At 42.7% G+C, this 269,622-nt stretch overlaps 4 protein-coding genes across 22 annotated transcripts; 1 reads left to right on the forward strand and 3 right to left on the reverse strand.

Annotated features, from left to right (window-relative positions):
* The first annotated feature begins 12,043 nt into the window (after window positions 1-12,043).
* On the forward strand, window positions 12,044-17,041 carry hddc2 (HD domain containing 2). The gene is made up of 6 exons (XM_020455353.2): window positions 12,044-12,167; window positions 12,330-12,451; window positions 12,649-12,751; window positions 12,851-12,919; window positions 16,292-16,430; window positions 16,538-17,041. The coding sequence occupies exons 1-6, from the start codon at window positions 12,096-12,098 to the stop codon at window positions 16,669-16,671; spliced, it is 639 nt and encodes a 212-aa protein (XP_020310942.1). The 5' UTR covers window positions 12,044-12,095; the 3' UTR covers window positions 16,672-17,041.
* A 7,303-nt stretch (window positions 17,042-24,344) lies between these two features.
* Window positions 24,345-40,467, reverse strand: tpd52l1 (tpd52 like 1). Of its 17 annotated transcripts, none has more exons than XM_031800576.1 (11): window positions 40,258-40,463; window positions 38,900-38,959; window positions 38,151-38,177; window positions 32,259-32,374; window positions 31,410-31,558; window positions 29,653-29,754; window positions 28,270-28,284; window positions 27,697-27,711; window positions 27,490-27,528; window positions 26,171-26,231; window positions 24,345-25,632 (listed from the first exon to the last, which is right to left on the reverse strand). In XM_031800576.1, exons 1-11 carry the CDS (start codon window positions 40,274-40,276, stop codon window positions 25,501-25,503), a joined length of 735 nt encoding a protein of 244 aa, XP_031656436.1. In that variant the 5' UTR covers window positions 40,277-40,463; the 3' UTR covers window positions 24,345-25,500. The 17 variants fall into 17 exon arrangements, 14 of the variants coding, with proteins under 14 accessions (XP_031656436.1, XP_031656437.1, XP_020310645.1 ...); XM_031800577.1 differs by having other exon boundaries at window positions 24,345-25,629; window positions 40,258-40,461; XM_020455056.2 differs by lacking the exon at window positions 27,697-27,711 and having other exon boundaries at window positions 24,345-25,629; window positions 40,258-40,460.
* A 3,880-nt stretch (window positions 40,468-44,347) lies between these two features.
* On the reverse strand, window positions 44,348-68,743 carry LOC109866684 (probable E3 ubiquitin-protein ligase RNF217). The gene is made up of 6 exons (XM_020455470.2): window positions 67,521-68,743; window positions 53,487-53,708; window positions 52,993-53,157; window positions 51,624-51,825; window positions 50,349-50,420; window positions 44,348-48,658 (listed from the first exon to the last, which is right to left on the reverse strand). Exons 1-6 carry the CDS (start codon window positions 68,430-68,432, stop codon window positions 48,582-48,584), a joined length of 1,650 nt encoding a protein of 549 aa, XP_020311059.1. The 5' UTR covers window positions 68,433-68,743; the 3' UTR covers window positions 44,348-48,581.
* Window positions 68,744-71,128: 2,385 nt separating this feature from the next.
* On the reverse strand, window positions 71,129-239,310 carry nkain2 (sodium/potassium transporting ATPase interacting 2). 3 transcript variants are annotated; one of them, XM_031800878.1, is made up of 7 exons: window positions 238,118-239,308; window positions 159,886-160,023; window positions 154,858-154,938; window positions 105,723-105,926; window positions 86,552-86,612; window positions 75,555-75,636; window positions 71,129-73,692 (listed from the first exon to the last, which is right to left on the reverse strand). In XM_031800878.1, exons 1-7 carry the CDS (start codon window positions 238,169-238,171, stop codon window positions 73,683-73,685), a joined length of 630 nt encoding a protein of 209 aa, XP_031656738.1. In that variant the 5' UTR covers window positions 238,172-239,308; the 3' UTR covers window positions 71,129-73,682. The 3 variants fall into 3 exon arrangements, with proteins under 3 accessions (XP_031656738.1, XP_020311135.1, XP_031656739.1); XM_020455546.2 differs by having other exon boundaries at window positions 105,723-105,923; window positions 238,118-239,306; XM_031800879.1 differs by lacking the exon at window positions 71,129-73,692 and having other exon boundaries at window positions 75,551-75,636; window positions 238,118-239,310.
* Window positions 239,311-269,622: the final 30,312 nt, after the last annotated feature.

A 269,622-nucleotide genomic window follows, 5' to 3' on the forward strand; every position in this document is an offset into this window, starting at 1 on the left:
GAGACAAAATATTATTACTTGTTAATACAATCTCTACCTCTGAGCAATCATACCAGTATAAAATAAAACTGAACATACAATATAGCTCAGGATTTGAGTGATTTATTTCATACAGTAATTTTTGCTCATCTTCATCACGGGTGTCAATCATTTCAGACCCCACTGTAGGTAGCAGCACTGGCAAGCTAGCTAGCTAGCTAGCTAGCTTCACGACTATCTAGCTAGCTAGCTAACAACAACAGTATCAGGAATATAGTGACAAATGACTCATGCTTGTGAAATAATCTGTCTGCATTTATTGCTGTTATAGTAAAGTGCCCTAGTAGGTCCATCATGCGCCTCCAAATCCTGACCGACTCCATACTATTTGACTTGACAGGCTTGGGAAGTCTGCCCTGGTGCTCCCAAGCGGGAGCTAAACATCCAAGTGTATGCACGTCTAATTGACTGAACTATCAAAATCAGCTGTTTTTGACATGTATATATCCAAAGTATTCCTAACAAGCCAAGCTGGGTCACAGAGAAAAGCAGCTTTTTAACATCCTTAATTCTATTTTTTGGGAACAACATCGATTTAATTAGTATTCTAATACATTTGAGGTAATGTTTCATGGAAAATCTGAAACACTAGACAAATATTTTACGAGATAAAAAATGTCTGCCAACAAAAAAACATTTGAAGTTAACACAACAAACACTGGTAAAACAAAAGATGGGAATTGACAAAGAGAAAGAGGGAGGGGAGCAGTCAGTGTCATAGGAATACATCCTTATTAGAGAGTGAGAGAAAGCTCACAGAAAAAAACGGAGCTCGCTGCTCATGCCAATGATTTAGTGCTATCATTCATCAGGCGAGAGAGGGCAGGCGAGAGGAGGTGGTGGGTGTCTTGAGGGGGATGTAGAGACTTGACATGGAGCTTGAATACGTATTGTGGTCCTGCATGGCTCAGTTGGTAGAGCATGGTACTTGGACTGCCAGGGTTGTAGGTTTGATTCCCAGGGCCACCAATACGTAAAATGTATGCACGCATGACTATAAGTTGCTTTGGATAAAAGCGTCTGCTAAATGGCATACAGTGAGCTCCAAAAGTATTGGGACAGTGACACATTTTTTGTTGTTTTGGCTCTGTATTCCAAACATTGTAATGACTATGAGGTTAAATGCAGACGGTCAGCTTTAATTCAAGGGTATTTTCATCCATATCGGGTGAACCATTTAGAAATTACAGCACATTGTGTACATAGTACCCCCATTCTAGGGGACCAAAGGTATTTACTTACAAGTTCACTTACATGTGTATTTAAGTAGTATAAAGTTAAGTATTTCATAGAACTGACTACATAAAGCTTGTGACTCTACAAATTTGTTGGATGCATTTGCTGTTTGTTTTGGCTGTGTTTCAGATTATTCTGTGCTCAATGGAAATGAATGGTAAGGGCGCTATGTACAAAAAGTAATTTAGAAATGGTTCACCTGATATGGATGAAAATACCCTCAAATTAAAGCTGATAGTCTGCACTTCAACCTCATAGTCACTGTATCATATAAAATCCAATGTGCTGGAGTACAGAGCCAAAACAACCACACAAATGTCACTATCCCAATACTTTTGGAGCTCACTGTATATTATTATAATAAATAAAGTGCTGTCGGAAACAGTGATGGGGGCTGAGCAGGCAGGCAGGCTTGGTTGGGAAGTCATGCCGCTGGGCTGCCGGTGCCGGGTGCACGGGGCGGCGAGCGAGCAAGGAAGCGGCGGGTGCTGAGAGCCAAGGGGGAAAGGCTGCATCTGGCCTCTAATGAGCCTTTCAGGACCAGCGACGTTCTCATCAGCTCTGTTTGTTTTCACAGGCTGCTCCGTGTTGACTCACACATTGTTTTCCTTGGTCGGTCTCACCATCATTCTCAGGCTTTAGGCCCTTTTATTTATTAAGTGACTGCCCTTTTTTCTCGTCTGGGGCGGCGTGGACAGGCCGGGTTCTAAATATAACATATTTTCCTTCTCTATTTCACTGCGACCATGAAGGGCCCCTGGCTCACAGCGGCCGGCGAAGCAGCACAGCACAGAGGGGAGCAGGGGGCCGTTTCCCATTGCTTTAACCTCCCCCTGGCTCCCCTCCAATGAGAGCAACGCCGACAGGATATAGTACACACACTTCCTCCATGTTTTGTGTGTGTGTGTGTGTGTGTGTGTGTGTGTGTGTGTGTGTGTGTGTGTGTGTGTGTGTGTGTGTGAGAGAGTTTGGCTTCCACAATACAGACAATGCATCATACTGTAATTATTCTGTTATAAAGGAGACAGCTGATTTACTGTATTTTTGAGAACTATCATACTAAAGATCAGTATTCCTTCCAGAAGGATAAATCTTCGTATTATTTTGAAGTATTATTTTTAAACCAGCAATCCATAAAACAATATTTATACTGAAGTGTTACAAGTCAGAGGTGTGGACTCGAGTCACATGACTTGGACTCGAGTCACAAATATGATGACTTGCAACTCGACTTTAACACCAATGACTCGTTACTTGACTTGGACTTGAGTCTTTTGACTCAACCTGACTTGATAGCCTCCCTAAGTCCAAATATATAAAAATTGTGCTATTAAAAACAGTGTGCAGCGCATCAACTCTTCATTTAACGGATTACAGTTTGAATCGGACAGCAGCCAATCAAATTGTGCCAGCTGAGAAAAAGTTGTGCGTGGCAGTGCAGAGGAACGTCAGGGGGTGAATTCAGTTGGAGCCCCTGGAAAGATGATACCCAAAATTATTATTTTCGGATATAAAGAAGACGCTGTATCAACAAAAAATGGATTGCAATTTGCAAAATATGTGGGAAAAAAATTACAGATGGAGGCGCAACAATTTCCAACCTTGTTTCGACATTTGAAGCTGCACAAAGAACGGTAGTCGTGGCTAATATAGCCGACAGCTATAAAATGTGTAACTTTGCTAATGTAGCATGTAGGCTAACGTAACTTTAAATCAATGAGCCTCCACACAGTCAGTCAGTGCGGGAACGTGATCATTGCACCCAAGATTGAGCTACAACTGGCTAGGCAGTTGGTAGCCTAAATCCTGCCTGATGCTACTGCTGTTCCTAAAACCATTGACAGTTAGCCTACTGTAACCACACACAGAGAGTGTGTGTGTGCTAAGGTTGGGCGATTGTGTACAAGCCCACATCGCCCGATTGCACCCCATAGCGATCCTCGACAGTCGATCACTATTGGGGGGGGGGGGGTGTCTCATGGCTACCCGTGTATTTCCATGGAAATAAAACATTTGGAAAGTAATAAATCTAATCTTTTTTTTTTATCATTCATGATTTGCGTAAATGTAATATACTAACTATTACTCTTGTTAAAAATATAAAATTGTATTACGTTTGGTGAAGAGCACATTGTGACTTTATGACTCGAAAGTCAAAGTTTTGTACTTGGGACTTGACTTGATACTTGTCAGTCTTGACTTGAGACTTGACTCGGACTTGCCTGTCTTGACTTGGGACCTGACTTGGGACTTGAGTGCTAAGACTTGAGACTTACAAAACAATGACTTGGTCCCACCTCTGTTACAAATCATACACCACATGTATTTTGGAGGGACTGCATGTCAGCTTATGAAATAAAGCTGAATCTTTTTCCAAATATGGTATAATTATGACACCCACTTTTATCTCCATGCCTGCTTCCTTTCACAGCAAGCATTGCTGAGATTACCGCAGTACACCTGGTTACTATATGTCATCGGTGGTCCTTTATCGTACAGTTACAATGAATGGCAGGTCCATTATCATCAACAGTTAGCTTCTGAGCAGAGCAAATATAGACAGTTACAGATTAAGACTGAACTATCACCTGGCACATAACGGAAATTCTTGAAATATCTTTATGCCAATCCAAATGTGACTATCGTGTACTTAGCGACCCTGTCTTTCTTTGATGTCCCCACAGGGTTTTTAAATAGCAAGTTGGCGGAGTTAAGTTAGTTAGAAAGTTATGTAAGGGGAATTTTCCCACTTCCATTTGATCTCTTATTTAATTAAATAAAAAAGGTGGTTACACCCACAGACTGTGAAACGATAACGTGCACAGAAGTGCACCCAAATGAAAAGCTTTGTTATCAATTAAGATAAGTCTTGATCATTTTAATGACCTAATTTGGGTGAATTCAAAGGAAAAGCTGGGGCACGTAGACACACTGACAACATTTTCACAAATATTGTAGAGATGCTTATCTGGAAACTTTCTCATGACTTTATCCTTTAAATAGCATGTATGGTTTTATGTTCAGTATAATTAACATATTGACAGTGATGACATGCAACAGTCATTTCCTGTACTAATTCTGACACAAGATGGTTGTCTTTCTGGGGGGTTCTCCCATCTCCACAGAGGAACTTTAGAGCTCTGTCAGAGTGACCATCAGATTCTTGGTCACCACGTTGACCAAGGCCCTTCTCCCTCGATTGCAACTGTTAAATGATCCAGTTTGGTAAAACTACTGCTTCCAACACTGTTGTCACCTCAGCAGTGGATATTAACTGGGGTCATCTATTTAGCACGGTTTGAAAAAATAACAAGCCTGTGACTTGTGATCTTTAAATCGTGCTTTTGGTATAACTTTCACTGGCATAACTCCTGAGCAGTGATCCTGAAATGCTAACGCTAGTTGTTTTGTTTTTGTGGCTCACGGCAGGAGCTCCTTTTGATGGTGACAGATGGAACGCCACAACAGTTTGAAAAGATGAAAGTTGTTCCTGCGACCCTATAATACACCCTGAATACCCATTCAGGTTGTCTGCACAGGGGGCTCCGGCGCTGTTCCACACTTTGTTTTCCAAGGCTGCTGTTCAAATGTGAGAGAGAGACTTCAGACGCTGTCTGATTCAATGGTTGCAGTCGCCGGCAGCAGCGGCCCATTGGGCACACACCATCACATGCTCGTAGGCTAAATCGTCATGACCTGAGATTTCACCCACCCTGACTTCCAGCTCCTTTTCCCAGGCTACTCTGACTGACTGACAGTCCAGTCCCAGCTCTAATACCCAAAGTCCCCACACTGAGTCCCCCTTCTTTTTTGCAATCTCTCAAATGTTACCCAAACAGCTTTGTTCTTTTAAAACTACAAAAAGAGCAAGAGAAAACAGTACAAGTAGATAGATTAGCCTGTTACGCAACGGGGCCGGTGGCAGTAGCCAGCCAGCCAGTCAGCCAGCTAGGCAGGCCGTGGGTACGTACGGCAGACAGTGGCGCTCTGTGTGTGCAGCCTGGGAGGAGGCATGGTGGCAAGGGGTGGTGAGGGCTCTCTCAGCAACCCAGAGGGCTGGCACTGTGCTTGGAACAGGGTGATCTGGCGGGGCTAGAGCCGTGGGACCAGAAGCCTCCTGGCGCTATGTTCGGCTCCCTCTCTGTCCCTTTATCTGAGACGCAGAGTTGAGAACTGGGTCACCCACGGCCAACAGAGGTAGAGTTAGTTACTGACAGGCCAGTCTATGTTTTTACGTACCTTTGTGTGTGTGTGTGGGGGGGGGGGGGGGGGGGGGGGTTGGCCCTCAGAGTTGAACATCAACATTTAGGTGTAAAGTTTATTTGATGTTGTGTACTGTATTAATTTGCATTTTGTATCCATTTCAAAATGGATAAATCCTCTGGAATTGAAGAGCACTGGATATGCTTAGAGAGACATGAGAATATTGGAAATAAGAATAAACAAGTTTCAAAACAACACATCAACAACAACGGCCGTAAACAAAACATCCATCACACTGTACTGAAATGCCACAAACAGACTCCGTAAATCCTTTTGTTCTGAGGCCCATCGGTGTGATGGTGTTGGGCTGGGTGTTGCTCCCTCCGAGGTATTCAGTGGCACAGGCACAGCCCACTGTGACGCATCGCACCCCACAGAGCAGCTGAAAGGGCTGCTTCGTAAGACCAAATGCAGGGTTAAACGTCCTGTCACACCGCCAATAAATCTAAAAACAATCACTCTCCCCATTCAGTTACCAGTGAATAACAACTCCTAACTACGCCTGGATAGAAACAACAACTTGTTTTCAGTTTCCGATGGATGACTATACATGTCTATACTCCTTCTTGGAAAATACAGGGTTAAAAAAGATATACAGAGTATTTGGAAAGTATTCAGACACCTTGACATTTTCCACATTTTGTTACGTTACAGCCTTATTCTAAAATGTATTCAAAAAATCTAAAATCAACATCAATCTACACACAATACCCCATGACAAAACAAAAACCGCTTCCAAAAAATTTTGAAAACACAAATATCATTTTAAATAAGTATTCAGACCCTTTGCTATGAGACTCGAAATTGAGCTCAGGTGCATCCTGTTTCCATTGAGATGTTTCTACAACTTGATTGGAGTCCACCTGTGGTAAATTAAATTGATTGGACATGATTTGGAAAGGAACACACCTGTCAAAACAAGGTCCCTGGCAGTGCATGTCAGAGCAAAAACCAAGCCATGAGGTCGAAGGAATTGTCCATAGAGGTTTGAGACAGGATTGTGTCGAGGCACAGATCTTGGGAAGGGTTTTCAAAACATTTCTGCATCATTGAAGGTCCCCAAGAACACCTCCATCATTCTTCAATGGAAGAAGTTTGGAACCACCAAGACTCTTCATAGAGCTGACCGCTCGGCCAAACTGAGCATTCGGGGGAGAGGGGCCTTGGTCAGGGAGGTGACCAAGAACCCGATGGTCACTCTGACAGTGCTCCAAGAGTTCTGTGGAGATGGGAGAACCTTCCAGACAACCATCTCTGCAGCACTCCACCAATCAGGCCTTCATGGTAAAGTGATGGGAGCCACTCCTCAGTAAAAGGCACATGATTTTGTCAAAAGGCACCTAAAAGGACTCTCAGACCATGAGAAACAAGATTATCTGGTCTGATGTAACGAAGGCTGAACTCTCTGGCCTGAATGCCAAGCATCAGATCTGGAGGAAACCTGGCACCATCCCTACGGGGAAGCATGGTGGTGGCAGCATCATGCTCTGGGGATGTTTTTCAGCGACAGGATCGAGGGAAAGATGAACAGAGCTAAGTACAGAGCGATCCTTCATGAAAACCTGCTTCAGAGCGCTCAGGACCTCAGACTGGTGCAAAGGTTCAACAACCCTAAGCACACAGACAAGACAATGCAGGAGTGGCTTTGGGAATGTCCCTGAGTGGCCCAGCCAGAGCCCAGACTTGAACCCGATCAAACATCTCTGAAGAGACCTGAAAATATCTGCGCAGCGATACTCCCCATCCAACTTGACAGTGCTTGAGAGGATCTGGAGAGAAGAAATGGAAGAAACTCCCCAAGTATAGTTGTGCCAAGCTTGTAACGTCATACATAAGAAAACGTGAGTCTGTAATCACTGCCAAAGGTGCTTCAACAAAGTACTGAGTAAAGGCTCTGAATACTTAAGTAAATGTTACATTTCTTTTTTAAATTTTTAACAAATGTACAAAAAAAATGTTTTTGCTTTGTCATTATGGGGTATTGTGTGTAGATGGATGAGTGGGAAAAAACTATTTAATCCATTTTAGAACAAGGCTGTAATGTAACAAAATGTGGAAAAAGTCAAGGGGTCTGAAAACTTTCCGAATGCACTATACGTATCTGTTATCATAACCTTTTGATAATAAACCTATCCTTATTCGCCAACAATGTATTCTCAAATGCATAAATACAACATTTTATGGACATTGCAAGTTCCACCTCCCTCCTCTTTCTGTAAGTGAACTAAGCTGTGCTTTGGGCCTCCTCAATGAGCCTAACATACTCAGCCTCTCAAAGTCTCTAAATCAAAGGAGAGGAGCCATGAATTACAATGTCCCTTTCTTCCTCCTCTCCCAGAGAAGAGAGGAAAGCCATGTGTGAGCCCCCAGTCAGTCCTCTTCTCCTCTCCTCCTCTCCCAGTAAAATACAGATTTCCCCGTCTTTCCCTGTGAACTCTGTTTATGACCGGCCCGAGGTCGCTCACTTCAAGGCAGTGCTTTGCTCTTTTGAGGTGCAAGTCAGCAGTGTTGCTGAGTCTCATGTTTCACCTGCCCTGGCCCTAACCTCTCCCCATTCACATGGCCTGCAGGGACACAACCCTCCTCTGTCTTACAGACTCTCCACACAAAGAACTGACAAAGCAGTGCAAGTGATGCTATTTGCCACCATGGTTTTCCACAGCAGCGTTGTTGTTGCTGGTCGCTGACTGGAAGGAAGCTGCGCTCTGGCAAACAGCATGTTCTGACACCCAGAAAGAGCAGTTTGGGGGTTCCAGGGCCTGGGATGTATTACCTGTTGCCGAGGTAACCCAAGCAAAAAGGATGCACACTACTTGATTGAATTCTTCGTGAGGCCCTCCTGGCCAGAAGTCTTGTCTATAGCCTGTTAGTCAGGCATATCTAAGTATGCTTAACATGCCAAATATCACATCAATAGATCAAGACCAGACACAACCTGCATTTCTGACATTCTCTGGTTTAATCAACCTTTAATACCACCTTTAGGTTGTGAGAACAGAAAATAAATAAACACAAATGTAAAATATAAGTTGATCCAAATGGAACTGAAATTCATCACAAAATATGACTAAAATGCCACGATCATAAACTAAATCAAATAGGAAAAAGATTTGTGAAACTCTGAAGTGTGTTACTAATTGTGTCTTCTCCCTGAGTTTAGGGGCCTGCTCTTTACTATGTCACTCAACAAGTGGCTAGATCAGTAAGCAGTGATATAGATAGCAGAGTAGCCAGCCAGGGAGGAAGACATGGGGGATACAATAATAGCCTGGTGCATTGAGCAAGTTCTCGGTGGTCTTCAACACACCCAGCTGAGTGATGCTCACGCGTGCGCTCTTCGTAAACATCCCCCCGCACGCCAAACGCAAGGCGGTACGGCATTCTCACGAGAAACTCGTCTGCTGTGTCCCAACGTCCAGACAGCCTCTACGTCACCACCACTCTCACCGAGAGGATTCTCAGGATAACCAGAGAGCTGCAAAATCCCCCTAAAGATTTCCCAGACCATTATTAGTGTCAGGTCCTAAATTTAGAGCCACTAGGGTCAAACTGAGGAGTCAAAGGTTAGGAGGATGTCTTAAAAGCCCCAAACCGTAACACAGCCAAAAAGCTGAAAATAGAGGATGGGACAACGCATTAAGAGATAAGCAGTTTGTAGCTAGCCTAGCTGTCCCTCTGGTCAACTGGCTGGGTCTATTTTCTATCCCACAGAATAGAGGATGGATGGGAGGAAGGAAATCCTTGTTTCCTGTAAATAAAGGGAGGAGTGCAGCAGCTATCATTGTTTTGACAACATGATTAGAGTGGATGTTGTTCTTGTCTGACAGTCGTCACATTGACCTATGAAGGTAGTCTTTCTCTACATGCCCTGGGGTAAATTGGAATCAGCCACCCATTGGTTTATGAGATTCTTAGCAAAACTGTAGGCAGATGAACGGCTTCTTGACTAACAGGAATGCAGGCAATGTTTGAATGATTTCACTGAGAAGGGTTTTGTCTGACCTGGGAACTTGTTCCATCTTGAAGATCAAATCAAATCAAATTTTATTTGTCACATACACATGGTTAGCAGATGTTAATGCGAGTGTAGCGAAATGCTTGTGCTTCTAGTTCCGACAATGCAGTCATAACGAACAAGTAATCTAACTAACAATTCCAAAAAACTACTGTCTTATACACAGTGTAAGGGGATAAGAATATGTACATAAGGATATATGAATGAGTGATGGTACAGAGCAGCATAGGCAAGATACAGTAGATGATATCGAGTACAGTATATACATATGAGATGAGTATGTAAACAAAGTGGTGATGAAGATGAAACCACACTCAGGGGGAACAAATGGCACTCTTTCAGCAGCTTAGAAATCCAATGGTAATGACTTAGAAAGGTGAACAAAATAAGCATTATTTCTCAGACTCATCAACCCATTCCAATGTTGGGAACAATTACAGATATGAGCTGACTATAGTCTATCATTTCAAACATAGGCATTACTATACAAGGGAAACAAGAGTTGTCTGATACTTAAATTACAGCTGCGCTACAATCCACATAAAAGCTGACGTTGATGGTCACATCATCCAATAAACCCATTTGACCCTCAGTCGTGCCCCAGAGAGAGCCCCTTCCAGGCTGGGTCTGTATTGTCTACCATGCCCCCAAATAGGGTGTCTGCTTGGAGGAAACCATGTGGGGAGGAAGTGTGGTGGCACAGGTAGATGAGGAAGTGAGACTGTCCGTGTCTCCCTGACAGGACACACACACCCTGGATATAGCATTTACAACCCAGAAGGGAGGAAAAGACCCATATCCTTTGCCATCATCATGATGAAATATAGGCTCACAGCTGCTTGGTTGTAAAGATCCTGAGAGGCACATCTTAGGGAGGGCGACATTTTGTGGGGTATTCTATGTCCAAGTGTCGTGGGATAAATATTTGGCAACAATTTAGAACACAAAAATCACAATATCCCACCAGATATCTCACCTGTCTCCCCACTCTCTCTTTGTAGCTCTGAAATGTAATGTATTGATTTTTTTTTGGGTTTGGAGTAAGAAGCCAGTGATGTAATGTGAATGGAATCCTAATGTTCCTGTAACAGACATATTGTATGCCTCATCATACGTGCCAAGGCCACAACTTCTAAAGACACAGGGGAAACTAATTTAACAGCTACAGAAGGACAGTCAAAATACTCTACACTTTGTATATATTTTGAAATGATGACACACACTATCGGTAATTTCTACAAATGAATCTGACTCTATCAAACAGATAATTCCTTTAGAAACTTTGTTAGTTCTTACACATTTGGGGAAACTATGTGTATAGGTCAGACGTCATAATGCAAAGTTAAAGGCATTTTTCTGATATGAGAGAGATTCCTGATATATTGTTTAGAAGATTCATTTCCTGGGCATTAAGCCAAACTTAATGGGCCGGTGTAGTCAAAAACATGATTTTCCTGTGTTTTATGTCCACATTATGTGAAATTGTGAAAATTATAATAATGCCCTTTTAGTGTAAGAGCTGTTTGAAAAGATGGAGTTTTGGTCTGCCTGATGACATCACCATGCGGTAAATTAGTTAATAGACCAATAAGAAAGAGAGTTTCAAACTTCTCTGCCAATAACAGCTAATAATAGAATGTTGTTGAATTTTCACAATTTTAACTAGAGAAAGAATATCATATGAAGGTACTTAATTGTTACCCAGAAATGATTTGATATTGCGATAAAAACTGCTGCATAGAGTACCACGAATGAGGCATAATACCCATAAAACCTAGCGGGAGATTAATTACATTTCTAACATATAAAACGCAGGACAATATCAATATATTTGTATTTACCCCCCAAAACGAAATGCGAATTAGCTGCTAATGTGGCTATCATAAATAACTACAAGTGCCATGATGATCTGGACGAGACTGCCGAAGAGAGGCAAAGGTAAGAATCTCTGGATTGAGCTAAATGTACTAATTAATAAATTGGCTACATTTCTTTAAATGGACAATTCTGTGACCTGTCTTGATGACATTTTAAATTGACACAATACCTGTTAGCAAAGGTGTCAGCTAGAGATGCCAGCTAGAGGCGTTATATTGCTCATAAAAATAACTTTGAACATTTAAACGTTATTATAATTTGTTTTTCTTCACCTTTATTTAACCAGGTAGGCTAGTTGAGAACAAGTTCTCCATTTACAACTGCGACCTGGTCAAGATAAAGCAAAGCAGTGCGACAGAAACAACAACAACAGTTACACATGGAATAAACAAGCTTACGGTCAATAACACAATAGAAAGAAAAAAAAGGTTTATATACAGTGTGTGCAAATGCCATGATGCCTTTTATGTGTTAAGTGTAATTCATTTTCAAATAAACAATCCGTACATAATGTTTACTAGGCCTAATAAGACACCAGTTCTGCCAGTGCTGGGTTTATGGTTTGTGCATTGCCTTGTTTATGATGCCATCTATTGGCAAGATTTGAGCATTTACACACATTTCTGGCCATGCTTTTATTTACTACCGGTTCGACAAGATATCAATGGCCGCCTCCATAAACTCCGACAGCATGAAAAATATGTTGCAATTTATGAAACTTATTGGGCAACTGAAAGTAAGCCATTGATTACGATAAGGTTTATTTAACGACACTATTCATGTGATAAAGCACAATTTCAACCCACGTTTGTTTACATGACGTCAATGAATAGTATAACTTACCCTACCTTTTTTATGGCTGCTTTTTGTCAACAATTTCTTTACCCCCATCCTGCAGCGCGTGCCACGGACGGGCTGGGTGTACAGGAACGTGAAACAGCCGGAGAGTGTGTCTGACCACATGTACAGAATGTCCATGATGGCTCTGACGATAGCAGATCACAACGTCAATAAAGAAAGGTAAAGTTGTTCTGTACATTAGCTCATGTTCAAACTTCAAACATCGCAGCTCTAATATAATTTGTTATAAACGTTGCATTATTTTCTTTGACTTTTTCACGCTTAATTACTAGGTAAGGCCTACAATGAAGTATTATATTTGATTCAGGTCTTTATGGAATCATTTTTGTAATGAATTACCTACATTTCTCTCGAAGGTGCATGAAGTTGGCCTTGGTTCATGACATGGCAGAATGCATTGTGGGTGATATTGCACCTGCAGATAACGTTAGTAAAGCAGAGAAACACAAAAGGGAAGAGGTAGGTTATTCTTACAAACCTTCCATGGTGTCAAAATGTAGGATATTGTAGATTTGTAAATTCCTCAGAAATAGCCAATGACAATCTGTCCTTTCTCAGGAAGCAATGAGGCACCTCACTGGTCTTCTCCAGGAGGGCTTGAGGAAAGAGATCTATGAACTCTGGGAGGTCAGTCACAGCTGTTTTCCACTTTGCTACATTCACCTTTATGTGCCTGTAGTATGTGTTTGTTTCTTCTCATCTCTCCAATCAACCAGCGGTTAAATTGGTAATTTGAGGTGGTGGAGCGCTATCCCTCCACATCCATAATGCTAGCCTCAACCCAAATCCTACCCCTACCTTCATGTCCACACCCTAGCGCCACCCTAACTGTAATCTCCACTCTTAGAATTTTTTTTTGCTATCTAGAACCTAAAACGGTTCTTTGGCTGTCACCATAGGCAAACCCTTTGAAGAACCATTTGTTTCCAGGTAGAACCATTTTGGGTCATGTAGAACCCTTTCCACAGACAGTTCTATATGGAACCAAAAAGGGTTCTCCAATGGGGACAGCTGAAGAACCCTTTTGGAACTCTTTTTTTCTAAGTGTAGTATCAACCACAATGCTATACCTTCATTTCCAGACCCCAGCTCAACCCTAACCCTAGCCTCAACCACAACCTTTACGCTAATCTCGTTCAGACACTTCTGCCCAAATGCGCAAACAGTCTGGTGGACTAACACCAAACTTGGCCTTCGTTACCATTAGTAAATACAGAGAGCCATGAGAATCTCCCGGTGCATAGGCGCAATCATCTCCCACAACACCTTCATCCTAACCCTTCCTTGTACGTGTCTTGTGCACCTCAGTTTACATTCCACCTTGGAGACATGTGATTCACTAAAATGAAATGATTATCAACATTTTTCTCAGTAGGTCACGCCCACAGAATTCTATTGTTTTAGCAACATGCAATCATTATTTTTAATAATTGTATTTTACCCCTTTTTTCTCCCCAATTTCATGATATCCAATTGCAATCCAATAACGATCTTGTCTCATCGATGCATCTCCCCAACGTGCTCTGGAGAGGCAAAGGTCGAGTCATGTGTCCTCCGATACATGACCCGCCAAACCACGCTTCTTAACACCAGCCCGCTTAACCCGGAAGCCAGCCACATCAATGTGTCGGAGGAAACACCGTTCAACTGATGACTGGAGTCGGCCTGCAGGTGCCTAGCCCGGCACAAGGAGTCGCTAGAGCGCGATCAGCCGAGTAAAGCCCCACCGGCCAAATCCTTCCCTAACCCAGACGATGCTGGGCCAATTGTGCGCCGCTCTATGGGACTGGCCATAACTGGCCAGTTATGGCCAGTTGAAACGGCCTTTGAACGAACACAGGTTTGTAGTGACGCCTCAAGCACTGAGATGCAGTGCCTTAGACCGCTGCGCTACTCGGGAGGCCCCTCAACATGAAATCTTATTAAAATGTTTTCATATACACCCCCAGGAAAAATATGACTCTTTTTCTTTCCTGACAAGCGAGCACTTAGATATGGTCATTTCCACATTTTCATAAATTCTTAGAAAGGTGGGGATACCTAGTCAGTTGTCCAACTGAATGTATTCAACTGAAATGTGTCTTCCGCATTTAACCCAACCCCTCTGATTCAGAGAGGTGCGGGGGGCTGCCTTAATCGACATCTACGTCTTCGGCACCCGGGGAACAGTGAGTTAACTGCCTTGCTCAGGGGCAGAACGGCAGATTTTTACCTTGTCAGCTCAATATTTGGAAATGACGTATATGAAGACATTTGTGAAAATTCTATAACAATAAATATAGAGTGTGTAAGCTGCCATGCGTTTGGGAATGTAATCGTAATTGCAGTAAATAGAACCTAATAAAAACATCTCTCGTCCAGGACAGGAGTCAACGCAGACCGGTGCGTCATAGCCAATCTGACCTTCAGAAGGCCTTTATGCAAATAAGCCATTTGCCATCAAGGCCTGCCAACATGTACTTTGAACTGGACTGTGTGTTTAGTAGCAACAGCGCGACTTTAGATCATTAGAACACATTCGCCAAAAGCCACAAAATACACCTGAAAGGATTTCTGCAAATATGTAAATACTATGGGAGTCCTATTACATTTGGGAACTTTTCAGTCCTTTTGATCAAACAACCATGAAACGGTATGCTCTATCCCTCAGTTATGCACATCAGCAACAATGAGATCAGCAACTAATGCTAGTTGCGAGATTAACTAAAATATAGGGAACATTAGATAAACTCTCTCAAAATGTTTAAGCTTGTTGGGCATCAAAATTGCACTAATGATGGTGGAATAGTTGCCTGCTCGTCCTTCTGCAACTTGCCTGCCAAATGCGTGCTTATCCCAACCTACTTTTTGCCAACTGAATGGGTACTTGCCTGCCTGCCCATTTGATCAATGGGGCGGCAGTGTAGCCTAGTGGTTAGAGCATTGGACTAGTAACCGAAAGGTTGCAAGTTCAAATCCCCGAGCTGACAAGGTACAAAATCTGTCGTTCTGCCCTTGAACAGGCAGTTAACCCACTGTTCCTAGGCAGTCATTGAAAATAAGAATTTGTTCTTAACTGACTTGCCTAGTAAAATAAAGGTTAAAAAAAAATAAAAAACATTTGATTGACAAATAGATAAGTGTTCAGAGCGCACATTTGACACTGGAGACTCTGGCCGAGGAGTAAGTAGGGTTGATCCGAGCGTTCCGCACAATGGCACCCAAGCTAACTGGCTACATTTGGCTAGCTTGCTAACTACTTCCAGACACAAATAAGAAAACACCTCTCTGACCCTTGCCTTAACAAGTTCGGCACAGTGATGCCGAAACGTTGGTAAATACCCATTCAATTGCTGGGAGTTTATATATGGAGTGTGCGACTTTCTTTATTTTGATAGTTTATGAATTATATTAATCATGCATTGAACTGCATCAATCTATTCTGACAACAATGCCTTAGTCATGGAATTTTGAGTCAAATAGAGCCTATTTAGAAAACCTCTTAACTTGGTTTCGTAGCATAAACCCGGGAATTTGATATGTTTGACTGATATGATTGTCTGTTTGTTTCATATCTGCAAAGTAGTTAAAACGCTGTCAGTTCCACTTTAACCCTAGCTTCATGTCCACAACCTGGCTCAACCCTAACCCTCAACCACAACTCTAACCCTAACTTCCCTACAGTGGAGGCTGCGGAGGGGAGGACGGCTCATAATAATGGCTGGAACGGAGTAAATGGAATGGCATCAAACACATCGAAACCATGTGTTTTATGTATTTGATACCATTCCGCTCCAGCCATTAGCGCGAGTCCGTCCTCCCCAATTAAGGTGCTTGCCTAAACCTAGCTTCCATAACCCTTACCCTATTTGGCATAATCCGAACCTTCGTTTATCCTACTTTTATGATTCTACTTTTTATCCTACTTTTCTCTTTAAACGAAGGTGCCTGAGCTGCAGCTCCGGGTAGCTCCAGCTCAGTTAAACCACTGCTCAAACCCCTCCCACACTGTGTCCACAGGAGTACGAGAGCCAGACAAGCGCTGAGGCTAAGCTGGTGAAAGAGTTTGACCTGCTAGAGATGATTCTGCAGGCCCACGAGTATGAGGAGCTGGAGGGGAAACCAGGCAGGCTACAGGAGTTCTTTGATTCTACACAAGGTAGGTACTATATCTCATTTAACCTGGTAGTGAGGGCTGATGATCGGCTCTATGGGCTATCTAAAGGTGCTGTAATTTTTGTTTTTTAAAATCTCCATCCACCTCAGGCCGATTCCACCACCCAGAGGTAATCCAGTTTGTGAAGAGTCTAAATGAAGAGAGAGCTGGTCACTTGGCAGCTGGAGGTGATGGGTCGTCTGGGAGCTCAGAGTCCAAGAAACCAAGAACAGACTCCTCCTGACTTCAACATTTCCACTGAATGATGCTATACTCCGCTTGTGTCAATGATGTTGTGGTAGCCACTGTTCTAACTGATCCTCACATGACATGTGGTAGAATGTTGTCATGGAAACCTGGTTCTGGTTGGTGAGTTGTAGCAAAAAATGGGGTATCCTTAAACAAATGTGTGCCCTGTTTTACTCTCAAAGTGCCAATTTTATTTGACATAGATGGACAAGACTTTGAAAGTAATTTGTCTATATTGAACGTTTCTGGATGTGCACATATTTCGGCTGTACAATTTCTGTGATGCATCAGATGCACCTATTTTGTTTTGAGTTGTTTGACCTCTTAAGCTGAGGCTTCATTAAAACCATTGGTTATAATTATTACTTATGACTAACATTATTTCTTTGAGAATTCCCGTAGGCCTACATGTTCTAATCAATATAAACTGTAAATACCTTGGGCTCTATTTAACAAAACCTAACGCAATGGTCAGTCTAGACACTGGGCGGTTTTATGCACCTCTAAAGCATGGCTAAAATAATGTAGGCCTACCTGCAATACATAGATACTTTTGTGTATATATATATATAGTGTATGTGGACATCCCTGTGGATTTGGCTATTTCAGCCACATCTGTTACTGACAGGTGTATAACATTGAGCACACGGCCATGCAATCTCCATAGGGAACATTGGCAGTAGAATGGCCTTACTGAAGAGCTCAGTGACTTAGGATGCCACCTTTCCAATAAGTCAGTTTGTTAAAATTCTGCCCCGGTCAACTGTAAGTGCTGTTATTGTGAAGTGGAAACGTCTAGGAGCAACAACGGCTCAGCCGAGAAGTGGTAGGCCACACAAGCTCACAGAACAGGACAGGCGAGTGCTGAAGCGTCTACTCAGTTGCAACACTCACGAGTTCCAAACTGCCTCTAGAACTGTTCTAATTACATTTTATTAGTCACATGCACCGAATACAACCAGTGAAATGCTTACTAACCAACAATGCAGTTAAAAAAAATTTATGAATAAAAGTAACAAGTAATTAAAGAGTAGCAGTAAAATAACAATAGCGAGACTATATACAGGGGCTACCGGTACATAGTCAATGTGCGGGGGCACCAGTTGAGGTAATTGAGGAAATACAGTGCCTTGCGAAAGTATTCGGCCCCCTTGAACTTTGCGACCTTTTGCCACATTTCAGGCTTCAAACATAAAGATATAAAACTGTATTTTTTTGTGAAGAATCAACATGTGGAACGACATTTATTGGATATTTCAAACTTTTTTAACAAATCAAAAACTGAAAAATTGGGCGTGCAAAATTATTCAGCCCCTTTACTTTCAGTGCAGCAAACTCTCCAGAAGTTCAGTGAGGATCTCTGAATGATCCAATGTTGACCTAAATGACTAATGATGATAAATACAATCCACCTGTGTGTAATCAAGTCTCTGTATAAATGCACCTGCACTGTGATAGTCTCAGAGGTCCGTTAAAAGCGCAGAGAGCATCATGAAGAACAAGGAACACACCAGGCAGGTCCAAGATACTGTTGTGAAGAAGTTTAAAGCCGGATTTGGATACAAAAAGATTTCCCAAGCTTTAAACATCCCAAGGAGCACTGTGCAAGCGATAATATTGAAATGGAAGGAGTATCAGACCACTGCAAATCTACCAAGACCTGGCCGTCCCTCTAAACTTTCAGCTCATACAAGGAGAAGACTGATCAGAGATGCAGCCAAGAGGCCCATGATCACTCTGGATGAACTGCAGAGATCTACAGCTGAGGTGGGAGACTCTGTCCATAGGACAACAATCAGTCGTATATTGCACAAATCTGGCCTTTATGGAAGAGTGGCAAGAAGAAAGCCATTTCTTAAAGATATCCATAAAGTGTCGTTTAAAGTTTGCCACAAGCCACCTGGGAGACACACCAAACATGTGGAAGAAGGTGCTCTGGTCAGATGAAACCAAAATTGAACTTTTTGGCAACAATGCAAAACGTTATGTTTGGCGTAAAAGCAACACAGCTCATCACCCTGAACACACCATCCCCACTGTCAAACATGGTGGTGGCAGCATCATGGTTTGGGCCTGCTTTTCTTCAGCAGGGACAGGGAAGATGGTTAAAATTGATGGGAAGATGGATGGAGCCAAATACAGGACCATTCTGGAAGAAAACCTGATGGAGTCTGCAAAAGACCTGAGACTGGGACGGAGATTTGTCTTCCAACAAGACAATGATCCAAAACATAAAGCAAAATCTACAATGGAATGGTTCAAAAATAAACATATCCAGGTGTTAGAATGGCCAAGTCAAAGTCCAGACCTGAATCCAATCGAGAATCTGTGGAAAGAACTGAAAACTGCTGTTCACAAATGCTCTCCATCCAACCTCACTGAGCTCGAGCTGTTTTGCAAGGAGGAATGGGAAAAAATGTCAGTCTCTCGATGTGCAAAACTGATAGAGACATACCCCAAGCGACTTACAGCTGTAATCGCAGCAAAAGGTGGCGCTACAAAGTATTAACTTAAGGGGGCTGAATAATTTTGCACGCCCAATTTTTCAGTTTTTGATTTGTTAAAAAAGTTAGAAATATCCAATAAATGTCGTTCCACTTCATGATTGTGTCCCTCTTGTTGTTGATTCTTCACAAAAAAATACAGTTTTATATCTTTATGTTTGAAGCCTGAAATGTGGCAAAAGGTCGCAAAGTTCAAGGGGGCCGAATATTTTCGCACGGCATTGTATGTAAAATGTAGTTAGAGTTATTAAAGTGACTATGCATAGATAATAACAGAGTAGCATCGGTGTAAAAGAGGGGGGTGGCAATGCACATAGTCTGGGTAGCCATTTGATTAGATGTTCAGGAGTCATATGGCTTGGGGTAGAAGCTGTTTAGAAACTTCTTGGACCTAGACTTGGCGCTCCGGTACCGCTTGCCGTAGGGTAGTAGAGAGAACAGTCTATGAGTAGGGTGGCTGGAGTCTTTTACAATTTTTAGGGCCTTTCTCTGACATCACCTGGTATAGAGGTCCTGGATGACAGGAAGCTTGGCCCCAGGGCCGTACGCACTACCCTCTGTAGTGTCTTGCGGTTGGAGGCCGAGCAGTTGCTATACCAGGGTGCAGCTGTAAAACCTCCTCCCTATCGGCTGTCTCGTTGTTGTCAGTGATCAGGCCTACCACTGTTGTGTTGTCTGCAAACTTAATGATGGGTTCGGAGTCGTGCCTGGCCATGCAGTCATGAGTGAACAGGGAGTACAGGAGGGGCCTGACCTGAGTTGTGTTGAAGATCAGCGCAGCGCATGTGTTGTTACCTACCCTCACCACCTGGGAGCGGCAGATCAGGAAGTCAAGGATCCAGTTGCAGAGGGAGGAGTTTAATCCCAGAGTCCTTAGCTTATTGATGAGCTTTCAGGGCACTATGTTGTTGAAAGCTGAGCTGTAGTCAATGAATAGCATTCTCACATACGTAGGTGTTCCTTTTGTCCAGGTGGGAAAGGGCAGTGTGGAGTGCAATAGAGATTGCATCATCTGTGAATCTGTTAGGGTGGTATGCAAATTGGAGTGGGTATAGGGTTTCTGGTATAATGGTGTTGATGGGAGCCATGACCAGCCTTTCAAAGCACTTAATGGCTACAAACGTGAGTGCTACGGGCCAGTAGTCATTTAGGCAGGTTAGCTTAGTGTTCTTGGGCACAGGGACTATGGTAGTCTGCCTGAAACATGTTGGTTTTACAGACTCGGACAGGGAGAGGTTGAAAATGTCAGTGAAGACACCTGCCGGTTGGTCAGCGCATGCTCGCAGTACACGTCCTGGTAATCCGTCTGGCCTTGTGAATGTTGACCTGTTTAAAGGTCTTCGACCTGCATGAGAGCACCAGCTGTTCAGACTGTGTGATCACGCTCTCCGCAGCCGATATCCGATGAGTGTCTGAACCGGTGTTGTACAATTCGATCTTAGTCCTGTATTGATGGTTCGTCGGAGGGCATAGCAGGATTTCTTATAAGCTTCTGGGTTAGAGTCCCGCTCCTTGAAAGCGGCAGCTATAGCCTTTAGCTCAGTGCGGATGTTGTCTGTAATCCATGGGTTCTGGTTTGGGTATGTACGTACGGTCACTGTGGAGACAACGTCATCGATTAACTTATTGATGAAGCCGATGACCAATGACTGATGTGGTGTACTCCTCAATGCCATCGGGGGAATTCCAGAACATATTCCAGTCTGTGCTAGCAGAACAGTCCTGTAGCTTAACATCTGCTTCATCTGACCACTTTTTTATCGATCTAGTCACTGGTGCTTCTTGCTTTAATTTCTGCTTGTGAGCAGGAATCAGGAGGATAGAATTGTGGTCAGATTGACCAAATGGAGGGTGATGGAGAACATTGTACGCATCTCTGTGTGTGGAGTAAAGGTGGTCTAGAGTTTTTTTCCCCCCTTTGGTTGCACATTTAACATTCTTATTAGAAATGTGGTAAAACGGATTTAAGTTTCCCTGCATTAAAGTCCCCGGCCACTAGGAGCACCGCCTCTGGATGAGCGTTTTCCTGTTTGCTTATGGCAGAATACATCCCATTGAGTGCGGTCTTAGTGCCAGCATCGGTCTGTGGTGGTATGTAGACAGCTATTAAAAATATTGATGAAAACTGTCTAGGTAGATAGTATGGTCTACAGCTTATCATATCACCTCAGGTGAGTAAAACCTTGAGACCTAAATATGTACGTTGGGAGCTTCATGAAATGGGTTTCCATTGCCGAGCAGCCACACACAAGCCTAAGATCACCATGCTCAATCCCAAGCGTTGGCTGGAGTGGTGTAAAGCTCATCGCCAATGGACTCTGGAGTAGTGGAAAAATATTCTCTGGAGTGATGAATCACGCTTCACCATCTGATGGACGAATCTGGGTTTGGCGGATGACAGGAGAACACTACCTGCCCTAATTAGGGTTGTGGCGGACATAAAATTTAGTCAGCCGGTGATTGTCAAGCAAATAACTGCCAGGGTAATTGCCGTTAATTAACATTAACACATTTTGCATCTCCTGGATTCCACACAAGCCACTGATGTAGACCTTTGGAACATCTACAGTCTAATAAATCCATCACAATAAATCCATTATTTATTTTAGACAGGTCTAAAGAAACATGATATGAAGAAAATGTAGTCTGTTTCAGAAGAACAGAACACTTACTCTTGAGTTGTCCTGATGCTAGGCCCTGATCTGGCTTATGCCATATGCCTGTGGGCTACACTAGTTCATTTAGCCAACATGATTTGCTTAGATTTCTTTGGCATTATTTTGACATTATTTTATAGTATGAATAATACAATTAAACAAATAAAACAGAAAGGATATTTTCTCCAAAGTATTTGAGGGAGTTCAACAACAACAAGCAGGACTCACATGATATTCTCCAAACACCCCACAGGGCAGACATCCCAATTATTCGCAAAAGGAAGCGAAGCAGAGGACGAAGAGCCGGATGCCTCATCCGGACCTGCAGAAGGCGAGTAGGAAAGCTGCCGTTACCGTCAATATTACTAGCCAACGTGCAATCATTGGACAATAAACTAGACGGAGGTACGATCACGAATATCCTACCAACGGGACATCAAAAACTGTAATATCCTATGTTTCACGGAATCATGGCTGAATGACGAAATGGATATTCAGCTAGCGGGATACACGCTGCACCGGCAGGATAGAACAGCACACCTGTAAGACGAGGGGGGGCGGTCTGTGTATATTTGTAAACAACAGCTGGTGCACAAAATCTAAGGAAGTCTCTAGTAGAAGTCTGAAGTAGAGTATATTGTGATAAATTGCAGGCCACACTACTTGCCTAGAGAGTTCTCAGCTATACTTTTCGTGGCTGTTTATTTACCACCACAGACATTGCTGGCACTAAGACTGCACTCAGTCAGCTGTATAAGGAAATACGCAAACAGGAAACCACTCACCCAGAGGCAGCGCTCCTAGTGGCTGGAGACTTTAATGCAGGGAAACTTAAATCAGTTCTACCAAATCTCTATCAACATGTTAAATGTGCAACCAGAGGGAAAGAAATTCTAAATCACCTGTACTCCACACACAGAGTACAAAGCTCTCCCTCGCAATCCATTTGGTAATCCGACCACAACTCTATCCTTATGATTCCTAAAAAAGTAAAAAGATTTGGCATGCGTCCTCAAAAGGTTCTACAGCTGCAACATCGAGAGCTTCCTGACTGGTTACATCACTGCCCGGTATATGGCAACTGCTCGGCGGAAGGAAGGCCCTAAAAATTGTCAAAGACTCTACTACCACATGGCAAGCGGTACCGGAGTGCCAAGTCTAGGACCAAAAGTCTTCTCAACAGCTTTTACCCTACTCCTGAACAAGGAGCCATAAGACTCCTTGTTCAGGAGTAATCAAATGGCTACCTGGACTATTTGCATTGTGCCCCCCCAACCCCTCTTTACACGGCTGCTACTCTCTGTTTACCATATATGCATAGTCCCTTTAACTATACATTCATGCACATAATACCTCAATTAGCCCTACAACCGGTGCCTGACTATAGCCTCGCTACTGTTATTATTCACTGTCTTTTTACTGTTGTGTTTTATTTCCTTACTTATCTATTGTTCACCTAATACCTATTGCCCCCATGCACAAAGTGAAGTCCATACAGAAATGGTTTGTCGAGATCGGTGTGGAAGAACTTGACTGGCCTGCACAGAGCCTTGAACTCAACCCCATCGAACATCTTTGGGATGAACTGGAATGCCGACTGCGAGCTAGACCTAATCACCCAACATCAGTGCCCGACCTAACTAATGCACTTGTGGCTGAATGGAAGCAAGTCCCGGCAGCAATGTTCCGACATCTAGTGGAAAGTCGTCCCAGAAGAGTGGAGGCTGTTATAGCAGCAAAGGGAGGACCGACTCCATATTAATGCCCTTGATTTGGGAATTAGATGTTTGACGAGCAGGTGTCCACATACTTTTTGTCATGTAGCGTAAAAAGGGAAAGTCAGCTCACTGTTTTGCTTATCGAACTTGATAATTTAATAAAGCTTTGGCGATTAAGATTTATTCCAAACTGTCTCACCAGCCAAACACAGCCTTTTTGGACGGTCTTACTTGATTACATTGGGCAGGACAAAAAGAAAACAGCCTTCATTGAGAGGGGAGGCTATGCTTTCTTTTTTAATAAAAGAAAATGGGGAAAAAACATTAGTGTTTTATGTTTCTAAATATTAAGTATACAGGCACCAAATCACATCTTGTTCCATGCGCATATGGGAAATGTGCAGCACGGCTGGATAGGCTGCGTTTCCACTGTCAAAATTCATGCCATAACCAACTGTGTTACCGCTAAAACCAGATTTTGGTTGGTCTTAAATAGGTCTGGATAATGCCAGTGGCCAGTTTTTACATGACGACCTAACGTGCGTTTGACACTAGGCTGCCTTAACGCTAGCCGAAAATAGCGTCTCACATGTTCCGTACAAAGGCATTAGTTTAAGTACTTGAGTCAATGGGATGCCATTTGTCAATTACAGTACATTTCTAAATGTGTTTGGGCTGTCTTAATACAATTTGTGTGTTCTTGAGTGTTTTGTTTTAGTAGATTAGTACCATGTAATTTAACTTATGGTATTTATTTCAATGTCATAACATACGACAAACGACCTTAGATTGGTTTGCAACAAATTGTTTAATAGTCATACTGCAAAAAACAGTTTATTCATAGTGTGTTATCTTACTGGGATACAGTTTTGTTTAAAAAAAAAGCAGAAGTTGCTAGAGTACATTTAAGTCATACTTACAGTAGTGAATGCATACATTTTCATACTTTCCCCCCCATACTAGTCCCCCGTGAGAATCGAACCCACAACCCTGGCATTGCAACCGCCATGCTCTACCTACCGGGCTACACAGGACTGCACAGGGACTGCTGTTGACAAAACGTAGTCAAAATGTCTGAAAACATTATCACCTAAATGTCTGACAAACGTCTAGTCACAATTAAGTTAAAAACCACAGCAACCAATAAAAATCAACTTGAACAATAAACACAAGGAGAAAATCACATGACAGAAGTTCATTCTGTAAATAGAAAACCAGCTGTTTGGTCCATTATTGAAGATTAGCAGTAATAAACAGAAGAAATAACCATATTTAAAAATAGACATTTAATCCCACAGTGTGTCAAAGCATCTACACTGCCTGACTGCTGTGATAATAAGTATAATTTAGGTCCGGATTTAGGAGACCCCATCAAGGCTCAAGTGCAAACAGTGCACGGTTGGAATAAAGGAGATATTAGTGTGATTCATCGGGATGACAGTGTATTCAGTAGATTTTCAGCACGAGGCCTTACTTTGGTCCCCATTTACAGTGCAGTATAGGCCTACAAATCCAGTACTTGCAATTTCAAGTATTAGTTTCAAATATAATTCCCTCCCCCAATAGTTTTATGTGACTGTCCACTCTTGGAAAGTAGGTGTCATCATGAAAATGTTGTTTTAGTACTGGGAAGAAAGTCACTACTTTTTGTTTATCAAATACATTGATATAAACGGAACACATTTATTTTTTATTAAAATACAAAAAGGTAATAGCTGTATTCATAGTAATAAAATATCAAGGGCAGGAGTGCTTTACAGATTGGAAACAAAGGCTAAGAAGCCATTAGATAATACACATTTGTGTTGGTACTTGATGTGGCTTTGGATAGATAGGCCTACTGTTTGTCATGCTCTCCTCATCAGGTAATGTAATGTGGCCTCTGGGCCAGTGAGGGGCAGTAGAGTGCTAATCCTGGTCTGGGGAGGTTGTTTCAGGCTCTGGTCTAGCAGGTCCGCTCATGATCACTGCTCTCAGACAGGTTGTTGCTGGGGGTTTCTTGGGCACTGGCGTGGGCGGCTGAAGACAACACCTCCTCAAAACTCCCTCCACCTCCTTGGCTTCCTACCTTGGTCTGCTCCAAATCCCAAAACAACCACAAATGCATAGGCACAAACGCACACACACAAAACAACATTTTAATATAGGCTATTATCGAGAATCTGTTTGAACTCTCAGCAGGGTTGTTAGAAACACCAGAGATTACGACATCAGGATCAAATGCGCACATTCAAAGTGGAGCAATTGTTCTCCTGAGGGTAGTGTTTAACCTCAATTAGCTGAGCTGTAAAAATAGCCAAAAGTTTTCCTGAGCTAAAGGAAGTGAAGCTTAACAAGAAAGACCTCCATAATGTTTACTCCCTTATATTGAGTTTACTTAGGCCGGGATTCAATCCGATTGTTTTGTCCGCAATCGTGCCATTTAAAGGTAAATTCAGATTGAGCCGAGACATGCAGCGTTTACCGTGAATGTGTTCCTCTGCAAACCCGGGAACATTGCCTTTAATACGCGCATTGCGGACAAAGCACGCTCGGATTGAATCCCGGCCTTACTTCAACATTACGTAAATCTCTGTCATTGCTTTGACAGCAACATGTGTTATGTCTCACATTACCTTTATGTTGGAAACGGTGCTTTCAACCTTCTCCTCAAAGGACTTGAAACTGGGAGAGTTCCTAATGGGATGAAAAGCAGTTCAGTTTCATACAATACTATTACTTTAGTATACAACATGTATGTTTATATCTATCTGAGCCACCATACTGTACCTGTACTTTTGTGTACACTTATTAAAGCTTCCTGTATTTACAAGTGCTCTGCTAAAGCGGTCTGTATTTACAAGTGCTCTGCTAAAGCGGTCTGTATTTACAAGTGCTCTGCTAAAGCGGTCTGTATTTACAGTGCTCTGCTAAAGCGGTCTGTATTTACAGTGCTCTGCTAAAGCGGTCTGTATTTACAGTGCTCTGCTAAAGCGGTCTGTATTTACAGTGCTCTGCTAAAGCGGTCTGTATTTACAGTGCTCTGCTAAAGCGGTCTGTATTTACAGTGCTCTGCTAAAGCGGTCTGTATTTACAGTGCTCTGCTAAAGCGGTCTGTATTTACAGTGCTCTGCTAAAGCGGTCTGTATTTACAGTGCTCTGCTAAAGCGGTCTGTATTTACAGTGCTCTGCTAAAGCGGTCTGTATTTACAGTGCTCTGCTAAAGCGGTCTGTATTTACAGTGCTCTGCTAAAGCGGTCTGTATTTACAGTGCTCTGCTAAAGCGGTCTGTATTTACAGTGCTCTGCTAAAGCGGTCTGTATTTACAGTGCTCTGCTAAAGCGGTCTGTATTTACAGTGCTCTATTAAAGCGGTCTGTATTTACAGTGCTCTGCTAAAGCGGTCTGTATTTTCAGTGCTCTGCTAAAGCGGTCTGTATTTACAGTGCTCTATTAAAGCGGTCTGTATTTACAGTGTTCTGCTAAAGCGGTCTGTATTTACAGTGCTCTGCTAAAGCAGTCTGTATTTACAGTGCTCTGCTAAAGCTACCGTTACTTACAGTGCTCTGCTAAAGCGGTCTGTATTTACAGTGCTCTGCTAAAGCTACCGTTACTTACAGTGCTCTGTTAACAAAACACTGGGAGAAGTCCTGTATGCTCATCAGTGTTATAGAAAGGTCACTTTTTCTAGTGTTACGATTCCACACGTTTATCTTTGGATAAACAGGTCAGATAGCTAGAAATGGATGAATCTTCTCCTGATGATTGCAGCAGGATATGCCAATGTTACAATGCAAGCCTGTTTCACCTATAAATTCTGAACCAATACCAATTCTACTCACAATGCTTACAAACGCTCAGCCTTAAGACAACGAGAATGGGTGGGTGGCTAAGGACTGGGATCTAGTGGAGGGTTAAGTCTATCACTACACACAAAGTAGGCTACACACAATTACCTCATAACGGGCATGCTCATTGAGTGGCGGATAGAGTAGCTGTCCCAAGAGAGCATGGCCCAGGTAAGAGAGGAGTTAAATCATTAACATGAATTTACAGACAGCAGAAATCACACACGCAATCACACACACACAGCAAGCACTCCCTCTAAGTCTACAGTAATTCAGCAGGGCAACTTTCTAGGCATTTCTATAATGTAGATTTACCCATCATCTGATTGCCTTAAAAAAAAATAGATAGATATTTTAGAGGAATCTAATGGCTTATTGTAATATGATATATGTTCTTAGACAACTGTCATATCGTATCGATGACTCATTCATGTGTATATGACTAACATCTTCTACAGAGAACTAGCAATGCTACATCCACAGAAGGTACAAAAGAGAAAGACAAATTATCTAAAAACTAACTATACTGAACCGCCCACAAGTAAAACATGCTATGGTCAACAACAGTCAAAGTCATGCATGCCTACTGGTCAGTGTGCTACAGATCTGAGGAGTTCACTATGAGGTTTGCGTGTATACACATTCACACTAGGTTATGATGTGACTGCACTGGAACTAACTGTGTGTCTGACTAAATCAAATCAAGGGATCCCTGGAATTGATCCCATTCAGTTGGTAGTCATCTTACCATTATATCTTAAATCCCACTCATATTTACGTAAACAATGGCCTTTGTCCGTCTTCTGACTAGTTTCACTGCAGTCACGCATATCTGACTCTAAATCAGAGGTATAATACAACCAATAACACTAAAACACAATTTCTTACCCAAGTGAATTTGATCTTTGGATGCATAGAAAAGGATGAAGAAACAAAGAGACATTTAAGACATTTGTCCTGACATTATCGAGTGTCCTACCAACACTTTACATTAGGCTACTTAATTTTGGAATCATGACAGAGTTTAATCGAACTTCTATTCAAGAAAAGCCAAATTCAAAGATCCAGCGCGGGAACACACTTCAAACACACAGTTAACCAATCATTAAATCATCAAAGCTCTGGTTATCATGCCATATACTGTATATACTGTATCCTTACAGTACTGTATACACTATGCATTATAATGCAAACAACCTGCAGTCTGTAAGTGTAAGGGAGTCACCCAAGTAAAGCCCACAGCAAACTTCACCCCCAGGCAACATACTGTACCTTGCTCTCCATGGTTCCTCATAGCTAAATGTTTGGTTTAGCATATTTCAACCAATGCAAGTCAGCCAGGGCACCCCTTTTTTATTTTTGTATTTCACTGGGCAACATAGTGAACACGGTTCATGAAAATAACGTGTTCTACTGTATTTTCAATTCACACGAATAGTCCACACAGGGACAAACTCATTTGCATGCACACACACATGCACACTAGGTGGCATACCTTCTGGGATACATTAACTCAAGGCCAAACATGCTGCAATACACAAAGGAATATCTATTTGTCTCTCTGGATCATTGTTCAACGTGATTTTATACATAACGTTGGTTGGTTAATACACTATTATAAACCTGCGGTGGTGAGTCTTTTGTTATTATCATGCAATAATGATGACGAAGACAAAGACTCTGACACGTCTACAACACACACTAAATGACATGGACAGGCATAACAGTAAATCACAGTTTTTCTTTGTCATGGCTAGTCTGAGTATTGTATTACTAGTGAACCCGGGGCCAGCTGTCTATGATATGATAGCTCCCCAGTGGCTGTGTGTGCCCCTGCAAAGCAAGCATACAGGCCAGCAATGGATCTCCATTGTGCCACCCTGCCCAGTCAGAACTCTGGGTCTTCAAGGCAGAGAGTGGTCAGCAGACACCCAGAGGGTTACTGACCCCCCTCCCCACTCCACCCCAGGCCCGCATCCAATCTGGCCTGCAGAAAGCTGCTTACTCTGGGCTTATGCAACACAAACATGCCCCCTGCAACAGACTGTCTGGGTCAACCCCAGCAACAATTAGGATTGGGCACACGACAGACTGGCTGCAGAAAAGTGGAGATGAGGGAGGAGGGTGGTCATTCTGACTGGAGGCCACCTTGTATTCTGTCTCAATAGCTGTAGGCTAAAAGATGTAGTCGTAGTGTAAGGCTTCAGTTGATTGGATATGAAAGATGTTGATGTTGTTGTGTGGTTGCTATAGGCACCAGTGACACCGTACCTCATATCCCCAAACTTCCTGCTGATGGCTGTTCCCAATGTGGTGAAAGCTGCTGACGTTTTCTGCCCTGCCGTGCTCAACGTCTCAGACGTCTTTTTGTACCTGGACAAATGAAAAGACAAGACCGTGATTATCAAAAACAGACAGGACACCACAGGACAGCCACACTTGTTTTCTTCCTGTCCCTGTCCGGAGCACTGTTCACTCCACACACACGGATTAGTTTCATAGTCAGAGCCAGAGCCAGGGTGTAACTGATACTCCAGCTCAGTATCACAATCAGTCAGGGATTCATACATCTATAAAAACAGGATGAGGGGAGCATGGCACAGATAACAAAGACTCAGTGTTTCCCCATGTTTTAACTCCTATTGATGCTACAAAATCTCTGGGAAACAGAGGGGCGCATCGCTTTGATTATTTGTACAGCTTATACCACTGTTAGGGCACTGGCCTACAAAGAGAAGCCATTGATTTTCCTCTTTATTTTCTAGTTCTAAAAGCCTGCTAGTCTGCAGAGTGCCTGGCTTCCAACCTCTCACATCCCCAGCCCCTAGAGCCCGATTACCTCTCAGTGCATTACACACAGACTGCATGGAAACCTAAGAAACTCCTGCACTTCCCTGAGCACCAGCCCATGCCATCACCTTATCGGATTTGAGTCCTTCTATTTCAAGACAAAGAGCTTACTGCATTTGTGAGATGCATTAAGTGCAATGTGTTAATCTGGCTAACGCTTTTGCTGTGGGAGGTAATTCTGAGAAGAATGTGGTCCGCCGGCTCACTTAGGTACTGAGTCTAACTAGTGTGGCGCCTGAAGTGAGAAATACTAGAGAGAGAGAGGAGAGGGAAAAGAAGAGAGAGAAGAAGCCAGAGAGAGAAAGAGAAATATTGTCACCTAACATCAACTGATGCCAACAACAAACCACACTGACAATAGATACAGCTCGGCCGTTATGACGGAGTTGCTCACCTCCTTTACACTTGGCCCGGTTGCCTTGGTTTTGCATTGGTGTCGAGACTGGAGATTGAGGAAGTGTGTCGTGGCATTTACATAGTGGAGGCCCATTCTTCTCCTCTCCCTCCAGCCAATGAGCTCTCAGCACCACCAGATCTGCTTGACCCTAGCGGTTTGCAGTTCCACCTCACCATGGTAACGGTGATTGGAGAAGGGTGCTCTGCCCATTTGAGCGCCTAGTTAAAGCGTGACTCTGGTAACTGAATAGCTAGGGATATACAAGGCCAGTCTGCAGACGCAGGCAGAGACGGAGGACTGAAATCTAGGCCTATTGTATTGCTGTTCACTGAAAATGTCTATACATACAGTACTGACCTATATGAGCCTGAAGCTGCTGCTTGTTTTTACTGGCTTGCCCCCGTGGATAGATGTGTCCTGGGCCAGGCAGCCAGCACTGTGCTGCTTTAGATGTCACATCACCATTAGGCCGCTTGCTCCCTGTCATTATCTGCCTCAATGAGCCCGATCAGACCGGATCCATACATTAATCACTCTGTGACGCCCATAAAGACAATCTCTGGTGACAGGAGCAAAACATCTAGAGGGCGCGAATGCTATTTCTCGCTTTCCTTCCCAAATGCCAAACGTAGGCACTGTCTCTGAGACAGCCTTTGGATGGCAACAATAGGAGTCTAGTTGAGATTCCCCCTCCCCCTGGCTTCATGCACGCCGGCGTGTAACATATTTGATACCTGCCACTCAAGCGTAATACACACAGCGAACGATGTTGGGTACTCACGCAGTGGAAGTCTGCATGTCATACCAGCTCCTGTTGAAGTTCTGTTTGAGCTCACTGAGTGGTGTTATCCCCAGTTTGGCTTTGAGGTCTGAGTGGTGCTTCTCTTTGGAGGCCAACACTTGTCTCAGGGTGGAGATTTCTTCCTCTAACTAGAGGCATAAACATAGAAAGAGAGGAGAGAGCGAGAGAAATAAAGACATGAGAGATATAGAGTAAGAGAGTGATGCTAATTTCCCCTAGGGCTTAAGTATTCCAAATGAATTATCCATAAAGCAAATAAGGTAACACATGGACAAAATGTGTTATATCCCACTCCTTATCAGCAAATAAAGTATATTTATTCGATGAAGCTTACTATACTACAAATGGCTACAAAAGGCAATTTCAGCTACATATACGTGTTGGTAATATAACTATAATAATATAGTGGTAAATTGAGGGAACTGAAGTACAGAACACTGGCTCTTCCTTAAAACACAGTATAGTGTATTTGGCCTGAGGTCAACACCAGGGGAAACAACAGTGATGAAGAGTAACAACTGTAAATCCTAATTGATGCCGACTCATATTATGCAAAAAAGCTCTGCTGCAAGAGCTGCCAAGATTTACATAACTCATAATGCCCTCTACTTCCGCTCCTATTTCCAGTTAATATCTCTCTCCCATGGTCCAACACAGTTTCCCTATGTGAGAGAGATCAGTGTACCAACTTCTTAACCATCTCTCCCCTCTAAGGTTGAACAGAATGTATCTATCTCCAAGACAGCGCTTCCTGAATCCAACTCGATCAACATGCCAAGCTAAACATTGAAAAACAGAGCGGTGAAAAGTGCTGACGAGAGGGACTACCTTAGTGAGTTCACTCAATATTTCCTCCCTCTCCTCATCGGTCACAGTGTTGTAGAGGTCCACTTCTGACACCATTTCTTCATCTACTTCTGTTAGAGGCTCTGGGTCCAGCAAACCTGAGGAGAAAGACGATTAAACACAAAACAACCCCCAAAAGATAGAACACTTCAGACTTACAGTACCACTCAGTCAAGGGTTATTCTTTATTTTTTACATTGTAGAATAACAGTGAAGAAATCAAAACTATGAAATAACACATATGGAATCATGTAGTAACCATTCTCTCCACCAGCTTCATGAGGTAGTCACCTGGAATGCATTTAAATTAACAGGTGTGCCATGTTAAAAGTTAGTTTGAGGATTTTATTTCCTAATTAATGCATTTGAGCCAATCAGTTGTGCTGTGACAAGGAGGGGTGGTTTACAGAAGATAGGACTATTTGGTAAAAGACCAAGTCAATATTATGGCAAGAATAGCTCAAATAAGCAAAGAGAAACAAACGACAGTCCATCATTACTTGAGGACACCTTTTAAAGTTCTCAAGTGCAGTCGCAAAACCCATCAAGTGCTCTGATGAAACTGGCTCTCATGTGGACCACCACAGGAAAGGAAGACCCAGAGTTACCTCTGCTGCATAGGATACGTTCATTAGAGTTACCAGCCTCAGAAATTGCAGCCCAAATAAATGCTTCAGAGTTCAAGTAACAGACATCTCAACATCAACTGCTCAGAGGAGACTGCGTGAATCAGACCTTCATGGTCGAATTCCTGCAAAGAAACCAATACTAAAAGGACACCAATAATAAGAAGAGACTTGCTTGGGTCAAGAAACACGAGCAAAGGACATCAGACCGGTGGAAATATGTCCTTTGGTCTGATGAGTCCAAATTTGAGATATTTGGTTCCAACCGCAGTGTATTTGTGAGACGTAGAGTAGGTCAAAGGATGATCTCCGCATGTGTGGTTCCCACCGTGAAGCATGGAGGAGGAGGTGTGATGGTGCTTTGCTGGTGACTGTCTGATTTATTTAGAATTCAAGGCACACTTAACCAGCATGGCTACCACGGCATTGTGCAGCGATACACCATCCCATTTGTTTTTCAACAAGACAATGACCCAACACACCTCCAGGCTGTGTAAGGGCTATTTGATCAAGAAGGAGAGTAATGGAGTGCTGCATCAGATGACCTGGCCTCCACAATCACCTGACCTCAACCCAATTGAGATGGTTTGGGATGAGTTGGACCGCAGAGTGAAGGAAAAGCAGCCAACAAGTGCTCAGCATATGTGGGAACTCCTTCAAGACTGTTGGAAAAGCATTTCAGGTGAAGCTGGTTGAAAGAATACCAATAGTGTGCAAAGCTGGCATCAAAGCAGGGTGGCTACATTGAAGAATCTCAAATATAAAATAGATTTAGATTTGTTTAACCCTTTTTTGGTTATTACATGATTCCATATGTGTTATTTCATAGTTTTGATGTCTTCACTATTATTCTACAATTTAGAAAATAATAAAAATAAAGAAAAAAAACCTTGAATGAGTAGGTGTGTCCAAACCTTTGACTGGTACTGTACATATACACTGAGTGTACAAACATTTTCCTAATATTGAGTTGCACCCCCTTTTGCCCTCAGAAAAAACTCAATTTGTCAGGCATGGTCTTGAAAAGTCTCCACAGGGATGTTGGCCCATGTTGACTCTATTGCTTCCAACAGTTGTGTTAAGTAGGCTGGATGTTGTTTGGGTGGTGAACCATTCTTAATACACACGGGAAACTGTTAAGTGTGAAAAACCCAGCAGCTCTGCAGTTCTTGACACATTCAAACCGGTGCACCTGACACCTTCTACCTTACCCCGTTCAAAGGCACTTAAATATTTTGTCTTGCCCATTCACCCTCTGAATGGCACACATACACAATCCATGTCTCAAAGCTTACAAATCCTTCTTTAACTTGTCTCCTCCCCTTCATGGACACTGATTGAAGTGGATTTAACAAGTGACATCAATAAGGGATTATACCTTCCCCCTGGTCAGTCTGTCATGGAAAGAGGAGGAGTTCCTAATGTTTTGTACACTCACTGTATAGTGGAGAGACAATCACATAAAGTATGTTATTGCAAATAACAGAAGAAACTCAGGCACCCATTCAAATCGTCTAACTCGAAGAGATGATTCAGGCTACGGCAAGACATACCCCCCAATCTGTTGCCATCGTAACACGACCACAGTACGGACCGATTTAACCTGAACGCCACACTCCATCACTGTGACAATGGCAATATTCCCACACGTTTAACAACCACCTTTAGAGACACCGACTGTAATTATCTACACTCGAGCTTCCATTTCCAATCCTCTGTTTATTTTTATACATGTAAAGCTAAGATATATTCTGGATAGTTTAAAGAAAAGTCATGCTTATCCCCTTCCATAAGGCCACCAGTTGTCTGCTAGAGTAACCGTCCTGTATGTTGTCTCTACTTAAAACATTCATTAATCAATGTGTATGACTAAATAGGAGCACAAATCTATAGCTTTTTTATTACATTTTTTTCATTTTCTTATATGATTTGATATATATTAAAAAAATATTCAGGGGGAATATCTATTGCTTATGGAACCTAATGATGATCTAATTACATGACAATGTGTGTGTGTATGTGTTCGTGCATGCATGCGTGCATGTGTTTCCAGTTACAATACAAGCTAAAACAGACAAACAACTTCCTGGTATGTGAAGCACTGAGTGTCTGATCAATATCTGACTGATGAAGTAATGGCCAAAGCCCCGGCATGGTGTACCCTCAGCAGATTAAATCAGCCATTAATAAAGTGAATTTGAACTCAAATTGGGAGTATAGCTTTACCCAATTTCTGCCTAATTTTGTGTAACTTCAAATGTCTGTCCCTACAACCATTAGTCTCTTATAACTGCATAATATAATATTCCAGTAAAGAGACTCTGGCTTTAAATTCTATACTAGGCTACAGTAATACAACTGGGTGAAAGGCTCTGAGCTTATGATACTATTTCAATCACCAGCAACATAAAGCCAGGACATAATAACATATTATAAACTTGGTGGTTCGAGCCCTGAATGCTGATTGGCTAACAGCCGTGGTATATTAGACCATAATAAACGGGTATAACAAAACATTTACCCCCCCCCCCCCCCCCCCCCCATTATTGCTTAAATATAACATGACATCTAAACCTAAGCGATGTTACTGAGCAGGGACCAGCGTCCTAAGATGACCGTAGGTAGGGGATGTTTTTGTCAAGACAAAGAGGACAACAAACAAGCAGGAGTCACATCTTTGAGGCCTGGCCTCTCATTACATCAGCAGATGATTGGAGTGGCGTGGCACAGAGCTTGTGATGCAGTTTGGCCACATAACCCAATCACTTTCTCATCTGGAGAGGATCCCTTCGCTTGGAGCCCCACCGTGTACACAGTATACATTCTAGCACTCTTCATCACTCTCTTCTCTATTGCCATCTTGCCAGGCCTCAGTGACTCTAATAGTAGACGTATTTTAATAATAATAATAGCCTGGACTTGTCTTTTCCTACTTGCACTGTGTTGATAGCTATTTTATTGAGGAAAAATGTACTTACTACGATTGTGATATGTGGTTGTCTCACCTGGCTATCTTAAGATGAATGGACTAATTGTAAGTCACTCTGGATAGGAGCGTCTGCTAAATGACTCAAATGTAAAAGTTAATTACTCTACGACTTTATCCTATTTCTCTAGAATGGGACAATTTCAGTTTGAACAACTGTTTCTATGTTTTCACTGTGATGGGTTAAGAGTGCGTTGCCTAGCAACTTCCCATGCAAACGAGCAAGCCCAATCATCATCATTGATTGAATCCTTGTGTTGTCCATAAGACACTTCAATCCTTCAACACCAGGCTGACTCATTTTAAATGAGCAAACAATCCCCATCTTTACCTTAGAGGACCACAGACAGTATACACACACTCGTACAAAAGTGATGTTTGTGTTGCCAATGTGAGGTTCCATCCATCAGCATTGTTCCTGGGGCACTGAAAGAGGTCCCTATGATACATTAACATTGGCTCAGGTTCATTAAAAAATCTATATGGTAATCAATATCAAAGAGCATTAACAGGAAACCATGCAGGCTTGACTGGGGCGGCAGGGTAGCCTCGTGGTTAGAGCGTTGGACTAGTAAGGTTGCAAGTTCAAATCCCCGAGCTGACAAGGTACAAATCTGTCGTTCTGCCCCTGAACAGGCCGTTAACCCACTATTCCTAGGCAGTCATTGAAAATAAGAATTTGTTCTTAACTGGCTTGCCTAGTTAAATAAAGGTACATTTTTTAAATTCAGAGTGGGATGATGGGCTCGTGACTTTTCTTTTTGACAACATGTCACCTGAACATCATATTATTGGTACACCGATGACTCTAAACCTTACCCCGGGCCCCACCCCTCCCACACCTCAGTCTGATTCAATTAACCATCACATACATGGCTGAGGGAGAGAGAGAGAGAGAGACTCTGGCCAAGGAATAAACACAGAACCACACCACAATCAGTAGGGGTTCAGTAACACTACATTAACTCTCAAAAGGACACCCATCCTCGTTTTCGCTCTCTGATTTGGGAATCTATTTCAGATAATCTGCGGCCCCATCCAAGAAATGGAACTGTCACATTCCGAGTCCGGATCAGCTGGTCTGGGTTGTCTGAAGGCATTTGCCGAGTCTCGCACACGACGTTGTCCTGAAAGTAGGAGCCCCGCAGCTCAGACTGTGGCGTGACAACTCATCCGCACCCAATTCACACTCATCATACTCAGCAGCACAGGGGCCAGAGCTGGAGAAATACTCTTTTTCACATGCTAGGTTCTCAAAGGCATCATTGTTTTTACTCTACAACCCTTATCCACAGATACAGTCGTTAGCAGTGACAGCTAGCCTAGGGTTGTTCACACAAAATCAGTAATCTGCGTGGAGACCTGAGAGTAACCTAAATGCGAACTGAGAGGCCTGCCTTTCACACTGTGGCTGCTCTAGCCGTGCTAAAGTCTCTGTCATCCAAGGTAAACTATCTGGCTATAAGTGATGACATCCCAGTGGGTGTCTCAAAGAAGAAAAGCAGGTTGTCTTCCATTTTGATGACACATTTACTGATCCTCTCTCGCCTTGTACATAGTAGCACTCTCATCTCATTATGGACTATTATCACCCCTCTAACTCGACGATGTTCAATGAGTTGACTCATGCAGTAAAATGACCTGCATTCTATACTGACTAAGAAAGCAAATCCTATAGGCTTAACAAAGTGTGTCAGACTCAGCAGGCAGCAAACACCTGGAAATGTTACTGGAAATTATCCCCAGTCCCCTTACCAATAACGAGATCGCTCATAACCATGGTAAATAAAAATGTAGCATTTAGTAAATAAACAGATGAAGTTATCTGGAAATTAGTTCCCATTTTTTGCTTCTATTTCAGGCAGTCATCTTGGCCTGTTACGTCATTTCTGGCCTGGCTGTAGTAATCAGTGGGATTTTCCCCTCGGATTATCCAACTAGATTTACCAAAGTCCTTCACCTCAGCCACGCAGAATTAAGCAGTGCGATATCTAGCGAAGTCAAAGATCCCATTTCAGATAGTCCTTTGACTGCAACTTCATCAAATGGTTGCTCTCAAACGCATCGTTGGAATTAACACTGTCAGGGGTGTTTTTGTCCAATTTGTGGAGGGGCCAAAGTGTGGTGAAAGTGAGTCAATCATTCATTCATTCCCTCACAATAAAGAGACATATTTAAACATGAATCAGGGATACTGTATACTTCCACATCACGTGAACATTTCTGTGAAGGGCAGTCAGCTAAACAGAGAAGCAAGCATACCTGTCCTGAGATGTCCTTGTCCTCTCTCTTCATTTGGTAGCAGAAACAAGGGGGAAAGATTACATTCCTTTAATGAAATTAGTAATAATTGATCAAAATAGATAGGCTTATGCTATTTTGTCCGGGGAGGTCACAAGTTCTAAACATATAGCCTATGCCTATAACATGTTCATACCAAGAGAAGAAATGCTGTAACCCAAAACATTTCTATCACATACGCAGATGAAAAAAAAAGGTCAAAATCAGAGGCGTTTCATGCTTTGCCTGATGAAGTTGACCCTTGTTAGGCAATTCATTTACAGATCCTTTGAGGTTCTATGCGTACAGGGAACATTTAGTAATTGGAAACACCACAAGACCTAAAACATTCAGCTCAAACACAGCATGCAACTGATTGCAAGAGAACTGGAGTATTCTAAAATGGGAGTCTGTCCATCTACGGAGCCAAGAAACATATCAAGAAGACATTGGCCTATTTTCTAGTTCAATTGTGCAGCATCAAGACAAATTAATGGATATAAATCCAAATCAGCACATGCTATTACAATCCTGAAAGTATAAAAAAATATGCAATTGATGCTGCACAGGTTTACTGTTCCAACGTGGGCCAGAAATACTACAGCTACTGTAATACTACCAATAACAGGGGAAGTAGTCTAGTCTACAGATCAAAGGCCTGTCACCTTCAGGTTGCAGATGCACCACAAACCCACTGGGCATAACCCACTCATCTGAATATGAGGTCTTACCCCATTCCCCTGCACCATCGCTCAGTACACTAGAGTCGCTCAGTACACTAGAGTACAACTCTGATGACGATGCATTTGATGTCCATTAGGCAATGAATGGGGTGAAATACAAAATAGTGAGTTACACATAAACACAGGAGCGCACACACACACACACGCACACAATTGGTGTATAGTGTAGGTTACAGTGTTCATTCAGGCTGACTGTAACCTGATAACCTGAGGTTGATAAAAAACAATGCCTATACCTTGTTTGAACCAGAAAGTTGATAATAATAGCCAGTATTCAACTGATTGGAATATTTGGATAATAGGGCCAACTACAAAGAAAGGCTCTTCAAAGCAGAATATCTATGGTCACAAGATTTCAATTATTTGGTCAGGTGGTCACAGTGGGAAGGGAAAATAAGTGGCCTTGAGCCAGTCATGGTTTGCAAAATATATTTGAACCGAACAGAAGGACAGAGCAATACTACATCCAAATGAACATGATGTTTTATTACCATGTTGCAATGATGTTACACATAGAGCTCGCCACCTTGTAGTCCTAAAACCGGAAAATATGTTACCTCTGGTTCTTTCAGCCATTCTTATGGAGAAAATGAACCGGGGAAAGAATAGGGTTGTGGGATAAATGTAGAAAATAAGGTCTGAGGTTAACACAGGCTTAGGAGATCTTATATGTTTTGTTCTATGATATAACAATATCTGTCAGATAAAATTATCTTTGTGAATTAGTAAGCCTTTATGTGCTTTATTAAATTACATAAATGCTTCAAAAATTTAAAAATAATAAAAAAGTGAAGAAAAATGAAGACCATCTCATTGAAAAAAAACGTATAAGATCTCCTAAACCTGTGTTTACCACAGACCTTATTTTCGACGTTTATCCCCAAACCTTACAAAAACTGCATTCATATTCCCCATAGGCTTTGTCCAACGAACCATGGCGGAGTTTAGTGCCTACAAAAAGATGGCATTACTAATGCTCTCTATTGGACAGAAATGAAACGTTAACCACGTGTTCCATTAAGTAGATGCGTCATGTGATAACTGGTCGAAAATGGCTACTCTATTGATACACTTTTGTCTTTTGAGGTAGAATTTATTAAAAGTTTACACTTAATTTCACCTACCAAGACTATCATCACATATTAAAGTTAAACTGCTTAATAAGGTTATTTATATTTTTTTAAATTAAGATTAAGGCTATCAACTATGAATTCAGTAACAACAGTTTTCGTTCATCCTCTAAATAACAAATAGGCTAAATACACAATTGAATAAATGCAACAACAAAAATCCATAATGTGTAACATATTATTATACATTTTTCGAGAGCTTGAACGCTCACTCACCCTGTTGTCTGGTCTCCATTCGAAGCAGTGTGATGCAGTTGGCTACTTGAAGTAAATATGAATTGTTCTTCTGAAACAACGCTTTAACGTAGATACAGCAGCTCAACTGCTGCACTGTCAGACGCCAATGTTTACGCCAGTTCCTTCACTGTCAATTACGGCACCGCCTCCATTGGCGGGGCTTCCAACATACACCAATGGCGGTGTGCTCAATTACTGAAACAGCGTTGTGACGTCTTCAGAGTTCAAATACTCTTTCGTGTCGAACTAGGCACATGATTTAGACTGATGATGCCAAATATGCAATATGTTGAACTATATTTCTTGACAGAAAAACTCAAATGAAATCTTAAAATACTGTCAGTTTCATGTACACTTAAATACATGATTGCCCAATGTTTCCGGTGGAGTGAAGGTCTAATGTATCCAAGTTACTTATTTAGGCTAGTTTGGGTAGTTTCATTACAGAATGCAACGACGCCACCTGCTGATACTTTGTGATTCTAGGCTTTGAGAATATCTGACCAATTTACACCCTCGTCTGTCAGAGCAGGGTACATACATCTCCTGTAGTAAATTAGTTACATGAGATGATAGACATGAATTTTGATTAAACAGATTCAACAATTACTTTGCCATTTCCTGGTTGCTAAAATGTTAATAGTTTGCCTAATTTCAGTTTATGTGACAAAACAAGCAAGTGTTGAGAATCATTGTACCATCTAAATCGCTGTGAAATATATTTTCAATAACCAAAAATATTGTATTTTATTTATTTACAATTATGGCCAGGTAAAAATGTATCAGTAGACATTTTATTTATACTTTTCAAAATTATGCTGAATATATTCACTTTCTAAGAAGCAAAACATTTGATAGAAGATAAGACTCTCAAGATATCAGTCTTTCAGATGCAATGCACCATTCATCTTCAACTGGAACTCTTGATCATTCATTCTTTTTTTTTCATACATTTTTACAATACAGCCAATTTGGACTTTAGCCTGCTAATTTCCTGCAATTCTACATGTTTTGCCATGACTTATGCCAGGTTCATATGATATCTGAGTGAGAGTAACTAACAAAATCAATGGGGGCACCCTAGGGGTCAGGGCCCCTGGGCACGTGCCTTGATTACCATAAGGTTTAGATAGCTGGCTAAACTAACTTACCTAGCAATCTATCAAATGTTTGCTGACATGGGCTAATTGAGTGACTGTCAGTGACTGATAGCTGCTGATGCACTACCACATTCTGAAATTGCATGTTGTGTATTTTATGATCTACACTACATGACCAAAAGTATGTGAACATCTCATTCCAAAATCATCGGCATTAATATGGAGTTGGTCCCCCTTTGCTGCTATAACAGCCTCCACTCTCCTGAGAAGGTTTTCCACTAGATGTTGGAACATTGATGTGGGGACATGCTTCCATTAAGCCACAACAGCATTAGTAAGGCTGGGCACTGATTAGGCCTGGCTCGCAGTTGGAGATCCAATTCTTCCCAAAGGTGTTCCATGGGGTTGAGGTCAGGGCTTTGTGCAGGCCAGTCAAGTTATTCCACACCGATCTCAAAAAACAATTTCTGTATGGACCTCACTTTGTGCACGGGGGCATTGTCATGCTGTAACAGGAAAGGGCCTTCCCCAAAATTGGAAGAACAGAATTGTCTATAATGTCATTGAACGCTGTCGCATTAATATTTCACTGCATTGGAACTAAGGGGACTAGTCCGAACCATGAAAAATACTCCCAGACCATTATTCCTCCTCCACCAAACTTTACAGTTGGCACTATTCATAAGGGCAGGTAGCTTTCTCCTGGCATCCGTCAAACCCAGATTTGTCCATCGGACTACCAGATGGTGAAGCCTGATTCATCACTCCAGAGAACGCGTTTCAACTGCTCCAGAGTCCAATGGCAGTGAACTTCACACCACTCCAGCCGATGCTTGGGATTGAGCATGGCAATTTTAGGCTTATATAAGTGGAATGGAAATCCATTTCATGAAGCTCCCGATGAACAGTTATTGTGCTGACATTGCTTCCTGGAACTCGGTAGTGAGTGTTGCAACCAAGGACAGGCGATTTTTACTCGCTACACACTTCAGCACTTGGCGGTCCCGTTCTGTGAGCTTATGTGACCTACCACTTCGTGGCTGAGCTGTTGTTGCTCCTAGACATGTCCACTTCACAGTAACAGCCCTTACAGTTGACCGCGGCAGCTCTAGCAGGCCAGAAATTTGACGAACTGACTTTCTGAACAGTGGCATCCTATGACGGTGCCACATTGAAAGTCACTGAGCTCTTCAGTAAGGCCATTCTACTGCCATTTTTGTCTATGGAGATTGCATGGCTGTGTGCTCGATTTTATACACCTGTCAGCAATGGGTGTGGCTAAAATAGCCGAATCCACTAAATTGAAGGGCTGTCCACATACTTATGTATATACTGTATAGTGTATCTACAAAGTTGAGACCCCGACTTACTTCCAAAACAAACAAAAAAGCCGATTATACCGCTTATGCCTAGAAACAGCACTGAACACATCTCCCTCAAAGCAGCAGCTGCTCTTTTCAGCTCTGATGTGTTTTTGAAAAACCTTCCATTCTGAAGCTGTAATCTTTCCGTGAAAGTAATTTCAAACGGATTTTAAAGATTAAATGTTTCCCTGTCTTATCAAAACACCATATGAAATTCTGTAATTCACTGGGAGTTTTAATATGGGTGTGCTTTATTTCATGCTGTACCAGGAATCAGTGTGGTATGTACTAGTACTGGTAGCTGAGCTCCCCTCTGCAGCTCTGCCAAGTCTTATTCTGTCTTAGCTCTGTCAACAGGATGTCTGTGTCAGCTAGTATGAAGACAGAGGAGCACAGCCCCACACCATGAGGAAACAGTCCCACAGACAGACATCAAGGCCACATTACAGAATGAAACAGGAGGCAGGATATTCAATTGACTGAATGGAATTTTCATTATGATTAACAATTATTCAGATCACATTGGTTTATTATTGTGACATGAGGCCCTTGCATCGGACAGAACAGCAACAAAAGCCTATATTACTACTGTATGTAATATTGCTAAAGCATAACCACTAACTACAGGCAATTCTCATTAAATGTGTTGTATATTTCATAGCTTTTTCAGCTCTGCTGAGCCTCTGTGTTGTTGAATTTGTTTGATATGGAGTGCTGTATATTTACACAGCTGTTCACAGCATTCTAATCACACACAATAAATCAGATGATCCCGATTGGAAGGAAGGAACCAGCTGGGAGCTGAGTCCACAGCCACAGAGCTTGGCTGTTTGAAGGCCCTGTTATAACTACTTCCCCATCCCCCAGGAATCCTCCTCTTGACCTGTGGGTCCATAACCAGCTAGAAGTCATGACTCACTTTCTCAGTGGCCACCACAGCTGCAAGGTCAGCTGATCCCAGAGCTATGTATTGCTGAGTAAGCACTGGCCCCGGTTAGGTCACATGAAGTTGGGGAGCTGCATGTGCATCCCAAATGCCACCCTATATACTGTAGTGGTCGACTATAGGCCCTGGTCAAAAGTAGTGCACTATAACGGGAATAGGGTGCCATTTGGGACTTATCCTGTGTCTGTCCATCCAGGGAAGATAGAGTGGACAGGACAGATAACAAAACAGCTTGGCCGGGCTGGTGTGGTGTAGGCTACTCTCAGAGGGGGCAAACACTAACGGAAATAAAGGGTGATCATGTTTCTGTAAAAACAACTTCTGAATAGGACATCTTTGTGGATGGATGGAATGGGGTTTGGTCAGGGAGGGAAGGGCCAGAGATCTTTAAAAACTATACATCACAGTTGGTAAGTGCAAGACAGTGTTTTTGTTGAGCCATCAATTGGTTTACCTGGCTTAATACAGGAAGAAGGTAGATTATTATAACTCTTTTCTTTAGGAGGTAGATCAGCTTTAATATTGCATATCTATAGATCGTAGCTTCCATCAATGTAATTGTCTGCATCGTGACCAATTCCCCAAGGTTAATTTGTTGATTGGATTGCCTTTGACGTGATCCAATAAAAACAATTGTTCACACAAAAAAAAAAGACAAGTTTTTGGCGTTTTAACCATCACTTTTTAATGACTCCACAATTACATCTGACACAAACAGCTAAACGTGAATGACATGAACTGTGAAGATAGTGGTGCAGCAGCACAGAAGAACCACAAACAAAAGTAGAATACAAATCTGTGCATTTGATTTTCATAAACCAACCAATACATGAAAAACGACTATTGGTGTTGTTGTAGCTTTAAACTACTAGATAATTGACATCTACAATGGGTAGATCAGGAGAAATGTACCATTTCAGTTGTGCTACAGATGTTTTTGGAGCAGAGATGAGACTGTCAAGCCTATATCAATGATCTTTGTAAAGGCACCAGTCATATTTTTATGGTAACCAGGCCACAATGGCACGAATAGGGGCTTCAGCCAGCCGATAAGCCCCCTGGCGAGTTCAGACGTCAGAGGTGGATCCTCCACCTACCCAATCCGATGTCAGATTAAAATGTAACATGTATACACTAAAAGTGGCATCAAACAATGGCATCTTAATATACAGTTGAAGTTGGAAGTTTACATACACCTTAGCCAACTACATTTAAACTCAGTTTTTCACAATTCCTGACATTTAATCCTAGTAAAAATGCCCCGTCTTAGGTCAGTTAGGATCACCACTTTATTTTAAGAATGTGAAATGTCCGAATAATAGTAGAGAGAATAATTTTATTCAGCTTTTATTTCTTTCATCACATTCCCAGTAGGTCAGAAGTTTACATATATTCAATTAGTATTTGGTAGCATTGCTGTTAAATTGTTTAACTTGGGTCAAACGCTTCGGGTAGCCTTCCACAAGCTTCCCACAATAAATTTATTATGGGCGGATATTGTCCCATTCCTCCTGACAGAGCTGGTGTAACTGAGTCAGGTTAGGCCTCGTTGGGCCTCGTTGCTCACACATGCTTTTTCAGTTATGCTCACAAATTTTATAGAGGATTGAGGTCAGGGCTTTGTGATGGCCACTCCAATACCTTGACTTTGTTGTCCTTAAGCCATTTTGCCACAACTTTGGAAGTATGTTTGGGGTCATTGTCCATTTGGAAGACCCATTTGCGACCAAGCTTCAACTTCATGACTGATGTCTTGAGATGTTGCTTCAATATATCCACATAATTTTCCAACCCCATGATGCCATCTATTTTGTGAAGTGCACCAGTCCCTCCTGCAGCAAAGCACCCCACAACATGATGCTGCCACCCCTGTGCTTCACGGTTGGGATGGTGTTCTTCAGCTTGCAAGCCTACCCGTTTTTCCTCCAAACATAACAATGGTCATTATGGCCAAACAGTTCTATTTTTGTTTCATCAGAACAGAGGACATTTCTCCAAAAAGTATGATCTTTGTCCCCATGTGCAGTTGTGCAGTTGTAACCCTATTCTGGCTTTTTCATGGTGGTTTTGGAGCAGTGGTTTCTTCCTTGCTGAGCGGCCATTCAGGTTATGTCAATATAGGACTCATTTTACTGTGGATATAGATACTTTTGTACCGGTTTCCTCCAGCATCTTCACAAGGTCCTTTGCTGTTGTTCTGGGGTTGATTTGCACTTTTCGCACCAAAGTACGTTCATCTCTAGGAGACAGAACGCGTCTCCTTCCTGAGCGGTACGATGGCTGCGTGGTCCCATGGTGTTTATACTTGCGTACTATTGTTTGTACAGATGAACGTGGTACCTTCAGGCATTTGGAAATTGCTCCCAAGGATGAACCAGACTTGTGGAGGTCTACAAAAGAATTTCTGGGGTCTTGGCTGATTTCTTTTGATTTTCCCATGATGTCATGCAAAGAGGCACTGAGTTTGAAGGTAGGCCTTGAAATGCATCCACAGGTACACATCCAATTGACTTCAATTATGTCAATTAGCAGAAGCTTCTAAAGTCGTGACATAATTTTCTGGAATTTTCCAAGCTATATAAAGGCACAGTCAACTTAGTGTATGTAAACTTCTGACCCACTGGAATTGTGATACTGTGAAGTATAAGTGAAATAATCTGTCTGTAAACAATTGTTGGAAAAATGACTTGTGACATTCACGAAGTAGATGTCCTAACCAACTTGCCAAAACTATAGTTTGTATAGCAATTTGTGGAGTGGTTGAAAAATGAGTATTAATGACTCCAGCCTAAGTGTATGTAAACTTCCGACTTCAACTGTATTATCCAGGTGATGACTTGGTGAGAAAAATTGTCAAAATTATATCTGGCGTCAGGTAAGATACATCTTTAAAACCATGTAAAAACAAACAATATGTGTGACAGGTTTTGATCACATAGTACAGTGGCAGCTACAGGAGCATGCAGGGAAAGACAGCCGTGGAGAATGGTAACAGAATGCTCCCTGAGATTAATTACAAAAGCCTAATAGAGTTCAAATTCTGTCCATGACCTTTGACATTGTGGTAACTGAAGTCCACACGGTAAGTAGTGACCGAGCATTCATCGATCTCCATCATCATCATCATCATCATCATCATCATAGTCTGTGTCATTAATAACACAATAATAATCCATGCAGAGATGAATGTCTGATATATACAGTGCCCACAGTGAGAAGGTTGGGGATTTGGGGGGATAGGGGGGGAAGATGTTGGACAGGCCCAATGTTGCCAAGTTACATCCTTTTAAGATTCCCTGGCACAGCTCCAGGTCTATTGTGTGGCTTTCAAAAAGGTACTTACATCAAAGGCCACTTTTTTTTTTAAAGTCTAAGAGATACTTGATTGTCATCTGTGTTACAAACACGACTGTTTTTCCTGTGCTGATGTTGTGCACAAATTGACTTGGTGTTAGGTTAATTACCATTCCCTATTGTAATCAGTGTTTTATATTAAAATGGAGAATGGACGATAGTTAATTATTAATGATGTCAAGACACCGAGATTACAAGCCACACATTTGATGTGAACAAAAACCCCTGACATGACTAGTATGAACTTCATGGACACATTCATATACAAATAGCATGTATGACACTTTAACTAGATTTAAATAATGGAAGACTATGGGAAAGTGGTTGTTGCAAGCAATCTAGTGAGTTTGAAAGTGAGTTCCTTAAATAGGCTCCTCAAGGTAAATAACAAAACCATGACTTCTGGATCATTTACGGTTCTTACGGTCTGTCTGTCCATTGGTCCGTCCTCCACAGATATGTTTTAAATGTGTTTTTAGATCTATTCTCACAGAAAACATCTGATTTTGACCATTGAAGGAGGCAGAAAATGTATCCAATGTACATTTTCAAAACATATAAATATATTGCGGCACATGAAGCACTTTTCGGTTATTGTCTGTGAACACTAAAGACTTCTCCCATTCGTTAAATTGGACCACATTTGTCTGGATAATTTAGGACAATAGAACACTTAGTAAAACAGAGATAGGGTAAAACCCTACTTTGCAAGTATGGATGAGATTATTGATAAATGATTACTAGGCATCAAACAGCAGTTATTTCAACAGTGCTGCCCCCATTGTTTTCTACAATGAAAAATACTTAAATGCATTTTGTTGACGATGCAAATACCAGTGTGTGTGTGTGTGTGTGTGCGGGCACAGCACTCCGAGGTTGGCAGGGGTGGAAGCGGCTGAATGGAGCCGGAATCTCACTTACAGGAAACAGTTAGGGATTGGTCCTTAACAATGAGAAATCAATTTCTTGATGTGATGTAACTATCTATGTATGCACCACAATATAATCCCTGATATTTGCAGGTCCGCAAAAGGCATTCTACTGTACGCGTAACGAATAGAATGGTGATAAACTCACCCACACACCTTGAGGGACTCTTTCCCATTCTATCCAATGTGTTTTTGTTTCACTATCCATGCTATATGAGCCCAGACAAAAAAACAAAACCAAACAACAGTACTAAAAACCATTCAATAAATAACCTCAAACTTTTCTAAAAGAAATTGAGTGGCTTCTTGATACCAGAGGCTGTACCTGCCTGTCAGTTGGCCTCTCCTCAGCAATCCTGGTCACTAGTGGGAGGGAACAGTAGTAGACTGCTCTGTGAGCCTTCAGATCCACAGGCTGGAGGAGGAGCCACAGACAGTTTTGTGGTGGACATAAAGTAGAGAGAGGAGCCTACTCTAAAGCATGGTTCTTCTCAGGCTGGGGCTAGAAACTAGTGGGGCGTGTTGGAAGGACCCCTCCCCCAACCCTGTGTCCCCTCGCTGGGCCACGCCTCTGGAGCAGGGTCCTGACCACACTGTCATGGTCCTCAGCTCAGAGCCAGCGGCCTGTCCCCTGGGTGCGCTTCCGTCTCTTCTTACAGATGTAGTAGATAGGGAAGGCCACGAGGCCTGAGAAGAGACCGGAGCAGAGCAGGAGAGAACAGGCAGGTTAATATATAGAGCGAGCAGTAAACTCAGTGAAATGACTGACAGTTAATGCATGCAAATTATGTGACAATTCCCACAAGGAAGTGGCCTTTTATTGTCCCCAGCACAAGGTGCACCTGCGTAATTATCATGCTGTGAAGGGGGGGCAGGTAGTCTGGTCGGTAGGAGCGTTGGGACAGTAACCCGAAAGGTAGCCGGTATCAAATCTCCAAGCTGACAAGGTAAAAATCTGTCGCTCTGCCCTGAGCAAGGAAGTTAAACCACTGTTCCCGGGCGCTGAAGATGTGGATGTTGATTAAGGCAGCCCTCCGCACCTCTCTGATTCAGAGGAGTTGGGTTAAATGCGGAAGACACATTTCATTGCATTCAGTTGTACAACTAACAAGGTATCCCCTTTTCCCTTTAATCCACTTCTTGATATGCCACACCTGTCAGGTGGATGGATTATCTTGGCAAAGGTATGCTCACTAACAAGGATGTAAACTCATTTGTGCACAACATTTGAGGGAAATAAGCTTTTTGGGCGTATGGAACATTTCTGGGATCTTTTATTTCAGCTCCTGAAACATGGGACCAACACTTTACATTTGATATTTTTGTTCAGTGTACAATATTTTTTATCTGGAAGCTTTCTATTTTGATATTGCTACTATGCAAGTAACCATTTCACTGTACCATTTACACCTTCTGTATCCTGTGCATGTGACAAATAAACGTAGATTTTATTTTATATAGTGTGTGTTTACCAGAGATGGTATTAAAAGAAATATATATATATTTTACCTTTATTTAACTAGGCAAGTCAGTTAAGAACAAATTCTTATTTTCAATGACGGCCTAGGAACAGTGGGTTAACTGCCTGTTCAGGGGCAGAACGACAGATTTCTACCTTGTCAGCTTGGGGATTTGAACTTGCAACCTTCCGGTTACTAGTCCAACGCTCTAACCACTAGGCTACCCTGCCGTAATGTGAAGAACAACATGACCTGCACAAAAGTCAGACTAGGATATAGGCCAAGGACTAGATAAAGTGTATTTTTTACCTGGAGTTTGAAATCTTCGGTTGTTTACTACACCACCTTACTCACTCTGTTTAGCACATGACCTCACATGAGAATCCTTAAAGAGATGGGTGGGGCTAAGTCTTAAGAGGGCGTGAACGATGCTGAATGGGTGTAGACAAAGGGGAGCTCTCCAGTAGGTGTAGCAAAACATTCAAGGGCCATTTTCTCAAAGGTGGGATAACAAGTTCATCAACTATCAAAGCAGAATTACTTTCCCATTGTTCCTCAACTGCACTGTGTGATATAGCTTAGAGTGTTTACTTTTATCCAACGTAAATAACGACATTTCAAATTTTGCCGGATTAACAAGTGACTGTCAACAGCTTTATATCAGCGTGTCATCCTCCCACCGCCCAGTGTCGCAGAGCTATCTGAACAAGCAGACACTTAGCCGCTTCTATCTGTTTACACCAAGACACAGGTGGCCCTCGCCAGCACACCACAGCCACTGAACAAGCCGAGTCACACTACATGTACCTACCTGACCCAAGAGAAAGTAACACATTATAGATTATATCTAAAGCACCACTGGTTATCTAATGTGTCAAGTTCTCTTGAGGATTAGAACAGGATGTAACAGTGCTTACCTACGACCAGGGATAAGGCTCCAACCACCATCACCAGGACTATGACAACAGGGGCCACCACCACTTTACTTACTGGGATTGGAGGAAGACAGAAGAGACAACACAGATGTTCATAACGGGTCAGGACAAGTACACACATGAAAATGCATGGGGAGGACAGGGGAGTTTGGAATAGCAGCCTCGTAGACAGCACATCAACATTTTCAACAGGCTATCAAACATTGGTTGAAATAGGATCCTGCACAATTACGGGGGGGGGGGCGGATGGGGTCTTCCTAATAAAAACAAAGATAGTTGTTTGTAGTATTGCGCCTGCATATGGGGGAAACATTGTCAAGGCTGTCAAAACAATAGAATGTGAGTTGTGTGAGCAGTGCCTTAATAGAAGGTAGAGAGGGGTGTTGGAGCCCCTCTGAAGGCCACATTAGCCCACAGTCAACCGTGTGTCAGATGTTTCCATTGGCAACCTGCAGCCTCTGACTAACTTTAGCTAACCCCACTCGGGGAGCAACAGCTGAGGCCCCGCATGTCACTACACGCCACACTGCCTGAGCCCCTGGGGATACGACAGACACCGAGTTGCAGTCAGAACACCTCTTAGAAAGCTACTGCATCTCTCGGGAGAGCTGTTTACTATTCAGAGACGGCAGGCAGGGTCACAGAGACACGCGTAACCTCAGATAAGGACGTTCTGCTGATAAGGGTCATGCAAACCTCTGTGGTTGCTACTATAGTACGCCGGTATTGTTCTAACTTCAGAGCCGTGACAACAATGCAAACTTTTAGCAGAGGCAGTAATTGTATAGTGAAAACAGGTTTATGAAAGAGTCATATCAGCAGCAACAAGCTAGTACATGCCGTTTTGATCGTCTTCATTATTGTGTGAATTATTCATAAGCAGCGGGATTTGATTAAGAGGATGAAAGGCCACCCACATGGTAATTGAAGTTTCCTCGTCGCCCCCGCCTGCCTATCTATCTCTCTGAGTCTGATCACAGAGACAAAGGAGGAAAGTCACAGGAAGTGTCATAACTACATTCAGCAGTCAGGCATAAGGCCAAAAAATTACAATTGCTAATCAGAGCATCTTTTTAAATCAGCACTAGAGGGTCTATATTTTCTATATGCCAGATTTTCAGAGGCTACTGATTGCTTGATCACCTAATAATAATAACCATAAAAGGTAATGGTTAATAACTTAGTGAATCCCAATGTGTCCCTTCTATGAAGGCTTTAAGGGCCTCTGGGGCCCGGGCTGAGGCTGGGTAGACTCACCACACACGGACCCCCGGACCAGCCGGCGGAGGTGGGGCTTCTCAGGAAGGTAGCGGTACTTGCAGCCGAACACGCTGAGGTTGGACGTGTGATCCCCGAAGAATCGCAGGTGGCGGTACTTCTCCCCACAGCGATAGCAGAAGTTGGTGCTGCACTGGGTGCAGTTCATGTGATCGCAGCCCTCCGTCCTCTGGATGTGGATCTGGGGAGCGTGACATCATCGGGGAGTGACATATGACTTCATAAATGCTCCATTTATAAAGCCTTTAGAAGTCGTTGTTCGTCTCAAGTGAGATCCTAACTTCTGCACAAATGAATAACTCTTGAGAATATGTAGCAATTACGAGACTATCAGTTAGTTCATCGAAGGTCTTTTCAGAATATAAAACACAGACTGTAGCCTATACTTCAAGCTGTGTGGTGGACAAAGTGTTTTGGCTTGTTTTAAGGAAAAATAATGAAACATTTTGTCCTGATATCTGAGCCTCACTCAACCCCTCTCCCTGACTCATGCCGACTGACAGTACATTGAGAGGAGAGTGCTGCCATGGACAGACAGCCAGCTCACAGCCTACACATCAGTGATGGATCCCAACACCTTGAAGAATCAGCAGTCCTGTGTTGTGTTTGCTGTTGTTGCTCTCCAAAAGGCCCATCACTGTTCATGAAACAAAGAGCTGATGTGGCTCACTAAATCTAATTTGGTATGGACTTTCTGCCCCCAGGCTCAGTCTTATGACTTCCTGGAATGCTTCATTTCTAGCCATCGTTACAAGTGGACTAGGGAGACAAAGACAACAACAATATCTCTCTGTCTCTCTCTTTCCTAACCCTGTGTCTGAAGCTCTGAGAGAGAGAGAGAGAGAGAGAGAGAGAGAGAGAGAGAGAGAGAGAGAGAGAGAGAGAGAGAGAGAGAGAGAGAGAGAGAGAGAGAGAGAGAGAGAGAGAGAGAGAGAGAGAGAGAGAGAGAGAGAGAGAGAGAGAGAGAGAGAGAGAGAGAGAGAGAGAGAGAGAGAGAGAGAGAGAGAGAGAGAGAGAGAGAGAGAGAGAGAGAACATGCACTGAGGACACTGTCATGGCTGGAGAACACTGTCATGGCTGGAGAACACCTGAAAAGCACATCTCTAACAACCTGATGTAGACATAAAGGGCTGGAGAACTGTCGGTCCTCTCTTGAGATTCTTTAAACACAATTAGCAGGTTTTTCTGAGATACAGGGCTTGCTGTGTTTGCTCACTTTAAACACCACCTTCCTAGTCAAGTGAACACCCTTTAAGGACCATCGTTTTGCTGCAAAACTGTCGACCTAAATCTCCCTCAAGGAGCAAGGTTAGCCATTTTTGTAAACTCTCCTGGCCTTGTCACTCACTTTGCAGCGGGGGCACTTCTGGGCGTTCCTCTGGCCGTGCTCGATGACGCTGGCCCAGTGACGCAGCAGCTTGTCCCCCTTCCTGTAGTCCCGGCACTTCAAACCGTCGTGCCATGGGGCTTGGCACTTGAAACACCACACAAACTGACACTTGGTGCACTGGATCTGCAGAGGGCATAGACATGTGATCGGCTAGATGCACGGCATACAGTGCATAGATGTGCCTGTCTGCACAGACTAAAGCCTCCATCATTAATTATGCACAATGATGCACTTTGTCGATGATTTAAGGAACCCAAGCGTTTCCCAAAGCAGTACACAAGATTATATGCATTCTTCAGAAAGACATATGTTATTCAGATATTTTCTTATTATTACTGTATAATATCAGGGTTCGTGCTAGAAACAGCAGAGGCCCTGTACTCACCTTTTACTTGGGCTCAGTCCTTCTGTATAATATCTGATCTCAGAACAGCATAGTCCCACTCTCTCACCTTGTATTTGTGGTCTGCCTTGCTGGGGGTGCGTCCTTTCAGCGAGGTGAACTGGCTGCACTGGGGACAGGGTTTGGTGCTGGAGTCGACCCGGCTCAACTCCAGGAAGTACTTGTATTTAGCCACTTCTTCGCTGCCCAGGTGGGACACCACCAGGCTCTCCTCCAGGTAACCACTGCACTCCGTGATGGGGCACACGATGTCCGCTCTGCCCACCCTAACCTGGGGCAGACATAGACATTACACAGATCAATGAAGAGAGACATGGTTCATGATCTACTCTACAGAATGCTGTATGACATATTAGGATCATCTACCGAATGGACGGTGGTCATACGTTACATGAAAACACATTGTCATTGGCCTTAGATCCGGTTATCAAATATTGTCAATACATGAAGCTACTGGATTGCGTAATGTGTTATGAAGATGAAGGGTAGACAAAGCAATACAATTACATACAATACAGCAGCGTTGCGGTTCTTGACACACTCAAACCGGTGCACCTGGCACCCACTACAATACCCTGTTCAAAGGCACTTACATTCATTCACCCTCTGAATGATACACAATCCATGTCTCAAGGATTCAAAATCCTTCTTTACAATCGGTCTCCTTACCTTCAATCTACACCGACTGGAGTGGATTTAACAGGTGACATCTATAAGGGATCATAGCTTTCACCTGGTCAGTCTGTCATGGAAAGCGCAGGTGTACCTAATGTTTTATACACTCATTGTACATGGCCTGGCAGGTACTGTAGGCTAACTGACATAAGTCAAAGTTAATTGTTACCATAATACCCTTATAATATAAATACTGTGTGTGTGAGTGTGTGAATGGGGGGGGGGGTCTTTCTCAATGCTCTCATTCCTCTGTGACCTCCACTGGTTCCCAGAGGCAGGAGTAGAGCAGGGAGTGAGGAGAGATTTCTTTGTATCAATAAGGTCTCATTCCGCCCACATTGTTCACGTTGATGTGGTGTCAGACTGGGACTTCCTGGGTGAAGCTGGAAGGCTTCCATGAACAACAGTAGTGGCCTACTACTACAGCTGTGGAAAACAACAGAGGAAGAAGGGCCCTAGTACAAGGTCTCAGTGAGAGTCTTATCCCCCACCCCACTACCAACGAAGGCATGGTACAGACAGAAGGGCAGGCCAGGTCCAGGCCTCCCAGAGGATTAGTACACAGTATTGCTACTCTGATCTAACTAATCCTCAGCTGGCTAGGCCTGTAGTACATACAGTAGACTAAGCAGACACTAGAGCAGGGGGTCAGCAACAGGTGGGCCAAAACTGACACACGAGTTTTAAAACAATGTTTTTTTTTATGTTTGTCAAAATACACTGTAAAATCACCAGGAATCCAGCAAAAAATGTGCTTAATTTAGGAAATCTGTTCCCAAGTATTCCCAGAAATATATATATATATATATAAAAAATGTGATCATGTCTCTATGTAATCAAGTTAGGAAAATATTGTTATTTTCAAATCTCTTTTTGGCCTTATTTGTGGTCAATTTGTAGTGTACAAATTATTATAATTATGCTCCAAGGCCCCCCCCCCCTCCCCCCGACCATCTGTTCTGACAAAAAACGGTCCACGGCTGAATTTAGTTGCCTACCCCTGGACTAGAGAGTGACACAGCATACCTCTGGGGTAATGCCCAGCAGACTGAGCAGGCTCCTAACACTATGACAGTCTGACCTCTGGCCCTATGGGCTGTTACTGGCCCTGCACTCAGCTCAGTTCCTCAGGGCCAGGCTGTCTACTCTGTTCTGCTCTGGGGTTGCTAAGTGCACTGCAGCAGCAGCTCAGCCATTGTTGCCCAATGAGCTCACATGAGAGGTTGGTGGTCAGAACTAGGTAGGCCTGAAGTGAGAACAAAACACAGACTGTTCTTTAGAGATAGCTGATCGAAAACTCTCCAAGAAAGAGGAGTCACAGTGCAACTGAGATGATAATCTGGTGAAACAGTGGGATATCAATAATACACTGTTCTTTCCCGGAACTATGACTAGCGCTAGCTAACGCTACCCACAGTAGCATTTTTTGTTTTACAAATCAATACCTTGAGCCAAAGTTAATATAATATTGTTGAAAAATTATTTTGAAAAATGTGACTGACAATATTTTCCCCCCATCACTAATAACTACTGTGTGTGTAAATAAAAGGAAGTGAATATGTGGGAAGTTTGTGTTGTGACTTGCATTGGGAATTCCCAGCTATTGGCTAAACCTGCACAGACAAGGTCACAGGCTTAGGACGAGCTAGGCTGTGATGCTGATGAGACGAGACAGTCAGTAAGAGAGTAGCCACCTGTGAAGGTAGTGCCCAGTGACGAGGGTGTCCCCTGGGCGACCCTGGAGCCCAACTCTACACCCATCAACCATGCCACAGGACAGTGACCCTGTCAGCCAACACGGCAGGGACACTAGAGCGAGCAGTGGCAAGGTGTGAAAAATATATAGGCCTATTACATCTACCTTCCCCTCCAAGAGCAGTGTGCCCCTGGATTTCGCCAGGGCATACCATTAGTGGTCTAGTGCTGTTTTTTTAGTTTTTATTTGATTTAACCTTTATTAAACTAGGCAAGTCAGTTAAGAACAAAGTATGTTTTACAATGACGGCCTACCCCTAACAACACTGTATTTTAAAAAGCCTCATTTAAATGGCTAAATTCTGCAAATACAGTTGAAGTCAGAAGTTTACATACACCTTAGCCAAATACATCTAAACTCAGTTTTTCACATTTCCTGACATTTAATCGTTGTAAAAAATTCCCTGTCTTAGGTCAGTTGGGATCACCACTTCATTTTAAGAATGTGAAATGTCAGAATAATAGTAGAGATAATGATTATTTCAGCTTTTATTTATTTCATCACATTCCCAGCATTGCCTTTAAATTGTTTAACTTCGGTCAAACGTTTCAGGTAGCCTTCCACAAGCTTCCCACAATAAGTTGGGTGAATTTTGGCCCATTGGCTGGTATAACTGAGTCAGGTTTGTAGGCCTCCTTGCTCACACATGCTTTTTTAGTTCTGCCCACACATTTTCTATGGGGTTGAGGTCAGGGCTTTGTGATGGCCACTCCAATACCTTGACTTTGTTGTCCTTAAGCCATTTTGCCACAACTTTGGAAGTATACTTGGGGTCGTTGTCCATTTGGAAGACCCATTTGCGACCAAGCTTTAACTTGAGATGTTTCTTTAATATATCCACATAATTTTTCTACCTCACGATGCCATCTATTTTGTGAAGTGCACCAGTCCCTCCTGCAACAAAGCCCCACAACCCTGTGCTTCACGGTTGGGATGGTGTTCTTCGGCTTGCAAGCCTCCCCCTTTTCTTCCAAACATAAACAATGGTCATTATGGCCAAACAGTTTCATCAGACCAGAGGACATTTCTCCAAAAGTACGATCTTTGTCCCACTGTGCAATTGCAAACCCTAGTCTGGCTTTTTTATGGCGGTTTTGGAGCAGTGGCTTCTTCCTTGCTGAGCGGCCTTTCAGGTTATGTCGATATAGGACTTGTTTTACTGTGGATAAAGATACTTTTGTACCGGTTTCCTCCAACATCTTCACAAGGTCCTTTGCTGTTGTTCTGGGATTGATTTGCACTTTTCGCACGAAAGTACGTTAATCTCTAGGAGACAGAATGCATCTCTTTCCTGAGCGATATGACGGCTGATTGGTCCCATGGTGTTTATACTTGCGTACTATTGTTTGTACAGATGAACGTGTTACCTTCAGGTGTTTGGAAATTGCTCCCAAGGATGAATCAGACTTGTGGAGGTCTACAATTTTTGTCTGAGGTCTTGGCTGATTTCTTTTGATTTTCCCATGATGTCAAGCAAAGAGGCACTGAGTTTGAAGTTAGGCCTTGAAATACATCGACAGGTACACATCCAATTGACTCAAATGATGTCAATTAGCCTATCAGAATATTCTAAAGCCATGACATCTTTTTCTGGAATTTCCCAATCTGTTTAAAGGCACAGTTAACTTAGTGTATGTAAACTTCTGACCCACTGGAATTGTGATACAGGGAATTATGAGTGAAATAATCTGTCTGTAAACAATTGTTGGAAAAATTACTTGTGTCATGCACAAAGTAGATATCCTAACCGACTTGATAAAACGAAAGTTTGTTAACAAGAAATTTGTGGAGTGACTCCAAACTAAGTGCATGTAAACTCCCAACTTCCCCTGTAATAGAGCCAGATGCGTGTCCTTAGTTCATCGCTGGGCCAATTGTGCACCGCCCTATAGGACTCCCAATCACGAACGGTTGTGATACAGCCTGGATGCCTCTAGCACTGAGATGCAGTGTCTTAGACCGCTGCGCCACTCGGGAGCCTAGTATAACTGCCCTGCTGCTTCAGAGCCAAACACATGTGAGCAGAGGAGAAACTGTAGTCCACCACAGTCTAGCAGGGATAATAATGAGCGATCTCCGGGAGTGCGTTTTCATCCCTTTATTAGGCCTAATTTTAGCCCTGATTTCACTAATGACCAGAGGTACAGATTAACTTTATTAGGCTTCTGTCCTCAGGCGACCCCCCCGGGCTAGAGGTCTCTTTCTCACTGTCCATTGCTCACTCACACACACACACACACACACACACACACACACACACACACACACACACACACACACACACACACACACACACACACACACACACACACACACACACACACACACACACACACACACACCTGTCCATGGTGTTCAGCCTGAGCCGGTGGAACCAGCTTTAGTAGAGGAGTGGCACAAGATAAGACTGGTAGCAACGTGACAATGGGCAGCAAGAAGCAACACAATGAATAATACCTAGAGTGGCCCCTTCTATACTTCCTTATGCTATGTCACACTTCAGCTATGCTCATGAAACGATTTGCAATGCTGACGTGAATCTACAGATACTCAAACGTTCAGCGTCGGTTTGATCACAGCTTTGGATAATCAGTCACGTCCCTACCAGTGTTCTACTGTCCGTGTTCGTCATAATAACATGTTAGGGATACTATTAAGTAACCATGCAAAAAGACAAGCGAATAACAATGTGTCTTGCAGCATCTGCAATACTTTGATATGTACTGAGAGGAAAGTCTTCATATTCTCTGACAGGGATGACAAACCAGTGGTATGCCAAGCTCATGTATGTAACGCCTCTGAGCCAATGTGAGGGACAGGATTGAGACACGTGGCATCACACCGGATCTAGAGGGCAGGATAACGTCCTTCCTGGATCCTGGCAGAAGGTCAGAACATTGCAATCGTCAAAGACTGACCGGCACGCAACTACTTATCAGCCTCTTCTCATTGAGATTCATTGAGGCATGTTTATTTAACACAATTAGACAGACTAAGCCTGATAGGAGTTTCCTCTACAGTATAAAGATGGCGAGCCAATAACAACGAGTCCCTTAATCAAAGGAAATAGGAAGTAATAATATGTTGTAATCAACCAAAAGGGGAAAAAACGAGTTGGAAGTAGACAATACATGGCTCGGCTGTGACAGGGCTCAGAAAGCTGAGGATACGCTTGTGGCTCGATTATATGAAGAATTAGCCATTTAAATTAGGCTTTTTAAAATGCAGTGCCTTTTTACACCCAAGACATGGTGAGGAGATTGAACTATTTGTATTTCCATCCCTTTGATCTGGCAGCATCACATGAAATGAGAGCAATTTTGTGGTATCCAATTGGTAGTTACAGTCTTGTCTCATCGCTGCAACTCCCATACGGACTCGGGAGAGGTGAGGGTCGAGAGCCATGCGTCCTCCGAAACATGACCCAACCAAGCCGCACTGCTTCTTGACACAACGACCGCTTAATGCAGAAGCCAGCCGCACCAATGTGTCAGAGGAAACAATGTACACCTGGCGACCGTGTCAGCGTGCACTGCGCACGGACTGCCACAGGAGTCGCTAGTGTGCGATGCCGGCCAAACCCTCCCCTAACGCGGACGACGCTGGGACAATTGTGCGCCGCCCCATGGGTTTCCCGGTCTGGACTCGAACCGAGAATCTCTAGTGGCACAGCTAGCACTGCGATACAGTACCTTAGACCACTGCACCACTTGGGAGGCCCCTCACACAGCCTATTATAATCAGACTATAAGACATACAGGCTTTTATCATCAGACCAGATGTCACCCTAACAGGAATACAAATACAGATATTAAAAGCAATGACAGTTTTAATCATTGCAGGCAAAGCAGCTATCAGAACTCCTCCAAAGGGAGAAGAAAAGACACTGTAGGACTCAAGAGCTGGTAGGCGTGTACTTCAAGCCCACATCGGTTGAGACAGAAAACTTTGACCAATTATTGGACAAGTTTTGGAGAGCAACTATGCCTAAACTGTAGGATAGGATCCATAGAATTCACACAAAGCAAGGAATGCCTAAAACTCTTTGAATCATAGAATGTACTGTCCACAGGTCACTGGAAACGCTTAGAAACCAGTGCACAAGTCTGAGAGCATTTGAGCCTAAGAGAGCCAACAGCAAATCCTCTAAATCAAGGTTTAATGCACTGAAAAGCAATAGGCATGACAGACACTGCCACTTTATGAAGCAAGCAGTTGAAGTTACTGTGTTTAACGTGTTAATGTACTGTAACAGACATTACACTTTGTTCGGCGCAGGAGAACCATTTCAACAGGCAGGTTTTACAGGTTAGCACTAGCAGATTCATAACTGCCAAAGCCAAGCCAAAGAACGCAAGACAAACCCTAACAGTAGAACAAAGGGCCCTGTCATTCTCCAATTACATCCATTAGACACAACAATGTCCACACAGTGCCTAATCAATTGGGCACATTTTGAATTATACAGCTATTATAGCATAATAATATCACTGTGAGCAGTAGCAGCAGCAAACCACATAAATTATGGTTGGACAGGATGACTGTGCTGCTGCCCCTGAAACCCTCAGCCTGCTCATTACAGCCTGGAAACAATTGAATTTGCCAATTCATCCCTAAAGAAGCCCATGTGAACATGGAGGAATTCCACGGTAACGGAATTACTCTTTGACCCATTTTTTTTTTCTTCTCTCAATTAAAATGTATGCCAAACAAAAAAACACACATTTCTATGTTTAACAAACCATACAACTCCATGCACACGGGACTACTTTGAACAATTTCCACTGAAAAATGTACAAAGGCTAATTTGGCGGAAGAACTGTGCAGATGTACACTTTAGTAACGGAATTACTGTAAAATCTCTTTAAGGTTTGTTATGTGACCACGTTTTCGAAAAACTCTGTTACAGTGCCTTTAGAAAGTATTCATACCCCTTGGACTTTTTGTTAATTTAGTTGAATTACAACCTGAATTCAAAATGTATTACTTTTTTCCCTCATCCATCTACACACAATATCCCATAATGACAAAGGGAAAACATGTTTTGATACATTTTTGCAAATGTATTGAACATGAAATACAGAAATAACTAATTTACCTAAGTATTCACACCCCTGACTCAATACATGCTAGAATCACCTTTGGCAGCGATTACAGCTGTGAGTCTTTCTGGATAAGTCTCTAAGAGCTTTGCACACCTGGATTGTACAACATTTTGCATTATTGTTATTTTTTTAATCTTCTGGCTCTGTCAAGTTGGCTGTTGATCATTGCTAGACAGCCTTTTTCTTGCCATAGATTTTCAAGACGATTTAAGTCAAAACTGTAAGTAAGCAACTAAGGAACATTCAATGTTGTCTTGGTAAGCAACTTCACTATATATTTGGCGTTTTGATTTAGGTTATTGTCCTGCTGAAAGGTGAATGTCTCCCAGTGTCTTTTGGAAAGTAGACTGAACCAGGTTTTCCTCTAGGATTTGGCATGTGCTTAGCTCTATTCCATTTATTTTTTATCCTAAAAAGCTCCCTAGTCCTTGTCGATGACAAGCATACCCATAACATGATGCAGCCACTGCCATTCTTGAACATTTGAAGAGTGGTACTCAGTGATGTGTTGTGTTGGATTTGCCCCAAACATAACACTTTGTATTCAGGACATAATTTATTTGCCACATTTTTTGCAGTTTTACTTTAGAGCCTTATTGCATACAGGATGCACATTTTGCAATATATTTGATTCTGTACAGGCTTCCTTCTTTTCACTCTGTCATTTAGGTTAGTATTAGTATTGTGGAGTATGTTGTTGATCCATCCTCAGTTTTCTCCTATCACAGCCATTAACTTGTGAACCATTGGCTTCATGGTGAAATCCATGAGCAGTTTCCTTCCTCTCCGGCAACTGAGTTCGGAAGGACGCTTGTATCTTTCTAGTGACTGGGTGTATTGATACACCATCCAAAGTGTAATTAATAACCTCATCATGCTCAAAGGGATATGCATTGTCTGCTTTCTAGTATTTTTACCCATCTACCAATAAGTGCCTTTCTTTGCGAGGCAGTGGAAAAACTCCCTGGTCTTTGCGATTGAATCTGTGTCTGAAATTCACTGCTTGACTGAGGGACCTTACTGATAATTACATGTGTGGGGTACGAAGAAGAGGTAGTCATTCAAAATCATGTTAAACACTATTATTGCACACAGAGTGAGTCCATGCAACTTATTGTGTGACTTGTTGGTGAAATTCTTACTCCGGAACTTCCTTGCCATAACAAAGCGGTTGAATACTTATTGACCCAAGAGTTTGAACAAAATGTATTTTGGTTATTGAACTACAATAAGTGAAATGGATTTACACCCGGTAACAGAATTATGGTAACGGAATTACATCATGGGTCCCTGATCTGTACTACACAGATATGCATAAGAACGTTATTCTCCTCATGTTTCACAAGTTTGGACATCACAGCACAGCACAGCAAAGCAGAGCACAGTAGAGTACAGTAAAGTAGAGTATAGTTCAGTATAGTAGAGTACAACATAGTGTTCTCTACTCGACTTTTCCTTCATGTACTCTATTGTACTGCTGTGCTCTGCTCACTGTACTGTACTGTGCTGTACTCAGTAATGTATTGTACTGTCCAAACTTGTGAAACATGGTAGGTTCAGAGAAAAGCAGAGAGAGAGAGATAGAGAGGGGTTGTCCAGACGAAGACACTTGGTTTGACCGCCAGACAAAAGAAAGAAAACAGTTATGAGCTGAACATAACCGTATGCAAGTGGAAGGGACAACAGTAGCAGGTGACCCCACTGTGGTTTGTGACTATTATAATTTCCCATTGAGGCTAATTTAGTTGCAGTATTTCTGTTGCCGACGTGGTAACAGAAACAAGTTTTAATCTCTTAATAATTCATAAACAAATTTGATATCAGTAAAATCACTAACTAATTGGTAGGTCTACTATTACTTTTTACTTCTGTGAACTTCATTATCCTCCCTCCTCATGAGGGAGAGAAATGAGAAAATATCTTAAAAGGTGCTACACCTAGAATTTCTCCCCTACAGTATGTGGAAGCTAGGTGAATTGCAATAGCACTAAGCTGCATTAAAAACAAATCTCCCCTGTAACATGGCATCCCATTTCCCGGTAACATGGCGGAGACTCGTGCATGAGGCTTGTTATTGAAAATACATTTCACAGAGATTTAGAAGGTACAATGATTCCCTACCATATTAAGTGTTTGCTTTCTCAAATACACAAAAACTGAACGAACAGTGTACAATTTTTTCCCGTTTTACCCGATTTCCACCAGATAACCACAAAGTCAAAACAGCTTTCCCATTTTGACAACAGATGCCGCTCCAGCAGGAGAAATCAATAGGCGAATATCACAGCTAATCACAACACTTGCGGGTAAGTAATACTGTGAAACACTATCCTCCCACTACTAGTGCAGATATACTGTATCATGAACATTTTCTGAAATTACAATGCAAAAATATGAGGGCTTTTGGTAACAGAATTCAAGGCACAAGGCAACATTTCTTAAACGTACAGAAGGTAAACAATTTCTCCAAAACTAAACATAAGTGTTGATATGAGTTGGTAGGGTCTTTACGTCAACATCATTGTGTTTTGATGTATTTCTGATACCTTTTAAGACATTTTCTGGAAGACGTTTTCTAAAACCCCCTTCCTATGAACTTCGTATGTTGGCGCTGATGGGTCTTTTACATGGAAATGCTCTTGTGCTGTATCAGTCCCTATCCTGACCTTGATGAGTCAAGGACTAAATTGGATTTGAGTCAAGGAACAGTCTGCAATCTGATGCTACATAGACGACAATAACAAGATCCGTCTTGGTGGCCAACTGACATCGTCTTCAGAGAGAACACACAGCAGCACACAGCCTCTCGTGGAAGAGCAACGGGATTTCATTAGGTGCTACAGGGACAGAGCTCTGTGATTAGGCCAGCGTTTTCCAAGCTAGGGGTCGCGGCCACATGTGGGGTCGCCTGATTTGAAACCCTGAAAAAAATAAAAAATAATAATAATCACACTTTGTTCATAGAACCAGGGTTACGGCAGTAACCTCCAGTAGCCGCTAGAGGTCTGCTTTCTTCTTACAAATGAGGCTGTATCTTTTGAACGGTTGAAGCTACAAAATATTAGGACCCTATTACTGAAAGATAAGACACTCTGGAACGTGTACGTGTGTCCTGTTTCACTCTACAGTGCCAACAAGCACAGGACCCATTAGAACACAGAGTACTAGATCACCCAGCACAACGTGTAGTTTTGATTTACACTGAACAAAAATATAAATGCAACATGTAAAGTGCTGGTCCCTTACCTCATGAGCTGAAATAAAAGATCCCACATATTTTTTCCACAAAAAAAACATATTTCCCTCATATTGTGTGCACAAATTTATTTACATCCCTTTTAGAGAGCATTTCTCCTTTGCCAAGATAATCCATCAACCTGACAGGTGTGGCATATCAAGAAGCTGATTCAACAGCATGATCATTACACAGGTGCATCTTGTGCTGGGGACAATCAAAGATCAAAGGCCACTCTAAAATGTGCAGTTGTGTCACATAACACAATGCCACAGATGTCTAAAGTGTTGAGAGAGTGTGCAATCGGCATTCTGACTGCAGGAACGTCCTCCAGAGCAGTTCCCCGAGAACTGAATGTTAATTTCTCTACCATAAGCCACCTCCAATGTCATTTCAGAGAATTTGGCAGTACGCCCAACTGGCCTCACGACCATAACCACGCCAGCACAGAACCTCCACATCCGGTTTCTTACCCTGCGGGATCGTCTGGGGCCACCCACCCAGACAGCTGATGAAACTGAGGAGTATTTCTGTCTGTATTAAAGCCCTTTTGTGGGGAAAAACTAATTCTGCTTCACTGGGCCTGGTTCCCCAGTGGGTAGGCCTGGCTCACATGGCTGTCATGTGAAATCCATAAACGATGGCGTAATGAATGTATTTTTGATGTACTGATTTCCTTATATGAACTGTAAGTTAGTAAAATTGTGGAAATTTTGTATGCATTTGGTTGAGTTGTCAACTAACAAATTCAATGTGAAATCAACAACAAATGTCACCATGTCATTGGATTTATGTTCAAATTTGGGCTACGCTATTGACTCTTTGCAAATCCAATCAGTTTTTGCACATTGATTCAACGTCATCACAGATGTTTGGGGTTGAAATTAAGTCTTTGCCCAATGGGCAGGCACTAAATCAGATTGTGGAAAATGAACATATTTTCTACACAGAAGATCATACAACATTATTGCCTGATTATTTTCTGAACTTCCCAATACCTTTCTGATGCATTCCAGTCACTTCAAACCCTACTTTCAGATTGAAATACGGTCAAAAGTACTGTCAGACTGATTTGTAATAGACTCTCATAGCCACAATTATTAAAGTAAACATTGGCCGTTGATCACATGACTTTAATTATATATTTATTTTTTTACATCGCGGGGTTGTGAAAAACGCTGGGGAACCCCTGGATTAGGCTATCAATTACAGCCACATATTACAATCTCTAACCCTACCTCCGCTGCTGCCATCAGCCTTGAGGATAGACAGCACACCCACAGCACTCAGCCAACAAATCCATTTTGCAGGCAGTCAGTCAGTGCCTTCACTGATGTTACAATTTCTTTAGTCAATTTCTTTACTTGTTTTTTCTACATCCTCCATATCTGTGCAAACCACCCACAGACACCACACACAGGTTTTCTGTGTTCGCCGTCCATAGAAACGTTGTATACCATAGTCATCCCACACAGTCATCCCACACTTTATTCAAGGATAGACAGGGACACGGATACATTCTCTGGGGAATGCCTAACATATCCCTTCACTTTACACTCAGTAGCTCAGAGTTGGGCCTAGTTATCCTGTTGAATTCCATAGCACAGCACTGTCGCAGATTGTTCCTTACATGAGGAGCCAGTAGGTTCAGCAAGCAGGAAGCACATGGCTTCCCTAAACAAGGAAAACAATGGCTGAGGCAGGCAGCACAGTTACAACACAATGGGATATTCCTTCCATCCCTTCTCCACAAGCAGCCCAGCAAAATACTGACACATAGGCATAACACTAACACTAAGATGGAAACTTGTTAAACCTGTTAATTTATCACTATACTAACCTACATCCCAATTACTTGTCTCTCTTCCAGGCTGCAGCGGAGACAGACTATTTTGACTGGGTCTACCTCAGGTAGTTGAGCACATGGTGTACAGTGTAATACTAGACCCCAGTACTCTCCCAGCTGACTGCCCCAGCAGGTGTTCCTCCTCGTGGTAACTAGTCTGAGCACATGGACCAACGCTCCCATTGGGTATACAGTAAGACACAGGCAGCCAAATGTCTACATACCACTACATACTGCATCTGGATAAGCTATTGACATGGCAATGAGCTAGGGAGTGTCTCAAATGATCCCAAAGCTAATCCAATGAAGGTAAACATACATTTGTGTTGTGAAAACCCACAATAATCACAACAGGTAGGCCTCGTTTGAATATGTATAGGCCCGATCTCTTTCTGTGTCACTAGCTACATTTCCATCAAATTGGCGACAGATTTTCATGGGAATATTCTAATTTCCGCATGAAGAGAATATGTGCATTTTTCCCACCAGTGGTGTGTTTCTACCAGACTTTATGCAGATAAAAAGCAGTGCGTCATGACGTAGTGCACATAAAATGTAATGCTTCCCTTCGGTTTTCATGTACCGAATAAAAATTTAAAATTTAATGTGTATCTATCGCATTTTCAACTCTACCAATAGTTTTTTTTCACAAAACCTGTTGCGTTAAATAGCAAATGGGCCTACACTGGTCTTGGCTACTTCGCTCTAGCCAACAACCTAAATGGTGTGTGATTTCAATAGGTTTCCTATGGGGGATTGACAGTATAATTTAAAACAACATGTTGTCTGGAACTCCAACCGTCTTTGTGGTACGATTTGAATGTTGAAATGTCTATTTTCTTACTATTTGAGTACATTTATCAGCCAAAACATGACACCTAACCTGTATTCAAGAGAATGTTGTGTATCGACCGATGGGGGGGGACACCACAAAAACCTCAGATGATGTGAAATAGGGTCAAAGCTACAATATATACAAATATGAAGAAAACAAATCGCCTTTTACGCATTTTTAGATAACATTAGATTTGATTACATTAAAAGGTTCAAAAAATGCATTCAAAAAAAATTACAAAAATAAATTCTCAAGAAATTATAAAATGTTGACAACACTAAAGCTTTTAAATTATGTCAATCTCAACCGTTTATCTTTTCCAATGAGGAAGACATGGGTGTCTCATGGTTATAGTGGGGTATGCAAAATGGGTCACCTTTGAGCACCTTATCTCTTGAATGTTTTGGCATTCAGGTCCAAAAAAGACCTTTCTCTTAGCACCTCTACAATGGGCAACTATGTATGGAAGGTTTCGTTTAAATCAAAAGGGTTGCGGATTTACCCTGTGTCTATTGAACGCACACACACACACACAGAGACACACACACACACACTTCATCCAGACGGCCTGACATAGAAAACATGTGACGCTGGAGACAGCCTTCAGTGAACTGTGATGCCAGGTTTATACCTGTGAACTGATGTATCTCTTCAGGCATTCCTCGCAGACAGCCTTCTTGCAACAATGTAGCGGCTTTATGTGCTTGTCGTCCAGACAGATGCGACAGGTCAAGACAATTGATACATTGTAATCCCCGTTGTAAAAGTTGTTCAGAGTTCTAGGATCAATCAGGTTCGATAGGGTGTATGGCTCCGGGACAGAGGGGTGGCCTAGTTCCAAATCGCTCTGCTGCTGCAAATCTGTGGATGGCTCTGTGGCGACGTTTGATGTTGACGGAGTTATCGCCCCATTATATTGGTGTTCTCCGGCATTGTCAGCCGGTTTCCTGTAGTTATCGTTTGCAATACAGTATACCGTACAGTAAACATGTTCCTTCAACTGTACGACATCGTCGTCAGCCCTGCTACTTTCACAAATTTCGTCAGAATCTGTTACATCGACTTCATCCAAATCGGATGACGTTAATCCCTCTGTGTGATCTGCGATTTGCTCTTCTCCACCCTTCGTTTCACTACCACTTGACTTTTCAAGGTCCACACAATCAGTTCGTTCATTTAAAACAATTTCTACCACGGCATCCTCTGGCTCTTTTTGGTCATCTGCTGAATTGTTATTGGAATTCGGGGGGGATCTCGTCGTCCCGAAATTCCTCAAAATATCCACTGCAGTCGGTTTTCTGAAACTGTATCCTTCAACATTTTCTTTACAACTCGTTCTCTCAGGTCTGTGTTTGTGCGTCTCCGATGCCCCGTCTTGTACTCGGATCTTTGTTTCCCAGGCATCTTGAATAAAATCTGTGCCTGATGTCTCAACTTTATCAAACACTTCTGATGGATTGCAGACTGTCTCTTCGTCATAACTGCTGACAAAACTAGGCATTGTACACTTGTAAACATTGAGAGAAATGTGTTCATCTTCCATTCCCAAGGTATAACTCCCCGACCATGCACACGTTGTCGCTTCCCCTCCAACTCCAGTCCAGATACTAACAAAACAAAACAAAGCCCACGTCTGTAGTTCTGCTTCCGGGTCTGCGTGTGGGAGAAAATAAATCCGTAACGTGGTAGCTGTTTGACTTCATCCAAACATCCAGCTCTTTGGCTGTGGCAAACGGCAGCGCATTTGTCAATGAAAAATAAGCAAGAAGGTTTCATACATATCCACCTATTACGTTTTGGTTTTATTTTACTTTGATAGTGCAGTCTGGGGGATCCTTGTCTGCCCAGCGACAAGCTACCTCCAACCAAGGTAGAAACAATCTGGCACTGTATGATCTGTCATTTATACGCAATTGTGCACAAAGGGCGCACCTAATCAATCTATGGACGCACCTGATGCCATAAATCATAAAGGACAACATTTTGATTCCACAAATTGAGGAATACCTCAAGAGTTGGAGAAAATTACGGTATTCCAATTATAATATCCATATTTGGTCAGATTATAATACCTTCTACCATGACACTTGCCAATTCAGGCTACTAGACGCTTTCAATAAAACAATTCAACATCGGAAAATGATGGCACTTCATTTCACAATTGAATATATTTATTCCATTTATGTATTTGCCAATGAAATAATCATCAGCAATACATGTGTGGTCCAGTGGCACACTGACAACATCAACAGTCAACAGAAGAGGGTAGTATAGTCTATAACACAACATCACAACTGGGGAATTTGCATTTAGGATATGTAACTGCGACAGAGGAAATCTGGTTTGCAAGTCGATATAGAAAACGTAAAAAAGACAAGCATATGTGCAGACTGTACAGTTTTCAGCAGAAGGGCTTCAGGGCAAAATTACCTTCATATTAGGCCACCAGGGCTAAATGGATACGTGCTGAATCAACCCTGTGGTCAAATTAGTCGATTTTTTTCCAATGCCAAATGGACCCTTGGGGCTGCGTTTTATATATGCATGATTAATATACAGTGCAGAGAGGGAGAAATTCAGCTAAGACAAACAACTTTCACACATAGAGCTAATATTGTATTTAAGAAGCCAACTGTAAACATGTGGATATGTTAGCCTGGTAGTAAAATGACTAATACCATATTGGTATCAAAACTAGGTTCATCAAGATAACCTCTTGATAGGTAGTATCATGAATATGTGAACATTAAACAGTGTATTGTCTATTAAACTGTTTATAAGCATGCTTGTTAATGTTGCAAATACCATATTTTTTATATGGCATATTTTACTTTCAAAATACAGCGGAGAGGCTGACTTAGACTCTGAAATCCTCCTCACTGGGAAAAGCAATGAAACAAAGTAATACTGTGATATGGCTCATGATCAGTCATTACTCGCTCTGAGGCTTCCCAACCTCATTATATCATATACACTTCTCAACTACACATGGTTCCTGTGGCAGGAGGCCCAGATAGAATGATTGACGGAGGCAAAGAGGAGACAGACACTAATGGGTAGGAATGCCTATGTCATCAGAAAAAGAGCTCTAAAGATGTCCCTGATGTTCTCAGTACTATTTAGCATAGGAGCCTATATGCTTTTTCCCCCCCGTATTCATCATTTTCTAACACTGGTAGGTCTCACATGACTCTGATAAAACAATCTGTCACATGATGGCACATCTTTGGTCAGCTTGGAGCCCGGCTGCAGTATGACTCTGATGGAGGTTTTAAAACAGACTACTTTGCATTTTCTCTTGAACAGATGGCTGTGAATATTGGTGAGTCTTTGACATTTCATTTTGTGTGCGAGAGAGTGAGCGTTCAGTGAACTTCCAGCCAGCTCTGTGTGTGTTGGGACCATTGCTCTGTGAGAATTACCGCTGTGGTTTCCAAGTACAGACAGTCTCCTTTCCATAATTGGTGTATATTTAGACACAAACACGCACACGCACACACACAAAGATCAGATAAAAATGCAACAGTGTCAAGGATTGATTTCTCCCCCGACCACAGCTCAGCTCCTGTATCATATCAGGATATTATTCTCTTTCCAATTGCCTCATTGGTTAAAGATCCAATTTCCAGTGAGGAGTTGGCAGAGTATTTCCTCTTCTCCCAGAGGGCAAGCTTTGTTTACTATAGAAAGCTGTATAGGTCTCAGGTAACAATGAGCTTCACGCCTTGCTATCTTTCATAAAGGGATATTTCATAGAAAACTCAGGCAGGTGGAAGGTAAACCTGCAGACGTATAGGAGAGGAAAATCTTTACATCCACAGGTAGCCACATGTGCTTGCTTCAAAGGTTTTAATCAATAGCCTCCTGCCAGAGCATTATACTTGGCACAGGGCAAGTACATGGGTCTTTTAAACATTGTATATGAGAGTGGAGCATTTAGTAAAATAGAGGAACAAATAAATGATAGATGGCAGCATCAGGTTAGCTTCACACCCTCCCCCGTTATGTCTGCGGTGTTGAGGACGGATGGGCTGAGGCTGGCAACAGTTTGCCTCACATACTGTAGAAAATTGTAATGAATGATACCTTCCGGCTGTACAGGCTGTTGCTAGGCACTCCAAACCATTATTGTATCAGCACATCTCGCTGTTCAGATGAGAGATTAGAAAGTAGGATGTCAGTGATTACATCAGGCATTGCAGGAAGTGAAAGTACTCGGAAATCAAATGAGAAAATTGATTGGACTTTTCCACAGTTAGATTTTATTATATTTACAGTCAATTTGAAAGTAACATAAATATAAATTGCTAAATCTATTGAGAAGTAGAAGTGAGCACTGAACCCAAGCAAAACAACCAATGGTGTGTTCAGGAAAGCCTCTATGATGAGCAATTGAGTGCCTGCAACAGTATTATATACAGCTCCCTTTGAATGTAGGAACTTAGAATACAGTACAGCAAGATGCAATCTAATTATTTTATTTCTAATTCAGATCTATACAACATCTTGTCAAAAACGTTATCCTGGTTGAGAATTTCTGTTATATTTACAACTTTGAATAATCTCTGCAATCAAGGGGTGATGGACAATTGCAGCAGTAAGTAACTATGTTGGTAACCACCAGTGTCACTACAGTACATCCACTATCCAATCATATTAGATCAACTCACTGATAAAACACAACTTACTCTTATCTGGGACTTGTAATGAATGGAAGCATACTAGAGACCATATTGCTTTTACCCAGTTGAATATCAATACCATACTGTCCCAGACACAAATGTTATGAAGAAGAGGATAATGCTTAGCTTTGGAATCTTTGTGTCTTCAGGTTTTCTATTGGCTGTTACCATTTGGTCATGTTCAAACACAAGTAGTAAGTGTATGTTGGAAGCTAAACTTGCCTGAGTTTAGAACAGCATTTTAGGCATTTATGTATTTCGAGGTGACATTTACAAAATTATCATCATAGATCACAACGGAGGGGGAAATAAAAGCTTCAATTTCAATATTCAGTCACTTGGAAGACCTGTTAGTATTACCTCATTCATTTCCAGAAGAGCCAACAGATTCACACTATTGAAATAGAAAACATAGATAGGCCCCATGATATAGAGTTAAGATGTACAGAGCAGAAGGATTTATGCATGGTGGGAGATATACAAATGGTTTTGCTCACGGGAAAAAGGCTCCCTCCAGTAGAACACTTACAGTATGATGAGGCTAAGACAACGATGAAAGAACTGAGGCAATCCTGGTTGGTTCAGGGGGTTCCCACGCTGTCCACTAGACAAAAGCACAACGTTTCAGCCACAGCACAAACTCTACCACACACCTCCTTCTAGTCCTCACACCACACCACTATCAGCAAGATATTGTTCCCAAGGTTTCCCTTGACACTTTATACAGTTAGGAGTAAAAGAAAGGCCCACTTATACACAACATAACAAGAGCTTGGGACTACAAGGTTCTATCTGCAAAAAGATTATTCTAAGATAATTGGCTTTATAGTTACGAACCCTCATTGCTTTGAATAGTGTCAGCTATTTTTCTATTGTATTCTTTGGAACTTAACAACATGAATTGGGGTATTTATATATATGTAGAGAACATTGAAGAGAACAAGGCTATGTCAATAACTCAATTTTGATAAAAAAAATGCAGATAAAACCTTCTAGTTCCAAGCTCTCTATAATATATTGTTAGTCAACTATAAAAGAGTAAACACTGTCACATGTTAAAAAAAATCTAGAATTGAAAGAAGTTACATTTTGTTTTCTCTTTGTCATTAGACTCATGTCCCCACGCTGTCTTAAAAAAGCACAAATTTCACATAACCTTACAGAGAAAAGACATCTGCAGAAAGGCCAACTGTCACCTCTACCTAGTCTGGGATGAGGTCCAGTGCTCTCAGAGATTAAATATGCAACAGATTTTGACACCTCATGCAAAACAAATATTGTGTTATCCCCGAATGAACTTTTGAACTGATGTCCCCGAGACGAGCTCCAAAAATATGTATCTCTGGATAGCATCCAATACCTTGTCTAACTCATCTTTAACGCTTGTTCTTGGCACATTCAAGGCAAATACATCCATCGTAAGAAACAACTACTGATTGCTTTTTCAATCCCGTCAAAGTTTTGTCCCATTCAATTGCCCAACTCAGATCGAATTCCAACGGCCCAAGTGTATGTATTGTAAACACATGGTTTCACATGTACATAGATTCTAATCAACTCTTCATAAGGGAGCTATAAAACTACTTCTGATGACTAAAGCCATAGTTATTAGTTATTGAACATTCCATAAGCAGAGCGTATTTCTAATCAAGTTAGTCGGAACACAGGCACCACTTAGCTAGTGCTCTCAGAACTTGGCACAAGTCCAACTGTTTCCCTTTGTCCGGAATCTTGGTCCTTTTGAACACTGTCCAGGGGCATCAAAGCAATTTGTTCCCTCAATATAACAGTTATTCAGCTGTCATAAAGAAAGCAAGAACCAGTATGGAGAGGTATGCGTCCTGTAAGGTCAACAGAGCCACAGGAGGGCGCTCTTGCACCTGCCTGGCCCCTAGTCCAGACCCAGACTGACTCCACCACTGAGCAGAGAGGCTGAGCAGAGACAAAGAAAACCCAGTGTGTTTGTCGGAGTCTTTGAGGTTAAAGTGTCGAATCTCACGTTCTCCACACAGTTTGTAAGACACTGTATTATTTTAAGACATTTACGAAATGAGACAATAAGTTAGAACTGTAGCTCTCTATTTGATTGGTTCATAAGGCAGCTGTCCTTGTTACTTTGACCTGTGAAGAGAAAGAGAAAAATGAGTCAGTGCCAAGAAAGCACATTGCCACAGACAAATTCAAATACAAGTTCATATTGTATGTTCATGCTAAAACAAGCACATCACGAAAAAAAGCACTAATCATTACACCTGCCACTATTCTCTAAAGACCTTGGTAATTCACAGTTGTTACATCCAATAAGAACAATTGTTAACGGGCATCAGCTGTGAAGACTGATTGACTATTGAAGATGATGTGTAGCACATCTACCATATCATTATCTTGGCGCAAATGATTTATAATCTATATTGTCTTCCCTATTGGGTGTCATAAAACCACAGAATGGCTCTTAATGACATTTTAGTTTTTTTGTCCATTCTCCTGTGTTACAAATGAATCCATATGTCCATAATGTGTGCCATATGTGTTAAATGCTGACCTACCGACAGTTACACACTTTCCCTGAGCAATACAGGAAATTATGATCATAAAATGATGGTTCTTGTCTGATGTGATGACGGCAAAGTGATTTACCCTGGAATTAGCCACCTATCTGCCCAGTTATTATAGAGAAGTATAGGCAGAACATTCATGACACAACTGAGAAGTTATGTTGGCGAAGGATTGAAGTGTTTCCTTGAGTGCAAGTCTAAACCCTACTCCCTTAAATGACGGAGGACTCCCACCTGAACTCAGCTGACCTTGTACAACCAGCAGCTAATAACAGATGACACAATACTGATTTGAACAATGGGCCAGATACAACACATCCTATTCCATTCACATTAGACAATGGACATGTCCACACACCCTATGTGCACTTCATTGTCCCCTCCCCTCCCTGTGTTTCCATTCATTGCTGTCTGAGAGTGACAGACAGCAGGTTAAGATTTAGGAAACACTCCATTGTAGTCACCCCTGAATGACCAAATGTAGGCATTGGGCTGGGCAAGAGGCTGTGACCCCCCTCTCTTCCTCCCTACCTATTCCCACCAACCCCCTCTCCTCACTAGTAGACATGTCAGCAACCTGCTCTAAATCCTGGCACTGCTTCACAGTGTTTCTCCCCCTACGATTAGTGTTACTTAGCTGGGCCAGTCAGCTGAGGCCTGTGCTCCACAGAGAGAGGCAGGCAGGGGATACCCAGGCTGTTCTGTTCCTGCCACTTTGGGGCTCATCTGACACACAAGGCCATGAGCACAGCACAGCATATCCCCCAAAATTTGCTTCATGTGACCCCCAGAGAAATGTGATTAAAAAAAAAACTGGAAACCATGTGTTTGATGTATTTGTTACCATTCCACTATTTCCTCTCCAGTCATTATCGTGAGCCGGTCCTCCCCAATAAGGTGCCACCAACCTCCTGTGCATTGTATATCCACATTCATGTTCAATGTACCTATGAGACCCGCTTTCGAGGATAACTCTTTATACTGTAGGAGTGGATTACTGTCTATTTCCCGTGTATTATATGTTGACCAGCCTGCACTGTACACAGGATTATAAAACAAAATCTCTGATCCATTCAGTGTCAAGTAGGGAAATCCTTTCAAGTCTCTCAAAGACTGAACATCCCGTGTTCCTCTCCTCATTTACTCTCAAGACAATCTCAACCTTTCAGGAGTCCAGATACAAACAGTCCCTCCCTCATTGTTGACCCAAGCTATTGCCTAAGCTGTACTGACACTAGCATTATTTATATATGAGACTCCTCTCTGCCTTGCGTTCTCATGTCCTCAGCCTAGTCCTATTCGTCCAGTTTATAGACTGAAGTGTGACAATATAGTGAACTTGGCACCCAAATAAGCCACAGTCAGGGGAAAACATTTCTGAAGGACTGTAATAGGAGGTGTGAAGAGATGTAGCTACAGTGCACTTACATGTACATGGGTTGTAGTTGCAAATGGGATGTCTTCTGAGGCCCTTGATAACCATAGGAGTCGAACCCTCCTATAAAATCAACTGGACACAGAAATAAGAAGAAAAGGAGGACATCTGGTTACTGTGAGATCAAACAAAGGCATGCGTGTGTGTGCACGCGCGTCTGTGTCTCTAAATAAGCGCGTGCGTGCTTGTGTCTTTGTGATAATCCCAGGCAGTGGATGATCAGTGTCCGGACCGTCTAAGGGCTGGTTAGGGGCGATATCTGCGGTGGAGCAATGCTCGGGGAGCATGGCCTGTTGGATTAGCAGATCACACAGAATAACAAACTGGACAGGATTAAAGCCCAGCCTTCCACAGAGACCGGCCTGCAGGTCTAGGTATCTGGGCCTCAACCAAAAAGACGGAGGTGCTAAAGCGCGATAACGATCCGATGTCTTTATGCATCTGAGTCTTTTAAGACAAATGAAACACTGAGATAAGCCAAATACATTTCCTGATGAGCTCTCCTTCCCCCCCAGCGCCTTGAATAGGAAGAGATGGAAGGTCGGGCATTATCATCATTCTAATGGTACATTTTAGGGGACGTTCACCAAAAGCTCTAAATCCTTGTTGGCCTTTATTGTAGGCATTAACCTCTGTACTGTGATCAGGCTTATCAGAGGACCTGCAGAGGTAAGACAGAACGTGCTCAATTTAAAATCTGGAGATAGACTGGCCACATCTCAATCAGGCAAATTTCAATAAAAGGCTAAGGAACAATAAAGGCTTTCACTACATCCTCTTGAAAAAAAAGTCCCAGTAAATGTAGCTTTAGCACTTAAGTATTCTATTGTATCAGTATTGTTCTGCAGAGTAAATGTTCATATATAACCACAGGAAAATGTACAGTTATAGTATAACTACTATTCCCTGAAGGAGGGAGTCAACGGCCAATCATATTCACTTCATGACCAATGGGCCAATGAATGCCGAGCCCGCCCTTGGAAGCCCTGCCTTCCTGGATATACTAATGGGGCTCGCATTCATTTCCTCAATTCAGTACAGCTCTCAGCGTGCCCAAATCCCCTGACGGCACGGGGCCAAAATATGTTATACCTCGTTCCCTCCTTCAGGGAACAGTAGTTGTATTCAGAACTGTAGGTTCCCTTTCAGTCAATCATTCGGTATAACATACTATTGGGACATACAATCACACCCCAAGCCAGCTCAGAGGGTACCAAACAAGGAGACCCACGGCAGCCCAAGCACACACAGATTACACCAGCTCTAAAAAGGGGTTACAGACAGTGGCGGATCTACCATTAGGCAGAAGAGGCATTTGCCTCAGGCCTCAAATCATCAAGAGGCCTCATAAGCTGGGCATAATTTATATATATTTTTTTACTTCTAATCTTTTACAAAAATATATAATTTCTCCGATTGAGATCCCACCCATGCTCCGTTTCGGGTACCCCAACCCCCGCCAATAATTTACTTCCATACATATAGTGTACATGTGTTTCATATCAATATTAATATTATCCAAGTTTTTATCATAATGGTAGAAACAAGTGTCATTAATCACCCACGGACTGGTTCATAATAATGGACTATTCCACCCTGACTGGTTCATAATAATGGACTATTCCACCTTGACTGGTTCAAAATAATGGACTATTCCACCCTGACAGAGTTTCTGTGCATTGTTTCACGCGATACGATTTCAAACGTGACCTTCATTGAAATGAAGTAGCAGCAATGAGGCGCTTCCAGAGCGAGGCAGAGAAAATAAAGAAAGATGACATTTTTACAGAAGAATTGCCGAAGTGAACATATTTCTTTAGTAAAAAGATAGGTGCTGCTGATAATACTGCCATCGTCATCAAGGCAGAGGACATGTACAGTGCCTTCAGAAAGTATTCATACCCCTTGACTTGTGTCACCTTGGTCGTCTTGGTAAGCAACACCTGTGTATATTTGGCCTTGTGTTTAAAGTTATTGTCTAGCAGAAAGGTGAATTTGTCTCCCAGTGTCTTTTGGAAAGCAGACTGAACCAGGTTTCCCGCTAGGATTCCGCCTGTGCTTAGCTGTATTCCATTTATTTGTATCATAAACAACTCCCTAGACCTTGCCGATGACAAGCATACCTTTGCCACATTTGTTGCAGTTTTACTTTAGTGGCTTATTGCGAACAGGTTTCTGAGTAAGGAACTGAGTTAGGAAGGACGGCTGTATCTTTGTAGTGACTTGGTGTATTGACACACCATCCGAAGTGTAATTAATAGCTCACCATGCTCAAAGGGATATTCAATGTATGCTTTTTACAGTTTTACCCATCTACAAATAAGTGCACTTCTTTGCGAGGCATTAGACAACCTCCCTGGTTTTTGTAGTTCAATATGTTTTTTAATTCACTGCTCGACCGAGGGACCTTTGTATTGTACTGTATGTGTGGGGTACAGAGATGACTTAGTCATTCAAAAAATCATGTTAAACATGATTATAGCACACAGAACATGCAACTTATTTAGGCTTGCCATAACACAGGGGTTGAATACTTATTGACTCTAAACATTTCAGCTTTTCATTTTTTATTACATTTGTAAAACAAAATAAAAACATAATTCACTGTGAAATTATGGGGTGTTGTGTGTAGGCCAGTGACAAAAATCTCATTTGAATCCATTTAAAATTCAGGTTGTAACACACCAAATTTGGAAAAAGTCAAGGGGTATGAATAGTTTCTGAAGGCAATGTATGTGTAGCCCATGTATATTATGCTGTCTGGCCAACAAGAGTACGGCATAGTACGTTTTTTTTTGTTGCTTGGATGCTTTCTCCGGTAAGATAGTTTTAGCCACTTGCCAATTGAAGAAAAGTTGGCGGGTGCAAAGTGCACTGTTTGGACGCTGTAATTATTTTGGATAAAAGTACGAAGGTAACCTACTTTTTGATAATCAGATGAAAAAATCATGAGTGGTTGTGTTCATGGCATATTAAAAGGTAATACATTTTCACAGTTAAATTTCATGTCTTTCCTATAAAACCCATAAAACTGGCCTCTGCCTGGGGCCTCCAAATCATTAAGTCCACCACTGGTTACAGAAGCCACCTTTTTCCCTAATAGGTACCTGAGAAGCATGAACTGTCAGAGCCTCATGAAGCCTGAACTGTCAGAGCCCTATATAGGGAACCAGAACCAGCTGCAACTTGGCTATGCACAATGACAATCTGCCACTACAGGCCAAGTCCAAAGGGCACACGCGCTGCATAGCATTGATCAGAGCCGATGAACCACGGCAGCCTGAGGCTCAAACACACAGGAAACCTGCAGTAACCTGGAAACGGTGTACTCCCACGCTGCCACGGCAGCCAAAGGCTCAAACACACAGAAAACGATGGTAACCCTGATAATGCGCACTTTACGCTCTGCCGCACCCCAAGGCAGCCCAAGGCTCAAACCCGCAGGGAACTGTGGTAACCCGGATAAATGCGCAACCTGCACACTGCCTAACACCCACTCCCGGACCCAGCCATAAGAACACTATGAGCCACACTGGGAGCAGTTACATCCAAGTGATAAAACCTCACTAAGGTATGTGGGGATGCCCCGGATCAATGCCCTAGAAGCCGCAACACACCCCTAGTGGAGTGAGCATGCACATCACTAGGCGATCCTTTTCCCTTGTCCTTTGCTGTCAAATGCCAGGGAGACAATCCAAGAAAGTGCCCTACCCTGAGCTGGATTAGCAAAATAGACAAAAAGCTGGTCACAAACGCGGACATCCAGGGTCCCATCCATATACATGTGTAAAGCGCACCGGACACAGGCCATGCAACCTCCGTTGTTCACTGGGAGAAAATGGAGGAGATGAGAAAGGGAACAGCTCAAAAGCCAGGGACCTGTTAGATATAGCCATAACCTTGGGAGCAAAAGCTGCATTAGGATGTAACACAACTTTGGAGTCGCCAACCGCGAGCTCCAAACAGGACGGGTATACTGATATGCCATGAGCAGGGCAGTCTTGTAGGAAAGGACCTTCAGGTCCACAGACTCCAATGGTTCAAACGGAGGCCCACACAGAGCATCCAGGATCAAAGCTAGGTCCAAGGTCGGTGCCATGGCCTTTACCAGGGGTCTCCAACCTTTTCTAGCATGAGAGCTGCTTTAAAAAAAAATGTAATGTTGCAAGCTACAATTTTTTTCCTAGCTTTCAAAGCACCTTTATCTCTTCTCCTCTCCCCTGCAACTCTTCCGAGCCTTAAGTGTACAAGAGAAAGTAGTACACTATGTTTTCTGTCAATATACCTGGTAGAATAATGGTTAATAAACAACTATAAAAAATGTTTGAGTACGAAGCGTTTGCGGTGATCACCCTGCGGGACAATATCCGGCCCATGAGAACCCACTGCAAGGAGTCAACGCCCTTAGGCACGACAGGGATACCTTGAGCCACCGATGGCAATGGCAAGTTGCATCCAGGCGTGTAGCACTCAGACAGTGCTGAAACAGACGCATCAACAGAAGTCCCAGAGGCACCCCAGCTATCATAGAGGCCATCAGAGCCAATAACTGCAGGCACAAGTGAAAAGGCATCGAGTGCCCCAGCTGAAATCGTGCCAGACCGAGCCGGAATGCGTCCCTCCTCTTTTGGGACAAAAACGCATGATTCAGAACAGAGTCCAGATTGAGACCCAAAAAATGAACGCACTGAGCCGGAGTCAAACAACTTTTCTTGTAATTCACTATGAACCCGAGAGATTGAATATGGGAAACCAGCACGGCAGTGTGGAGCTCCACCTGTTCCCTTGACTCCGCCAAGACCTGCCAATCGTCCAGATAGGTCAATACTCTGATCCCTTGGCACCACACCGGTGCCAAAGCAGCCTCCACCACCATAGAAAAGGTGCGGGGCGATAGGGAGAGCCCGAAAGAGAGCCCACCCTCAAAATGAAACCGCAAGTCCAGGAAGGTTCCATCGGCTGCACCAACCGCTCTGTACTTCTGACACGGGGACCATCCAAATATATGGTTTTGAAGGAGAGAGGAAATCTCCACTCTTAAGGCAGGCGCTAGGACCCCGGGGACCATTGACGTGATGATGCCACGAAAAGGAAGAGGACGCACAGCAAACTGCTGTCCGTAACCCCTAGCCACCGTCCTCATCACCTACTGTGAAACTGCGTAGGCCGCCACTGGACAGAGCACGCTGCCAGTCTCCCATACATTATGTCCTGAAGGGGCAGAGCTCCACCCTGAGGTCTGGGATAATTTGTTTTCGAATTCACCACTCTTGACAAACATGTGTCTGAATGTGGGAAGAAACTATTTTTATTATGCCCTTACCTGGATGATATCGCCCTCTCGATACCCCTGAACACCAAGGAACTTTGGGTTGAAACAATGTGCTTTCGTGATACTGCCGTTCTGACATCCGGGGGCAAACCAGGTTCGGGGACTTCGGCAACTAGTAACTTGCCCCCATTAACCGAGCCACTTGGGAGCACTGTTGCCACTATAAATGCTTGGTGCGGAGGGCCCCGTCACCCCTGTGACGGATTTTCGTGGGAAAACGACACATAGAGCTGCGTCCTGTTTTCTGTAAGAACTCCATAGTCGAGCCAAACAACCTTATTTGCGAAACTGGCTCATCCAAATACATCTGTATGTCCCTCTCAGGAATCCTGGACAACGTCAACTGGAGGTGTCGCTAAGCCACCACTGTCACCCCCATACTTCCCCTACAGACAGGATAGTACAGCAGGACAGATGTACAAAATTAGCCGTAGCACGCATTTCGACGAAGAGCTCTGAAACGGGCTTTCCCGCCTCCATAGTCTTATTCAGCTCTTGCAGCAAATCGATATGATACAGAACATCTGCAGCACTGTGACCACATTCAACAACCGGGCTGCCACACCCTAGGCCTGGTATACTTTGTCCAGCTGATCCCCCGAGAACCGGGACTGTTTATTTGGAAGTACCGTGCTAGGATTAGCCCCATTGTTAGTCCATGGAGGTAAGTAAGTTGCCAGCTTTGCATCCATCAGCAGTGTGCAAACGTGCCCCGCCTACTCCATACGCTGTACATTCATGAACTCCCCATAACCCGGTAGAGGGGAATCCCGGGTCGCCTTTAGCTCAGGGGTAAGCAGGGGTAAGCGATGCTTCACAGCTGCAGGAACAGGAGGTAGATACCTTCCCCCAAACCTAGAGGAACTCTGCTGTGGGGGAGAAGCCGGCCAATCCACCCCCGGGTGATCTGCCGCCCTACGACACAGCTCCATCAAAGGCCTATTAACCACCAATGGTTCACTCTCACCGGCCGAATCCAAAAGCTTTAGGCTGCCCCAGATTGATGTCATTCGATTCACACTCTGAACACCCTCCAGAACCAGCCAGGGATAGTACAGTATATCATCCCCGGGAATCTGATCAATGACAGAGAAACTGGAATGATCTTCACTCGGCTGTGATGACAGCCCTATCAACTCCGACCACCGCTGCTGCTCTCTCCCGGCCAGTCAGACAACCCCATTCCCGAGGTCGCTTCACCGGAAACCCTTCGTCAGGAGCCCCAATCTTTCTCACAAAGTCAGCCCGATGCCCAATGGAAGTTGAAGCCAGGAGGAGACAATGGTCACACGAACTGGTCCGAGCCAAGACCTCCTGAGCGTGTTTCCACTCCATTTAAAATCTTACTAAAGCAAGGAAGAACTGGCTACACAAGCAGTGGAGAAAGTAATGGGTTTTTAACAAAAAGAAAAACCGATAAGAAGAGTCAAAATTCATAACATCTCTATTGGGACGAGTACTCTCTCCCTACTAACAGACCAAAGTCGGAGCTGAATTTCGTAGTCTTCGTGTGCTTCAAAAGTTAGCAAATTACATGATACGCTCTTCCTCCAGAGGAGCTGAAGAGCGAAGCATTGAGGAAATGAATGCGTGCCCCGGGATTATAGCCAGGAAGGTGGGGCTTCTGAGGGCGGGCTCGGCATCCATTGGCCCATTGGATCATTGGGCGTGATTTCAGTTTTCTTCAGGTGAATATATAAGACTGTTAGAATGTTACACTGAGTGACCGACTGACTGAACCATTATGTGTGTAATGAAAAGCTATAATACTATTATCCTTTTGCTGGAGGGAATAATGTTAAATGCCTGCAGCTACTTATATTTACCATGCTAATATGACAAATAGTGCTCACTTGATGACGAAACACACTAAAACAGATGCTAATAGCTAAGGTGGATTATTAGTAGCTCATATCTATACAAAAAGCCCTGAAAGATGCCAGTAAAACACTAGCAGCAGTCAGAGATATACAGGCACCACTTCCCCCAAAGACATAGCCACATATTGATTGGGCTTTATTCAGTAGGCTTTAGCTATAGGGGAAGGTTTAATGGCAGCATTGTTGAGAATTGCAGTCAGCACAACTTGATCTACGTCTCCAAATTGCTTTGTCTTAAGTACTCACAACAAGTTGTTATGACAAAGCAGTGGCAAATGAAATGCCGCCGAGGGCCAATCAACATGACATTCCACCTTTCTGGTACACTGAACCTGATTGCAAATCCCATAGAGGAAGCTGTAACCTAATTTCCTTGTTATTAATGCAAAAACAGTATTTACAGCACCTTGAACACACTGCTAGCTGCATCTTGATTCCCCCTCTCTCATCTTTTCTCCCTCTTTCCTCTCTTGGAGGCAAAATAATTTAAAATACCATCCTTTCTTTTAAATGGACCCTGGGACATTACCCTTGATAGTAGTTGTAATTACAGAGTGAGCGTGTTGATTGGTTTTAGCTGTTCATTACCTTCGCTGAGGTGCTTCATGTACTATATTAATTAGAGCTGTAATGGCCAATACGGCTCCCAGATTAGTGTTTCCTCATGCTTCAGGGATCAAACTATCAATACCATTCTCATTCACTGGAGGGTATGAACAATATTATTCCTCTGTGTTTGGCCAAATTAAACACAGCTACATGACTGAAATGATCACCACCACCACTGCAAATGGAGTATTATACTTCATGGGCTTTTCCCAGGTTCTTTAAATTCCAACTCTGGAACACATCAAATACATCAATGAGATTGTCAAGGGTAAATTCCAATTTGAGCTTCATTTCCCCTGAATGGCATATTTCTCACTGCCATTATTGAGTGGCAAATATAATTGTCTCTTAATTGGGACCAAAATTACTTTGATCATAACAATGCCTGAGGGAATCCTTTACTTATCCAGGATGGGCTATATAATATCCCAGATTGAGGTACTCCCCATTCTGGGCAGTGACATTTGGGCTCTAAAGATGGGAAAGCTATGTCTGGGGATACTCTTTAGAGAGAGAGAGAGACATGGTCTGATAGGCAATCTCAGCTAGCTGAGAGACTCACGTTTGGTTGTGGTCATGGTTTAGTACTCCTGCCTGCCTCGGGTTGGCTCCCTGTACAGAGGCTCCAGCAGAGCCAGGAGAAATGCTGCATTTTTTTTAACCCATGCTAAATGTAGAGGAAATAGCCTGCTAAGTGCCACATCACTTATTTGACTCAGTCTTTTTCTGGCTTGAGAGAGCAACCAAACCGCGCACACTCTTAGTAATATCTCTCATAACAGCTCCCATGTTCAGTGTACTGTGTGCATATTGAAGGTGATCACACCGCTATCAGAGGCAAAGCCTTCTTCTACCACCACTGAAACGTTTTATTTGAATCCCTATTGCTGGTGAGCGGTACTGTATGTTGGGTTGCGACAACACTAACCAGCAGTCAGGTATAATGTCAGTACACTAAAAGTGTTGTTAGTGTACTGACCTAGGGGAGGACCTAGGAGAGCCGGGCACTCTTAATAAAGGCATGGACATTATCAGCAACCATCACTCCTGTGTTCCGAATGGCACGTTGTGTTAGCTAATCCAAGTTTATAATTTTAAAAGGCTAATTGATCATTAGAAAACCCTTTTGAAATTATGTTAGTACAGCTGAAAACTCTTGTCCTGATTAAAGAAGCATCAGCATTTTGGGTTCAAAAAACAGGCTCAAAATGGCCAGAAACAAAGAACTTTCTTCTGAAGCTCGTCAGTCTATTCTTGTTCGGAGAAATTAAGGCTATTCCATGCGAGAAATTGCCAAGAAACGGAAGATCTCGTACCATGCTGTGTACTACTCCCTTCACAGAACAGCACAAACTGGCTTTAACTAGAATAGAAAGAGGAGTGGGAGGCTCCGGTGCACAGTTGAGCAAGAGGACAGGTACATTAGAGTGTCTAGTTTGAGAAACAGACATCTCACAAGTCCTCAACTGGCAGCTTCATTAAATAGTACCAGCAAAACATCAGTCTCAGGGGAGAGGCGACACCGGGATTTATTGGCCAGTCTGAGATATGGCTTTTTCTTTGCAACTCTGCCTAGAAGGCCAGCATCCTGTAGTCATCTCTCTACTGTTGACATTGAGACTGGTGTTTTGCGTGTATTTCTTTATGAAGCTGCCAGTTGAGTCCTTGTGAGGAGTCTGTTTCTCGAACTAGACACTAATGTACTTGTCCTCTTGCTCAGTTGTGCACCGGGGCCTCCCACTCCTCTTTCTATTCTGGTTAGGGCCAGTTTGTGCTGTTCTGTGAAGGGAGTAGTTTACAGCGTTGTACAAGATCTTCAGTTTCTTGGCAATTTTTCGCATGGAATAGCCTTCATTTCTCAGAACAAGAATAGACTGACGAGTTTCAGAAGAAAGTTCTTTGTTTCTGGCCATTTTGATCCTATGTAGATATTCCATACAAAAATGGCAATTTCCAGCTACAATAGTCATTTACAACATTAACAATGTCTACACTGTATTTCTGATCAATTTGACGTTATTTTAATGGACAAACAAATCTGCTTTTATTTCAAAAACAAGGACATTTCTAACTGACCCCAACATTTTGAACGGTAGTGTAAGTCAAAAATGTTCTAAAACGATAGAGAAGGCATGTACAGTGTGCAAACATGTACAATCGCCTCATGTGACCCCCCCCCCCCCTCTGACCCCCCCTCTCTCTTTCTCGCTCTCTATCCCCTCTCGTTCCTTCTTTCTCTTTATGGCTGCTGCTTGGTTACAAATGTTGCAAATGGAGAGAATGCAAGAGAGATTGCTAAAAACTAAATGGTATTGATCTAGGATGCCGGGGTGGTTGGCAAATGCATTCTTCCCAGCACATACTATGTTTCCAAATCAAGACGGGTAACAAGGAGAACTACCACATGTCTTGGCGCAATCAATATTCATTTCTAAATGACGATAACACAAAAAGTCATTCCTGTCCCGATATATGTTTTGCTTTCTAATCTTGTGAAAAAGAGGCAGTGGCCAAAGGAAATAATTCATGCATCTTGGAGCAAGGCAATTGGACTTTTAAATGTAAAGGTTTGCTGGAGCATTAAAACTTGGCTAAATCTAAAGATCCTACCAGAAGAGTAATGTCCATGCCAATGCTGGGTTATTAGAGTAAATGAAGTACTCTGTCAATGCAGGAATACAGGGAGGTCAGCCTTGAGCCAGACATACTGTATATATTTACCTGGACGTAAAATAACTACTTATATATTATATCATGGAGCGAGTCCAGGAAAATGGCTCATTAGTACTGTCGTAGCAAAACATCAGTAACTGGAGTTATGTGATTGGTCAGGTAAAGCTTATGAATCAAAGGTGTGCATTTCACTTGCCACATTCATGTCATGTCGGAAACTCTGAAATTTGCGACTTGATACTCTTTGTAGAAACATGACACCCGAGTTTCCCACTTGGGAATTATCAGAATCAAACAATACACAAATAACTTGTGTTCATTTGAGATTTAACTCTGAGTTTCCGACATGACGTGAACGGGGCAACTGAGGCACATGAGGTGAGATGGCACTGAGTCATCATGATAAGGGAAATGATAATCGCCTTTAAATGTGTGACCGTAGGAATCGGGTATATTTCTCCTAGATCTACAATATTCGTTGAAAGGCAATACTCACAGCTGTCTTCCTCTTCTGAGATGAGCTTCACCACATAACAGGCATAGATGAACCCAACAAGCTGCAAAAGAGAAATGAAGAAAGTTAAGTTAGTCTGCAGTTGTGAGTTGTGACATTTCACAGTGAGAAAGAGACTAATTAGAATAGCACAATCAGTGGAGGAAACATAGATTTTTGCCTTCAAGAGCTGCAGAGAGCTACAAAATAATATTGGTGGGAAAAGATGAGACACCAGTGATACAAAATGGGAACAAGATAGAGATCAGAAGAGCATCTCCAAGTGGAAAACATTCTGTGCTGAGGAAACAGGTGTTAGCATCTAATCTAATACCATCTAACGCTATCTGTGTTGAGGGAACAGGTGTTAGTACAACATATAATGCATCACTCTGCTCTAGGAAACGGGTCACATAGAGAGGAAGAGAGACGACAACGGAAAAAGAGAGAAAAAAAGAAACCCTGCATCGCCAATGGAAAAACATAGTTTATTAAGAGACATTCCACAAACATTTTTTTTTTTTAAATGGTCGGGGGCTAATCATGTGGGCTTGGCGGTTCTTAATAAGTCTGTGTTTAAAATGAGTCACCTAATATAATGATTAAGTGGATTAAGTTTAACAATAGAAAGCCAGGCGAACATAGGAAATGTCATTGAAGGCTTAGCCAAAGTACAACACAGTAGTATAGTAGATATCCCTGCTCTTGGCACTAACACACCTCAGAACAACACAACCATATTACTTTCTTTCCCCGCTCTTCCTTAGGCCTGTAATTTCATAGACCAGGAATTGGAGGCCTCTGATTGGATTGTGTGATACAGATGCTGGGGGTCAGGTTGAGGTCAGCGTGTAAGTGGAGAGGAATGGACATTCTCAATGTAACAGAGGATTCAGTTAGACAGGAGGCCATGCACGAGACAGCACTATAGATACCCATGTGGATAATGGGTGTGCTCATATTCAGGCGCTGTCTGGAGTCTAAGGGTCATGCTGGCATGCAACCAGCAGTGTGTACATTGAGATTCATCATAGTGGCCCCTACCATGATGGAGAGTTTAGCCAACATGGCTTTCTTTATAATCTGTGTTTATCATTTAATCAGATCATTGAACTAAAATGCATAAAGACATAATAAGCTATTTTGTATTTCATTTCTACCCCGCCTTGCCCGATAAACAGACACAGTTATAAATCTGAGCAACCACAGATTTAAAATTCCAGGAATATTTCAAGGTCTTGCCCTCATTTACTCTAAATAATGTGGCGCTCCCTTCCTCCCCCTCTCCCCCTGCTCTGTCTCTGTAGCTGGCTGGGAGCACAGGCCAACACTCACACAGATGCAATACATCTCCAGACTGGGCCATTTGCATAATACTGTGCCCTGATGTGAAGGACACATGCCACACACGATCCGGGCCCCACCACTCACACAATACACTGCACACTTTACCCATTAGGAGCACTGAGAAGGTGAGACAAAGGAGCTGTTTTTTGTTTGTCGCATGGGCGTTATTATCAGACAGAAACACAAGACACAAACACACACACACACACACACACACACACACACACACACACACACACACACACACACACACACACACACACACACACACACACACACACACACACACACACACACACACACACACACACACACACACACACACACACACACACACACACACAAAGCTCCTCTGATTACCCAATGGCATCTCATTTTGAACCGTGTCACAGGGTGTAAACCTAATTTGTCTCCTGTAAATAGAGAAGGGTATTCCTATGATAAAGGCTCCTTTATACACAAACCATTCTACTCCGTAGGAAATACCACTGTGACGATGACTCCCGATGGTAGGTTAAAATTAGATTCTATACATCTGAATAATACATGCAGAGTTACTGAGGAAACCATTAATAATTGAGAATAAGTCTGGGAGCATGATTGATCTCACCGCAAGTATTATGAAGCCGCGTCTCCTCAGAATAAACACAGACACACAACACCGCCATTCTCTATTGTCTGGGTGGGAGTCAGACACACGTCTCTACTACATAGCTTCATAACCATCACTTTCAAAAAAGCAGCTTTGTCCAGTTGACTTTGAATATGACTGATTGCATTACTGTTCAAAGGCTGATTGAATCAGGAGCCTTATAAGTGAATAGTCTCCTATGTTGTGCAGCTGATAGCCACGACACTGAATGAGTGGCATGTTTTGCACGGGTGCGATAGCGATCGCATGTTGGCCTTATTATAGTTGGAGGGTGCTGTTGCATGCATGGATCACATGCACATTACTGCTCAAAGGTCAAGGAGTGTTGAGGCAGAGGACACTTTCAAACTATGTGCAGCACTTGTGAAATCCAACTGGCATGACAATGCAATGTACTGTAATAGGAGAGTGGTTTCAAAACGGTTCCATTCATTCTGAATGCACCAATTCAGTCACGGAGAAATTTACTAGAAACATTCTCCAGCATTAGAAATATTTTGACTGAAAAAAAAGGGTTTCATATTGGTTGTTAGAAATCAAATTCATACGACGGCTATTGCATTTTGGAAACTAGATAAGGCCAGACAAAATTGATTCACTGTTTAACGTATTTTCCCCCCAGAAAAGCGAGTGAAATTTTTTATTAAAAAGGAATAAGGAATAACAGTACTTTACCATATTGTCCTAGGCTATATGGACATGAACAACAGGTGAAATATTCAATTTCAGACTGATTTTCAGATTATTTGTAACGATTATCGTACAATCTTTAATCATAGTACAATCTTTAATCATAAAAAAATGTTGTTTATAACATGCACAATAAGAAGCATCAATCTACAGTTGAAGTAGGAAGTTTACATACACCTTAGGCAAATCTATTTCAACTCAGTTTTTCACAATTCTGACATTTAATCCTAGTAAAAGTTCCCTGTCTTAGGTCAGTTAGGATCACCACTGTATTTTAAGAATGTGAAATGTCAGAATAATAGTAGAGAGAATGATTATTTCAGCTTTGATTTATTTAGTCACATTCCCAGTAGGTCAGTACACTCAATTCGTATTTAGTAGCATTGCCTTTAAATTGTTCAATGTGGGTCAAACGTTTCGGGGAGCCTTCCACAAGCTTCCCATAATAAATTGAGTGAATTTTGGCCCATTCCTCCTGACAGAGCTGGTGTAACTGAGTCAGGTTTGTAGGCCTCCTTGCTCGCACACGCAAGCAAATTCTGCCCACAAATTTTCTATGGGATTGAGGTCAGGGCTTTGTGATGGCCACTCTAATACCTTGACTTTGTTGTCCTTAAGCCATTTTGCCACAACTTTGGAAGTATGCTTGGGGTCGTTGTCCATTTGAAAGTCCAATTTGCGACCAAGCTTTAACTTCCTGACTGATGTCTTGAGAACTTGCTTCAATATATCCACATAATTTGCCTACCTCATGATGCCATTTATTTTGTGAAGTGCACCAGTCCCTCCTGCAACAAAGCACCCCCACAACCCCGTGCTTCACGGTTGGGATGGTGTTCTTTGGCTTGCAAGCCTACCCCCTTTTCCTCCAAACATAACGATGGTCATTATGGCCAAACAGTTCCATTTTTGTTTCATCAGACCAGAGGACATTTCTCCAAATAGTTCGATCTTTGTCCCTATGTGCAATTGCAAACCGTAGTCTGGCTTTTTTATGACGGTTTTGGAGCAGTGGCTTCTTCCTTGCTGAGCGGCCTTTCAGGTTATGTCGATATAGGACTCATTTTACTGTGGATATAGATACTTTTGTACCGGTTTCCTCCAGCATCTTCACAAGGTATTTTTGCTGTTGTTCTGGGTTGATTTGCACTTTTCGCACCAAAGTATGTTCATCTCTAGGAGACAGAACGCGTCTCCTTCCTGAGCGGTATGACGGCTGCGTGGTCCCATGGTGTTTGTACTTGCGTACTATTGTTTGTACAGATGAACATGGTACGTTCAGGCATTTGGAAGTTGCTCCCAAGGCTGAACCAGACTTGTGGATGTCTACAAATTCTTTTCTGAGGTCTTGGCTGATTTCTTTTGATTTTAGCCTATCAGAAGCTTCTAACACCATGACATCATTTTTGGGAATTTTCCAAGCTGTTTAAAGGCACAGTCAACTTAGTGTATGTAAACTTCTGACCCACTGGAATTGTGATACAGTGAATTATAAGTTAAATAATCTGTCTGTAAACAATTGTTGGAAAAAATGTATGTATACAGTTGTGTACACAGTTGAATTCGGAAGTTTACATACACTTAGGTTGGAGTCATTAAAACTTGTTTTTCAACCACTCCACAAATTTCTTGTTAACTTGTTATGGCTGGGGGCAGTATTGAGTAGCTTGGATGAATAAGGGGCCCAGAGTAAACTGTCTGCTACTCAGGCCCAGTTGCTAATATATGCATAGTATTAGTAGATTTGGATAGACAACACTCTAAAGTTTCTAAAACTGTTTGAATGATGTGTGTGAGTATAACAGAACTCATATGGCAGGCAAAAACCTGAGAAAAATCCAACAAGGAAGTGGGAAATCTGAGGTTTGTAGTTTTTCAACTCTTGGCCTATCGAATACACAGTGTCTATGGGGTCATATTGCACTCCCTAAGGCTTCCACTAGATGTCAACAGTCTTTAGAACCTTGTTTGATGCTTCTACTATGAAGTGGGGGCAAATGAGAGGGGAATGTGTCAGAGGTCTGCCAGAGAGGCATGAGCTGACCACACGCATTCACATGATAGTTAGCTTGAGTTCCATTGCAATTCTACAGACAAAGGAACATTATTGAAGATTTATGTTAAAATCATCCTAATAATTGATTCTATACATCGTTTGACATGTTTATACGGACTGTAACGGAACTTTATGACTTTGGATTACTGGGCTAAACGCGTGAACAAAAAGGAGGTATTTGGACATAAATGATGGACATTATCGAACAAATCAAACATTTATTGTGGAACTGGGATTCCTGGGAGTGCATTCTGATGAAGATCATTCAATGTAAGTGAATATTTATAATGCTATTTCTGACTTCTGTTGACTACACAACATGGCGGATATCTGTTTGGGTTGTTTTGGTCTCTGAGTGCTGTACTCAGATTATTGCATGGTGTGCTTTTTCGGTAAAGCTTTTTTGAAATCTGACAGAGTGGTTGCATTTAGGAGAAATGTATCTATAATTCCATGCATAATAGTTGTGTCTTTTAACAATGTTTATTATGAGTATTTCTGTAAATTGATGTGGCTCTCTGCAAAATCACAGGATGTTTTGGAACTACTGGACATAACGTGCCAATGTATACTGAGTTTCTTTATATAAATATGAACTTTATCGAACAAAACATACATGTATTGTGTAACATGAAGTCCTATGAGTGTCATCTGTTGAAGATCATCAAAGGTTAGTGATTAATTTATCTCTATTTCTGCTTTTTGTGACTCCTGTCTTTGGCTGGAAAAATGGCTGTGTTTTTCTGTGACTAGGCACTCACCTAACATAATCGTTTGGTTTGTTTTCGTCGTAAAGCCTTTTTGAAATCGGACACTGTGGTGGGATTAACAAGAAGTGTTTATTTAAAATGGTGTAAAATACTTGTATGTTTGAAGAATTTTAATTATGGGATTTCGGTTGTTTTGAATTTGGCGCCCTGTACTTTCACTGGCTGTCATCATATCGATCCCGTTAGCGGGATCTCAGCCCAAAGAGGTTTAACAAACTATAGTTTTGGCAAGTCGGGTAGGACATCTACTTTGTGCATGACACAATACATTTTTGTCTGTAAATTTTTTAATTAAAAAGTAACATTTTCTGTAAACAAGTGTTGGACAATTTTTCCAACAATTCTTTCCTCCCCTCAGCAGCTTCCATTGCTATACAAAGTCTACAAATGTGAGCATGCTAATGCATGTGTTGAAATCCTGGATCTTGGCTTTTCACCTACCCCTGCATCTTACTTCCAACACCTCACATTTGACTATCTATAGTATTATAATCAAATATTTTACTTCACCCAACCATGTTAGAGATCGGCAGGGAAAATATAACTTCAAAGGTCCTTCATACAATTATTGATGTGGAGGACATTTCCCAGCTAACCTATTTCCTCATAAAAAGTGGGCACAATCCTGTAGTTTAATCCATTTTCAGTTGCTGATGTGGCATCACTCAACCTATTTCTGTCTCAGTGTAGACTCCCATTTCAAACTGTGAGCGGCTCACTTTGTGCAAAAGGTAATTCACATGTCCTTGACCCCATCCTCCTGTGTTCCTTGGCTCGCTGCGGGTGACTTTGCTCCTTAGCGTTTATAGACGGGGCAGAGCTGCGTACCATGCCAACAACTGGTTATTTGCAGCCACATCTCACAGCTTGCACCAGCAAACAGACTTTCAGTGGAACCTTAGCTTTTTACTGGGGTTGCATCCCCCGCAAATGGAAGCAAGCTACAACACATCAAGGGCAAACATCTAAGTACATTGACTCCATTAAACCTTTTAAATAGGACAACTGCTGGCATACAGACTCTTGTAAAACCAGAACTGGCTCAGGGAAATGCTGATTGTATATATTTTGGGGCATTTACAGAGTACGCTAAAGGTTCAATGTGTGTTTTATTACTCATCACAATAAAGCCAAATGGCATTTCAGCAGTTCCTATAAAATGGTGCTTTCTGTTGGCCACATATCAGAGCGGTTGGGGGTAGATGCTGTGGATGGCAAGCTGATGCATCACTCTAAATGAGGTACTGCATACACTGTGGGTAATACTGCACAAGCAGGTTGAGGACTTGTGAAAGCCTCGCTGAAATGTTTCCCTAGTATTTAACCCCATACCGAGAAGAAAAAAAGACTGGAGAACATTTGGAAAATGGGCCCTGAGCAATGTATTCAGGATTCATGATAATTCAATGATGGCAAAGCATTACCCCTCACACATTCACAACCATCAAAGACAGTTTAATCTGCACAGTATGCAGTAAGAAATGGGCGGCAGGTAGCCTAGTGGTTAGAGCGTTGGGCCAGTAACCCGAAAGGTTGCTGAATCAAATCCCCGAGCTGACAAGATAAAAATCTGTCCTCCTGCCCCTGAACAAGGCAGTTAATCCACTGTTCCCGGTAGGCTGTCGTTGTAAATAAGAGTTTGTTCTTAACTGACTTGCCTAGTTAAATTTAAAAAATAACCCAGTAATGCTACTGTTATTCTAATGTAAGACTACATTCAATAGTGCATTCCCGAGTGAATGTCTCCTAGTGTAACTTCTTATATACTGATACATCAGTGTATCATTGTTTGACAGTGAATTTTTGAATCCTTAAAAAATAAGATATTGAAGAATTCATTAGGTTCCATTTAATGTAGACAGAACTTTCAGACTTTCAGCTGTGAGCTGGGCCCATTCTTTGGGTGTAATTAAAATAAACCTCTGTGTCTTCAATAATCTTCCAACCTTAGAGCAGAAAGCAATTGAGTTCTCTTCATTCTAATCCTCCTTGGGCGACCTACTGGGCTCTTCGTCTGAATTAGTCTCCCTACAGAAGAAGGAGAGGCTCCACAGCAAAGACCTCCTGAGCTTGTGCTGTGTGAGTTCCACATAGGCATTGGTCTTGTTAGGTAGCTAAATTAACCGTTTACTTCCTTAATCATGGCCAAGGGCCAAGCTCATTGACTTCTCTATTGAGTCTTCGGCTGGTGGGCATCATTTTGTAAGAGGAGAGGAGGAAAAATGGTCAAAGGAAAGATTTATATACTATAGGCTGTAGTGTAAATCATTGTACATAATGAAGGAGGAGAGCATCCTATTCCATATATAGTGCACTACTTTTGACCAGCCCCTGATCAAAAGTAATGGACTATAGGGAATAGGGTGCCATTTGGGAACAGACACGCTCCTTTGTGTGATTAGAAATACATTTTGTAATCAATACGAGTGGTTTCAATAATCAAATACTTGTAATTGAAAAAGTGAAAATTCAAATGAGGATGCTAAAAATGTCAAACCTCTCCAATAATAAATTAGACACATTTTCTTGCTGAATCATTCATGCTCTCAAACGAGTTAACGTCTTGAATCATTGGCCGCAGTTTTCCAGAAAGAAGATGACAGGATGAATAGAAAAGAAACTGGCCTGAAAGAGTTTTGAGAAATTGAAACATGACATATTTGAAGTAAGAAGATATTTCACAAAGTAAGGAGAGATTCCACCAAACCCGATCATTCTGTCACAGTGCAAATGTTCCGGAAGCCCGAAAATATTCACATTTTTACTCTCAAAGAAGCCCGACGGTAAGTACACATGGCTCTATGTGGCAGAAAATGTATTTTGCCCTGTACCCCAGACAAATCATAAGCCAAATGCGAAGCTTTGGAAAACTAGCATAATGCAAATGAAAGTAAAATGACTAAGCAACAGGCAATCAATTTTAAGCCGCTAGATAAAAAATACATGAATATGAAGGATTATTCGACATTAGTCTGAATCTCTTGCCCAAACCTGGTAATGTAATTATGAAATATGCACATTTAGCAGAATCACTGAATGTTGAAAGAGTAGGTGGTTTAAACACATCAACTCTGCTGAAAGGTCACATTTATTAAGTCATTCCCTAAAGAAATCATTGATAATGATCTTTAACAATATTATATGCCCTGTATGGCTACCCTGATATTTCTAGGGAATCCAAAGAGATAAATCAATGCATTGTACTGAGAGAGCTCTTTTACTCCAGGATAGCTGTTGCATTGTCCCAGTGGTACCAAATGATCAGAAATGAGACAGAAGTCTTCTTTTCCAGTGAGGATACTGTGATTCTTCAACGACATTCATCAGACCCAATTTTCCACTTTCACAATTGAGAAGGCACTTAACCATAGAGGAGAATGAGTCACTTTTTGACATAGCAATGTTACAGCACAATAAACACATGGGCGGTGCTTCCCTCTCACTCTCCTCTCTCCTCAAACACACAGAGATGCTTGTGAAGTGTTTGCCCATTATTTCCCTCTTACAGTTTCCCATTTCCTTTATACCTCAGAGAGAGACATGTTTAAAGTCCCACCAGCCAGGCTAACATGCCATGGCCAGATAGGATTGAATTGAGAAATCGCTTCCATTATCGCATATTTCTATTCGCTGTGCACTCCTGTTGACAAAGAGTCAAGATTGAAACGAGAACCCTTCGACTCTGTTCAATAGGCTGGTTACGTGACATGGATGTTGCACGCATGTTGACTGACAGAAGGTTAAGGGGGAATGACCTTTACTGGGTTTGCACTGCTTGGTAACACTACCCACACAGGAAAGGACTATTTGTTCTCATTGTCACCGGTCAGGGTTACAGGTATGGGTCTCAAGTAGACCATTAAAGGTACATTCCATATCCTTCTATCTATATTGATGCTGCTTCCACTCATACCCACACACGACTACAGTATTAAATTGATGGAAGTGACCCAAGGTGGGTTAGCTAATGTGTTTTACCGCAGGCAAAGCATCTCAACATAGACAACTCTGCTTAATTGGTTCTGGTCTTATTGGCTAACCTTATTGGCTTTGCAGAGATACTTTCCTTCACTTGATAATCATTCATTATGTGGCCCTTAGCTCCCATATCCATTGTCCAGGGATTGATTGCTTGCTGTAAAAGCCAACTCTGAGCTAGGAGCATAATTGCTCTTTGTTTACTATAATGCATTCAGACATCTCCCCATTGATCTAGGCCAAAATACTGTTTGAATACCGAGCCGAACTAGCCTTTGTAATGTACTGAGCCCTGATAGCCTTGAGTAGATGCTTGCTTTGTATTCTAAGCGTCAACTCTCCAAATTAATGGCAAGCCAGCTAATATCGGAAGATGGTAAAGCTGATGGTAGTTTTGACCTCTATGCAAAGAGGGGAACGCAAACAAATTCTTTGCAAGGTAGTCGGAGATGCTCAATATACGCCTGACTATCGGTATAATTCTAATGGTAAAGTCTGATGCACCCATGTGAAGGTTGATAGATTTGATTTATAGATGTTTTATTTATAGATTTTCTCCTAAATATGAGGGTCATGGTGAAAAATTGGGAGGTCATAAGTCACTTGGTGTACGGCCTCTGTGACTTCCTGATAATTGGTTTTGTGACCTCCCAAAGCCCTCACGGAGTGAGTAATGGCCATTTTATAGCACGTCAGAGATATTTTCTTTCCCTGACGAGGCATAACGGATTGAAGTGAAAGGTGCTCTCCTGACAAACGCTGTGATAGACAACGGGATTGAAAGATCAACATGGTGGGAAGAGAGGAGATTGAAGAGAGAGCAGGACTTGTGTTAGGCACTGGAGGGATAACACAGGAAGTGTGTGACAGAGGCAGGGTCAAACGCCTTCTTAACACTAGCTGAATATCTCAACATAATTCAACACATTAAGAACATGTGTCAGCACACCGTCATCGCCATTTTTCATACACTGAGGCTGTTTGCTCTTTAGCCAAACACAATATATACCTATTGTGACAGAGGAGAGCTTACAATTAATCTGCCCCTTGTCAAGACATATGCGGCTGAGCTGAACGTCTCTACAGTGTATCCTACATGTCACAATGATAGACAGCTATTTCTTATTACTCTGACAATGTTGTGTCGTGACCGAGGCTGTAGGCTGCTACTAACACAGTGTCAGTGTGTCACTACAACGCTGTACCACGGACAAAACTTTGAGATTGAAAAATTGGATGGCATTTGAGGTCTTTAAGACCAGCGTTTCTACGCATTTCAGACACTGTCGTCTTATCTGTGTATGTGTGTGTGTGTGGGGGGGGGTGTGTGGGGGTTGAAGCCACCATTAATTCAAATGACAGCCCCAGCCCTAGCCCCCAGCCCCTGCAGCGTCAGTGCAGTGCTAGCTCGCCTTTTTTGTCCACTGGTAACAATCACCTCAGTGGTGTGGAGGGAGACTGATCATCTCCAGCTCTGTGATATGGGACGTCGTCGGTGTTGGGAGCAAAAGGCTCCCGCAATTAAAGCAGCTGAATGAAACACTGCTCGCAGCTCACAGGGTCTCATCAAGCGGCGTCCCATGTCGTTTCTGACATTTGAAAAATAGGCGCTGCTTTCGCCCTCCCTCGCCGTTGATCTCGCTCTCGCTCTCGCTCTCTGGCTTATCAGATGAGATGCTCAGACACTTCAGAGATCCCGACAATATCAGCTCCCCTGTCACTCAACACAGGCCCACACCGTTACTCATTCAGCCACAACAACAAGCCCATCTCACAGAGAGTGGAGAATGAAGAGACACACAGAGAAACAGGCTTCGAATAAGAAGAGAGACAGACATGGGGAAAGGGGCCTGAGATTGATACTGAAGCCTCTGTGATAACGTTGTGAGCCAGACTGACAGATGTCTCGTGAATGATTTGCCGAGCATGACTCTGTTTCAACACAACAATTAGTCGAAGATCGCAATTCCGTGCGGCCATGGTCTCTGTGTGCCTTTAGGGCCTAACATTTAATGAGGCCAATTGATTCACTTCCCTCAAGGTGTTGGCCACTGTCAAAACTGATCAATTTTATTACAGACATTCACTATTCACATAACTGATAGCTAAAAAATATTTTTATACATGCACAGGCGTGAAACACGTGTAGTCTTTGGCGAAGAGAAATTGGCTGTCGAAAGAAGCGGAAATTGGAGCGAAGCACCTATCCTGGCTTAATGAATTGGATTCATCTATCAATGTGGACTTTGCTTTTTTGTTTAATTCGACATTGAAAGACTTGGATGAGGAAAAGCAAAGTGTTTTTCCATCGTCGGTGCATCAGAGGAGCAGATTCCTTCGCCATAACTGATACCTCCTCCAATCCTCTTAAAATTACTTCTGACCAAATTGGCTTAGTGTTTGCTTCATATTTCCCAGAGAGCCCAGTCACCAGGTCTTCAATAGTGATTTCACTAAAGATACGCATCTTTCCATTCTGTTATCTTTTTTGAACAATAGCCATTGAAATGAACATTGAAGGCAGTGGGAGAGTGTCACGTTGGTATAAAGGGATCGGGAGACAGGCGCAGGAATGCGTAATAGGGTTTTTTATTGACCCAAATTACAGCGTGCCACGTAAAGGCATGGGGACGAAGACCAAACAAACACGTATACAAAACACAGGGTTGAAACCCAAAACAAAAGATCGAGGAGTACCTCGAGTAAATGCACCGGGGCGAGACCCGTAACATACATGCACACAATGATTCCACACGGGACGAAACCTGTAATCATCTGCACAATACAAATGGCAAGAAAGCCCAAACACAGTACAGGTACTCACACGACCAACGGACATTGGAACAATAAATCGACGAGACAATGGTGAACAAAGGGCACACTTATACAATTACTAATCAATGGGAATAGGGACCAGGTGTGCGTAATGACAGTTCCGGAGGGATCCGTGACAGTACCCCCCCCCCCCCGAGGACGATCACAGGAACGCAGTGCGGGGTCGATCAGGACCCGACGCAGCTGCCGAAGTTGCGTCGTCGTCGGACGGGCCAGTTGCAGCTGCCGAAGTTGCGTCGTCGTCGGACGGGCCAGTTGCAGCTGCCGAAGTTGCGTCGTCGTCGGACGGGCCAGTTGCAGCTGCCGAAGTTGCGTCGTCACAGGGTCTCCCTTAATGGTCCATTATTCTGTCACGTTGGTATAAAGGGATCGGGAGACAGGTGCAGGAATGTGAAATAGGATTTTTATTTACCCGAATTACAGCGTGCCACGTAAAGGCACGGGGACGAAGACCAGACAAACACGTATACAAAACGCAGGGTTGAAACCCAGACAAGAGCGAGGAGTACCTCGAATAAATAACCCAAGCGCACAAACCCGTAATCATCTGCACAATACAAGTGGCACGAAAACCAAAACAACACAGCACAGGTACTCACAGGACCAACTGACATTGTAACAATAATCGACAGCCCAATGGAAACCAAAGGGCACATTTAAACAATTACAATCAGTGGGAATGGGGACCAGGTGTGCGTAATGACACAGTTCCCAAGGGATCCGTGACAGAGGGGTTCAGGTAGAAAATAGAAATGAATGTCTGAAGACAGAGAGACAGGGAGAGAGAGCAATTTTCATCCCATCATGACAGAAATGCCAAACAACAGGAAGATAAATGGAAATTAAAATGGTGGGATCATATGGAGAATAAAACACAAGGTATTTCCACTACTCCCATAATAGATCACAGCAGCAAAGCAGAGATGACATTGTTTAAACACATAGGGTTTATGATAATTCTCCCACTTCATCAACAGGCTAAATTCAGAGAAGGGTAAATAATATCACGAAGTGCATTTACCATTAACCAGGCAAATACTACACAAAGGGGCTTTCACAGTGCCTGAGTGATAGGTGAAAATAGGAAACTTATGGTTATGCCGTGCGTCCCTTTAATCTTCTAGCTAATGGACCCGGGCCATAGCTCTTCTCTTAACAATTACACTCACATTCAAAGACCCACTCGGAATCCCTAACCAAGGAAAAAGCAATAGTACCATCAGATGTAATTATTATTCATTACAAGTGTCATTGAAAATATTCTCATAAAGCACATCACCATCACTATTAACCGTGTTAATAGTCTCATTTATTAAAGTGTATTCTGGCCCTGGGCACAGGACGCCTGTTGTGTGTCTGTACAGGTTGGAGGATGTGATGGAGGAGTGGAGGGGCTGTGGACTCCAACAGCTGTCTCCTCCAGTAAGAAAACATTATTCCTCCCAGTGTGTGTGTGCGTGTGTCTATGTGTGAGTCTATGAAATGTCTTGCTGGATATGGGGGGCCTGGACACAATTGTAAAGCTAAGGTTTGACAGTAAGTGGTGCTAGCCAGGAGTTCAGCCTGCTACATATACTGCAGCCCTATGGCACCTGTCATCGGAGGCACCCGTCAATGGCAAAGTTGGCTCCGTTTCTACAGACCGAGTCCCCTTACGACTCCATAGAGCTGTGACTTTACTGCATATAAATGTGCAACTATTAGTAGCAGCAATACTGTAGCACTGGCACTGACTCTGACAGTTCATATCAGGGTTACTTCAATTACTTTTGCATTAAACCATGTCCTTGTCCAAACACAGTCTGTGCACATGCTTTGAATAGAACAGTTAGTCATACCTTCATCATTCCTCATCAAACAGTTTTGTTAGAATGAACGTGGAAGCTCTTCTGATTCATGGCTCTCCTCGGGTCGACTGGCTCGCTGTTCTTAGAGGATCTGGCCCCGGGGCTCTGAGGCGTCAGCCATGCTGCTGTGTACCGGACACAGCTCATTTAGCCGCTTATCCAGCCATATGAAATGGCTGCCTCTCTCAACCCCCCCCCCCCCCCAGGCTCTCCCCTGGACCCTGGTGGCGTGTGCTGTATCTCTGCTCTGTGGCTCTGTGCACCGCCTGGCCCCGACGCCACTGTACTCCTCTCCTCTGCTCTCAGTTGCGAAGGAAGAACAGAGAAATCTGCCTGGCAACACATCAACGTCTTCCTGGCTGCACTCGTCATCTCCCAGAGGTTGACTGCAGATAATAACTGACAAGCAGCCATTCTTATAGACAACAAAAAAATCATCACAGTAGCAACACCAGTGAAAAAAAGAGGTTGGATGGCATGAGACCTACACAGTATATGTCAGTGTATTGTACATTTTTATGGTTAACTGCTTCTGTACAGTAACAGTAGGTAGGTGTGAGTGTTATTTTCAACCATGGGAGAGTGCGCTGGGGCTCTTCTCATCCAGTGTTGCATTACACTAATAGGTTCATGCAGCAGACGATGGTGCAAAGCAACATGGCTGGACCTCGCCACGGTACGGTGCTGAAGGTGAGACGGAGGACGTTAATCACCTAGAGTGTTAACCATAATCAGTGGTTCAACTCCCACACAGAGCTGTGTGATTACACTCCCAGAGCAACCTTACCTACCACAGCATGGTGCACCACTGTGCTACCGAGATGAATTTATCCCACAAGGAACCCAATCAAGAATGTCTTGAACTGATATTTTTCCACCGACTAGCTCAGAACATTAACACATTCTCCATAGATAATGACATCCTATGGTGGTGGGAACCGAGTGTAATTGCAGATGGGATGTGGCAAAAGAACAGTGAGACATCACAGTTTCGGGCCGAACCTCGCAACCCTAGAGCTGAAAATACCATATGGTCCCTCAGCTAAGTGCCACCAAGCCCAGCAGTCTCATGTTGACAGTGTCACAGTGACCCCACTGCAAACTGCTTGGGCTGTCTTTATTACACTACTTTGGTAAAGGGTCACTGCGCCAATTAACATCTTATTTATCGGCCGTAGCTACTTGCCCGCCTGTCTGATGTTGACAGCAAAACAAAGACAGCTTCACTCAGACAACAAAGACAGGGAGGACTGGAGGAGAGGGGAGGAGTAACATCAAAAGATCCTCCAGCGATTTCAAACCCTTCCTTAGTCCCATCCAAGGCAGGCTTCTTAGTACCACGCACTATTTAATTACTTTGAGACGGAGGCTTCCTTATGGCGTAATGACGCGTACCGCCATACTAATGTCTAGGCCGGTTGTAAATGAACGGATGAGGCCCCTACATCCATTCTCCGCTTTGAGAGAAACCTCATTAACGGAAGGAGCAGCAGAATAACAGTGAGACTTAGGGATCGTCTTCTGTCGGAGCCAAGGAAGCTGCCTAAAAAAAGAAGTTGGTGGGTGCGTGGATGACAGGGAAAATGCTTCCTCTGTAATCCTTATAATTATCTCTTTATTGTCATCATTGTGGTTCACACAGGGAGGCCCTTTCACTGCGGACCATTTTCATAGATATTACTGAATTGGATTAACCTCCCAGGTTATTTTCATTAATACATACGAGATAAGACATTATTACTTGGGTACTTTGTACCCTATCAAATGACTGTACTTCAATGAAAGAAGATGGACAACCAAAAGTTGTGGATCAATTGTGTTCTTGTCTGGCAGAGGGGGAAGGAGAGAATAGGAGAGGAGGAGAAGAGAGAGGGCGGTTGTCTGCGCAGTTAGCAGATCAAAGAGCCACTCATTCATTTTGGGGGAAAGATAATGAACCAGTCATTTCTTTCCCTGAGATTCTCACGCGAGGAAACAAAAGCCATCCCTTATCCATTAAAGAGGTGCTGGGGAAAATTGACATTGTTGCCTCGTGCTGCCAGACACAATTAAACAGTCTTCCATCCGCGTCGAACGTCTGAGATAGGAAAAGTGTGTTTGGGATGCAATTGTGCCTCGGAATGTTTCTTAGCCCAATTATGATGTCCGTCGCTAAGACCTCCAGTGCAACGCAAAGCCGCTTACAGAGGGTACTCCGCGTGAATGGAGTATCGGAGGTAATTTAGCAAATTGATTCTAGATTCAGCCCAATGCGTTCCACTAAGCTAGTAAAAAGCTACGCAAAGACAACAGCAGCTTACAATACAAATGCATTATGTCAGCATGGCACAGTTATTATGGGAATACCGGTATGTGTAATGCTGTGGTCTAGTTTCTAGCTCCATGGTTTATATAATGTCCAGTAGATACTGGACACTGTGGCCAGGTCTGCAGATTGAATGGCTGTAGACCTTGGCTCACAGCTATCAGCCATAATGACAAAGCACGACACACCACTTCCCAAATGCCTCCACTACAGAAGCTAGTGCTCTGAACCACTCAGGTCCAGGTTTTACTTTATATAACAGTACATAACAGACTTCGGGACAGTAGCTGGCATAAAACTTTTCATGGATTTGGTCTCTCTCCAAGCATATTTTAGCCTTTGAAATGAAAACGGTGCAGCGACTCTCATTTTATCCTCACAGAAACGTGTTTCTAGTCTATGCAAAAGGGATGTCGGCAACATTAAAAGACGGCACCTGAATATCAGAAAGAAGTATCAAACCATTGTATTATTATTGGGCTCCATGCCCCCCCCCCCCCACCCCCCCCCGCCCGCCCGCTCATGCAGCTCAAAGGTTTTGCTGACACCGACACCCGTCTGGTCCCCTTCGATGTTTCAGGGAGAACTTAATTCAATCATTGTCATATTGATCCTGACACCCAACATTCTCTTGACACCACGCTACTGAACCAGCTCCTGTGTTTAGGAGACTAAGCGTTATTGAACTTGCAATAATTCCAATCATTTTCTACATAATATCTGACAGGCTCTAAGCATATTTCTCACTGGGGTTTGGGATTGTGTTCATGTATCTATTCTACTGTACTGCAAGAGAGACTCGCTCAACATGTGATGGAATATACTGTAGACTCGATGCACAAACCTTGTTTGGTGAGTGCAATAGTCTCTACAGTAGACAGATCATACAAAGGGAACAATGATCATCCACCATCTCACGGTTGTTTTCAATCAAAAACAACTTAAGTGTTCGGTAAAGTATCGGGTGGTTGTCTTTCACAAACTGGCTGGAGAGAATGTGTTCTCCTGGGATCTATCTATGTGGAACCCTCGACATGATCACTGACACAGCAACAACACCCTGCTCTGTTACATCAACATTCCCCTAATTACACGGCGTACATTAAGTCATTCTGAAATATCCTGGTGCATTGTGGGAATCTCCTGCTCACACTGAGAGCCTGAGGACTATAATCACAAGTGGCGGGAGCGAGAGAGGGAAAGAAAGATACACTGGGGACAGTTTTCCCTGCACACACACACACACACACACACACACTCTGGAGCGGAATGGAGGGAAAACCAATCGTCAATAAGGGAATTGCGTTTCCTCTGCCACCCCCTGGGATGGCCCAGCGCCAAGCCACTAAAAGCTGCCGCCAGGCCTAAGCCTGCACTTTCAGAAAGATGAAGAGTTGTTTTTCCCGTTGACAATTTTCTGCCTTATAATATTGCTGCAAGGCCATTAGTCACTACAGTAGTAGGCAGCTAGTAATACGAGACAAAATAATGTGTGTTTCACATCCCATTGGCATGTCTCAGCATTGATGACTGTGCACAGGCATACGATTAACTTCTTCATCCATTACCTCATATCACAGGTAGACAGCCTAACTAAACTGAAAACAATATGAACATTTCTGTGCAAAATATCGTGGTTCACAGGGGTATCATCATCATAGCCCAAATATAAAAGCCTCTTCATGTGAAACAAGGTCAGTGTACAGTCTTCCAACTCCAACAAAAAGAGTCCCACATGCCCAGAGCCTAGGCTCCAACCCGTCCCCCTGCTGAGATGAGAGGGAGTGTAGCGGGTAGACTAGCAGCAGACTAGGTCTACATACAGGTAACTGCCAAAATAAAGGAATCACTTGTGTAGATGAGGGATACTAAGTATTTTGAAAGCAGGTTCTTTCTCACAGGTGTGGTTCCTGAGTTAATTAAGCAATTAACATCCCATCATGCTTAGGGTCATGTATAAAAATGCCCAGTTGCCCATTATTTTGGCTACCATGGCTAGAAGAAGAGATCTCAGTGGCTTTGAAAGGGGGGTCTCAAAAGGAGCATAGGGGGTTTAAAGGGAGTGTGTGTGTGTCTCAGTCACCAGATCTCAACCCAATTGAACACTTATGGGAGATTCTAGAGCCGCGCAGCGTTTTCCACCACCATCAACAAAACACAAAACGATGGAACTTCTCGTGGAACAATCGTGTGGCATCACTCCAACAGAGATCCAGACATTTGTAGAATCTATACCAAGGCACATTGAAGCTGTTCTGGTGGCCTACTATACATACAGAGGCCTACTATACTTACAGAGACCTACTATACTTACAGAGGCCTACTATACTTACAGAGACCTACTATACTTACAGAGGCCTACTATACTTACAGAGGCCTACTATACTTACAGAGGCCTACTATACTTACAGAGGCCTACTATACTTACAGAGACCTACTATACTTACAGAGGCCTACTATACTTACAGAGACCCACTATACTTACAGAGACCTACTATACTTACAGAGGCCTACTATACTTACAGAGACCTACTATACATACAGAGGCCTCCTATACTTACAGAGGTCTACTATACTTACAGAGAGCTTCTATACTTACAGAGGCCTACTATACTTATAGAGGTCTACTATACATACAGAGGTCTACTATACTTACAGAGGTTTACTATACTTACAGAGGGCTACTATACTTACAGCCAGAAGGATCTGCAGGGAGCTATGGGCCACCTCCACATACTGGTACTCCAGCAGACAACCTGCGATGCTGATGTAGCGGTGGTCCTCCGGGGCCCAGGACGGAGGGGGGGTGACCGGGGTCACCCTGCAGCCTGGACCATTCTCCATCCACCAGGACCGGTGCATGGACATGTTGAAGGTCATGATCAGGTCACTGTCCTGCTGGCAGAAAGGAGAGGGGGGGTTGAAATACCGTATATATAGGTACTCCTGTACTGTAGATCAGGTGTTTATGTGGAAAGGGGACAACATTAATATTGAGGTGACATTCATATTGAGCTATTTTATGTAGAAATGCTAGATAGTCGAGTACGTTTTGAGTATATCTACAATGGATTTTCTGTTGTAGGTGTTCAGCTACTACCGATGCCTTCCCCAGCCATAATGGAGTCAGTGCAATTACGTGCTCAAGCTTAAGCACGATTACACCTCAGTCAGTCTGGCAGTGATTTAACAACGTAGGTCAAACACCCAGCGCTCCACAATATTCTAATCAAGCTAAAATGTGTTCGTTGGCATGGAACAATGGCTAAAAGGGTGAAAAACCTCCCCTCTGTGACTTCTCTACGCTACCACTTCCCAACTCTTTAAAAAGGCTGCATTGCCTACAGGGGATTGAGATTCTAATTTAATGCAATGTGTATTTTACTTTCATTAATACGCCTATTTGTTTTAAAGAATCATCTACCATTCTAGAGTGGAAAAAGCATTGAGCTAGTGCTGCTTTGGTAATGTTCTCGGTTAAGTTAAAAGCTTTGCTTAACATTTTGCAACACAATTATTTATTCTGCCTCTTTCCCGGCATCTCGGGAAGGCTATTAATTCTGAGCAGAACAAGAGTGTACAGAGGGTAAAACTGAGCCAACATGCATTCAGCTTTTGCATGCCATTAATTCTACAATCAAGTGACGGAAGAAAGGGCTATTAGGGATCAGGTTTTTCTGTGCCATTTCCAGTGCTAGCGACCCAAACTCCGGTATACAAAAAGTAATTGTGAAACCCCGGGTCATTTGAGTCATCAAGCAGAGGATCATTCGAGTTGGTACTGAGAGGGAAGTGTGCGTGCACACATCCTTAAGCTGGAACGAATGAAGAGAGAATAAAACGTCGACAAAATCCATCCCAGGAATGGTCCTACTAGGTCTCAAGCCTCTACCCTGTTCTCACACCTACGAACACATGACTGAATGTATTCGATGCACACATTATCAGCCTGTGCTAAACTCTCCCTAAAGACCTGCATTTTGACATTTCGACTCACATTTAAGAGCACTGCTTAAATCAGACAAGTGTGCCTTCCAGCCTTAGCTGTAGTATTGCCCGCTCTGCAGTGTATCAGTTATTTTAGCATAAAACCTTGGTATTTGGCATGGAGACAAACATTCCCTCTGACTTACAAAACCAAGTAACACCACCCAATTCACTTTCATCCTACCAACACTTGTCAACCAGCTCCTACTTTTCTTCTCTCCTGCAGAAGGGAATGAGTCATCTGGGGGATTGGTGTCAGTGGCATTATTGCCTGTTGTTTAAAGGCCATATCAAGATCTATCACTCCTCTGCCTCAACAAATGGCACCAGTGTTTGTCCACAGCAGGATGTGGGTGTTGTGGTAAACTGCTTTTAATTCATCTTGAAATACGCATCAGTGGGAGACGTTTGGCTGGAGCCTTGCCAAACAACAAACCCACAGCATCTTTTTTTGATCTGCTTGTTTGTTTCATTGAGGAGTGGGTATTGATGCAACAGGCTCTCTAATACAATCAGAAACTCAAGGCCTTATCCGGTAGGTCTAGTGCCAGACTGCTCAACTATTTCAGATTGTAATTACCTGAAAACCCACATAAAGGACAAACAAACACATGAAAGAAATGCTTGTAACTTACAGAGTATCTGACCTGTGATAGAACAACAGCCTGCTCTAACGTGCAATCTTATGTACAGTCGTCCTAAACGCGTTAGCTGGACTAGCACACCTCTGCCTGGCCCCTAGCACCCAGAGCGGTCCGGCTCGGTGCCTCATGCCGTACGACAGGTGTGGTCTCATGCCTCCTCGTATGGAGACAGACAAGTGGAACATAAAGACTGCTAGACGTGAATAGAAAGAGATGGGAGGGGGGGGGGGCAGGTTGCAGCTGTCTACCTCTCTGTGTCTCCTTGCCTCTGTATCTGCTGTAATGAACGTCAGTCGTGTGGCTGAACAGCATCCATCATCCGTCAAGTTGCGGGATAGAATGAGTGGCGAGTGTTCAGCTCAGCTCATCACTGTTCCATATGCAGTAGTACAGGGCTGCCTTCCTTACTAGCAGCCAGACACCTCTCCACTACCCTCTGACTGACTGGCAGTGTGGTTCAGCATCAACTGGAACCAGTACAAGGACAGCGTGAGAGTTGGGTGTCACTGAGAGTCGACTGATTGTTATTACTCCTCCTAAATAGTAAGGTGATGATGACTGGGCTTTTCCCAACGGTTGTTGTCCATACTTGATGACTGCAAAAGGATAGGCTAACACATCCCTGACAACAAAGTAGAAGAAACTAAGTCGCCAGAGAAATAGGTGGAATAATTGAGAATCAGCCATATGCAGTATCTGTCTTACATCTGAAGGGAACGAAGAGGAGTATTACAGGAGTTGCACGGAGGCTTTACTTTGCTCTCTACGTCCCTGTGGGTTCCATTTTTAGGGCTTTGTACTCTCTTGCTGTTTCATCAGCCAGAGAATCCTTCGAAAAACAGAATTAATTCAATTCAAATTGGCGACAACCTTTCGAATATTACATTGATTGAGCATTAAAAAGCACTGACACTACAAAGGCCTACAAATTGGATGGGTACACTTTTATGAGAGTGGCATTTGAGTGAGTTATTCTGTAGATATATTTTAGACACCACCAGTACATTCCTGCAACACTACTTTCAAGGTCTAAAAAAAAAAGATATGCTTAACTAGCCCTGGTTGGGGGGATTTGGTTGTTTGAACACAAAAGAGGGACAGTCACACTGTTAAGCACAACAGCCAGCTATGAAAGACACCCAGATGTTCCACTTTAAAGGAGTAGGAGCTTTTCTCATTCTTCCCATGGTATCAGGGGTGCAAAATTCCCTGCAGTGCACAGGAAGAGATCAAGAGAGCAGCTTTTCTGATTTTAAAGACTTCAATCCAAGTTCTAGAGGAGTTTAACTGGAAGACTGTCCTAACAACACTAACAGGAAGGAAGAGTGTCCTGACAACACTAACAGGAAGGAAGAGTGTCCTCTCTCTCCTTTCACAATATGCTGATTTACAGTTGAATGCCTATCGATGTGTGCATTCAAATACCACTAAACAATCCTAGGTGTGTCTTTGAATTGAATTCCTTGCCCTCGTGGAAGTATGCAGAGGCAAGTGCTGCACAGAGCTTAGTATGCTTTCTGTAGGAATGTTCGAGGGGTGACTGTAATCAGAACTGGAGAATGACATTGAGAGAAAGCAATCCGAAGGTATTTGGAAAGGATCAAGATCAATACCTATCATCAGCGAACAAGTTGAAGAATTCAGAAGGGTATTTCCAGTATTTTCTTGGAATTTCCTTTGACAAGTACATGCTGAACCAATGGCTGATTACCTCGACTAGGCTGATTGTGCAAGTGTGTGTGGTACAAGGAGAACCAAAAGAATACACTGAATTAGATTGGGAAATAATTGTCTTGCTAAGCAACAGAACACGTGTGTTTCCTGCCGATTAAAATGAGTCATATTCAGAGAAAGTTGATATTTAAAACAAAGACTCTTAGTCGGTGTCAAGTGGCTTTCATGCAACATTAATTGCACCATGGGAAAGACGCATTCGTTCAGTGTGAACTTTAAGAATACTGAGGCTTGGTGGCTAATGAGGATGGAATAGCGAAGTGTCCTGTGTCCACAGATACACTTAAAGCAGAGCTACACACACACACACACTGTCAAACATCTTACATTATTATAAACACTATTCAAGGAATCCAGTTATCCTTTAATATCCTCCCATATCACAAAATGAAGGAGACCACACTAACATGCAGTTACATTACTTGACATATCATTTAGTGGGGTGGAAAGTAGCCTAGTAGTTAAAGCGTTGGGCCAGTAACTGAAAGGTTGCTGGATTAAATCCCTGAGCTGACAAGGTAAAATGAGGTTGTTCTGCCCCTGAACCAGGCAGTTAAGCCACTGTTCCCCAGTTGGCCATCATTGTAAATAAGAATTTGTTCTTAACTGACTTGCCTAGTTAAATAATGATTCAATTCAAAAATAATTGTGGCTGGTGATTTTAATGTAGGAAAACGGAAATCCCTTTCACCTCATTTCTACCACACACAGAGACGCATACAAAGCTCTCCCCCGCCCTCCATTTGGCAAATCGGACCATAACTCTGATTCCTGCTTACAAGCAAAGACTCAAACAGGAAGTACCAGTGGCACGCTCAATATGGAAGTGGTCCGATGAAACGGATGTTTCGCTAGCACAGACTGGGATATGTTCCGGGATTAATCCGATGGCATTGAGGAGTTGTCCCCACAGTGACCATAGGTACATATCCCAACCAGAAGCTGTGGATTACAGGCAACATCCGCACTAATCCGAATGCTTATAAGAAATCATGCATCCCCCGACGAACAATCAGACAGGCAAAGCTTCAATACGACGCGTTCCGGACGACTGTATGATCGCGCTCTCCGTAGCCGATGTGAGGACTTTAAACAGGTTTACATTCACAGAAGGATTACCAGAACAAGTACTCAGAGCATGCACTGACAAGCTGGCCTCTCTCTGACTCAGTCTGTAATACCTACAGTACATGTTTAAGCAAACCACCATAGTCCATGTGCCTAAGAACACCAAAGTAACCTGTCTAAATGACATGAAATGCTGGTCATGGCTCACATCAACACCATCATCCCAGAAACACTGGACACACGATTCACCAATTTACATTTCGCCTCAACAGATCCACAGATGGCGCAATCTCCATTGCACTTCACACTACCCTTTCCCACCTGGATAAATGGAACACCTACGTGAGAATGCTGTTCATTGACTACAGTTCAGCATTAAACTCCATAGTGCCCTCCAAGCTCATCACTAAGCTAAGGACCCTGGGACTGAATACCTCCCTCTGCAACTGGATCCTGGACTTCCTGACAGGCCAGCTGGTGAGGGTAGGCAACAACACATCTGCAACGCTGACCCTCAACATGGGGGCCCCTCAGGGGTGTGTGCTCAGTCCCCTCTTGCACACCCTGTTGCTGACAACACAGTGGTAGGCCTGATCACCAACGAAGTTCCTCAGTGTCCACATCAATAAGGACTTGTCATGGTTCTAACACACCAATACAGTCGTGAAGAGGGCACGACAACAACTCTTCCCCCTCAGGAGGCTGAATAGATTTGTCATGGGCCCTCAGATCCTCAAAAAGTTCTACAGCTGCAGCATTAAGAGCATCTTGACTGGCTGCATCACCGCTTGATATGACAACTGCTCGGCATCCGATCACAAGGCGCTACAGAGGGTAGTGGGTACGGCCCAGTACATCACTGGTGTCGAACTCCCTGCCATCCAGGACCTCTATATGAGGCACGTCAGAAGAAGACCCTAAAAATTGCTGAAGACTCCTGCCAGTTGACATTCTCACTGCCAGTTAAGCTAGTTGGGTCGGTAACCGAAAGGTTACTGGTTCGAAACCCCAAGCCGGCAAGGTGAAAAAAATCTGCTGTTCTATCCGATGGCGTAGATGTCGATTAAGGCAGCCCCCCGCACCTCTCTGATTCAGATGGGTTGGGTTAAATGCAGAAGACACATTTTGGTTAAAAGCATTCAGTTGTGCAACTGACTAGGTATCCCTTTTCCCAAAAGGCACCTGAACAGCTTCTAGCCATAAGACTGATGAACAGTTAATCAAATGGCTACCAGGACTATTTACATTGACCCTTTATTATCATTTATTTATCTTAGTTGTTTTGCATTGACTCCATTGCACTGGCTGTATGCACACTCACTAGACTCTACCTACACACTCACACATACTACAGATGCATATAGACGCCATACACACACACACTTTCACACACAGTGCATTCGGAAAGTTTTCAGACCCCCTGACTTTTTCCACATTTTGTTACGTTACAGACAAATTCTAAAATGGACAAAATAAATTGAGCTGTTTCCATTGATTATCCTTGAGATGTTTCTACAACTTGATTGGAGTCCACCTGTGGTAAATTCAATTGATTGGACATGATTTTAAGTTAACAAACAGATCACTGACCATTTCGAATCGCACCGTACCTTCTCCGCTGTGCAATCCGGTTTCCGAGCTGATCAAGCGTGCACCCCAGCCAGGTTCAAGGTACTAAACGATATCATAACCGTCATCGATAAAAGACAGTCCTGTGCAGCCGTCTTCATCAACCTGGCCAAGGCTTTTGACTCTGTCAATCACCGTATTTTTATCGGCAGACTCAACAGCCTTGGTTTCTCAAATGACTGCTTCGCCTAGTTCACCTACTTCTCAGATAGAGTTCAGTGTGTCAAATCGGAGGGCCTGTTGTCCGGACCTCTGGCAGTCTCTATGGGGGTGCCACAGGGTTCAATTCTTGGGCCGACTCTTTTCTCTGTATATATCAACGATGTCACTCTTGCTGCGGGTGATTCCCTGATCCACCTCTACGCAGACGACACCATTCTGTATACATCTGGCCCTTCTTTGGACACTGTGTTATCAAACCTCCAAACGAGCTTCAATGCCATACAACATTCTTTCCCTGGCGTCCAACTGCTCTTAAACGCTAGTAAAACTAAATGCATGCTTTTCAACCGATCGCTGCCTGCACCCACACGCCTGACTAGCATCACTACTCTGGACGGTTATGACATAGAATATGTGGACAACTACAAATACCTAGGTGTCTGGCTAGACTGTAAACTTTCCTTCCAGACTCACATTAAACATCTCCAATCCAAAATTAAATCTAGAATCGGCTTCCTATTTCGGAACAAAGCCACCTTCACTCACGCTGCCAAACATACCCTTTTAAAACTGACTATCTTACCGATCCTCGACTTCGGCGATGTCATTTACAAAACAGCCTCCAACACTCTGCTCAGCAAACTGGATGCAGTCTATCACAGTGCCATCCGTTTTGTCACCAAAGCCCCATATAACACCCACCACTGCAACCTGTATGCTCTCGTCAGCTGGCCCTCGCTACATATTCGGCGCCAGACCCACTGGCTCCAGGTCATCTATAAGTCTAGGTAAAGCTAGGTAAAGCTCCGCCTTATCTCAGCTCACTGGTCACCATAACAACACCCAGCCATACCACGCGCTCCAGCAGGTCATGTCACTGGTCATCCCCAAAGCCAACACCTTTTTGGTCGCCTTTCCTTCCAGTTCTCCAGTTCGCTGCCAATGACTGGAACGAATTGCAAAAATAGCTGAATTGGAGACATATCTCCCTCACTAACTTTAAGCATCAGCTATCTGAGCAGCTTACCAATTATAGCCCATCCAATCTACCTACCTCATCCCCATATTGTTTTTATTTACTTTTTTCTCTTTTGCACACCAGTATTTCTACTTGCACATCTATCACTCCAGTGTTAATTTGCTAAATTGTAATTACTTCTCTACTATGGCCTATTTATTGCCTTACGTCCTCACGCCATTTGCACACACTGTATATAGACTTTTTCTATTGTGCTATTGACTGTACTTTTGTTTATTCCATGTGTAACTCTGTGTTGTTGTTTGTGTCGCAATGCTTTGCTTTATCTTGGCACGGTCGCAGTTGTAAATGAGAACTTGTTCTCAACTGGCCTACCTGGTTAAATAAAGGTAAAATAAAAAAATACAAATACAAATTTGGAAAGGCAAACAACTGTCTATATAAGGTTGACAGTGCACGTCAGAGCAAAAACCAGGCCATGAGGTCGAAGGAACTGTCCTTAAAGCTCTGAGACAGGATTTTGTTGAGGCAAAGATCTTTGGAAGGGTACCAAAAAATGTCTGCAGCATTGAAGGTCCCCAAGAACACAGTGGCCTCCATCATTCTTAAATCAATGAATTTTGGAACTACCAAGACCCTTCCTAGTGCAAAATGAGCAATCGGGGGAGAAGGGCCTTGGTCAGGGAGGTGACCTTGAACCCAATGGTCACTCTGACAGAGCTCCAGAGTTTGTCTGTGGAGATGGGAGAACCTTCCAGAAGTACAACCATCTCTGCAGCTCTCCACCAATCAGGCCTTTATGGTGGAGTGGCCCCACAGATGCCACTCTTCAATAAAAGGTACATGACAGCCCACTTGGAGTTTGGCAAAAGGCACCTAAAGGACTCAAACCAGAGAAACAAGATTATCTTCCCTACGGTGAAGCATGGTGGTGACGGCATCATGTTCTGGGGATGTGTTTCAGTGGCAGGGACTGGGAGACTAGTCAGGACAAGAGAAAGATGAACGGAGCAAAGTACAGAGAGAAAACCTACTCCAGAGCGCTCAGGACTTCAGAATGTGGCAAAGGTTCACCTTCCAACAGGACAACAACCCTAAGCACACAGCCATATGACAATGCAAGAGTGGCTTCGGGACAAGCCTCTAATGCCTTTGAGTGGCCCAGCCAGAGCCTCGAACATCTCTGGAGAGACCTGAAAATAGCTGTGCAGCAACGCTCCCCATCCAACTTGACAGAGCTTGGGAGGATCTTCAGAGAACAATGGGAGAAACTCCCCAAATACAAGTGTGCCAAGCTTGTAGCATCATACCCAAGAAGACTCAAGGCTGTAATCGCTGCCAAAGTTGCTTCAACAAAGTACTGAGTAAAGGGTCTGAATACTTATGTAAATGTGATATTCTATATTTGTTTTCTAATACATTTCAAAAATGTCTAAAAACCTGTTTTTGCTTTGTCATTATGGGGTATTGTAGATTGATGAGGGAAAAAAAATATTGAATCCATTTTAGAATAAGGCTGGTAACATAACAAAATATGGAAAAAATCATGGGGTATTTACTGAATGCACTTTAAGCTGCTGCTACTTGGTTTATTATATATCCTCATTGCCCAGTCACTTTTACCCCTACCCACGTGTATACTGTATGTCCTAAATTACCTCAACTACCTCGTACCCCTGCACGTTGACTCGGTACTGGTATCCTTATTGTTTTCATTGGGTTACTTTTTAACTCTGCCCTGTTAGGAATCGGCTCCTAAGTAAGCATTTCACTCTAAAGTCTACACCACTTGTATTCGGCGCATTTGACCAATACAATTGGATTTCATTTGATTTGAATTTGTCTACGCTAATTAGAACAGAATGATACACCCCTGGCTGTCTCAGTCATGACAGATGTTGAACTAGACATTGGTCCTAATCTTCCAAAGTTATTTCATTTGGCATTTCATATGGTGTCTAGCAATTACTGCTGCAGAGGCCATGGAGGGGGCAGGGAGAGGCTGGTAAGAGGCAGAGGTACAGCTGGTCCCCTGTCTAAAGGCCAGTGTCTCTAATTGCCTGTGGAGGAATGTGTCCGAACAAACACATCAGGGGGTCAGCACTCACCATCTACACTGAACAATAACCATCTATACTGAACAATAACCATCTATACTGAACAATAACCATCTATACTGAACAATAACATCTATACTGAACAATAACCATCTATACTGAACAATAACCATCTATACTGAACAATAACATCTATACTGAACAATAACATCTATACTGAACAATAACCATCTATACTGAACAATAACCATCTATACTGAACAATAACATCTATACTGAACAATAACATCTATACTGAACAATAACCATCTATACTGAACAATAACCATCTATACTGAACAATAACATCTATACTGAACAATAAGCATCTATACTGAACAATAAGCATCTATACTGGACAATGTTGTGACTTTACTTTAATTAATCTGACAACTGTTATTTTTTTAATCCACTTACTATTAATCATGTAACAATTAGCTCATTAGGATTTGGGGCACCACGGAAGAAGTTGTTTAGAGAGTTACCATCTTCCGAATTAAACTCTATAAGATCTTTACCTATTTCATCGATAAACAGTAATCATTACCTCTTTTCAAATCATCATTCTGACCAGTCGTAACCTTCTTGGATCTGCGAAAACCCCAGCCCTGCTCATTATTCAGTGCAACACAAATTGGTTTAATTATTTATTTACTAGCTAACTAAATAATAACACAGAATACACACACACACACTTACATGAGACAAAGGTCCCTAGTGGACTGACAAAATATGGTGGCTTATACACCACAAATGAAGAGGGGTTAGGAAAAGAGAGAGATGGAGGAAAAGGGACACTTATCTTGGACACATTTTATAACTATTCTCCCATTAATCATATACTTTGTACACGAACCGCCGTCCGTTTGGAGTAAGAAATCATGAATGCATTTATGTGTGAAATGCCTTCGTTCGTCGTTTATCTTTGTCAGAACCAAGCCTTCTTGGAAAGGGTTTTGGTGGGGTTTCCTGTGGGTGTAAGGCTTTAATTGTCCACAAGAGGTCACAATGTCCTTCTTCGTAGTTATCTGGTCTCTATGGGTGTTCATTCCTCAGAACAGCTACTTAGCTGTACCAGAGATTGTCTGAGCTGAGCTACTCGCCTCTTCCTCCTCGTGTTGGCATTCAAGATTCGGACCACGATGGACATGAACTGCAGCTCTTCGTCTCTCTGGTCCAAAGGAAGGTGAGTTTATTTATTCACCTCGTGTTCAGTTCAAAGTGTCAACCATTCCAAACGTGCAGCTCTCTGCTTCATTTTTCCTGGTCCTGGCTCTTCCAAGCCTTTATGCACTCTTGGTCAAAATGGGTGTTCCATCATGCTGACAAGCTCTCTGACCTCACTCAGGGCGTAGCTACTTAATGTGCAAAGGATATGATTAGAATATATTTCTTATGACTCCTAAAATCCCATTCCTATCTTAACAAAAATACTTTCATAATTGTTCATTTCCTATGCACAATGTATTGGATGAAAACTTACAGTGCTTACAGTATTTTGTCCATACAGCTTTTTTAATGTTATCAGAAAATTAAAAACAATATGACATTCGTTTTCTATATCTCCCCACTGACCATTCCCCACATTCTTTATGTTAGAGTTATTGTTCCATTATCCACTTTTTGGACGTTAGAGTTTTGTGCGGGCAAAAGTCTCTGGTTACAAAGGGACATTCCTTTATCCAAAACTGGAGGGTCAAGTGAGAGTCCTCTCCTGCTTAATTTGCAACCGGGTGTGGAGGTGTCAAAACGACCCGGTGCCCGCCTTCCCCCTCTTTGCGGGTGGGAGAGGGTCTGGTTATTGTCAGCCATTGCCAAGCTGATCTGACCCATTGTGATCCTCACCGGACAGTCATGACCATAATAACTATCTAAGTTATATTGATCAATATCCACCAATACTGAACAATAACCACCTATGCTGAACAATAACCATCTGTACTGAACAATAACCATCAATATGGAACAATAACCATCTATACGTAAGGGATAAACGCCAACGTTCTGTACACTACCTTGGAAATAATGGACAACGCAGCGGTCCATTTGCAGAGTTCATTTTCCAAGGTAATGCACAGAACGGAGGCACTTATCCCGCTTATATCACAGGTGCCAAATAAAACAATATGAAAACACACATTTACCAGTAGATGTTGATATAATTTTTTTTGAAGCAAATTCATACTTTTGGTTGATTGAGACGCGAGCGACCCAGTCATTCGTTCGATTAGTTTGATATTTATGTATGCAACCCAGTCGTTTGTTCTTTATATTCCGTTGCCATGTTCCATAGCAACGTTCTTATCCCTTGCTTGCTGCTAGCTAGCCAGCTAGCTATGGCTACACAGTCACGACCTCTGCAACCAGAATAACGGCAAAGTCTATTCCATTGCATTTGTTTAAGCTGTTTATCCTGCTTATACCACAGTTTCCAAATAAAACAATACTATAAGCACACATTTACTGGTATAAAAACATTTAAAAATATATATATTTTCATTTAAATAAGCAAATTCATACTTTATCATCGTTTGGTTGATAGAGACGCGACCCAATAATTTCTTTGATTGGTTCGATATTTATGGACGCGACTTTCTTTATGCTCCGTTGCCATGCTCGCTGACAACATTCTTATCGCTTTGCATCCAGAATAATAGCAAAGCATCTGTTTTCTATTCACATTCATTTGGATACATCCATAACAATGAGCTGATAATGCCCGATACTGCATAGCTTAGTTAGAAATTTTGCCTTCTTGTTAGAACACTTGACACTGTTCATTACAAGGAGATCGCAGTGCATATCAAACACTAGCCTAGAAGCTATCTAAATAGTTTGTTGCTAGCAAACCTGCCAATATGACAAGAAAATACAAAAATATCAGTTGCTGAAGATAGCAGGTCAGACTAGAAAGTTGTGGGAGGATTTGACAGCATAGCGCCACTTGCGTCATGACGGCAACAGTAGGGAGAAGAGAAATTCATGTTCATCACTCACCACGTTAGGGCATCAGATGCTCCAAAGAAATATGTCTCTGCAAAAACAAATCAATGCTAACTAGCTAGCTACGTTTTTTTCCTTGTTGAACCTGCATTTCCAATGTAATCCAATTTCTGATTCTGTGGTTGTTGTTTTAACTCTCTGTAACTTTGTAGCAAGTACAGTCTGCATGTGTAGAAGCTTATTGCGTCATGACTGCAAGGTGTCCTGATATATTTCCCAACTGTCCCGTTATCTGGTTTTTCCATTCTAGAATGCCTTTCTAACCAATCAGAAACGAGTATTCAACAATGCTATGGTATAATGAACATTATAAACTGGGTGGTTCGAGCCCTGAATACTAATTGGTTGACAGACGTGATATATCAGACCACATACCATGGGTATGACAAAACATGTATTTTTACTGCTCTAATTACGTTGATCACGAGTTTAAAATAGCAATAAGGCACCTCAGGGGTTTGTGGTATATGGCCAATATACCACGGCTAAGGGCTAAGTGTCCAGGCACTCCACGTTGCGTCGTGCTAAGAACAGCCCTTAGCCGTGGTATACTGGCCATATACCACACCCCCTCTTGCATTTGTGCTTAAATAACTATCTATACTGAACACTAACCATCTATACTGAACAATAACCATCTATACTGAACAATAACCATCTATACTGAACACTAGCCATCTATCCTGAACACTGACCCACTGTTCCTAGGCCGTCATTGAAAATAAGAATTTGTTCTTAACTGACTTGCCTAGTTAAATAAAGGTTAAAAAAAATAAAATTATAATAAAAAATACTGAACAATAACCATCTATACTGAACAATAACCATCTATACTGAACAATAACTATCTATACTGAACAATAATCATTTATGCTGAACAATAACCATCTATACTGAACAATAACCATCTATACTGAACAATAACCATCTATACTGAACACCAACCATCTATACTGAACAATAACCATCTATACTGAACAATAACCATCTACACTGAACAATAACCATCTATACTGAACAATAACCATCTATACCGAACAATAATCATTTATGCTGAACAATAATCATTTATGCTGAACAATAACTGTCTATACTGAACAATAACCATCTATACTGAACAATAACCATCTATACCGAACAATAATCATTTATGCTGAACAATAATCATTTATGCTGAACAATAACCATCTATACTGAACAATAACCATCTATACTGAACAATAACCATCTATACTGAACAATAACCATCTATACTGAACAATAACCATCTATACTGAACAATAACTATCTATACTGAACAATAATCATTTATGCTGAACAATAACTGTCTATACTGAACCATAACTATCTAGAGTGCTATACAGACCACGGTGTCTTGTGTCTCAACCTTTGAGATCTGTTGCAGCAATGGTGAGAATGTCTGAGAAAGTTGAAAACCCCTTTTTCGCCAGAATGTGTACTGTTACTTGTTTTAGTCTCATGAGTAATTATGATCTTCACTTCAGCAACATTACTGTAATTTTAATTCAGTACTATACTGGGAGTTTATAATAATTTTTGATGATCGTTTGGAATCATGTATGATGTATAGTGAACATTTAACTTCAATACACTGAGTATTACTCAACATTTTTCCCCTCATTTACTCAGACTTCACTTTTCAACCCATGACTCTCCTGTACATATACTGTATAGTACAATATGTAATGCATAGATGGTATGCAATCCCTGTCTAACTGTCAACCACTAAACCAGAGATCCAAACTCAACACAAAACCTCTGATACTAAAGCCTCTGGCTCCATCCGGAGCAGTCCTGCCTCCAAACCCCAGATTAATAAAAGAGGGTTTGGCGTATATAAAGAGAGGCTGCGAATATGGATGTGCACAGTCCGAGGGAGAGAGGAATGTAAGTAACAACCACAGCCATGGGCGTTGTTCATTTCTGACACCCAGAGTTCCCGAGGATTATGCTAATTGCGCAGTGGAGTGTGACAGCGGCACTGTGCGTCTGAGCCGTTGCTAAGTGTGACTGAGATGAAGCCACTGAGTAATCTCAGAGCTGGGCTGTAGGAGTCCAGTATAGGCTAGCATCAGCCCAGCCACGGGTTAACAAACCACTGACTAAAAGGAAAGGTAGTCAAACTTAATGAACCCACTCGAATGTCTGCATGGCTCATACTGACCAGAGTTTAATATGAGCCCTCCTGTAAACATCGTCTACGTCATAGGGTCTCTATTGTGATCCGTCTCCAGCTGCTGCACAACAGACAATTCCTGCCAGTTGAGGAGTTTTGTCTGTTCACAGGACCATGAAATTAGCTCATTTAGCACAGAAGTGAATTAATTTGGTGCGATTAAAATAATGGCAGACGCTGCCATACTGTTCCAAAGACACCAAGGCTAATCACCAGACCTCTATCCCATCCTGTTTATCCACTGCAGTGAAATTCCTCCTTTGTATTAGCGATGTACGGCAGAACATGGCTTCCATTAACAAATGGACGATTGTTAACATGAGTGAATACTGCAAACGCAGTCCTTTGAGTGTTTGGCATCACACGGACACATGCCTTCTCACCATAACATCAATGTGAATGAAAGCAGAGAGGAAAGAGAAGACAGGACAAGCAGCTCTTTCTTCTTCCAGATGAAGCTATCCTCCTGCAGCACGGCTGGCTACACCACGTGACCATTAAATAACACAGGGGGGAATAGCGCGAGCATAGCAGAGGAGGCCTCTGGACCAGCCCGGGCGCTAGGTAGCTGTTCATCAGCCCCTCTGGCATCTTATTGATCCGCTCACCGGCCTGGATATTAGAGTGGTAATTCACTTCTTATACATAACGCATCGGGGTTGTGTGTCTCCTCCATTTATTACCCGGGTTGGGGAAATCATTGATATTCCCAGGCAGACTCCTCTGGCTCTGCAGTGCTCAGAAGATCTCCTTTTGAGCAGGTTGAGCTTGATGTAGTGGTTTGCTCTGTGACAGGGATGCGCTGGCTGGCACAGTCAGGGGGTTTGGGGGGTTGGAGCTTGCCTGCCTGCTTTAACTTCCACTAGAATTCCTGTTAAATGAGTCTGGGCTTTCTAACCCCTGTCGCTATGCTTTAGGAAGTGACTGTGAGCAGATACATCATATTGCTCCCATCTATGGCTCACGATTGAACTCTTTATGTGAAGTGTATGTAAGGATTAGTCAAATGTTTCTTCATTCTTCACAATAATTTGCTGTTGAAAATGTTAAATCCTTATGAAAAAAATTCTATACTAGAAGGAATAGTGTATCCGGGTTATATCACAACCAGCCGTGATTGGGACTCCCATAGGGCGGCGCACAATTGGCCCAGCGTCGTCTGGGTTTGGCCGGTGTAGGTCGTCATTGTAAATAAATTAACTGGCTTGCCGAGTTAAATAAAGGTTAAATAAAAAAAGAATAATTAAAATGTAGTAACTGAACGCCTCTCGTATTCATATAAAAAATATCAAATCGATGCCCACACTATGCAAGAGTCCCTCTATTCTAAAAATCCAATTACAACCACTTTTCACAGGCACAAAGTCTACATAATGAATTACTATATTTCGATAAGAGGACCAGAAAGGGTGTGGAATTGCTGCTCCAATGTCTGAATCAGATTGTTTCACTACAATTTGATTTCTTCACTGAACAGGGAGGGAGGTTTATGAAAGCAATTTACTGACTGTAGCACAACAATAAGATATTTCATCACAATGGGGTTGTGTGTTAAACTCTTGACTGTATTCAATGTGGGGGGAAAATACACTGGAGGGAGAATTAAAGTAATGGTTCATGCGGCCCAATGTGATAGAAACATTTCTTTGAGAGGCCATGGCTATACAAGACCTGTAATCAATATACTGGTAACCCATTCAGGAAAGTTGAAATCGAACTTCTAACAGGAAATGTATTTGGCAATGGTTCATATAGCCTTTCTGAATGAAATGTGGGCGAGACAGGGCCACATTATGTGTGACACAACCCCTCCCTTTATACCCATAGAGAGACGGAGTCAACGCAGGATCTAAACAAAGGAGAGGAGAAGATCAAAGGTAGCAGCCAATCAAGTGGCAATGGAGCGGCGCTTCCACTCACGGGAAAATAGGACGAGTTCCCCTGAAACTTCTCGTCTATACGCCTTTCTACAGAGGTGACTCACACACTACACTCAGAGAGAGAGAGAGAGAGATATATATATATATATATATATAGAGAGAGATAGATAGAGAGAGAGGGAGAGAGAGAGAGAGAGAGAGGGAGAGAGAGAGAGAGAGAGAGAGAGGGAGTGAGTGGGAGTGAGAGGGAGAGAGACTGTGAGAGAGAGAGAATGAGAGGGATAGAGGGAGAGGGAGAGAGAGAGACAGAGAGAGTGAAAGGGAGAGAGAAAGAGTGAGAGGGAGAGTGGGCGTGAGAGAGAGAGAGAGAGAGACAGTGAGAGAGACAGTGAGTGAGAGGGAGAGTGGGAGTGAGAGGGTGAGTGGGAGTGAGAGGGAGAGAGACTGTGAGAGAGAGAGAATGAGAGGGAGAGAAAGAGAGTGAGAGGGAGAGAGGATGAGGAGAATGAGATCAGATAAATAAAGAGAGAGAGAGAGAGAGAGAGAGAGAGAGAGATTATGAAGCGTTTGAGAGAGATGGATTAAGGAGAGAGGAGCAGAATGAGACAAAGACAGTGATGAGGGGATAAGTGTGCAGAAGGTGGATTGGTGTAAGAACCTGGCCGTCATCCTTAAGTTGAAAGTCTGTTTCCCATTCTCGTCGTCTGCTACTGTAACCTGGGTGACACATGGAGTCTGTGTCCTCACAGAGGAGGGGGTGGCAAGCGGGGGACGGATTGCTCCATGACATCAAAGGCTGCCGTCATCACACACAGTCACAGATGAGCCATGCCATGTGTGCGCGAGTGTGTCACATGTGACAAGCCACCATCGGGAGGAGGTGTGGGCAGCACTTTCTGTGCCGAGGATGGAGGAGGCACGCGCAACAAATTAGATTGTTCAGTTCTATCAAATGATGTATGCACCACCTCTCACAAACAGGCCATATGGCCAACAGAGAAAGAGGCCTCTGAGACATGCACGTGCTTATCTGAAAAGACAAGAGCAATATGCAGTTGTTGTAATAACACTACAGCTCCACAACGTGTGCTAACAGCTACAAAAACAGATGTTGAAAAACAGCGGAAGAACAAGAGGAAGAATCGTTATTCACAGATACCTTGTCAACTCAAATGATGACACAGCACACACTATTGGCAGAAAACACCTCATAAAAATCATAGGATCCTTTTTTCATCTTCGAGGTCTGAAGTCCCATATTCTTGGAATCTGGTGATTCAGGCATTCAGGGGAAAAGGAGAGCAAATGGATCATTAAAGGTAATGGAGAAACTCCACAGAGACAAATAACAGAATCATTTTAGACAGAAGGCAATCAAGCAAACAGCAGAGAGAGAGAGAGAGAGAGAGAGAGAGAGAAGAGATAGAGAGAGAGAGAGAGAGAAGAAGAGATAGAGGGGGAGAGAGAGAGAGGGAGAGAGAGAAGAAGAGAAAGAGGGAGAGAGAGAGAGAGAGAGAGAGAGAGAGAGAGAGAGAGAGAGAGAGAGAGAGATGGGGAAGGGGAGGTTTTGCAGTTTTGCTACAGCAGGTTAAATGGGCAGTCCAGTGGGGATTTCTTTAAGCAATGCTTCCCTGGTGCTGTCATTACTGCTGTAGCTGAGCTCAGTCTGGGCCTGCTGCCTCCTGTCATATATAATAATCAGGTGCACAGAGTGAGTTCCTCATGGTTTAGAGACACCAGAACATTCACATCGCGACAAGATCTGCTGGCATCTCCTGTACTCTGATAGCTTTTAGTTGACCACCAGCAGATCTGGGTCAAATAGATACTTGAGCTGCATAATTACATTTTCCCTGTACAATGGAGCAAATAGAATAGTCCCAAAAGTGCAACTGGCAAGCTATAACACTGCATTGGCAATAGAGTGGGTCATACAAAAAATCTAACAGAGATTGAAAGCCAAATGGCAATGTTCTCCTACCTGCCTGAAAGCGCTGATTGCAGAGAGAACTGCAAGTAACACGGCATATGACAACAGAGTGCCCAACCAACAACAGGCTGTGCCAAAGCCAATGTTTGTGGTGTAACAGCTGAAAATTGGAAAGAAGGAAAACATTGAAAAGTCACGGCATAGATCGCTGTGACAACCAACTACACCTCGGCAAGAAAGAAAAAAGACAATTTGGACTCATTCTTTGGCTTATTCCGCGTCACACAGCAAATTATCTTCAGACGAGAGTCCATTTCAATATAATGGGACACATGGCAATCACCTTCAGATGCCTTTCCTCCATCTTATAACTGACCATTGGAAGATTGAACTGAAAATGCCAGAACCCCAGTGTCGTAACACCATTCAGATGATAGGATGAACTCTGGAATAGCTTTTGTTTGGGTAGGCTCTAGACATTAGTCTCTGGTTCTCTGCAGGGTCCACTATCCCTTTCTGTTGGCTGGCTGCAGGACCCTCATACTGAATGGTTGCCAGAGGTGGAGGAGGTATGGCTGTACAATAAGACACGCTCCATTTGAATCGCACCTGCAGATGGTTGCCACACTGGCAGCAGAGAAAAGCATTCGGACGTGTGTGTGGAGAGGAAAACCCAACAGAGAGATAAACAACCCGTTGATTTCTGAGACACATTTTCTTTTCACATACCACAAACCAGTGCTCTATAAATGTACAAGGACACTGCTGGGAGAAAATGGGAGTCTTCCGTTCAGTTCGGAATGAGATGTTGTGCTGCCTCAACGTGGCCAGTCATACTTGAGAGAACGAGCAGTGTACTGTGTTATCCGCTTGTGTCCTTTAGCGAGAGTGTCCTTTATCTCCTCTGCAACAATCAGAGACTGTTGGCTCGGCTGGAACGAGTGTTAGACAGAAGGGTTCTCTCTTCTAGAGAGCTTGTTCCTGTCACGCCCTGGCCTTAGTTATCTTTGTTTTCTTTATTATTTTGGTTAGGTCAGGGTGTGACATGGGGGATTTATGTGTTTTGTCTTGTCTAGGGGTTTGTATGTTTATGGGGCTGTTTCCTGTCTAGGTAAATTGTATATCTATGGTTGTCTAGATTGGTTCTCAATTAGAGGCAGCTGTCTATCGTTGTCTCTGATTGGGAACCATATTTAGGCAGCCATATTCTTTGGGTATTTTGTGGGTGATTGTTTCCTGTGTCAGTGTTTGTGCCACACGGGACTGTTTCATTGCCAGTTCACTTTATTATTTTGTATTCTGTGTTCATGTTTAGTTTTTCTTATTAAAAACCATGGACACCTACCACGCTGCGTATTGGTCCGATCCTTGTTTCACCTCTTCAGAGGAAGAGGAGGAAATCTGCCGTGACAGTTTCAGTGTCAGCAGCTGCCAGGGCCAGAGTCAAGGGGCAACAGGGGTCAGTGGGCCCTCGTCTCCCTCTGCCTGGCACCAGCTCAAATAACAGGACCCCTGGACCACTAGACCATCCACTTTGGACATGCAGAACAAAGAACAATCACAAAGGGGGAGGATAGGCGCGGCTTTCATCCAGAGAGAGAGGGAGAAAATTAGTTGTAGAAAACCTCATCAAATTCAAGAAGGGGCCCTTAATCTCCCAACTTAGCGGATTTCTTCACCAGAAAGATGAATTAGACATGGAACCTGGCTCAAGTGGATATCACATCACATCTGGGGGGTTTGTGACAAATGGCAGTTCCTCCTTCCTTTATTGGTCCTGGGACGATCTGGCGGGGCACTGAAGGCTTTGCCTCCCTGATTTAGGGCCCTGGGCAGGTAGACAGGGCAGAACAACTCAACTGGTTCTTCTGGCTGTGCCGGGTGGAGATTATAACAGAACATGTACGAAGGGCTATATAAATAAATTTGATTTGATTTGAACTGGGCCCTGGTTTCACTGGAGTGTGATGGGACACCTTGGCTGGGGGAAGCAGCCACACTTGACTGGGCTCAAGCTGGCACCCAGATGTATGGCAGCCTGGGGCCTATGGCCCTCCAGACAGAATGATTTTATGGATAGCCTTGGATAGGTTATGTGGGTGGAGGGATATGACAAGAAACATGCACTGAGTGTACAAAACATTAGGAATACCTTCCAACTATTGAGTTGCACCCCCTTTTGTCCTTAGAGCAGCTTCAATTTGTCGGGGCATGGACTACAAGGTGTCGAAAGTGTTCCACAGGGATGCTGGCCCATGTTGACTCCAATGCTTCCCACAGTTGTGTCAAGTTGGCCGGATGCCCATCCACCCTCTGAATGGCACACCTACACAATCCATGTCTCAATGAACCTCAAAGCTTTCAAAATTATTCTTCTCCCCTACACCAGGGTAACCAACCTTTTCTAAGTCAAGATCACTTTTCTGAGTTAAAATGCAAGTCGGGATCTTTTAACATGACTTTAAAAACACAAGCCTATGCAACATTAACCTGTTTAAAAACAGTACTGTAGCAATGAGGTTTGTGCAGTAAGCTATAGGGCCAATACATTATCACTGCATATTGGCTTTGCTTGAATTGCCATTGTTGTTCAGACCATTTGTTTAAATTATATTTATAAAATTGAGGTAGGCTATATGATCATACCGGTATTTTTTTGTTGTGCTTTTGAACTTTTCTTTACAATCCGATTGGCCAGCGTTAGGCCTATAGTGCACTTGATTTGCTCTCCGGGCCCGCCGGGAAGGCGCATTTGTGCCTTCAGACACATGAAACGGTTCTAAATCAGAACACAGGGCGCACAGGGCAGCTGAATCTGTTGAACCTACCGCCAACAGCGCGAGACAATAAAATAAAAAAATTATAACGCAAGGCTTTATCGTTTTTTTTTTTACAGAAATGTTTGGCCATCGACTAGAAATGCCTTGGAGATCGACCGGTTGGTGACCACTGATCAAAGTGGATTTAACAGGTGACATCAATAAGGGATCATAGCTTTCACCTGGATTCACCCGGTCATGGAAAGAGCACATTTAATCACACGATCATAATGAGCTTATCGCCATTCAGAGCTCAGGTCGATATCATTTCACTAGAATACGAGCTTATTCATCCAATAGGTCCTCTGTGTTTCCCTGTAGTTACATATTACATAGTCATTTAGCAGACACTCTTATCCAGAGCGACTTACAGTATTGAGTGCATACATTTGAATACTTTTTTCATACTCATCTGTCTCTCTGTCTCTCTCTCTCGCGCCACCTTAACCCATAATAAGGCGGCTGATCCGTCTCTCATTAGGATTCATCCATTGACTGTAAATCCTCACCCACCTCTGTGATGTCTGGAGATATGAGTGTCATAAGATAATGTCGTTCATCCTTAACAGTTTCTGCTTGATACATTTTTTTGTAGCTTAGCTAAATGAATCATTAGCAAAGCTAGCTTATTAATTCAGACCCGCAGCACTCGGGTGTTTTTTTTTTTTTTAAGGAAAATAAACCTCTTGGTAAATATGAATGGATTCTGGAACAATTTAAATTGTACAAACTGCTTCAAAGCAATATTTTAATAAGGCTCTCCTAAAGAGCCATGATGATTTGCGGTCTGATTATGTTAAGCGCTACATTGGCAACTGTAAAATATAGGTGTTTTGCAAGAGGGCTCTGGCGATGGTGGGTATGAAAACCCATCAGGAATCAATCGTGACACATTATCAAGACGGTCAGAAGATCCGCCAAGCCTCAACCAGAACTGGTGATCTCACCTGGAACAAATATGACCGTACACACTGTCATCGTCAGTCGTATCTACCCAACAGATACGACTGATACACTACATCCATTACTTACACAGCTATTTATGATTGATTCCCGCTTCCCAGCTCCACTGGAAGAGGTGTGGGTATCATTGACACAAACTAGCTATGACAGCAAGAAGGGACGCGGGCGTGACGTCGCAAATGACTTTCAGGTGTATCAAGGGATGAAGGCTGCTGACACCAAATATCCTCTCGAGAGACCAAGCTTATCAAAAAGAGCACGAACACAAGGGGACTGGGCTCAGTTTGCACCTCGAACACAGTTTAGCCTGGTTTCTAACGGTGTTGTTTTCTCATAATGCACAACGCACTCCAGGAATGCTGGGAATTGTGATAGGATGACGAGGGTATTTCAGTGAAACACATTGTGCCTTTTTAAATGAATAAACAGTACACTCTGCAACTAACGCTGCCATAATCCATGGAGCTCAGTGTAGTCTAGAAGGTGACTGTTGCCATGGCAGGCCACAGGCCCATTGTTGTGAAAGATTGTATGGCTGTCTAGTGTCGGCTCTGCTCACAGTTGCATCAACCAATCAGTAAATGAGATCTCTACTACTGATGATACTCCACCTATAGACTGAAGACCGAGGCAGGACTCTGAGTCGATCTCTGCTGCTGGAGATGGAGATTGGGGAAATTATGTAAATGATCATGATGGAAGATAGGCATCTCATCAAGACAATCACAAGTGTCGATTAGAGGGCGTGCTTCATTAGCTTGATTAAGTTTGGGCCAAATAAAAGCAATTAAAAGATGAATGTTGATTTTACGCAACACTGTCGTAATGGGATGTTGGGTGACGACATGTGATGGCCGAAAACACACTCATTCTATTGGACATTCTAAAGGACCCATCTATCTACCATTTCTCCAGACGCCTTTTTGATCATCTCAAACAAGCAGTGCTAATGCCTTTAGCACCCCAAGACACCTCTTTCCATATCTAAAAGTACCGTACATTCATCATTGGGAAGTTGCATGTTGTTAAGAAGAGAAGGAGAAATGCTTAGCATATTATGCTTTATTAGTGTAGGTGTGAAAGTGAAATAAAATCATATGTTTTGATATCTCTGTTTTTTTTGTGTGTTTTTTTTTGTACTTTCAACCGGGTTAGCAATTGAGAAAGATCGGCCCACTGTGTTCGTTTAATTATTCAGATCCTCTCATCTTGTAACCACCAAAGATGCTATCATTGCTTGAGCCATTAGGCCTTTACCTTCATCTATGACGGACACAACCAATACACATGAACGCAAACAACACAACTGCAAGATGCTCCAGGACTGACAACTGAACAATAAACTGAGTGTATAAAACATTAGGAACACCGGCTCTTTCCGTGACATAGACTGACCAGGGGACCAAGTAATCAGTAATCAGAGGGTAGTGCGTACGGCCCAGTACATCACTGCTGCCAAGCGTTCTGCCATCCAGTACATATATACTAGGCGATGTCAGAGAAAAGCCCCCTAAAAAATTTCTCTCTGTTCTCTCTGCTACCGCACGGCAAGCGGTACCGGAGCACCAAGTCTAGGTCCAAAAGGCTCCTTAACAGCTTCTACCCCCGAGCCATAAGACTGCTGAACAATTAATCAAATGGCCACCCGGACTATACACCCCCTTTGTATTGTACACTGCTGCTACTCGCTGTTTATTATCTATACATAGTTACTTTACCCCTACCTACATGTACAAAAGACCTTGACTAACCTGTACCCCAGCACATTGACTCGGTACCGGTACCCCCTGTATAAAGCCTTGTTATTGTTCTTTAATTCTTCTTTCCACTGGGATTCTCTGCCTCTAACCCTATTACAGGGGCTGAGTCACTGGCTTGCTGGGGCTCTCTCATGCCGTCCCTGGAGGGGGTGCGTTATATCCTTCCTGTTTGGCCCTGTCCGGGGGTGTCCTCGGATGGGGCCACAGTGTCTCCTGACCCCTCCTGTCTCAGCCTCCAGTATTTATGCTGCAGTAGTTTATGTGTCGGGGGGCTGGGGTCAGTTTGTTATATCTGGAGTACTTCTCCTGTCCTATTCGGTGTCCTGTGTGAATCTAAGTGTGCGTTCTCTAATTCTCTCCTTCTCTCTTTCTTTCTCTCTCTCGGAGGACCTGAGCCCTAGGACCATGCCCCAGGACTACCTGACATGATGACTCCTTGCTGTCCCCAGTCCACCTGGCCATGCTGCTGCTCCAGTTTCAACTTCCACCTGACTGTGCTGCTGCTCTAGTTTCAACTGTTCTGCCTTATTATTATTCGACCATGCTGGTCATTTATGAACATTTGAACATCTTGGCCATGTTCTGTTATAATCTCCACCCGGCACAGCCAGAAGAGGACTGGCCACCCCACATAGCCTGGTTCCTCTCTAGGTTTCTTCCTAGGTATTGGCCTTTCTAGGGAGTTTTTCCTAGCCACCGTGCTTCTACACCTGCATTGCTTGCTGTTTGGGGTTTTAGGCTGGGTTTCTGTACAGCACTTTGAGATATCAGCTGATGTACGAAGGGCTATATAAATAAATTTGATTTTGATTTGATTTGATAATTGTGTTACTTTCATTTTTGTATCTTTTTTGTATTTTTTATTTAATAAATATTTTTTCCAACTCTATTTCTTGAACTGCATTGTTGGTTAAGGGCTCGTAACTAATAATTTCACGGTAAGGTGTTGTATTCGGCGCATGTGACAAATACAATATGAAATCTATGATCCCTTATTGATGTCAACTGTTAAATCCACTTCACTCAGTGTAGATGAAGGGAGGAGACATGTTAAAGAAGGATTTTTAAGCCTTGAGGCAATTGAGGCATGGATTGTGTTGGTGTGCTATTCAGAGGGTGAATGGGCAAGACAAAATATTTAAGTGCCTTTAAACGGCGAATGGTAGTAGGTGCCAGGCGCACAGATTTGAGTGTGTCAAGAACTGCAATGACGCTGGGGTTTTCACGCTCAACAGTTTCCCGTGTGTATTAAGAATGGTCCACCACCCAAAGAACATCCAGCCAACTTGACACAACTGTAGGAAGCAATGGAGTCAACATGGGCCAGTAATCCCTGTGGGTTTCTTTTGACACCTTGTAGATTCCATGCCTGGACCAATTGAGGCTGTTCTGAGGGGAAAAGGGGGTGCAACTCAATATTAGGAAGGTGTTCCTAATGTTTTTCACACTCAGTGTATACCAGTTGCTTATTAATATAAGCACTCATTAAAATACATGATTCACATAATTTAAATGCCAATAATCTTATTGATCATACAATGCAACTAGGAACCTGTAAGTGAATGGGGAACATTCATCGCTGAAGTGAAAATGAGCAACTGGATGATTGAAGACCAACAACAACATTTTACCATATACTGGGGTGTAATTGCATTGTATTCATACAATACTGTATGATGAGTCAAATCAGCTAGCATAGGATGCTATGCTGTGGTTTGTAACTGTTTGTATGTAAATTATAGACATTAACCACTAGATTGGAGTCTGGCAGCCATGGCTTTTGTTATGCACCTTTGGTGGAAGCTTAATTTGACTAATGTTGGCAATTATTTTCTCAGTATAATGGGTCTGCTTCAGCAAGAGATATATAATGAAATAAAACCACAACTATCAAGTCTGGCATCATCATTTGTTAAACTGCATTAATCAAAAGCTGCCTTATTCAATTGAGGTAAAAGCTTTTCTATTCCCCGTTTGGACCCGAGCCCAATTCATGAGTGGTGTTTTCAAAGAGATGATGGATCGATGAATGACTATGAACCTGACTTGAACCCTCACATCTCCAGTGTGCACACAAAGCAAAAAACAGCCCCACCTTGAGAGAAATGAACAACTCCTCATTACAGTAGTACAATTACAAATACTGTTTGTGGCACACACTGTGGTGTAGCATTTCTCTCATCACACATGCCATGCACATACAGTGCACATGCAGAAACAACTGCATATGAAAGCCATCCAATTGATGTATGCAGCATGTGTTCATTTCAAATGGAGCAGAGAGAATGGAACAGTCAGAGATGAATTGTGCGTGTGTGTGTGTGTATATGTGTGTGTACTGCATGTGTGTGTGTATGTGTGGGTGTGTGTGTATGTGTGCAGTGTGTGCATTTGCGTGTGTGTGTGTGTGTGTGTACAGCCGCCCCTGGTCCACAGTTCATTAAGTGGAAAAGGATAACTCATAGAGAGATGATTCTCAGGGCATCTGCTCCTCTCACTGCTGTTTGGAGCCACATTACTTAAAAGTAATGTTGGGTTTCAGATTGGTGGAATGAAATCCATTTACTCTGAAGGAATGTAGCACATTCCCCATTAAAACGGTGAAGTTAGATATGCAAAATAAGTCATTCTTTTTTATTTTATTTATTTATTTCACCTTTATTTAACCAGGTAGGCTAGTTGAGAACAAGTTCTCATTTGCAACTGCGACCTGGCCAAGATAAAGCATAGCAGTGTGAGCATACAACAAAGAGTTACACATGGAGTAAACAATTAACAAGTCAATAACACAGTAGAAAACGAAGGGGGGGTCTATATACAAAGTGTGCAAAAGGCATGAGGAGGTAGGCAAATAATTACAATTTTGCAGATTAACACTGGAGTGATAAAAGATCAGATGGTCATGTACAGGTAGAGATATTGGTGTGCAGAAGAGCAGAAAAGTAAATAAATAAAAACAGTACGGGGATGAGGTAGGTGAAAAGGGTGGGCTATTTACCAATAGACTATGTACAGCTGCAGCGATCGGTTAGCTGCTCAGATAGCTGATGTTTGAAGTTGGTGAGGGAGATAAAAGTCTCCAACTTCAGCGATTTTTGCAATTCGTTCCAGTCACAGGCAGCAGAGTACTGGAACGAAAGGCGGCCAAATGAGGTGTTGGCTTTAGGGATGATCAGTGAGATACACCTGCTGGAGCGCGTGCTACGGATGGGTGTTGCCATCGTGACCAGTGAGCTGAGATAAGGCGGAGCTTTACCTAGCATAGACTTGTAGACTTGTTCTTAGCCAGCTCTTAAATTAAGAAATGTGATCTTTATATAGTAGCCTATAGCCACTAGCATAATGGAAGCAAATGGAGAGTAGAACTACAGAATGTTTCACCTTCAATCACTACACACACACCACTCATAACCATCCCAACCTACATCAAAATTACAATACTGAGGAAAAGACCTTTGGAAAATTGTTATGAAATGGGTCTACTATCACTATAATAACATTTTTGACCTATACGTAATGGGATCGAGTTGTGTGGTAGCTAGGGTAAGGCTACAGGGCCAGAGAAGCCTGGGGCTAGTATTGTCTAGCTACTTCCCCAATTCTCTCCCATAGAGCAGGTGCAGGGGCTGCTGGGGGAAGAGAATGGGAACACCCCCAGCAGGCTGACAGCCCAACAGCACAAAACCCCCATACACCCAAATTCATCCATCCATCCATACACCCGACTCCCTCCCTACAAGGACACAAATGAATGAGCAAGATCAAATGTGAGAGAGGGGAGTGGATATCTGCTGGGTAAGCCTATTGGGGAATGAGAAGCGGCTGCTGGATTGTGGGGTGGTTTTGGGGCTAACGTGAGCCCCCACAGTGGAGCCTGGCCCTGGCAGCCAGCAGGTCAGAGCTGCTGCATTGGGAGGCAGGGGAGTGTGGTAGGACCATTTGCACCCCAGCCAAAGTGACAGGAGCCCAGGCTCATCAAACAAAGCCAACCGGCTGGAAATAACACAATGACAAACAATTCTGTTTGCTGCTTGAAGCAAACAGAGGAGCATTGGACTGTGCGGCCACTTTCAGGGCATCAGCTCCCCAAAAATATAAACGCATCATGTAAAGTGTTGGTCCTATGTTTCACAAGCTGAAATAAAAGATCCCAGAAATGTTCCATATGGACAAAAAAACCTATTTCTCTCAAATGTTGGGCACAAATTTGTTCACAACCCTGTTAGTGAGCATTTCTCCTTTGCCAAAATCATCCATCCACCTGACAGGTGTGGCCTATCAATAAGCTGATTAAACAGCATGATCATTACACAGGAGCACCTAGGGACAATAAATCTCGGGACAATAAAAGGCCACTGTAAAATGTGCAGTTTTGTCACACAACACAATGCCAGATCTTTTTGAGGGAGTGTGCAATTGGCATGCTGACTGCAGGAATGTCCACTAGAGCTGTTGCCAGAGACTTGAATGTTCATTTCTCTACCAGAAGCTGCCTCCAACGTATCGTTTTAGAGAATTTGGCAGTACGTCCAACCGGCCTCACAACGTGTAACCAAGCCAGCCCACAACCTCCACATTTGGCTTCTTCACCTGCGGGATTGTCTGGAACCAGCCACCCAGACAGCTGATGAAACTGAGAAGTACTTCTGTCTGTAATAAAGATCTTTTGTGGGGAAAAAATCTTTCTGTTTGGCTGTGCCTGGCTCTCCAGTGGGTGGGCCTACCCTACATCACTGGGGGCAAACTACCTGCCCTCCACGACACCTACACCACCCGATGTCACAGGAAGGCCAAAAAGATCATAAAGGACAACAACCACCCGAGCCACTGCATGTTCACCCCGCTATCATCCAGAAGGCGAGGTCAGTACAGGTGCATCAAAGCTGGGACCGAGAGGCTGAAAAACAGCTTCTATCTCAAGGCCATCAGACTGTTAAACAGACATCACTAACATTGAGTGGCTGCTGCCAACATACTGACTCAAATCTCTAGCCACTTTAATCATAAAAAATTGGATGTAATAAATGTATCACTAGTCACTTTAAACAATGCCACTTTATATCATGTTTACATACCCTACATTACTCATCTCATATGTATATACTTTACTCTATACCATCTACTGCATCTTGCCTATGCCGTTCGGCCATCACTCATCCATGTATTTATATGTACATATTCTTATTCATTCCTTTACACTTGTGTGTGTATAAGGTAGTTCTTGTGAAATTGTTAGATTGCTTGTAAGATATGCTCGGAACTAGAAGCACAAGCATTTCGCTACAGTCACATTATCATCTGCTAACCATGTGAATGTGACCAATACAATTTTATTTTATTTCAAATTGTTGCATGTAGCGTTTATATTTTTGTCCAGTATAACTATCAGAAACAGTTTGTTTAGAGACAAAATAAAGGAAACACTTGAGTAGATGAGGGATAAAAAGTATATTGAAAGCAGGTGCTTCCACACTGGTGTGGTTCCTGAGTTAACTAAGCAATGAACATCCCATCATGCCTAGGGTCATGTATAAAAATGCCCAGTTGCACATTATTTCGGCTACCATGGCTAGAAGAGATCTCAGTGACTTTGAAAGAGGAGTATCAAAGGAGCATAGGGGGTTTAAAGGGTGTGTGTGTGTGTGTGTGTGTGTGTGTGTGTGTGTGTGTGTGTGTGTGTGTGTGTGTGTGTGTGTGTGTGTGTGTGTGTGTGTGGAACACTTATAGGAGATTCTGGAGTGGAGTCTGAGACAGTGTTTTCCACCACCATCAACAAAACACCAAAGAATTGTGGAAGAATGGTGTCGCATCCCCCCAATAGAGTTCCAGACACTTGAATCTATGCCAAGGTGCATTGAAGCCCTATTAGCACACTTCATGTTGGTGTTTCCTTTATTTTGCCAGTTACCTGTAGATACTCATGACCTGTTTTCTGTGGATGAACAGGGTTCTTATTGTAAGCTGTAAAGAGATGATATCAATTTATCTTACTCAAACAGTAGTGTTACAAGGGTGGTGCTGAATTCTAATGTCGTCAATTGAGCAATTCCAGTCCACAAGCCAAGAGCCCTGTAATCTAAGTTAAGCCAGTGCTAATTCATTCATATTTATCAGAGCATGTGAGTTTAATTAATAGCTTCATGAATTTCACAAGAGGGTAAACATCTGGTAACAAATATCCCAGACTAATCCCAGATCTTTGGATGTGTCTGAGCAGCACACGTTTAGCTAAGGGTCTGCCGAGCCGAGCAGAGCCAAGCGCCAAACCTGTACCATGATCAGACAGTCATGGACCGTCTTGCTTTGCTGTCTCTTTCATTTCCCATGTGTCCCCCTTCGCCAGTATTCCACAATGCTTAAAGGAGTTTTTTTTCTTTAAAGTGATACAAAGGCAGTCGTATAAAGAAACAATAATGATAGGAGGTGCTCTGACCAAGGCTGCTGGCTGGCCACTTTTTTGGAGGGGAATAAAAAGCTGATCACAGAGAGTGAACTGAGACATCATGCAGCTCCTCCCCACAGCAAGGTAATTTACATTTCATTGGAATTCCAAATCCTGTGAATCCTCCAGCACCTCCTGGAACACTCCTGGACAGGCTTAGCATACTGAGGTGTCATTATGCCAGAATGTGTGTGTGGTTACTGCGTGTGTGTGTGTGTGTGTGTGTGTGTGTGTGTGTGTGTGTGTGTGTGTGTGTGTGTGTGTGTGTGTGTGTGTGAGTGTGTGTGTGTGTGTGTGCGTGTGCGTGTGCGTGTGCGTGTGCGTGTGCGTGTGCGTGTGTGTGTGTGTGTGTGTGTGTGTGTGTGCGCGTGTGTGTGTGTGTGTACACACCTTCCAGAAAAAGGGAAGAAGAAGACTGGCATTAAAAAAAATGTTTTTTTACATTTTCCTGTTCCATCTGTCAGTTTCAATACTGTACCCTTCTATTCAGGGAAGAGATGGAAAATGGAGACAATAACATTTGAATGGTTGCATCTTGGGCATGTGTGAGTCAAGTGACTAATAGTGACAAACAAATTGCAATAGATGTCTTTGCAGTAGATCCACTTGTGTCATGAGAGCATGTCATTACCACGTGTCTCCTTTGCAAATGGTTTGACCCCTCTAAAATACTATATGGGGATGCTATCATGAGAATGGCTCAGGGAGAAACATGCTATAACTATGTATGAGGAAAGAGAGCTCTTTATCAGGCATCTAGCACACACAACTAATGCCCCATTCCATTAAGGAGGACGACATCTTACTCGTGTACAAGTCTCTTGAAAATCTTGGAGCTGCCAAGCGCCTTATTCAGTTTCAGAACCTCCATAATTGTGTGTTTGTGTCTGAGATGGGCTGTATATATTTACCTGGCTTTTTCTAAAAGGCAAACAGGGGGGGGGGGGGGCACCGACATATCCAAGTCCTTCACCATTGTATTGACGTACACCAAATCAGACATTTAGGTGGTGGTGTTGACATTTCAGTCAGGGGGAGGGAGCCATGAGATAAGGCATGACTGATCCAGCTCGCCCATCTCTCATATGGGGCCATATGGCCATTACGTAAGAATCCATAGGAGAGCTCCATAGGAGGTAGAGAGGTGTAGATCTCGCACACAGCCAGCTAGCACGGAGAGGAGGAATAGGTGCTCCCTCTCTTGTTCATGTCGGTCCACTCCCACGGAGGAGAGGCGAGGCGAAGGGAGAGGAGGAGAGAGGGAGGCAGCCGGGTTCCACCACACCCCGCGGGAGGTTAATTGTTCCTCGGAATGAGGGGAATGGATGAGTGAAGGGAGGAGGAGAGAGGAAGGGTAGGATATATAGTAGTAAAACAATAGACAGGGAGAGGGAGACAGAGAGAGTAATGGAAACTGAACAAAGCTATCATACTGACGACAGGTTGTGTCTTCATGTGTCTTTGTTCGTTTGTGTAGCCAGCCGTGGCAGCAGCAACATCAGAGCCTTGAAACCAACAGCACGACAGCCACATATGGATAAAAAAACAACATTCTGTACAGGCCAACAACTGACAGGCTTTTCAGGATTCTTATTTGTGTGGCAGTCTGCGGTAGGGCTGCGATGCCTACCCAAGCTTGATTCCTAAAGTGATGAAGAGAGTGAGGAGGATGGGGGCGTGGGGATGTATTCTGAGAAAGAAGAGGTACAATCATCTGACTGCGAGTTCTCCAAGAAAGGGATCTGGGGATTCTCATTACCTTTGACTCAGGCCGTTCTATTGTGCATCCATTCTTGTTTAAAGAGATGTGGACAGCTGGCACAAGCTACTTTATGGTCAGCCATCTTGGTATACGCCGCAACATCAATGAGGACTGTTCACCTATTTAGACCTAACTGATGTAACTAAGAAAACAAACTAGGTTAATGCCCCCCCCCCCCCCCCCCCCTCCGGTGAATCCAACAGTCTCTACTGCGCTGCTGTGTCTGTGACTCAGTGACTGTGTCAATAAGAAATTAGCAGCTGATCTTCTCCAAATGTCAGACTGATTCTCATCCATAATCGGACCGACACGGCTAATTACAGAACATCAAAATAACAACACTAATCAATCTCCAAGGACAGAGGGTTGATGGTGAGAGTAGTTTCACTTCATTACTACTGGAGCTTGATCATACCAAGCTGTCGTTACAGGAACATGGAGTCCCTGCCTATCTTTAGGAACCATTACAGTAACTACAAGGTACAGCTGATTTCTAGGAAGCTAAAAGCCCAAGCCCACACACTGATAGTGTTTATCTCGGACTGGCAGTACATTTTACAGCAGCACAGAAAGGACCTCTCCCCTCACGAACCTGATCAACCGTTAAATGCAGTTAAATACTATTTATTATTCAACTCAGTGGGTGTGTTCCTTTTTAAAATGTAAGACGTTTGGATAGTGGATATTGAAGAGCCTAACAGGGAGCAGTATTGCCTCAGATCCTTTCCACATGATACACCGCTGCCTCCGGAATGACTGTTTCTCATCATTAGCCGCTTCATTTCCAATGCCTGCTATATTCCACTCCCTGTTTGGGAATTACAGGGTGATTATTTTCCATCCTTGAGTTTAAGCGCAGAGGATCCACAGCTGAGCCACAATGCCATACCTTGTGTGTGCACAGTGACGAGGCTATGCTAATGAACGACACATCCATTTCGTTGTTGGCTGTCTCTCATTTGCGCAGACTATGGTAACTTTGGAAAACAGGCAAGGAGACTAACAACAGAAATACATACAATACCCACCTCCGAGTATGATTATTACAAGCCTCATTATAATAGATAAAACATGGTCTTCCTTGTGCCCTGTGTGTAGCTGGGAACAGACAGGTGAGCCCTCACTGACCCTGGGTTAGTTCCTACACGCTTATCAGAGCAGTTGAAACCCTTTTGATTTCGGTCCTAGCTGCAATTAGATGTACAGGAGAGAGCAGGTCTGGGTTCAGGAGAGCTCCTGGCTCAGCTGGCTCACTGATCTTTAACGGCTGTCATCCCCATGACAATACCTGCTCAGGTCCCCTCCAGAAATACGCTATCCCTGCTATTCTTGGCCAGGAGGCAACTAGGAGCATGGTCCTCAGACAGGCCTGAGAGGCAGCCCTGAGAGCCCCTGGCTAACACAGTTAGTAGTCACACAAAGGCTCTCTTAGACAAAAGCCTCAGATTGACCCGTGAAATAAGCAATCTCTCAATGACCCCCCCCCCCTTGCTTCCCCTGCTTCTGACCCCCTGATGTCACAGTACTCTGATGAAGCCTGACATGACAGGAGGTGCGTGGAAACCCAATGGACAATCACCCTTGACCTTCATCAACACAAGCACCCGCAACAGCTGGGGAAAATAAAGGCAGAATCCATTCAGTTTAGTATTCTCTATTATAAGCTAATTCTAAACATATGCCAGGAGCAGGGAATCAAAGGGAGTTCTGAGACACGCCGCGCCGGGGGAGAGCTCAGTGTCATTAAGCCTTTCATTAAATCTACGGAGACAAAAGCCCAGGCAGTGATGAAAAGGGAGTGCTATACAACACAAAATAAATACATAATTATTCGTAAGGCGGCACTGGGTGCAGGGGAAAAAATTATAACTGAAAAACGCAGCTTGTTGTATTATGTCTCAGACTACATTTCATGGAATGAATGACTCGGCTAGCTAACGAAAAAAAATATGCGATTACACAATATCTTGGAATCTGTGTCGCAGCACAGAAGAGACCTAAAGAATAGCCTATTGCACTAGGATACATGTGTGTTAGTGGAGGCTGCTGAGGGGAGGACAGCTCATAATAATGGCTGGACTGGCGGGAATGGAACGGCATGAAACCATGTGTTTGATACCATTCCACTCATTCCCCTCCAGCCAATACCACGAACCCGTCCTCCACAATTAAGATGCTACCAACCATGGTTAAGAGTATGTAGGTGCATAAACAATAACCACAGCCTGGTTAACACATCTTATCTAAATGACAGCAGACAGTGCCAACCTCCAGCACCGCCAAGGACTGCTGTGAAACCAGGCTACCTAAGTATGGTACTCAATCAGGGACAACGATTGACAGCTGCCTCTGATTGAGAACCATACCAGGCCAAACACAGAAATGCCAAATCATAGAAAAAAGAACATAGACAACCCACCCAACTCACGCCCTGACCATACTTAAAACAAAGACATAACAAAAGACTTAAGGTCAGAACGTGACAGTAGCCCCCCCCCCCCCAAAAGTAGTGGACTCCGGCCGCGAAACCTGAACCTATAGGGGAGGGTCTGGCTGGGTGTCTGTCCACGGCGGCGGCGCGGGACGTGGACCCCACTCCACCATAGTCTTTGTCCGCCTTTTACCCCGCCTCTGTGGCCTCTTTAACGCAGCGAGCCTCGCCGCGGACCTCGGACTGGGGACCCTAGCAATGGTTCCCGAATGGACGGGAGATTCCGGCAGCACCCGACAGGCGGGAGACTCCGGCAGCTCCGGAGTAACGGACGGCTCTGGCAGCTCCTGACTGACAGACGGGAGACTCTGGCAGCTCAGGACAGACGGGAGACTCTGGCAGCTCAGGACAGACGGGAGACTCTGGCAGCTCAGGACAGATGGGAGAATCTGGCAGCTCAGGACAGACCGGAGACTCTGGCAGCTCAGGACAGACCGGAGACTCTGGCAGCTCAGGACAGACGGGAGACTCTGGCAGCTCAGGACAGATGGGAGACTCTGGCAGCTCAGGACAGATGGGAGACTCTGGCAGCGCTGGACAGGTGGAAGCACCTATAGGGAGGAGACGGTGAGACAGCCTGGTGTGGGGGGGCTGCCACCGGAGGGCTGGTGCGTGGAGGTGGCACCGGAAGACCGGACCGTGAAGGCACACTGGAGGTCTCGAGCACAGAGCCTGCTCAACCCTACCTGGCTGAATGCTCCCCGTAGCCAGGCCAGTGCGGCGAGGTGGAATAGCCCTCACTGGGCTGTGCTGGCGAACCAGGGACACCATGCGTAGGGCTGGTACCATGTACCCCGGCCCAAGGAGACGCACTGGAGACCAGATGCGCTGAGCCGGCTTCATGGCACCTGGCTCAATGCCCACTCTAGCCCGGCCGATACGAGGCGCTGCTATGTACCGCACCGGGCTATGCCTGCGCCTCACGGCATAACACGGTACCTCCCCGGTCACCCTCTCTCCACGGTAAGCACGGGGAGTTGGCTCAGGTCTCCTACCTGACTTAGCCACACTCCCCCCCCCAAGAAAGTTTTGGGGCTGCCTCTCTGGCTTCCAACCGCGCTGCCGTGCTGCCTCCTCATACCACCGCCTCTCGGCTTTCGCTGCCTCCAGCTCTGCCTTTGGGCGGTGATACTCTCCAGCCTGTGCCCAGGATCCCTTGCCGTCCAGAATCTACTCCCATGTCCAGGAGTCCTGAGATCGCCGCTGCTGCCCGTTACCACGCTGCTTGGTCTTTTGGTGGTGGGTGATTCTGTACTGGCTTTCCTCTTCCTCTTCTGAGGAGGAGTAGCAAGGATCGGACCAATACGCAGCGTGGTAAGTGTTCATCCAGTTTTTTAATAAGAATAATGAACACTGAACAAAACAATAAACAACCACGTGAAAAAATAAAACTGAAACAGTTCCGTGTGGAACAAAACACTGACACGGAAAATAAGCACCCACAACTCAAAAGTGAAACCAGGCTACCTAAGTATGGTTCTCAATCAGGGACAACGATTGACAGCTGCCTCTGATTGAGAACCATACCAGGCCAAACACAGAAATGCCAAATTATAGAAAAAAGAACATAGACAACCCACCCAATTCACGCCCTGACCATACTTAAAACAAAGACATATCAAAAGAACTAAAGTCAGAACGTGACAACTGCGCTGTATCAGAATCTCTCACAAACCCAATTTCCGACAGACGTCTCAATGAAATGCTACTGACACAGATCAGTAGACGGAACCAGCCAGACACACCAATGTCTATTTCTGAGTGACCTACTTCCGGAGAGTAAGAAGCTATCAAATAAGAAAATATCATCAGACAGACATCAAATTAACATGAGCATGATGCAAATATATGGGCTGTCTGCGCTTACAGCCATGATTATTATCCCTAGGACTCTCACAATGGGTATGGCAACTGTCATGACTAGTAATATTCATCCACGCTGTCCATACTGTAGATGCAAAACCTTTCCCTGTGTCTATGATCAGCGAATGAGGGGGACTTCACACCAATTTATTCGAATGTTGGCCAGTGCCTCCTGGGGATTGAGATGACTGATGAAGGACACTGCGTTTGAGGGCAGAGGCAGAACACTGTAAAAGACATATACATGTGTAAAATAGGAAGGAGGAAATTAACACTTTCATTGTTCATCCCTCTCAAATTGCTCTTTTACCAATCCATTCCCCTCACAGACAATGGCGATACTGTCATATTCTCACTTCAATTAGAATATCCCAAATTATTTGTCTAAAGGTTCAATTTGACGTGTTCAATTTCCCTCTTCGGGAACATAGCCTGGAAGTGATCTTTAAATAAGGCGTAAGCAGTCACATTTAAATGGGTCTCTGTTACACTCCTCCTCACTTCTCTCCAGTAGGCCCCCAGTGTTCAGAACCGAACACTCTTACAGGGAATGTGCTAAGGTAGATTTATGAGCGAGATATGAACAGCTGAAAGAGGTTTAATTTATTTTGTGTCCGTTTGGTTTTGTTGTTTGTTCATGCATTCCCGCGCAATCGTTCTCTGGAACAGTAGCCGCAGGCGCTGTCTTTACAATGTGCTGTCCACTTGAGGATAGAGAATTGTATTTATGGTGAAGGTCATTCATTCAGGGAGAATGATACATGCAGCCGAGTCAAGGCAGCTTTAGAAATGATATCTATTATTATGATATAGTTGAACCGTAGGAAATGCTATGCATACTGTGCACTACACATTATCCAAAGCTTTTATAGTTTCATGTATTATTCCATTTTAGAAACTGTGGTGCAAAATGATCAAACAGGCTCACAGAATAACAACTACACGTTCCCTATTGCTACAGGATGCAGGGTGTCCAATACAAAATGCATCTGTTGAGCGACGGGTAAAATAATATGTTCATTGTGTAATCCTCGAAGAAAACCAATGGTCCAAACCTCATGTATCATAATACGTTGAAAAGTATATTGGAGTTTTTATCCTTGTAGGTTGGCCAGAAAGAGAGTGACTAAATCAATGGTGGCCAGAGAAGGGAAAAAGAAAAAAGTGGCCAAATATCAGGAAGATTGCATTGCATCAGCTGGGCTGGATTCTGTGCAAGAATTAAGGCTGACTTTCCTGTTGAACTAGTCATCTTTCTTCTCAAGTCTGTAGGACAAGAAAAAACAATATAGAGGTAACATGGACATCGATTTGGAGACATATAGTATTTAGTAGACTTGTGCACAATATAACTTTTCATATTCATTCGAAATTCTTTTTGTTGTTGTTGAGGATTTCTCACAAAAACAACTGTCTGTGAAATGTCAACGGAGCACTGAGTGTGTGTACCAAGCTTTTCATTTTCAAAACCATTTACATGTAATTCAGCTCGTGTCATGCAAATTTTGCTTTTTGCGACCCGTGGAGACAACTTTTGAGACGACGACAACAAAATGTAAAACCTTCCCCTCTAATGTATGTCAACAGAGCTCAGTGCTTATTATCGTATGTATTAGGTCCAGAAATCCAACTTTTGTGATATAATGTTAATGATATGTTAGAGAAAGACCCTTTACACAATTTAGAATGTGAATTATATTATTTGTCTCGGAAAAAATATATTTTATAACATAAGAAAGAGAAATTTCATCACCAAAGCGTGTGGACACCCTATAGAATCGTACACCAATGCAAAGCTAAGCAACAAACAGGGGGTACAGTAGATCAGATTTAATAATGCACATGGATTGTAGCTTCATTCAATGTAATTGTCTGCATTCCTTCAATGTAATTGTCTGCATTCCTTCAATATAATTGTCTGCATCATTTCCATTCCCCTATATATTCTATTGTATGCAGTGGTTGCAAAAAAGTATTTAGTCAGCCACCATAATTTGCAAATTAATTCATAAAAAATCCTACAATGTGATTTTCTGGATTTTATTTTCTCATTTTGTCTGTCATAGTTGAAGTGTACCTATGATGAAAATTACAGGCCTCTCTCATCTTTTTAAGTGGGAGAACTTGCACAATTGGTGGCTGACTAAATACTTTTTTGCCCGACTGTATATATGTATTTATTTCTTTGATTAAAGTCATTTGATGGTGTCTTGGGTGAGTGGGTGAGAAAAAAGTGGAATTTTCTTCAGAGCAATTAGCAATAAAGATTGACCTTTGGAATAAGCCCTGATGTTACAACAGAACAGGCAGTGAACGAATTGCTATTTGTGTAATGGTGCTGAGAGAGAGAGAGAGAGAGAGATGCAACTCAGAGAGAGAGAGAGAGAGAGAGAGAGAGAGAGAGAGAGAGAGACCGCAGAATTAGGCCGATACCCGCTAATGATCAAAATCCAGAAAAGAGCCGTTAAATTCTACAACCACCTTAAAGGAAGCGATTCCCAAACCTTCCATAACAAAGCCATCAACTACAGAGAAATGAACCTGGAGAAGAGCCCCCTAAGCAAGCTGGTCCTGGGGCTCTGTTCACAAACACAAACAGACCCCCACCGAGCCTCAAGACAGTAACACAATTAGACCCAACCAAACCATGATAAAACAGAAAGATAATTACTTGACACATTGGAAAGAATTTACAAAAAAATAGAGCAAACTAGAATGCTATTGACTATGTACAGACTCAGTGAGCATGCGTAGCCTTGCTATTGAGAAAGGCCGCCAAAGGCAGACCTGGCTCTCAATAGAGCTATGTGCAGACCACAAAATTAGGTGGAAACTGAGCTGCACTTCCTGCCAAATGTATGACCATATTAGAGACACATATTTCCCTCAGATTACACAGACCCACAAAGAATTTGAAAACAAATCCAATTTTGATAAACTCTCATACATATTGGGTGAAATACCAGCATGCCGTCACAGCAGAAAGATTTGTGACTTGCCACAAGAAAAGGTCAACCAGTGAAGAACAAATACAATATTTATGTTGATTTATTTTCCCTTTTGTACTTTAACAATTTGCACATCACTACAACACTGTATATAGACATAATATGACATGTAAACATATGTTTGCCATGCCAATAAGAAGGAAAGAAAGAAAGAAAAAGAGAGATGGAGAGAGAGAGAGAGAGAGAGAGAGAGAGAGAGAGAAAGATATGACAGCAACACAGTCCTCTATCTCTCTTTTCCTGACACACACTTACTCTGATCCACATACTGCTTGATACATCAAGTCATCAAGCTACAGTAGCATGGATACTACAGATACTCTTTCACTATCACCTCCAGCACAGTTTGGCGATAATGACCAACATAAGGCACCAATGAGGTGTGACAAACTATCGGCTTCACAGTGTTTGATGAGGTTGACTGTTGTAGTGAACCTTGTGTAAGTGTTCCTACTAGCGTCCGTCTTTGCTCATCTGTGACGGAGAGAGTGTGGACATTCAGTAAGAAGGAACCGTCTGTTCTAAATCATGTCTGAGCTTGCAGGTTACCTGTGTCCCTGACTCGGTCATCTAAATACAGTACTCTCTCTCTCATTATGTTTGAATTTATCCCCCTTGGTTCGTCTGTTACTCCTCAACTTGTTGACCTTCAAATGGAAGGGTCATCATAATTCAAGAGCTCTGATTGTAAATTCTAAAAGCTTGTGTTTAATTATGTTTGTACTAACACGGCATCGGAACGGCTCATGATTTTCAACCTCTAGGTGAGATTAAAAGGTCAGGTGCTTTAAATTAGATTTGAATATTTGATATGTCCCTTCGGTGTTCAGGTCACCGCCATCAGACAGATATCAATACAAAGGAATTAAAGATGGCTGCGCTGGGCGTCTCTGGGTTGCCGTCGTGTTTATTTTGACCATAAGATATCATAAGGACACATTTTCGAAGCAGACTATTGAAGGCTGCTATGGTACCAAGGGACTGAAAAAGCCTGTTGACACTTCATATAGCTTTAGGCAGTACTGATCTCATATCACCATGCCAAATTCCAAATCGTTTTTTGATCCTCATGGCACTATTGGACAGGTTACTGCTTATGCTTTTTGCCATTTTCTTCCGGAGATTAAAAAGACGGTTAAGGGATGAAAACGTTTTTTCTCCCAGCATGCAACATTTAAGAGCACTATTACCTCAGAGCCCTATATCACTGCTTTTAGCAAGTCATTGGCCTTGACGCTGGATACTCGACCCAGTCACTCAATGACCGGTTGAAGACAAAGTGGCTGTTTTAGGCTGGGTAGATATTTAACGCGTCAGATATCAGACCTGAACATTGCAAACATATCAACAACGGTAACCATACAGGCTATGTATTCTCCCAACAGAAGCACCCTACTTTAAATGCTCCCCCATCATCCACGAAGGTCCCAGACCCATAAATGGAGTGATGTATTGTGGGATGCTGCAGCGCTATTCACCCCATCTTGGCTTTGAGTGAAGCCTGTAGGCTTGTTCCTGCTCTGCATTATCTCTACCGAGACGGCAATCTCCTGGTCCCTGCCTGTGCTGCGATGCCGTTGGATATGACTAGTTTCTTCCCACCTGACCTGCTGGTCAAGCCCTGCCAATCGCGGCACTTTGGACAAATCACCCCTTTCCCTGCCGGCACCACACCACGCTGATCAGCACATTTATCTCTCTACCCTCTCTCACCCAGATGATGGCTCCTTCTCTCAGGTGAATGGGAAAAGTATTATGTTTCTGATTGTCCCTGCATCCATTACACACTGGCACATCATTTTTCATTAAGTTGACCACTTGCAGACAGCTGACAGTAGTCTATTTCTATTCCATGGGATCTGTATCATATGTGTCATATCTACAGTTCTATCTATGTCTTTTCTACAGTCATATGAATCCATGTGAGTGCATCACAGACTGTACAACCATAGGCATTAAAAGAGAGAGTGTGGCATTTTGAGTCTGTCTGTCTGTTTGCTTGTTTGTTTCCACTGACTGACATTGCTGGTGACACATTCCCTCACAGATGGAGCAGTGGGACAAACACACTGGCCTCCCGCGGAGAAATGATTGATGGGAGAAACTGCTTGCTTGTTGAAAGGGAATTTTAACTCAAGTAAATCCCCTGGATTATAGCAAAACAATGTACTGGCAAAATTACAGTTTTAATGTCCATTTTTTTTTACACACAAGCTCAGGTATTCACTTTTGTCACATGACTGAAATGTGAACATTGATTTAGGGGAAGTTTGTGCGGTTTATTTCTTAACACTAATTCATATACAGTGCCTTGCAAAAGTATTCATCCCCCTTTGTGTTTTTCCTATTTTGTTCCAATACAACCTGTAATTTAAATGGATTTTTATTTGGATTTCATGTAATGGACATGCACAAAATAGTCCAAATTGGTGAAATAACTTGTTAAAAAAAAAAATCTAAATTAAAAAGTGAAAAGTAGTGTGTGCATATGTATTCACCCCCTTTGCTATGAAACCCCTCAATAAGATCTGGTGCAACCAATTACCTTCGGAAGTCACATAATTAAGTCCACAATTAATTAAGTCAATAATTAAGTCCACCATAATTAAGTCCATAATTAAGTTCACCTGTGTGCAATCTAAGTGTCACATGATCTCAGTATATATACATCTGTTCTGAAAGGAACCAGAACCACTAAGCACAGGGCACCACCAAGCAAGCGGCACCATGAAGACCAAGGAGCTCTCCAAACAGGTCAGGGACAAAGTTGTGGAGAAGTACAGATCAGGGTTGAGTTATAAAAAAATATCAGAAACTTTGAACATCCCACGGAGCACCATTAAATCCATTATTAAAAAATGGAAAGAATATGGCACCACAACAAACCTGCCAAGAGAAGGCCGCCCACCAAAATTCACTAGGCAAGGAGACCAAAGGCAAGGCAAGGAGGGCATTAATCAGAGAGGCAACAAAGAGACCAAAGATAACCCAGAAGGAGCAGCAAAGCTCCAAAGAGGAGATTGGAGTATCTGTCCATAGGACCACTTTAAGCAGTACACTCCACAGAGCTGGGCTTTACGGAAGAGTGGCCAGAAAAAAAGCCATTGCTTAAAGAAAAAAATAAGCAAACACGTTTGGTGTTCACCAAAAGGCATGTGGGAGAAGGTACTCTGGTCAGATGAGACTAAAATGGAGCTTTATGGCCATTAAGGAAAACACTATGTCTGACGCAAACCGAACACCTCTCATCACCCCGAGAACACCATACCCCCCAGTCAAACATGGAGGTGGCAGCATCATCCTGTGGGGATGTTTTTCAACTGCAGGGTCTGGGAAACTGGTCAGATTTGAAGGGATGATGGATGGCGCTAAATACAGGGAAATTCTTGAGGGAAACCTGTTTCAGTCTTCCAGACATTTGAGACTGGGACGGCGGTTCACCTTCCAGCAGGACAATGACCCTAAGCAAACTGCTAAAGCAACACTTGTGTGGTTTAAGAGGAAACATTTAAATGTCTTGGAATGGCCGAGTCAAAGCCCAGACCTCAATCCAATTGAGAATCTGTGGTATGACTTAAAGATTGCTGTACACTAGCAGAACCCATCCAACTTGAAGGAGCTGGAGCAGTTTTGTCTTGAAGAATGGGCAAAGATTCCAGTGGCTAGATGTGCCAAGCTTATATAGCGATACCCCAAGAGACATGCAGCTGTCATTTCTGCAAAAGGTGGCTCTACAAAGTATTGACTTTGGGGGGTGAATAGTTATGCACACTCAAGTATTCTGTTTTATGTCTTATTTCTTGTTTGTTTCATGATAAAAAAAATATTTAGCATCTTCAAAATGGTAGGCATGTTGTTGTGTAAATCAAATGATACAAACCCCTAACAAATCTATTTTAATTCCAGGTTGTAAGGCAACAAAATAGGAAAAATGCCTAGCGGGGTGAATACTTTCGCAAGACACTGTATACTATGGCATATTGGCTAGTGGCAGAGGTGGGGTGGAGAATGAAGCATTTACATACAGTCAAGTCAGTGGCAAAGCATCTACAAGCCTATCCAAGCACCCTCATGGTCGGAGCACTGCATTAGTGTCATTCTAATCTGAATAGCACACTGGAGGGGGGACTTTTATTGTCATCTTTAATGACACTGAGAGCACTCTGCAGACTTCAGCATTCATCAGGGAGGCATCTGGAGCATGCCTTTTACTCTGCATTTAGTCCGGTTATTAACTTTGTGGCTAGTTCCCAGTCTGTCTTCTAACGCATTGATCCGGTAATGGTCAATACAATCAACACATTCTGACATTTTCACGTCTGCTATGCCTTTGTGTACGTACATGCTAGATTGGTCCAAATATATTTCCGAATGTTTCACCAAATTGAATCAATGAGTCTCAGTGAAATCAAGGAGTGGATCAAATTCATTTGAGCTCAATCAAGTGACGTCCATGTCGTTGGTTTGGCCTTTAATCACCCAGGAGAAGACACGTTTGTTAAATGGTTTAAGGTTTGTTAAATGATTCCGACACTGAGTTGTGAACTCTTAACAGCAGCACATTAAACCCTGACAGGGCCATGACGGCACCCCAACTATAAGCAGCTCAATAAGAGGCAGGCTTCGGGTACTTTTAATAACTTATTCTTGCCCAGGCCAGATCGATTCAAATAATAGGAAAGCCAATATATAGATATAACCCTTAAAAGGCTATAAAACCCTGTGTATACAGCCAAGTTATGGTTACTCATTGTGTATTTATTATGACTTTTATTATTATGTGTTATTACTTTCCTACTATTTCTCTATTTTCGTTCTCTCTGCATTTTTGGGAAGGGCCCGCAAGTAAGCATTTCACTGTTAGCCTCTTGAAATAGACTCGGGTTCTATCAAGTGTCTATGAGACAGAAACATGGCTCATAATAACCTAATACATAGTAACCACTGTTATGTGTGCTGGAAATTGGAGTGCTCGGACTGCTCCAGCGGGTTCAGTTAAACAACTGGATATTTTAAGTTGGGTGATTCAGGGTCAGTGCACTGCCAAAGGGTATAACATGAGTAATTACCTATCTAGGACTAAAGCAAACAGTTTCTGGAGACAGGCCTGCATTACCTCACCTGTAACTATTAACACCCTTTTCTAAATTCCCTTTATTTTATAACAACATAGTTCCCTTATGTTTTGTGAGAAGTTCAAAGTTAGTAAGGGATGTAGGCTACTCTATGGGAGTGTCCGTGATTCATGTAGCGTCTGGAGTTCTAGTGTCCGGCTCCCCTGTCAAGCTCCTCCAGGCCAGCCTATTCCTAAACTAGACGGCTCTCAGAGTCTGTGATAGGTGGTGATGGGAAATAATAGCCTTATTGAGCTAGCACAAGCACTGTAACTCATTTGTTCTGAGGGCCCGGTGCTGACAGGCCAGCCTTGTCCCTCCTCTCCAGTGAAATTGACTATAAATCACTATTCCTCCCAGACCTGACACTTTATCAGAATACCAGCATTTTCCTGTATATGAAGACTATGAAGAGTGTGCAGACAGGAAGTAGGCCAGTTGCATGCTTTTAAAGTTGCTCCAAGGAAAAAGACACAGATAACCTGCCAATGTAAGGATTTACTGAGGCTCTGCCATGCCACTTACAACCATAGCAATATTTCATAGGGCTGCAAATATATCAACATCATGACATAGCACAATAGGAACTTCTTACAAACAGTAAAAAGGTATCATTAATTCAACTGAACTGGGAAGACATCGGTGCCAAATCTATCATACATTCTCCATTTAACCTTTGCTTTGATTTGAACCTTGAACCATTGCTTAGCACTGGGCATAATGTAGCCAGCAATATTGTTCAGGCCTTAAGGCTAAAATACAGAGGTCATGATCAGTGTTGATATGGAGAACTTTGGCACACAATATTTGGCATGAATCCCATACTAAGATGTCAGAAAGCTCCATTTCAATGGAGTTATTTGTTTATGCAAATGTCAGGTTGTTCCAGCCTGGATTAGATTCCTGGCTGACAGGAGACGTTATCCGTTTTTGGGCCAGGTGTATCTGTCTGTCCCAGATTGGGAGGGACGTTTGTGAACAGCTCTTATTGCATCAGCTCTCATCCTCCTCTCTGCCAGACTGTGACTATTTGCCTTGAAGCTAGAAGGCTGTCGGCTGCCATGGCTGGGACACCGTTTTATTTACTGTGCCTGGGCTCAGGTTGAGGCTCAGACTGGAGCTCCATGGCTCTCTACGCCCACTCTACCCACTCTCCCATGCTCTACCCTGTCACTTCTTGTCAGTGCCAACAGTCCTCTGCCAATGGCCTCCACATTCAATTCCCAGAATATCTCTGGGCATGCCAATGGAATTGGTGAACAGGCCAAAGAGTTTGCCGCTTTTAACCCATTCACATATTAAAGCACAAACACAATCCAGAAAGGGAGCACTCTTAAGAGTGCCCAGTTTGCCGTTTGAGACATTTGCCATGAATGTAAAAGAAACATGGTGACACTTCCTCTCTACAGGCCCAAGCCCGAGCTACAAAAAAATACTGTTGTTGTTTATTCTCTCTCAAGTCACGTATTATTTCTATGTCAATCACTCTCCTGATAGACGATTGGCTTTCTCCTAGACAAGTCCCCCTTAGCTGATTGAGCGAGTTGAGACCTGTAAGGAGGATTGTGCCACGTAATGAAAAGAATACGCAGGGATTTGTACCATTTATTTATCTTAATTTGTTTCTGTGTGTGATCTTCCTGCCTTGGCGGGTCTCAATGGATTCTCTCCTGGTTAAACACATTACACCTACATTAATAAATCATGAGGCGCCTAAACGTGAGCCAAATAAATCACACTAACTAACACACTATCACTTTACTGTTACTAATTAAAGTACCTGAAAAGAACCACCGTGTAGAACATGCAGTGGAATCACACTCAGAACTACAAAGCCGCAGATGCCCTTTTCGTCAGTCAGGCAAAACGATGAGGAGCGATGACTTGATGCCTCAGTGCCTCTTCTCCCTAGGAAAAAAAGTGACAAGGCCACTCGTGGGAACTGACGCTGGTGAATTGTGGAGGAAGCCAATGAACATTCTCTCTTTAAGAGATTTATTTCAGGCAAGTTAGAAGACATAAAAAAGCAGTGCTGAAATGCAGCAGGGAGAACTCACTGAGAAAAAGGAAATGTGCTATGCGGATATACCGGGACTGAGTTTGTCAAAGTGTATATAGCCCCAAACCCATGTCATTTTCCAGCTGTTAATGACATTGACTGTTAATAAAACTATAATGCAACAGATGCCATTCCCTGATGCTTTTCAAACGTGCTAAGATATCTCTGAGGTGAAACTGTCAAATCCTCCAAAGGCAATTGAGGAGGAAGGAAGCCATTTTGGCACAGGCTATAGGAGAGTGAAGACTGTGAGACTAAGTGAGAGCTCCATCTGTTGCCATAGATCCCAGATAAGATTAAACAGTAACGACAGAGCAACAAGGAAGCACGATCGACTAAGAAATGTACAGACATTTCCAAGAGACTTCCTCACAGATAAACACAAAACCAAATGGTGTGACAAAATACCCACACCTGTTCTCTTTCCTTTCTATGGGGATATATACTGAACTACGACTACCTTACCGGCAAATTAGCTTGACCAATAACACTACAATAATCCTTATCAATGGTGATACAACAATGGCATGTCATGTGGCCACATTTGTGACGAAAAGCTACAGCAATATAATCTTCACGTCTCTACTTGACTCATGTCCACAGCTCTGATAATATCTGGTCATGAGAAGCGCTCAGAGTCAGTGGTCAACATTAAGGGATTAGTCATTTCTGTTTCATTTTCCAAATGAAAACATAGTAGATGAAAGCACTTGATGAAATGTCATAATCAAGGTACACGGCTGGTTTGCCTTTTAATTGGGTACAATATTAAACATTTTGACATTTTAATTACATCCTCTCCAATTTTCTCATACAAACATGAACAGACGACAGATTATGGAATAAATTCCCAGTTGAAACTAGAAAGTTTGAGCATGGGGGACCGAAGAGATTGAGAGGGAGAGCGAGCGAGAGAGAGAGAGAGAGAGAGAGGGACCGAGAGGTGGAGGGAGAGAGAGAAGACACATTTGCATCTATATTGCGGTATTACCTTATTTCTTTGAACCAGGGGTGAAAGTAGATGTATTTGTTTTCCCTGTACGGGACCTCGTGTATGAACTTTTTGGATGGGCCTAATCATAGAATTACATATAGAATCGCTATTAATTTAATAGGATCCTTTGTGGGCCTAGTAGTAAAGATGTATCTGAACTTAACTCAAATGTATTACCTTATACTGTGGAATAAACACAACCAGTCATGATCTTTCATTGTCAAAACGCACGTTTGTCTACTCACAAATGAATTCCAGCAGCCAAACAGTGTTCTATGCACCCGCCATTTGATTAATAAAAATAAACATCTGTTAAAGAACCGAAAAGTGTAAGGACATTTGGCGATTGTCATTATGCCTACACTTATACACATTATGCATGAATGGATGCATCTACAGCTGTCAGTCTCGGGCCGGGTATCTCTGCCTTGGAAAAATGTCAGCGTTCTCGTCAAACCACACCGTATTTTCAAGGCCTTCAGAAATTATTCACACCTCTCAACTTTTTCCACATTTTATTGTGTTACAGCCCGAATTTTGCATTGATTAAATTACATATAGTCCTTCCTAAATCAGTTGACGGAGAGGAAAGAAACCTCTCAGGGATTTCACCATTGAGGCCAATGGTGACTTTAAAACAGTTTAATAGCTGTGAAGTCTGAGGATAGATCAACAACATTGTAGTTACTCCACAATACTAACCTAAATGACAGAGTGAAAAGAAGGAAGCCAGTACATCATACAAATATTCCAAAACATATATTCTGTTTGCAACACGGCACTAAAGTAATACTGTGGCAAAGTAATTAACATTTTGTACTGAATACAAAGTGTTATGTTTGGGGCAAATCCAATACAACTCACTAAGTACCACTCTCCATATTTTCAAGCATGGTGGTGGCTTCATCATGTTACGGGTATGCTTGTTGCAGTTAAGGACTGGGGAGTTTTTCAGGGAAAAAAATTGCGCAATGGTGCTAAGCACAGGCAAAATCCTAGACCTTGAAGAATTTTGAAAATAATAATGGGCAAATGTTGCACAATCCAGGTGTGGAAAGCTCTTAAGAGACTTACCCAGAAAGACTCGCAACTATCTCTTTCAGAAACAGCGAAGTAATGTGTAACGCGTGATTAAATGGCATGCGAAAAAGACCATTAAAGACATATTATCCATGGCCTCTGTCGTCTGGCAGGTAATAATAAAAGGCTCTCCAGCTCTGTAGAGCTCTCAGCAGGTCACATTACCTTGGAGAGGTCCCCCACTTCCAGGTAGAAACAGATGATGAAGATGTTCCAGGTCACCCAGAGAACCAGCCACACTGCATACTATGGGAGAGGAGAGAGAGCGTGAGAGAGAGGGGAGGGGGAGAGAAGAAGCACACACCACTGAACAAACAGTATCACAGTATTAGAACTCCACAAGCAATGTCAAGCTCAGAATAACACGCCAAAAACAAATGCATATTTTGATTCTCCTTAGTATCTGGGTTTCCACAGCCAGGATCATAGTGTTTCTTTGTAATTAATTATCTGCTGGGTATGTCTTCACACAGAATCTGCCTCCACACATCTGAATCATGCCAGAGCCAAACATTTAGTACCTCTTCTCGGTATTGAAGGTGTGTGTGTGTTTGTGTGTGTTGCGTGTGTGTGTGTGTTGTGTGTTGTGTGTGGGAGGGCTGAGGCGTAGAGGCTCCTTAGAGATAGGGATGGAGGCTTATCAAAGTGTTTTGAAATGTGTCAAAATGAAACAACTCAATGTCCAATTGGCACTGAAGAACACAAAACATGATGTTACAGTTCAGTATGTCCTCGTTTAGCTCCCAGTACTGTCCAAATGTCTGAAAGGACACTCACAAGAAAGTTGGGGGCAAAATTAGTTTGACACCCCTGATCTAAGACACGGCGCATCTATCGACATATCATGTACTTTTTTCGAAGCAGGCTATTTTGAAGCATGGGAAATCATTATCACAACACATGTTCACCCCCCCCCCGATTAAAATGGGAGAAGCGACTTTCTGGGAGAAGAAGAACTGTGAAGTCTGATAAGCAGAGCAGAGGAGAGGTCTTCAGATAAAAGGATGCTTATCTGATCCTATTTTAAAGCAGACAGGTGATCCAGAATAAAATACTGGGCCATTGGAAATGGGAACTCAATTCCATTACATGTAGAAAGCTCATCCAACTATACAGTGGTGGAAAAAGTACCCGATTGTCATACTTGAGTAAAAGTATAGATACCTTAATAGTAAGTTACTCAAGTAAAAGTAAAAGTTACCCAGTAAAAACACTACTTGAGTAAAAGTCTAAAAGTATTTGGTTCTATATATACTTAAGTATCAAAAGTAAATGTAATTGATCAAATATACTTAAGACATAATTTACAAATGATGCATTTGTGTTTGGTGAGTCCGCCAGATCAGAGGTGTGTGAATTGGATGATTTTCCTGTCCTGCTATGCATTCAAAATTTAACAAGTTCTTTTGGGTGTCAAGGAAAATGTACAGTGTAAAAAGTACATTATTTTCTTTAGGAATGTAGTGAAGTAAAAGTAAAAGTAGTCAAAATATAAATAGTAAAGTAAAGTACAGATACTCCCAAAAACGACTTAAGTAGTACTTTAAAGTATGAATACTTAAGCACTTTACGCCACCGGAACTATATGCATCCACTTATCTGTTAAATGCACATGATCGAGGACAAATATCACTACAGGAGCCATAGCTGACACAAGTGGGGTGGCAGGTAGCCTAGTGGTTGGAGTGTTGGACCAGTAACTGAAAAGTTGCTAGATCAAATCCCCGAGCTGACAAGGTAAAAATCTGTCGTTCTGCCACTGAACAAGGCAGTTAACCCACTGTTCCTAGGCCATCATTGTAAATAAGAATGTGTTCTTAACTGTCTTGACTAGTTCAGAAAATGTGTACTTTATGACAGTAAGATCAAATATCTTTGTAGATATCATGCAGGTTTCTGTGATTTCAGTGAAAAGGCATCATAATCATCATGAATGTATAACCTGGTGGATCAAGGAGGTATGGAGATATGCAATATTATGGATAGAGCACTGTAGCTAAAGAGGAACATTTACAGAAAGGGATACAGTATGGCAGTGTTTCCCAAACTAGGGGTCGTGACCCCATATGGGGTCGCCTGATTTGAAAATGGGGTCGCAAGATAAAATTTCCGCTTCATAGAACCGAGGTTAAGTCATTAACCTCCGGTAGCTGCTAGATGCAGTTTCTTCCTACAAACGTGGCACTATCTTTTGAATGGTTTAAGCTCCAAAATATTATGACCCCCATCACTGAAAAGACAAGACTTCTGTTTCCCACTGCAATACCCACAAGCCATGCAGGACTCATTAAAACAGAGTGGACAAGACCAGGCACTAAATCAGACTGGGGGGGAAATAACATCATCAATGATGAATTATTGTCGGATGATCTTCTGAACAATATATTTTCTGATGCATTTCAGTCACTTCAAACCATACTTCCTTCAGATTGAAATACTGTCAAAAGTACTGTCAGACTGATTTGTAATAGACTGCAATAGACCCATTTTAAAAAGTTAACATTGACTAGTGATTACTTTTTTTTTACACTGATCACTTTTTTTTACATGGTGGGGTCACAAACATTCTTTGATATCAAAATGGGGTTGTGAACCCCTGTAGTATGGGTTTGGGAACCGCTGTAGTATGGGGACTGTCCCATCATTTGACCGGGCCTCAGTAGATGGGAGGGGGGGGTCTATCCTCTCCCGTAGTCATGGGGACTCCTTGGTAATGTGTTGGGAATGACTGACTCTCACCCAAGATGGCCTCAGAGGGGGAGAGGACGAGAGAGGGGGAGATACCACTGCAAGCTGTCACAGGTAATGTTGGCCGGCACATGCTGTACGTACAATTTATACAGTGAATCAGCTGAAACGCCCGAGGGGAGGGTTGAAGGTCAATACTACATGCCTTCCTCCCAACTGGAGTGCGGCTGTCTGGCTGACACGTCTCTCGAAGTAGACGTGTGGCAGCATAATGATTCTCCCACGTCTGTGAGGTGGAGCAGGACTAGGCCAAGCCATTGACTTCAATTAGGGCCATAATCCAAACTGGTACGTGAGCTGGTGATGGTCTCTAAACCCAGGGGGGGTGGAGGTTGGAGGGAGCAGTAGGGGCAATCCATGAATGTGTTAGGGCACAAGTGTATATGTTTCCAGGCCTAATTCACCAGACCATTGACAGAGGGGGAGAGCCGCCACGGAGGAAGGTTTTACCGCCTCTATAATCTGACATGTTGTCAAGACATTAGATCCAGAAAATGGGTGAGTGTAGTGGAACCTAATTTGGCCTTTCTCCAGCTACTGGCAAGAGCCATGTTAAATTAGAATAAAAATTCATCTGCTCTGACAGCATTACCAAAACGGATATAAGCAAGAGTAATATTGGACAGTAAGCCATTTATCTTTATAGGCATAGACTTTGATAGCTGAGGCTGATAGTGGGTTGAGGCTCCATTTCTTCAGGGGAGGAGTGGGTGAGGAGGAGGGGCTGTCAAGGTAATCTCTCTGCTGTATGACAGCAGCTCTCTGACGGCTGACGGACAAGTCAAAATGCCTGGGTTTTAAGTCTCCATAATATAAACTCAGCAAAAAAGAAACGTCCCTTTCTCAGGACCCTGTCTTTCAAAGATCATTTGTACAAATCCAAATAACTTCACAGATCTTAATTTTAAAGGGTTTAAACACTCTTTCCCATGCTTGTTCAATGAACCATTAACAATTAATGAACATGCACCTGTGGAACGGTCGTTAAGACACTAACAGCTTACAGACGGTAGGCAATTAAGGTCACAGTTATGAAAACTTAGGACACTAAAGAGGCCTTTCTACTGACTCTGAAAAACACCAAAAGAAAGATGCCCAGGGTCCCTGCTCATCTGCGTGAACGTGTCTTAGGCATTCTGCAAGGAGGCATGAGGACTGCAGATGTGACCAGGGCAATAAATTGCAATGTCCGTACCGTGAGACGCCTAAGACAGCACTACAGGGAGACAGGACGGACATCTGATCATCCTCACAGTGCCAGACGTCGTATAACAACACCTGCACATGATCGGTACATCCGAACATCACACCTGCGGGACAGGTACAGGATGGCAATAACAACTCCCCGAGTTACACCAGGAATGCACAATCCTTCCTTCAGGGCTCAGACTGTCCGCAATAGGCTGAGAGAGGCTGGACTGAGGGCTTGTAGGCCTGTTGTAAGGCAGGTCCTCACCAGACATCACTGGCAACAACGTCGCCTATGGGCACAAACCCACTGTCGCTGGATCAGACAGGACTGGCAAAAAGTGCTCTTCACTGACGAGTCGCAGGGATTGAATTGGAGCTGGAGAGTCCATCATGGCCTGGGGTGGTGTGTCAAAGCATCATCGGACTGAGCTTGTTGTCATTGCAGGCAATCTCAACGCTGTGCGTTACAGGGAAGACATCCTCCTCCCTCATGTGGTACCCTTCCTGCAGGATCATCCTGACATGACCCTCCAGCAAGACAATGCCACCAGACATACTGCTCGTTCTGTGCATGATTTCCTGCAAGACAGGAATGGCCAGCGAAGAGCCCGGATCTCAATCCCATTGGAAGAACTGGCAAATCTGGTGCAGTCCATGAGGAGGAGATGCACTGCAGTACTTAATGCAGCTGGTGGCCACACCAGTTACTGACTGTTACTTTTGATTTTGACCCCCCCTTTGTTCAGGGACACATTATTCCATTTCTGTTAGACACATGTTCAGTTTTTGTCTCAGTTGTTAAATCTTGTTATGTTCATACAAATATTTACACATGTTAAGTTTTCTGAAAATAAATGCAGTTGACAGTGTGAGGACGTTTCTTTTTTTGTTGCTGAGTTTACATGTATGGTTTGATTGAAAGATTGTCAAGATGAGAGACTTATTTCAGGTAGGAGAGTCTTGAATAAATATGTATTCCTGCTCTCTTTATTTGTATACTGTGTAGGTCAAAGTTCATAGCCCTTGACATCATATCAGTTATAAGACTATGTACAGTATTATTGTTCACTATAAATATAAATGCAATCAATAAATATGAACATGTAATATTACCTTTTGTCAATCAAATAGGTAACATGTAAGATATATTAATTGCTTCATAACACCACTTTCCATAAAACCACTTATCCCAAGATTAATATCCCAAGATATTAATGTATGACTCCATAGGAAATCAAGGAAGATATAACTCACCCCGGTCACGTATCTTGGTCTGAACTGTACAGTCCCAAAGAGGCCCAAGATGACTGTGATGATGTGCACAAAGTTTGTGAGGATGGGAGCCCACTGGTACCCAAGGAAGTCAAATATTTGTCGTTCCAATATACTGATCTGTAAGGGAAATGGAGAGAAATGAAATTAACTTTAGTATCAGACAAAATCGATGTCATCTTTGCATGAGGTTTGCTACAAGATTTGGGGCTGCAGGTAGTCTAGTGGTTAGCATCTTGGCCCAGTAAACTAAAGGTTGCTTGATCAAATCCCCGAGCTGACAAGGTAAAAATCTGTCATTCTGCCCCTGAACATGGCAGTTAACCCACTGTTCCTAGGCCGTCATTGTAAATAAGAATTTGTTCTGAACTGACTTGCCTAGTGAAATAAAGGTACACAAAGAAAAATGCCTGTGTACAGTTGTGGGCCATGTCAACTTTTTATTGCTGATCTGCTGGAGGGTATCAGAGCCCTGAGAGATGTGCTGGAGTGATATATTTCAACATTTGTGCTGGAAGGGAGGGAGGACAGGGAAATCTGCTTGAACACCACACCAAGGGGTCGTGACACCAGCATCTTCTCTCTCCTCCTCCCCATCACGCAGCTGTCTCGAATTGCCTGAGAGGGGCAGAGTTCCTCAGGGTCGTGTCCCCACCAACCGGGAAATTGAAGCTGGCAAGGCTAGACCCCTCTGCCCAGACCGTTTGGGTCTCAGTGTCTGATTGGACATGACACCAGTGTTGATACGACTATCAGCCATGGCACTTCAAAGGGCTGCGGTAAGGGGAAGGATAACAGTGTGTCCCAACAGTGTCAGAGCTAGATAGCGCTTCATAGCACTGACGCTAATGGTTCCCAAATCCCAACAACTACAGGAAGCTTTAAACTCAACTTCATATCTGCAACTAACGATCTTCTTATTTTATAGTCCTTACTAATAAAGCTATGTCTGCGCACTCCAATTTTTACAGTTGGTGGAGTAAAACAAAATGCCTGTGGGATAATTGGATTGCCATCGCTGTAAATTCCATGTGAACGGATAGAAAATGGCCTTTAAATATTTGTGAGATCTCAGTTTAACGAACCACCGCCTGTATTAAAGAACTCCGTGCACTTGCACAAGGCAGTATTTTCCTGACTGGAATTCCTCGCTAGTGTTCCTTCGACTGACTGTTGATGAGCTTTGACTATCACAACAGATGCCACAACTAAATTAACTTCCCCTGTGGGTGCTCAGTGATACATTCCCCATGCCGCTAGGCAATACTTCATAAATGTACTTTCAAGTCATCAAAACACCAAGTTTCTCTCTATTAAATCCAGTCTGTCCATGGCTCAGTCCAGCCCAGGGCTGACCAGCTCATAACGCTGCTCCTGCCCCCATTCTGTCTGTCTGTCTGTCTGTCGGTCTCTGGCAACCTAGCTAGTCACTATACATCTGGGTACTGTACGAGTACGGCTCATAGATCATACATTAATCCGAATGCACAGTTGGGTCCAAATGACAGGATTTGAATGTCATTCCAGGTACAAACAATAACTCACAAACTCACTGCTCCCAGAAGAGTTCGTAAATAAATGATAGTATTTTCAGGGAACTTGCCTGCTAAACAGAGGCTAAGCTTGGCATTGTTTTATATATTTTTTTTTACATTTTATTGAAATGATTCCCTATGCATGCCAGCTATAACTATAGAGCTCAGCCTACCTTGTTCCATTGTATGACACGTAATGATCCTCTTTAATGCTTTGTTTATGAGAACTATTGCTCAGGGAATGACATGTCTCTCCATGTACAGGACCTTTATTGAAATAGTGCCGGCACAACTGCTACTCATCCAGCAGGAACTGATAAATTATGCATATTTTGTTTTGAAAATATAACCAAACGAAGTGCATGTATTCCACCACTGTTAGGTGGGGTGGCGGGTAGCCTAGTGGTTAGTGCATTGGGCCAGTAACTGGAAGGCTGGATCGAATCCCCGAGCTGACAAGGTTCAAATCTGCCGTTCTGCCCCTGAGCAAGGCAGTTAACCCACTGTTTCCTGGGCGCCGAAGACGTGGATGTCGAATAAGGCAGCCCCCTGCACCTCTCTGATTCAGAGGGGTTAGGTTAAATGCGGAAGACACATCTCAGTTGAAAACATTCAGTTGCACAACTGACTAGGTATCCCCCTTTCCCTTTCAATCGTGTGGTATGCCAAGCGGTTCCTGACACCTGCTGTATATTTATCTGGGCCAGCCTCCATAATTACTATACCGTCATTTCATGTATCAGTGGAATGAAAGGAAAACTGGTATTTTTCCATCTGCTTCCCCAGTAAATTAGTTCCCTAATCCAAAACCACACAACATACAGTCAGAACAGAGCAAGTCAGAGTCAGGGAGCCACGCTAGCTCCTCCATGCCACTACCACCCTGCAACACTAGCTCCTCCACGCCACTACCACCCCGCAACGCTAGCTCCTCCATGCCACTACCACCCTGCAACACTAGCTCCTCCACGTCACTACCACCCTGCAACACTAGCTCCTCCACGTCACTAATACCCTGCAACACTAGCTCCTCCACACCACTACCACCCTGCAACACCAGCTCCTCCAAGCCCCTACCACCCTGCAACGCTAGCTCCTCCACACCACTACCACCCTGCAACACCAGCTCCTCCACACCACTACCACCATGCAACTCTAGCTCCTCCACGTCACTAATACCCTGCAACGCTAGCTCCTCCAAGCCCCTACCACCCTGCAACGCTAACTCCTCCACGCCACTACCACCCCGCAACGCTAGCTCCTCCACACCACTACCACCATGCAACACTAGCTCCTCCACGTCACTAATACCCTGCAACACTAGCTCCTCCACGTCACTAATACCCTGCAACACTAGCTCCTCCACGTCACTAATACCCTGCAACGCTAGCTCCTCCACACCACTACCACCCTGCAACACTAGCTCCTCCACACCACTACCACCCTGCAACGCTATCTCCTCCACGCCACTACCACACTGCAACGCTGTCTCCTCCACACCGCTACCACCCTGCAACACTAGCTCCTCCATACCACTACCACCCTACAACACTAGCCTCTCCACACCACTACCACCCTGCAACACTAGCTCCTCCACACCACTACCACCCTGCAACGCTAGCTCCTCCACACCACTACCACCCATGCAACGCTAGCTCCTCCACACCACTACCACCCGGCAACGCTATCTCCTCCACGCTGCTACCACCCATGCAACGCTAGCTCCTCCACACCACTACCACCCATGCAACGCTAGCTCCTCCACACCACTACCACCCGGCAACGCTATCTCCTCCACGCCGCTACCACCCATGCAACGCTAGCTCCTCCACACCACTACCACCCATGCAACGCTAGCTCCTCCACACCACTACCACCCGGCAACGCTATCTCCTCCACGCCGCTACCACCCTGCCAAGCCCTCTTATCAAAGCTCCTTCCTGTCTAACATTACACACATCAGGTCCTCCTCTCAGAGGCATTGTTAACATGTTTCTGCTGAACAGAAAAAGGCACAAAGAAAATAAATGGTGTTAATTAGCAGCACTCCATGGCATTTCCATGGCATTGGAGAATGAGAAGCCCTCCTGAAAAGCTGCCTGCACCTCACCATATCCGCAACTAAAGCAGGGAGCCCAGAGAGTCCTGAAGGGAGCCCATATGGCAGCTCAAAAGCATCCTGCCGCCTGGATTAGAAGGGTAAACAACAAGGAAACATGGTATATAGCCTGCAATTAAACATGCCGTGCTTCCACAGCGCATTCATAGGCCTCAACACAAATAACAGCCATTGGTGAATCGTAATGTCTCAATGTCAAAGCTGCCTGATAAAGGCTGTTCTCTGACTATGCAGTTGGGAGTGCCTGGTATTATTGGAGGAACTCCAAAAGACCCAGAGAGCTCAGCTGCCTCAGTATTACAGGCCCTGTCCAATGGTGAGAGAGAAGCTGTAGGGTTTTGCCTACTGCCTGACACAGAGAGACACACCTCAGGCTATTGTTGAAGTCAGAGGGCCTCCCTAGTCATTAATGTTGCAACTGAGCCTCCTTTTATCATCACACATGTAAACAGCTCTCTCAAGCAGCTGTGCACAGAGTGAAATATTTATCAAGCAATTATCCATACATGAGTAATTATAAACATACATTTGGGGGAACCAATTATTGAGCGGGGCAGTAGAATGACCCTATTCACCAGGGAAATAACAGAGGGGATCCAAATAACATGTCAGATCTCAAGAGTAGGAATTTCTCAGTAAGTTATAACCCTTTATCGAACTAAAAACATCTGCAAGGGCAATCTGTAGGCGCCTACAACAGTAATACGGCTTTGATAAATGCAATTAGTAAACCATTAAACTGTACAGATCTGTCATTATACTGCTATTGGGGTTTCTTCACTCATGGTAAAATAGTTTTTTTTTTTTTTACTGCCGGGAAAGGTCAGCTCCTCCTACACAGAGAATTCAGTTGATAATTCTGTTTGGTGAGGCTGTTTTACATAACACCTTCATTTTACCCTCCTGAAAAGAGTTGGAGAGAACCTCATTACTGAGGTACAACACAAGGATGATTACGGTAAAAGAAGTACACACTCCAACTCAACTGCTGATTGAAATGGAAGTTTATCCTCCTGGCTTCGTCAAAGCATAGAGTTTTTCTTTTTTTCCCTCCTTATGTGGAGGAGACATGAGCTGCCTCTAATCACTGAGAGAGAGAGAGAGAGAGAGAGAGAAAAAAGCCTATCAATCAGTGGTGGCAGCATGAATAGAGATGCAGCCTCATGTTGCATTCAGACAAGGCTCGGGAGGCTGTACGACACACAGCGGCTCTGACCAGAGCACATTAGCCCCGGAGTGTGGGGAGGTAATGTGAAGCCTGGGCTAGGGGCTCCCTCTCATGCAGAATCACAGATGAGGGCATCACCATTGTCCGTCACTACGGCTACAAATCCACCTACAAATGCTCAGGTGTTTAGAACCTAGGGGAGTGAAACTCATTTGATTTGTTCATAGCATCAACACTTATCGATGGCACGATGGGCGTTCTGCTACGCAGCAATTGATAAACAAGCAGAGATATTATAAGGTTATTTACCTTTCGATTAATGTACAGTAGGAGTCAGAGGCTCTAATAATAATCTTAGTCTGAAATGGAAAATTGTACTGTAGCACACACTACGTGTACAAAAAAATGAAGAACACCTTCTTAATATTGAGTTTCAGTCAAGGCTTAAAAATCCACCTCTAACCTGTCTCTTCCCCTTTATCTACACTGATTGTAGTAGATTTAATAAGTGACATCAATAAGAGATCATAGCTTAAACCTGGATTCACCTGGTCAGTCTATGTCATGGAAAGAGCAGGTGTCCTTAATGTTTTGTACACTCAGTGTATACATGTCAGTTCATTTATGTCCCTGCAGTCAGTAGGCTACTGGATAAATCTCTTCCTTCTGTATATCAACCCAATCCCATGCTTGAGATGGTTTCATAATTTATTCACTGTGAAAGTGAGAAAAGAAATGAATTCAAAATATATTCAGGCTAGATCATTTAAAAAGGTTTGAAACAAGTCGCTCACATCTGCAGTGGGTAGGGCTGCCTCTCAAAACACTCTTGGATGGAAAGAAAACACTTATGAGAATTGTATGATCAAAATGAATATGCAGATTTCTCAGCGATAGGCTACACCACTTGTGCATAAACAGTTAGACATGATATTCATGAGACGATCTTAACGCTATATCTAATCTGATAAATAATATATCAGAACACCCTTTGCCAATATAAACAAGTAAAAAATATTATATACGTTTTATTTTATTTTACTAGATAAAATATCAAACAATAGCAACATACTTCATAAATGCTGACATTTTGGTGTGAATTTATTATCGCTCCCCGTTTAATTTTTGTTTTTATTAAATGGAAAAAACAACTAATAATATATGCAAAAGTTTCATGAAATATTCACCAACATCTTGTGCATGTGTCAGATGACAGAATAATTGTGAAATCATAAGTCATGAAAAATGTATGCATTATCACAACTTCCTTCAGGGAAGAGGGAAGAGATAAAAGACACAGCTTTGGTGGAAGTGGAATCACTAAATATGAAGCACCCAGAGATGGTAGAGGGATATATATATGGGGTGATGAAAGCATTCTGACAATAAAGGTGTACCCAGTACAACTCCTTGGGGAACACCATCCTTCTCTGCTGAATACAATGACAAGCATTCAGAGCCTGAGATATGCACATATTAATTCAGCTCCCTTTGTTCTGCCGTAGCAGTAGTCACCTTCTGCACTGTTACACTTGATGAGAAGATCTACCATTCTAACACAGTTGAACTTGAGGAACAACAAGACTTCAACTGAGAGGAACATATCTGAGAATCAATCAATACGCCCATGATGATTTTGTTTCTTCTTTTCCTGTGGTTTTATGAACTGTACCTTTGCGAGTACATGAAAAGTGATGATGCTGATGAAGTCGGTGTAAAGTTAAAGTTTCATATTCACAACAAAAGGCTTTTAGAGGCTTGGAAGATCCTATCACGGAAAAGACTGAACAACTATGCATTGTCAAATCAAACTAAGGACACAACAAGCCGTAGACGTGTTTGTATTCACCCGTGCTGGCATAATCATATACTGTTTGGATCACCACAACTTTTGATATGTTCCATGGGAAAAAGCATTCTGCCACTACAGAATATACATATATCCCAGTGATGCAGACTAATGATATCCCTGAAAAACAACTCACTGACACAGATAAAGCTGAGATGTCCCCCAACTTCATAGACCATTAAGCTTACAGCATCGTCTGTACAATGGGAGCGTATTGACAGTCCTTCATTTGTACCTTTCAGGCAATTAGATGTCAGTGGCGAAGAGCAGCCATTTAGTTTGTGTGTGCTTCAAAATGACTTGATCATTAAATTAGCCTACGTATTTTCATACTTTCATGAAAAGGTATGCAGTAGTGAGAGAAAATGCACATGGCCATTAATAATTAGTCAAAAGCACATCACTGGATTTTTTTTTTAATGCATTTTATTATTTGGGGTATTTTTACCAGTTCGTGATGGTGAGAAATAAGGACGATAATTACAAAAAATACATTCAAAATGTACACTACATGACCAAAAGTATGTGGACAACAGCTTGTCAAACATCTAATTCCAAAATCATGGGTATTCATATGGAGTTGGTCCCCATTTTGCTGCTATGACAGCCTCCACTCTTCTTGGAAGGTTTTCCACTAGATGTTGGAACATTGCTGCAGGGACTTGCTTCCATTCAGCCAAAAGAGCATTAGTGAGGTCGGGCACTGATGCTGGGAGATTAGGCCTGGCTTGCAGTCGGCGTCCCAATTCATCCCAAAGGTGTTTGATGTGGTTGAGGTCAGGGCTCTGTGCAGGCCAGTCAAGTTCTTCCACACCGATCTCGACAATCCCTTTCTGTATGTACCATGCTTTGTGCGCAAGGGCATTGTCATGCTGAAACAAGAAAGGGTCTTCCCCAAACTGTTTCCACAATGTTGGAAGCACAGAATCGTTGTAGCAAGATTTCCCTTCACTGGAACTAAGGTTCCTAGCTTGAACCATGAAAAACAGCCCCAGACCATTATTCCTCCTCCAGCAAACTTTACAGTTGGCACTATGCATTGGGGCAGGTAGCAGTGTCCTAGCATCCACCAAACCCAGATTCGTCCGTCGGACTGCCAGATGGTGAAGCGTGAATCATCACTCCAGAGAACGTGTTTCCACTGCTCCAGAGTCCAATGGTGGTAAGCTTTACACCACTCCAGCAGACGCTTTGCATTGGACATGGCGATATTAGGCTTGTGTGCTGCTGCTTGGCCATGGAAACCCATTTCATGAAGCTCCCGACTAACAGTTCTTGTGCTGATCATGCTTCCAGAGGCAGTTTGGAACTCAGTATTGAGTGTTGCAACCGAGGACAGACGATTTTTACGCTCTTCGCTCTTTGGCATTCAGCAGTCCTATTTTGTGATCCTGTGTGCCCTACCACTTCGCGGCTGAGACGTTATTGCTCCTAGACGTTTCCACTTCACAATAACAGCACTTACAGTTGACCGGGGCAGTTCTAGCAGGGCAGAAACTTGACAAACTGACTTGTTGGAAAGGTGGCATCCTGTGACAGTGCCACGTTGAAAGTCACTGAGCTCTTCAGTAAGGCCAATCTACTGCAAATGTTTGTCTATGGAGAATGCATGGCTGTGTGCTCGATTTTATACACCTGTCAGCAACGGGTGTGGCTGAAATACCCGAATCCACTAATTTGAAGGAGTGTCCACATACTTTTGTATATATAGTGTATGATATTGTTATACAAAAAAATACAAATAAAATAAAGGGCAAATAAGACACACATTAGGGTATTTTGTGCATTCTAATCTACAGATATATGTGCCAGTCATCGTACTCTAGTCATGTGAGGTATGTTCCCATTGAAGACGCCTCTGTGAATGTAGGCTACATGTAGAGTCTTCAATGATAGAAGACTCAGATCTATAGGGGCTGTAAAAGTGACAAATGCAGGCCCTTAGACATATGACAGGCCACATGGAGATGGGGAGGAGGGTATTGACACAGGACAGTGAGGAATGCAGTGATGTGAAACTAGCCTACACATTCAACTGAGTACAAAAAGTGTCTCCTACACAGCTTGGGGCACTATGGATAATGAAATATGAACCAGTACTTGCGGAGATACACTGAGTTTACAAAACATTAATGACACTGTCCTAATATTGAATATGCCCTCAGAACAACCTAAATTCATTGGGGGTGTCGAAGGCTTTCCACAGGGATGCTGGCCCATGTTGACGCCAATACTTCCCACAGTTGTGTCAAGTTGACTGGATGTTCTTTGAGTGGTATACACAGAAATTATTGATATACACAGAAACTGTTGAGAGTGAAAAACTCAGCAGCGTTGCAGTTCTTGACACAAACCGGTGCACATGGCACGTACTACAATACTCCGTTCAAAGGCACTAAAATATTTTGTCTTGCCTATTCACCCTCTGAATGGCACACATACAGTGGGGCAAAAAAGTATTTAGTCAGCCACCAATTGTGCAAGTTCTCCCACTTAAAATGATGTGAGAGGCCTGTAATTTTCATCATAGGTACACTTCAACTATGACAGACAAAATGAGAAAAAACATCTAGAAAATCACATTGTAGGATTTTTAATAAATTTATTTGCAAATTATGGTGGAAAATAAGTATTTGGTCAGAGGTCAAATGTTTTCTGTAAGTCTTCACAAGGTTTTCACACACTGTTGCTGGTATTTTGGCCCATTCCTCCATGCAGATATCCTCTAGCGCAGTGATGTTTTGGGGCTGTTGCTGGGCAACACAGACTTTCAACTCCCTCCAAAGATTTTCTATGGGGTTGAGATCTGGAGACTGGCTAGGCCACTCCAGGACCTTGAAATGCTTCTTACGAAGGCACTCCTTCGTTGCCCGGGCGGTGTGTTTGGGATCATTGTCATGCTGAAAGACCCAGCCACGGTTCATCTTCAATGCCCTTGCTGATGGAAGGAGGTTTTCACTCAAAATCTCACGATTAGATGGTCCCATTCATTCTTTCCTTTACATAGAGCAGTCGTCCTGGTCCCTTTGCAGAAAAACATGATGTTTCCACCCCCATGCTTCACAGTAGGTATGGTGTTCTTTGGATGCAACTCGGCATTCTTTGTCCTCCAAACACAACGAGTTGAGTTTTTACCAAAAAGTTATATTTTGGTTTCATCTGACCATATGACATTCTCCCAATCTTCTTCTGGATCATCCAAATGCTCTCTAGCAAACTTCAGACGGGCCTGGACATGTACTGGCTTAAGCAGGGGGACACGTCTGGCACTGCAGAATTTGAGTCCCTGGCGGCGTAGTGTGTTACTGATGGTAGGCTTTGTTACTTTGGTCCCAGCTCTCTGCAAGTCATTCACTAGGTCCCCCTGTGTGGTTCTGGGATTTTTGCTCACTGTTCTTGTGATCATTTTGACCCCACGGGGTGAGATCTTGCGTGGATCCCCAGATCGAGGGAGATTATCAGTGGTCTTGTATGTCTTCCATTTCCTAATAATTGCTCCCACAGTTGATTTCTTCAAACCAAGCTGCTTACCTATTGCAGATTCAGTCTTCCCAGCCTGGTGCAGGTCTACAATTTTGTTTCTGGTGTCCTTTGACAGCTCTTTGGTCTTGACCATAGTGGAGTTTGGAGTGTGACTGTTTGAGGTGGTGGACAGCTGTCTTTTATACTGATAACAAGTTCAAACAGGTGCCAGTAATACAGGTAACGAGTGGAAGACAGAGGAGCCTCTTAAAGGAGAAGTCACAGGTCTGTGAGTGCCAGAAATCTTGCTTGTTTGTAGATGACCAAATACTTATTTTCCACCATAATTTGCAAATAAATTCATTAAAAATCCTACAATGTGATTTTCTGGATTTTCTTTTCTCTCATCTTTTTAAGTGGGAGAACTTGCACAATTGGTGTCTGACTAAATACTTTTTTGCCCCACTGTACACACTCCATGTCTATATTATCTCAAGGCTTAAGAATCATTTATTTTTACCTGTCTCCTCCCCTTCAATCTACACTGATTGAAGTGGATTTAACAGGTGACATCAATAAGGAATCCCAGATTTCACCTGGATTCACCAGGTCAGTCTATGTCATGGAAAAAGCAGATGTCCTTAGTGTTTTGTACACTCAGTGTACACGGGAACATCACAATGAATAAGTAATTAGAGACATACAATGCTGTTGTGATTGAACCAACAAGCAATTAAACAAAACGGACTCAAAAATATAATTGAATTCATTCTGCATTATATAATATAAATGATACAAATAACAGTCATTCAAAATGCATCAGCTCCATCAACACTAAATGCTTTCTGTGCTGACTGAAGTAAGCATTTAAACAACACGACAGCCATCTCAAACTGAATGTGCTGCTTGTCAGTAAGGAAACAAATGCAGCTAATGTCCTACAGGACATACCGTACCGTATTGTTTACAGAACTGTTATACATGCTTAAGTGGGCTGAACAGCTCCATATGACATCAAACAGACATTTAGCTATGGAATGAGAGGAAGCAGCAGCTCTCTTTCTTCCCTCTTCCCACCTCTGTAACCTTTCTATTGTAACAACAATGGATATCACGTCGACAACTTCTAGGGTAAGGGCCCTCCACCAGTCCACAAACTATATCACATAACCATTACTAAGAAGAACTGTAACCAACATACTGAGTATCAGAAGCGACATACAAACGTACATATACCGGACGTTTTTCTCTCCGCTAGAGGTGATGGGAATATATGTACGATCCCTAAAACCCATGCCAGGTTTTTGTGCTCTATTGTGCTCTCTGGCCATAAATTCACTTTAATTTTCCCCTTTATGATTTTGGCACCAAATAGAAATGATTGGAGGAGCTATGATCCTTGAGTCCCTAATGATCTGGCAGGGCCAGAGAATCATTGTGAGGGTATTTCATTCCAAACTGTGCCTGCCTGAGAGCCTTATTAATAATATCAGCCATTGAGGAGCCCCTGAGGACTGATGACTAGCACTCATTTGCCACACTGGGCTTCTTGAGAACCATTGGGGAGAGCATTAATGACATGAGCGAGAATAGCTTCGGGAGGAAGGGGACAGAGTCGGAATAAAACTCATCAGGAGGTGGATAAGTGTTAATGAGGATAATTCATTTCAATATTAATTTGCATTTTAAGGAGCCATGGTGAAGTGTCAGTGGGGCCTGAATAGACCAGGAATAGACCTCAGTGTTGCCAACATGGCTGGAAGGTGCGACTTGACACTCTATGCAGCAAGTGGCTACTATCAACTTCCATAGACACTGAGTGAGGAGGAGGGAAATATTGTAGGCAATAACTGGCCGGCAAGGTCACCAATTCGATGCACAATTACTATGACAGAAGTTGAAATGATTCATGGTGAATTTCTGCTTCTTGAAAAAACATTACACACAGCTACAGAATGCTAAATAATCAGAAAAACTCCGGAGGGCAAAATGAAATCATGTGGTCTGGTTTAATAGCTTTAAAGTTATATTCCTCATAACAAGATATTAATAGGGTTTTACAGAAATTGGATGACCTTAAACTGTCATCTTGGTTTTTATACGTAGTAATTGCCCATTTTTATTTATTTATCTGGCTGGAGAGCATTTTGGGGAATACGGTATTCTCAAACTCATTAAAAGCTTTCGGAGGACATCTGCTCTGATGACTGCATTACTACTTGGAGCATGCAGGTGCACAGATAGGAATCTACTTGTGCCAAACACATGCCCCTTTGCCCTCCCGCTCGCTCCTTTTGGGTGATGGTGTTCTAAACCCAATGTCCGCAAGTTGTCGTGACGTTGTCAAGTTAGCCACCCCCAACCCGTCCATTGTGCCTGTTGGTCTGCCCTGTACGGAGCTTGCGAGCGCCCGGGTCCCAGTCTACCCTGTATGGAGAGTGCGAACACTCGGTATCCAAATATGCATGGCTTGAGATGCGGTCACGGGTCAAGTATGTGTAGCTAGTTACCTAGTTTGAATATCAGCAGGACAGCCACAGCAGAATAACATTTGAGTAGCACTTGAAAACACTTGATCTTCATCATCAATATTCAGTCTGGTTGGCTGATACGCGCAGCAGAGAGACAGAAAGACATCGAGAGGAGGGTTCTGCATCAACGACCCTCTGACCCAACTCCATCCCTTCTTCAGGCGGGAGTTGCACATGGGGGTCAGGGCAGCAGCAACACAGGTGTCTACTCTCTAGCTAACCACCATATACTAAAATCAACCGTATATCATGAGTTGGAGCACCTGCACCCTGAAAGATCTTTTGCAGCCATCCAGAGATATTTCTGCTTGTTGACAGTTTTACTCTCTGTGGTAGGGCTGTAACGGTGTCCTGGTATCCCAACCACCTGCAACATACCTGCTGAAAGACTCCAAAATCATCTCAATGAATTTAATGGGAAATATTACACGCTCAAGAAACCTGTTAACTAGAAGTCTCAGTGTGAGAGGTACTGGGTCTGCCATGACTTACTCTCAAGACACCGATTCAGAGACTAGTTCAGATTGAGAGGCTGTTTGCAAAAAAAAGCTCATTTTTATTTGAATAAAATATAGTAATATACTGTACAAAAAAAATGGGGGGGGGGGGGGGGGGGCATATGTGCCCCATATAAGCCCTGGAAGCCCAAAATGCATTTGTTGATTAAAGTGCAGTGGACTTGAACAGCTGGAGATATGAATTTCATTGATAAAGTCATCCCAGACAACCTAGCCTATTCGTTCTGCTCTTCATTTCCACAGGCTCTGAGGAGAAAGGCTAGATGTACCTGATCCAAGGCTAGGAATATAGTCACATTGTACCCGCCAGGCGCATTCAAATGAATTCCATCAGTCTGGAAGCACTCGTGCATGCTGTCTGGTATTGTTCCTCTCATTGCTTTTGTAACTAAAGCAGCATCAACAATCAGGCCCCGAGACCCCTCTGAAATGTTTTCTTTCATAAACAACCTGCTGTGTGGCTACTGGCAAGGTGCTGACACTAACCTTAGGTTCACTATTCGGTTTGAATATATATGGTTTGGAATAAGGTATTCATTTCATTATATAGGATATGTTGTCATGTGGGAACAGGGGTGTCATGCACCCATTATTTTAGAGGGGGCACAAAGATTATGAGGATTGATGGGGGTGATGCCCCCCCACTGCCCTCCATCCTCAAGTACATTGTGCTCCCTCTAAAATGATGGCTGCATGACTGGCACTCATGGCATCATAATTAATACACACAACTCATTATATTATCATAAAATGCCAGATTACATTTAAGCCAAGTATTTTTAAGCATATTTTAAGCATTTCCCTTCCACGGGACGGTGGAGCTAAAGTGGGCTAATGCGATTAGCATGAGATTGTAAGTAACAAGAACATTTCCCAGGACATGGACATATCTGATATTGGCAGAAAGCTTAAATTCTTGTTAATCTAACTGCACTGTCCAATATATATATATATATATATATATATATATTACAGTGAAATAATACCATGCTATTGTTTGAGGAGAGTGCAGAATTTTGAACATGAAAAGTTATTAATAAACAAATTAGGCACATTTGGGCAGTCTTGATACACATTTTTTAACCGAAATGAAATGGTTCATTAGATCAGTCTAAAACTTTGCACATACACTGATGCCATCTAGTGGCCAACATCTAAATTGCACCTGGGCTAGATAATACATTATGGCTTTTCTCTTGTATTTCAAAGATGATGGTACAAAAAAATACAAAAGAACGGTTGGTTGTTCCTTTGTATTATCTTTAACCAGATCTATTGTGTTATCTTCTCCTACATTACTTTCACATTTCCATAAACCTCAAAGTGTTTCCTTTCAAATGGTACCAAGAATATGCATATCCGTGCTTTAGGGCCTGAGTTAAAGGCAGTTCGATTTGGGTATGTAATTCTAGGAGAAAATTTAAAAAAAGCAGCTAATCCTTAAGATGTTTTAACCACACCTCTTGAGCTGTCTGTATCCTAATGACTAGAGGTTATTTGTTTAAAGAAAATACATATGCTTCTCTGCATCTCTGCTAAAATCTGTGTAAAAGATTAGTAGGATGATTATTCAGTACATTTAGTAATTGCTTGCTTTTCTAAAGTCTAGCAACCTTGCCAGGAGACATGCCAGCTAAGATAGTCAGACAAGCTAAGTTATGAGGTTGGGAGATTGGGAACCTATCTAGCTGGCTAGCTAAAGCCAACTTCATTAAATGGGTAGGTGGCTAGTATTACAAAGAAACAACAAAATATGTTGTTGTTTTTTGCATCAAGAAGAAATCAATAGGCTACATAGCTTGATCAAATTAATTTACAAACATACCTCCTGTGAGTCCTGCCCATCACCGGCAGCTATGATGAAATCAAACGCTGTGTGTCACTCTACACTCATCCACCAGAGCAGTGGTTCCCAAACTTTTTTTTGTCCCATACCCCTTCAAACATTCAACCGCCAGCTGCGTACCCCCTCTAGCACCAGGGTCAGCACACTCTCAAATGTTTATTTTTGCCATCCTTGTAAGCTTGCCACAAACACACTATACAAATATAGTTATTGTCACAACCCCGGCTTGTGGGAAGTGACAAAGAGCTTTTATAGGACCCGTGCACAAATAATAATGTAATAATAATCAATACTTCTGCTCTTTATTTAGCCATTTTAGATATGAAACCTTTTTGTTCATCAAACATCGTGAATAACTCAACACAGGTTAATGAGAAGGGTGTGCTTGAAAGGAAAATAACTGCAATGCTGAATTGTATTGGAGAGAGTCTCAATCTTAAATCATTTAAAATCAAATCAAATTTTATTCGTCACATACACGTGATGAGCAGATGTTATTGCGGGTGTAGCGAAATGCTTGTGCTTCTTGCTCCGACAGTGCAGTAATGTCTAACATGTAATATCTAACAAAGATAAGATGGCGCCGGAGAAGGCAGACGTTTTACATTCCCCCAACCGATTGTGTTTTTTTGTTCGTTTATAACTTATAACTTATTTTTGTTTGTTTGTAACTTATTTTTTACTTCTGAGAATTCGTAGGCTATCGAATAAACCCCCACTTGCTTCCATTCTGCTAGCAAACATGCAATCTTTGGGCAAAAAAATAGATGACCTACACGGAAGATTAAACTACCAACGGGATATTCAAAACTAATATCTTATGTTTCACGGAGAAGTGGCTGAACGACGACACTACCAACATACAGCTGGCTGGTAATACGCTGCACCGGCAGGATGCCGGTTTTAGCAAATTTCTATCAGCGTGTTAAACCAGAGGGGAAAAAAACTCCGGACCACCATTACTCCATACACAAAGACACATACAAAACTCTCCCTCGCCCTCCATTTGGCAAATCTGATCATAATTATATCCTCCTGATTCCTGCTATGAGTAAAAGTCACTTTAGAGTATCGAGAATGATGCACCCAAGGCCGTGCTTCTACACCTGCATTGCTTGCTGTTTGGGGTTTTAGGCTGGGTTTCTGTACAGCACTTTGAGATATCAGCTGATGTACGAAGGGCTATATAAATAAATTTGATTTGATTTGATTTGCTTACAAGCAAAAATTAAAGCAGAAAGCACCAGTGACTAGATCAATAAAAAAGTGGTCAGATGAAGCAGATGTTAAGCTACAGGACTGTTTTGCTAGCACAGACTGGAATATGTTCTGGAATTCCCCCGATGGCATTGAGGAGAACACCACATCAGTCATTGGCTTCATCAATAAGTGCATCAATAACGTCGTACTCACAGTGACCGTACATACCACAACCAGGAGCCATGGATTACAGGCAACATCCGCATTTTGCTAAAGGCTAGAGTTGCTGCTTTCAAGGAGCGGGTCTCTAACCCGCAAGCTTATAAGAAATACCGCTATGCCCTCAGACGAACCATCAAACAGGTAAAGCATCAAAAGAGGACTAAAATCGAATCGTACTACAATAGCTCTGACGCTCGTCGGATGTGTCAGCGCTTGCAAACCATTACAGACTACAAAGGAAGCACAGCCGAGAGCTGCCCAGTGACACGAGCCTACCAGACGAGCTAAATAACTTCTATGCTCGCTTCGAGGCAAATAACACTGAAACATGCATGAGAGCACCAGCTGTTCTGGGAGACTGTGTGATCCTGCTCTCAGCAGCCAATGTGAGTAAGACCTTTAAACAGGTCATCATTCACAAGGCCGAGGGCCAAATGGATTACCAGGACCTGTACTTCGAGCATGCACTGACCAACTGGCAAGTGTCTTCACTGACCTTTTCAACCTCTCCCTGTCCGAGTCTGTAATACCAACATGTTTTAAGCAGACCACCATAGTGCATGTGCCCAAGAACACTAAGATAATCTGCCTAAATGACTACCGACCAGTAGCACTCACGTCTGTAGCCATGAAAATCTTCAAAAGGCTGGTCTTGTCTCACATCAACACCATTATCCCAGAAACCCTGGACCCACTCCAATTTGCATACCGCCCCTACAGATCCACAGATGATGCAATCTCTGTTGCATTCCACACTGCCCTTTCCCACCTGGACAAAAGGAACACCTATGTGAGAATGCTATTCATTGACTACAGCTCAACGTTCAACACCATAGTGGCCTCAAAGCTCATCAATAAGCTAAGGACCCTGGGATTGAACACCTCCCTCTGCAACTGGGTCCTGGACTTCCTGATGGGCCGCCCCCAGGTGGTAAGGGTAGGTAACAGCACATCCGCCATGCTGATCCTCAACACAGGGGCACCTTTACCCCCAAGCCATAAGACTCTTGAACACTTAATTAAATGGCTACCCAGAACAAGCCATAAGACTCTTTTACACCACTGCTACTCTCTGTTGTTATCATCTACGCATAGTCACTTTAATAACCGTACCTACATGTACATATTACCTCAACTAACCGGTGCCCCCACACATTGACTCTGTACCGGTACCCCCCTGTATATAGTCTCGCTATTGTTATTTTACTGCTGCTCTTTAATTACTTGTTTTTTTATTTTATTTCTTATTCTTATCCATAATTTTTTTTAAATGGCATTGTTGGTTAGGGGCTCGTTAGAAAGCATTGTAGAAAGCACTATAAGGTCTACACCTGTTGTATTTGGCGCATGTGACTAATACAATTTGATGTGATTTGAAATTACACAACATATACCCAATACACACAAATCTAAGTAGGAATGAATTAAGACTATATACGAGCGATGTCAGAGCGGAACGGACAGTAGATACAGTAGAATAGTATAGAATACAGTATATACTTATGAGATGAGTAATGCAAGATATGTAAACATTATTAAAGGGACTAGTGTTCCATTCCTTAAAGTATCCAGAGATTTCTAATCTATGCCTATTGGCAGCAGTCTCTAATGTGCTAGTGGTGGCTGTTTAAATGTCTGATGGCCTTGAGATAGAAGCTGTTTTCCAGAACAGGGGGGGGGGGGGGTTGGGGTACTCCCAGCTTTGATGCACCTGTGCTGACCTCGCCTTCTGGATGATAGTGGGGTGAACAGGCAGTGGCTCGAGTGGTTGATGTCCTTGATGATGTTTTTGGCCTTCCTGTGACATCGGGTGCTGTAGGTGTCCTGGAGGGCGGGTCGTTTGCCCCTGGTAATGCATTGGGCAGACAGCACCACCCTCTGGAGAGCCTTGCGGTTGCGGGCGTTGCAGTTGCCGTACCAGGAGGCGATACAGCCCGACAGGATGCTTTCAATTATGCATCTGTAACGGTTTGTGAGGGTTTTGGTGACAAGCCAATTTTCTTTAGCCCTCTGAGGTCTGTTGCACCTTCTTCACCACACTGTGGTGGGTGGTGTGGGTGGTTCATTTCAGTTTGTCAGTGATGTGTACGCCAAGGAACTTTCCACCTTCTCCACTGCACCCTGTCGATGTAGATATTTGTGTGCACACTCTGCTGTTTCCTGACGTCCACGATCATCTCCTTTGTTTTGTCTTACTCCTTATACATGTCTTACTACTCGAAAGTCGTCTTAATTCTCGCTCAAAAAAGTCCCTTGGCTTATTTTTCAAATTGGCATGTTTGTTTCTAAATGTCTGCACAAGTGTGAAGGTTTCATCAAGTTGTGAGATAGTACTTTTGCACATATAACACACTGTGGCTGAGGAAAGGCACTACTCCCAATATAAGTGAACCCCAAATCAATATAGTTCTCATCATATTTGCTCCTCTTCGATGGTCCAACGTCCCAGTCTTTGGTTCGGTGCTTTCCCGGATAAGGGGACAGTAGCTCTTCAGCTGCATCAGATTCACAACTCTCAGTGTCCATGCTAGCTGGGCTCGCAACAAATTTAGAATTACTGATGCTAGTATTGGATGTGCTCGTGGAAGCAGAACAACTTGTGTCGTCGACACAAGTAGCAGTACTACTAGTAGCAGTACTACTAAATCCCCTTCCCAACTCCTGCCCCTCATTGGTTTATAGAAACAGGTACCCATGTGCCATCTCCTCATTGGTTATACCCACATGGGTGATTGAAAGACGAAATGTTTTGCCGGTTGTCGTGGTAATACTATGAAAGTGTAGATGCCAATAACCATATAAGTTCAAAGATGAAAAAGCCTGGGAGGAGGAGAGATGACTAGAAACGATTCGGTTGACCGTTTTAGGTGTGGATTAATTGTCAGAATAGAGGACCTTGTGCATTTCAGGTAAAATAACAACTCAATGTTTATATCCCAGGACAAATTAGCTAGCAACAGCAAGCTAGCTAAATAGGACAAATTAGCTAGCAAGTGAAAGCTAACTTGCTAAATTGCCATACATGTTTAATGCTTTTCGACCTGTCCCCAAATTAATGTCATTGGTTCAGAGTTTGTTTTGATATTTTAACCTGCGTGTCATGATCGTGTTTGGTGTAGGGGGACAAAATACATTTATGCACGTTAGTGCACGATCGCGCACATGCGCATCTGGTTTGGGTTCCATGTAACGCTTAATGTAATGTTGATGTTAATTATTTGACTAGGCACCTATATTTGACATTGTGTTGTTATTTCTCTGAATACTAGATGGTTTAATTTTACTTTTGGCAGTGAAATGAAACTACTCAGGCGAGAAAAAAACCTCATCCATATGTATAGCTCTCCCTAGAAGGTCAGCATTCCAGAGTCGTCGCTTCACTGTTGACGTTGAGACTGGTGTTTTGCGGGTACTATTTAATGAAGCTGCCAGTTGAGGACTTGTGAGGTGTCTGTTTCTCAAACTAGACACTCTAATGTACTTGTCCTCTTGCTCAGTTGTGCACCGGATTCTCCCACTCCTCTTTCTATTCTGGTTAGGGCTAGTTTGCGCTGTTCTGTGAAGGGAGTAGTACACAGCGTTGTACGAGTTCTTCAGTTTCTTGCCAATTTCTCACATGAAATAGCCTTCATTTCTCAGAACCAGAATAGACTGACAAGTTTCAGAAGAAAGTCCTTTGTTTCTGGTCATTTTGAGCCTGTAATCGAACCCACAAATGCTGTTGCTCCAGATACTCAACTAGTCTAAAGAAGGCCAGTTTGATTTCTTCTTTAATCAGCTGTGCTAACATAATTACTAATGATCAATTTGCCTATTCAAATGATAAACTTGGATTAGCTAACACAACGTGCCATTGGAACACAGGAGTGATGGTTACTGATAATGGGCCTCTGTATGCTTATGTATGATTTCCATAAAAAAGCTGACTTTTCCAGCTACAACAGTCATTTACAACATTAACAATGTCTACACTGTATTTCTGACCAATTTGATGATATTTTAATGGACCAAAAAACAAGGACATTTATAAGTGACGCCAAACTGTTGAACGGGAGAGTATATATATATTTTAAAATGTGAATCACATTTTTATTTGGCGTACCCCTGACGGCATTTTGCGTACGTACCCCAGTTTGGGAATACCTGCACTAGAGTATCTAGCGTCCTGCCTAGCATATATTTTCTCTGTGGTGCACCTTGGAAGGAACCACTTACTAGGGAGAATAGGAATAGTACTCTTTGCCTGGTCCAGTCAGTGGATCCCCTCCATAAAATACTGCTGACAGATATTTTTACAAACAATTATTATAAAACATGAAGTTTAGTAATTAATTTAACATCAGATTTTTTTTTTAAAGGAACATCTGAAGTAGCACATGCCATTGTGTCCCCTATGGGCATGAAGCTTCGGTGTGGGAAGTTTAAACATATATTTTAATTAATTATAGGATGACTGGTGCAACAACAAAGGATATTCAGATTTCTATGTTAACCTTTGCTCAATGTCACTTCATACTCTGTGTGTTAAATTGATCGAAGTAAACATGATTCAAGACAACACTCCAGCCAAACAAAGAGATTCAATTCTTCGAAGCCTGATTACTCTATATGAATTTCTTTTGGGTCACTGAGATGAGTGCAGCGGGGACAAAGGCTTGAATATTCATTAGGTTCTGTTCTACTTCTTATGTAAATCTCTCCTCTCCAACCCAAACATGTTGAACAGAGCCAGTATTACCGAGGTCAAGCTGTCACAATCCCCAGTGACAGCCAGACCCCCTCTGGAGAGGAACATGTGTTGATCGGACCAGCACCATCCATTCATTCCAGTCACAGCAGGGGGGCGAGGGGGAGGGTAAAATCCCCTTCCCAACTCCTACCCAGCCGTCAAGGCTAGGTAGTCAGGGGGAGCCATGGTGGTGGTGATGCAGGCAGCCATGCAATGACAGGCCCTAGAGAGGCAGGATACGCATCAGTGTTCCAGACCTCCTGGCTGTCTATGGCCATTACCAAGAGACAAACCCAGCCAGAACATAAGGAGACCAAGACCATTAGAGGCCCTGGCCAAAGTTAGTGGGCGACTCTGACTCTGTGGCTAGTTATAATTTACATTTACTTAAGAGGTTGCCTCTCTCCCCTGACACATTAATATACAGAGTGGTATAAAAGCTATGAGTCATGACATGCACTTCTGGAAAGGGAAACTGGTAGTTTCTTTCCCGATGAAGAGAATGACAGACGGAAAGTTAATTTCAAATCATTCGGATGGAATTGCACCAGGATGTGCTCACAACTGGATGCAGAGTGTTTGTCCATTACTCAGGAGAGCTATGCCACTCACAGGTCTCTTTGATCCTGAAAATGACAGAGAGCACTGGCAGTCACTCTGAGAGGAGTGGGAATTAAAAGAAAGAGCTCCAATTCTGACTGAGGGGGTAGAGACCAGCTTTTCTGACACGTTTCATGCTGTTACGTCCAACGATATATCCAATTACTGAGACTGTGGGGGGAAAAGTCGGATTCAACTATTCTGCAGAGTTTCCGTAAGTGTTTGAACCTGACTCATAGGGTTCTCTCATTGAAATATTTGTAAAGACGCAGTCTTACAAAGAGCAGTAGGTTTACACTTGCTCTGGGAGCATGGACCCCAGGAGAGGAGCTAAGCCATTATAAGTCACACGTTGATAGCAGCAACACACAAAGGGCAACAACAGTCTGATATCTATCCAGCCAACGTTCTTCGTCATAAAGGAGTGGATACTATGTCTGCTCAGCTCCCAGCACAGCCAGCCAAAGGGATTTACTGCAATTTCCCGATGATTCTGTGACCTTTTAAAAGCCAGTGATCAAATTCTGCTGCACAATGGATTAAGGAGGGACGAGAAAAGATGAGAAAAATTGCGTTCATCTTTAATTATCAAAATACTTGGAGTTTGGTGCCTTTAATTTAAAAAAAATAAGGGTTTTCTGGGCCTGAGAGCTGGGAAATGTAATACTCTGTCCCTGAGCTTCCATAAAACAGCCTTTATATCTTGACTTTAGCAGAGTTAACTGGCCATTCCTAGGTCAAATATATATCCTATCTAGGCTGTGAACCGGGCAGGAGGATCCAGCAGGGACTGTTATTGAAACTTCCTGAGCCTTAATGATATCTGTCCACTGGAAGGAGAATTGATCGACTGCATCGGCCTGCAGTCCACAGCAGAGGACAGCTGATTGCCTGATCCATCAATCAATTATCTGCCCACGTCATCGATCAGATACAGTATTAAGCCCCGGCAAATGTAGAGGCAATTTTAGCCTCTCAGGGCAGGGCAAAAGGGAAGATAGTTTAATAGCGGTAACGGTTAGCACACATCAGGGATAACCATTTCTGACTATTTGTTTTACTGTTGTTTTTGTTTTCCCAATTACTGAAATGATTACTGATTCAAGTGTCCAAGTCTTTTACTTAGTCTCCAATATGAAAATAGATCAAATCGTTTTGAACTGATCTCTTCCATCTACCTATGCTGTATCACTCTAATGGCCAACATTCATTCAGAGCAATTTACCGTTGAATATAATGGTCATGTACCAAGTCATAATAGTAGCTATTCTAAGTACCTACCTAGGAAATGATACTTCCCCAAAGGCTTATGAACATAGAAGTGTTCAGATATCTTCCAAAGATGCTTACTGTGTAAAGTACACCTGGAGAATATATACATAATTCCATTAGTGTCAGATGATGTAAAGAAACTAAGGAAAGTCAGGTCGGAACTGTCAAATGAAGCCACGTAATAGGCTACCTTCTAGAATAAGAAGGGTCTGGTTTCATTTGAATTAATTACAGCTGGCCTAGCAGAACCCAGAAAAGTGCCAGTCTGCTTCTGCTAATCATGTAATTCAAACCAGTAACTCATGATATCATTTATCAACATTACAGCTACTGTATCTCCAGACTGCTTTTATTTGACTCCATGAGGTTAACGTCTTCAACCCATCTACTATCCCTGGTCCTCGTTGTGAATAAGAATGTGTAGTCAATCAACTTATTTTACATAATAAACGTGAGTCACACGCAGACGAATGTCAAACCTCATATTTAGTTCAAATGCACCAGGAGGCCCAGAATCAACAAATTGCATTCAAACAAATCACTATGTCCCCATTTAAAAATCCGTTGGCTCGGCTTATCAAGGTGGAGGACTGCATTATCATCATTACCCCCGTAATATCATGGATGAGGAGACTTTTATCAAGGCTCTGAGATGATGTCACAATGACAGCAACACATCACTTGTGGTTCCGTTTTCCTTGGCTGAGTGGGTATCAGGGCCAATGAACCACCAGGAACAGACCTATAGTCCCTCACGTCTCATCCCCTATCCATCCCCTTTAATCAGCTAAAAAGCTTTGTGTTTGGCACCAAGGTTTCTTCACCACACAATACCCTCATTCTTCTATTACAAAAACCCCCGCCTGCATTCCCCATCTAATTTCAACCGAACTGTTTAATATTCAGAGAAACCTTTTTTTCACTTCCCTAAAACCCTGGCATTTAAATGTCACAAATATAATCTAATCATCTTAAGAACTGGCATTTCCCCCTGATTTCATTGCTGTTTACCTCCTTCCTATCTGGTGCGTGTAAAAGTAGTCCATAATGGAGAGGCGTTGTGGTGTTCAGTCGAAGCAAGCTCTGTCATCTTTCTAATTAAGTCACAAGAGGGGGTACGGCATGGGGACGATGGAGGGAGCTCACATTGATCCCCATGACTAATTTGAATGGTTATTCTTTTTCAAAGCAGGTGGAAAATGAGTATGACGGAGCTGGTGCTCGAGAAACACTCTACTCATGATCATAGGAGGTGTTTATAATGAGAGCACACACTACAGGATGAATGGTGCTTCTGCCAAATTCCTTTTTCCATTCAACTCAACAGCGTACACCAAAGAAGACACTAAACCTGACTGCCATGGAGTGGGAAGAAGGAGCACCAAACCTTTTTTGTTTCTCACTCCTTCCTCTATCCTCCTCTCCTCTATCCTTCCCTTTGCCCTACGGGGAAGGACATGTGGTAGCTTCTTATCTGCCTTTACTCAGAGCGCTGCTTTGACTACAGACATCGGACTTCTGAGGCAATGAGAATCCAAATGAGATTGGAGACAGAGAGATGATTATGCATCAAAATAAAAACAAAAAGACAGTAATAAAACCCGGTTTGTTTTCCAACTGATTAGACAGTCTCAGGGGGGGTAACGGAATAGGCTCTTAACAGGCACAGATGCAACCGCAGACACACACACAAACTCTCTAATGCAACAGGCAAGATGCCAACATTAAAAAGCCTGTAATAAATACACTGGAAATGCTGCACAATTTTTTTTTATCGATTAATATATTAAACGGTCCGAAGCAGATGCAAGAACTAAGTAAACAGTGAACCTTTCTTTACCTTGAGTGACATTGATTGTAATGACTGTGTGTGGAGTGACCTTCCTAATTGTGCTGACACTGTAGCCAGGCATTGAACCACTGGGAGAAGAAAACAGGGGGGTGAGCTCACCTAGCTGTCTGCGGAAGAGTGGTGGAAGCCACTTCTGTTGTGTTGCTGCAGCTAGAGCAAATAGCGCCGCGCTGACATTACACATTTATAATCCAGATAGACACCTGACTACTGATAGCCAGGAATGTGGCAGACCAATCAGCAGTGAGACTGACAGCGCAGAAAACAACTTCAAAACGTATAACTTCAATTTGGGAATTTCTCCACCTGGCAAAGAATATGGATATGTTAAATAGCTCCACTGCACTTTCCCTGCCTCTCTATTGTACCCAAGCACCAGATCTGACAGGAGAAATGACTTTGGAATCAAATACACTATTAGAATTCATCAAAAATATCCATGGTTATTCTTTACAAGGCGTAGAAAATGCATCTAAGACAAACTGCAGAGCTCAATTTGTTTTGGCACGACTCTATTAGATCATATTAACTTTCTTGGCATTCAAACAAATCTGTGGCTTTGTCAAAGTCAGACTTTGCAGAAGAAATCTATATTAACTAGCACCAGGGAGACTGCATTCACGAAGTAGTGCTACTAGCATTGAACCCAGCTCAATTAATTACTGTCAAACATACGTGAAACAGACCTTGACGAGGCCACAAGCTTGGCCTCACCAGCTGGAGTCTACCTCAACACATATGCACCCCCAGCACCAGAGTCTACCCCAACACATGTGGGAGTGTCCCAGTCCTGGGCGTCATGGAAACGAGGGAACCGCAGCATATTGGAGAGTACTGTACTAGACCAGTATGGGCCGCACCCAAAGGGAAAGAAATGCAGGATAATATAAAAACATTGGGCTGGGGGGGGGGGTTGATGTGACCCTCCATCTGATATGGGGTTCTGTGCGTGTTCATCATGGAACAGTAAATTAAGGGGTCTGGAGGTCACGCCTCTCAGCAGTGCTGGGAGACTACGGTAACAACGCTGCTCATTATAAATACAAGTGTCAAACAAAATGAACTACAGAATAGAATTGAAGAAAAAAAATGTTTGACTGATGTAATGTGCGGCTGGGATAGGATAAAGGATTGATAGAGGTGGAGGATTAATAACCTGTCTAGGTTCTCTGCTGGAGTAGACCTATCCCGTATCAATTGGTTTCATGATCTTTTTAACACCATTTACACCATAAATCTCTTTCAAAACTGCAAAGGACATATTATTGTTCCCATACACACCAGTAAAGGAGTTAGGTGTTGGTCAACAGGGTCTGTTGACTCAGCTAGCGCTGGGTTGTCAGGTTAACACTGTGTTAAACTGATTATAGCCGAATTCATCAGTGTACCGCCGTCCAATCTGCAACAACTGCGTGATGCCACCTCATCAGCATGGACCAACATCCCTGTGGAATATTTCTAACAGCTTGTAGAATGCCCCGAAGAATTCAGGCTGTTTTGAAGGCAAAAGTGGGTCTGACCCGGTACTAGATGGGTGTACCTTGTAAACATACCTTAAAATATGTGAGTGTGGAGAAAAGATAGGTGTACATGTTTACTCGCACTAGATAGAACTGTGTCAGGGTTGATTACAAGTTAAACTTATGTAATAAGTTCAACTTCTCTTCATGGGTAGTGTGATGTGTAAGATGGATATCCGCTCGCAGTCATTAGCGGCTATTCAAATTGTAGAGGACATAACAAGGACTACATGAGATATGTCTCTGCCAATAGGCAAAGCGCATGTAAGGGACATTAGGAACTGTTCTTGTGATATTATGTAGCCTATAATGATGGTTCTCATTTTCAATTTATTTATTTCCTTTTGCGAACAATTGGATCCAATGAACAAAACCGACTAGGCTGACAGCCTTACAGCTTTTGCTGTGATTATCTTAATGTGAACATCATATCAAATCAAATGTTATTTGTCACATGTTGCCGAATACAACAGGTGTAGACCTTAGAGTGAAATGCTTACTTACAACCCCTCAACAAATAATGCAGTTTTATCAAAAATAAATGTGAAGTAAAAAATAAAAGTAACAAATAATTAAACAGCAGCAGTAAAATAACAACAGAGAGGCTAAATACAGGGGATACCGGTACAGATTCAACATAAGGAGATGTAATTGAGGTAATATGTACATGTAGGTAGAGTTAAAGTGACTATGCATAGATAATAAACAGAGTGTAGCAGCGTCAAAGAGGGGTCTGGGTAGCCCTGTGACTAGGTGTTCAGGAGTCTTATGGCTTGGGGGTAGAAGTTTTTAAGAAGCCTTTTGGACCTAGACTTGGCACTCAGGTACCGCTTGCCGTACGGTCTATGACTAGGGTGTCTATGACTAGGGTGGCTGGAGTCTTTGACAATTATTAGGGCCTTCCTCTGACACCGCCTGGAATTGAGGTCCTGGATGGCAAGAAGCTTGGCCCTATTGATGTACTGGGCCGTACACACCTACCCTTTGTTGTGCCTTGAGATCAGAGGCCAAGCAGTTGCCATACCAAGCAGTGATGCAACCAGTCAGGATGCTCTCGATGGTGGAGCTGTAGAAACTTTTGAGTATCTGAGGACCCATGCCAAATCTTTTCAGTCTCCTGAGGGGGAATAGGCATTGTCGTGTGCCCTCTTCACGACTGTCTTAGTGTGTTTGGACCATGATAGTTTGTTGGTGATGTGGACACTAAGGAACTTGAAGCTCTCCACCTTCTCCACTACTCCACTACAGTCCCGTTGATGAGAATGGGGATGTGCTCGGTCCTCCTTTTCCTGTGGTCCACAATCATCTCCTTTGTCTTGATCATGTTGAGGGAGAGGTTGTTGTAATGGCCCCACATGGTCAGGTCTCTGACCTCCTCCCTATCTCATCATTGCCGGTGATTGGCCCTACCACTGTTGTGTCATCAGCAAACTTTATGATGGTGGTGGAGTAGTGCCTGGCCATGCAGTCATGAGTGAACAGGGAGTCATGAGTGAACAAGCATCCATGAGGGGCCCCCGTGTTGAGGATCAGCGTGGAAGATGTGTTGTTACCTACCCTTAACACCTTGGGACAGCCCGTCAGGAAGTCCAGGATCCAGTTGCAGAGGTAGGGGTTTAGTCCCAGGGTCCTTAGCTTAGTGATGACCTTTGGGGGCACTACGGTGTTGAACGCTGAGCTGTAGTCAATGAATAGCATTCTCACATACAGTGGGTGTTCCTTTTGTCCAGGTGGGAAAGGGCAGTGTTGAGTGCAACAGAGATTGCGTCATATGTGGATCTGTTGGGGCAGTATACAAATCAGAGTGGTTCTAGGGTTTCTGGGATAATGGTGTTGATGTGAGCCATAACCAGCCTTTCAAAGCACTTCATGGCTACAGACATGAGTGCTACGGGTCTGTAGTCATTTAGGCAGGTTACCTTAGTGTTCTTGGACACAGGGACTATGGTGGTCTCCTTGAAACATGTTGGTATTACAGACTCAGTCCGGGACAGGTTGAAAATATCAGTGAAGACACCTACCAATTGGTCAGCGCATGCTCGGAGTATACGTCCTGGTAATCCGTCTGACCCTGGAGCCTTGTGAATGTTGACCTGTTTAAAGGTCTTACTCACATCCGCTGCGGAGAGCATGATCATACAGTCGTCCGGAACAGCTGATGCTCTCATGCATGTTTCAGTGTTACTTGCCTCGAAGCGAGCATAGAAGTTATTTAGCTCGTCTGGAAGGCTCATGTCACTGGGCAGCTCTCGGCTGTGCTTCTCTTTGTAGTCTGTAATAGTTTGCATGCCCTGACACATCCAACGAGCATCAGGGCCGGTGTAGTATGACTCCATCTTTGTCATGTATTGATGCTTTACCTGTTTGATGGTTCGTCTAAGGGCATAGTGGGATTTCTTATAAGCTTCTGGGTTAGAGTCCCGTTCCTTGAAAGCGGAAGCTCTAGCCTTTAGCGCAGTGCGAATGTTGCCTGTAATCCTTGGCTTCTGGTTGGGGTCTGTATGTACAGTCACTGTGGGGACGACGTCCTCAATGCACTTATTGATAAAGCTGGTGACAGAGGTGGTATACTCTTCAATGCAATCAGAAGAATCCCGGAACAAATTCCAGTGTGTGCTAGCAAAACAGTCCTGTAGCTTAGTATCTGCTTCATCTGACCACTTTTCTATTGACCGAGTTACTGGTGCTTCCTGCTTTAGTTTTTGCTTGTAAGCAGGAATCAGGAGGATAGAATTATGGTCAGATTTGCCAAATGGAGGGCGAAGGAGAGCTTTGAATGCGTCTTCGTGTGTGGAGTAAAGGTGGTCTAGAGTTTTTCCCCCTCTGGTTGCACATGTAACATGCTGGTAGAAATGAGGTAAAACTGATTTAAGTTTCCCTGCATTAAAGCCGCCTCTGGATGAGTGTTTTTCTGTTTGCTTATGGCTGTAAACAGCTCATTGAGTTTGGCCTTAGTGCCAGCATCGGTTTGTGGTGGTAGAAAGACCGCCATGAAGAATATAGATGAAAACTCTCTTGGTAAATAGTATGGTCTACAGCTTATTATGAGATACTTTACCTCAGGCATGCAAAACCACTTAGACTTCCTTAGATTTCATGCACCATGCACAGTTGAAGAAGGATGTTTACATACACCTTAGCCAAATACATTTAAGCTCAGTTTTTCACAATTCCTGACATTTCATCTTAGTAAAAATACCCTGTCTTAGGTCAGTTAGGATCACCACTTTATTTTAAGAATGTAAAATGTCAGAATAATAGTAGAGAGAATTATTTATGATTTATTTGCCTTTAAATTGTTTAACTTGGGTCAAACGTTTCAGGTTGCCTTCCACAAGCTTCACACAATAAGTTGAGTGAATTTTGTCCCATTCCTTTTGACAGAGCTGGTGTAACTGAGTCAGGTTTGTAGGCCTCCTTGCTCGCACACGCTTTTTCAGTTCTGCCCACAAAGTTTCTATAGGATTGAGGTCAGGGCTTTGTGATGGCCACTCCAATACCTTGACTTTGTTGTCCTTTAACACAACTTTGGAAGTATGCTTGAGGTCTTTGTCCATTTGGAAGACCCATTTGAGACCAAGCTTTAACTTCCTGACTGATGTCTTGAGAAGTTGCTTCAATATATCCACATAATTTTCCTACCTCATGATGCCATCTATTTTGTGAAGTGCACCAGTCCCTCCTGCAGCAAAGCTGGTTGGGATGATGTTCTTCGGCTTGCAAGCATCCCCCTTTGTCCTCCAAACATAACAATGGTCATTATAGCCAAACAGTTCTATTTTTGTTTCATCAGACCAGAGGACATCTTCGTCCCCATGTGCAGTTGCAAAGCGTAGTCTGGCTTTTTTATGGCGGTTTTGGAGCAGTGGCTTCTTCCTTGCTGAGCGGCCTTTCAGGTTATGTCGATATAGGACTCGTTTTACTGTGGATATAGATACTTTTGTACTGATTTCCTCCCGCATCTTCACAAGGTCCTTTGCTGTTGTTCTGGGATTGATTTGCACTTTCCACACCAAGGTACATTCATCTCTAGGAGACTTAACGTGTCTCCTTCCTGAGCGGTATGACGGCTGTGTGGTCCCAAGGATGAACCAGACTTGTGGAGGTCTACAATTTTTTTTCTGGTTCTTGGCTGATTTCTTTTGATTTTCCCATGATTTCAAGCAAAGAGGCACTGAGTTTGAAGATAGGCCTTGAAATACATCCACAGGTACACCTCCAACTGACTCAAATGATGTCAATTAGCCTTTCAGAATATTCTAAAGCCATGACAAAATATCTGGAATTTTCCAAACTGTTTAAAGGCACAGTCAACTTAGTGTATGTAAACCTGACATACTGGAATTGTGATACAGTGAATTATGAGTGAAATAATCTGTCTGTAAACAATTGTTGGAAAAATTACTTGTGTCATGCACAAAGTAGATGTCCTAACTGACTTGCCAAAACTATAGTTTGTTAATAATTAACAAGAAAGTTGTGGAGTGGTTGAAAAACGAGTTTTAATGACTCCAACCTAAGTGTATGTAAACTTCTGACTTCAACTGTAAATCCTTCCCGTCTGACGCGTTAAAGAAAAAGTATTCCTCCCGTACGGGTTGAGTAATCGCTGTGCTGATATCGAGAAGCTCTTTTTAGTTATAAGACATGGTGGCAGAAACATTATGTACAAAATACACGCAATAGCACAATTGATTAGGGCAGCCATCTCCTCCGGCGCCAATATGAGTCTATAATATTGTGCTGTACCCTTTTACCTTTTCTTACTGGCTAAAGGATCCAAAGATTCGATCAATGTGCTCTGACGTTAGCATTATGTTGGCCGCAGTACTACTTTACTCTTTCTGGTGTCTCTTTTTTCTTTTTCTTATTTTCTTATTTAAATTTGATTTTTTGTTAGTTTTTTACTCCCGTTTTTATCTGTTATATGGCTAGTTATTATTTCAAAAGCCCCCTCATAGACAGGCAATAGACCTATTTGCCTTTGAATGGGCGAGTGAAGGGTGGCAGTAATGAATTAGGTTGTCCTGGGACAGCCCATGTTTCCCTCTGGGCTACGCCAATCGGGGGTCAAAGGTTAGGACGCAAAGTCACGTCATGGGTCAGGGAGGTTGTCTGATGGTATCAAGGACAACAGTCCTCCCAGATATGAGGGGAGGTTTTAGCAGGTGGAGGACAATTGGAGGTTTTCACAAGTTGCTTAGTGTGCTTAACAGTGCAAATATTATGGTGCAGCTATATTGACATTTAATCATCAATGGCTGCCAAAATAAAAGTTGACAAACATATATTATGGTAAGTATAACTGAAACTTGTGTATTATTATGATAAGTGTGGAAATAGGTATCACGAGTTGTAATTGTAATGGCTTAGCAGATCACTTTTATTTTTTTTTACCTGGCTAAAAGAGAAAAAATATAATATCCATTGTATTGTGGAAAAAGGACTGGGAGGAAGGAATATATTTATGTCATGTCAAATCAAATATAGAATCGGCTTTCTATTTCGCAACAAAGCCTCCTTCACTCAAGCCGCCAAACTTACCCTAGTAAAACTGACTATTCTACCAATCCTCGACTTCGGTGATGTCATCTACAAAATAGCTTCCAATACTCTACTCAGCAAATTGGATGTAGTCTACCACAGTGCCATCCGTTTTGTTACCAAAGCATCTTATACCACCCACTACTGCGACCTGCTCTAGTCGGCTGGCCCTCGCTACATATTCATCGCCAGACCCACTGACTCCAGGTGATCTATAAGTCTATGCTAGGTAAAGCTCCACCTTATTTCAGCTCACTGGTCACGATAACAACACCCACCCGTAGCACGTGCTCCAGCAGGTATATCTCACTGGTCAGCCCCAAAGTCAACACCTCATTTGGCCGCATTTCCTTTCAGTTCTCTGCTGCCAATGACTGGAACAAATTGCAAAAATCGCTGAAGCTGGAGACTTACATTTCCCTCTCTAACTTTAAACATCAGCTATCTGAGCAGCTAACCAATCGCTGCAGCTGTACATAGTCCATCTGTAAATAGCTCATCATCATCTGCTCATCTATCACTCCAGTGTTAGATCTGCTAAATTGCTATCTGCTATCTGCTAAATTGTAATTACTTTGCTACTATGGCCTATTTATTGCCTTACCTCCTCCTGCCATTTGTACATACTGTATATAGACTTTCTTTTTTTCTATTGTGTTATTGACTGTACGCTTGTTTACTCTATGTGTAACTCTGTGTTGTTGTTTCTGTCACACTGCTTTGCTTCATCTTGGCCAGGTCGCAGTTGTAAATGAGAACTTGTTCTCAACTAGCCTACCTGGTTAAATAAAGGTGTTCTCAACTAGCCTACCTGGTTAAATAAAGGTGTTCTCAACTAGCCTACCTGGTTAAATAAAGGTGTTCTCAACTAGCCTACCTGGTTAAATAAAGGTGTTCTCAACTAGCCTACCTGGTTAAATAAAGGTGAAATAAATACAAATACAAATAAATGGCCAAAGAAAGATCCTCAAGGAAGGTGGATCCTATGCTTTTGGACCAGAAACATATTTGACTCATTAATCTACACAGTCCAAATAATGATGATTCACAATAACTCTAATATATATATAATAATCTACCGAGCTCACAAACAAAAAAATGACTATTCATATAGTGGGAGATTATAATATGTACCCCAATTGACAGCAAAGAAAATCACACTACAAATGATCACCCTCATGCACTTAGGGTATTTCTGAATATCAAGGACACATTAGAACTAGTGAACATATGGAGGCTTAAAATCCTGACCTAGTGAGATCAGTGGAGGCTCCTCGGAGGAGGATGGGGAGGACCATCCTCCTCAGGGAATTTCATTTATTTTGTATTTTTATTGTTAAACATTTTAAAAAGTTATCCTAAACTATACTAAATATATTCCCATGTCACCAAATAATGATTTAAAACATGTATACAATTGCCTCAGCAGCACTCTGTAGGATAGCACCATGGTGTATCCAGAGGACAGCTAGCTTCCATCCTCCTCTGGGTACATTGACAAAAATCTAGGAGGCTCATGCTTCTCACCTCTTCCACCAACTTACAGAGTAGTTATGACAACCTCTGGAGGACATCCTCCAATCTATCAGCGCTCTTACAGCATGAACTGACATGTTGTCCAACCAGTCAATTTACAGAAACTTGCTACAAATGACGGAGCCATCCATAATTAAGACGTTTTTTGAAAGAGGAAGCAAAATACTTTAAGCGTATGTTCTCTTTTCAGTCCATTTCCACTAACTAAACTTTTTTCCTAATAATAGAGTAAAATTAACAGCTATACAGAAATATTTGTATGATGGAAAGATTGCAGAGGAGGAACAACTTGATGCAATTAAAGCCTTTAAGCCAGGGAAAACTCCAGGGCTGGAATGGCATACCAGTTGAGCTATATCAAACCTTTTTCAATATACTCAGTGTTATGTACTCAGTGTGTGATGCAAAACTCCTAGCAAAGTGCATACCGCATACAATTAAAAAGATGTTGTCTGATATAATTCATCCTGATCAGACAGGCTTTTTTTAAATGGATGATACATTGGAGACAATATAAGTACTTGAACCAATCATTTTTAAAGAGCCACTGAAAACGCCGATTGGCAAGTGTGTTTTTCTGTTGCTCATTAGAAGAACGAGATTTCAGTCTTGGAAGTGTGTTTCCTGACCGATTCCATGTTTGGTTAATAATGTTTGTCCCCCATGAGACACTGTAGACATGGAAGCCTATTTCACTTCCTCACAATCCCCAGAATGAATCTACGATAACTTAAGAAATCTGTAATTAATCTGGACGTTTTTGCAGGGGATGTTTTTGTTGCAGAATTGTACATCTAACTAAGGTGCTTGGTGCAATATTTGTCAAGTAAAAAAATGCACAACGTCTTGTCTTATGTAAACAAAGTCGGAGCTGCCGGGCAGGTCCAAATTGCAACCTCTCACTTTGTAAATTATAAAATGGAACCATTTTCAAAATATCGTCCTTTACTAAAATAAACCATACAATGCCAGTTGCATTTACAGTTTCATCTCCCATAAAAGACAGAACAAACATTACAACAAATATCACGGTTAAACTCAAGAATACTAATTGATAAAAAAGGAATTATCTTTGTTAATGATATTATGAATAGGAAAGGTGGAGTTATTGTCACGTTCTAACCTTTATTTCCTTTGTTTTGTCATTATTTAGTATGGTCAGGGCGTGAGTTGGGGTGGGCAGTCTATGTTTGTTTTTCTATGATTTGGGGATTTCTATGTTTCGGCCTAGTATGGTTCTCAATCAGAGGCAGGTGTCATTAGTTGTCTCTGATTGAGAATCATACTTAGGTAGCCTGGGTTGCACTGTTTGTTTGTGGGTGATTGTCTATGTTGATTGCTTGTTTCAGCGCAGTTCGCATTAGCTTCACGGTTGTTATTTCGCTTATTGTTTTTGTATAAGGTTTCAGTGTTTTCTTTATTAAAATTAATGATGAACACATACCACGCCGCATTTTGGTCCTCCGATCCATCTCGCCTCTCCTCTTCAGATGAAGAGGAGGACGTCCGTGACAGTTATTGTACGTTGCGTGCACTTAACAAAGATATATGCCAATGTTTGCTCTATCCAAGATTACATCCAACTGATTGCATCATTACCACAAAAATGGAGGCACGTGGAAGGGAGAGCAGATAGGGAATTTGTTTGTCTTCTCTTTATAAAAAAAGATTATTGTAATAAATAGAAAAACATACCAGTTTCATTTGAGGACCAGAAATGTTCACAGCGGCGCCATACAGGTTACAAAACAGTTGAAGAGATTTGTAATGTGCTGATTCCATGGCACATGGTTTATGAACTGATTGAAAACTTTTTTTAAACATTTAAATGATTATGAATGGGGCACACAACCATCTCAGAGACAGAATCATTAGATCATTTATTCTGGAATTGGCCCTATGTAGGTAGCTTGTTTCTGGTCAAAGGTTCAGGAGTGGCTGAAAAAAATCACATTTACCAAAAATGAACCCTGCAAATAGCACTGTTGGGAGATTTGGAAAGCCATAGTCAATCAATCAACACTATAATAATACATTTAGTAGAAATATTAATCTTTAACTTGCAATCTGTATATATGAGAAAGGTTCGGAATGTATGTGAACCATCACAGCAAAGTTGAAAAATACAATTATTAGGTACACCCATCTAGTAATTGGTCAGACCCCCATTACCTCCAGAACAGCCTGAATTATTCAGTGTATTCTACAAGGTGTCAGAAACATTCCACAGGGATGTTGGTCCATACTGTCCCGATGGCATCACGCAGTTGCTGCAGATTGGAATGCTGTACATTCATGCTGCAAACAGACCCTTCAATCTCATCCCAAAGATGCTCTATTGGGTTGAGGTCTGGGGACAGGCCACGCAGGCCACGCAAGTAAATTGAACACACTGTCATGTTCCAGGCAATGTTTATCCACTCCTCAGTTGTCCAGTGTTGGTGATCGTGTGTCCGTTGTTGTTGCTTCTTCTTGTTTTTAGCTGATAGGAGTGGAACCCAGTGTGGTCGTCTGCTGCAATAGCCCATCCAAGACAAGGACGGACGAGTTGTGCATTCGGAAATGCCGTTCTGCACACCACCGTTGTACTGCGATGTTATTTGTCTGTTTGTGGCCCGCCTGTTAGCTTGCACGATTCTTGCCTTTCTCCTTTGAGCCCTCTCATCAATGAGCTTTTTTTTGCCCACAGCACTGCTGCTGACTGGATGTTTTTTGTTTGTCGCACAGTTCTTGGTAAACCCTAGACACTGTTGAGCGGGAAAAACCCAGGAGGGCATTTGTTTCTTAGATACTGGATCCGGCATGCCTGGCACCGACGATCATACCACGCTCAAAGTCGCTTAAGTCACCCGTTTGGCCCATTCTAACGTTCAATTGAAGAGTAACTGAATGCCTCGATGCCTGTCTGCCTACTTTACATAGCAAGCCACGTGACTCGCTGTGGGTAGGAGCGATCCATTTTCGTGAATGGGGGGGTGTACCTAATGCACTGGCCGGTGAGTGGTCATGGTACATGGATATCATAAGAGGGGGGTTTACGGAGATAGGTGAGATAGACTGAGAATATCTGAGGGGGGGTTTAAAAGCTCATGTTCTATATAATGTATACTGTATGTGTTTAAGTATCTATCCAGATGTAATGTATATCTAAAAACTATATTCTTGCTATGTAACTACTGTAGACATAGAACATTTCAAAAGTGCCATGTATGTAGAATGTGTGTAGAATTTACAAAGCTGTATGGGTAAACGGGTAAAAAACAAAAACTGAAGTAAAACACAAACCAGAGAAATATGGAGACATGGAGGAAATGACAAATCCCTTCTCCTCATAGGGCGACTATTTGTTAGTGATCATTACCCAGTGTAAGGCTGGTGAATGCCGATGTGGCGGTGTGTGTGTGTGTGTGTGTGTGTGGGGGGGGGGGGGGGGGGTAGAACAGGGGAACAGACAACAAGGCTGTGGTGTGATGGTTTGATTGAGCATATGTCTCATTTGTTGTAATTGGCAGTTTGTTAACAGCGGTCTGGTTTTAGGCTTAAATGATGAAGCATGAACAAGTTATTATTAAAGCAAATGTAAAGCATGTGCCCTTTCTTCCCTCGTACACATGGCACAAAGGAATACTAATACACCCATTGCACGAATAATAGGAGACAAACGGCTTCTTGTGCAGCACTAACTGGGTTTCTTGTCTTGCCCTGGCTGTTTTTTCTCACTGGTTAATCCGTTTTCGTGCTATTTCTCACCCCTACCCACTGGCGGAACCCCTCCCAATAAATAAAATGCACACAAATGATTTCCCGCTCATGAAAACAGACAACTAAATGGTTGATATATGGATTGGAAACTCTTTTATGAGGAGAATCGCAGGGCCGAAATTGAATTTCTGCATGATAAATAGCAGGTATTGTCTCCATTCTGCCCGAGGAAGCCATTGGAGCTACTTAAACAGAGTGGTGATGACACTGGAAAAATGCTCACAGATGGACACCCAGAAGGCTAAAAACATTAGCCCAGTCCACTCCATCAATAAACCTCTCCCATACTGGGAAGGAAATTGGCCGCTCTTGGCTTATCTCCCCCTTTTAGAAATCATGGCAACACGGCAGAATGAAGTGGCTGATACCATGGTGCTCTGTATTCCAGGGGCAGGGGCTGAGGGGCAACCTGAAACTATCAGCCATTTACATCTGGAGTATTAATAAAAATGATGGTGGGGGTAAAGTGGTCACTGGATGGTTTTGAACTTTTGAAGTCCACGTGTTTGATTTGTATCTGTGGTGAGCAAGGTGGCAAAGATAGCTTTCCGTCTAAAAGACCTTGACAGCCTAGTCATGGAGTTGGTGTATGAGAGACAGATAGAGAGCAGAATAGAGTAGTTGAGAGAGAGTCAGAAAGTAGTTTTAGCCATTCATGTTTGAAGCAGAACAAAGAACACAGTTTAAATACCCTTAAAACTACCACACATGCTATGTAATTGTTGTCTTTCAATGTCAACAATTTCCTGTTGTTGATACTTGGATTTCCAACTGGTTGAATGTTCTCTGTGTGTAATTACAACTAATTGGGGCTTTTAAAGCCTAAAAGCCAGCACTCTGACTTGTCTTCTTAATAATGGTGTTGAGACTTGTCTCCACAACAGTGACACGGACAAACAGACAGTCTAGCCACCACAGAACAAAAGAACATAGCCTAATGAAGTCTTGCAGAGCCAATGTTTATTCCAAGGTCATCCATTTTGTCTCACGACACTTGTTTGATGTTGTTGGTTTCTGTGCTCAAAGGATATTTGAAGCACAAACGTCCTGGTTATAAAAAATTTAAAAATGTGTGCTTCGCCTGTTCTCAGTGTGAGAGAATTGTCTTCAGACAATTTAATATCTGAGCGGTGGAAGGGGGGAGAGTTGTTATTTGCGTGATTGTGTGTTATGTAAACAAGCCATAATGATAAGAGCCAATGGAGGAGAGGTCAGAGAGTGGTCCCATGATGCAAACTCCCTATCATTGTAAAACCGCTTCCTAGCAAGCAGAAATGCTAGAGAGAAAGTGATAAATGGAAAGAAAGGCCACCCACCTGGTGTTCTTCCTTCCAACTCAATCTGAGCTGACCTAAAGGGACTGAGTCCATGTATTTCAATCTGCTCCACTAACCCTGACAGATCTTCCGGCTTTTCTCTGATCATTTCTGAAATGGATGTAGACATTGGGTGTTCAGTCCGCGTGCTGCCTTATCAGCGTTATTTCCCGCTAACCCTGACAGATCTGCCGGTTATTCTCTGATCATTTCTGAAATGGATGTAGAAATTGGGTGTTCAGTCCGCGTGCTGCCTTATCAGCGTTATTTCCCGCTGATTGTCAGCGACAATGCCGTGGTGAAACTAAGGACAGCTAATAAAAGTCATAGCCTACTGCTCCTTTCAAGAGGAAACAACTTTTGATTACTTTTCATTTTAGTTGATGTGTGACCTCGGTAGCCAGTCTATTTCCTCAGCCTGATGCCTAATAATTGTTATTTTAGAAGATAAGGGAGAAAAGGGGAAGAAAGCGACTGTCTGTTGTGTTATCTACAATTCAAAAGTCATTTTAAAGTAATGACAAGCTAGTCATTTAACATAACAATTTCAGAGAAATTAAAAGCTGATTTATTTTATCCACGCACGGACAGTCATAACCAACGGATATCTTTCAAAAACTGTAAAGAAAACTTCCAGGAACTTGGTTCAGAGAAGGAATGGATTTCCCCAGGATGCTTATATGCATAAATCCAGGCACAACCGACTGTAGCGTTTGTGACCCTCTAAGCTCAAATGACATCTGGCACAGTCCCTCTATGTGCTTTTGCACTAATGCAATTTATGAGCCACTTTCATCCATCTCAGAGAGGGAAAGCTCGACCACTTCAAGTCTCACACTACTTAAGATATTGCTCCCGCACAAAAAGAGAAACTTCAGCATCGTCTTCCAGAGTCAGACAGAATCACTCAGACTTCCCCTCCTCCCCCACACACCTCCCTACGTAAACAAATAAACAAATAATCAGAAATTTCTTAGAACATTTCATTATTTTAAATGGGAGACCGCGCTGAGCTAAGCTTACATTTTGTTTGTTTTTTTGTTGTTGGGGGGGGGGGGGGGTCTCTCATTGATTAATGAATTTTTAATACAGCGATCAAACTTGGGCTGTTGTCAGTTAATTCCACACTCCTGCCCTGTTTGGGGCACTTAACATTAGAGTGGTGGCCGATTAAACACTGTTGGATCTGATCTTACTGAAGATGTTGCTATTTGTTAACGTCAGCTATCTGCAGTGGTGTTGTGGGCTGTGTAGAGGAGTAGGGAGGCCATTGTCAGACAGTGTGACATGGCAGATCTTTTTCGAAGCGATCGATCGGGGTCTTTGCTAACACTCCCCCCCTTTTACAGAGAAGACCAGACATATTAATCTGGAACTGAGACGCACCGTAGTGTCTGCCAACTATCTCCCCTTTGCAGCTTAAGGAAAGAATGCCCCCCCCCCAAACACAGTCTATCAGACCCCCATACACAGAAGAATACACACACCCACACACACATACACATACAGGCCTGGTGAGAAATAAATTGCAAGAAGAGATAACAGATCAATCAGGGTTGAAGGCCTGACAGCGAGGGACAGTTTGTCTTATTTCCAGCCACCCTCCAGCAGTCAAGTGTCGTCAATACCTGAGCTGTGCTGGGCTTATCCTGCCTCTCAGTCGCCTCCACACCCCCGTTCTTTCCCTTCTCATTCTCCCTTAACACCACTTCACCGTCGCTCTTTCTCTCCCTCACCAACCCTCTTTCTAATTCTTTCTTGCTCTCTCCTTCCTCCACTGGCACTCTCCCCCCTTCTCTCATGCTTGACCTCCACGTCCCTCCATCCCCAGCTCCCATTCTGTCTCAATCTCCTCCCTTACAGCAACACGTTCTCCTCTCCCCTCTCTTCCTCTGTCAGCCAATATCTCCTGCCACACGTCACCTCTCACACTTTCATTTCCAGAGTTCCAGTGCATCTTGACAGCCTCTACTGTCGGCAGTGGCTGAGGGAGCAGTGAACTATCGGGGCCCCATTGGGCTTGAACTGTGGTAGGATGGAGGACGGTGGTGGGCAGATGGATGGGGGGGGTTGCAGTGGCATATATTCAAGGAGGCCAAGGGAAGCCAGGCTTCTCCCCAAAAATGTACAATATATTTCTTAAAGAAAACGTCTTAAATAATTTATCTTTCGTTTCTCTGTTTTATCATTTTCCTTCAATTTGCAAGTGGCTGAATGTATCTCGCCAGAGAAAGCATCAGAGCGAGCGAAAAGCGACCCTCTGTCTCAGTATGTATAGCCCATGTATCTGATGCTGTCTGGACAAAATAGTATGACATGGTTTCCGCATGTAGCATTGAATTCAAAAGCAAGGGAAGCCAGCAATCGTTTGGCCTCCCTTGATAAAAAAGAACAGCCAATCAGAGTTGAGCTCAACTGATTTAGCTCAACTGTGAATGGTCCTGGTGCCCCCCAAAAAAGTTTCGTGGGAAACCAGTTTGGATTTGGATTCACACCAATCACATCACATCAAAAGCTAAACGTAATTTACAGAAAAAACTTGAACTGTTGCATCTCGTTGTGTCGTTGTCGTCCAGTGGCTAGGTAGCTAGCTAGCTAAAATTGTCCCTTTCCTACATTAGCCATGGATGGAGAAGGGATTTGGACTTGTAGTTTTACTTAATTCTTCGTACTGGCCAATAACAGCGATTCTGATCCAACATACATTGTGGTCAGTTTGTTTTAGATGCATGCCAGCAATGCCACTACACAACACAACACTAACACTAAACAATACATTAATTGCACTATAACAGTGACAAACTGTGCCCACAAACTGTTAGGGCCTACATCAAGCTGTCCCAATAGCAGAGCTTTCTTTTCAGCACCATGGAGTGAATCCTTACCTTACCACTTCCACACCTGGCTATCAGCAGAGCCTTGCCTGGTGAAACAGTTCCTTCAGCCTCATTTACTGCCTTTAAAAAAACAGATCTTATATGGCTGACTTGCTTAAACAAATGTGGTTTCTACTGACAATTGAGATGGGGACGATGAGGCAATCCATAATTTTGATTAAGACAATGAGCGAGCTAGGACAGACGTAGTCAATATAACTATTTGTTCAACACTTTTGAAATGTACAGCGACAGAATTCAGAACATAGGTCAATTCATACAGTATTCTCCCTGTACACCAAGTCAGAACTGTAGGATAAATAAAGGGCCACATAAGCAGACAATGAAAGTTCTTACAATATTCAATGATTACATTTGTGTCACGTTCTGACCTTCGTTCTTCCTAGTTGTTATTTTGTTTAGTGTTCAGTTTTGATTATATTAAAAATCATGAACACTTACCACGCTGCACCTTGGTCCTCACCTCCTTCCACCGACGACAACCGTTACAACTTGGCTAAAACAGGCTATAGGCTACATGTGCACCACCAAGTCAGAACAGTAGGCTAAGTTATGAGGGGAAAAGGGACCAAATTATTAGCTGGTGATTATCAAGCAAATATCGGTCGGTCTCACGGTAATTGACCATTAATTAACATAAACACATTTAGCATCTCCTGGCTTCCACACATAGCCTACAAGCCATTTTAAAAAGTCTAATAAATCCATGTAATGTAGCCTACACCTTCACAATAAATCCATTATTTATTTTAGACAGGTCTAAAGAAGCATGATACTGTATGAAGAAAATAATAGCATACTCTGAGTTGTCCTTATGTTAGATCCTGATGTGGCTATGCCAAATGGCAGTGGGCTACACTAGTTCATTTAGCAGACAAGATTTGCTTATAATTCCGTGGCATTATTTTATATTATTTTATAGTATGAAGAATACAATTGAACAGAGCTGAATCAAATCAAAATATTTTCTCCAAAAGATTTGAGGGAGTGCGTACATGCGGCTATTCTGTGTTGACTGGTTAATAGGTACTCCTAAATGCTTAATTTAGAGGTATTAATGGAACTTTAGTTGTTGTACAAATGTTGGGCTATATGTTTTGATTTTTAATACATTGTAAGGCTGCATGATGAGACTCTAATGATGATTTGAAAAAAGTTGCTTGAAAGGCATGAGCTCTGCTTAGCTTTTTTTTAGCAGAATGTACACACTCGAATAGTCTCTCATTCACAATTTGACAAGCACTTGATAATGCCTCAAATTACACGGCGGCATCCCCTGTGTGGCCGTAATGCACCCTAAAAAAATCATGCTTTATGTGGCCCGGAGTGCTGCATTGTGGCCTTCTACCTGAGTGTGCTGCACAATCCGAAGCGTCTATCACTCACATGGTTCTCTGTCATGTGATCAGGTCTTTCTCACAGGCCACAAGTGAAGACAGACACATCGGGGACGCAACTGTATGTGTCCTTATCCAATTTCGAGGTGCATATTAAAGATATTGGAAGAACTGTCCACATTTACTTTTCGTCAGCCAACAAGATGAGTAACAAACGGCAAAAGCATATGTCAATCTACTATCCCCATAGTATAAAAGTCAACCTATTCTATAGTGTGCGAGAAATAAATATTCCAAACATAGCCTGGGACAGTTATGGGATGTGATAGATCCCAAATTAATACAACCACTGGCATAAAAATTTTTTTAATGTAATGTGGCTGCCGCAACAGATCAGAACATTTAGCTTAAAATGTTGACTATTAGGCTATTTCCTCACATTATAAGCGCAGCAATGCGCACATGGTAGTAGGCTATAAGCACAAATTTTCCATTAGCGAAAAACCCCATTATCAAAAGTGACCGCAAATGCAATTATGCATGTAATGCTTTTATTATAAATGTGCATTTTTATGGTGAAAATGATCTTCCCCAAACTTGAAACTCACACGCTGCTTATATATGCCAGTTAGGCTCTACACCCCTTGTAAAGCGGATTAATGTGCTTCATTTTAATAGGTTATTTGGTCACTTAAGTTGTGATACAAACCTTTGTAAAATATATGGGCCTATGGGCTAGGCGACATGAGGTGTGCGACTATGATTTGAAAAAAGTTGCAAAAAAAGGCTTTGCTTCTTATACTGGGCATCATTCACAAGGGATAATATATAATTCACAAGTGATAGGCTAATATTGTCCCCCATTAATCTTGTCTATAAATATACTAAATAATATGTGTGACATTTGTTTTGATTTAGAATGGACCATTATCATGCACCTGTATCGTCATCTATGCACTTAAATAGCCAAAGGAGGGGGCCTCCTGAGTGGCGCAGTGATTTAAGGCACTGCATTGCAGTGCTAGCTGTGCCACTAGAGATCCTGGTTGAAGTTCAGTCTCTGTCACAGCCGACCGCTACCGGGAGACCCATGGGGCGCAGCACAATTGGACGAGCATCGCCTGGGTTAGGGGAGGGTTTGACTGGCTGGGATGTACTTGTCCCATCGTGCTCTAGCAAATCCTGTGGCGGGCTGGGCGCATGCACGCTGACACGGTCACCAGGTGTACGGGTTAAGCGGGCATTTTGTCAAGAACCAGTCCGGCTTGGCTGGGTCGTGTTTCGGAGGATGCACGGCTCTCGACCTTCGCCTCTCCCAAGTCCGTACAGGAGTTGCAGCGATGAGACAAGACTGTAACTACCAATTGGGGAGAAAAAGTGGTAAAATAAATACAAACAATAGTGAATGAAGGAAAATAGTGAACGCTTTTCCCCATGGTTTATTTTCATGCCAGCAAGGTAGGCTATACTCCAGTTGTAAAAATAAGCTATGTGCTTAATACTAGAAAAGTTGAGAAATCAATATAGTAGGCCTAGCCTATAGAAAGCTGATGGGATCCTAGTATTTTTATTAGCAGCCATCACTCTGTTTTCTCCCGCAATTGCATAGCCTATAGAAATGTTGCCCAACATGAGCTCAAGTGTTTGATTAGATTTTTGAATACATTTGAATTGACGTCAGAGTGATTAGAGGGACAACAGAGTGCTGAGTACCAGGCAGCTGCCGCTTTCAAGGAGCAGGACAATAATCCAGACGCTTCTAAGAAATCGTGCTATGCCCTCGAACCATCAAATAGGCAAAGCGTCAATACAGGACTAAGTTTTAATCCTACTACACCGGCTCTGATGGTCATCGGATGTGGCAAGGCTTGAAAACTATTATGGAATACAAAGGGAAACCAAGCTGTGAGCTGCCCAGTGACGTGAGCCGTTCCGGCCGACAGTGTGATCACGCTCTCCATAGCTGATGTGAGCAAGATGTGAGCAAGATCAACATTCACAAAACTGCGGGGCCAGTCGGATTACCAGAACGTGTACTCAAAGCATGTGCGTATCAACTGGCAAGTGTCTTCACTGACATGTTCAACCTCTCCCTGATCGAGTCTGTAATACCTACATGTTTCAAACAGACCACCACAGTCCCTGTGCCCAAGAAAGCAAAGGTAACCTGCCTAAATGATTACCGCACCGTAGAACTCACGTCGGTAGCCATGAAGTGCTTTGAAAGGCTGGTCATGGCTCACATCAACACCATCATTCCAGAAACCCTAGACCCACTCCAATTCGCATACCATCCCAACAGATCCACAGATGACGCAATCTCAAGCGGGTCGAGAATTTCAAGTTCCTTGGTGTCCACATCACCAATAAACTATCATGGTCCAAACACACCAAAACAGTTTTGAAGAGGGCACGACAACACTTTTCCCCCTCGGGAGACTGAAAAGACTTGGCATGGGTCCCCAGATCCTCAAAAAGTTCTACAGCTTCTCCATTGAGAGCATCCTGACCGGTTGCATCACCGCCTTATGGCATCTGGCCATAAGGACCAACAGAGGGTAGTGCGTACAGCCCAGTACATCACTGGGGCCAAGCTTCCTGACATCCAGGACCCAAGAGGTTTATTTCTTGTTAATGAACCTCTTGGGACTAGGGGGCAGAATTTTCACTTTTGGATAAATAACGTGCCCAATTTCAACTTCCTGCTACTCATGCCAAGAATATAAGATATGCATATTATTCGTAGATATGCATAGAAAACACTCTGAAGTTTCTAAAACTGTTTGAATCATGTCTGTTAGTATAACAGAACTTCTGTAGCAGGCAAAACCCTGAGGACTAACTGTTTGCCTCTCTCTGTTCCCTGATTTGTCATTGCCAAGGGATATTTCTTAGGAACCTGTTTTCAGTTCCTACCGCTTTCACTGGATGTCACCAGTCTTTGGAATTTGGTTTAGGTTATTCCTTTGTGCAATGAAGAAGTAGGCCAACTAGGACCTGGGTAACACTTTTGTGAGTTGCGCAAGACGTGAAAAGTAGCGCTGGTTTGTTTTCATTCCTGTATTGAACACAGATTGCCCAGTCTACAATTTGATCGATTATTAACGTTTAAAAATACCTAAAGTTGTATTACAAAAGTAGTTTGAAATATTTTGGCAAGTTTATAGGCAACTTTTGAAATATTTTGTAGTGACGTTGCGTTGTTTTTTCTGGATCAAATGCGCTTTATAAATGGACATTTTGGATATATATGGACGGAATTAATCGAACAAAAGGACCACTTGTGATTTTTATGGGACATATTGGAGTGCCAACAAAAGTAGCTCGTCAAAGGTAATGCATGTTTTATATTTTATTTCAGCGTTTTGTGTAGCGCCTGCAGGGTTGAAATATGCTAACAAACTATAGTTTTGGCAAGTCGGTTAGGACATCTACTTTGTGCATGACACAAGTAATTTTTCCAACAATTGTTTACAGACAGCTTGTTACACTTAGAATTCACTGCATCACAATTTCAGTGGGTCAGAAGTTTACATACACTAAGTTGACTATGCCTTTAAATGGGTCTTCTGAGTTGTGGCAAAATTGCTTAAGGACAACAACGTCAAGGTATTGGAGTGGCCATCACAAAGCCCCGACCTCAATTCTATAGAAAATGTGTGGGCAGAACTGAAAAAGTGGGTGCGAGCAAGGAGGCCTACAAACCTGACCCAGTTACACCAGCTCTGTCAGGAGGAATGGGCCAAAATTCACCCAACTTATTGTGGGAAGCTTGTGGAAGGCTACCCAAAACGTTTGACCCAAGTTAAACTATTTAAAGGCAATGCTACTAAATACTAATTGAGTGTATGTAAACTTCTGACCCACTGGGAATGTGATGAAAGAAATAGAAGATGAAATAAATCATTCTCTCGGCTATTATTCTGACATGTCACATTCTTAAAATAAAGTGGTGATCCTAACTGACCTAAAACGGGGAATTTTTACTTGGATTAAATGTCAGGAATTGTGAAAAACTGAGTTTAAATGTATTTGGCTAAGGTGTATGTAAACTTCCGATTTCAACTGTATCTCCCAGGCATATTACATAATTTATGCAGCAGCATACAAGACATTTTTGGACTCACCTTGATGTGCTGTGCCCACTTGAACAGGAAGGTGGCACAGCGGTCCTTATGGACACATTTTGGCATCAAACTTTGTCATCAACGTCTGGCATTCTCTGGATTTATGGTTCTTTCAAGACAACTGGGAACTCGGGAAAAAAAACTAGGTTGAGTTCCCGACTTGGAAATCCGAGTTGGATGACCGTACAAAACTTGTTTTCCCAGTTGGAGCTACTTCACTGAATAGCAGGCTAGTGATTGCTTTGCAATGCTTGCAGTTAGCCACTGATTCCTTCCAAACCACCCATTGTTGAATTAGCAATTTCCAACTTTTTGTGTAATGTTTATGTCTAACGGTCGATGAGCACCGATACGTTTTATCTATAATTTCTCTTCATATGAAATGGATTTTTCAGTAGATTGTCTACTTGATTCATGATGATGACTACTTGTCTAGCTTGTTAGCTAAGATTTTGAAAGTATGATGTTGACATGATCAGTGCAATCAAAGCTACTGTAGATATAACGTGATTTGACATCATTTTATCTGTGGCCAATGACCTTGAGCCTTCTTGGGTGGGCACTTCTAATGTCACTTTATGGCAACTCCCAAGGGGCTTGCATTTTCAAGCTCTCCCCGTAGATGTTTTGGTGGCGTAGTGTCCCCATGAGTGACAGAACGCTGAACCAATCATGGCGCAACATGCGCGCACACACACACACACACACACACACACACACACACACACACACACACACACACACACACACACACACACACACACACACACACACACACACACACACACACACACACACCCATCTTACACACATAAATCAGTACCATGGACAGCCACATGATATTTAGCTTACACTGATTAGACTAAATTGTTTTTTGGTAACTTTAATTTGTTACTGTAAGCATAGCTGATTTGATCATGTTGAAGTAGTAATGGTGCTGAAATAGGGGAGGTAGCTCCTGTTTTCTTTGCGACTTGCTGTAACTCTCTGTGGTTCTATATCAATTTGCTTTCTATAACTATAACAAAGCAAAGCTCTCCGGTTTTGTGATTAAACAAAAGTGTGGTTGAATTTATTCTGCTCACTGTGTGACTGTTGTCTTCTTGTTGTCTAAGCCTTATATATATATATCACTGTTGTATGAACTAACGGGTTATAGAGAGAACAATGCATTTATCAAAACACAGGTTGTAATATGGCTTTTTTCTTGGCTTGGCTTCCCCATTGATGTTATCCATAAACCTCTAATGGTGGGGTTGACAGTCAGCTGATGTCTTGGGCCAACACAGTTCACAAAGGTTTAATGTTCAGCGTGTTTGCTCTTTGTCAACTGTGTACCACACAGGTTGACATCAGAGACGGATATGTTCCACAGCCAGCCGTGACCGGGAGACTCATGAGGCGGCATACAATTGGCCCAGCGTCGTCCGGGTTAGTGGAGGGTTTGGCCGGCCGGGATTTCCTTGTCCTATTGCGCTCTAGCGACTCCTTGTGCCAGGCCGGGCGCCTGCAAGCTGACTTCGGTCGACAGCTGGACGGTGTTTCCTCCGACACATTGGTGTGGCTGGCTTGCCGGTTAAGCGAGCAGTGTGTCAAGAAGCAGTGCGGCTTGACAGGGTCATGTTTCCTCGCCTCTCCCAAGTTCGCAGGGGAGTTGCAGTAATGGGACGGGACTGTAACTACCAATTGGATATCAACAAATTAGGGAGAAAAAAGGGGGAAAAAAGTAAAATTAATAATAATAATGTTTTGAAATCGTTAACACAGAGTGTTGGATGCATGGCTAAGTTCGAATATGATATGACGTATGTTCCGATGTACTGCCAGGTTCAACAAGGAGCAACATGTCTTCATTGAGAGCTTAACAGATGAAGAGACTGATACAGATGCTCTTGGTCTGTATCTCAGTACTACTTATGTCATATCAAGAGCACTGATTTAAACAAAAATACTTCAAGCAATCAACTAACTAAAGGGACATTAATACCTCCATTATACTCTATATAGAAATGCCAAACCTCAAGCAACCCTTGGAAATGATTTGAGTAAACCACAGTAATATACACTAAATATCCAATATTTACTAGAAAAATAGGCATACTGCAATAGTCCCATTAATCATGAGCAGCGTTTTCTACTCAGGAGAAATTTCGGCACTCTCTAGCTTGGAAAATGACAAACGCTACCCCCCCAGTAGAATGTTTCAAACGCAACCTGCATTCTGCCACTGTTGGGTCTCCGTGGTCTTTAAATAATGCATTTTAACAACACAATCATTTCCTCACATCACTGTTTTTTTCTGACAGTATGACAGCCGTCTGAATCTATAAAATGCTTCTCACCGTGACCTATGCTGCTCAATAATGAATACCTCTAGATTTTACAACTTAATCACCAGTCATGGATGACTGGGGGAAATCAGCTGAATTCCTCTGAACCTGGATTTTAGGCTGGTTAGCCAGGAGGACGTGCATTGATTATTGAACAGCCTGCTAATAATTCACAAGGTGAATGGAGTTTTGTCAGGAGGAGAGGACGCTGAAGAATAACATCCCCTGATTCGCTTTACCAGCACATTATAGCCTTGGACTGGATTCCTCCAATCACAGGTTGGCTCATTGAGGTCCTGAGATGGACTATGGATTAATGTAAAATGACCGCATTGTGCCTTTCCTTTTGAGAGGTCAGGGGTCTAGAAAAGAACAAAGGTCAATACTAGGAGGTCCTGTATCTACCCACAGTATAAACAAAGGCAGCCTATAGGCAACACTATTCTGATTAATTGGACATGTTTTTGAGGGAAATCCTGTACTGAAGTGCAGTAATGTCACTTAAAACAGATCAAGGGCTATGCGTGAAGTATTAGTATTTTATCAGTATAGCCACATATCATTTAGGGTGCCTTAAAGTTATAGACGAGAGAGAAAAGTCCCATTTCACGATGAAAAGTTATTGCAGGTTTACTCACCCCAGAATATAAATGAAGGTCCTGAGACAGTCATTTATCATTCTGATAAAATAAAAAATAAATTCTCACTCTTGAGTCATCTGCACTATGCATTCTTCACAATGGCCATTGTTTCATGAAATGTGTCTGATCCACTGCCATTGAATACAATGCTAATAAATGACAGTCTCATTGTAAATACATCACCTGCATATTCAAGCAGAAATCAAGTCCAATTTTTATTCAAAGACTGAAATGAAGCCAAATTATAACCATTTCATTTCTCATCATCATTCAAAGTTTTGTTCCATAATTTTCCTATTCAGCCCTTTTTTTAGTAGCTAATAGTGCATATCGGTCTAACTGTAATGTTATACATCTCAACCTCAACCGTTGTCCTATACAAGTCCCAGGTAATTCACACAGTATTATTACTCCTTCCTGTTGACTTGTAAGTTAACCTGAACAGGCCATGATTTTTCAAAAGCCCAATTTAGCTGAGCCTTTTGATAGTTACCTACAATGTGCAGTACCATCAGAGATACATGTAGCATATGGCTATTTGCATCTATACATATTTATGAATGAAATACAGCATGCAGCGATGTATAAAACACACTTCACATGCATATATATGACGAAGCACACCCAAGGAACATGGAGCGATTAGCATCGGAAACAAACACAGCGAGGGTGGGATTTTATGTTACGTCTCATCAACATAATGTAATACTAGGGTGACACGCTGCATAATTAGAGACAACCTTAGGTAAGATCAATGGCCACACAGAGGCATCGATCACTTCAATAGTCACACTCGGGAAACTATTGTTGCAGGTCCCAAAGGCCATTACCCTGCAATATGATACTGTCCTCAGGGGGATAGAAATATATAAATTCATATACATCAGTATGTCATCTCTCTGTTTTTGGTATATATATATATATATATATATATCCATTGTGTTGGAGTGCAACAGCTATATCTGCTGAAAGGATGTGTAACTCCTGCACTGATCCCAAGGGCACCAGGATGGGAGGATGGCAGGGGACAAAATGAATTACAGTTGCTAGCGTTGTGAAGCACTCTCTGAGGCATGGAGAGTTGGAGACATGGCGTGGCATTGTGAAGCACCTACACTTAGGATAGGTGTCACAGGAGAAGTTGCTACTCCTGTGAAGAATACATGACATCTCCAACGTCCTCCTCCAGCAGGATGTGATGAGTCTTGCATAACCAGCATATTAAATATCATTCACCTCTCATTTGCATTAGCTGGCAGTAAATAAGATGGATGGGGTTCTGTCAGATCATAAAAAATGCACAGCCTATGATTGTAATAGGAGACAGAAGGTGTGTGGGTGTATGTGGGCGTGTATGTGCGCGTGAGTGAGAGGTTCCTTTTCTTAAAAATGTAGTCGGTTAAAGACAAACTTTTTAATGGCTGTTTTTTTAGAAATCCATCTATGAAATACGGTATATCAATCCACTTTGCAGGAAATTAAACCGTCCTCGTCAGATATCCCCTTTATACCGAGACAAAAACCTGCCATCTTTACCATGCCATCTTCTTTATCTCGCCCTTTCTTTATATCTGAAAGGTCTAGCCGGTAACAGACGCAGGACATTTATTTCCACCATAATGTTATTTTCTGTATTTTCTTTCAAGTTTTTGCCTACGACTCAGTGTAAACATTGCCTTTCATCTCACCAGCTTTAGACAACATTCAATCATGAACATTCTATTGTGGCCCGACGTCAAATGTCTTATTATGAAACGGTATGAACACAAAAACGTCAGTCTGCATGACATAGCATCAGCCTGGTCCAAATAGCAACGTTACCTGCTCTGTTTATTGCACCAAAAAAAAACATCTGTTTAAAAATGTATTTAGGATATGTCAATTTAGTAAGCCAGGCAACTAAAAAAAACTTTCTAGACAATGTTTTGGTTCTTTGCTAGCTTGTTAGCTAGCTATCTAGCTGCCCTGCCAGCTCAGATAAATACCAGAACATATCTGACAACATTTTGATGACTGTAGCCAACTTTTTATTAATCATAACAGGAAAATAAGCACATTACAAGGTAATTACTTACAAATGATTTACAAGTATGGTGAGCAAAAAATAGCTTATTACGGTGTACCTGCTTTTAAAAAATGTATTCATTTAACTAGGCAAGTCAGTAATGAACAAATTCTTATTTTCAATGACAGCCTTGGAACAGTGGGTTAACTGCCTTGTTCAGGGGCAGAACAACAGATTTTACCATGTCAGCTTGGGGATTCGATCTTGGAACCTTTCGGTTACTAGTCCAACGCTCTAACCACTGGGCTACTTGATGCTTTAACATCTGCTAGTCTGTGTACATGACAAATAAACTTTGATTTGAAACAGGTTTTTCGCCACCTGTGCCTATTCCATTTAGCCTAGATTTACAGAGGTATTACTTCTAAACAAAAACACTTTTAGGGGGTTCTCATAAGGTTAAAATGTTGTTTTGATTACTGCTTGAGCGGTCGATAAGTTTATATTTTGTTGTAATTGTTGCAAAATACCTATTCTGAATGCAGCAGTTGTTAGCTAGAATGCTAACGCTCATTCACATAGACTGCAGCAAAGCTAGCCATTCTACTGGTTGAAGTTGAAGTGTTTTTTAAGTATCATGTAGTTGATTTGCAACGATGACACAAACATTATATTAAGCAGGACATTCATTCCAGCCTTACGATCCAATTATAATCCAAAAGTAGTGTGAAATGTACTCATAAGCAACTCGTAAATGGAGACTTTTTCTGCTGGTGGTCTATGAGAACTCCCCAATTTTCCCCTAAGGTGGGAAAATTACATTTCTTTTTTATTTTATTTTACCTTTATTTAACTAGGCAAGTCGGTTAAGAACAAATTCTTATTTTCAATGATGGCCTAGGAACAGTGGGTTAACTGCCTTGTTCAGGTGCAGAACGACAGATTTTTACCTTGTCATCCCGATCTTGCAACCTTTCAGTTACTAGTCCAACGCTCCAACCACTAGGCTACCTGTCAAAGTTAAATGTTTCTTACTCCCACCACTCCCCGGTGCCAGCTACACATTGGATGCACGTATATAAGTGGCAAGAAAGTGGCAAAAATGTATTGTGGATCACACACATTACAGGGCTCATCCCAAGCCAAGTTATTTGCTGCCTGGGATTCAATTCCCACAGCATCCTGTGAGCACAGGATAGGAGAGGAGCTGAGCCTTTCAGCAGCATGGCCACAGCTCCAAACTCCCTCCCTCAGCCCCCACAGGACGGATGAAGCTTAAGGAGCGATCGCTGGCTCCATTACACTTTCCAATCCATGTGGAACTCCTGCCCCAACTCTCCCCAGCCAGATCCATCCTAGGTTCCTCGTAAGCCAGAGTGTCTCTAAAAACTCCATGCACTGTGTGCTTATCGATCGGCTCCTCGTGACTTCTCAGTGGGCAACAATGCCCTTTATGACTCTGACAGTGAAGCATGGGGGAAAGGTTCGGTGGGTTTAATAAACCCCATCCTAATGCTAAGGCTATTAGCATGTTGAGATTTCTATTCCTCTTTTCCTGTAGACTGGCAGCAGCTAGAATGGAGCTAGCTCAGGGAAAAATAATTCTAGCCAATACCACTGGCCTTTCCTATTAAAACAGAATGGCTGTTTAATCCAGACTGCCTCCACATCTCATTAGCCTCTTCAGCACCTTAAGCACCACAATGCTCCGCTGCTGGACTCCATCCTCAACCCAGACACACTAATTAATTCTCCTCCATTATATGCCAATGGTTGTGGTTGGGTTTGTGGGGTGTGTGCATGTGTTGGGTGGGGTTAATGGGAACAAAGACAATACTGTGGTTTATGGGTGAATCGAAGAGCTCAGACAGTACATAACTGAAATGCATGAATAAGAATGGCAGTACATTTTCCTCAGATCAAAATCCTTTGATTATTTTGTCCAAGCACCAGCTTCTACTCTGGGTCTTTTCCTCTGGGGATAAAATATGATAGAGAAAGAGATGGAGAGAAAGAGAGAGTGATCGAGAGAGAGAGAGACAGAGTGCGAGTGTGCATGCGCGTTCCTGTGCATGTGTTTGTGCATGTGCGCGCGAGTGGGTGTTTGTGTGTCGTAGGCATGACGAAATCCATCATTCCTGACCATCAGACAGCTCCTTTTCTCCCAAGGTCACCACCGTGATCCAGATAGCCATGTGATGCAGGCGGTCGTTGGAGAGTCTCATTCACTTCCAACGCAATCAGCCTACCACACATGCAGCAAATGGTAACCCAAAGGCAATCACTTCACCACTGGGCTTGCTTTGCTTGCAGCCACAGAAAAACTGCCATCACAAAAGACTGAAGTCAGCCTGGAACATGGAACATAGGGGAGGTGTTTGTCAGGTGCATTTGTGTTGCCGATATACACTGAGTGTACAAAACATTACAGAGTGACCAGGCGAAAGCTACAGTATGATCCCTTAAGGATGTCACCTGTTAAATCCACTTCAATCTGTGTAGATGAAGGGGACGAGACTGGTTAAAGAAGGATTTTTAAGCCTTGAGACTCGAGACATGGATTGTGTATGTGTGTCATTCAGAGGGTGAACAGGCAAAACAAAAGATTTGAGTGCCTTTGAACAGGGTATGGTAGTAGGTGCCAGGTGCACCGGTTTGAGTGCGTCAAGAACTGCAACGCTGATGGGTTTTTCACGCTCAACAGTTTCCCATGTGTATCATAAATTGTCCACCACCCAAAGGACATCCAGCCAACTTGACACAACTGTGGGAGGAATTGGAGTCAACATGGGCCAGCATCTCTGTGGAACGCTCCAGACACCTTTAGGCTGTTCTGAGGGGAAAGGGGGGGGGGGGTTCTTAATGTTTTGTACAGTCAGTGTACAGCCACAGTGAGCTAAGGCTCTCAGCCACACATGGTAGAAAATGCCTCAGGAGCCCACAGCAGGAGGGGGGTTTGAGCAAGAGCATGACAGGAACACTAAACACATGACCACTTTGGCCACAGGACACAGAACTGAATTGTTGTGACAGAAACACAGCCTCTGGCCCAAGGGGGCTGTATTGAGTTGGGGTGGAAATTGCTTATTTTTACTGGTTCAAGAAAGTCTAAAAGTCTGATGGGATCATAAAAGAAAATAAAAGGAGGTTGGAACAAGACCAAAATACTGACAATTATAAAGTATGTGTCTTTATAAATCTGTTTTATATTCAGAACTCCCGGTATCATCCGGTATTTATTGTTTCGCCACTGTCCCTCGCATTTCTGCCTCTCCGAAACAATAACAATCAATTTGTAACTCTTACCTCTGTCGGAGCCCAAAGACAGTTGCTTGGCTCAAATTAATTTCATTTGCTTGGGTGAAAAGTGTATCTAATGCCGTTAATATATTCAGAGGAAGAATTCCATCCTGTGCTCTAAAATATAATCACATTTTCTCCCTGCGATAACGAGGCCTCCTGGCAATGGCCTAAAGCACATTTAGCATATGATCAGTGACAGTGAGCACGGAGTAACCAATCCTCCAATCCCCATAACCCCTACATAAAAATCACCTCACATCACAATGACAGCTAGGCCTGACTCTGCAGCTCTTTGATGGACTTCTGGGCAGAAATATAGCCAAATCCCTGTCAATGAAAACTGCTTTGATGGAACCCTGTAGATTTATTGCCATGATCAAATCAAATCAAAATCAAATCAAACTTTGTTTGCCACATGTGCTGAATACAACAAGTGTAGACTTTACCGTGAAATGCTTACTTTACAAGCCCTTAACCAACAGTGCAGTTCACGAAGAAGAAAATATTTACCAAGTAGGCTAAAATAAAAAGTAATAATAAGAAGTAACACAATAAGAATAACAGTAACAAGGCTATATACAGGGGGCACCGGTACCGAGTCAGTGTGTAGGGGTACAGGTTAGTTGAGGTAGTCTGTACATTTAGGTGACTATGCGATGTGACTATACATAGGTAACAAACAAACACCGAGTAGCAGCAGTGTACAAGAGGGGTTCAAAGTAAATTGTCCAGTGGCGAAATTTCTGAATTGTTCAGCAGTCTAATGGCTTGGGGATAGAATAGAAGCTGTTGAGGAGCCTGTTGGTACTAGACTTGGCGCTCCGGTACCACTTGCTGTGCGGTAGCAGAGAAAACAGTCCATAACGTGGGTGACTGGAGTCTCTGACAATTTTGTGGACTTTGCTCTGACACCGCCTATTACATAGGTCCTGGATGGCAGAAAGCTTGGCCCCAGTGATGTACTGGGCCGTTCGCATGACCCTCTGTAGCGCCTTACGGTCAGATGCCGAGCAGTTGCCATACCAGGCGGTGATGCAACTGGCCAGGATGCTCTCGATGGTGCAGCTGTCTTTTCAGTCTCTTGACGGGGAAAAAGGTTTTGTCGTTCCCTCTTCACGATTGTCTTGATATGTTTGGATCATGATAGTTCGTTGGTGATGTGGACACCAAGGAACTTGAAACTCTCGACCCGCTCCACTACAGCCCCGTCGATGTTAATGAGGGCCTGTTCGGCCCGCCTTGTCCTGTAGTCCACGATCAGCTCCTTTGTCTTGCTCACATTGAGGGAGAGGTTGTTGTCCTGGCATCACACTGCCAGTTCTCTGACCTCCTCCCTATAGCCCATCTCATCGTTGTCGGTGATAGGCCTACCGCTGTTGTGTCGTCAGGAAACTTAATGATGGTGTTGGAGACGTGTTTGGCCACGCAGTCGTGGATGAACAGGGAATACAGGAGGGGACTAAGTACACACCCCTGTGGGGCCCCAGTGTGAAGGATCAAAAAGTCCAGGATCCAATTGCAGAGAGAGGTGTTTAGTCCCAGAGTCCTTAGCTTAGTGATGAGCTTCGTGGGCACTATGGTGTTGAACGCTGAGCTGTAGTCAATGAACAGCATTCTCACATAGGTGTTCCTTTTGTCCAGATGAGAAAGGGCATTGTGGAGTGCGATTGAGATTATGTCATCTGTGAATCTGTTGGGGCGGTATGCGAATTGGAGTGGATCGAGGGTGTCCAGGAGGATGCTGTTGATGTGAGCCATCATTAGCCTTTCTAAGCACTTCATGGCAACTGACGTGAGTGCCACAGGGCAGTAATCATTTAAGCAGGTTACCTTCGCTTCCTTGGGTACAGGGACTATGGTGGTCTAATTGAAACATGTAGGTATTACTGACTTGGTCAGGGAGAGGTTGAACATGTGAGTGAAGACACTTGACAGTTAGTCCGTGAATGCTTTGAGCACACGTCCTGGTCATCCGTCTGGCCCAGTGGCTTTGTGAATGTTGACCTGTTTAAAGGTTTTGTTCACATCAGCTACCCAGCTGCTCTTATGCATGCTTCAGTGTTGCTTGCCTCGAAGCAAGCATAAAAGGCATTTCTGCGTCCCCTTTTCCACTGTCTTTTCTTCACGCAAAAGGCGTGGATCTGGGCCTGTTCCAGTGAAAGCAGGATATCCTTCTCATCGGACTTGTTAACTTCTTTGGGACTGGGGGGCAGTATTGAATAGCTTGGATGAATAAGGTGCCCGGAGTAAACTGCCTGCTACTCAGGACCAGTTGCTAATATATGCATATTATTAGTAGATTTGGGTAGAAAACACCCTGAGGGTTCTAAAACTGTTTGAATGATGTCTGTGAGTATAGCGGAAATCATATGGCAGGCAAAAACCTGAGAAAAAATCCAACCAGGAAGTGGGAAATCTGAGGTTTGTAGTTTTTCAATTGCGTCATATTGCACTTCCTAAGGCTTCCACTAGATGCCAGCAGTCTTTAGAACCTTGTTTGATGCTTCTACTGTGAAGGAGGGGGGAATGAGAGCTGAATGAGTCAGGGCTCTGGCAGAGTGCCATGAGCTGAACACGCACGCTCACGTGAGAGTGACCTGTGTTCCATTGCATTTCTACAGACAAAGTAATTCTGCGGTTGAAACATTATTGAAGATTTATGATAAAAACATCCTAAAGATTTATTCTATACTTCGTTTGACATGTTTCTACGAACTGTAATATGTCTTTTCGTCTGAACTTTCGCCTGGACTTGCCCACGCCTTGTGAGTTTGGATTGTGTATTAAACGCGCAAACAAAAAGGAGGTATTTGGACATAAATGATGGACTTTATCGAGTGTCATCTGATGAAGATCATCAAAGGTTAGTGATTAATTTTATCTCTATTTCTGCTTTTTGTGACACCTCTCTTTGGCTGTCCCACATATCCCAGAGAGGTTAAAGGAAAAAGTTTATTCCACTCTGCGGTGAGTAATCGCTTTTCTGATGTCCAGAAGTTTTTTCCAGTCAGGGGCTGGTCAGGATTCCGGGGCTTCATTAATGCCCTCAAAGCAGCCAAGCACTGAAACCATTTCATCATTCCTCCACATACTGTAATGCTGGGAAAGAGCACCTAACATTATTTGTAATTGAAGGGGACACTTCCAGGTAAGCTCATGATATTATAAAATGAACATCTGACATTCCATTTACAAAGTAATGTCAAAGCAGAGTGGCATTATGTGAGACATATGTGAGACATTGGGTCCAGACACAACCAGCACTAGGACCTCAGGGCTACAGTGAAGCCAACTCAGGATGTGACCCAGGTGACTGGCAGATAAGCTGGTATGACGGCTGACCCTGATTAACTGGCCCCATCCCAGACCCTAGCCCTGCATCTGGGCCAGGGGTCATTGACAGGTGTGACAGTGCTCAGTTGGCCAACTCTTTACTGCCACTTCCATCATTCATAAAAAGATGGTATGGGGATTGGACATCTAGGTATACTGAACAAAAATATAAACACAACATGTAAAACATTGTACCCATGTTTCATGAGCTGAAATAAAAGAAATGTTCCATACGAACAAAAGGCTTAATTCTCAGTTATGTCACACAACACTATGTCACAGATGTCTCAAGTCTTGAGAGAGTGTGCAATTGGCCTGCAGATTGCAGGAATGTCTACCAGAGCTGTTTCCAGAGAATTTAATGTTCATTTCTCTACCATAAGCCTTGGCAGTGCGTCCAACCGGCCTCACAACCGCAGACCGTGTGGAACCACGCCAGCCCAGGACCTCCGCATCCGGCCTCTTCACCTGTGGGATCGTCTAAGACCAACCACCCGGGCAGCTGATGAAACAGCTGTGGGTTTGTAAAACCAAAGAATTTCAGCACAAACTGTCAGAAACCGTCTCAGGGCAGCTCATTTGCGTGCCATCGTCCTCACCAGGGTTTTGACCTGACTGCAGTTCTGCGTCGTAACTGACTTCGGTGGGCAATTCCTGGAAGCTGAAAATGTCCCAGTTCTTCCATGACCTGCACAGTCACCAGACATGTCATCAATTGAGCAAGTTTGGGATGCTCTGGATCGATGTGTACGACAGTGTGTTCCAGTTCCCGCCAATGTCCGGCAACTATGGACAGCCATTGAAAAGGAGTGGGACAACATTCCACAGGTCACAATCAACAACTTGATTAAGTTTTCTGATCCATGCCCTTACCTTTCTTTTAAGGTATCTGTGACCAGATGCATGTCTGTATTCCCAGTCATTTGAAATCCAAATATTAGGGTCTAATTCATTTAGAAATGATTGACTGATTTCCTTATATGAACTGTAGCTCAGTAAAATCTTTGAAATTGTTCCGTGTTGTATTTATATTTTTGTTCAGTGTAGTTGCTGGCTGAAATTGTACACTGTATGTGGTGTGTAGGTCAGCCCCAGTGTTAAAACAATTCAACAGCAGGAAAAAGAACAGAATCAGATTACAGAGGGACTAGCAATAGAGGGCAGGTGTAACATAATAAGGCTAAATAAATCAATTCATACAGTACAGTACATAATCTGCTTGCTGCGCAGGAGAACAGATCGCAGCTAAAACGATACAGGAAAAGGAAGCCAATGTGCTGGAAAACACATAATAATTGGCAGGCTACAGTACAGAGCCAACCACTCCACCACCATATTGACAGAATTTCCACAGCAGACGTTATGAGGGCCACATGACACAAAGAGCCCTGCTTCTGTTCTGGGGCACAGTAAGGACACAGAGGCAGTCATGGGGCCTTGGGCTTCTTCATCTCCAGCTGGAGATTGGCTGTCATACATCAGTTTTAAACAACCACAGAGGTACACAGAGGAAGACTAATCTAGCTTGGTACTGTCACAGACAGACAGACATTATCTGTAATCTTAGTGAGAGGAGCAGGATAACAAGACTACATCCCCAGGCTGTCTGGGGCTGTTGTTTGTGAATGTCATCACCATGTGTCATTATAATATCTTGGTAGTAAGTGACAACTCTCACAAGCCAAGTTCCAGCAAGCAACGCCTTGAGTTATACTAGTGATTTCACTCATACAAAGAACGCAGAGTACTATTCCCTCTTGCGCGCGCACACACACAGAAAATGGTGCAACAACAAAAAGTTACAGGTACATGGTTTGATTCTTCCTCTTTCTTCCTTCTTGATCTCCCCTGACATGTCTTGTTTCATATAAGCATCTTTGTTTTCGTCTCAGTGGGATTGTACACTCAGTGTTTTACCGCTGCAGTCAGAGAGAACAACTCCTTCCCTCCCAACTAGGGATTTAACATAGACAGCTTAGGGAGAGGCATTATGGGTACAAGTATTCATATTTCATGGTGACCAAGCTGTTTATTATTAGATTGTAAAGTTTGGAAACACTGCTTTCTGGAGAAAATTCATAGGCAACTATTTGAGCTTGAAGCTGTGAAAATAAAATAATAGTCTAATAATTAATAATAATTACGGTAACTTTTTGTCACCAAATAACAGCTTTCTGTCAGAATAACAATGAAAAGTATCAATCGAAGACATTGTTTTACATGTCAATCTGGTACAGACTCCTCATCTCTTAAACAGTCAGTTGTCGTTGTTCTTAAGCATCACTGAACCAATCACCACAAAACTGTGAACCTATCAAATCCAGCCCTGTCATTATACAGGCAGGCGGGTCCTCACTGCCATACATCCCTGCATTCACGGCTCATCGCTGAGGTTAAACCCCCTTTAAAGTGAGCTGCCCTCAGACCCGTGGACGTGCCCATCCACATCGCCATGTTTACTGATCTCAGCCTGGCCTTAATCAGTCATCCACTTGCCTAGCATTCCCATTCAGCGGCCAGCTCTGTTGACCCCCCCCCCCCAGGCCTTCCATAATTAACCCGCAGAATGCCTCTGATGTGCCTTCAGACCTGTGGCCTGAAGGCACAGACCTGTGGCCAGACCTGTGGCCTTGTAAGTTGGTGGTTGAAGATATCCCTCTAGTGGTGTGGGGGCTGTGCTTTGGCAAAGTGGGTGGGGTTATATCCTTCCTGTTTGGCCCTGTCCGGGGGTGTCCTCGGATGGGGCCACAGTGTCTCCTGACCCCTCCTGTCTCAGCCTCCAGTATTTATGCTGCAGTAGTTTATGTGTCGGGGGGCTAGGGTCAGTTTGTTATATCTGGAGTACTTCTCCTGTCCTATTCGGTGTCCTGTGTGAGTGTACATTCTCTAATTCTCTCTTTCTCTCTTTCTTTCTCTCTCTCGGAGGACCTGAGCCCTAGGACCATGCCCCAGGACTACCTGACATGATGACTCCTTGCTGTCCCCAGTCCACCTGGCCGTGCTGCTGCTCCAGTTTCAACTGTTCTGCCTTATTATTATTTGAACATGCTGGTCATTTATGAACATTTGAACATCTTGGCCATGTTCTGTTATAATCTCCACCCGGCACAGCCAGAAGAGGACTGGCCACCCCACATAGCCTGGTTCCTCTCTAGGTTTCTTCCTAGGTTTTGGCCTTTCTAGGGAGTTTTTCCTAGCCACTGTGCTTCTACACCTGCATTGCTTGCTGTTTGGGGTTTTAGGCTGGGTTTCTGTACAGCACTTTGAGATATCAGCTGATGTACGAAGGGCTATATAAATAAATTTGATTTGATTTGATTTGGCCACTCAGGCCTACCCTCATATCTCTACAACTGCCTCTCACATGCCTCGTGGCCTCATATCCACTCTACTGAGCTACATGTTTTCATTGCGTTTTACAGGGTTCTGACAAATGGCTGACAAATTGCTGGAAAGAGATTGAGCAGGAGACAAAAAAAACCTGAGTAACATCTTCGGTTGGCAGACTGCATTTAGTTTATTCAAAAGTTATTATCCAACTCGCACTGTTGTTGTCAGACAAAGCTGGACGTTTTAGAAATGTAGCGTGTCGAGGTGTCAGAAGTTTGGAGTCCAATTTAAATACCTCTGCAGTTATACACATTGTACTTCCTGCAATTCTTACCTGGTACCTTCTGTTGCTAAGCTACACTGTCATTTTTTATACTTCAGCTCAATGGACAATTACCCAAACAAACAGACAGCAGCAATGGGTTCATCTCAGTGTCCTTGTATGTACTGAAGGCATACCTCCTGTCAAAAAGATAGACAGGGCTAAGAGGAGAGGTTAATGGAATACTGGGGGTTAAAAGCAATGGGCATAAACTTTCTAGAGTAAAGAGATTTCCCCCACACACCTTCACAGCACTCATATGTATAGGTCTTGTTAAAAAGGTAGACTCAGCGATATGACATAGAGGTAGGTGCAGAAAGTAAACAGTAGAGTGGGTCAATTTCCGCAACGACTAAGAGCTTTGAAGCGCAAGGCTAAACTCCCCCACTGTTTTGGTCCCGATACCAAGCTCTAACATTGTAAAGCAAACCCGTGCACACGAGCGGATACAGTGTGTGACTGTGTGGGAGCGAAGTCTTGCATCTCACTCGTCGCAATATCTGCGGTGCCACTAGTGGGAACGTCATTTCATTTAGTCTACCTTTTAAGATTTGAATGATTTATAACATTTTGAAGAGTCATTAAATGTTTCTGCCTTATAAGATATCCGTGGCAATACAGGGAGATAATTAATTTAGCTCTTCCCCACGTCAAGGAATTTCCTTACGAGACAGGCAGCTTTCTGTGACACGTACCTGCCATCACTCAAGCTACAAACAATATTTTACCTTCATCTTTATGACTGTATATACAGCTATCTGACAATTCCCTCAGTCACTAGAGAGGCTGAAAACCAATGCTGAGAAACAAGCCACCGCTCCGCTAACATTATATAATCTCTATAATTTGTGCAGAAGGGATGGATTCAATCAAATCAGAACAGGTAGTGGAGACAGTAGCAGAGAATTTTTTTTTTTACAGTGTAATAGTTTCCCTCAGCAATATGAGTGTAAAGGATGAGTAGATGTGTCTGGATCTGATAAGACTGTATGGAGGAAAATAATGCATTGCAATAACCTGTGTTAGAATCTAATCAAGGTTTGTTATTGCATTATATTATGGTTTGTGGTGGTACTACTTATAGCATCAGGATACAGTTTAGTAGTCTCATAAGACAATACAACCTAATGAAACATATGGCACCACTCTGCAGTTACTCACATATATTTCTACATAAATAATTTATCCTTCGATCTGCTAAGAAGCATATTGGTTCACTTGGAACAATAGGTTTTTCACCTTCAGGGATAAACAATAAAAAACAAACCAGGCAAAACAGAAATCTCCATTTGGATAAATGCAGGGGGTTTTGCAAGCTAAGGCAGTAAATATTGAGAGAGAATTTGGCCCAACAACTTATTCCGCCATCTGTCAATGCTGGAAACCTAAAGTCATGTTCCAAACCAGTTGATGGCAACTTTTTAGCTGTTGACAGATTTTTGCTAGTGAAAATGCTGTCACACAACATGCTTATTTCCACAATTGGAACCAGCAAAGCTTTGTTGTCAGGGCCTAATTTAAAGCCTTACTGTGTTGGAAGCCAAATGCATAAATCCAGCTAGCCTACCATGTTACAATTGGGAGAAAAACAACCAGAAAAACATGACAGCAACCACCTACTGTACTGTACCAGTGGATAGATTTAGCAGGTGCTATCCCTAAAGACATGAAAGACATTCAAACAGAAATGCAGAGAAAAACACATCCTAACAGTGAACCTTGCTTGGCTAAACTCCATGACAGGTTTGAATGTATAAAATGGATTACAGGGCAAACTTATCAGATACACAATGCAATGATTCATGTGCAGCCACTGCAGCGCCATATTCCTTAATATCATATAAGTGTACTGTTGGCAGGACTGGGACTGCAGAGCAGAAGACAGATATGGACCCTGAGGTGAGGAATTTGGACCGTTTATGCCAGTCATTCCACTGACGTTTTCCCCATCTCTAGAGTGAATCGGCAATCTGATTTTGAAATTCAACGACACTCTACACTAAACCTGTTATGTTTGAGGCCGTGCCCATTTTGTACTGTAGATGCATCTCCTCTCTGCTCTGTAGTGATACCACCTGATGTTTGCTTTTGGATCACGTTGTCAGGATGAACGTTTTATGGTAATCGCTGAAAGTGGGCATACTCTAAACAAAAATATGACATTTTGACTAGTGGCAGAAACCTTTTGTGCCAGATTAGCATAGCATATGTTTAATAAATCGGTAGTGCAGAGGATGTGGAGGTAAGTGACATCACATAGCTTATCCTGTGGGCTTTGAGTCGTGGATAGAGTAGTGATACCCTTACAGAGCATCAACACGATGAGTTCACTACATATGATGTGAAGTGCATACATTTCTCCAGATTAATTATTCAGAGGTGTACATGTGTTGACAGGTGAATAAATACATGTCAATTTACTATTTTCCCAAACAATTAGTTCGCAATATCAGTCTAAATACATATTCCCAATTGTGTCCCTGTCCTGCTTCAATGATCTACAGCAAACTGCCCAGAACTAACTAACTACAGCTCTTTCAGAAATGCAATTTAAACCTGGTCAATAACACTCTAATTGTTCTCTGGAATCATAACCGCTTGGGACATAATTCAAGAAGAAAAAAATTGAATGGGTAGCATTTAAACAGGTTTTTTTTGTTCTTGTTTTTGTACCTCTAGGCTTTTTAGTCTGGATTCAATTAGCCTATTGTTGGTTCTTTCCCTTCCTTACTTTGACTTAGTGTCAGTTTAATTAGAACATCATTCCCTAAGGAAAATACGATAATACCTAAATACTGTAGTAATGATGCACTGATATGAAAGATATAAATTGTTTTACATAATACGTGGAAACATAGTGTACTTACGATGTACAGTGCATTAATGTAATTGGAGAGTATGTAAATGAGCAGGTCTCCCGCTCACCATCTCCTCCACAGAGAGCAACGGCTCCGTCAAGAGCAGAGGTTCAGACCTCCCACATCTAGCAGCCACACGGAGCCCAGCTGCAAGCAGCCAACATCAGGAAATTACATCTTATTACTACAAACATAGCCCAGCTTTCATGTCTGCTATATCAGATGTAAGAATAGTATAGGACGAGTGCTCTGGACAGTTTGCAGCTACCAATACAAATGTATTTATAGTGTTTTGATTCATGACACTCACAGCCTACCCAGCTGTCTTTGTTCAGCCTGCATGTTTCTCTAGTGGTGGGGCACACAGTTAACATTCACTGATATAAAAGCTGGACCCAAAGAACATAGGGCCAATTATCTTTATAAAGGTCCAAAGCCACAACCAGCAGGTCAGCAGACTGCTTCTCCCAGCAGCCACCGCACCATCGCTGCTCACTGCTGTTTTAACAACATACAACAATGAGACCATCAGAAGCAACACAAACGAGGGGGATGAGTTGTCGTGTTCTGGTGTATTGGTTCCATGCCTAACACAGAAGCTTGACTTCCAATGGTTAATGCCTATCCTTCCTGACACAGATGCTGATGAGTCATGGCAGTGCTTAGCTTCCACTCTCAGATAACAATGGTACAATAAGAGCTGGGGAACCTGGCTGACTTACCCCAGTGAGGAACCATATTCAAATTGATCTGCTGTCTCTGCTCCCACAGACACCTGGCAACACCACTAGGGGGTAGGAAGAGGAGCTAGCATATTTCACATTTTAACATTTATTTACATTTTATTTTTATTTGACCTTTATTTAACTAGGCAAGTCAGGTAAGAACAAATTCTGATTTACAATGATGGCCTACCAAAAGGCAAAAGGCCTCTTGTGGGGATGGGGGCCTGGGATTAAAAATTACAAATAAATACAATATAAATATAGGAGTCTTTGAATGAAGAGATTGAGATAAAACTGTCCAGTTTGAGTGTTTGTTGCAGCTCGTTCCAGTCGCTAGCTGCAGCGAACTGAAAAGACGAGCGACCCAGGGATGTGTGTGCTTTGGGGACCTTTCACATAATGTGACTGGCAGAATAGATGTTGTATGTGAAGGATGAGGGCTGCAGTAGATATCTCAGATCGGTGGGAGTGAGGCCTAAGAGGGTTTTATAAATAAGCATCCACCTGTGGGTCTTGTGACGGGTATACAGAGATGACCAGTTTACAGAGGAGTATAGGGTGCAGCGATGTGTCCTATAAGGAGCATTGGTGGCAAATCTGATGGTTGAATGGTAAAGACCATCTAGCCGCTCGAGAGCACCCTTACCTGCCGATCTATAAAGTGTGTCTCCATAATCTAGTATGGGTAGGATGGTCATCTGAATCAGGGTTAGTTTGGCAGCTGGGGTGAAAGAGAAGTGATTACAATAGAGGAAACCGAGTCTAGATTTAACTTTAGCCTGCAGCTTTGATATGTGCTGAGAGAAGGACAGTCATACTCCCAAGTACTTGTATGAGGTGACTACCTCAAGCTCTAAACCCTCAGAGGCAGTAATAACACCTGAGGGATGAGGGGCATTCTTCTTACCAAACCACATGACCTTTGTTTTGGAGGTGTTCAGAACAAGGTTAGGGGGTAGAGAAAGCTTGTTGGACACTAAGAAAGCTTTGCTGTAGAGCATTTAACACAAAATCCGGGGAGGGGCCAGCCGAGTGTAAGACTCTATCATCAGCATATAAATGGATGAGAGAGCTTCCTACTGCCTGAGCTATGTTGCTGATGTAAATTGAGAAGAGCGTAGGGCCTAGGATCGAGCCTTGGGGTACTCCTTTGCTGACAGGCAGTGTCTGAGACAGCAGATTTTCTGACTTCATACACTGCACTCTTTGAGAGGCAGTTAGCGAACCAGCCCAAAGACCCCTCAGAGACACCAATACTCCTTAGCCGGCCAACAAGAATGGAATGGTCTACCGTATCAAAAGCTTTGGATAAGTCAATAAAAATAGCAGCACAATATTGCTTAGAATCAAGGGCAATGGCGACGTCATTGAGGACCTTTAAGGTTGCAGTGACACATCCATAACCTGAGCAGAAACCAGATTGCATACCCAAGAGAATACTATAGGCTACAAGAAAGCCAGTCAGTTGATTATTGACAAGTTTTTCCAACACTTGATAAACAGGGCAAAATAGAAACAGGCCTATAACAGTTAGGATCAGCTTTATCTCCCCCTTTAAATAAAGGACGAACCGTGGCTGCTTTCCAAGCAATGGGAACCTCCCCAGAAAGGAGAGACAGGTTAAAAAGGTTGGAGATAGGCTTGGCGATGATAGGGGCAGCAACCTTAAAGAAGAAAGGGTCTAAACCATCAGACCCAGATGTTTATTGGGGTCAAGTTTCAGGAGCTCCTTTAGCACTTCAAAGTCAGTGACTGTCTGCAGGGAGAAACTTTGTAGCGGGGCAGGGGAAAAAGAGGGAGAGGCATCGGGGATAGTCGCTTAGAAGTGGCAGGAGATGAGGAGATGTTGGACGGGAAAGGAGGCATGGCTGAGTCAAATTGGAATCCTGACTTAACGAAGTGGTGATTAAAGAGCATTAAGGGACATGGGCAGCTGTGGGGAGGATGGGTTTATTCTCCGGGTCTTTAACTGTTTTCCAGAATTTTGTGGGGTTAAACTCACAGAGAGAGAACTGCTCCTTAAAGTAAATAACTTTGGCCTTACAGATAGCCAAAGAGTGCACTTATTTCTCATTTACTTGAACGAAATGTCCTCAAACAAGCAAAGCGTCAATACAGGAATTTGATTGAATCCTACTACACCGGCTCTGCCTCTTGTCGGATGTGGCAGGGCTTGAAAACTATTACGGACTACAAAGGGAAACCCAGACGCGAGCTGCAGAGTGACGCGAGCCTACCAGATGAGCTAAATGCCTTTTATGTTCGCTTCGATGCAAGCAACACTGAAGCATGCATAAGAGCACCAGCTCTTCTGGATGACTGTGCCATAACGCTCTCGGTAGCCGATGTGAACAAAACCTTTAAACAGGTCAACATTCACAATCATTCACTGCACACTTCCATTTCCCACCTGGACAAAAGGAACACCTATGTGAGAATGCTGTTCATTGACTACAGCTCAGCGTTCAAAAAACATAGTGCCCACGAAGCTCATCACTGAGCTAAGGACTCTGGGACTAAACACCTCCCTCTGCAACTGGATCCTGGACTTCCTGACGGGCTGCCCCCAGGTGGTAAGAGTAGGCAACAATATGTCTGCCATGCTGATCCTTAACACTGAGGCCCCTCAGGGGATGTACTTAGGCCCCTCATGTATTCCCTGTTCACCCACGACTGTGTGGCCAAACAAGACTCCAACACCATCATTAAGTTTGCTGATGACACAACAGTGGTGGGCCTGATCACTGACAACGATGAGACGGCCAATAGGGAGGAAGTCAGAGAACTTGCAGTGTGGTGCCAGGACAACAACCTCTCCCTCAATGTGAGCAAGACAAAGGAGCTGATCATGGACTACAGGAAAAGGCAGGTCGAACAGGCACCCATTAACATCAACGGGGCTGTTGTGGAGCGGGTCGATAGTTTCAATAGTTTCAAGTTCCTTGGTGTCCACATCACCAACAAACTATCATGGTCCAAACATACCAAGACAGTCGTGAAGAAGGCATGACAAAACCTTTGCCCCATCAGGAGACTGAAAAGATTTGGCATGGGCCCGCAGATCCTCAAAAGGTTCTACAGCTGCACCATCGAGAGCATACTGACCGGTTGCATCACCGCCTGGTATGTAAACTGCTTGGCTTCAGTAAGACGCAACAGAGGGTCGTGCGAACGGCCCAGTACATCACTGGTGCCAAGCTTCCTGCCATCCAGGACCTATATAATAGGCGGTGTCAGAGGAAAGCCCATAACATTGTCAGAGACTCCAGTCAAGTTATAGACTGTTTTCTGTGCTACGGCATGGCAAGCGGTACCGGAGCGCCAAGTCTAGGACCAACAGGCTCCTCAACAACTTCTAACTCCAAGCCAAGCGGTAAGGCGCTGCTGAACATTTCATAAAATTAGTCTCCGGACAATTTTCATTGACACCCCCCTTGTACACTGCTGTTACTCGCTGTTTGTTTGTTACCTATGCATAGTCACTTCGCCCCCATTTACATGTACAGATGACCTCAACTAGCCTGTACCCCTGCACACTGACTCGGTACCGGTGCCCCATGTATATAGCCTCGTTATTGTTATTCCTATTGTGTTACTTTTTATTGTTACTTTTTATTTTAGTCTACTTGGTAAATATGTTCTTCTTCTTGAACTGCACTGTTGGTTAAGGGCTGCACTGTTGGTTAAGGGCTTGTAAGTAAGCATTACACGGTAAAGTCTACACTTGTTGTATTCGGCGCATGTGGCAAATACAGTTTGATTTGATTTAAAAGCCAGTCAGCCTGAGTATGCGTGTGTCGAGCCATTCACCAAATGCAATTCTTGAGGTGGTGTAATTCTTCAAGATCACAGTCAAACCAGGGGCTGAACCTGTTTTTAATTCAAATTTTCTTTATGGGGGCGTGTTTGTTAACAATACCACTGAAAATAAGGCCCAAGCATCTTCGACAGAGGGGATCAAGCTGAATTTATACCATTTACATCTAGTCATATGTTCAAGCAGGGACGCAACTTTGGTTTTAGAAGTGGGGGAACATAATATATATCTATGTATTTTTATCTAGCCGGATAAATATTCCAAACAGCCTACCCGACTGCTTGGAGGCATCTGCATGGTCCTAAAGCACATCATTGCCTCGTTTTGTATCTCATACCAATGATAAAACTGGGCGAGGGGAGGACAAAAAATGTATTTCAGAATGTGGGGGAGACATGTCCCCCCCTCTTCCCCAGTGAAAGTTACGCCCCTGTGTTCAAGTACTATCACATATGAAAACAAACTAATGCGAAGCTATTTTCAGTGTGACATTAATAGTGATAACTGATGTAGTGTGAAGCCAACTTGAGTGTTCTCAAAAATAGCCTCGTGGTAGAGGAAATATCCCGTAAACTATATGGCAATTCAATGTGCACGCGATGGGGTAGTGAATGAAAACTGAATCATATCTGAGAGGATCAAAGGCAGGATTAAAAGAGGTAAATAATCCCTGCATTATGTCATGATTAGAAAAAACATGAACAGGTCTTCTTCGTTTTTCATAAATTGGTAAATGTCATACACTTGAACAGCACAATCTCTTTTTAATACTTGCTCAGTCTTCTGTGGGAATTAGCATCATATTAACATCCATTCTGAAACACGTTTTGAAGCACAAACAAAATGAAAAACGCTTATTAGTTTATTAACACTTTTAAAAGATTTTCGTCATGGTTATTTAGCATGGATCATATTGTTGGGTGACACATTGTCCATTTGAAGTCACTTTGAGAGCACGAGAGCATTTGTTCTGGGTTGTTTGAGTGTTGTGTTTCCAAATCTACTAAGTGAGAGGTAACGCTTGAAAGACCCAGTATGATAAACTGTTACGTTCAAATGGTCTAATCAAGGCGCATGCATAAATATTGCAATACTTACGTAGCCTACTGTTTTGGTGCATAATTCCTATTCTAAATTAATACACATAAAATGGTTTACAAAACTGTTCACAAGTTCTCAGCCAAGGTCAAGCAGTCAGCTCGAGGTTAAGGGAAAAGCACAGATGATGAAATAAGCCTAACAGGGCTTTCCTAACGACTGGAGGAAACATTTTCTGGGACGAAATTAGAGAGCATGCCCACAAGTGTTTAAAAATTCCAGCTGCTGCTTCAGAGCATTAACGAAACACTAAATGTAGCCGCTGCTAAAAAGCGGCCCAGTGGATGAGGATGCATTCCTACTCCGGCTTTATGGCACCGCAGCAGTGCTTTGAAATACTGATGGATCCGTGTTGGGGAGCAAGCAGGGCTGTAGATAGGCTACACATGGCAGAAGGAGTGTCTGGCTGGATGCAGTCAGGGGGATTGGGAAAGGTTATCTCCAGCGCTGTGTGCATGAGAGCTCATTGATCACAGGGGTATCTGTGGGTGAGGCTGGACATGGTGTCCATGCGATCAGAACAACTTCAGCGTGGGCTCTCAGACACAGCTGTCCTGTGGTACCTTCTCAAACTATCTCCTTCTTCAAACACCAATCATTGTGCAGAACAGGTACCCAGTGTCTGTGGGGCCTACTGCCTACATTATTCTTCAGAAACATGCGAAAAGTATAAATAATCTTTAAGTTACACATAGGTGGACTTTTTCCACTACAACCAACATAGTCGGTGCTAAGAGAAGCCTAAAAGCCGTTTTTGAAAGGAGGTGGCTTATCATGTTCTGTAAAAGTACAGCCGTCTGCTAACAATGTGACCAGAGCAGACCGAATGCTAGGTCTCCAGCTAGGAAGACTGGGAGTTGTAATTAACAGACTTCAGGGGGTGGCTTCGCCCACTGCGCCTCGGCTGAGTCTCTCTAACAGCCGCCCGGCTATAAGACATGTACACTACTGCTCGGGTCGGCTGTTTGTTCACCCGCCCACAATTGCTAATAACCCATCCTCAGATGAAAATCTGAGGCACGCACCCAACCCTAACCAGCTAATATAGAAAATGGGATGTGGACTACAGTCAGAGACGGCGGAATAATGTTTGCCTGATTTATATATATTTCTGCCTATAATTTTTGGGGGGCAACTTGTCTATAATTAGATACATGCAGTTTCTTTTGAGTCATTATATGTTGCCGTAGAATACCGAATAAACCCTTGCTCACCAGAATAATGTTGTAAATCAATAGAATGTATTCTTCAACCTAGTTAACATCAGTAATGTTCTCTGTCATCTCTGCTTCTTTCAGGGACCGGGGATAAAATGCAATAACATAAAAAAACTGAGAAGATTTTCAGTGCAAAATTTCCAAATGACATCAGTTGCAAATGACTGGTTGAAAGGAAATAGAAAGCTGTTAAAACGACCAAACATGTTTCTGATGATAAGATTTCAGTTTGGCTTGGATGCATATTTTGTGGTTGAAATACGATGATGATGTTGATAAAGACAGCGCCTCTACAGATTGTATCTAATTGCATATTCACATTCTCTCAAGATGCTAAAAGAAATCAATTATATTTTTCCACTCTTGTCCCTGTTATAATTTAACTGCAAAAAAATATTAATTCTGCAGGAGTTAATATTAAGGCTACTTGAGAGGTTATAGACCTACAGTCAGTGTCCAGAGTTCAGTTTCCATTCAACCCATCTGAACAGTAGGCTACAGTTCCCTTGACGTGCCAAGAAGTCCCCTTCTTGTGACTGTCAAAGTTGTACAGCGGCTCACATATAACATAGAACATATCCTGCTGCTATCATCCTATTTTAGCACTTCACCAAATCTTTCCCAAACATGACTTTCCTGTCCCCCCTTTCTCTTTATTTTCAACTCTCCATTTCACAGCTTTTCTCTTATCGAATTAAACTCCGACATCGTTCTTTTTGCCTCCGTGGATCGAACATTAACTTTTTCTGCCCTTCCCAAAAGCATTTGGCAATTGGCGTGTAGGCTATTTGGCACGCATACAGTTATGCCTTAAAGCTTAGGCTTACACACTAATGCCAGATAGCTTAACATAATTTAAGATTTTCTTTTTTAAGATATAAATTGCACAAGAATATGGATTTTTTAAAGGTATTGTTTTCTTTTTATTCAACCCACCCGCCCATCATGACTCTAAACATGCCCACCCTGCGGATATAACCACGGGGGCTGCGGTATATGAGTCAACTCATGCATCACTAATGTGTACACACACACACATACTGTACACACAAAATAGCCATCTGCACATTCTTAAGGGGTGTGCTGAACAAGACTTGGCAAATGTCATGTGACCCATCACGCAAGGGTGATTCATCATATGTACCAGCTGGTGGATGGTGTTGACATGGTCACCACCATCTACTATCAGTTAAGTGACAGTGAGTCACTGTAGTCTATAGGACACATTGTGACATACATGGAATGAGAGATAGTAGCCTACTCATGCAACACCTTGTTATAATAGGACCTATAGTTTCATATGGAGGCTGATCTCCAAAATAATGACAATGGACCATGAAGCTCAAAGGAGCTTGCCTTGACCATGAATATAATCTGGTTCCTTGAAATCTAACCTGCATTTGGCTGAGTAGGCTATAGTATAGCAATGAGTGTTTTAATGAAAACTATCAAGCAGATTCTATTTAATGTTGTTGGCAAGGGCTATGTTTGAAAGTGAACAATTAACCATTTTTAATTGAAGAGACATCCTCATAAGAGTAGTGAAACAAGAGGCCAAGGGCGGACTGGCCATCTGGCATTTCGGGCAAATACCAAATGGACTGATCCATTCATAGCTGAGTCGACATGTCTAACTTGTGTTTTTCACTCAAAATGATCCAACCTACTATCACAAATTATTGTGAAATAGACACAAATTACATATGCGAAATTCGTGACAGATACACACAAAAAAATATTCCCCTCCGCCACACGATTTTTTGTATTCCCGGCATTTCAATCACAGATGAAGGCAATAGGTTACTTTAAAAACCCTAGAGTCGATTGATGGACCCATGTGTCAATCTAATTCAAATAATAAAAACATCCCGATCAAAAGCCGTCTGTTTAAGTTAGAGATATCTGCTTGGGCTGCGTCTCAATCCACCAGACCCGCCTATGTCCACCTTCCGCATCTGCGATGGAAAGTGGCAGAGCTACAGCGCTGTTTGTCAGACTAGGAGACATTCCGAAAATCGGTCTTCTCATGGAAAAAGTCTGAACGGTTTGGGATACAAACTAATATGACCCCACTATGGAAAGGGGTAGTGTTCTCTGTTTTGTTCTACGACCCCCAAGTGTCACAGGACCAACAAAAAAAGGGGTTAAATATTATTTCCTGAGCTTTCTGATAACTCCTAGATACAGGACAGTCATTTCAAAACCTTGTTCCTCATGATTTATTTTTTGGTCTGTTTGTTTTGCCATTTTTGAATGTGTTATTCAATGTGTTTTTATTGGGCTGTAGCAGTAAAGGTACAATTCTATGTTTGATCAAATATATACAGTACCAGTCAAAAGTTTGGATACACCTAAACATGCCAGATATATATATATATTTTTTAAACTATTTTCTACATTGTAGAAAAATAGTGATGACATCAAAGCTATAAAATAACACATGGAATCATGTAATAAACAAAAAGGGTTAAAATATATTTTGATTTGTTTATATTTGAGATTCTTCAAAGTAGCCACCCCTTTGCCTTGATGACAGCTTTGCACACTCTTGGCATTCTCTCAACCAGCTTCATGAGGAATGCTTTTCCAACAGTCTTGAATGAGTTCCCACTTATGCTGAGCACTTGTTGGCTGCTTTCCCTTCACTCTGCGGTCCAAACCATCTCAATCGGGTTGAGGTCAGGGGATTGTGGACACCAGGTCATCTGATGCAGCACTCCATCACTCACCTTGGTCAAATAACCCTTATACAACCTGGAGGTGTGTTGGATCATTGTGCTGTTGAAAAATGATAGTCCCACTAAGCACAAACCAGATGGGATGGAGTATCGCTGCAGAATGCAGTGGTAGTAATGCTAGTTAAGTGTGCCTTGAATTCTAAATAAATTACAGACATTGTGACCAGCAAAGCATCCCCACACCATCACACTTCCTCCTCCATGCTTCACGGTGGGAACTACAAATGCGTAGATCATCCGTTCACCTACTTTGCATATCACAAAGACATGGCGGTTGGAACCAAAAAATCAGACCAAAGGACAGATTTCCACTGGTCTAATGTCCATTGCTTGTGTTTCTTGGCCCAAGCAAGTCTCTTCTTCTTATTAGTACCTTTTAAACAATTCGACCATGAAGGCCTGATTCACACAGTCTCCTCTGAGGTGCAGTTAACTCTAATTAACTTATCCTCTGCAGCAGAGGTAACTATGGGTCTTCCTCTCCTGTAGCGGTCCTCATGAGAGCCAGTTTCATCATAGCACTGATGGTTTTTGAGACTGCACTTGAAGAAACTCTAAAAGTTCTTGAAATGTTCTGACCTTCATGTCTTACAGTAATTCTTTTTTTACCTTTATTTTACTAGGCAAGTCAGTTAAGAATAAATTCTTATTTTCAATGACGGCCTAGGAACAGTGGGTTAACTGCCTGTTCAAGGGCAGAACGACAGATGTTGTACCTTGTCAGCTCGGGGATTTGAACTTGCAACCTTTCGGTTACTAGTTCAATGCTCTAACCACTAGGCTACACTGCCGCCCCAATGATGATGGACCGTCGTTTCTCTTTGTTATTTGAGCTGTTCTTGCCATAATATGGACTTGGTCTTTTACCAAATAAGGCTATCTTCTGTATACCACCCCTGCCTTCCATCACAGCACAACTGATTGACTCAAACACATTAAGAAGGAATGAAATTCCACAAATGAACTTTTAACAAGGCGTACACCTGTTATTTGAAATGCAATCCAGGTGACTACCTCATGAAGCTGGTTGAGAGAATGCCAAGAGTGTGCAAAGCTGTCAACAAGGCAAAGGGTGGCTACTGTGATGAATCTCAAATATATTTTGATTTGTTTAACACTTTTTTGGTTACTACCTGACTCCATATGTGTTATTCCATAGTTTTGATGTCTTCACTATTATTCTACAATGTAGGAAATAGTACAAATAAATAAAAACCCTGCAATGAGTAGGTGTGTCCAAACTTTGACTGGTACTGTATGCTTGCAACTACTTACATTGGTGGCGGATGAGTCATTTCCAGTCAACGCTAGTTGGAATTGGCTCGCAAAACTACCTTTAACTTCCTTCATACTGGACACAGAGATGGAAAAAATGGTGTCCATGAGTTCATCTGACTCTGGTTGAGTAGATAAAGGGCCTCATTGCCAAAATCCCAAAGTATCTCTTTAACCAAATAGCTACCTGGACATTGACCCTTTTTGCACAAATTTTTTTCTGTCGTCACATATACAACTGTTACTGTTTATTATCTGTCACTTTATTCCTAGTTATATGTACATATCTACCTCAATTACCTCGTACACTTGCACATCAACTTACGTACTGGTACCCTGTGTATAAAGCCAAGTTATCGTTACTCATTGTGTATTTATTATATGTTTTATTATTACACGTTTACTTTTACATTATTTTTCTGTTCTTTCTCTCTACATTGTTGGGAAAGGCCTGTGAGTAAGCATTTCACTGTTTGTCTACATCTGTTGTTTACGAAGCATGTGATGAATAACATTTTATTTTATCCCCTAGCTCTAACATTAACCCTAACCTTAACCCTTAGCCTAGTTAACGTTAACCACCTCAATTGAATTTGTAACATATCATACATATCATGTATACTTCGTACCATTTTGTATGAATTGTAATGCATAACATATCATACGGAATTTACGATGGACATCCCACATATTAATACCAACTTAACATATTTTACTAATTTGAGAGTCCTGAATTTTCATTTACTATGTTACGCTACCCCTGAGTCCAGGTTGCTTTTGGGAGATGCGTGAGGGTACTAGCTGGTCACTTCACTACAGCCTACGGCAGGGTATGCCATTCTAAAAGTCAACTCTTCTGTGCTAAATCAATAACTGGAAAAATCGCCAGTGGCCTAGTACGACCGAATCCACAATTCAGAGTTCAAGCGGATCATTTGATCATCACAACTCAGAGGAGAGTGGGAATAGGATCATTTGGAGTGTTGAATTACACAAAGGTTTGCGCTCACACTGCTCCTCCCGGTCCTCACTGACTACACACACAAGAGGCTCCTTACCAGCTGTACCACTGGGGGCTGATGCCAGGGAAGCATGGTGAAATGGAGGGGCTGGGGTGTTTTTGTAAATGGCTCCCTTCCATAGTCACATTTAGAAATGCCTAACGCCTTGAGTCATGTTGAGGTTTTATTACAGAAGGCTGCAGGAATAATGTGGAATTAGATGGGATGCAGCTGATAATGCTGTCATCAACAACTCAAATGTAGGCTACTGGAACTGATGCTGTATTCTGCTTTGCCAAAGTTACCTGGAGAATTTAATCAGATTCAGTGGCTGATGTCAAGTGAAGTGGACTATTGAGGGTGTGGCTGTATTTTTTGGGAGAGGGAAATAGCAGAGTATATGCCTCTTGCCGGGGTCGAACTGGGACCAAGAAACAGCCATGGCATTTTTTTCCTTGAGACTCCCACGCTGGACCATTTTTTCTCCTTGAGGCCCCCATTACTAGCCAGATAGTGTGTTGAAATGATCACGATCACAGATTATCGTGAAATAAACAGAAATGACTTATTCGAAAATTCATGTCAGGCACACAAATAAAATAAAAATGTTGTGTCCACCTAATGATTTTCTTCATAATGTATGTGCCCAGTACAATTCCAATGTATTGTATTGTGGCTAATGTTAGCTAGGGGGATAACGTTAGCTAGGCTAGGGGTTAGGGTTAAGGTTAGGGTTAGGAGTTAGGTTAAAGGGTGGATAATGGTTAGCTAACATGCTAAGTAGTTGAACAAGTAGCTAAAAAGTCATAAGCAGCTGCAAAGTTGCAAATGAGCTAAAATGCTAAAGTTGTCTGTGATGAAATTCAAACATGCAACCTTTGGATTGATAGACAATAGTGTTATATGCTTACCCATCCACCCTGACAAACCACTCTCCTTTCGTTTTTGCCTTAAAGTGATACCCATAGACTTCAAGTCATTGCGCTAATGTAAGTTATTATTAGCTTGTGAAACTACCTCTAACTTCCTTCATACTGGACGCAGAAATATACAAATTGTATCCACTAGTTCATCTGACTCTGGGGAAGTAGATAAAGGGCCTCGTTGCCAAAATCCCAAAGTATTCCTTTAAGTAACCCTCTGCCTTATGTAACTATACCATAAGTAACATATCATAATTATATGAGTCTCCCGTATACTATGTTACGTCGAGTCTATGAGACCAGCCTGCCCTAAGATAAATCCATTATGCATGAAATCATTAAGATCATGAACTCACCAATTGCATGCCACATATAAAGGCCAGCGTGCATCTGCCACTGCAACAACCCATGGTGTACTGTCCACTTTGGATCTCTGCTCCACGTGGGTCACTGTAACTCTCAAATCCCCAAATATCTGCGCTGTTGGCCTGGGCAGTTGCAATGACGCGACCGCACTTTACAGCAGAGTACGTTTCAGGAGGTCCAATTCCACAATTCCAGATGGTTTTCAGTCAAAACTGTAGTCTTGTTGACATACCCATTAACTCCCCTCCGTATTTACTTTTGTCTATATTACAGTCGACGGGTATCCAAGCAGAAATAGATGAAGACAATTTTGATTGGTTCAACAATTTGATAATCCTATTTCAACAAATACTGGAACAGTTTGAATTACATGTCCGGGTGTTCAAAATTCAGAAAGTCGGTCAGTTCTTAATTAGTAGCATTTTGATCTGGTTATTATACGTCTGAATGATCAGTCCATGGATAATCCATAAACTAGAATTAAAGAATCTGAAAAACGTTTACAATTAATGTTCGATCATACTGTACATGGTCCAGAATAAAGTGCCAGTCGGCATTAGGCAAACACAGTGCCACTTGGAAGAAATTAACAGTATCAGCCTATTTCTGAAAGGGTCTTTTGCTGAGAAACAAAGCAAGCCAGTGTTGTATACGGCGATGGGGTTCTTCTCATCGCTCCTCCCTCCACTATCGGGTTGTTCGGGTACTAGTGTGCAACTAACTAGCACCATTTACTTTTCACACAGAAAGTCAAAGGGACAGTGTAGAATCCAATGTGGTCAGACGTTATTTTCTTTCCCTGCTTTACTCTCTCTCAATAGGAGGCATACCGCGAATATGAGAATTCCCGTCGTTGTCTGAAATCGGTGGAGCTGAACAGAGTCCTATTACTATCCTCCTCAGCAGCGCTGTGCATCCTCAGTTGCCTGGATTTCAAAACCGATAATTGTCCCCTGTTGGAAATAAAACATTTTTCGCTTACACACAGAGCATGACTGTCCTATACTGGATATATGGTCGGTAGCACAGACAGCCCAGTAAAAAGAGAGACGCGGTGCAAGTTGCACGGTCGCCAGCCCCACCATCTGACGCTCCAGAATGAATGAACCGCACGCAGTGTTATTCACCACAGGGAAGAGGCTGGGTTCCTTTCTCACGATGAGCCAGAGAGATGCGATATAGAGCGCAGCTGACGGCTTGGCCATCACTGAATACACTGGATTAGCCCTCTGCTCCGATTCGCAGTGGGAGTCAATGGCAGGGAGTTGAGGTGATTATAATTTGAATCATCACCTGTAAATCATAGGTGGATTGGATTTAGAGCCACAATAATGGACAGTCAGTCATCCAGAACGAAAAGTCAATTAAATTAAAAGGTCATTGACGAAGCCAAATAAATGGCATAGGCATATGCCACCCTTCATTTGTGATAATATAGGCGATAATAATAGGCCCACTTATTTTCTCAGACACTTTTATCCAAGGACATGCTGTTCCAACCAACTGAGCCATCACATATAATCCAAAGTGGCCTTTGATAACATGCACAAAGGAGTAAACTGTACTGAAAAATGTCCTGTTCTTCCCCCATATTGTGTACTCTCCCCCCAGCATGTCTTTACATTGGCAAGGACAGCCATCCTGCCATATATTTCTCTCTCTATCACACACACACACACACACACACACACACACACACACACACACACACACACACACACACACACACACACACACACACACACACACACACACACACACACACACACACACACACACACACACACACACACACACACACACACACACACACTGTGTTTATGACATGGCTTAATTATCTTGGTAATCTTGACTGACAGTATCATGTATTTACTGCCTGATATCCTGGGGGTAATGACTAGTGGCATCCATACATCCCCCTTGGAATGATTTTTAGAGAGAAATGGAAGACTGGCATATCTCGTCCAGTGTAATCTCAAAATCGTTGTCCTTGAATAACCCCTGAAACTGATACATACAGAGATATAGAGAAGGATGGGAATGTGTTTACTACTTATCTGTCTCAGCCAGATGGCTGCTGCTGGTACACTTCGGCTCTGTCACTGAAACACTGTGACATGAAATGCTGTGAATGGTTGTCATAAACAATTTTTGGTTTCATAAACAATTTGAGACAACCCGATGGGAAAGAGAAATAGTGTTGTAAGGTATACAAAGAGGCCAACAAAAATGGAGATAGCTGAGCTTGGATTGGCTTTTCAAATCAATTTTATTCATCACATCCTTCGTAAACAACAGGTGTGGACTAACAGTGGAATGCTTATTTGCAGGCCCTTCCCAACAATGCAGAAAGAAAGAAAATAGAGAAATAATAGAAAAGTAAAACATGTAATAATACAAATATATACAGATACATAATGAGTAATGATATACTGGCTATTACAAGGAGTACCCGTACAGAGTTGATGTGCAGGGTCATGAGGTAATTGAGGTAGATACTGTATGTACATATAACTAGGAATAAAGTGACAGATAATAAACAGTAACAGTGATGAGTCAAAAAACGTTAGAGCAAAAACGGTCAATGCATATAGCTAGTTGTTTAACTATTTAAATAAATATTTAAGAGCATATAGATTGGGGGTAGAAGCTGTTCAGGGTCCTGTTGGTTCCAGACTTGGTGCACTGGTACCGCTGACTGTACAGTTGCAGATATGACTTGGGTGGCTGGAGTCTGACAATTATTAGGGCCTTCCCATGACACCGCCTGGTATAGAGGTCCTGGATGGCAGGGAGTTTGGCCCCAGTGATGTACTGGGCCTCATTGTCGTTGGAGATTAGGCCTACCACCGTCGTGTCGTCTGCAAACATAATGACGGTGTTGTTGTCATGCATGGGTGAACAGGGAGTATAGAAGGGGACTAAGCACACACCCCTGAGGGGCACAAGTGTTGAGGGTCAGCGTTACAGATTTGTTATTGCCCACCCTCACCACCTGGAGGTGTCCTGTTAGGAAGTCCAGGATACAATTGCAGAGGGAGGTGTTCATTTCCAGGATCCTTAGTTTAGTGATAAGCTTGGAGGGCACTATGATGTTGAATGCTGAGCTGTAGTCAATGAACAGCATTCTCATGTAGGCGTTCCTTTTTTCCAAGTGGGAAACGGCAGTGTGGAGTGCAATAGAGATTTATAATCAACATGCGGCATCTCATTATCCTCAATGCCCTTTCTATGTAACAGATCATCATATCTTGTTTGGTCAGTCTAATGAAGCAGTCCGTGTCTCCGGAGAAGTGTTAATGGCTACATTAACTGGCAGTAAAGCATGTGACTGTCCACCTTTGTAAAGCCTCACTAAGCCCAGACAGCATTGATTGAACTTTTTGACTTTGACTTAATTTAGAGGTGCGATAAAGCTATCTACCTTTCAACATTGAGGTTTTCACCTTCAGTGAACTTGAGATTCAGGGAGAGTGACACAGACCCAGCTGTCACTCAGAACGATGCCAGGTACTATGTGTGGATACTTGACAATCAGCTGCAGTGTTGCTGGAAATCAGGCTCCACCTGGTCGCATGATTGATTTGATTATTTCAGTGTCTTACAGAGAATACATACACACAAAGGTACCCAGTCCATATGGGCTCATGGTATGTGCATTGTATGTTTTGTCCTCGGTGTCGTCCTTCGAAAAGAGAAATACACGTCTTCAACGCCCTAAAGTCAATGAAGAATAAAACAGTAAATGAAACCAAATATCAGTTTTAAATTATCCTTGAATTCACTGCATTAAAATCAATCTATTACCATGGGCAAAAATACTGTTTAACTCTCTGATTTTGTTTATGACTTTAAAGTTGTTTGAGGTCTGTGGAATCATCTCCTCCTTTGTTTTTTAATAGACAGATATGTGGCTAAAGTGCAGTTTGTATCAGATATTGCTTTCTTGTTTTAATTCTGCTTTGGTGTTCTTGTGCCAACCGTTTCAGTGTTTGAAATGAACGATGAGCGGGCATCTGAAAGTGCTGTACATAGAAATATTGATCATTTAAAAAATGAATGAAGTGCTCCAGCAAAGCACTAAACACATGCTCTCCTCCCTCTTTCATGCATTCAACTTTGGGCTCTTTCAGATGCTTCACGTGACCTGATAGGCCTATATTGAATTTTGTCTGAAATGAAATCACTTCTTTTCAATATATATATAAATACATGAACATTTCTGACATACCACGTCTAATCTCTTCTAGGAAAAGGTTGATCTGGGATGCATATTAACTAGCCTAGTGCATTTCAAACAGTCCAGAGGATGTAGGCTACCACATCACACCATCTTTAAGGTTTATGGTGTGCTATATCGAATCCCCGAGCTGACAAGGTAAATATCTGTTGTTCTGCCCCTGAACAAGGCAGTTAGCCCACTGTTCCTAGGCCATCATTGTAAATAAGAATTTGTTCTTAACTGACTTGCCTAGTTAAGTAAAGGTTCAATACCTTCAATAAAATCAATCCTAATAATGTAATAGATATTATATATATATATATATATTAATCTTCACATTTTCAAACAATCCATTTATATTTTCCAACGAGGTAGTTGTTTGGGCTAAATTATAGGTGGGCTATGTACAGGTGCAGTAATCTGTGAGCTGCTCTGACAGTTGGTGCTTAAAGCTAGTGAGGGAGATAAGTGTTTCCAGTTTCAGAGATTTTTGTAGTTCGTTCCAGTCATTGGCAGCAGAGAACTGGAAGGAGAGGCGGCCAAAGAAAGAATTGGTTTTGGGGGTGACTAGAGAGATATACCTGCTGGAGCGTGTGCTACAGGTGGGAGATGCTATGGTGACCAGCGAGCTGAGATAAGGGGGGACTTTACCTAGCAGGGTCTTGTAGATGACATGGAGCCAGTGGGTTTGGCGACGAGTATGAAGCGAGGGCCAGCCAACGAGAGCGTACAGGTCGCAATGGTGGGTAGTATATGGGGCTTTGGTGATAAAACGGATTGCACTGTGATAGACTGCATCCAATTTGTTGAGTAGGGTATTGGAGGCTATTTTGTAAATGACATCGCCAAAGTCGAGGATTGGTAGGATGGTCAGTTTTACAAGGGTATGTTTGGCAGCATGAGTGAAGGATGCTTTGTTGCGAAATAGGAAGCCAATTCTAGATTTAACTTTGGATTGGAGATGTTTGATATGGGTCTGGAAGGAGAGTTTACAGTCTAACCAGACACCTAAGTATTTGTAGTTGTCCACGTATTCTAAGTCAGAGCCGTCCAGAGTAGTGATGTTGGACAGGCGGGTAGGTGCAGGTAGCGATCGGTTGAAGAGCATGCATTTAGTTTTACTTGTATTTAAGAGCAATTGGAGGCCACGGAAGGAGAGTTGTATGGCATTGAAGCTTGCCTGGAGGGTTGTTAACACAGTGTCCAAAGAAGGGCCGGAAGTATACAGAATGGTGTCGTCTGCGTAGAGGTGGATCAGGGACTCACCAGCAGCAAGAGCGACCTCATTGATGTATACAGAGAAGAGAGTCGGTCCAAGAATTGAACCCTGTGGCACCCCCATAGAGACTGCCAGAGGTCCGGACAGCAGACCCTCCGATTTGACACACTGAACTCTATCAGAGAAGTAGTTGGTGAACCAGGCGAGGCAATCATTTGAGAAACCAAGGCTGTCGAGTCTGCCGATGAGGATATGGTGATTGACAGAGTCGAAAGCCTTGGCCAGATCAATGAATACGGCTGCACAGTAATGTTTCTTATCGATGGCGGTTAAGATATCGTTTAGGACCTTGAGCGTGGCTGAGGTGCACCCATGACCAGCTCTGAAACCGGATTGCATAGCAGAGAAGGTATGGTGAGATTCGAAATGGTCGGTAATCTGTTTGTTGACTTGGCTTTCGAAGACCTTAGAAAGGCACGGTAGGATAGATATAGGTCTGTAGCAGTTTGGGTCAAGAGTGTCCCCCCCTTTGAAGAGGGGGATGACCGCAGCTGCTTTCCAATCTTTGGGAATCTCAGACGACACGAAAGAGAGGTTGAACAGGCTAGTAATAGGGGTGGCAACAATTTCGGCAGATAATTTTAGAAAGAAAGGGTCCAGATTGTCTAGCCCGGCTGATTTGTAGGGGTCCAGATTTTGCAGCTCTTTCAGAACATCAGCTGAATGGATTTGGGAGAAGGAGAAATGGGGAAGGCTTGGGCGAGTTGCTGTTGGGGGTGCAGTGCTGTTGTCCGGGGTAGGAGTAGCCAGGTGGAAAGCATGGCCAGCCGTAGAAAAATGCTTATTGAAATTCTCAATTATGGTTGATTTATCAGTGGTGACAGTGTTTCCTATCTTCAGTGCAGTGGGCAGCTGGGAGGAGGTGTTCTTATTCTCCATGGACTTTACAGTGTCCCAGAACTTTTTTGAGTTAGTGTTGCAGGAAGCAAATTTCTGCTTGAAAAAGCTAGCCTTGGCTTTTCTAACTGCCTTTGTATAATGATTTCTAGCTTCCCTGAACAGCTGCATATCACGGGGGCTGTTCGATGCTAATGCAGAACGCCATAGGATGTTTTTGTGTTGGTTAAGGGCAGTCAGGTCTGGGGAGAACCAAGGGCTATATCTGTTCCTGGTTCTAAATTTCTTAAATGGGGCATGTTTATTTAAGATGGTTAGGAAGGCATTTAAAAAAAATATCCAGGCATCCTCTACTGACGGGATGAGATCAATATCCTTCCAGGATACCCCGGCCAGGTCGATTAGAAAGGCCTGCTCGCAGAAGTGTTTCAGGGAGCGTTTTACAGTGATGAGTGGAGGTCGTTTGACCGCTGACCCATTACGGATGCAGGCAATGAGGCAGTGATCGCTGAGATCTTGGTTGAAGACAGCAGAGGTGTATTTAGAGGGGAAGTTGGTTAGGATGATATCTATGAGGGTGCCCGTGTTTAAGGTTTTGGGGAGGTACCTGGTAGGTTCATTGATTATTTGTGTGAGATTGAGGGCATCAAGTTTAGATTGTAGGATGGCTGGGGTGTTAAGCATGTTCCAGTTTAGGTCGCCTAGCAGCACGAACTCTGAAGATAGATGGGGGGCAATCAGTTCACATATGGTGTCCAGAGCACAGCTGGGGGCAGAGGGTGGTCTATAGCAGGCGGCAACGGTGAGAGACTTGTTTTTAGAGAGGTGGCTTTTTAAAAGTAGAAGTTCAAATTGTTTGGGTACAGACCTGGATAGTAGGACAGAACTCTGCAGGCTATCTTTGCAGTAGATTGCAACACCGCCCCCTTTGGCAGTTCTATCTTGTCTGAAAATGTTGTAGTTTGGAATTAAAATGTCTGAGTTTTTGGTGGTCTTCCTAAGCCAGGATTCAGACACAGCTAGAACATCCGGGTTGGCAGAGTGTGCTAAAGCAGTGAATAGAACAAACTTAGGGAGGAGGCTTCTAATGTTAACATGCATGAAACCAAGGCTATTACGGTTACAGAAGTCGTCAAAAGAGAGCGCCTGGGGAATAGGAGTGGAGCTAGGCACTGCAGGGCCTGGATTCACCTCTACATCGCCAGAGGAACATAGGAGGAGTAGAATAAGGGTACGGCTAAAAGCTATGAGAATTGGTCGTCTAGAACGTCTGGAACATAGAGTAAAAGGAGGTTTCTGGGGGCGATAAAATAGCATCAAGGTATAATGTACAGACAAATGTATGGTAGGATGTGAATACAGTGGAGGTAAACCTAGGTATTGAGTGATGAAGAGAGAGATATTGTCTCTAGAAACATCGTTGAAACCAGGAGATGTCATTGCATGTGTGGGTGGTGGAACTAATAGGTTGGATAAGGTATAGTGAGCAGGACTAGAGGCTCTACAGTGAAATAAGCCAATAAACACTAACCAGAACAGAAATGGACAAGACATATTGACATTAAGGAGAGGCATGCTTAGTCGAGTGATCAAAAGGGTCCGGTGAGTGGAGAGGTTGGTTGGTGATTTAGACAGCTAGCCAGGGCATCGGTAGCAAGCTAGCATAGGATGGAGGTCTGTTGTTAGCCACCTCCTGCGCTCCGTCAGTAGATTAGTGGGGTTCCGTGTGGTAGAGGGGATCAATCCAAATCACACAACAACAACAAAAATAAAAACAATAGATATAGTAATAAAGGCCCAAGAAGAAAACATAATAATAATAATAAAAAATAAAAAAATAAAATTGTCCGATATGGCTGGGACAATGCTGGGAGAAAAGCTAAAAAAACTATACAGACATTGCCTTCATCAAACAACACCGTTTCACAACACATCAGTGACATGGCAGGAGATGTTTTGAAACGATTACTGCTTCGCTTACAAGCCAGTGAATTCTATGCATTACAGCTGGATGAGTCAACAGACGTGGTGGGCCTGGCACAACTCCTGGTATATGTCCGTTACGTTTTTCTGGGGTCAATTAAGGAAGACATCCTCTTCTGCAAACCATTGAAAACCAGGACAACAGGAGAGGATCATTTTAAAGTACTGGACAGCTTTGTGACATCAAATGGACTTTGATGGTCAAGATGTGTTGGTATCTGTACTGAGGGCGCAAAAGCCATGACAGGGAGACATATTGGAGTGGTAACGCGCGTGTAAGCAGTTGCTCCCAACGCCACTTGGGTACACTGCCGTATCCACCGAGAGGCTCTTGCTGCCTGACAGCTTGAAAGACATTTTGGACACTACAGTGAAAATGGTTAACTTTGTTAAAGCAAGGCCCCTGAACTCTCGTGTATTTTCTGCACTATGCAATGATATGTGCAGCGACCATGTAACGCTTTTACAACATACAGAAGTGCTGTGGTTATCAAGGGGCAAAGTATTGACACATTTTTTTGAATTGAGAGACAAGCTAAAAGTTTTCTTTACTGACTATAGTTTTCACTTGTCTGACCACTTGCATGATGACGAGTTTCTCACACGATTGGCCTATCTGGGTGATGTTTTTTCTCACCTAAATGATCTGAATCTAGGATTACAGGGACTCTCCTATATTAAATGTGCGGAACAAAATTGAGGCTATGATTAAGAAGTTGGAGCTCTTCTCTGTCTACATTAACAAGGACAATACACAGGTCTTTCCATCATTGTATTATTTTTTGTGCGCAAATTAACTCAAGTTTATGGACAATGTCAAATGTGATATAGTGAAGCACTTGAGTGAGTTGGGTGCACAATTACGCAAGTACTTTCCCGAAACAGACACAAACAACATGATTCATTATCCCTTTCATGCCCTGCCTCCAGTCTACTTACCGATATCTGAACAAGTGAGCCTCATCGAAATTGCAACAAGCAGTTCTGTGAAAATGTAATTTAATCAGAAGCCATTGCCAGATTTCTGGATTGGGCTGCGCTCAGAGTATCCTGCCTTGGCAAACTGGCTGTTAAGACACTGATGCCCTTTGCAACCACGTACCTATGTGAGAGTGGATTCTCAGCCCTTACTAGCATGAAAACTATATACAGTCACAGACTGTGTGTAAGACAGACTGTCTCCAATACAACCCAATATTGCAGAGTTATGTGCATCCTTTCAAGCACACCCTTCTCATTAACCTGTGGTGAGTTATTCACACCCTTCTCATTAACCTGTGGTGAGTTATTCACCATTTCTGATGAACAAATAAAGTTTTATATGTAAGATGGCTAAATAAAGAGCAAAATTATTGATTATTATTATATTATTATTTGTGCCTTGGTCCTATAAGAGCTCTTTGTCACTTCCCACGAGCCAGGTTGTGAAAAAAAAACTCATTCTTGTGTTTAATAAATGTATCGTATAGTGTGTGTGTGGCAGGCTTACAATGATGACAAAAAAACAACATTTGAGAGTAAGCTGACCCTAGTGCTAGAGGGGGTACGCAGCTGGAGGTTGAATGTTTGAAGGGGTACGGGACTATAGAAAGTTTGGGAACCACTGTAGAGTATTACCTATTCTAAACATGTTACTTACTTAATAGTATTTCTTCCTATGTGGACCATAAGGCTTCCTTTTCATGTATCCATCTGTAATAGAACACATAAGCACAATGTTAGCTGTGTATTCCAATATCCAGAGAGCAAATAAATGCTTTAAGAAAAGTATCCAGTACAAGCTTTGCATAGCAAATCAGCCGCCTGGCAATCAGATTGTTTTCCAATGCTGTGTGAGTATCACTGATGCTTGCAGTGCTGGTTTAATTGTCAAACCTGAAGGTGTCAGTTGAATTTGCATAATCTCTTAACATTTGCACAACACCTTATGTCTATGTTTTGCGTGCCAGTAAACGGTTGCTGGTTCATTATAATTGACAATACCAAATCATTATGGAGTGGGAGATATCTGCTATCTGCTCTTCATAGAGTGCCTAAAATTATTTTTGAAAGAGCAAACTGGAAGGAAAACTTCCAATCACCAAATTATGGGAAGTAGCCTGTTATTTGGGAAGGCTTACCATCACACTTTAGGCCAGGGGACCCCTATTACCCTCAGTCGTAGGCCGATTTTTCCTTGAGTGGATGTTCAGGGGGCCAGAACTAGTTATCAATAATTTGTCGACCTCGAATTGACCGCAAGAATCCTAAACAGATATACACCACCGGTCAAAAGTTTTAGAACACCTACTCATTCAAGGGTTTTTATTTATTTGTACTATTTTCTACATTGTAGAATAATAGTGAAGACATCAAAACTATTAAATAACACATAGGAAATCATGTAGTAACCAAAAAAGTGTTAAACAAATCAAAATATATTTTATAGTTGAGATTCTTCAAGTAGCCATCCTTTGACTTGATGACAGCTTTGCACACTCTTGGCATTCTCTCAAGCAGCTTCATGAGGTAGTCACCTGGAATGCATTTCAATTAACAGGTGTGCCTTCTTAAAAGTTAATTTGTGGAATTTCTTTCCTTCTTAATGCATTTGAGCCAATCAGTTGTGTTGTGACAAGGTAGGGGGGTATACAGAATGTCCTGGTGATTTTATGGTCTTTAATGTCCAAGACCGAAAATTCTTTATTTATTAATTGAGGGGCTGCCTCCTCCGGAGACCGGCTTTAGACTATGGTAAAACAATCATGGACAACTACCAAAATCTTTGTCCATAAATAACTGACAGAAAGAAAATGGTTGGACCACAATTTCTAGGCAAAGAATAGGGCAGTGGGCTACCCACATTTTCTTTCCATCCATTACTTTCACTTTCATACAGACATCAAACCAAAAAGTAGATGAGTTACAGAGTTAATAATAACCTTGGGCAACTTAAGATAACTCCTGTATATGGGTGACCTACATTGGCTTCATGCATGGATTTGGCATTTGGCATCAGTGGCATAATAATGCTATACTCTGCCTACCTGTGATTCCATTAGGAGCAATGCTGTGGGCTGATTATAGACACTCACATAATGAACCAATTAAATTAAATAACAATGCCTTCGGTGGGGTGGCGCAATAATTCATATTTTAATAAGAAAGCGCCTCATTGGGTGGCCGAGTGCCCCCTTGTGGTTTAGGCGTATCTAATCCATCCAGTTTTTTCCATCACAGTTTTTTCCATCTCAATTAGCTACAGTGTATTAAAAAATATTGCCTAGTCAGACCATTACTTCTGTTCCAGCTGGCTGATAGGCGTTATTACTTAGGTACTGTAAAGCTGTAGCGCAGAACATTTGACCAAACTTCACTTGTTAATACCCAACAATGATTTTAAACTTTATTTAACTAGGCAAGTCAGTTAAGAACAAATTCTTATTTACTATGACGGCCTAGGAACAGTGGGTTAACCGCCTTGTTCAGGGGGAGAACGACAGATTCTTACCTTGTTAGCTCTTGGATTTGATCTTGCAACCTTTCAGTTACTGGCCCAAAGCTCTAACAACTAGGCTACCTGCCGTCCCAGACAATGACTGTCTTCAAAACTTATATGGCTAGTTGCAGGTGCTTTGTTTGAATTGAGAAAATGCTCCATTATTAAATGTAATTTTTTTTATAAAAAGACATGCTCCATAAAGTAATCCAACAATATTTACGCCGCCATTTTGCCTATTTCAAATCTTCTCATTGATCGAGACAGGTGTGTCATTCAAGGTTTATATCTGAGTTGAGTTCATAGATGCTACATTAAGTGCCTATTCTGGACGGGGGTGTTTTGTTAAGAGCCCAACGCTTGCTCTAAACATTAACATGCATTGCTTGCGATAACATAAGGAACATATCTTTAAACTCAGCGAGAGAGAATTTCGTTACGGAAAACAAACGGAAGACAGAGTCGACTATCTGTGCTAATTAGCTATTTTCTTCTCAAAACACCTGCGTGTGAACTGAAGATGGACACCGCAAATGTGTTGTTAACTGTGTACAGTGTATGGCCCTAACTACATACTGTATGAAGTCAGCGAGGTCCAGACCTAGGTATTTTTGATGTATCTTTCTTTAAATATATACACAGTAGTACACAATAAAGAAAATCAATTACGGGTCAACATCTAAATATTAGGCTACTCCCAGCGTTGATCAAAGCTCAGAACCCTTTATATTCTCGATCTGACTAAGTTCTGATGGATCCAACATTTAATTAAATGGAATGAAACATAAAGAAAACCTCTACCCAGCTAACAATTCTAGTGAGAGAGAAGGTCTTCTGGAGCCTACCAACTTGCCCACTATCTAAGGGGACCAATCTAATTGCACACGTAAAAGGATGCAAACTGGGTCACAATACCGTAATATATAATTGCTAATTTAAAGCATTCATAAACTAGGCCTACTCATAACGACAATATTCACAAATTAGCAGCACTTGGGCCTAATTCTAAACAAAACCGACGAGTGGAGCGCGCAGCTAGCTAGTACACCATGTCCTTCGCCCCAGCTTGTCCTCCCTGTAAAGTTAACAGATCTGCATGACAGTCAATCAATCAATCAATCAAATGTATTTCTAAAGCCCTTTTTACATTAGGCGATGTCTTAAAGTGCTGTACAGAAACCCAGCCTAAAACCCCAAACAGCAAGCAATGCAGGTGTAGAAGCATGGTGGCTAGGAAAAACTCCATAGAAAAGCCGGAACCTAGGAAGAAACCTAGAGAGGAACCAGGCTCTGAGGGGTGGCCAGTCTTCTGGGTGGAGATTATAACAGTACATGGCCAAGATGTTCAAATGTTCATAGATGACCAGCAGGATCAGATAATAATAATCACAATGGTTGTAGAGGGTGCAACAGGTCAGCACCTCAGGAGTAAATGTCAGTTGGCTTTTCATAGCCGATCATTCAGAGTTAGAGACAGCAGGTGTGGTATAGAGAGAGTCCAAAACAGCAGGTCCGGAACAAGGTAGCACATCCAGTGAACAGGTCAGGGTTCCATAGCCGCAGGCAGAACAGTTGAAACTGGAGCAGCAGCATGACCAGGTGGACTGGGGATAGCAAGGAGTCATCAGGCCAGGTAGTCCTGAGGCATGGTCCTAGGGCTCAGGTCCTCCAAGAAAAGAGAGAGAGAGAGAAGGAGAAAGAGAGATAAAGAGAGAGAATTAGAGGGAGCATACTTAAATTCACACAGGACACCGGATGAGACAGGAGAATTAACCCCACCTACTTTACCAAAGCACAGCCGAAGCACAGCGTAGCCTAGTGGTTGGACTGTTGGACTAGTAACCGAAAGGTTGCAAGTTCAAATCCCCGAGCTGACAAGGTACAAAACTGGCGTTCTGCCCCTGAACAAGGCAGTTAACATATAAATTCTCCCCTAGATTAATGCCCATTGCTTGAAATAAAGGAAGGTGATTATTGCATGAATGAGCCCATAGGTTAATCAGTAAGTGTGGTGAAATTGCCTTAGTCTGTCATGCTGATAGGATGAAGTTAACAGGCAAATGATATTTCGCATCCCTACTAATAGTAAAGGAAGAGGAGAGACATGATGCTAATATAATCGTTAGTAATAATTATAACGTTACCTCATCAGCATAGCCAGTATTTATAGGGTGGTGTTTATAATGTGATAACGGAAGGCTAACTTAGTAGCGTACGTACAGTCCTCGCTTCAAAATGGACCAATAGAAGCATAAAGAGTTTGAACACCCCCTATGCAGGAAAGCACGAATTGCGGGCTGCAATGTCACCTTTGTCACTAATACTGGCTCATTCGGGTGCACTTTGGGACCCACCGGGGAGCACATGACTGGCCAGTGGAAGCACGAGAAGAACACAAACAAAATAAACAACTATATTAAATTAAATTACACATAAAGCAACCTCTACCTCGCTAACAATTCTAGGGAGAGAGAACATTTTCGTAATGTTAGCCGAAATGTTCACCTAATGTTTGAGTGACCAGTTTTTCCGTTGGTTAGGGGAACATTCTATTTAGCATAAACTTTCTGAGAACCTTTCTAGCATGTTTTGGTGTTAGTTAGGTGAACAATCTCTTAGTGTCAAACAAAACATACCAAGAACAGGGTTACCACGTTCTCAGAATATACCATATTCATGTTCTCGACATGTTTCATGGAACGCTGCATGAACATGAATGTTTCCGGTTTTCTGTGGGTTGGGAGAATATTCTATCAACATCCCACCAAACATACACAGAACATGGTTGCCGTGTTTTCAGAATGTAAGATATGAATGTTCTACACACGTTTCATCAGTTGTCAGGACAACGCTTGAAGGGACAAAGGAATGTTCCAGAAACCAAAAAGGGTTTCACTACACATCACGCCTTTCTACTGTTGCAGAGTGAATCAAAGCCCTGCTTCGTGAACCACTGATCCAGTCCAAGCTTTTTGTCTGTCGGCAAGGTTAGGGATACTTGCACACAGTGCTTATAAACATAGTGTTTTCATTGTACATATTTTACACACTTTGACATACATGACTACAGTGTGCATGCTAATTTATACAGTAATTAGTATTCAACAGTCCTCACCTGGGATTTTAATTCACAACCTTTTGATTCATGGTGCGCCACCAAGTCTGTGTTATGTATCAGTTAGTCTGGCCATTTCCATAATTGATTTGATTTGATTGACTTATTTCAGGGATCTAAGGGCATTCAGTATAGCTGTCTAATGTTGGTTGGGCATGTTAACCCGTTTGAATGATACTCCTGAATCGCTATTATCAATAGAAGTGTTTCTTGAGTGTACTTTCAACAGAGCTGAGATTTACTTCAAGGTGCATTCACCCTATTGTTTACAGCCTTCCACCTATCAAGTTTTTTCAGATCTACTCAAATGCCCAAGGACGAGGGGCTACATTTTCTCTGGTTAGGGCATTCGTCATTGGCGCTAGTGGCCTGTCCAAATAAAGGATATCTCTAAGACGTGCTTATTGGGCCAGTCTAGTTAGGCCCTGTCCATAAAAATCCTAACGTCTCCACCTTTGGCACATGGTTTTTTGTTGTTGTTGAGGGCCTCTCAAGTTGTGCAGCAGTCTAAGTCACTGCATCACACTGCTAGGGTTGTTACTACAGACCCGGGTTCAATCCCGGACTGTATCACAACCAGCCGTGATCAGGAGTCCCATAGGGTGGCGCACAATTGGCCCAGCGTCTTCTGGGTACGGGGAGGGTTTGGCTGGGGTAGGCTGTCATTTTAAATATACATATGTTCTTATCTCACCTACGTAGTTAAATAAAGGTTCAATATTCAGGGCTGCCCAATTTGAGACCAGGGTCTCATTCTCAATCGCGCCCTGAGAACAAACAATTCACAAATCAGCATGATGATTCAATAAAACAGCAACAACAAAAATGAAACTAATACACTACATTTCAACAACACAAATAAATTATTGCAATCAACCAAAACGCTCACAAACCTAAGTGAATTCATTCCTCATCAGCATTCTAAACTGCCTAATTGGCACCGGGGAATCAAGATGTAATAAGGATGGTAAATTATTCAGAACATGGGGGGGCGTTAAAACTAAAGGCTGATTTACCTAGCTTGGTAGAGACATGAGGGACCTGTGAGTTAATCAACCCTGTGAGCAGGAATAGTGCCTCAAATATTTATACTTTAACAGAGAAGTGAGACATATTGGAAGCTTGTGCAGGAGAACTTTGTAAACAAAAAGGGAGAAATGAAGTGATCTATGGGAATTCAGAAAGGTCCAGCCGACCTTCTGATAAAGGATACAGTGATGAGTATTAAAGCTGTCACCTGTGATAAAGCGAAGCGCGCTAATGTCCACTGCATCCACGGGTTTTAGAGTAGTGGCTGCTGCATTCTAATAAATGGTGTCACCATAATCAAGAGCTGGTAGGAACGCTGCCTGTACAACCTGTTTCCTTCTGTTCAGGGAGAGGCATGATCTATTCCTATAAAAGAAGCCTCCTTTAAATCTCAACTTCTTAACTAGTTTTTTTATGTGAGGTTTTTTTTGTCAATCCAAAAGCCCAGATATTTATAGGCAAGAATGCGCTCGACGAGAGAACCATCCAATGCATAGAATCTCGTAGAAATACTTCTACGAGATTTAGAAAACATACATTTAGTTTGTCCTGCATTTAGTACCAATTTTAAATCAACAAAGGGCTTTCTGCAAAGCAGCAAAATCTGATTGCAGCCCTGGCATACCCTGGTCAGCAGTAGGGGAATAGTGTACATAAGTGTCCGGTTTTTGCAGATAGACCATTATTACCTATATAAATAGTGAAGAGGACAGGTCCCAAAATCGACCCCTCTGGGACACCTTTAGTCATAGCGAGGTAACTTAACACCATCAGAAAGCACAACTTGTGCACTGTCTGAGAGATAGTTCCCAAACCACTTGCAAGACGCCTGGTCGAGGCCCATTTCAGACAACCTTTGAATGAGTAGGGGATGGTCGACAGTATCAAAGGCCTTGGCTAGGTCTATAAATATGGCAGCACAGTGATTACTACGATCTAAGCAATTTAACACATTCTTTAAGACAAGCGTAGCTGCTTAAACCGTGCTTTGTCTAGGTCTAAAACTAGACTGGTGCACATTAAGAATATACAGTATTTTTAAGTTTTAAAAGTTCTTAGCTGAGCATTTGCCAGTGATTTTAATATTTTTGCAAGGCAAGATAGTTTAGAAATTGAACGATTGTTATCTAGGTCAGAAGGATCCCTGGAGGAGGAGGAGGACATGCGCCGCCGTCCAGATCTTAGAGATAGCACCAGAAGCAATTGTTAAATGAAAATGTGGTTCAAAGTTTCAACAATGAGAGGGGCAGAAAGCTGATTCAAATTAGAAAAAAAAGAGTGAGTTCCTGGAAGTGAATCATTCTCTACTATCTGTTTAGTGGTGAATAAATGACTCTCTCTAGTGGAACTATAGGTATTTTCAGAAACTATTCTTTCAAACAGGTGATAAAATGGTTATTAAAAGCACCACAAATTTCATTTGTGTGTTATGGGACCTGAGGCTATGTATGTAAAACAACAGCTAATCAAATGGATACCCAAACTATTTGCATAGGGGTGGAGGGGGGGGGGGTGCATATTGAATATACTGTATAAATGAACATGCACAAAATAATAATCTATTCTATGTCAATGTGTAGATTAGTGAAAATCCACTTTGACTGAGGATAATAGAGAATTAATGTGAAAGGAATTTGACAATACATCTTCAATCTGATTCCATTATCATGTATTATGGTCAATTTAGACTGAGAATAGTATCTAGTTATGGTAAGTATAGCCAGTTATAATTGTAACAGCTTAGCATATTATTTAAAAAAGAAGATCAGTCTTTATATGGCTAAAATTGTAATGCGTCTGCATGTAGCTGGTGAGGTGAGTCAGGTGCAGGACAGCAGATATGAGTAATGAAAGCAATTTTACTCAATAATATAACAATACACGTCGTATAAATACAAGGCCACAAATACGGACCGCAATACAATAAACAATTACTCATAAACAAACATGGGGGAACAGAGGGTTAAATAATGAACAAGTAATTGGGGAATTTAAACCAGGTGAGAAAGACAAAAACAAAACAAATGGAAAATGAAAAGTGGATCGGCGATGGCTAGAAGGCCCTGACGTCGACCGCCGAAAGCCGCCTGAACGAGGAGAGGGATCGACTTCGGCGGAAGTCGTGACAAAAATAAAAAGGAATATAACATATGCTGTTTACAGGAAACTCACGGAAAAAGTAATGGGGTGGTGAAATAATTTTCTGTCATGGACAAAGGAACTGAAAAGGTGTGATGATATTAATTAACAAAAATGTTGATCTATCAGGATTAAAGTGGAAATTAAAGTGGATTGAAAACAGATTTGGCTCATTAATCTATATGGTTCAAGTCAAGATGATCCATACTACTTCAAAAATATTTATACCAATATATTGAACTTAGAGGCAACAAACGATCAAATCATTATGGTGGGAGACTATAACAGAAGTACACTACCGTACACTACCGGTCACTTAGACGTTTGCTTGTTTTTGAAAGAAAAGCACATTTTTTGTCCGGTAAAATAACCTAAACTTGATCAGAATGTTGTAAATGACTATTATAGCAGGAAACCGCTGATTTTTAATGGAATATCTACATACTGTAGGCATACAGAGACCCATTATCAGCAACCATCACTCCTGTGTTTCAATGGCACATTGTGTGAGCTAATCCAAGTTTATCATTTTAAAAGGCTAATTGATCATTAGAAAACCCTTTTGCAATTATGTTAGTACAGCTGAAAACTGTTGTTCTGATTAAAGAAGCAATAAAACTAGATTTCTTTAGACTAGTTGAGGATCTGGAGTATCAGAACTCTACGCGCCTTGGTCCACTCATTTCAACAATCGTGACATTCCCTTAGTGAAATCACATAGAAGAGCAGCAGAAGGGTTCTGGAAACCTTGGTTTACAATCGGTCTCAAAATCTTAAGTTTAAAAAAACTCACGAATCTCACAAATCCCTCTCTCCTGTATTCTGCAAATTACAAAAACTATAACAACAAAATTTACTCACCTGCTTCGGATATCAAAATACATATTTTATTAACAAATTCCAAGAATCCTTAAATAATATAAAGTCAACTTGGAAAATCATCAATCGACTGTTGAATAAGAAAAAGGTATCTACAACTATCCCATCTCAATGTATTGTTTGTTGAAAATAAGATCTATAGCAATCCTGATGTTATTTCACATGAATTTAATAACTTTTTTGCGAATGTGGGTTCCTCTGTCAAATAAATATTTAAGGAAACCTGATTGACATTTCCCTTCTCTGCTTCAGTTTGATCCTTCTGAATTAATGGAGGTGATGGAGGTACAGTGGGGGGAACAAGTATTTATCAGGGATAAAATTGGAGACCTGCACAAGGCTGGAATGGGCTACAGGACAATCGGCAAGCAGCTTGGTGAGAAGGCAACAACTGTTGGCGCAATTATTAGAAAATGGAAGAAGTTCAAGATGATGGTCAATCACCCTCGGTCTGGGGCTCCATGCAAGATCTCACCTCGTGGGGCATCAATGATCATGAGGAAGGTGAGGGATCAGCCCAGAACTACATGGCAGGACCTGGTCAATGACCTGAAGAGAGCTGGGACCACAGTCTCAAAGAAAACCATTAGTAACACACTACGCCGTCATGGATTAAAATCCTGCAGCGCACGCAAGGTCCCCCTGCTCAAGCCAGTGCATGTCCAGGCCCATCTGAAGTTTGCCAATGACCATCTGGATGATCCAGAGGAGGAATGGGAGAAGGTCATGTGGTCTGATGAGACAAAAATATAGTTTTTTGGTCTAAACTCCACTCGCCATCTTTGGAGGAAGAAGAACGATGAGTACAACCCCAAGAACACCATCTTTTGCAACTTGTGGATAAAATCTCTACAGCCCTGAACAACAATGATTACACTCTTGGCATTTTTATTTATTTATCCAAAGTGTTTGATATGGTTGATCATTAAATATGATTTTTTAAACTAAATTACGTTTTTCATGATTATACATATAATTGGTTATATAGTGATGTTTATGATAGAGAACAATTTGTTCATGCAAATGGACAATCTACCAGGGCCAAAATATCCTGTGACGTGCCACAGGGTTTGATAATTGGACGTTTGTTATCCCTAACTTATATCACTTACATTGCTGCTGTGTCTTCCACTGTACAGTACTTCCCATAATTTTAGCTGATGTTAACTATTTGATTTTAATCACCCAAAAATGTTAATTCACTTATTAATAAAGACAACTCAGGCATGGGCAAATTTTCTGACTGGTTCCGGATAAACAAATTCTTCAAAATGTTTTTAAAAAAAATGCAACTTTGTTTTCACTAGTAAGAATAAGTCATGAATAATAAATATTGTAAAAGAAAAGAGGCAGAATCTCAATGAAATGGAACAAGTCACAACCATTAGATTCCTCAGAATTTTAATTGAGGAAAAGTTATCCTGGAAAGATCATATCAATTTGCCTGAAGCAAAGTTATGAAATCTGTTGGTATCAGAAAGATTTGTGGTTTGGTTCATCAGGCTTGCTTCATAACTATATACACTATAGCTACATTTACTGTAATATTGTCTGGGCCAGTACATATGCCTCCTATCTACACAAATTACTCCTCATACAAAATAAAAGTACAAGACTAGCTACCTCCTCTAAATACCTAGCTCCAGCTGCATCTTTGTTTAAGAAACTCAATACCTTGTCTATTTATGACATTAATGTACACCAATTACGCACCTTCGTCTATTAGTACTCATACCTTCCAGACAGTTGACCTAAGCCCTTCAATGGAATTGTTCAGGTTAATTCTGAAATATATCTATACAACTCAAGACACTGCAATAACATTCACCCTCCCCAATGCCACACCTCACATAGTTAATTCTCTATCAGATAAAGAGGTACCATACTCTGGAATTCTTATCTTCACATTGCCAGAATATCATCCCTCAATGACTTCAAGCAAAGACTGGGGGTCAGCCTGATGAACAAAACTACTCAGTAATCTCTTCCATATAGCCCAACTCTCACATGCACAAACACCTTTTTATTTACTGATCAATTCATTTCTTAATAGGTTTTGTTCTATATTTGACCCCCTTTTTCATGATATTCAATTGCAATCTTGTCTCATCACTGCAACTCCCGAACCGGCTCAGTAGAGGCGAAGGTCGAGTCATGCGTCCTCCCGCCAGCCCGAGCTTCTTAACTCCCGCCCGCTTAACCCAGAAGCACCAATGTGTCGGAGGAAACAGCGTTCAACTGACATCCGCAGGTCAGCCTGCAGGCGCCCGGCCTGCCACAAGGAGTCGCTAGAGCGCAATGAGCCAAGTAAAGCCCCCCCCAGGCCAAACCCTCCCCTAACCCGGACAATGCTGGGCCAATTGTGCGCTACCCTATAGGACTCCCGGGCATGGCTGGTTGTGACACAGCCTGGGATCGAACCCGGGTCTGTAGTGACGCCCCAAGCACTGCAATGCCTTAGACCACTGCACCACTCGGAAGGGCAGGTCAGGAGAATTGATCAACATGATTTCCATACAGTGATAGTATTTGTCTCAGATGGGAATGGAAACATTGGCGAGGCGATGAAACCAGATTTAGTTATGAACAGTGGATCGGATAGAAAGGCATGTTGAGATTGTCTGAGCAGTAGGAAGTAGGTGAGTGGTTGGTAAGGGCTGAGGTTAGATAGCTGGAACCGGTAGACTTGTGATTCTGCTAAACTGATCAGTTTACTGTGTTTGATGGTGAAGATATATTTGTCGAGGATAGTAATATCTGACATAATGAAAAGGGATGTAGGTAGAAAATGAGGATCAGCAGTGGTCACATGGCCAGTGGGACTTTATTGGACCTAATGGCGAAGCGAGGAAGAGAATAGACGCGAAGTGGAGGGTGTTGGGTGAAGGAAGAGCCAGGGTCGAGAGGAAATGGTGAGCCGGAGGCCAGGGTGGGCAGTGAAAACTGGAACATTGAGGCAATTGGCTCACTGAACTGAGAGGTCACAGCTGTGAGGAACAGGGGCAGAGCCACAGTTGGAGGAGCAGGAACATATAGCTGGCTGAGCTGATGTCGCTGGCAGAGAGGAAGGTGAGGCACTGCAGCGGTCACAGGACCAGTGGGACCGTAGGCGAAGATGGAGTTTGTCACTGGTGGAGGGGATGAGCCACTGCTGTAATGGATGCTGGCCCAATTGTGTGCCATCCTATGAGACTCCCGGCCACGGCCGGTTTAGGTACAACCCAGGAATGAACCCAGGTCTGTAGTAACACCTCTAGCACTACAGTGCAGTGCCTTAGACCGCTGCACCACTCGGGAGGCCCCAAAAATAAAGTTTTTAATTAAAATATGTAAATCATTATTTGAATATGTTGGTAACCGGTTGTGTAAAAGAGATAATGCCCTCAAAGACAGTGTTTGGAGAATATAATGGCACGTGCCAATAAATCCTCAAAACACCAGCTCTGAGGCCATTACCACTTAAGTAGGGAGCTGCGTTCAAGGCAACTATTGCATTCAAGTCTGGTCCTCTCTCCTGAATTTTTGTTAGTTCTTAACACCATAGACAGAAGAAAAAAACAAACCTTTTATAGGGTTATGGTTCTCATACAGCCATACAGCCATATTTCATATTACAGCCATATTTCCATGTCACAGTGATTGTTTACGGGAAACAGACAGAAGACAGAGGCTAATCGTCTCTCTGTGTCTCTCGAACACTTGTGTGTAAACGGAAGACGAATGCCACAAACATGTAACTGAAAAATACTGTCAGCAGCAACTGTGTTAAAACCAATTAAAACATTAACACTGTACATTGTTAAATTATATTAAATTATAAATATTATTTGATATGAAAGTAGAGGGCTTTGTGTATCTAGAACCATACCGCAATTGAGAATCGAGTCACATTTAGATGGAGTATTTGGCTGTTTTTGCTGCCTGTTACGTTCCCTGGCAAGAAGAACAAAAAATGTCGCTCAACCAGAAGGGGGAACTAACAAAGAGTCACTGACACACGAGGTTGGCTGGAATGTAATGAGTAGAATGACATCAAACACATCAAACATGGATTCCATGTGTTAGATGCCATTCCATTTGCTCCTTTCCAGCCATTATTATGAGCCGTCCTCCCCTCAGCAGCTTCCACTGCAATGAGAACCAAAACGGAACAGGCTGGGTTTTAGGAGGGGTTCTGGAAGACACTCATGGGGGTGTCCACTGAAAGTTGACTAGCAACAACAACTGGTACCTAAAAGACACCCACCATACATTTTCCCAAGATAAAGCAAACAAAAGAAAAACTCACAACAATCTTAAAGACAGGAAGCAAACCAAAAAGCGGAGCAAAACATAAATAGGGAAGATCATATAAAAGATTGTTCTTCTAGAACTCAAATAGGGAGCCCTAACTAAAGGTGTTAACCCTCCACATCTCTCAAGACAACTGGAGCACTGGGCCAGCCACTCTTAAATATCACCTAGGTCAGCACAGGCGAAACACCTTCCAACTAACGAGATGGACAAGCCAGCACTGGTGTAACACATACTGACTAACAAGGTGACATCAATCGGTGCACCCCACGTGCTACCGTCCAACCTCAAAATATAAATGGAAAAACCAAAAGCCTGTAAAACTGCCAAAGCTAATTCACCTATCAATAGAACATGCAGGTCCTTTGGACTCTAAGGTGTAACGTTAGGCTCTTTTGGTCCATTATTGGGCTAGCTGCACTCATGCCTAACATTGAAGTGCCTTTTAAATGGTGGCCTACCTGGATCAAGTCCTTGGCAGAAATGGTCAATTAGGCCTACACAGATACACTGCGTTTATAAATTGCATGCATGCGTTTGTGTGTGGGTCTGCATGTGTGAATGTATGTTTACTTTGCCACTCTCGACAGTCACACCATCACCCACTCAGTGAGAATCTGGATGGTAGCAGGTGTTATAGGAAAGCTGGGTTTGGTTTGACTTCAGCAGCCATAAACCCTTGGGACATGCAGGCTGATGGCCAAATGGAAGCAGCCCACAGACAGAACGTGGTGACTGTGGAAACCAGCCTAACATGGCCTTATTATTCCCAGCCTGTGTGTTGTTGCAGGCAGCAGCAGCAGCAGCAGCAACATTGAGGGCAGTGTGAGATGAGATCAGCATACTCCATCTCCTTAACAACACCACCCTGATGTTCTGTCTCAAGACGATGAGGCTGATGAACATGGAGGAGACACACACCACACATGAAGTGATGAATGGGGAAATCGATTTGTTTTCACCCCCAAATGACATTCCTCATCCGGTGGGATATGAGAACAGTCTGGTACTACACCTGGTTTGACAGCTTGGTTACTACTCACATATCTGTGGTTCTGTTTCTCTCTCTCTCTCCTCTCGTCATCACCAGCTTGTGATGTCATTAATAACACTGTGTGTATGCACACCCTCAGCAATTAGCCCAGAGTTGTCACGTCTGCACATCTCAGGAATAATAACCTTGTTTACTTTGCGACTGTAGTGTATTTCATGCAACTGGATGTTTTGAGCAGCAGCAGGATCTCCCTGCCCTGAGGGAAACCTTCCTCCACCCATTGAAAGCTCCCAAAGAGATGGAAGGCGGGTAGCCAAGTACCTCATCTCCTCCACGGAGTTGAGCAGAGACTAGAGTTTTTTTTAAAGGACTCCTTTGAGTCGCTATGCGTCGCTACTAAAACATTGCCATTTAAATCCTTACTGTGTATATACGTTTGTCTTCTGTTGTTGCGTGCCTTTCTATGTGTACTGAAATCCATACTTTCAATAAAACGTTAATCAAATACATCCACCCGACTGTTTCCTTGTTGAGATTCAATTGGCACATGCGCATTCGTGCCGAGTTGCCATCTTAGAGTAACAGCAATGAGGAAACAGTCAATAGTTGTATTTGATTAACGTTTTTTTTTTAAGTACGGATCTCAGCAAACAAAGAAAGGCACGCACAAACAGAGGGCAAACATAGGTACACGGTAAGGGTTTAAGAATGTAATTTTTTAAAGTTAATTTAAAAAAAATCTCGTCTGCTCTCAACTCCGTGGAGAAGTTGTGGTACTTGGCATGAAGGAGGGTGAAAACCGGCAGCGTTTTACATCCTGACATTGTTTATATGGCTCCTTTGAACTGCTGTTTTTTATAATAAAGAAAAGGGTGCAGGTGCCGAAAAATGTACTATCATGTACTATCATGTACTATCATGTACTAAATGTACTATCACTAGTAATGTAGAGGTCCTTAATTGACAGTGTACCATCTCAACACAGGGACACATAAAGACTATTACTAAGCATGTTGGAGTGTAACTATAACGTTATGTGGCTGACATCAGCAGTCTTTTGGGGTGCTCACTGCCTGTAAATTAGCCCAACCCTGGGTCACCTTTCTCAGCATTGGTCAGGAGGAGAGAGAGAGTGAGAGAGATGGTGTACCATGCCGGCCAGATAGTTGTATTCATGCGTAATTATCACTGACTATAGATTTTTGGCCTTCGAAAGGGGTCTTTTTGCCAAATCGAGAGCTCGGGACTAGGTTTCCATCTGCAAATCGAGAGCTCGGGACTAGGTTTCCATCTGCAAATCGAGAGCTCGGGACTAGGTTTCCATCTGCAAATCGAGAGCTCGGGACTAGGTTTCCATCTGCAAATCGAGAGCTTGGGACTAGGTTTCCATCTGCAAATCGAGAGCTCGGGACTAGGTTTCCATCTGCAAATCGAGAGCTCGGGACTAGGTTTCCATCTGCAAATCGAGAGCTCGGGACTAGGTTTCCATCTGCAAATCGAGAGCTCGGGACTAGGTTTCCATCTGCAAATCGAGAGCTTGGAACTTTTCGTTTCTATCTGCAAAAAGCTTTAAAGTTCCAAACCCTCATTCTTTTGGATGATGTCAGCAATTTGAGCTTGTATTCCTTTTAAAACAACACAAATGGGGTATTTCGAGTACAATATAGGTAGAGAACATTGAAGAGAACAAGGCTATGTCAATAACTACACTTTGACAAAAATGCAAATAGAACCTTATGATCCCAATCTCTTGAATTGTATTTGGAGTTGCTGTTTTATTGTAGCCTTTAGTGTGATGGACTGACTGTGATCGAGCAGGCAGCACCCGAGGGGGCTATGGTTGAAATCCCAGTTGAGTCACTATTGATATTCCCTTGGCTCAGAGGACAGGATTTTATGGATTACTCCTGTGAACGAGACCTGCATAGCGAGGTAACAACATTAGAGTGAGACAAGCATGAGGCACATTAATTATTCTGGGTAAGCATCACCTGAAGAACAAGAATAAAGAATACATCAAACCAAAGAATAGATCGTCGCACTCACCCATTTGAATGGGATCTGAGCTTAGTCTTTCTACCTGTAGCCGTTAGAAACCATATTCTGTCAGGCGTACATCAAGTGAATGTGCACTTTGTATTCTGAGCATGACTTGATAAAAGCCCCTGCCGTGGACATAATACACTGCACGGCCAGTCAGCTATCCAATTCATCCCAAGGTGTTTGATGGGGTTGAGGTTAGGACTCTGTGTAGGTCAGTCAAGTTCTTACACACAAATCTTGACAAACCATTTCTGTATGGACCTTGCTTTGTGCATGGGGGCACTGTCATGCTCAAACAGGAAAGGGCCTTCCCCAAATTGTTGCCACAAAGTTGGAAGCACAGAATGTCATTTAACAGTTATAGTGCTGACATTGTTTCCAGAGGCAGTTTGGAACTCAGTAGTGAGTATTGCAATCGAGGACAGATGATTTTTATGTGCTACGCGCTTTAGCACTCGGTGGTTCCGTTCTGTGAGCTTGTGTGGCCTACCACTTTGCGGCTGAGCCATTGTTGTTCCTAGAGGTTTCTACTTCAGTGATAATGCCCTTGAAGCTGGTATTGTTAGGCAAACCATGCCAATATATCCTACAAACACCGGTTTCGAGGGCATTATCACTTTTATACAACGGGTTACCAACATATTTAAAAAAATGATTTACAAATTAATTTATTCATACTATTTCCTCCTTACACAATATATAGTCCCGACACAAATCTAGGGTTGTTACCCAAGCCGGCTGGTTGTTCGTTCTATAGGTTGCCAGAGACGCGACCCAGTCATTCAGTCTTTTTGTTCTGTATCTATGGATGCGATCCAGTTGTTCATTCTAAATGCTCTTATCCATTGCTTGCTAGCTAGTCAACTATCGCTAACTTACAGTCACATTAAAAAGCCAGAATAACAGCAAATGAGTTGTATTTGCATTTGTTTAAGCTGTTTTCTAGTGACATTTATTTGGATACTTCCATAACAATGAGCTAATGAGGCACGATCTTGCCTGGCATAGAAAATGTGCTCACTCGTCAGGACACTGTTGTTCAGAGGAGCTAGCCAACAACACAGCTAACAACACAATTCAAACTGAAGCTGGAAAGACTGCAAACTAGCTGCCATTTGTTTAGTTTTACCTTTTTTGAATTGACATTTCTTTATATATCTAAAAAAAAATGATGCCAGCTGATTCATGATTTCGACTGTCTGAGAAACGCTGCCTGCCTGTCTGTCTCGTCCCAACTCGTTCATTACTATGGGACAGCTGGAGATTGAATTTGAATATTGAAACAATGTTTCAAATGAGAGACAGACAGCAAAGTTTATACAAATCTCCGCTGTTGAAAAATAAATGTTAGTCTAAAGAAATGTGAGATAATGTCTAGATGCTTTTTATAGTGGAAATCAAGTTTATAAATTGCCTGGCTGGGCTGATGAGACAGTGGATTGCGCAGTCAGATGGAACAGAGTAAATAGGCATTTCAACATCATAGATTTAGCCTGTGGTAACTTGTGGAATAGACACCGGCTGGAATGTGGTTTTAACCAATCAGCATTCAGGATTAGACCCAACCGTTGTATAATTCACAATAACAGCACTTACAGTTGACCATGGTAGCTTTAGTAGGGCAGAAATTTGACGAACTGACTTGTCGGAAAGGTGGCATCCTAATGACGGTGCCACTTTCAAAGTCTCCAAGCTCTTCAGTAAGGCCATTCTACTGACAATGTTTGTCTATGGAGATTGCATGACTATGTGCCTGATTTTATACACCTGTCAGCAAAGGGTGTGGCTGAAATAGCCGAATGACCTAATTTGACGATGTGTCCACATACTTTTGTATATATAGTGTATGTTTACCATATGTTGAGCTCCAGCCTGAGGACCTGTAGGGCACAGTCTTCAAAAAGGCCTGTACATTGAAAGATATTGGAAAGAATTGTCATAAAGCAGAAAATGCATCAGCCCACATTTTATAACCCTCTCAATCTGATTGTTGAAAGTGTTTATATTCTGGCAAACTCCATCAAATCAGCTTGCTTTTCAAACAAAGGCATACTTCCCCTTGGTTTTATTTGCAGAGTGTTATGTGATACACAGTCATTTCTACAGAATGATTACAGTAGATCCATAGCCTTATTGTTGTCTGAGAGCGCAGTTGGCCCTTTGTGTTTTCAGATATTATCCCTGTAGCGCTAGGCTTGGTTGTTGCTTTCTTGCAGCGTGAATCCAGATGGCCACTTAAAGCTGACAGGACAAAATAATGATTTGGTTTGACATAGCCAAACTGTGGTCCAACACATTTGGAGCATTTTTTTTGTGTGTCTGCTATGCTAATGCACAACAACATCATTAGATGTCATTGTGGTGTCAATTGTAAATCAACAGTTGCTTTTGTATCACCTTGTCTTTACCCCTTTCTCTATAATGGTCATTTAACGTGAGTAGTTCCTGCACTTTAGGCCTGCTGCCATTAAGTATTAATGACTACATTAGCAGCAGAGCTCCAGATGCCATTTTACTTGATCAGTTAGGTGTGTCTAACATTATGCTTCATCCACACAAACTCAGAAAAGCGAATGAATGTGGAAGTAAACAGTGCTTACAATTTAAACAGCCGTAGAAGGTAATGTGTTTCTCTCTAGCTGCCATTAGATGTAGTTTTCTTTCCCTTGAAGACTCGTGAGTATCTCATTGCTGGGGCTTCGCACAATGCTAGGTTAGTAATAACACGCTGATCAACAGAAGGACTTTTAGCGCCTTACATATTTATGTGACGATTGCAAGCTCTTTGCTTTGTCCTTTAACGATCGCATCGCAGAGTAAATTCCATGCATCTTGACAGAAAGCACTGAAATGATGCAATGTCTTTATTGTACCGTCCAGATCTAAACACATCTCAGTGCCTTTCGCTACTTGTATTCGCTTGATCTCAAATGTTCAGGTAGCCTATTGGTTCTGTCGCTCATCAGTCATTGAGGGGTTTGCTTGTAAAGAAGCTCCGGGCTAATATAATTCTCAGTTCTATATTATTAGCCTGATATGCCACTCAAAATCATTCATTGAGAGGTTTGCTCGTAAAGTAATTACAAGATCAGTTCATACACCATTTTATTATTAGCCTCACTTCTAGCTTTTCATTTTTGGGGGGGGTTACTGCTATCTTTCCATGTTTGCAATGTTTGCATCTGTCACGCCCTGACCTGAGTATTCTTTGTTTTCTTTACATATTTTGGTTAGGTCAGGGTGTGACGAGGGTGGTATGTGTGTTTTTGTCTCATCTAGGGTTTTGTATGTCTAGGTGTGTGTACCTAGTCTAGGCATATTGTAGGTCTATGGTGGCCTGGATTGGTTCCCAATCAGAGGCAGCTGTTTATCGTTGTCTCTGATTGGGGAACCTATTTAGGTTGCCATTTTCCAGTTTGGGTTTGTGGTTTATTGTTTATGTGATGTTGCATGTTTGCACTCAATTGTGATAGAGGTCACGGTCGTCGTGTTATTTAGTTTATTTAGTGTACTTCGTGTTTTTTCGTCTTTCATTAGAAATACGCATTCACATCACTTCGACGATCGTGACAGCATCATCCATATCTTTCATGAATTTCTTTAAAATTCCAGCTTCTATAAAACTCATGTATGGCAGTTTATTATACTATGCTCTAACACTGATTGAACTGTGAAACTAATGACCTAGATAGACTTGCATGATCTCTGTAGGCAAGAAGTCATACCAAAAGGCTATACAGTTGGGGTCTATCACTACCAGTACATGATTTATAGTTCTCAAATGTTTTTTTAACACTTGAGGTTTTGTGTTGTAATGATGCCCTAAAGGTGTCATAGTAGATCTGTAAGAAAGGCAGGGACTGTGAACGTCTGCGTGTGCCACACACACACCAGTGTGTGGCACGCGCTGCAGGGGGAGGGTTTTTCCCCCTGATTGCACACAATTTCATCAGCAGCCCTCTCTGTTTTATCCCACTGGAAGCTGCCTGTGCTGTGCTGCCAATGTAATGACTGTTACTAGTTATGGAGGGAAAACAACATTCCGCTTTATTTGTCTCGTCTGAATGCCTGCACATCCTAATCAAAAGATAGAATGTCGTGAAGATCACAAAAGTAGATGTATTTCCATCTCTTTGTATAAAGCTCATAGGATACTCAGGGTTGGGTAGGTTACATTCTAAATGCAATCCATTACAGTTACTACACTGTATGAAAATATAAATGCAACATGTGAAGTGTTGGTTTCATGAGCTGAAATAAAAGATTCCAGAAATGTGCACAAATTTGTTTACATCCCTGTTAGTGAGCATTTCTCCTTTGCCTAGATAACACCTGCCATCCACCTGACAGGTGTGGAATATCAAGAAGCTGATTATAAATGATGATCATTACACAGGTGCACCTTATACTGGGGACAATAAAAGGTCACTCTAAAATGTGCAGTTTTGTCACAGAACACAATGCCACAGATATCTCAAGTTTCGGGGGCACATGCAATTGGCATGCTGACTACAGGAATGTCTACCAGAGCTGTTGCCAGAACATTGTATGTTAATTTCTCTACCATAAGCCAACTCCAACGTCATTTTAGAGAATTTGGCAGTACATCCAACCTGCCTCACAGATGCAGACCACGTGTATAGCGCCATGTGAGTGGTTTGCTGTTGTTAACATTGTTTACTGAGTGACCCATGGTGGCGGTGGGGTTATGGTATGGGCAGGCATAAGATAAGGGCAACAAACACAATTGCACAGAGATACTGTGATGAGGTCCTGAGGCCCATTGTCGTGCCATTTATCTGCCGCCATCACCTCATATTTCAGCATGATAATTCACAGCTCCATGTCGCAAGGATCTGTTCACAATTCCTGAAAGCTCAAAATGTCCCAGTTCTTCCATGGCCTGCATACTCACCAGACATGTCACCCTTTGAGTGCGTTCGGGATGCTCTGGATTAACGTGTATGACAGTGTGCTCCAGTTCCCGCCAATATCCAGCAATTTCACAAAGCCTTGGAAGAGAAGTGGGACAATATTCCATAGCCCACAATCAACAGCCTGATCAACTCTATGCGAAGGAGATGTGTCACGAGGATTTGTAGAAAATGCATCAACCTACATTTTATAACCCTCTCATTCTGATTGTTGAAAGTGTTTATATTCTGGCAAACTCATACTCAAACATCCAATCAGCTTGCTTTTCA

Source organism: Oncorhynchus kisutch, linkage group LG21 (genome assembly GCF_002021735.2).
Source record: "Oncorhynchus kisutch isolate 150728-3 linkage group LG21, Okis_V2, whole genome shotgun sequence".
In the NCBI taxonomy this organism is placed as follows: Eukaryota; Metazoa; Chordata; class Actinopteri; order Salmoniformes; family Salmonidae; genus Oncorhynchus; species Oncorhynchus kisutch.

Coding starts and splice junctions, on each gene's coding strand:
- hddc2 (XM_020455353.2), top strand. CDS start 12,096: ATGGCCGCCTCCATAAACTCCGACAGCATGAAAAATATGTTGCAATTT. Junction 12,752..12,850: donor AGAAACACAAAAGGGAAGAG/GTAGGTTATTCT, acceptor GTCCTTTCTCAG/GAAGCAATGAGGCACCTCAC. Junction 12,920..16,291: donor AGATCTATGAACTCTGGGAG/GTCAGTCACAGC, acceptor CTGTGTCCACAG/GAGTACGAGAGCCAGACAAG.
- tpd52l1 (XM_031800576.1), bottom strand. Junction 32,375..38,150: donor ACAAGGACATCTCAGGACAG/GTATGCTTGCTT, acceptor CTTTCTCCTCAG/GTTTGCTGGACCCAGAGCCT. Junction 31,559..32,258: donor TATTGAGTGAACTCACTAAG/GTAGTCCCTCTC, acceptor TTATGCCTCTAG/TTAGAGGAAGAAATCTCCAC.
- LOC109866684 (XM_020455470.2), bottom strand. CDS start 68,432: ATGGAAGATGAACACATTTCTCTCAATGTTTACAAGTGTACAATGCCT. Junction 53,158..53,486: donor AGGCAGACCACAAATACAAG/GTGAGAGAGTGG, acceptor TGCCCTCTGCAG/ATCCAGTGCACCAAGTGTCA. Junction 50,421..51,623: donor GGTCCGGGGGTCCGTGTGTG/GTGAGTCTACCC, acceptor CTCCAATCCCAG/TAAGTAAAGTGGTGGTGGCC.
- nkain2 (XM_031800878.1), bottom strand. CDS start 238,171: ATGGGTTGTTGCAGTGGCAGATGCACGCTGGCCTTTATATGTGGCATG. Junction 105,927..154,857: donor AAGTGGGGGACCTCTCCAAG/GTAATGTGACCT, acceptor CCTTTCTGCCAG/CAGGACAGTGACCTGATCAT. Junction 86,613..105,722: donor CCCTGCAGATCCTTCTGGCT/GTAAGTATAGTA, acceptor TCTCTTTTGCAG/CTTGTTGGGTTCATCTATGC.